At 43.7% G+C, this 288,358-nt stretch overlaps 3 protein-coding genes across 3 annotated transcripts; 2 read left to right on the top strand and 1 right to left on the bottom strand.

Annotated features, from left to right (window-relative positions):
- Positions 1-42,680: 42,680 nt before the first annotated feature.
- Positions 42,681-77,020, top strand: IP6K3 (inositol hexakisphosphate kinase 3). Its single transcript, XM_044004607.1, has 6 exons — positions 42,681-42,815; positions 55,140-55,508; positions 65,420-65,612; positions 69,621-69,784; positions 71,628-71,803; positions 75,123-77,020. Exons 2-6 carry the CDS (start codon positions 55,310-55,312, stop codon positions 75,585-75,587), a joined length of 1,197 nt encoding a protein of 398 aa, XP_043860542.1. The 5' UTR covers positions 42,681-42,815; positions 55,140-55,309; the 3' UTR covers positions 75,588-77,020.
- A 13,080-nt stretch (positions 77,021-90,100) lies between these two features.
- On the top strand, positions 90,101-121,081 carry LOC122755768 (ubiquinol-cytochrome-c reductase complex assembly factor 2). Its single transcript, XM_044004595.1, has 4 exons — positions 90,101-90,277; positions 118,173-118,247; positions 118,956-119,025; positions 120,901-121,081. The coding sequence occupies exons 1-4, from the start codon at positions 90,140-90,142 to the stop codon at positions 120,996-120,998; spliced, it is 381 nt and encodes a 126-aa protein (XP_043860530.1). The 5' UTR covers positions 90,101-90,139; the 3' UTR covers positions 120,999-121,081.
- Positions 121,082-122,109: 1,028 nt separating this feature from the next.
- On the bottom strand, positions 122,110-255,451 carry ITPR3 (inositol 1,4,5-trisphosphate receptor type 3). Its single transcript, XM_043963070.1, has 58 exons — positions 255,081-255,451; positions 227,966-228,036; positions 215,573-215,694; positions 206,373-206,459; positions 204,283-204,441; positions 203,862-203,960; positions 203,355-203,438; positions 195,155-195,301; positions 194,482-194,577; positions 193,528-193,578; positions 193,099-193,241; positions 192,112-192,211; positions 191,791-191,951; positions 190,355-190,496; positions 188,345-188,506; positions 187,088-187,260; positions 184,672-184,791; positions 183,197-183,379; positions 180,466-180,717; positions 180,103-180,247; positions 175,355-175,499; positions 172,571-172,767; positions 171,181-171,310; positions 168,990-169,047; positions 168,023-168,188; positions 166,334-166,495; positions 166,114-166,188; positions 164,926-165,051; positions 162,952-163,074; positions 161,472-161,672; positions 159,673-159,924; positions 158,499-158,624; positions 157,767-157,892; positions 156,229-156,349; positions 155,729-155,913; positions 153,755-153,903; positions 153,084-153,192; positions 149,692-149,782; positions 148,643-148,812; positions 146,505-146,679; positions 146,161-146,345; positions 144,384-144,584; positions 144,134-144,244; positions 141,216-141,311; positions 140,709-140,810; positions 140,477-140,563; positions 139,747-139,857; positions 138,960-139,152; positions 137,569-137,694; positions 136,595-136,767; positions 133,878-134,042; positions 133,019-133,211; positions 131,723-131,827; positions 130,922-131,049; positions 126,955-127,120; positions 126,002-126,162; positions 124,508-124,669; positions 122,110-123,421 (listed from the first exon to the last, which is right to left on the bottom strand). The coding sequence occupies exons 1-58, from the start codon at positions 255,167-255,169 to the stop codon at positions 123,353-123,355; spliced, it is 8,007 nt and encodes a 2,668-aa protein (XP_043819005.1). The 5' UTR covers positions 255,170-255,451; the 3' UTR covers positions 122,110-123,352.
- Positions 255,452-288,358: the final 32,907 nt, after the last annotated feature.

Below are 288,358 nucleotides of genomic sequence, written 5' to 3'. Positions count from 1 at the left end.
GTGGAACACAAGTGCTTCTCTAGGTGTATAGCACCAAAGGCCTGGCACAATTAGATGGCAGCTATGTCTGAAAATTTCTAAGCCATATTTGATTATAGGATCAGAGATTCCTTACATTTCCAGATCACCACTACCACCACCCCATTTTATAGATGAGGAAACAGGCCCAGAGAGTAACTTGCCCAAAGTCACAGTAAGTAGCAGGGCTAGGGGGCAGCTAGGTGGCGCAGTGGATAAAGCACCAGCCCTGGATTCAGGACCTGAGTTCAAATCCAGCTTCAGACATTTGACATTAGCTGTGTGACCCTGGGCAAGTCACTTAACCCTCATTGCCCTGGCAAAAAAAAAAGAATCAGGGCTAGGATGCTAACCCAGATCTTCAGATTTCCAAATCTAATGCCCATGCTCCCAAACCACAATGTTCATCCTCACCAAGTGCTACTTATTCTGTCATCATTAAGGAGGGACACTGATACCATCAGGCTTTTGTGTAGATTATATGTATTTCCTGGAACACAGTGGCTTACCCCTAGTACTCCCTGAATGTTTATGGAATGAATGAAGGAGTGAAATAGGCCAACAATGTCGTAAAACAATCCTCTACCCAGAAGTTGTTTCTCTGCTTCAGAACATGCCCCAATTATAGAATATGAGAATTAGAAGGGACTCCAGGGGCCAGGCTGCACACTAAAGCCATCACAATATCCTAAGGATAAGTGGTGGCTCAGTCTCTGCATGAAGACGGAGGAGGAGCAGCCGCCACCTCTTGAGGAAGCCCATTCTGCTGCCGAACAATTCATCATGAGCAAATGTTATTTTCCAACTCCTGGTTCTGCCTGCTGGGGCCAAAAAAGTCTACTCCCTCCACATGATAGCCTTTCAAATATTTAAAGACAGCTGTCGTGTCTCCCTTGAGTCTTCTCCAGACCAAATATCCTTACGTCCTTCAACTGTTGTTCACATGACATGGACTGGAGGTCTTTATGCTGGCTGCCCTCTTCCAGCTTATTAATGTCTTTTTTTTTTTTTTTTTAGTGAGGCAATTGGGGTTAAGTGACTTGCCCAGGGTCACACAGCTAGTAAGTGTGTGTTAAGTGTCTGAGGCCGGATTTGAACTCAGGTCCTCCCGACTCCAGGGCCGGTGCTCTATCCACTGTGCCACCTAGCTGCCCCATGAATGTCCTTTTAAACCATGGTGCTTAGGACTGAGCACAGTGCTTCAGAGAAGGCCTGGCAGCTACACCTCTCTTAATGATGCCCAATATGGATCTGGCTTTTTCAGATGCCATATCACATTCCTGACTTACATTGAGCTTGCAACCCACTGAAACTCAGGCCTTTTTCACAACAATTTCTGTTTAAACATGTATCCCCCGTGTACTTGTGAAGTTGATTGTTTTGTATTCAAGTGTCTGTCAGTCCTGACATCTATACCTATTGAAATTAAGCTAGCCTGTCAACTTCCTGTATCCTGACTGTCCATCCAAACTGTCCTTCCCAGTTTCATGTCATCTGCAGATTTGATGAACCTTTATCCAAGTCACTGATAATTGATATTGTTAAACCACTCATGATTAAGTATGGATCCATGGGGCACTCCACTGGACACCTCCAACCAGCATCCAGCATCCAGCATCCACTCAGTTCTGAATCCATCTGCTCAGCTGAATGCCCTTTCTAGAATTTGATGTCCAGAATTGAACACAGTACTCCACATATGGTCTGACTAGAGACCACAGTGGGACTGTCACCTCTCTAGTTTTAAACACAGCCAAAATCACATTGGACTGGGGGCAGCTAGGTGGCGCAGTGGATAAAGCACCGGCCCTGGATTCAGGAGGACCTGAGTTCAAATCCTGGCTCAGACACTTGACACTTACAAGCTGTGTGACCCTGGGCAAGTCACTTAACCCTCATTGCCCTGCCAAAAAAATTGGGCTTTATGGCTGCTGTACCACACTGTCAACGCATACTGAGCTTGCAGTCCACTAAACCCTCAGATCTTTTCCAATTTAAATTCTATTTAGCTATGCTTCCTCCACATTTTGTGAGGTTGATTTTTTGAACTAGGTAACATTTTACATTTATTTATCCCCATTAAGCTTCATTTTAAATAAAGATCTTTTTGCATCCTTGTTCTGTCAACCAACATGTGGCTAGTTTTCCCTCCTAGCCTGTAATAGCCCTCTGTAATAAGGTCCTTGTTGCCTTCAAGAACTGCCTATACCATCTAAATCATCTTCCTAATTCCTATGTGGTTCCGGTTAAAGCCTGTATCCTTATCTGTATTTCCCCTTCGGTGCTTTTAGATCACATTGATCAGTTCATGAAGACTTTGCTTCTCCCTGTGAGATAGATGTAAAGACTGAGAGTCAAAGGAAGAATGGATACTGAAGAAGGCAGAGGGAAGGAGCAAGTCAAGTAAAAGGAGAGAGGAAGAGAGAGAAGGAAAGAAGGAAAAGCCTAGTCCCTTTTCTCTTATCAAAGATTGTCCCACTTTAATTCTCCATCTTCCATGGGCAGGGGACATAATGTCCAGCTCTTTTCCTGAGAATCCATTTTAGAGAGCAGGGAAGAGATCAAATAAATTAAGTCATAAAGACTCACATTCCTCCTTTCCTGACACACAAAGGCCCTAGCCTCCCTCAGGAGCCATAAATATCTCCTAAATTTTCCTTTTCTCCCTTTCTCTGTTGAAGAATCAGCTCTTGCTTTTAAAATCTTCTTATTCATATGGGACCAGTCTCTCTCATAAGGCAGCTAGGTGGCGCAATGGATAAAGCGCTCAACCCTGGAGTCAGGAAGACCTGAGTTCAAATACGACCTCAGACACTGCTTGTGATATCCTGGGCAAGTCACTTCACCCTGTTTGCCTCAGTTTCTTCATCTGTAAAATGAGCAGGAGAAGGAAATGGCAAACCACTGTGGTATCTTTGCCAAGAAAACCCCAACTGGGGAGGGGAGGGAAGGGGGGCAGCTAGGTGACACAGTGAATAAAAGCACCAGAGCCATCTGATCAAGTCGGTAGGTATGGTATCTTTGAAATGCCTGCTATGCACCCAGATGACTGTGTGTATCCTGTGTGTACCAATCGTGTCCATGTTGTCTCCTCATTAGAAGGTAGGCTTCTTGAGGGGAAGGCCTAGTTTTACATTTTGTGTGTGTTTAATGAGTATTTAGCACCATGCTTGGCACATAGTAAGTGCTTACTAAGTATCTCCAAATCCAGCGATTGATTGATGGTGTCACAGATAAAAAAAACCATGCCCTTAAGTCAGGAAGCCAGGTCTTATTACTAGTCATGAAAACAAACTGTTGGGTGACCTGGGGCAGGTCACTTGCCCTCCCTAGGCCTCCGAACACTGTAAGATTTAGTGCTGGAAGGGACCTTAGAGAGAATTTCATTTAACTGTTCTCAAACTCTGGAACTAGAGCATGAATACAAATCCATATTCGCATCCTTAAATATAAGCAAGCATACCTTCTGGAAAGTAAAGACAGACTACTGGACACATATATAAATGACTGTATTTCAAATGCATGTAGCCACTGTTGTGATGAATAAAATACAAATTCCTTCAAAAGTGCCAACTGAATTAATAGTAGCTTTTTGTCATTGTGTATTTTCTTTTTTTCTTTTTTTTTTTTTAGTAGGCAATTGGGGTTAAGGGACTTGCCCAGGGTCACATAGCTAGTAAGTGTTAAGTGTCTGAGGCCTGATTTGAACCCAGGTACTCCTGACTCCAGGGCTGGTACTCTATCCACTGCACCACCTAGCTGCCCCCTTTTGTGTATTTTCTTAATCAAGAATATTAATAGTATAACTACTCCCACCTGAGGAACTGAGAGATTTTTTGACATTAAAATGAATTCCTCAGAAGTTGTGTAGCGCCAGTGCCCTGCCTTCACAAAGTTTTGGAGATGAGCACCCACAGGGAGATCCGGTTTTGAAATTTTTATTAATATATTTTTTTATATCCCCTTACATTCCCCAAATGTTTCCTTGGCCCTCCTGGAGAACCATCCCTTATAATGAAGAATTAAAAAAAGAGGAACAAAATATTCAACAAAACAAGCACATCAACCAAGTCTAACATCATATGCTGTATTCCACACCCACAGACCCCCATCTTTGAAAGAAGGAAGTTGCATTTCTTCTTTTGACCAAGCTTAGTCACTAGAATTATACAGCATTCGGTTTCAATCTTTTTGTTGTCTTTCTATTTACATTGTTAGAGTCACTGTGTATATTGCAGTGACAGAGAGATTTTTTACAGGACTTGAATTTGAACATTAAGAGAAAGACTGGGGAAGTTTCCAACTGTCTTGGCAGGACTGTTCAGTACAATGCACACTATAGGAGCTTTAATAAGCATCTGTTGGATTTCCAGAGACACACAATGGCCAAGGGCTAACTTAAAATCACAAGAAGAGAGAGAACAGATGGATCCAATCCATGGCCACCACATAAAGGACCTTCCCATGCCTTGAGGCAAGAGGATGGACCAGATGGACTCTGGAGGCCCTTTCCAAGCCATGGATTTCTGACGACCATGAGCACTGGCCAGTCAGAGGACAACAGGTTCAAGAACGAGCATTCTTGGTAACAAAAAACAGCAGCATATTCTCACTGAACTAGTCGGCCCTTACTAGGCAATTATCACAAAGACAAGGCATGGCTGCTCTCTAAAGAGAAGGATCAAAGAAGGGTTGCCCAGCAGGTGTTAGGGCAAGAAAAGAGTTCTCAACCCATAAAGATGAGAAAGTGCTGCTTAAAAACAGCAACAGCAGCAGCAGCAAAAACCCAGGGGAAGCCAGGCATGGTCATTGGTGGGGAGAGAGGGGGAGCAGCAGCTGCTGTAACAAGCTAGTTATGACACATAAGCTGATCCCTCAGGAGGGCAAGAGTGGTGTCAGAGTGGTCAGCACAGCAATGTATCTCATCAGAGCTTGGTCAGGGGCCGCACGGATAAGGGGATGCTGTCAGTCTATGAAAATTCGGGTTTGCCCTGGGGAGTTCTACCCACCACACTCACACCTTACACATAGATACACATACACCCTAGAACATACTTGGAGCCTGAAAGCCCAATGACCTGTCTATGGAAAAGCCAGTCCTTACTCTCTTGGCTAGCACAGGGTCACATCTGCCCTCCAACATGGTCTTCCTGCTCTAATCCTGCTGGCCTGGACAGTGGAGTGTGAAGGAGGGCTCTTGGCCCAGCTCTTTGGGGAAGCAGGGATACCCCAAACCTATGAGCTAACTAGAGCCCAAAAGAAAGGATTTCTTCTCTTCTGAGAATGCTGGGTGAGTCAGTGCCTGGGGTTAGGTTCCATGAGGTCAGATACAGGAATGTAGGCCCCTTCCAGTGAGAAAGCAGAGAAAAGGTAAAGACATGTGAGTCTAGAATTAGAAGGAAATAAGAAGTTTGTCGGTAGATATGGTCATGACCCAGGCTGGTTTCAGATCTTCCTAAGAAAGACTCTGCCTCATTCAGCTACAACCCCCCATCTAAGCCAAAACTCTTCATCCTAGCACCTCATTAATGCTCCCCTTACTCAGGTATCACATTCTCTATTTTGAAATCTTTTTTTTTTTTTTGTGAGGCAATTGGGCTTAAGTGACTTGCCTAGGGTCACACAGCTAGTAAGTGTTAAGTGTCTGAGGCTGGATTTGAACTCAGGTCCTCCTGAATCCAGGGCCAGTGCTTTATCCTCTGTACCACCTAGCTGCCCCCTCACATTCTCTATTTTATCACAGTCATTGGAGCCTGTGTGTGTCTTGGCCACCCAACCAGACTAGGAGCTCCTAGCAGTGGGCAAAGAGTTTTTCTCATTCACCTCTGAATCTGTCTCAGTGCTTAGCACAGTGCCCTGAGCATGGCACTCTTCCTCATGTGCGGCCTCCTGCAGGATGCCCTTCCTCATCTACCCAGTGTTTAGTGCGTCCCCACTAAAATTACTCTGTCCTCATTCTGTATGTATTTTTATATAATTTATCTGTGTGAGTGTTGTTCCCTCTACCGAGAGCACAACATAAACTGCTTGAGGAGCTTGTGTCCTCCCACTGCCTCACACGGTACTTGGCAGAGTGTCTGGCCAATAATTGGGGGTTCAAGAAAGTTCTGCCATAGGATCTTTAGACTTGGAGCTGGGAAAGACCTCAGAGATCACTTTACAGATAACGAAACTGAGGTCCAGAGAATTTAAATGACTTATCCAACACCCCACTGGATTTGTACCATGGTTCTCTGGCTCCAAAGCCAGTGCTCTTTTTGCTAATGAATGAACTATGGAAGGATAAGTTAGGTTCACATAGGACCCACTCCTCTTGTGTCCTTTGAAAGGGAAAGAAAAAAAATCTCCCCCATTTCCCTTTTAGAGACTATTGAATAGAAAAATTCACACAAATCAGATTCCTTCCACAGTGATGGAGTAACCAAAGATATAAAATTCAACAGGGGCCCATTGTCACAGCAGAGTAGAGTAAGGCACACATAAGGTATCAGAATTCTGTTCACAGTCATACTGTGAAAGGTAATGGTTTGTTACTGTCCATCTCCCCAGGCGTCCAGCAGTTTCACACCCAGAAGGAATTTAGGTATTTGAAGGATGCAGAATTGAGAGCACAGAGTAGCAGACTAGCTTGAGGAGTTGCTGCAGACAAAAGAATTCGCCACCTGGTGGCCAACACTCTGATGACTGGAGTCTCCAAATTGAGCCAGACCGTGGTTCTTGGACACCCAGTCTTCTGCGTAGGTCCTAGACCCTTCCAATGTCACTACACAGACCTCCAGAACCAGTCTTCTCCATGCTGTGATGAGGTGTTGGAGAAGAACTTTAGTTCAGGTTGCACACAATAGTTCGACAATTAATATATTCTTGTTACATTAAATCAAACCCTACCACTCAGTTACAAGGGTCAGTATATGGAAGATGGGAACTGAGCCTTCCAAAATGCAGTCGTCTATACTTTTCCTTAAGGCTTGGGGTACTCATGACTGCAACAAAAGCAAAAGTGCTTGATTCAAGCAAACAAGTGACTGGAAACTGGACCCTGATGAAATAAGGATTCAATTCTTCCAGGTCATGGGCATTACTCTATCTTTAAGCAGCAGAGATACCCCAGGAGCCCATTCCTCACTCTGTCACTGTGCTCTTTTTCTAAGAGCCACCCTGATTGGTCAGTGCATTCCATGGCCCTCCATAGGTAACTGGCCCCAACCAAACTCCCCATTCCACCCCAGTCCACTCTCACCATCTCTTTGCCATTTGCCCTGGTTGCTCCTGTAATCTCCAGACCAGAGACAATGCTCTGGGGGAATTCACCCTTTCAGCCCTGGAACTAATGCCCTGGGACCCATGATGCCCTGACTGGTGAATGTGTTACATCTAGCTAGCTAGTCCCAACACTGGGTCACATTCCACCTAGATATCTTTTTGCCATTCACCCTATGCAGGTATCCTCTCCCTCTCCCCCTCCCTAAGCCCTTTCCAGCTCTGGAAATGCAATCAAATCAATACTTCTATTGCTACTGGAAAGTCGAAAGGGCGCGTCAATCAACTCTCTTATGGTTCCACTCACCATCCCTGTGACTTCTCAAGCCAAAACACCCCTTCTTATCCACCATGTGTTGCCTCTCTTTGTGAAAATGTAAGTTCCTTAAGAACAGAAACAATCTCCACTTTGAGTTTTATCCCTGGCACTTTGCACAGTTTGGGACATAAAAAATAAAAGCTTTTTCATTCATTCACTTTGTTGTTGTTGTTGTTGTTGTTTTTCAGGGCAATGAGGGTTAAGTGACTTGCCTGGGGTCACACAGCTAGTAAGTGTCAAGCGTCTGAGGCTTGATTTGAACTCAGGTCCTCCTGAATCCAGGGCTGGTGCTTTATCCACTGCACCACCTAGCTGCCCGCCATTCATTCACTCTTCCACATACCATTTGTATGATCTTTCTGGGCTCCAACCACCTTATCTGTAAAATGATGGAACTGACCTGGGTGAGTGCTATGATTCTGTCCAGATTTGATATTCTATGATTCCCATCATCCTAACTCTGGTTTATACTTGGATTGGTGTTTTTTTTTTTCTTAAAATGGAGTAGACATTTTTTTTTTTAAAGGCACATGCCAGAAGGTCTGTGGAATAGGGGACAGTACTCATGTCTAGTCCTGGGCTGACCTGGGATGTGCTGTCTTAAAAGAAAGGGCACTAGAATAGATGGACAGACTTGCTCAAGGAGGGAATGAAGTGACTGGCTTGCTTTGTAAACTTCACAGTCTCCAGGGTCAACTATCATAAGTATTCCTGCCCCACCAAAGGCCAGAATTGTCCTGTTTGTGCAACTGGAGCAGAAAGCCAGGCTTGGGGCAGCTTCTGGGGCTAGCCAGTAGGGGTCAGCAGCACAGCAGGATTATAATAGGAAAAGACCTCTGGGCCAAACCTCACAGAACTTGTTGGACAGCAGTGAGTATAAGGTTGGAAGGCTTCCCGGTGTACAGTTATCACCAAACTCCATAGGGATCTTCAGTCAGTCTCATCACAGTACTATAGATATAGATGGGACCTAAAGGGACAGAAAGTCCAATACTCTCATTTTACAGATGAGGAAACTGAGGCCCAGAAAGATGAAGTAATTTTCCCAAGGTCACACAAAGGGTTAGTGGAAGAGCTGAAATCAGAAAGAGTAGTGAAAGGCAGGAGTACAAAAATGAAAGAGAAAAAAAAATTGGCACTTAATGAAAAAAAAAGCACCCTATTACTTTTTGTTGGGCTTTTTTTGGGGGGGAGTGAGGCAATTGGGGTTAAGTGACTTGCCCAAGGTCACACAGCTAGTAAGTATCAAGTGTCTGAGGTCAGGTTTGAACTCAGGTCCTCCTGAATCCAGGGTCGGTGCTTTATCCACTGCGCCACCTAGCTGCCCCACCCTACTACTTTTAAGAAAAATGAGCCTTATTTAGGAATTTTTTTTTTTAAGGGTTGTCAGATCTCCTGACTCCTAAGCTAAGGCTCTTGATTCAACTGAGGCCTGCCTCCCATGGGAATCCATCTTCCCCACACATTTTACATTCCAGCCACGTTGGCCTCCTTGGACTTCCCTCTCCAGGTCTTTGCTTGGGTTATCCACAACTCCTAGAATGCTCTAGCACCTCTGTCTCCTATTATTTCCCTGACTTCCTTCAAGACTCAGCACATGCCCTAGCTCTTCCAGGAGACCTTTGCAGTCCTTCCAGTTACCAATGCCCTCCTCTCTAAGAGTACCCTCCATCTACTCTGTCTATATCTTGTATCTCCCCAGCTCTTTGAACGTTGTCTCCACTATTGGAATGTTAAGATCCTTGAGGTCAGGGACTATGCTTATGCCTTTCTTTGTATCCCCTGCACTTAGCATGTGCCTAGAACATAGGAAGAGGCTTAAAAAAAACACTAGCTGACTTTACTTGACTTTGGAAATTGGGTCAAATGGAGGAGTGAAATTTAATCAGCTCAGGGGCAGCTAGGTGGCCCAGTGGATAAAGCACCAGCCCTGGATTCAGGAGGACCTGAGTTCAAATCCAGCCTCAGACACTTGATACTTACTAGCTGTGTGACCCTGGGCAAGTCACTTAACCCTCACTGCCCTGCAGAAAGAAAGAAAGAAAGATAGATAGATGGATAGATAGATAGATAGATAGATAGATAGATAGATAGATAGATAGATAGATAGATAGATAGATAGAAAGAAAGAAAGAAAAAAAGAAAGAAAAAGAAATTTAATCAGCTCATTCCTCTATGGACAATGTGCATCACATCCCTGCTTATTCCCTTGTGGGGCAGCACAGCCCATAGGAAGAGGTCCTGTACTGGTGGAAGGTGGGAGCCAAGAATGAATACATCTATCCACATCTATTCAATTCTCCTAGGGTACAGCTAATCTCCCTGCATGAGGGGAAAGAGTACTGATGGTCAGACGTCCTTCACTTCAGTATATCATGAGTCTATTTGAAGGACAGAATTCATAGTCTTGTCTCATTTGTCCTCAGTGTCTTCCTGAATAGAAAGCAAGGATTAAAACAGTAGAATCTTCTTGTCATCCACCCTATGCAGGTAGCCTCCCCCAACCCCCAACTCCTTTCCAGCTCTGGAAATGAAATCAAATCAATACTGTTATTGCTACTGGAAAGTCAAAAGGGCACATCAATCAACTCACCACCCCTGTAACTTCCCAAGCCAAAGCACCCCTTCAACATATGCTACAGATAAATACATTTATTTATTCAACAAACTAAGGCAGTATGTTTCAGCAGAAAGAGTCAGTGGCCACGGGTTGGAATCTTGTTAGAGAGTAAAGATTTTTTGTTTATCACAAGTCATAAGTTAAACAAAAATCTAAAACCACCATTATAATCTCTTGCTTAGCTGTCCTATTCCCTACCTGTGTGAACTTAGGTCATACACCCTCCTGGGTGACCTCTGAAGCCTTTTCCAGCTTTAAATCTATGATCTTAAGTATATACTGAGCACCCATGATGTGCCAAGCACTGTGACACCATGAGGGAGACAGAGAAGTATAAGGCATGGAGCATGGTCTCTGCACATGAGAAGATCACAGTATAACTGAGGAGACAGCACACGGCGCAAGCACACACGCATGCATGCACGCGCACGCGCACACACACACACACACACACAAAGTTATATATAGTGCTTTGGCTTCCAAAACACTTTACATCCATTACCATAATGATGATAATGATAACATTTATAAAACACTTTAAGGAGGTGAATGCTATCCCCCATCCTCTATTTTTTTTTTTTGGTGAGGCAATTGGGGTTAAGTGACTTGCCCAGGGTCACACAGCTAGTAAGTGTCAAGTGTCTGAGGCTAGATTTGAACTCAGGTCCTCCTGAATCCAGGGAAGGTGTTTTATCCACTGCACCACCTAGCTGCCCATATCCTCTATTTTTTAACAAATGTTGAAATCGAGGCTCAGACAAGTTAAGTGATTTGTTCCCTAGTAAGTATCAAAGGCAGGATTTGAACTTGGGTGTCTCTTGACTCCAAGTCCCATATTCTTTCTATGACAGCAGACTGCCTCAAAAGCAAAGTCCAGGAAGAACAATGATTTTGAGCCAGCAGAGTCCCACAGAATAGTCCAGAGGAAGGGTGAGCTGCATTTGGAATCAAGGAACCTGGTTTTGAATCTTGGCTCTGCTTTTCTCCCCTGTATGACCTTGGGAAGTTCATTTAACCTCTTTGGGCCTCAGTTTCCTCTCCTGTAAATGAGGGGGTTGGACTAGATGACCTCTGAGGTCCCTTTCAGTTCTAAATTGATGCTCTCTCCTTTATAGATAAGGAACTGAAGCTCACAAAAGTTTAAATGACTTGCTAGGATTGAAGCCCAGATACTCTGAAATTCTGAAGATGGAGTGGGGGTGTCAGAAAAAATTTCACAGAGGAGAAACTGCTAGGTGGCACAACGGATTGAGCTCTGGGCCTGGAGTCAGGAGAAACTGAGTTCAAATTCAGTCTCAAGGGGTACCTAAGTGGCACAGTGAATACAGCAACAGCCCTGGAGTCAGGAGGACATGAATTCAAATCTGGCCTCACACTCGATATTTACTGGCTGTGTGACCCTGGGCAAATCACTTAACCCCAATTGCCTTAACCCCCATTCCACCGAAAAAAAGAAAAATCAATCTCAGGAACTATTTATATAACTCTGGGCAAATCACTTAACCATTGCCTCCTCAGTTTCCTCAACTGTAAAATGGGGATAATAATAATAATATTTACTTCCCAGGATTGTTATAAGGATCAGAAGTGCTTAGCCCTACACTTGGCTCATAGTAGGTACTATATAAATACTTGTTTTTATTATTATGGAGAAGAAACTTGAGATGTGCTCTGAAAGATAGATCAATGGAGAGTTAATTGGGCAATAACCATTTAAACAAACATTTCCCTGGCTTCCCTTAAGTACCAAGTAAAATCCCACATTCTTTTTTTTTTTTTAGTGAGGCAATTGGGGTCAAGTGACTTGCCCAGGGTCACACAGCTAGTAAGTGTTAAGTGTCTGAGGCCGGATTTGAACCCAGGTACTCCTGACTCCAGGGCCGGTGCTCTATCCACTGCGCCACCTAGCTGCCCCAAAATCCCACATTCTACAAAGAAGCCTTTCCCAACCCTTCTTAATTCTTTAAGTACCCTCCCTCTCTTAACTACTTCTTATTTATCCTTCATTATGACTGCTTTGTACATATTTGTTTGCTATTTCCCCCATTAGATTGTGCTCTCCTTGGGAGCAGGGGCTCTTTTTGCCTTTTCTATGTTCCCAGCCCTTGGCACAGTGCCAGGGCACATAGTAGACAGCTAATAAATGATGTTTATCAACTGACTGACCCTAGATCCCCTAACTCCAAATCTAGGGCTTTTCCCTATAAAACCCACAATGCTTCTGGAAGTGAGAATGTGCATCATGTGTGTGAGGTATATACCAGTCTATCTGAAACAGAGGGTTCCCATAAGACCTATGGAAGAGAAGGAAGGCATCGTCTGACCCCCGTCCTCTAAAAGGAGAAGCTCAGTGCTTCTTGCCATTCACCAAAGGCTCAGTGGCAGAGGGGCCAGGCTGGGCACCGAGTCCTAAGTGATGATTATGCCATCAACACAAATAAAGGAGATTGATGGAATAGGAGCCAAGGCAGAAATGCCAAGGTCAGAGCAATTGTGGTCCAAGGCAGTGCGCAAGACCACGGCTCTAGGGGCCTAAAGCTCCAGAAGCAATTATTCAGGCGATCGGAAGGAGGAAAGCGCTCTCCCAGAGGCACAGGTCTGTCTCATATTAAAACTCTGCTAACAGGAGCTAATTACGGGCCCAGGGATGTGGGTTTAGCTGTGTGCCAGGGCCAGGAAAGCAAAGGCTGATGGCACATGGCAGGACCTTGGCTTCCTGGCAGAACCCTTCCTGGGGCTCAGTTGTGTCTGGGGAAGCAGCACTGTTTATTGGCATTAACTCTAGCCTAGGAGTCTAGAAGTCAAGAGACCTGGGTTCAAGCCTTAGCTTCGGCAGAATCAGAATCCATAAAGACTCCAGCAATCTAGAACAATGGGTCAGATCTAAGAAGATTTGATTTAACAGGAATAACTCTGAGATCCTAGGTTGAAGTTCATAAGGGCAGTATCCTACAGTTCAGTTGTTGTTGTTGTTGTTAAATCAGCAACATGTGTACCAGATCGGGGAGGCCTGATTAGGCAGCAGTGCTTGTGAGGGAAAACAAGATCATAGAGCAGTAGACATAGAGTCATGAGACCTGGGATTCAATCTTGGTGCTGCCTGTCACCAGCTGTATAACTGTGGCCAAAATGAGGGGGAGGGGGGGCAGTGGATGGCCTCTAAGGGCGGTTCCCCTCCAACTTTAACAATTATGATTCTATCGTGACTTGGTAGTTTTAGTGGACAACAAGTCCCATAAGCTTGACTGATCACTTGTGAATCAACATCATGACACAGCGACCAAGAAAGTTAATGCGAGGGGGGCAGCTAGGTAGCACAGTAGATAAAGCACCAGCCCTGTATTCAGGAGTACTTGAGTTCAAATCTGGCCTCAGACACTTGACACTTACTAGCTATGTGACCCTGGGCAAGTCACTTAACTCCCATTGCCCTGCAAAAAAAAAAAAAGAAAGAAAGAAAGTTAATGCAATCTAAAGCTGTCTTGAGAGGCAAAGGGTCAAAACTCCATCTGAAGCACTGTGTTCCAGTCGGGGGTCTACACTGGAACACAACTAGGATTCATGAAGAGGCTGAAGCCCACATGGTGACTGGCTAAGGGAAGTGGGTGTGCTCAGCTTGGAAAACAGAAGAAACATGATCACTGTCTTCAAGTATTTGAAAGGTTGTAAAACAAATGAGTTATTAGACTTGTTCTTCTGGGCTCTGATGCCATGAAGGGGGTGGCAATTGCTGAGATGCCAATTTCAGCTTGAAATAAGGACAAATCTCCTTAAAATCAGCCATCCAAAATATAGCAAAAAGCTCTCCATCACTAAATGAGTTCACACAAAGATTGGAAGTCACTTGTCAGGGTTCTTGTAGAAGGGATTCCTCTTCAGAAACCACAGTCAATTAAATTCCATACAAAATAATTATTAAGTACGTGTAAGGCCCAGTGCTAGGTTCTGGAAGGAGAGGACAGAACCAAATTGGCAGCTGTCAATGAGGAGATCTGAGATCTCTTTCAGTTCTTATGGACTGTGTGACATCAGATGAATCCAGAGCTAAGGGATCAACAGGGCTTTGTCTCAAGATATTGAGATTTAAGGGAAATTGACAGTATTTATATTCCATTGACAGGTAGAAACAACTGAGTGACTCGTTAGCAAGAATGCTTAGGCCCTATGTCTACACTCCAAGTGAGTGCAGCCTAGCCCCGTCTGACCCTTTGCCCTTCCTCACCACCCTACCTGCCCAGTAGAGGCCTTACGGTATCCCAAGATTTCTGCCCCTTCCCCCCAACCCCCTCCCTAGCTCCCATATGGTCAAGTCAAGGGTCTCTTCCTCATCAGATTTCCTGTCTCAAGAAGCTGGAGGCTTAGAAGATAAATCACTTCTTTCACAATTTTGCTATGAGCTACTGAGGGGATGAGGTGTCTGTTATTCATTTTCCATTCATTCAACAAATATGTGGGAACCACTGTCGAAGGGTCACAAGCCCCAGACCTGGAAAACCCCTCAGAAGTTACCTAATCCAACTACTCGTTTTACAGAGGAGAAAAGTGGGGGTGCAGGGAGGGGAAGGTATTTGACCAAGGAAGGTCACAGAGCTGATTGGTTTCAGAGCCAAGAAGTCCTTCGGGACTAGAACCCACATCCTTGACTAGTCTGCTTTCCATTCTACGAGGTTGGAGCTTTGGGGTCCAGCGTGGGAGATGGCAGGTACACAGGACTCTGCTGCAAACTGGATAATCATAAGTATCCTAGTGAAGTACAGAGGCCTTGCTGGGAAGCAGCACTCTTATTAGCCTAGGCCCAGGAAAGGCACTTTTGGCATGGGCCCTCTGCTTTCTGCAATCATCCTGAGATGTCCGGGCCTAACCATCTAAGCCAGCAGGCAGCAGCTCCCAAGAGACAAGGGCTGGGATATATGAGAAGGGGCAGTTCTGTGGCAAAGCTCCCTGCACAGACTGGAACATGGAGAGACACAAGGTCTCTGGTATGGACCAAGAGCCTACCACGAGCCCAGAAGCTGAACAGCCAAAAATATCTTGGGCTAGATTTTAGAGAAGTCTGCACCCTAGCATTGCTATTTAAACCTCTAGGATGGTCATATGGAAGAGTGCAATGAAGGAGCCCTCTCCTCACCACTGGAGAAGGAAATGGCAAACCACTCCAGTATCTTTGCCAAGAAAACCCCATGGACAACATGGTGGGCCTTGAGGTCACAAATAGTCAGACACAACTAAACCACTCAGGACACTAAAATGAAAGAATAAATTAATTGGAGAATAGGAGGAAGAACTGGAAAGGACTACCTCCTTCCCTGCTCAGGGGTTCCTCTACACAGCTCTGCAGGCAGGCTGTCCCAGGAGGCAAAAATGAAGGGAATATAGCCAATTAGTTGCTGTTCCTGTCCTTTCTTCCCTTCAAAGTATTTTTCGTTTTTGTTTTTGTTTTCTTTTTGAGGGGCAATGGGGGTTAAATGACTTGCCCAGGGTCACACAGCTAGTAAGTGCCAAGTGTCTGAGGCTGGATTTGAACTCAGGTACTCCTGAATCCAGGGCTGGTGCTTTATCCACTGCACCACCTAGCTGCCCCCCAAAGTATTTTTCAAGTTTTTCCTCTGTATCCCACTGTCATCCCCCTAATTCAGACCCTTATCACTTCTCTCTTGGACTATTAAATAATTTGTTCATTGGTCTCTATGTCTCTAATCTCCCATTCTCCAATCCATTCTTCACAAGGTTACCAAAATAATCTTCATAATATACAAGTCTGATTATGTCACTCTCCTGCTCAACAGCCTTTAATGGCTCCCCACTGCCTATGGACAAAGACCTAATTCCTTGTTGTTCATTCTTCATTCTCAAAGAAGACCAATGACCCCATGAGGTTTATGTCTTGACTTGTTCATGAATTGGACTTAAGTGAGGCAGAACTGCATGAAGTCATTAACCTCACTCTCTCTCTTCCAGTCATTAAGGTCCAGTAGCAAGACAAAAGTCAATGAATGATGGCTGGGACAACCAAGGGTGACCTTAGCTTTTCTAAATTAAGGTCTTTCCCAGGTGTCAGTCTGTCTGAGGCAACACCCATTCAATGAGTAAGGGCTAATTCCTTAGCCTAGGATTCAAGGTTTTTCTACCACCTGCCCCAGGCTACCTTTCCAACCTTTTCCCACTATACCTTTTCACATACCTTATATTCCATCCAGACAGATCAAGATCCTCACTGTTCCTAACTTCTGCCATACTCATTCTTATTTCCCAAATTTGGGTCCTGCAATTCTTTCTTCCCAGAAAATCCTTTTTTCTACCCTCCCCTTATCTAAATACTTCAGGGCCCATTCTGATGGCTTCATTTGGTCTCTCTATCCTCCATGAGGGCTTATCTGCTACAAGATTCAGTTCTTCATCATACTTATAGTGTTTTCAACTTCTGTGTATGTATAAATGAGAGGAAAGGACCCTGGTTATGTAGCTTTGTACCTTTCCCAGTACCTAGCATAGAACAGTTCACAACGCAAGATGCTAGTTAACAAAACCTGTTGGGGCACTGCAGTGGGGGGCCCTGGAAACCATGAAGGCACTGGCTGCTAAAGTTAAAGGTGAGTAGGGAAGCAGCTTCCTCTTCCAGTGAAATGTTTAGACTACAGTGTATCTAAGGCCAGCTCCATATTCTATGACACTGAGGAAGGCACTTTAGGATAATGAAAAGAACACTGGAGTGGAATTATACAACCCAGATTCAAGACCTCGCTTTGCAACTTACTAGCTGTATGACCTTGGACAAAGCACATCCCCTCTCTGGGCCTCAACTTCTTCATCTATGTGAGAAATGGGTAGTTGTCTCCTCTCAATGTGGATATAACAGTCAGTCATACTTCCCTGACCTGTTTGTAGGACAAACGTCTCAGATCCCCTCCTCCCCCTCAGGTTAGCAAGGTCACATGGTTCAAGGAGCCCTGGTCTCAATTAGGTCCTCTCCAGAGTTCTGTCCATATAAGGAAGTATAAGGTCCACTCCCGAGTTATGCCCATACAAGGAAGAGGGGTGGGAATACTGCGTTCCGATTAGCTAGTTTTTGCGTGTAGATTGTAACCCCTACCAGTGATGAAAAAGGGGAAGGTCCATTCGTGTTAGGGACTAGGGTATAAAACAGGGCCTGTGAGCCCCCTTTCTGGGTACCCACTAGCTGCACACTAGGGTGCCTCCTTCTCATGAGAAGAAAATAAAGCCTTTGTCACCTCGCTGCTGAGTTTCTGAGAATTATTGAGAAGAGGATGGATTTTTCCCTCACAATCTACAAAATAGGGAAAATAATACTAGCACTACCACCCTCATGGGAATGTTGTGAGGATCAAATCATATAAATTGTAGGTTTGTAAAGCACTAAATAAGCTGTTAGAAATCATTTAGTTTAACCACTACAATTTACAGTTGGGGAAGAATAAAGTAGGAAAGTCAAAATTTGAACTCAGATCTCCTGACTCAGGATCAGGGATTTAAAGATGGAAGGTACAACACAGATCATCAAGACTAGTCCCTTCGTTTTACAAAGGAGGAAACAGAGGCCCTGGGAGATTTAACGAGTTGCCCAAAGCTCCACAGGGACACAGGAAGCAGAGCCGGGATTCAAACTCAGGTCCAGGGCTGGCTCTGCACCACCCAGATTTTCTAAGGCCACAATTTCACCAAGGGCTAGCCCCTGCTGAAGGCCACCACTGACTGACACAACAGCAGTCCTGCTGAAGGCCACCACTGACTGACACAACAGCAGTTCTGTTCATGATGCCGGCTGTGGTGGCTCATGTTGTGACTTCATTCTGCTGTTTACCATTCTAAGGGTTTATAGCCTATAGCTGTTTAAAGGGAACACAGCACCAGAGGGGGATGGCCTGGTTTGTGTTAGCCTAACCCTTTCCCCACTGCTGCACCACAAGCCCACGAATGCCAACCACAGCTGCACGGCTAAAAGCTAAAAAGGGACATCAGAGGTCATCTGTTCAAACAGACATCTGACCAAGAATCTCTGCTACAACCTGCCCAATAAGGGGTCATCCTGCCTCTGCCCAAAGGTGAGGGGTAACCTACCATCTCCTGAGGCCGTCCATGCCATTCTTCCGCTGCTCTAATTGTTCGAAGGGTGTTCCTTACATGAAGCTTTAAATGTACTTCCCTGAAACTGCCACCCAGTATGACTCCTTCCCCCTGGGGCAAAGGGGAACAAGCCTAATCCCTCTTCCAGGGGAGAAACTTTAAATACCTGAAGTCAGCGGTCAGGAACCCATCTCCAACTCCTTAGACTGTCTTCTCCAGGCTGAACAGCCCTGGTTTCCTAAACAATCTTTGTGTAGCTTGGCTTCCAGTCTATTCACCATCCTGACTAACCTGCTCTGGACACGTTCATTTGTCAACATCCTTTCAAAATGCAAGGCCTAGAACTGAACCCAATACTTCAGATAGGGTGTGAATGGGGGCGGGGGGTGGGGTGGGATGGAGAAACATGTCAGTCTTATCACCTCCCTCATCCTGGACATTGTTTTCCATTAATGTACTCTTCTGTCGGAGCAGCTAGGTGGCGCAGTGGATAAAGCACTGGCCCTGGATTCAGGAGGACCTGAGTTCAAATCCAGCCTCAGATGCTTGACACTTACTAGCTGTGTGACCCTGGGCAAGACACTTAACCTTCATTGCTCCGCAAAAAAAAAAAAAAGAAAAGAATGTACTCTTCTGTGTCTTATGTGTGTAAAGAGGTCAGAGAAGGGGACCACGGTAGGACTGTTGGTGGAGGAAGTAAGAGAAAAGTCACAGTGTCTCTGGAGCCCACACAGTGCTGCTGTTTGTATAGAACAATCTTAGATTTTTCTAGCCAGCTCAGCAGTTGCTATCCTGCCCAGAAGAGAGGAGATGCTGGAGAGGAGTAAGGTTAGAGCACTTGCCTTACTACAATCTCTCAAGCCTTTTTTTTTTTTTTTTTTTTGAGGAAGCAAAGCCCTGGGGAGAGGGGCATGATAAATCCTAAAATGGGTTTCTGACAGTAAGTGAGCTGACAGCTGAGACCTAAGGGAGTACAATGCAGTGCAATCGTAGTTCAGGGTAAATAAGCAACAAGCATTAAGAGGCACAGTTAACAAAACCATTCTAAAAAGGATCAAAAGGCAAACCTAATCATAGTCTCGGTTTCTGTACTTTCTGGTACAAAACGAATGAGAAGGGGAAAGTTTTATGGTCATTGGCTGAAAGAAGGCTAAACTGAGAAGACTGAAGAAAGCTCAACAGATGTTTGATGCGGATGCTGATTCAAGTAGTGTGGTCTGTCTTTTCCAGAGCCATTAGCTGAACATTCCAGTTGAAGAGTGCTATAATCTTCCCTGAAAGGGAAATCATAGTTCCTCCAGTATAGATAGAAGAAAGAGCTGGAGATGACTCTGGAGAAAGCACTTTATTTTAGAACGCTAACTGAGGCACAGAAGGAAGCTGAAATAGCTACAGTCTATCACCTTTGTTGCTATTTACTCATTTCGATCGGGTCTGAGTCTTTGTGACCCCATTTGGGGTTTTCTTGGCAAAGACACTGGAGTGGTTTGTCATTTCCTTCTCCAGATCATTTTATAGATTGAGGAAACAGGATGAGGTGACTTGCCCAGGGTCACACAGCTGGGAAGTGTCTGATGCCAGATTTGAACTCCTGTCTTCCTGACTCCTGGTCCAGTCCTCTATCCACTGTCCCACTGAACTTCTATATTAAACCACAGCATTTCCCAACTCCAGTGGATGGGAGAGATGGATAAAAGAATTGATTAAAGAACTCATAGATGAAAGCTGCTAGTTGATGCAGTGAATAGAGCACCAGCTATGGAGTCAGGAGGATCTGAGTTCAAATTCAAATTCTAGCTGTGTGACCTTGGGCAAGTCACTTCACCCTGATTGCCTCCCCGTCCCCCCCAAAAAAGAACTTATAGATGCTGTATCACATGGTAACCACACTATTTCAGGGACTCATTACCTCTTGACTAAACTACTACATTAGCCTGCTAATTGGCCTTTCTGTCTCCCTCCTGATTCAGCCTCCACACAACTACCAAAATAACCTTCCCTAAAACAGAGGTAGGCCATGCAACTACCTTCCTTAAAAAGTTTCCATGGCTCCCTTTTTATTGCCTCTAGGATAAAATACAAACTCTGCTGTTTGAAACCCATCACAACCTGACTCCAATCGATCTTCCCAGGCTAATTGTTTTCACACAGCCAATTATATTGAAATATAGTTAAAAAAAATTTTTTTTTAAAACAAGTTCACACACCTCCCTCCCTCCAATTAAGATCCCTGCTCTAGGGGAGCCCAAGGTGGTGGCAGCCAAAGAGGTGACGGAAGAGTGGGTGGACAAGAGAGAAGGTTTGGGTTGAGCAGAAGCTCCCTGGGGCCGGAGGCCAGCACTAAAGAGAGGAAGTAGTTACCCCTTCCCCATGGCAACCTTTCCCATCACAATTTCAATATATCACAGGTCAGCATAAGAAATGAAATGGGAATTTGGGGAGAGTTTTGCAGAAGCCGTAGACAACATGTGAAGGTCAGTGGATGACACAGAAAAAGTTTAGAAACTCAGAAACGCATAAAATATATGTATAGCACTGTATAATATCAACCCAAATTTTACGATAAGGTACAGTAAACACCCACAAAAGAAAAAGATTCAGACTTCTCTGGTATGAAGGGGAGGGTTAAAGTATTTTACGTGGCTTTTGCAGATCATGGGGATGCTGCACCCCTGACCCCTGCGATGTGGAAGGGATAACTGTATTTTTTTTTACCTTTATTTATTTATTGGGGCAGGGGGAGTTGAGGCAATTGGGGTTAAGTGACTTGCCCAGGGTCACACAACTAGTAAGTGTTAAGTGTCTGAGGCCGGATTTGAACTCGGGTCCTCCTGAATCCAGGGCCGGTGCTTTATCCACTGCTCCATCTAGTTGCCCCGGGATAACTGTATTCTAAGCTCTGGTTCCATGCTGCTATATTGCCTTCAAGGCCCTCTCTAAATGTGGCACCTTGGACCAAAGCCCCGACTGCTCTGCCCTGGTTACTAGTTCACTGCTCTAAAGAAGTGACTTTTCCGTGGTCGTACAACTAGGAATCTGGAAGGTAGGATTTGAACCAAGTGGGCCTGGTTCTAAGTTGACTGCCATATAGATCTACTACAGGGGGACTCTGCACCCTTTTTTGTGTCATGAGCCCTTTGGCAGCCTCGTGAAGGTGTGAGGCGACCACCTATCCAAGTTCTTTCTCTCCCCAGATGGTCAGGGTTAGCGGAGGGCAGGGGGCATTCACGGGGCTCCATCCTGGCTCTGCTCCCCACCGCTCTTTTAGTTTTTATCTAGGCCTACGGAATCAGAATAGCAGTCCTTCCCAGGAAGGTGGAGAGTGTGGGATGCCTGAAAAAAGATTTCTCAAGCCCCGGGTTTATGGAGATTTTGTTAATACTGTTCTTATAATGCCATCTTATAATGGCTTTTGTCTTTGCTACTGATCAGACTGAGAATAGAGTTTTTAAAATGCATAAAATAGAGCAGGTAGGATTGCCTAGGAAACCGATTATGTTGAAATAAGGATATGATTTTCCACATCCAAGTTCACAGACACCCCCCCCCCAAGGTCTACCCATGGAGATAGATCCCAGGTTATGACCTCCCCACACACGGTAGCGTGCATCTCCCTCATGAGGGACAAGGAGATAGGACCTTCCTTCCTGACTTATTCTCTCTCAGAGTTGTTCAGCTCCTAAGTCCTGGGTTCTAGGAGGGTCTGTGTGTCCCCTCCTTCCCATGCCGCTCAGCTCTCATTACTCAGTCATATGTTTCCTGGTGTCCTGATGTGAATCAGCCTGGACTCCTGAGCAAAGAGCAGAAGAGGGAGCTATCTCTGGTTCCTGCATGTCCCCTTGTGGGCCCCAGGGTCACAAAAGGGAGAATTCTCTGTCAGGGAAGGGGGGCAGACAGGCTTCATTTCCCAGTACCCTTCAGGGTTCAGCATAGAACCATGCTTTTGATGTCCACAGAATAATATGACTCTGTCTCCCAGACCAAGGGTTTTACACAGCCTGGCATCAGCCCCAGTTCCTTGATTAGTTCTAGGAAGAATCAAAGTCTCTGGGATTAGAATAGCCACCCTTTCCAAGAGGGTGGAGAGTGGGACTTCTGAGAAAAGCAAACTTTAGATACTTCTCAACCTTGCTTAGGGTCAGCCCTGCCTGGAGTGTTCATCTCCAAACCACCACAGAGTAAAGGCAGACAACCCCATGGTCCACAGGAGACTGGTCCAGGGGATGGATGAGACCGCAGCCACACACACCCCACTCAGCAGAAAACGAGTGAGGATAATGGGCCTGCAGCCTCCAGCAGAAACCAACTTCATTTCCCACCACAATTAAATTATTGGCCGGCTGTGCTCCCGCTCAGTTATTCAATTAGATCGGCCAGCTCCTTGAGGATTCCCAGGAAAATAACCATAAATAAGCACAGCAGTGTTGGCAGCAACTGGGGCAGGGGCGGCAAGTTCTTATGGGCACAAGCAGCCCTCTGCACCCTATGATGCCTTCCTCACCCCAACCAAGGCTTGACACTTGGACAAAGCACTGGCAGGGTATCATCCAAGGAGTCCTAGGAAGGTTCTCCTGTCCCTCATGTGTCCCTCATGTGCCGAAATCCCACCAATAGAGACTTGCCTTTCTAGGCAAACCCTTTCCAAATGCCAAATACCCCTGAGAAGGGAAAATTCCATAGTGTGGTAGAAAGATCACTGGCCTGGGAACCAGGAGTCCTAGGTTCTCCCCTGGTCTCCACCACTGAGTGGCTGTGCAACCTCAGGCATTTTACTTCCTTTCTCTTAGCCTCAGTTTTTCCAGTGGAGGTGGGGGTGAAGTATTGGCTTAGAGAGTCTCTCAGGTCCCTGCCAGCTCTGACATTCTAGGTATCTGTGAATTCCCTTTTCCTTCCAACTATACTTCTATCCAGGGTACAAAGGGTCTGCCACTTTCCCTGTTGGAAGACATCTGACTCATTAATTCCTAAAAGGTGATAATGACCAATGACAGCTTGAGATGTTTGTTCCCCATCCCCATGAGTACTTGCACAGGGGCTGCTAGGAGATTGAAGCATCTTTAAGACACAAAGCAATGAGTCGAGAGGAGGATGGGATTTGGGGCCATCACTGGGGGAGATATTGCAAGGTAAGAGCAACTTACCAGAAACCCCTTAATATCTCACCGGGTACAACCAATGTAAATGTAGCCCATTCCAGAAAGAGGGAGAAAGGAAAATTTTTAAGCCAAATAGAAGTCAAGGAGAGTCTTGGGTAAGGAGAGGGTGACAGGCTGGACCTAGGCAAGGCGGTTTTCTTTGACAGCATCTTATGCCAAGCTTCTATAGAGACCTCATAAATGTTACACGTAGATTTGCTTAAGAGATGAAGAATCCGATCATGAAAAGACAGGGAGCTGCAATATTTATGGGGTATAATTGGGTTTTACACACCACATATTCGATATTATACGGATTAAAAATTCACAAGGAATCTGCCTCCCTTCATCTCTTTTCAGGGAAGAGCTTTTGTGAACCTGGTGCAATTGTGAAACCAACAGGCTGGAGAGCTGGGGTCTAGCCCTTGTGCTATCCCTAGCTACCTCTGTGGCCCTGGATAAGTCACTTCTGCTCACTGACCTCAGCCTCCTCACTTGTAAAAGGATTGGATTAAGACTAGACAACCTCTAAATTCCTTTTTCCAACTCCAATGTGCTGTGACTTCTAATATGTTAATAGGTGCTAATGTGGTATGCCTTCCAGATAAGAAGACAGGAAAATGCAGCCAGGGAAAGAAACAGAACCAGACACAATGGGAAAGGTTGGTGAGGGAGAGAAAAAGACACAGCTCAACAATTCATTAAACATTTATAAAGCACCTTATATTCCCAAGGCACTCACTATTCTAGACAGTGGAGGAGATGCAAAAACAATCCAGATCTGGTCTCTGACCTCAAGAAGCATAGAGTCTAGTAGGGATGACAGAGTAGAATCACAAATAGAAGGAAGGAAGGAAGAGGTGCATGCAGTGATGGGGAGTGAGGAAAAAAAGAGATTTGTCATGTGGAAAATGGGGTAGGGGGTTTGCAAAGGGGACAGGAGTCTGGGAAAGGGGTTAGGGGTTTGGGACAGGGGTAGGGGTTTGGGGTCCTTAGGAATTCCTCTTTAAAGAATTATACCCTCTTGCACACAAAAGCAGTTAGAATAAGATAGTAGTTTATTTAGAAGAAGGGGAAAGGAAGGGAAACCATGAAAGAAATCCTTGGACTTCTCATGGGGAGAAAGGCATGGCAGAGTGTAGCTCTGAGATACCAATCTCCTTGAGCAGGAGACTGGCAGGTACTTTTATAGAGGACCGATGGGGGTGACCATTTGACTGTGGAAAGTCCCTTTAGTGAGGGAGGACCATCCCCCCACTGGTGGTGGGGCAATTGGGTGAGGGGTGGCTGCAGATCTCTCAAGTCATCTCCTCGGGACACAAAGGCAGCAGCTGCACCTAATTTTATTGCCCCAGGGTTGGGAGAGACTAGAATGAAGGGTGGAGGTCCCGAAGCTAGCTCAATCCGATCTGGTTCCACTTATCTCTTTAGGTGTGTCTGTCCTTTGGATTAGCTTCTCAAGGAGAAGGTTCCTTGATGTACCCCAGAGAATTTCTGGGGTGCTCTGGGCCCATAACAGATTAAATAGGAGGGGCAGGAAGAAAAAGAAGGGCCTTGGCAAGAGCGCAAAAGAAACAGAAAAAAGAAGGAAGAGAGGAAGAGGGGCTCATATAGAGTGAGAGCACTAAAGAGGGAGAGTGAAAGGAAAGGATGAGGGAGAGGCAGACAATTGATGGAGAGAGACAATGAAAAGAGACATAAAATAAAAGGAGAGGAAGAAGAGGGAAGAGGGGGGAAGTCAGGGAGGGAGTAAGAGGATGGAGAGGGGAGAAGAAGACAGAGTAAGGAAAAGGACTTGTCGGGGCTGAAGAACAAAAGCTATGAGAGGACAAACATTCACTTTTCTATCAAGCCCCTTTCATTTTTTTTTACCCTTTTTTTTGGGCGGGGGGCAATTGGGGTTAAGTGACTTGCCCAGGGTCACACAGCTAGTAAGTGTCAAGTGTCTGAGACCGGATTTGAACTCAGGTCCTCCTGAATCCAAGGCCAGTGCTTTATCCACTGTGCCACCTAGCTGCCCCCCAAGCTCCTTTCAGATGGGGCAGCGCCGAGGCACTGCAGAATAGGGCAAGGCTGGCTGCGGGGGAGTAGGAGCGGAGCCAAGTGGCCAGCTTTCAGAATCTGCTGATCTCTGCAGGGACTGTCTGGGAGGCGTGGGACCTTGGGGGGAGGACTAGACCGAAATGTCAGGCAGCAGAAATGTGATTCAAACAGTTGTGCTCCAAACACTGCATGTGTGCCATAATCCATATGGGGGGAAAGGGTGGGACAGGGTTGGGACAGAAGGGTGGTGCTGATTGCGGGAAGACGATCTTGGTGTGAAGGCTGAGCGGGAGGGGCCATGGAAAGGGACCAGGACTGGACAGGGAAGTGCAGGGAAGAGGAAAATCCTAGGACACAGGAGAGTCTGGGTTGCTCTCCTCTCTTCAGAGGATCGCAGCTTTAGGGTTGGAAGGGGCCTTGGAGGTGATCTAGTCCACCCCCCTTGTTTTGTCAATTAGGAAACACATAAAGGTTAAATAACTCGTCCAATATCCCACAGCCAAGCAGCAAGCGACAAAGCCCTCACTAGAAGGTGCCCGGACTTATTCCTCTTCACCATTCCCAATGGCCTACACTGAGTTCTCAGCCTTCTATTAACCCTTCTATCAACTAAGGTAGCTCAAGAACATCAGGAAACCAGGAATGTTCTCCAACTATCCCAGAGCAAGTGGGCAAGCCTGTGTGGAGGCAGCCCCTGAAGTGAGGGTTCATCTGCTGGAGCTTCTGGGCAAGCTTGGGGACTCCTGGCCCACCTTGCTCCATTTCACCTAAGAGAGGCAGGAACTCTCACCTCTCAGCCCCTAATCCCCAAATATGCTCAAATCCAGAGACCTTGGAGAGGCAGAAATTCTTTCTCATTTTAGAAATCAAGAAACTTTGGACCAGAGAAGGGGAGTGACACATAGCTAGTAACACCCAGATTCTCTAAGCATTGTACAGTGGAGGGGCCTTGCTACCTTTGTGACCTCAAATAACTTCTTTGGCTTCAGTTTTCTCATTTGTAAAAGAAGGGGCTTCATGACCACCAAACAGCTAGGTGGCACAGTGGATAGAGAAGCTGCCCCCAGAGTCAGGGGGATTGGAATTCAAATCCTTTCTTAAACTTTTACTAGTTACGTGATCCTGGGTAAGTCACTTAACCGCTGCCTAAGTCAGTTTCCTCACCTATAAAATGGGGATAATAGTGGCCCCTAACTCCCAGAGATGTTGTAAGGATCAAATGAGGTCATTTTTGCAAACCTTAAAGCACCCTATAGATGCTGGCTATCATTAGCTAGTATTCCAATGAGTATTCAAGCTCCAAGTTCATCAAACTATAAAATCATAAGACCCCAAGCCTAGGGCTCTTTCCACCACACCAGGCCTCTCTCTTCTGATCTGATCCACCAGTCACTGATGGGGGAATTTCAGGGTGAGATGGAGGCGGGTGGGATGGGGGGAGGACAGATAAGAGGAAAAATTTGGAGACCACAGGGACTTTTCAGCACCCCTCAAATCAGGCTGAAGAAGCAACAGACCCTTTGCTGCGGAGCTAAGTCTGACAAGTCAGATGGATGGAGCTCTGAGCTCCAGGAGAACAAGGACTTTCCTTCCATAACTATCAGGGTCTGTCACCCAAATACAACATGAAAAGCATAGCCCCTTCTCCTGGAAAAGAAATGACTTATCCATGGGCTACAGTGGGAACCTAGGGGCCAAGAGTGCTGGAGGAATATTTCCAGGCAGGGTTTTTTCAGTCAAGGAGAAGACCAGAAATGACACAGAGGCCAGAGGCCATCCCCAGGCCATAAGTTATAAAAGAAGAGAACATATTTTGTCATATTGTCCCCCACATTAGGGGCACAGTCAGGAAGTATGATGACAAAGCTGAGTCCTCTTGGCCTGCTGGCTCAAACAAAGCTGAGTCCTTTATCTCCTTCAAAACCCCATTGCTCCCAGGAAGCCTTCCTTGATGAATTCCACAGAGTTTAGGTTTCTCTTTTATTCTGGTCCAACAGACAGTTTTGAATTTGTCTTTGTTTTCAATACTTTGAGGCTCTCCTTAGGTCTGAGACCTGTCATTCCCATCAGACTGGTAACTCCTTGAGGGCAGGGACTCTTTGCCCCTACAAGAGCTGCTACTTCCAGATTGAAGCCTCATCCCCTTCCGACTCTAGTCCCTAAGCAAGCACCAGGGCCTAGCCAGGTGGGGATTTTGCCGTCTGCCCTGCTGCTTCCTCTCTTTCCACCTCCTGTTGAGGGAATAATCATTAACTCATCACTGCCATAGCCATATGGCTCCTCTCAGAATCCTTGAGACTCAGAGGCTCCCTAGACAGAGGCTCCTTCCCCTTGGCTACCACTCCCTGGAGTCTGTGAATTTATCTGTAAAAAAAAAAAAATCTGATAACTGCATTTCAGCATAATTGGTTTCCTTTGCAATCCTGTGTATTTTATTTTGTGCATTTAAATAGATCATTCTGAGAAAAGGGCCCATGGATGTCACCAGACGGCCAGAGGAGCCCATAATACAAAAAGAGGGTAAGAACCTCTGCCTCATACCTTTCCACGTGTCATTCTTCTTCCACTCACATCCCTTCCCTCGTGCCCTTTGGAACCTTGGTAAAAAGCTGTCTTTAGCATTATATTTTTTCCTTTCATGCTTCCTGCAATCACGGAATCTCACGCTCTCCAGATGATGGTGACTGCACCTCTGGCCATCCTCTCCAATACTGGGAGTACTTTCTCTCATTGCTGCTGTCCCTGCTCCAAACACTGGCCTGGGAAGAGGAGCAAGCACGCTTCTTGCTTCTCACCACCACTTCCAGGCGGTCTTCCTACCATCTTCACACTTAGCAACCTCTTCCCCTTGAGGTTTGTGCTATCCAGGGATGTGCACACACATACATATGTATGTGCATATACATATATGCATGTATATGTACACACATATTTGTATCCATCCATGCATGTATGCACATATATATGTGTGTGTGTATATATACACATACATGCATATACATACGTGTGTGTGTGTGTGTGTGTATCTCACACAGGTAGAACACCTTACCTAGATCTGAGTGGCTGTTATCCACCATGCCCAAGTTGTTCACCCTCCTTTCTCAGGAGGTTCCATTACCTGATGGCTCACAGTCCTCTCCACTCTAAACCCTGCCCTTACATTTGTAGAATTCAACTTACATATTAATGTCCCCCAAAACACCACTGCTTCTCAATTCATCAACTTCTTGCCTCCTATCATCTTTACCATCACTCCACCTTACCCATGGTGTCTACGATCTGAAATTCCTCTAATGATAACATCCTGTTCTTCTATTTCTCCTTGTGCCTCACCTTACTAAACCTTTTCTCCAGCTTTACAGAAACCTCCAGTCCCCCTGCCCTCCCAACTGTCCCAGGCCATCACCCCATCTCTGGTCTCATCGTCCTCCCTCCAAAATCTTGACCCTTTAGTTACTCAGTTAAACCTTAAATTGTTTTCTACCTGAGTCCCTTTCCCCACTCTCCTATTGCAGTCTATACCTTTCCAACCCCAAGCCTCCCACCATCTTGCCTTTTCTGCTCCTGATCACCCCTGCAGAACGTCACCAGAGAAAGTCATACAATTATGGTGCCTGCGGATTTATAACAATCCTTCTATTTTTCCCTAATTGACTCTATCATTCTCCTCAAACCTCTTCTCTTCCCAAAGGCACCTATACCATTCTTCTTGCTAAACAAAAGAGCTCATTTCAAATTTCTCTGAGAAGACCAATATCATCCTTCTGGAGTTCCCACGCCTCCCCAATTCCATGCTTTGGTTTGGGTTTTTTTTTTTCTTTCTTATGTTTAAAATTTTTAATCTTTATTTTTATTTTAAAGTTATCAAACACCAAATAAAATGGGCATTTCCATATACACAAAAGGTGATTGGACACGAAACGGTAGATCTCTATTATATACAGTTTACTTTTCTTTTAAAATATATAAGAAACTCAATGCGTAACTTTTAAAGCTATCCTATTTGTCTGTAGAGGCTTTCTTGCCTTCTTTTAGTTATCTGTTATCTGTTACATGTTAAAAAATACTTCGATAACTTATTTTCTTTCTTTGCTTTCTTTTCCTTTTCTTCCTTTCTTTTCTTCCTTCCTTCCTTCATTTTTTTCTTTCTTCTCTGTCCTTATGCCCCCTCTTCTTCCCAGTCCTGCCTCCAATTGGAAAAGAAAAAAGAAAAACAAAGACCTTGTAACACATATGCATAGTCAGGCAAAATGAATTCCTACTCTGGTCATGCTTGTAAACAAAAGTCTTATTTAGGAACTTTCATCAACAAAATGACCAACCGCAATTCCAGAAGACTCAGAATGAAACACGTTATTCACCTCCAGACACAGAAGTGATAGACTCAGTGTAGACTGAGGCACATTTTTCTGGATTCAGCCAATACAAGAATATGTTTGATTTTTTACTATACATGTTTCTAATGGGTTTTGTTTTCTTTGCTTTCTCAGTGGTTGTATTGGGGCGGGGATCGGGTGGGGGAGGGGGGAGGCAGGGAAGAGGAGGTAGGAAGGAGAAAATGTAGACCTGAAAAGAAATGAACCAAAGGGGCAGCTAGGTGGCACAGTGGCTAGAATACCAGCCCTGGAGTCAGGAGGACCTGAGTTCAAATCTGGTTAAAGTGACTTGTCCAGAGCGACACAGCCAGGAAGTGTTATGGGCAGCACTTGAACCTGGGACTTCCCGATTCAGAAGGCCAGTTCTGTTTCTGCTGCAATACCTTGCTTCTGTGGCAGGAGAGGTCCTTCTACAACCTAAGCTGGGTGTCTGGCCCCTACCCCTAACAGAGTTCCTTTTTATGAAAATTAGGGTCACCAGACACTATGATAGGCAAAGAAGACAGAAAAAGGTAAATCTGGTCCCTGGAAAAACTGTATGGAATAAAGCTCCTTCCACTTCCATGTCAGAAAATTTAAAAACTAATTCTACAGAATGCAAAGTAGAATATCTGATGGGAAAAGTAAGGCAGAGTGCCATCTAGAAAGAAATTAATATTTCATTTAAAAATTACTAAAAATAATTTTTTAAGCCTCAGCCTAAGCATCAAGAGAACCTCGCCTTGTTTGTGGACCCAGTCCTCCTGCTGGCTGACTGTGACCTCAGATAGGTCAATTCCTCCATCTGGGTCTCAGTTTCCCCATCTATAAAACGAGGGTGTTAGACTAGATGGTCTTGGTCTCTATGGAACTTATGACATTTAAGTGTCTTCTGGTTCTAAGATGCCAGCTGCTGGGGATTTAGATTCAAGGAGGTCAGAAAAGGGGAAAGGAGGCCATGGCCTCCTTTTCCTAGGCCTTGAGTAATCTGAGTCCACCCCAATGGAGCACCAGTCGTTGTGCACAGTGTGGCTGAGGGCAAGCCGGACCCTACTATCAATTTACTCTGTGCATGGTGAAACATGAGTCTCAGTGCCCCAAGGAACGAGGTGAGGGGTAAGAGGAGTTAGAGAAGGGGTTCTACATAGGCTCCTCACATCTCCTTTTAAATAAAGCTTCAAGGTGACCCAAGGATGGATCATTCTGCTTGGGGTTGCCCAGAAGGCTCCTGGCAGGGTGCCCACACACAGAGAGGTCCACATGCCTACAGGAAAAGCACTTCAGTAAACCCCTTGTGCCAATGTGGAGGGAGTAAAAAGGGAAAGCAGCTAGCAGAGTTTGAGGTAGGAAGAGACCCACACTAGGCAAAATGCCTCTTGTGGGTACACCCTCACCCAAGTGCCAGGTCCCCCCACCCCCGCTGGGAGCTTTTCTCTCCCTGGCTACTGATGAAGATTAGCGGTTATATAGTACTTTAAGACTTGCAAAGTGATCTACATGTGTTACCTGATGTGACCCTCACAACAACCCTGATAGGTGCTATTGTTATCCCCATTCTACAAAAGAATAAACTGAGGCTGAAAGAGGTTAAATGACTTGCCCAGGGTCACATAGCTAGGAAATATTCAAAGCTAGATTTGAACACAGGTCTTCCTGACTCTAATTCAAGAATTCTACACACTGTGATACCAATACTAACGTACATTACCTGTAGATGTGGCTTTATATCTATAAAGCATCTTCTCACAACTCTGGCAAGAGCATCTTGAGCCATCAAGGCCCCTAGTGATCACGTGGTCCCAGCTGGGACAGTGACTTGCCTGAAGTCGCACATACCACAAGCTGGAAAAGTCAGAATTCCAGCACAGGTCTTCCCCATTCCATGCCATTACACCATATCACATCTCTTATTATATCTCTTTTCCATGGAAGAAACTGAGGATCAGAAAGATAGCACGCACAAAGGCAAGCTGAACCACTGCCACTACCTTTACCGTCACCTCCCCTCAGGCTCTGATACAGTCCAAGATTCTGAACCCCACCATGTTGGGCATATCAGACCCCCCCCAAACCACCAGACATGCTTCCAGCCCAGATCCCACCATCCTTGCCATCTCCAGCAACAATTGTTGATCAATTGCTGCTCAACAAGATGAGCATGAGAACCAACACCCTGCTGGTCTTACTTCCTGTCCAACGCTCACAGACATCATTTGTGGAGGCAACTCCTGTGGAAAGGAGGTCAGCCCTCCCCACCGACTGCCAGCCAACTGGAGGCTTATGCCAGAAAAGTCAAGCCACTACCACCCCCTGGACCACCACCTCTCCTCAGATGCAGATGAGGACAGCTCAAGAGCTGTGGGAACAGCAAGGCTTCCATTCCAGAGCCCTCAGCCATGTCCCTGGGAAGCAGTCCCTATGGAGATGCAGCCTGGCCACTGCTCCTGCAGGGGCTGCAGACACAGCTACTGAAGACCCAGAAAGGAAAGTTCTTGTCACCAAAGTCCTTGGCACTGTCAAATGGTTCAACATCAAAAACTGTTATGATTTTATCAGTGAAAATGACATTAAAGGCTTTGGTTTGGCCCTCTAAGACCACAGAACCTTTCCAGACCTTCAATATATGTTGTCTCCACCAATAGGATGTGAGCTCCTTGGGCGTAGGTACTGTCTTTACTATTCAGTTTGTGTCCCTGGAACTTAGCACAGTGCCTATACACGTAAGTGCTTCAGAAATGTTTTTCATTCATTCACTCCTGAAGGGACTTGCTCAGGATCGAACAGCTAGTAAGCAGTGTAAAGAATTAATTGTTACTCGAGGTTTTTATGACTTCATCTTTTGGCTAGAATTTTAACCCCCCCCTCCCGCACTGGCCTGGGGGTCAGGTGCATGGCCTCCCCAAACAGCACAGTGCTCCACCCACTGGTTGTAGCCATGGCCGTGGCACTGGCACCTCACATCATTACCACTTACCGACGCCTACATGGGCCTAGCAAAATTATAATGACTGGAAGTCCAGTGAGGGCAGTCATGTGACTGTCAGTCAGGGCTGCTAACCAATTGGCTTGGGGCTGTGTGTGGTCAGCCTGGGGTCTGCTAGAAAGAAGAATGGAGGAGGTTCGCCATTCTATCTTGAAGCTGGAAGGTGACAGGATGCAGCCATGATTCCTGGGCAGTAGTGTTATTCAGGCTGTATCATTTTCCCTTCCCCCATTTTATTTCCTTTCCCTTAATTCCACTGATCTTGCTTGTGTTTTTAAGTTCATTCTTGGTTTTTTTTTTTTTAGTGAGGCAATTGGGGTTAAGTGACTTGCCCAGGGTCACACAGCTAGTAAGTGTTAAGTGTCCGAGGCCGGATTTGAACTCAGGCACTCCTGACTCCAGGGCCGGTGCTCTATCCACTGTGCCACCCAGCTGCCCCAAGTTCGTTCTTGTTAATAAATCCTGTTCTGTTTTTGAGGGAGGCTGTCGGTCTCCTTCCTTGCCCCAGTATTGTGGGGAGCTGCATAACTAATACTCCCCAATTAAAAACTGGTCCCTACAGCAGTAAGGCAAAAATGAGCATACAAACCCATCTTCCTACTCCTAACCCAGTGATCCGTCCATTCCACTATACTGCCTCCGATCAAAAATTCTGTGTCTCATTCCCTCAGGTTCCTATTCTGCTCTCTGTTAAACTGATAACCTAATCTGTGCTAATGGCTTGGTATGTTACCTCCTCCCTACACACACACACACACACACACACACACACACACACAGTAACACTTGCATTTCAATAGAGATCTCGCTTTAATCTAAAAGAATAACTCTGCTGGCGGCAACCTCAAGCCCCAAGAAATGTGGTGAGAGGGAGATTTGGGCGTATGTGGTATGAGAGAGCCTTATTAGAGGTTTATTGTTCACATCATGTAGGTATCCATCTACTCTGCCTGTGTAACAGGCCATCCTGACTCAAATATCAGCAACCCAAGAACCTCCTTTTTTATGGAGCTTGGAAGATGGAAGGAAAGGAAATAATTCAAAGAAGATCCATGGAATTTTACTTACTTATTTTGTGATGAGGGGAAAAAATAGCTGTCCCTATAACTGATGGATACTTTGCATAATGAGCGTCTTTCCTAGAAGAAATCCTGTTAATCCATTTTGAGGAGACCCTGGGTATAAGCCATATCTAAGCTTTGTTTTAAAGATTTTCCCCAGAGTGTGAGTTGGAGATTGGGGAATAATGAGCCAGAGATATGGGAAAAGCCTGATCCCCCTCTGTTAGAAAGTCAGGCTCCCCAAGGGCTAAATTCAAACTCTAGGAGTCCTGCTCACACAGGAGACCCTTGAGGTAAGGGGAACCCCCTAGGCAGTAGGTAGCAGTTAAAATTAAGTATAATCATTTATGAATATAACAGCACAATATTTTGTTTTCATGTCACATGACACAAGGAATGTGAAACAAGTTAGTCAAAAGCATCCTGCTAACAAGCTATCAAAGAACCTGGAAGCAAGAAGGACGTCATATATGGGAAGGTTGATAGTAGGGATAAGGGTTTGTGAACAGAAAGGCTTTCATTGCTTAGAAACCCCCAGGAACTGGCTGTCACAAGTGACCAGCCCTTGAAGGATGTATATGGAACCGGAAGAAAGAAAGCAGGGTGGCTCTGATATCCCAAGGCCACTAACTATAGGGTTATGGACTTACTGTAAAACCTCAGTTAGAAAAGTCATCCTCCCAAGCTTCCTTCTGTCAGAACTGAAATGTTCTGGGAGAGATGAGATGTCACTAATAATGTTCTGCTCTGCAGTACGTGGAACAAGAGCCTTTAAACAACAAGTCAAATAGATAATAATCCATGTGGGCTGGATCCTCATCAGATAAACAATTTGGTGGGCACTAAAATGAGTGGCACCAATGCCAGGATGAATCCAACTAGAACTAGACAGACATCATTGACAAATGGAAAATTTGAGGGGAAATGGTCATTGGGCCAATTTACTAATAAGAAGAACCACGAAGCACGATCATCTGAGGGGCAATGAAATGTCCCCAAACATCCCTTTCATCAAGTAATACCCCTGCTCAAAAACCATCAATGACCCTCCCTTCTCTATAGAATAAAGTAGAAATTTCTCAGCCCAGCATTCAAGGCCTTCCACAATCTTCCTTCAATTTTCCTTTTCTGTCTTATCTCCCACTACACTATGTATATCTTCCACTTTGATTAATCTAGTCTCCTCCTTGTTTCTTGCAAACACCATAATTATATTTTCCCAAACCACTCCAGTTCTTGTTATTCCCCTGAGCTCCCACAGCATAGTTACAATATCAGCCCTATCCACTTAAAACAATGATATTCTATCTGGCCTTGTTCTAAAATTGTTTCATGAGTAGCCCCAGCCAAATGGTTAGCTCTAGCTTCTCAGGGTCAAAAATTGTCCCTATTCCTCTGTATTCTCCACCACATCTAGCACAGAACTGGATCCATAATAAATATTTGTTGATTGATAGATTAACTAGCTAGAGTGAAGGGGGAATGAGGAGCTTCTAAGAGGCAAAGCTCTCGTGGCAGGCAGGGGATATTACTATGTGTTTTAGTAGAAAAGTAACTGAACTTTGAGCTAGGAGATACGGGTTAGAGTCTCAACTCTGATGTTTAGCACTTGTGTTGCAATGGCCTCCTTAACTATAAAATGGGAATAACAATAACACTACCTCCTGCACATAGTAAGTTGTCAGGAATTTTTTAAAATTTAAATTTATACATTTCTACCTTACAGTCATTTCTGTAGATATCATGAATCTTCCCCTCTTCCCCCTGCAATTTTGTGTGTGCATGTGTGCATGTGTGCGTGTGTGTGTGTGTGTGTGTGTGTGTGCATAGCTTTTTGTTGTTCAGTCATATCCTACTCTTCTTCATACCATTTGGGGTTTTCTTGACAAAGATAGTGGAGTGGTTTGCCATTTCCTTCTCCAGTTTATTTTACAGATGAAGAAACTGAGGCAAACAGGGCTTAAAACCTAGTGTCACATAGCTATTAAGTGTCTGGGGCTGGATTTGAACTCCCAAAAATAAGGCTGCCTCCAGGCCTGGCATTTTATACACTGTACCACCTAGCTGCTCCCCCTTTTCCCCCATATTTCTAATATGACCTTTATTGAGCAAGAACTGGTAGAACATTTGACATCGATCCATAAAAGGTTGCAAATTGTGCATATCAGAGGTTCTCCCATGAATGAAAGCCCATCTTTATTGCACCAGTAAGGTAGTTTTCTTAAAGCTAAAAGTTCTGTTTCATTATCATTATCATTATTAGTAATATTAATATTATTTTTGGCTCAGTTGAATCTTTGCAGAATACATCTTAAGACACTTCTCCAGCATGTCCCTCTCTTCCCACTCACCCACCCCCTCCTCCCACGACCACTCCCACCTCCAACAGCTTAGGAAATGGGAAAAAGAAAAACTTCCTGGGTACATAACAGATCATGCGTTGTTAATCCTCCAAAGACCCAGAAGGGAGCACTCCCTGAGCTTGCGTGAAGATCCCTTATGTTGCACAAAGTAAAATACAGTGTCTGGATCTCTCATGGGAGAACCAGTTCTGCTTTGAAGCCGTCAATCTGATGTATTTTGAAGTTTAGTTTAACCTTTTGCATCTGACTCGATTATTTGAATCACTCTTCTTTGACTACAGTGTGTGAGTGGACACTATCTTCTCCCTGAAGGTTTCTTCATGCTCCTCCACCTTTTGGGTGAAGGTAACAGATCTGGTGATGTATTTGGTAGCCCCGTCCCCACCCTCACTGGTGGTTTTCTCTTTGTGGTCACCACAACTTTCTCTTCCCTCTTGTCTCCCTCTTCCTTTTCCTCTATTTTGCTCAGGGAATCATGTCAGGGATTATAAAAGTACCTCTCGTCTTACGTGAGCTGATGATGAGTGAGATGAGCAGAACCAGGAGAACATTGTATACACAGTATCATCAACATTGGGTGTTGACCTACTGTGATGGACTATATTCTTCTCACCAATGCAATGGTACAGAAGAGTTCCAGGGAACTCATGATAGAAGAGGATCTCCAAATCCAGGAAAAAAAAAAAGAAAGAAAGAACTGTGGAGTATAGATGCTGATTGAACCATATTATTTCTTTTGTTTTGGGTGCTGTTGTTGTTTTTTCTATTTTGAGGTTTTGCATCACTGCTCGGATTCTTTCTCTTGTAACAGGATTAATGCAGAAAGAGGATTAATGTTATTATGTGTATATATATGTGTGTGTGTATATATATATCTATATGTATATGTATGGAGATATATAGATATAACCTATATCAGATTACCTGCTGTCTAGGGGAGGGGGGAGGGAGGGGAGGGAGGGAGAAAAATCTGAAATTGTAAAGCATGTATAAACAAAAGTTGAGAACTATCTTTACATGTAACGGAAAAAATAAAATATCTCATAAAAAAAAAAAAAGTACCTCTCACACAGGGTAAGGATGGACCTTAAACACCAGCCATACCCAAGCTTAGGGCCTCATGAGCCACAGAGATCATAAGAAATATGACTCCCCTTTTGGGGGTTAGCCCACCTCTAGGATAAATCCAGGGTTCCTTAAGACAAGAGCAAAAGTCCCTTTTCTTGGAGGGGGACCCTGTCACCTGGGTTACAGGTGACCAACAGAAAGCAAAACTTCCTGAAGTCAGTTCCCAAGGGGAGGTAGTGGGCTCTAGACAGCCTTCAAATTGAATCTAACCAGAAAAGATGCAACACTACCTGAGGCAGGTTACAGAATGCCCATCCAACCAACTTAAAGAGATTCTGTTTAATGATTATTCATATACAGTATAGTCGAAGTAGATTTCTGACTTCCTTTGTGACTTTGCAAAATCCAGTCTGAAGAATAAAAAGGAGAACAATTTCATCATACCAATAACAAAAACAACAAAAGTCATATGGTTATATCAATAGATGCAGAAAAGGCCTTTGACAAAATGCAAAACCCAATATATTTTTTGCCAAGCACTGTCTTTAAGTTTTATTTATTTTTTAATAATAAACATTTTTATTTAAAGTTTTGAATTCCAAATTTTATCCCTCCTTCCCCCTTCTCTGAGGTGATAAACAACCAGATGTAGTTACACATGTGCAATTATGTAAAAGATGACCATATTAGTCACTTTGTTCAAGAAAACTTGAATAAAGGAAAAAATGAAAGAGAAAAATAGCATGCTTCAGTCTGTGTTCCATCAATATCAGTTCTTTCTTTGGAGGTGGATAACATACTTCATCATTAATCCTTTGGGATTGCCTTGGATCATTGCATTGCTGAGAATAGTTAAGTAATTCACAATTCTTCATCAAACAATATTGCTGTCACTGTGCACAACATTCTCCTGGTTCTGCTCACTTAACTATACATCAGTTCATACAAGTCTTTCCAGGCCTTTCTGAAATCATCCTGCTTTGTCATTTCTTATAGCACAATAATATTCCATCACCATCATATAACACAGCTTGTTTAGTCATTCCCCAAATGATGGGCATCCCTTTGCTTTCCAATTCTTAACCACCACATAAAGAGCTGCTATAAATATTTTTGTACAAATAAATTTTTTTCTCTTTTTGGGATGTCTTCTGGATATAAACCTAGCAGTGGTATTGCTGGATCTGAGGGTATGCACGGTTCTATAGCCCTTTGGTCATAGTTCCAAATTGCTCTCCAGAATGGTTAGATCTTTTCACAACTCCACCAACAGTGGGTCAGTGTCCCAGTTTTCCCACATCCCTTCCAACATCCAATATTGTCCTTTTTTGCCACTCTCATGGGTGTGAGGTGATACCTCAGAGTTGTTTAAATTTGTATTCTCTGATCAATAGTGATCTAGAGCATGTTTTCATATGATTACAGATAGCTTTGATTTCTTTGTCTGAAATTTGCCTGTTCATATCCTTTGATTTATTCATTGAAAACCCATTAATATTAAAAATGCTAGAAAACATACGAATACATGGAACCTTTTTAAAAATAATAAGTAATATCTATCTAAAACCAAGAGCAAGCATTGTCTGTAATAGGGATAAACTTGAAGCCTTTCCAATAAGACCAGGGGTGAAGTGAGGATGTCCATTATCACCACTATTATCCAATATTGTACTAGAAATGCTAGCTACAGCAACAAGACAAGAAAAAGAAAACTGAGTAATAAAAATAGGCAATGAGGAAATAAAACTATCACTCTTTGCAGATGATATGATGGCCTACTTAGAGAACCTTGGAGAATCAACTAAAAACCTAACTGAAACAACTAAAAACTTCAGCAAAGTTGCAGGATATAAAAAACCCACATAAATCTTCAGCATTTTATATACTACTAACAAAACATAGCAGCAAGAGATAGAGAAATTTCATTTAAAATAACTGCACACAATATAAACTACTTGGGAGTCTGTCAAGACAAAGCCAAAGATTATATAAATACAATTACAAAACACTTTTCACACAAAAAAAGATAGGTCTAAACAATTGGAGAAATATTAATTGTTTGTGGGTAGGTCAAGCCCATATAATAAAATGACAATTCTTCCTAAGTTATTTTACTTATTCAGTGCCATACCAATCAAACAAGCAGAGAATTATTTTATAGAACTAGAAAAATAACAACAAAATTCATCTGGGAGAAAAAAATGCAAGAATATCAAGGGAACCGATGGAAAAAAATGTTAAGGAAGGCAGCATAGCGTACCAGATCTCAAACTATATTACAAAATGCTAATCATCAAAACTATCTGGCACTAAGTAAGAAATAGAGTGATAAATCAGTAGAATAGATTAGGTATACAATACACAGTAGTAAATGATCATAGTAAACCCCAAAGATCGGATCTTTAGGGGGAAATAACTTAACAGTTGATAAAAATCTCTGGGAAAACTGGAAAGCAGTTTGACAGAAATGAGACATAGACCAACATCTCACACCATATTCCAAGATAAGGTCAAAATAGATAAATGATTTAGACATAAAGGGTGATATCATAAGTAAATTCATGAAGCATGGGAAAATGTACCTGTAAGATCTATGGATAAGGAAAGAGTTTATGACCAAACCAGAGAACCAGAGGATCACAGGAAGTAAAATGTATAATTTTGATTACATGAAATTAAAAAGCTTTTGCATAAACAAAACGAATGCAACCAAAATTAGAAGGAAAACAAAAAACTGGGGGGAAAACATAAATAGCAAGTTTCTCTGATAAAGGCCTCATTTCTCAAATAAACAGGGAACTGAGCCAAATTTACAAAAATAAGAGCCATTCCCCAGTTGATAAATGATCAAAGGATATGAACAGGCAATTTTCATAAGAAATCAAAGCTATTAGTAGTCACATAGTAAAAAAAAAGGCTCTTAATCACCACCGATAAGAGAAACACAAATAAAACAACTCAGATACCACCTCATGCCTATCAGATTGACTGACACGACGGAAAAGGACAATGACAAATGCTGGAGATGATGTGGAAAAAGTGAGACACTAATCCACTGTTAGTAGAATGGTACACTGGTCCAACCATTCTGAAGAACAATTTAGAACGATGCCCCATTTGATACCACTACTAGGTCTGTATCTCAAAGAGATAAAAGAAAAAGGAAAAGAAAAAGAATCTATTTGTACAAAGATATTTATAGCAGCTCTTTTTGTGGTGGCAAAGAATTGGAAATTGAGGGGATAACCATCAATTGGGAAAATGGTTGAACAAGCTGTAGTATACAATTGTGATGGAATACTATTATGCTTTAAGAAATGACAAGCAGCATTCCCCAATTGATAAATGGTCAAAGGATATGAAAATGTTGTTTTCAGATAAAGAAATCAAAGCTATCTGTAATTATATGAAAAAATGCTCTAGATTATTATTGACCAGAGAAATGCAAATCAAAGCTATCTGTAATCATAAGAAAAAATGCTCTTGATCACTATGGATCAGAGAAATGCAAATTAAAACAACTCTGAGGTTGTTTTAATTAAATTAACTAAACTGTGCATGCCCTTTGATCCAGCAATACCACTGCTAGGTTTATATCCCAAAGACATCCCAAGAAAAGAAAAAGACCTATTTGTACAAAAATATTTATAGCAGTTCTTTTTGTGGTGGCTAAGAATTGGAAAGCAAAGGGATGCCCATCAATTGGTGAATGGCTAAACAAGCTGTGGTATATGGTGGTGATGGTGCTATAAGAAATGACAAGCAGGATGATTTCAGAAAGGCCTGGAAAGACTTATATAAACTGATGTATAGTTAAGTGAGCAGAACCAGAAGAATGTTGTGTGCAATGACGGCAATATTGTTTGATGAAGAATTGTGAATGACAACTATTCTCAACAATACAATGATCCAAGACAATCCCAAAGGACTATTGATGAAACATACTATCCACCTCCAAAGAAAGAAATGAAATTGACTGAACACAGACATGTTCAAAAACAGCATGCTATTTTTTCTCTTTCTTTCAATTTTTCCTTTATTCAAGTTTTCTTGTACAAAATGACTAATATGGTAAAGTTTTACATAGTTGCACATGTATAACCTATATCTGATTGCTTACTGCCTCAGGGAGGGGGGAGGGAAGGGAGGGAAAGAGGGACATAATTTGGGGCTCAAAACTATAATTAAAAATGTTTATTAGTTTTTAAAAACTGACAAGCAGGATGGTTTCAGAAAAAAATGAAAGACTTATATGAACTCATGTAAAGTGAAGTGAGCAGAACCAGAAAGACATTATACATGGTAATAGCAATATTGTAAGGATGATCAACTGAAAGACTTAGCTACTCTGATCAAGACAATTCCAAAGGAGTCATGAAAAATTAACTCAATGCGGATTGAAGTATACTTTTTAAAAAACTTTCTTTCTTTTTCTTTTTTGTTTTGTCTTTTGCCACATGGCTAATATAGAAATATGTTTTACATGACTTTGCATGAATAATTGATATCAAATTGCTTGCCTTCTTGAGAAGGGGTGAAGGGCAAAAGAGAGAGAGAGAATTTGGAACTCGAAATTTTTAAAAATTCTTTTAAAAATTTTACACGTGATTGGGAAAATATGATGCAATACAAGTATATTTTAAATTTTTAAGAAGGAAGACAATAAAAGGGGGGCAGCTAGGTGGCACAGGGGATAATGTACCCACGCTGGATTCAGGAGGACTCGAGTTCAAATTTGGCCTCAGACACTCGACACTTACTAGCTGTGTGACCCTGAGCAAGTCACTTAACCCTCACTGCCCCGCCTCCCCCCAAAGGAAGACAATTCCCATCCTTGTTTCTAAGAGTAGGGAATTGTCAAGCTCTCCCAGGGAAACATGCTAGATCCCCAAGGAAAGGGAGGCCAAGAAACCCCAAGCTTTCTGCTGCTATAGCTAGGCTTGTCCCATGTTCTCTCCATAGCAAAAGGACAATGCTGAACCTCTTCCAATTAGTCACATGTCTCTTTTCTTCTTTGACCTCTATCTACTACTTCCCTTCATCCTCACATCTCTTCTTCTTCCCCCTTCTCATCTTCATCCTCATCTTTCTTCTTGCTTTTTCTCACTCTTCCTCTCAGCTTCTTTTTCCTCATTTTTTTCCCTTTTAATCTTCTTCCTTTACCTTAACCTATTCTTTCTTTCCCCTCTTACTCCTTTCCCTTCCCCCTCTTCTATCCTTCACCCTTGCCCAATCTCCTCCACCCATCCACCCCCGCCCTGTAGTAGCCCAACAGCTGACAACTGAGCATACCCCAGTCCTGCCAACTATTCTGATGAAGGTCAGGTGACCCTCCCTTCCCCCAACCCTACTAGCTGCCTGACCCACCAGGATTTTCCACTGCAGCAACACAGCAGAGTAGAAGCCAGGCTGTGCAGAGCACAAAATCCAGCTAAAGCAGAACACCAAAAAGAAGAGCTTCCTCAAGGGATCCAAAGACTTCTCTTCCCATTCTCAGATCTGCACCTGGTAAGTGTTACCCAGGAAACTGGGTATCTTTGGCAGGTACACAGGGTGGGAGACAGTACAGGAGCCACTAAGTTGGTTGGGGTTACCCAAGACAATAGGGAGGAGATGCTCTACTCCTAGGAGCTGGGCCCATCATACCCCATATCCACTGCTATCATTTGCAAGAGGAGAGGCCTATGTCATTCTCAGCCACTGGTAATTCAGCACTGAGTGGCAGGGAGTATGGCATTTGTGAGATGTGCAGGAAGGTCAATCAAAGAAAAAGAAATATGTGTGTGAAGTCTCTCTACATCCTTCAACTAATACCCCAACCCATTATCATAGCCAGGATATTATAGCCCTGATGGGTAGGGTGACGTGAGTAAGGGTAAGAGAGGTGGACAGAGGGGATACAATAGATGAGGGGAGAAGAGTAAAGAGAATTGGAGGGTGGTGAAGTGAAGAATCCTTTCCCAGTCATCTACTACAGAAGTATTTGGGATAGGAGAAAAGGAAGACAGAGGGGAAAACCCTTAGACTAAGGCTAACTCCAAATGATTCACTGTGGGTCTGTATTTAGTGCTTAATAAAGAGTAGCCACTAACAGCCCAGGCTCAGCCAGGAAAGACAGTAGTGCTGCCCAAAACAGCATGTTCAACATAGCTGCCCTGTGGACCAGCTCCACGCCAGGGTAAGCAGGAGATATCCCAGGGAGTCTGTCCAGAGAAGAGAGGCTAAAGGAACAGCATGTCCTGTACCTCATGGCCCTCCTACTGTGTGGAGCAGTCCAGATGACATCAATGGCTGAGCCTGGGTTAAGGCCTTGGGTCCCATACCTGGGAATGAGAGAGACTCTGAGGATTGGTTCCCCCTCCATTCCCCATAAAAGCAGGCTTCCACAAATGGTTGATTTTGCTCTGTCTTGAAGTCTTACATGGTCTGCAGGTGGCCACAAGCACCTGAACCCTCTCTCCTCAACTTTATGGAATTCCCAAGTCAATATGTAACAAATAGGCAGCCTCCCCACTCTGCTCAGAGATGTTTGTTTCCTATAGAGCTTTAAAGACCCACCACTCTCATTTTACCGATGAGAAAACTGAGGCCCAGAGAAGGGAAGTGATTTCTCTAGACAGCTAGGAGGCAGCAGAACAAAGTCAGGGCCCTGACTCTAGAATGTCAACACCTCCCACTTCAAAAGTAACTCCCTGGGGAAAGCCTAGTATCCTCAGCGATGATGGATGATGACGGTCAATCCCTTTGTTGAATGGCATCTGTAAGCCTCGGTGGAAGTGCAGGTCCTGCCTGCTCAATCCATCAGTTAATGGAATCCCTATTTTCTTTATATATACTTTTGGTCCTCCTATGGAGCAGGGGAGTGGAATAAATCCTTCACATGCAGAAATCTGTATCGCTGGCATCTTGTTCACTGGGGGCTGCAAGGGAACAACAATAAGCTTTATGATCATATTCTTTCAGGGTAGAGGCCAAGAGAGGTTTGAAGGAGGGGGAGGTGTGGGGGAAGGATCGCAGCTCCCAGGATTGATGGGAGGCTGCGTGGAGTACACAGAGTGTTTCATTTTGCGGTGCTTTGCCACGCGGCACAATTATTCTTTCCCCATCAAGCCAAGAGCTGGGGGAGACACAGAAAAGGCACACTTTAAAATTCATGGAGAAGTAATGCAGCAACAGCTGACAGAGCAGGAAGGAGAAGGAAGTGAAAAATTAGGGGAAAGGCAATGGCGAGCTCCCTGTATTGAGCCAGCCTCAGAAGACCAGGACTGGCTTGCCCCTGCCAGTCGGGCTGAGAAACCTGAGAATGGTCAAGGAGCATCGTCCCAGTAAAAACAAACTGCCACTGTCCTGTTGTGTGACCTTGCACAAGTCACTTTCCTTCTCCAGACCTCAGTTTCTCCATCTGTATAATTGAGAGGGTTGAGCCAATGATCTAAGAAGTGCCATGGGCTGTCTCCAGAAGTAACAGGTTTCCCTTGACTGGAGATTTTCCAGTGGTGGCTAAACAACCACTAATAAAATGCTTTGAAAACTTTAAAGTGATATGAAAATGCCAGTGCTGCTGCTGCTGGGGGCGCCTACAAGGCCTCTGAATTCTGGGTCTACCTTTCCAGAGCCCTTGAAGGTGTTATCAGTCTCCTGTATGAATCTGATTTTTTTCAGGTTGGAACCCATGCTGCTCCCAGATAAGTTTGATTTTATCCTAGGCATATGCAGTCTGGGAATGGGGATGGGTAAAGAGGAAATACTTTTTCTTCTGAAAGATTTCCATGAGATTTAAAGAGGGGCACTGCATAGCTCAGCTTAAAAACTGTCTTTTGTTTGTTTGGGATGGGCTTTCTTTCAGATACTCTGACTCAGTTGCCTTATCGCCTTATAGCTAGGCTATCTCCCTGTCCTTTCTGGATCGACTAAGATGGGTTACTCCAAAGCAGGCAGCCTACCTGCCTTCATTACCTGGGGTATTGAGCTAAGAGGCCACTAAATAAATTCTTCTAAGAGGCTTCCTTTTTTTTTTTTTAATCTATTTATTTAGAATTCCCCCCCCTCCCAAGTTACATGTAAAAACAAATTTTAACATCGATTTTTAAAACTTTGTGTTCCAAATTCTCTTCCTCCCTCCCTCCTCACCCCCCCCCCCTTAAGAACTCAAGAAATTCAATATAAGTTGTAATTCTAAGAGGCTTCTGCAGAGGACCGTGTCTGTGCTGCCCTCTGCCGAGCATAATCTTTCCCTCTGGCCTCCCCAGGGATACTGAACTCAGTGGCTGGTGCCTGAGCACACAGACACACCTACCAACCAACAGACAAACAGACAACAGACACATGTACACACGAACACACGTACACACGCACACACCTACATTTACCACCTCACTGATGCTTTTGTTCCAACATTAAAGTCATTTCCCCTGCAGCTGGCACTTTCATGGAAAAATTACCATCCTAACTACCAGCAAAACTCAAATGTCAACTCTCTTAATAGGCCCCTTGTGCAAAACAGGTTGTAGATCACATTACTTGGAGGAAGACAAGGGGAAAGTGGAGGCTAGAACTCATGCCCTAGCATTTTGCAATATAAGAAACCAGAAGAAATTTCTCAAGGGCTGAAAGGCTATATGGTGTGGTGTGGTATGGTATTAAGGGTTTGGAGTTACACAAGACCTTGTTCCAAATTAGGAACAAATTTGCTATTTACTGGATAAATGTATGATTCCCTCTCTGGACTTCAGTTTCCTCATCTATGAAATAATAAGGCAGGGTTCCATAACCTGTAAGGTTCTGTCCAGCTCTAAGTCCTGTGAGAGAGGTCCAAACCAGGAAGTCTACGAAAGCCCCACACTTGTTTATGAGGAGGAGGAGGAAGAGAGAAAGAATAATAGAATCTCCCTCCTCTCCCCGGAACAGCTATTGTTCAAGTGGTGTTCAGACTGCAGTCATCTTTTCCCCATGTCTCTTCCCTCCCTGACAGCCCGATCAGAACACCACTAGAGTCGTTAAGTATATTTGTCAGTGGCTGAAGGGCCCCTGAACTAATAACGGCTGTATTAAAATCGCATTTGGTCCTTGAGCCTAGGAAATGTTTGGAGACTTTAAACGTTAAGAGAAAGGGGAGTAAAGGAAAAAGAAAATTCTCCCTTTCAAAGGATAAAAAAAAAACCCCGGAATAAGTTTCTGACACTGGGAGATATTAAGCACCACTTTGTGGAGACCAGACCTTCCCAGGGAAATGAATGCATTCAAAAGGTATATATTTCAGAGCATGGCTGGAGGCCATGTGTCACAGCTACTGGAAAGTACACTGGACTTGTATTACAGCTATTTGTGTAAATGTCTCAATCCCCACTCAATTGTAAGCTCCCTGAGGACAGAGATTATATTGTTTTTCATCTTGGAAATTCTGTATTTTTTCCTCTTTCTATCTTTGGTGCCCAGCATAATACCTTGCACAAAGGAAGCTCTTAGGAATGTTTGTTCAAAATAATCAAACTGACTTGGCAGGAAACCTGGGTTTGAGTGCTTCTCCTGCCTTTGTGTGACTTTTGGCAGGTCGGTTCTTGTCTCTGTACCCCCATTTCCCTAATACTAGAAAATGAAAGATGGTTTCTGAGGCCCCTTTCAGCTTTTTCATTCATTCAGTAGAGATCTCAGGATTTCATCCACTCCTGTGAAATGAAAGGGTGCCTGTGCCTTTGGACTCTTGAAGAATCTTTAGAGCATTTTTTAAAAATTCCTTTCTTAAAAAAATTCTTTTTCCTGGAAAATTGTCTTGTCTTCTCAGTCTGGATGACCCTGCATGATACATGACCCTCTGCCTCGTAAGACACTCCTAAACTCTCCTGCCCATTACAACCTAAGCGACTTTAAATGGTTTTCAGGTTCTCTCATCTCTAATAGATTAAAAAATGCTCCCTTGGGCATCACAAAGACATTGAATGGTATTTGTACAAAACCTCTCAACCCAGAGAAGCCTGTGAAATGTACATTAGAGGCTCCGTGGTGAGAGGGCAGGCCATAAAGCATCCAGCTTTTGAATTTTGCAGCTTGACACATTTTTATATTACACTCCTCTTTCTGCTACAAGCTGTTTCTTAATAATTTTCCTTCTTTACCCTTTTCCTTCCCCCCACACATACATTCACACACTGCTTAAGATTTTTCAGAACATAGTCAAAGAGGGTTTAGAGCTTCACTACACTTAGGAACCTCCATTCCACAACTGTGTTGGTAATCCTGCCCTGAATTCAATGACCTTAGCTTCCATTTTCTTCCCAGCCTCAATTGCCTGTTCCTTTGCAGGTTATTCTCGCAGGCAACCAATATTTGGGAAAGGGCCCCTATAACAGGGTCCAACCATTCATAGCCAATCTGCTTTTCCTCTACTTCTCAATGAGAACCAACTTCTCAAGGCAAACCCGTATTTTCACTGGGCCTTCCATGTGCTAATTCTTACCTCAGCTCCTTTTTTCACACTATTCATTTTCATCTGAGAAGCCCTTACCTGTCTTCTGCATCTAGACACATTAAGGGTTGGACTTAATAACCCGAGGTCTCTTGCAAATTGTAGTGTTCTGTTTCTAGAATCAACTCAAGTGTCACCTTCTTCATAAATTTTGCCAAGCCATCGCACATTGACCTCTCCCTTCCTGACCACCCAGAGGACTTGTCACCTACTTTGGCACTTGATTATATTCAGTTTCATTCCTCACAGATAATGTCTTATTTGCTTCTCTAAATGTTCTTTGTGTGTAGACAATATCAAAAGATCACAAAATTGGAAGGGGTCTTAGAGGTCATCTAGTCCAACTTATTCATTTTATAAAGAACTTAACTTCTCCCAATAGAGGTTGTAACTTGACTAAGGCCACACAGGAAGGAAGCTGAAAAATTAGAATTTAAATGCATTTTCTTTGTCTCCAAATCCTATGTCTAATTCCCTATACCTCATTGTAGTCCCCTTCCTACCTAGACTTTGTATTCCTCAGCAGTGTCTCAATGACACTAGTCACATATCATAAGTCCTATTTTATACAATTACTGTTTGGAGCTCTCAGTTTAGACAGGACCTGTGAATGGAATTCAGTTTATAGACTGGACTGATGAATGAAATCTTATTGCAACTTGAGGGCTCAGCGTTCCACCAATCTGTTGGTTAGATTCGGGGAAGTAACAAATTTTGATAAAATTTAGTATACTGCTTAAACATACAAATGGAAGACAGAATGAGGTTTGGGCTGCCATTTTGAAAATAAAAGTTTTCAAATAGGTACACCTTTTGTGATTTTTAATGAATTTGGATAAAATTTGATGAGTGGATAGAGGTTATAGTCTTAAATACAAACAGATGGCTCAGTTTGCCACTTTTAAAAATGGTTATATTCTTCATATTAATTTTTAAATATTTATTTTGTTAAAGCTTTTCAAATCCTGCCTCTGACACTTAATAGATTTGACTTTGAACCAGTCACTGAACTGCCCTGTGACTCAGTTTCCTCATCTATAAAATGTCAGGATTTGTCTAGTTGGTCTCTATATTCCCTTCTAGTTCTATCTCTACATTTCATTATCACCATCAAATAAGATTGTTATCATTTCCCAATGATTCTTCTCCTCATTCACCCACCCAAGAAGACCTTCCTTTGTAACAAGGACATAATGCTGAACCATCCTCTTACCTAGTTTGATTTGTGCAGAGGATGTGTGTGGGGCCATTTTTCCTGAGTGAGGTCTATATCCAGGAGGGTCATTGGCAGGGGTTGTCTCTAAATTTGATTTGCTATGTCTATGGGAGGGAGAATAGGAAAAAGGAAAAGAGATAGGGTCAAACAATCACAGATTTAGAGCTTGAATGGATGGATAGATGGATGGATGGATGAAATAAAAAGCATTTATTAAGTTCATACTATGTTCTAGGTACTGGGATATAAATACAGAAATGAGACATTTCCTGCCCTCAGGAGCCTAAATTCCAATGTGATAAAATAACACAGAATGGTGGCCAAGGAAGGGAATTTTGGTCTGGGGTGTTATAGACACTACTTTCCAGAAGAAATGGTAGTAATCATTTGATTTCTATTTCCAGAATAAGAAGTAGAAAGTTGGAATGTGGGAGAGGTTGTTGGAATGTGGGAGAGGAGGCACCCAGGAGATGGTAGAGCAAATAGTCACAGAAGGATATCCAGAGTCAATATTAGATGAATCTGTACCACTCACCAATCAGGATGTGTCAGTCCCAGGATGAATTGCAAAAATGAGTGCATTAACTCCACTAAGCACTGAAGGGACTTTAGAGACCATCTCATTTTCAACCCCCTAATCTTGTAGACGATGAATTGAGGCTCAGAGTTTCAATGGCTTGCCCAAGGTCATACAGGTAATAAACAGGATTAGAAGCCAGGTCCTCTGAATCCAAACCCTGCGGTCTTTCCACAAGGCTGCTACAGCTCCTTCTGAGAAGTTAGATTTCTGTCTTGCTCAGAAACATGGAGCAGAGCCCAGGAATTAGTCAAGTGTGTCAGAATGGAGAAATGAGGAACAATTCTCAGTCAGTGTCACTGGAATTAAACATAACAGATTAATGTTTGGATTTATTCGTTTTAAAAATAACAATGAATACCTCACTTTGGCATTATTTTTTCATACTTTACAAAACACTTGACACATATGATCTCATTTTGATCATCATAAAAGTCCTGTGGATAGGGAATGGAGTGATATTTTCCTTTTAAAGATGAAAAAACCCGAACCCAAGAGAAAGGAGGTGCTGTAGAAGGATAAGATGCAGGAAATATTCCCATCCCCTTCAATCCTCCCACCTCAAAGTCTTCCCCTAACTCCACCCGGCCTTTCTACTGCACCCTCTAGAATGCCTGTCCCATAGGCAACAAACTTGCCTCTAATTTAAATGTATTCCTTTCCCACTCGTTCCATTTACTAGCTATTATTGAAGCCTGGCTTTCCCCTGATAACACAAGCACCCTGGACACCCTCTGCAATACTGACTGAACCTTTACTCATTCTCTTTGGCTTACTGGTTGAGGCAGGGTAGATGAACTACTCCTTGCTCTCCAGTGCTACTTCTAGGTTCTCCTTTTACAACTACCCTTAATGCTATTCATATCCACCACCCAATCAAACTCCTGATAGCTGTTTTCTATAGAATCCCCAGGTCTCTCCCTTTCTTTCCTCAATGAATTCTGGCTTACAATTTTTCTCTCCTCCCCAAATCTTGTGCTCATATACATACTGATTCTTCTTCAAATACCCTAACCACTAATTTCCTCAACCTACTCACCTCCACCCCAACTCAGCCACCCACAAAGATGGCGGTACCCTTGATCTTGCCACCACCCATAAATGCTCCACTTCCGTGTTTGAGAATTCTGAAATCCACATTGCCTCCAAGAGCAAATAAAAAAGGTTCTGTTTGGCATTCAAAGCCTTCATAACTTTCCCCGCTCTTACCTCTCCAGTCTCCTCATACCTTACTCCCTGACACATACTCATCAATACAGTACCAATGGCTTCCTGACTGTTCCACAAACAAGACACTTCATCTCTCAGCTCCAGGCATTTTCTCTGGCTGTTGCCCATGTCTGGAATGCTCTCCCTCCACTCTAACTACTGACCTCTCTGGCTTCTTTTAAGTCCCAATTCAGAGGGTAGACTGGTGGTCTCAAATCACTTGAGCCCATGGCAATGGGCACAAAAATTTATTCGCATATGACAAGAAGGTCTGAACTGAGAAAGGACCCATCAACTTGTGTTAACCCTAGTGATTACCACAGTGCCTGGCACATGTTGTTGTTGAGACATTTTTCAGTAACTTCCAACTCTCTACGATCCCATTTGGGTATTCTTGGCAAAGATGGGAGTGGTTTGCCACTTCCTTCTCTAGCTCATTTTATAGATGAAGAAACAGAGTTTAAACAGGGTTAAGTGACTTGTGCTGAGTCACACAGTCAATAAATATCAGAGGCCAGATTTGAAATCAGGAACATGAGCCTTCCTGATTCCTGGGCTAGCACTCTATCCACTATGCCACATATCTGTCTCTATGTTCCTGGCACATAGTAGGCACTTAATAAATGTTTACTAATTATTATCTCTTTGGAATCTTCTGAGGAAAAGCTTTTTTCCTATTAAAACCAAACCACTCATCCCGTGAAAGTAAGAAATAATGTTAATACTACAGATTGAAAATTTCTGGGATAACCTTCAGACCCTGAGTGAGAAGCTACTTACTAAGGTAAACTCACAGGGCTTAACTTGGCCAAACTCAGCTCACAGATAGAGGTCATGAAAATAAGATGGCCAAAGTAGAACTTAGATGAATGATAAGACCTGCAAAACAGATGATGAAACCTATTTTCCTCCTTCAAATAGAGAGGTAAGGTGCATAACATTTCTTATGTTATCAGTCAGTCATTTTGTTAGCTGTTTACATACAATTTTTTCCTGTTACAAGGGAGAACTTAATGGAGAGAGAAGGGATTTCAGGATACGACAAAAAGAATATATAAAACTTTGGGGAAGGAAAAAAAAAGTTAAACTAGCAATAAAAGTCCCTATTTCCATAGCTATAAGACAGAAGTTTGAGAGTTCCAGGTAGGTTACCAAGCAGATGACCAACAGCCTTCTGAGTTATTTCCACTCTATAGCTTCCCTAAACCTAGAAAACAATATACACTAAAATCTCTGAGAAGTAAAACAGGGAACAAAGATCTAGATTCAAGATAAATAAATAAATATTATCTTTATTTTATTTATCCTGCATTTGTTATTTATTCTGTATATACTTATATATGTCCTTCTTGTCTCTCCTCTTAAAAAGTAAGCTCCTTGTGAGTATGGATTATTTCGTTTCTTTGCATCTGTGTTCCCAGAGCTCTGCATAGTGCCTGGCACATAGCAGGGGCCTAGTAAGTGCTTGTTGATGGATTCCTTGCTTATTTCTGATCTTTCTTTTGAGCAACATTTGACTTCTGGGGTGGCTGTCAGGATCCTTATTTCTGTGTGTAAACTGAATCTCTAGGTCTTATGAGGTCTTCCTGCCTTCCTCTCCCTCTGAGAGCACTTGCCAGTATGCTACTGGATATGCTGCAACTGGATGCTGCCTCAGTGATTACGACATTGGGTAGAGGACACTGGGGATGTGGCTTACAAATGAGCCACAGAAGCAGTTTAGGTTCTTGGAACAATTCCTCTGTCAGGTTAATATCATCAACCATAGAACAAAATGAAGGAAGGTTAATGCCACCACTCCCACCCCCAAAAAAAGCTCTAAGCAAAACTATCTCCCTCAAATGTTTCTGACCATTTTACCTATAGAGTTAGTGTAATTAGTAGAAAGACACTGCACTATTCTCCAGCTTGGCTTGCCTCCGGAAAAGCAGATAGACTGGGAAAAGGCCAGGAGTCATAAAACACACAGATCCTCTCTGCCTGTGGGGTTACTTAATGGTAATAATCACATGTGGAGTTAGCATGATGAGCAGTAGGGAGGAAGGAGGAAAGGAGACCTGGTCAGGGACTGAAAACACAGGTCCTTGTGTCAATTTTGCCAATGACATATGACTTTAGGCAACTCTCTTCACATACACAGCCTTCATTTTCTCTACCTGTAGGATGATTTTTTTAAAAATTTAAAAACAAAAAATCAAAAACCTGACCATTCCTACCTCAGAGGGATGCAGTAGCATGTGTGTTAAGTTCTTCAGAAGAAAAGAAGGAAAAAAGTGCTCTGAACCCTACAGAGTTACAACATTTTATTTGCTGTTCCATATATTTACAGCAATAAGTTACACTCTGTACATGTTGTGCTAGAAACACAGATGTTAACAGCACCCAGCTGTGCCTTACATTAGGACAGCACCTGAAACACATCTGTCAGATTCAAACTTGCATCATGCGTGTGTCCTGGATCTACTCTGCATTCAGAAGCTGGTCTCTTGTGAAACAGATAGCTGTTTTAGCCATAGCAAGGCCTGTGTTTCATCCAGGAGTGTCTAAAAAAGGAGTTTAATTACTGGGCTTACCCTTCAGTTTCTGAAACACCATTGGATTGTCTGTCTTCCAGCCCTTTTCCAAGAGAAGGTCAACTGGTGAAAGCTAGGAACTTTAAGCAGAATTGTGTTAGAAAAGGAGATTTTAAGCCATCCTGCTAGAAACACAAAAATTGGTGTAGTTTTGTGTGCTTTCTCTAACACATAATAGGTACTTAATAAATGCTTTTAGATTGATTATGTTTGGGTTTGAGTTTTTCAGATAAATTGGAATGTATCTGATACATAAAGCTTTGAGACTTCGACTTAGTTACAGACATATTTATCTTTAAGTCACTGCCCTTTGCATCTTTGAAACTGCCCACAAACTTTACTATCTCTTTGAATGGACCCTAATGGTATATGTTTAACCACCAGTTTTTTACATGCCCCCAGATTACTTTCTGCAGCACAACTACACTAGGCCAATTAAGCCTGTGACTTTTCCCCTTCCCTCTCTCCCAATATATGGCACCCAGACACTATTGGCATTTCCATTGTGAAACTCTAGGTGAATTTTAGAAATAGTCATTCTAAACACTTTGCAAACGACATTGTATAAAATGTCTTTTCTTCCTCTTCTGGTCCCCCTATACAAAGCACAGTTGGAGCCTTCAGGGGAAGCAGGTCTAAGGAGGGTCCCAAAGGTCCAGGAAAGTGAGTATTTGGAGTTGTTTACAAGCTTAGGGTATGAGACTGATGATTGAAGACCACAAATGTTCTGTGAGAGCCAACAACTTTCAATCCAACTAATGATGGTAGGGGCCCTGGGCTAAGCTGGAAGCCATAGCCTAGTTAAGGTGTTACCTATATGGAAGACAAAACAGATTAATTATGCACAGCCTTCTTCCCCAGGTTGGGCATATCCTTAGCTAAGATTACTCTAAAAGGAAGACTATATTAATAAGTTGGTTTTGTTGGGTAGCTCTGATGTCATCATATAAAGGAAATGCGGTATAGTAGAAAGAACACTGGACCTAGAGTCAGGAGACCTGGGTTCATGCTCCACTTATGATACTTTCTAGCTATTTGACCTTGGACAGCTTCCCTGGGCTTCAAACTCCTTATCAGGAAAATGAGGATAACACAATTCCAACCTGTCTCACAATGCTGGGGGTTTTTTTGGGTTTGGTTTTTTTTTTTTTGGTTTGGGGCGGGGGGTTTATGTTTGTTTTTGCGGGGCAGTGAGGGTTAAATGACTTGCCCTGGGTCACACAGCTAGTAAGTGTCAAGTGGCTGAGGTCGTATTTGAACTCAGGTCCTCCTGAATCCAGAGCCAGTGCTTTATCCACTGCGCCACCTAGCCGCCCCCCACAATGCTGTTTTGAGGAGAGTTCTTTCTAAACCTTAAGATACTGTAGAAATTTAAGTTATTAAAAACCATCAATAACTGTTTCGATAAGCAAAAAATTTTCTCTGCTGCTCCCAATGAACCAACATCAGCCCTTCTTTGGCCCTGGGTTCTAGTGTTTGCCTGAAAAGTTGACAATGTCTTATCTTGTTTAGGAGGAGGATGGTAATTCAGGGTGGCAGGCAGCAGGGGCTGAGGGCCTGCTATGTGCCCAACACTACGGTGGGCCCAAAGGCAGCTAAGGGACAAGTATGGGAAGCAGCCTTTATTCTCAAAGAGATCACAATCTAACATAGCTCTCCTTCCTCTTCCCCTACCTTTACCTCCTCTCTCGTCATAAATCACTACCACCTCTGAGTTCCACTAAGCGCCCTCTATGTCCCTCAAAATGCTCTCTCCCTTTAACCTTTTCTATGTTTCTTCTTTGCTTCTCAAAAGCCACTGGTGAGAATCTCAATTCCTGAAGAAGCCCCTGCTGTCACGGTGACTAAGGATTAATAAGAAGAACAACCACACAACCTCTGCTGGTAATCTGCTACCTCGACTCCTCTATCACAGCTTCCAAGGGAATTTAATTTCCACTTAAGAAAAAATTGGACCCCCACACCATGGTCATTAAAGACAGCAGGGATACTGGGGACACTCAGGTTGGGGTGCTCCTGGAGCCTTTTGTCCACCAAGTTGGGGGGCATGTAAGCATGATGAAATATGATGAACATACCATCTGCAAGCCCCTCATCTCTCAGGAACAGAGATTCTACGAGTCCTTACCCTTGGCCATGAAGCAGTTCACACCTCAGTACAAAGGTAAGATGGGGGAATAGTTCAGCACTGTGGACAGAGGTACCCACCAAGTATTCCTGGACCATTGCTCCCATTGCTCTGAGATACTTCTCTTAGATGAAGGGGAAGTCAGAGTGACTTCCACTGTCCTTGATTTTTCAAACTATCTGGCCTCCCTTGAACTCCCAGCCCAAAGTCTGGAAGAATTGATACAGTGGAATGAGTGCTGGACTTGGCATCAGAAGGCCTGGATTTGAATCCTGGCTCTACTATTTATTAAATCTGTAACCTTATGTCACTTAAACTCTCTGAGCCAGTTTCCTCACCTATAAAATGAGCTAGTTGGAATAGGTGATCACTTGGGTTCCTTCTAGTTGGTCCCAAATCTTATGATCCTATGTATCAGACTAAGGAGAGTGAAAATCAAATTATAATGGAAAATCTACCCTATAACACCAGCTCTGAATATCTTAGACCGTGATTGCTGGTTCATCCATGACTGTGGTCTGCTAAACTTCTTGGCAGACTTCTTGATTGCTTTAACATCACTTTAATAAGCCTAATCTGTAGGCTGCAACTCCTTGTAGTTTCAAGACAGGAGCTCAAGCCCTAAAGAGAGCTGTAAAGAAGCTGAGAAACAGACTGTTGAGGAAAAGAGCACATGAGAGAGTACGCAGCCTCCTGCCCTCCTTAGAGAACCCAGAAAAGTGAGAGAAATGCAATGCAGCCAAGGCCTGGAAGGTACAACCTGGAAATCTAAGCTAGAAGTAAAATATGTTAAGAATCTGAGTATGATACAGAATTCTCAATTTTGAGGAGACCTAGTTGAAAACAACTGTTGTCAGCTCCTCTCCAGGTTGGGTTCAGTGTCCTTACGATTAACTGTGGGCAATGTGTCAGGATCCCTCTTCATGGGCATGACTGAGGCTCAGCCGGGAATTCATCTGGCCTGTGTCCGTTCTTGACCTTTGCTTAATTAAGCTCAAAGGGTTTCAGTGCATACCTCTGCAAATATTCTCAGAGTTGAGATGAAGTGACAGGTGTAGTAAAACCCAACCAGGTTTGTACAAAGAAGTGATTGGCGGGGGGAGGTATGAGGAAGTAGGGGTAGGAAGTGTGCATGTGTGTGCGTGTGCACGTGTTAAAGAATTTAAGGAAAACTAGTGGGTTTCATTCCACGCCAAATGACAAAGCAAAGGAGTCAATGAAGACAATTATGATAATCTGAATAATTTAGACTAAAACCTACCCTGGCTTCAATTATTCGGGTTAATTGGGAAAACAGCAGGTTTAGATCTGAATCGATGACATAATTTAGCCTAGATATTTACCTAGTCACACAACCATTGAATGTTAAGCACTGTATAAAACATATATAATGCTCAGGGATGGAAGAGGGGAGACACATCTGGGCTGGGAGGCATTTCTCATATGGGAAAGTATCACCGAAGGTATAATTTTTCTCTGTGCTGTTAGACCCTGCAGGCTATTTGTCTCATTCGCTCAGCCCACCTCTAAAAAGCAACTAAAATGATGAAAAAAAACAAAAAAAACCCCCAAAAAATGGAGTAACAAATCTGCCCTTTAAGCCCAGGTATTCTCGCTTCAAATCCAAAGCTCTCTCCACTGAACCACTACAGCATGTTAGACACAGCACCTGTACTAGAACCCAAGGCTCCCAACTCCCAGTCGGGGCCACTCCCTCCACACTATAAAGCTCAGTGCACATTTTCCCTACAGTGGGAAGAAGACTTTGGAAGAAAGCTTCCTGAGTTGACCAGTCACAATGCCAGAGAGTACATTACCTCTATTTTCATTGCCCTGAAAGCTGAATAAGTACAGAAAGAATTTTAGGCAGGGAAGAGATTCCATTGGGCAGTCTTAACATGTTAGGGCTTGTCAGTGAAGAGGATGTTACAAAAATATCCCCAAAGATATGTAGTGAAGAGGAATGGAATGTGGGGGTGGAGTGGGGAGGAAAGAAGAGGGAGAAGTGAAGAGAGAAGAGACTGAGGCTCTCTTATTTGACTTAGCTGTATCCTGTCAGGCTGGTACAATGTCACTGAGGCACCAGCATTCTCCATACATTGTCTGATTCTGAATTGACCAGGATATTAAGGACATACTCCTAGTCCCAATTGGTTAACAGCTTAACTGGACTCATATTGCAGAAGGCAGAAAGCAAATGCACTCATAAATTTAAAAATAAATACATGACAGAATACTCAGTGAGACTCAGCCTGCTATGCAGCCAAACGAAAATTGCTAGGATGCTTTGAGAATGTCGGCCGTCTCTCTGGATGTTCACCGTCTGTCCAGCTGGCATTGTCTATAGGGTCAATATGTTTTCAGAAGACTGATGTTGAAAAGCACTTTACTTTCCATTGGAGTCTATTCTTCCCAGGGCAGGTAAACTCTACTGCCCCTAGGCTCATTAAGACCCAGTTTGCATGGGCCAACAGGACAGATGTTGGCAGTCCCATGTGCTAGTTCACAGAGATGGGCAAAGGGGTGTCAATAGCAGTGTTCTGGGGCTGAATGAATCAAATTCAGTGAAGCAGTCTGAATCCAGTTGACATGTTGCTTTATAATACAGCAGACACTAAATTAGCTACAAGTGGCTTATGTTTCGGGACCTAGCCTCCCTTCCACCACCCAGCTAGGTCTTTGACTAAGGCCAGTAAGGTTGAGCTTGATAGCTCAATTCAGATCTATTCAATTTAATTAACATTTATTAAATACCTATTGTGTACAGAGCACAGTGCAAGAAAGTGCAGGAGATACAAAGTTTAGATAAAGCACATTCCTTTCCCTCATGAAACTCAGTCTAATAGACATAAAGTGATACAAATATATATACATATAATAATTCATGATGGTGCTTTAAAGCAAAGCTTCTTACACTGTGGGTTGCAACCCCACTTGGGGTCATGTAACTAAATGTGGGAGTCACAAAAATTTGGCAACAGTAAAAGGTTATGTATACATATTTTATATATATATAAACCCAGGGTCACATAAAAATTTCTCAGGCAAAAAGGTGTTGCGTGTGATAAAAGTTTAAGAAACCCTGCTTTAGAGGACCGCAAAACAAAAATGCTGTGTGAGGCTAAAGTGGAAGGCCAACAAAAGGAGGAATCAGGAAAGACTTAAAAGATGGTAGATTTAGAGTTGGGAGGGATCTTAGGACATTTTATTTTTAAAATAAAGGAACTGAGGCCCAAGGAAGTAAAGAGAGCTGAACAAATTGCCACAGCCAAGTCCCCTAACTCCAGAGGCAGCACTCTTTCCATTAGACCCTACTACCCCATGAAAGAAGCAGTTTTTGAGGAGGACAAAAGGAGTTTAGAGGGAGGTGCAGGCATAAGGAACAGCATGAACAAGGTAGGAAAGTCCAGGGTGTCAATAAGCTCAATTTGGCCAGAGGCAAGGGAAATAACATCAGATAAGGCTTGGATAGGTAGGAGTTGGGAGTGAGTACAGAGGGAGGGGTTGTATGAGACAGAGACAGAGACAGAGAGAAAACCTGAATGTGTGAAAAATAGCTTTGACCGCATCCCAACAGAAATGTGATTGTTTTGATAATCCATTGTTTGGGATTTTCTGTATTTCTGATCCCCTGCATAGTGCTAAAAACCAAGAGTTGACTGTTAGGCAATAAATGAGACTTGGAGAAGTCCAAGGTAGCATTTGAGTCTTTCTTTGGGACCTTCTCATTACACATCTCCCTCAGAATATGGATCTTCCTAGGTCTGTATGCTTTTAACAATCATTGCTATGGTGAAACTGATAGGGACTACTGTAATGTGGCTTGGCCAGATCTGAACTGGCCCTGCCAAGTGTTTCATTTACTTCCAAGGCTCCTCTTGGTCCTAGCTGACCTGGGGAGCAACCTTGCTACCCTCAACCAACCACCAGAATCACAAGAACTTTTTTGCTGACAAAAGAATAGCCACAATCGCCACTGCGAGCTTCCCTTTTCTTTCAGCAAGGAAGACTATTCCAAGGAATGTTTTGGTTTCAAAGGTTTAGACAATGTCCCTTGGGACGACAGCCAAGCCTGGGGCAAACATTTAGACATTCGCTTCCCCAAAGTCCCTCCAACAGTTGACATCCTTGTCCTCATGTCATGCTAGAACTCCCTGGAGCTATCCCCTCCTTGCTTCCCCTTCACTGATCTCCAGGATTCTTTCCTGTGGGATGAATAAGCCCAGAACAAATGTGACTGTGTACACAGTGGGAGGGTTCCTCCAAGCACTCACAGTATCTGGCTCAATTTAGGCCTTAGCAGCAGAACATGTGACTAAAAGTAACCTTCAAGTTCTCCAAGTAGTAAACTCAAGGTAGATGTTAGACATCCACTGACCAGAAGAATCAGGGGGACCTCAAGCCAGTTTCCTAGTTTAAACAAACTTTCCCCCCTTGTCCGGTTTCACCTATTACTAAAGGTCAGGTTAGATCCTTGCTCACCCATGATAACCAGTTGGCACCTTAAACTAGCTATACTTGAGAGGCCATATGAATAATGGAAAAATCATGGGAACTAAAAGACATGGAGTTTAGCTTGCTTACTAGCTATGTGACCTAGGGCAAATTACTTCTGTCTGAGCCTCAGTTTCCTCATCTGTAAAACAGGAAAAGCAAAATTCGCACAACATCCCTTTAGGGTTTTTGTGAGAACCAACTGAGAATGACATATAAAAGAATTCCAAAGTACTATATACATGTCAGCTCTTACAAACATTAGCAATGCCATGACTTCAGTGGGAACACAGTGGGGCTGCTGAATTTCTAGTGCCAAACTTTTAGGACATTTCTCAAGGCTCAAAAAATTAGATTAAGGGGGAAAAAAGAGGTTCTTTTTGGGAGAGAGAGGTCACCCAGTGCTATCCTGGTGCTACTTAATTAGGATCTAGGGACTCTTAGATGAGAGGAATGAGCTAAGCCAGGAATTCTGGAGAGGTGCCTACTGCATTACGGAACAGCCTTGAAAATTAGCATCCACAAATTGACCAGCTCAAAGCCACTTTTCCCCTTAAGCCAGGGGGGCCACAGGGAGTAAAGAAATTGATATCAGCCCCTTTCATTACTTATTTGGAAAAAATTGCAACTTGTCTTGAGCAGAGTGGCTGTTTTTTGAAGTTTCATTTTAAAGCGTGGCAGTAGGTACACTCCAGGCTCCAGCTCTTCGGGGAGGACAGCAAGACACCATAATGACAACGTGATAAAGCCAGCTACACCAAGAAAGGATAGCAATGCTGTCCTAAAGCATGACAACATTTGCAAAAAAAGAAAAAGTCAGAGGAAAGCACTGCTTAGTTCACTGCATTCTCATGTCCTCAGTTTGGCCATCTTTGTATACCCACTGCTTTCACTTAAACAGAAAGGCATCCAGGTATAGTGAAAAGAGCACTGAACGAGGTGACCCGGGTTTGAATTCAGTATGATAGTTATTAGCTATGAGACCATGGAAAAGTCACTTTATCTGAGCTTTAATTTCTGTGTCTTTAAAATGGGGTAATATACTTTTTTTTTCTTTCTTTCTTTCTTTCTTTTTTTTTTTTTGCAGGGCAATGGGGGTTAAGTGACTTGCCCAAGGTCACACAGCTAGTAAGTGTCAAGTGTCTGAGGCCAGATTTAAACTCAGGTACTCCTGAATCCAGGACCAGTGCTTTATCCACTGCGCCACCTAGCTGCCCTGTAATATACTTATGTATATACATGTATATAGTATGAGAAGAAGAGTGACCTACTGAATGTCATGGTACTCAAAGCTCACTTCTATCACTTGCTAGCTGAGGCAACTTTCCAAGGCTCATCTATAAAATTATAGATTGTATAGGGAGGGGACATCCCCAAATAAAGGAAATCGCACAGCTCTGATATGTTTGAGCTATTATGTGGTTAATGCATTATAAAACTGAAAGGGTTTTAGAAAAGCAAGTTGTTATTAGTATTACTATTGTTAAAGGGAGAATACAGTGGCACACTGGATAGAGAGCTGAACCTGGAATCAGGCAGACCTGAGTTCAAATCCAGCCTCAGACAATTACTAGCTGTGTGATCCTGAGCATGTGACTTAACTTTGCCTGCCTCAATTTCCTCATCTGTAAAATGTGGATACTATTAGCACCTACCTCCCAGGGTGGTTGTGAGGATCCAACACAATGATAATTTTAAAGCACTTAGCACAGTGCCTGGCAGCACACAGTAAAAGGGCTATATTAGTATTAGCTAATATTATTATTAAAAGTTTTTCTTCTTTATTAGTGATTTAGGAACACCAAGCATGCATTCCCTGCAGAGTCCTATGCTATTAGTAAAGAGTAACAAAGTACCTTGCCCAAGAGGAACTTGTTCCTTAATAGGAAGCACAAAACAGTTAGAGGGTAGGCATCATTGTAAGTGTTAATGCTTCATGTACCCAGAATGATTTCACTATCTAAAACTGAACTCATTATCTTTCCCCAAAACAATGGAACAATTATGACACCATTAATTCAACGAAGAATCTGTAATTTCATTTTCCAGTAATACAGATCAAAACCATTCTACAACTAGCTACATGCTATTTGAAAGTTGCTATGGCAGAAAAATTCATCACCCTCCCCTAATCTGATCATGAATCTCTCTAAACCTAACTAAGCTGGTTCTCAGAAAATAGATATATAGTCCACCTGGACCCATAATTTAAAGCCTTTCCATCTTGGTGAGGGCTGCCAGAACCTGTGTGGGCCGGGAGAGCCTTCAACAACTCAGGGTCACCTCAGGACACTGGAAGATCATGGAATCACATATTTAGAGCTGGAAGAAGACCTTCGTGAAAGATCCTCTTCATGACTCTCCTGCATCGCTCTCATTTCTTTCATCCACCTCTCTAAATTTTCTTTCTATCTCTCCTACTTTCTCTTCAAAGTCCCTTTTGAGCACTTCCATGGCCTGAGACCAATTAATATTTTTCTTGGAAGCTTTGGATGTAGGGGCCCTGAGGTTGTTATTCTCTTCTGAGGGTACACCTCAATCTTCCTTGTCACTAAAGAAATTTTCAATAGTTCTCAACTTTCTTTGCTTGCTCATCTTGCCATCTTTTACTTGATTTTTAACTCCCTCTTACAGTGGGGCCCTACTTCCAAGCTACACTGTCCCAAGCTTCAGAGGGTCCCAGGTGTTTTGGTTTGAGGGAGGGCACATTTTTTCTCACCTGGCCTGTTCTCTGGTCCAAAAATAACCTCAAGCCAACTTCCTAATTAACCAGCCAGCAAAACTTTGTGTGCTGTGGTTCTTAGCTCTGATGAGCCTGCGCCCCTCCCCTACCTGGGCCTCCCACCACACAAGATTTCTTCCTGGTTCCCAGCTGGGGTGGGATAGCTGAATTCCTCCTTAGGTACTGCAGACACCCCTGTATTCCCCCCGACCCTGGCCAGCCATTCAGCCCTCTGACCCGGCTGTAAGCTTAGTTCCAGAAGACTCTGCTGCTGCAGCTGATTCAGAGGCCTGGGGGTAAGTTCTTCTGGCGCAGCATGCCTGAGGTCTGTGTCAGTGTGATCACAGGGTTGGACTCTTCTTACAGCCCAGAACGGCCCCCTTTAATCTGTCTTTGGCTGAAAAATAATCTCAGCCCGTATTTTGTGGGTTTTGCTGCTCCAGGGGTTGTTTGATTGCTGTTTTGGGGGTAATTGTGTCGAGAGCTCTCAAAAGATCCTCCTAGTCATTTGTTATCAAAATCTCTGTGTTTCTCTTTCCATTACCCCCACATTCAAAATAACCAAGTTTGTTTTTTTTTTCAATTCTTTTCTGTATGATATAGAGAAGCTGCAGCTTCAAATCAAGCATGGAACACTCTTAACAATCTCCTAACTGGTCTCTCTATATCCAACTCCCTCATATGCTAGCCATCCTCTTTTCTTCCAAAGTCATCTTGCTAAGGATGAGGTCTCATTACAGTATTCCCCTTTTCAAAAACCTTCAGAGACTGCATGCCTGCACACCCACCCAATCCCAATTACCTACTGAAAAAAATTCAGTTGGGAGGAAAAAGGAGAAAGAGAAGTACAAGAGATACAAAAAACAAAATAGGTCAATAAAATATTTTAAGGAAATGGTATAAATTCCTTAGTCCAGTATTTACAGCCCTCTACAACCAGGCCTACCTTTCAAGATTATCAAGACTGATTCCTATTACTCTCCCTTAGGAATTCCAATCAAAGTGGAATTTTCAAAGCCCCATGCTCCCACCCTTCCCTATCCTCACCTCTAGAATGGATTTTTCTGGCCATCCCATCTCACTCTCCTTCCATTCTTTCAAGGGGCTGCTCTGATGTCAACTTCTCCTCAAAGCCTTCTCTGATTCTCTCCTTCCCTTCCCACTCTCTATCCCCTCCCCCCCCCAAGATGAAAGTGATATCTCAGTCCTTGAGTCTTTCATGGCATTATAGGCCTCTTCTTTGCACCTATATTCTAACCCATATTATAGTTACCGGAGTATATGTCTTACTTCCCTTACTAGACTGTAAAGCTTTGTATCCCCTGGCACTTTATGAATGTACCCTTTTCTTCTATTAAAATCTATAGTCTGGGGGCAGCTAGGTGGCACAGTGGATAAAACACTGGCCTTGGATTCAGGAGTACCCGAGTTCAAATCCAGCCTCAGACACTTGACACTTAACTAGCTGCGTGACCCTGGGCAAGTCACTTAACCCTCACTGCCCTGCAAAAATTAAAAAACAAAAAACCAAAAAACCAAAAAAAATCTATAGTCTGTTTTTGTTTTTGTTTTTTTGGGTTTTTTTGCAGAACAGTGAGGGTTAATTGACTTGCCCAGAGACACACAGGTCCTCCTAAATCCAGGGCTGGTGCTTTATCCACTGTGCCACCTAGCTGCCCTTCTCCTATTAAAATCTAACGCAAATTTCCCTTATCTCCCCTGGTCAGTAGACGCTTAATAAATGTTCTTAAATTTGCTGAACCTAGCTAATATATGAAGATCATTTAGCAAATTAATTAATTGGGTTTCTGTATAGTCTCCTATTCCTAAAGCAAATTACCAAGTAAGCCATTCTGCTTTGATTACGGCCAGCAGTGGGCATTAGGAAATTTTATGAAGAATAACCAGGTTCATATTTTCATATCTACCTCTAATCAAAACACAAGGCCATATATAAATGCTAAATAGTTTTGGGGGGAAAGGATGAATGATGGGTTGAACACAGGGTAATTCTGGCGCTTCCTCCCCCAAAAAGTGAATCAAAAGGAGTTTTGAAGGAAGGAGGGAACTTTGTTTAGCTAAGAAAACCAGGTAGAAGGATTAGCATGTGCCCCAATCTCCTTTATTCCTCCACAGCAGAAACATATTGGCCTTTCTTCTCCCTGAAACTGAAACCATGCAGTGATGTGAAACCCTCTTCTCACAGAGTCTGTTGCCCTGACATTCTGAAGTGTGGCCTTGTTGGTTTAACAGTTGTATGACTAGGAAAATACAACTATGCAAAGAAGTCTGGGAATGCAAGAACATCATGTACAGAGCAGGCTTCATTTAAATCATGAAGGGGCAGGCAAAGAAGGGAGATCAGGAAAACAGGGAAAGGGCAAACCACAGGGGGCTATTTTTTGTGGACTCATTCTGGGATAGGATCTATTTCCAATTAAATTAGGCCAGTCTTCCAAGCTCCTCCTTAAGCTAACAACTGTTTATGGGGCAAGTAGCTCCTGCCATTGACACTGCTGTCATCTAGTCTAAAATCATCTACTCCTTCCTCTCACACCAAGTATAGAGGTCATAGGGTACAACTTAACTTCCTGTCTGACTTTGGGTAAGCCATTTCACTTCTCTGGCCATCAGTATCTTCTTCTGTAAAATGAAGAGGTTGAACTAGATAACCTTTAAGATCACCTCCAATTCTAAACCTCCATCATCTTTTCTTTTTCTGTATTTTCAGGCACCGTCACTGTGCATTTCCTCAAAGACAGCCGGGGCCATCTCAGTCTAGTTGCCAGTCCACTGACAGACAACCGTGAGCCCTATGATGTATCACCCGAGTCATCGGTGATGCTGTGGCAGAAGCTGCAGAAAAGCAATGGCCACAGCAATGACCACCATCTTGTTCAGCTGACGCAGTCTCTTAAGGAGAGGTGAGCGGCCCCTATGAGCCAAAATGCGAGTAACAGGACACTTCAAAACAGCTGCCAACTGCCCTTGTGCTTGACCAGACTGTGCATTATCCCCCAGAGGGCGCAGGGATGATGAAGTCCAGGCTAAAGCTGAGAGACAAAGATAGAGTGTGGTGCCAATGGAAGGGCTCCGATACTTACTGGCTATATTACAATAGGAAGTCACTTAACTTAAGTCTCAATTTCCTGACCTATAAAACAAGGATAAAAACATTTGCCCTATTTACTTTCCAGGGTCATTGTGAGGAAAGCACTCTGCACACCATAAAATATTATATAAATGGACTTATATCTAGAATAACCAATGTGGCAACCAACAGAAGAAATAATACTCTCCGATTTCCCAAAATCCAATAGAAAATGAAGGTATTTTACATGACATTTCTAGAGAAGAAGAAAAAAATTAATTTCTACTGGCACTTAATAAATATTGCAAAATGGGGTTTGATATCTCTGCCCCCAAAAGAGCCTACAACAGCAATAATAACAATAACAATAACTGCAGGAATGCTTCTAAAAGCGCTTTCCTCATCCATCCCTGTGAGGTGGTAAAAACAAGTATGATTTTTTTTTCATTTATTGAATTGAAAGGGAAAAGTTGGGGCAGTTAGGTGGTGCAGTGGATAAAGCACTGGATTCAGGAGGACCTAAGTTCAAATCCAGCCTCAGACACTTGACGCTTAACTAGCTGTGTGACCCTGGGCAAGTCACTTAACCCTCACTGCCCTGAGAAAAAAAGAAAGAAAGAAAGAGAAAAGAAAGGGAATAGTGAAGTCAAATTAAACCTGTAATGTTTGATCTTCTGATACGGTTGTGGTGGGAAAAGGAAAGAGGTGAATGTGGTGTTCACTGGGTTAGCTTGCTGTTTTCATGCAAGAATATGAGAAGTTTCAAGGGTCTGATGTCCTTAGAGAAATTGTTGGACACTTGGAAAATGTCAACTGACCTTTCTCAGATGAAGAGGATCCCTGGAGTTTTTTAAAACTTATTTGGAACGAAACTGACCTAATTTAATGTAAATACTACCCTTCCTGAAGTAGTCCCAGTATCTAATTAAATAAGCCTGTTCACTATATGAGCCAAGAACAATCTCCATTTGACAGACAGGGTAACTAAAACAAAGGGGAATAGGCAAAAGTCACAGAAGGTCCCTTTGTTCCAAGTTTATACTTGGAAAATTATACTAATATTACTCGGAAATGAATTTAAATAATTCCAAATTTTGCATTAGGTTAAGTTTCTTTTGAATTATTCTCATACTTACAAATAACTCCATTCCATGGATTGCCATGGCCAAAGAATTCATTATCTAATGACCAGCATATTGGTCCCTGGAAAAAAAAAATGTCTGTGGGTCAGCCTATGGGCACCATTGGTCCCCTCATGCTGTCCAGAGAAATCAAGGAAAATCCCTAGCACAAGGAGTAAGGCCACTGTGGCAAACATATGAAAGGACATAAATAAGAATAGCATAGGATGGGCAGGTATGCATGGGTTATAACCTATATCACACAGTGAGGAGATGACTGGTTTATTTGAGTATATGGGTAACAAGTAAATGTGCTTTAGACAAATATAATAAGGCAATGTTTAGTTATTAATTTTGTTTAAATGTAAGGATTTTATGAAATTGATTTTAGTCAACAAAACCAATTAAACTTAGATTTACAACTGTACTTGAAAGAAAGAAAGAGAGAGAGAGAGAAAGAGAGAGGGAAAGAAAGAAAGAAAGAAAAGACCTCTATCATACAGATATCCATAATAAAAGGCAGGTAGGTGGCACAATGGAGAGAGTGGTGGGCCTGGAGTCAGGGAGACCTGAGTTCAAATCTAGATTCAGACACTCACTAGCTGTGTGACCCTGAAGAAGTCACTTAACCTCTTTCTGCCCCAGTTACCTCATCTGTAAAATGGGGGTAATAAGAGGACCTACCTCCCAACGTTGTTGTAAGAACCAAATTAGAAATATTGATTCATAAAGTACTTAACGTAGTGCCTGGCATATAGTAAATGCTCAATAATGCAATTATATATATATGTATATGTATATGTGTGTGTGTGTGTGTGTATATATATATATATATATATATAAAGAGAGAGAGAGAGAGAGAGAGAGAATGAGAGGGCAGGGCAATTGGGGTTAAGTGACTTGCCCAGGGCCATACAGCTAGTAAGTGTTAAGTGTCTGGGGTCAGATTTGAACTCAGGTCCTCCTAACTCCAGGGCCAGTGCTCTATCCACTGTGCCACCTAGCTGCCCCTAATGCAATTATATTTAATTAGCTAATTAATGAATTCAATAAACATTTATTAAGTGTCTACTATGGATTTCAAAGCCTTCCACTGAAGTCTTACTAGAACTAATTCTTCACTGAGGTCTGAAGGTAGCCATAGGTTCTCAAAGTTTATGCCAAGAGAGCCCAAACTCTGCCAGATTTTACCAGGCTAACAAGTCTGGAAGACCCCAAGTTTTCCATTCAGAGACCAGATCTGATAAGTTCAGAGAGGCACATCACCATAGTGTTGGCTATCACCAGGTGATAAATTTTTTCAGCCACCATAGCTCATGAAACCAACTACTGAGATGTGGATAGACTTCAATCTTCATAAATCTTTTAAGTACTGAAGCAACAAGACATTGTTCAGCACTAGGAGAAACACAAATATTAAGACATAGTCTCTATACTCAAGCAGCTTATAGCCTAGGAGGGAATATAAGCTACATATACTGAATATAAATGAGAATATAATACATGCACAAGACTAGTACAAATAGGAAAAGGAAAAATTTCAGCAATAGAGAAGCCATTCTAGACCTAGAGGAGGGTGTGACAAAAAGCTTTTGGAATGCCATTGTCTTCCTTCTCACCACCCAGCTCCTTTCAGTTTCCCACTTCCATACTTTTCCTTAAACTGTTCTCTATGCCTTAGAAAGCCCCCTCTCCCCCTCTCCCCCTCTTCAACTAGTGGATTCCTAATCATCTTTTAAAATCCAACTCACACTTCCCTGATATCCTCTGGCCTGCAATAGTCTTTTCTCTTGGGCCTCACATAGCACTTTGTTTTGAAATTTACTCATCATGTAATAATATATTATAAAATTAAGGAGCTGGGCTAAGAATACTTCCATCTCCAACAATGTATATATGTCTTATCAAATTTTCCCTTCTTCCTCTAATGATGCACGATGATATAAACACAAAGGGCCTTTAATAAATGTTTGCAGAGTCTATGTTGCACACTTAGTGCTTGAAGGCTAGAGATAATAAGATCAAAGATTAAGAGCTGCACCCAGGAACCTCAGAAATCATCTAGTTTAACTCCTTGTTATAGGTGACCTTCCAGACCTTTAACACCTTTAACTCCTTGTTATAGGTGAGGAAACTAAGGTCCAGAAAGGTGAATTTCTTGTCTAAGGTACTAGAGGTAGCAAGTGGGCAGCTAGGAAGCACAGTGGATAGAGTGCTGGCCCCGGAGTCACGAGGACCTGAGTTCAAATCTAACCTCAGATACTTACTACCTGTGTGACCCTGGGCAAGTCACTTAACCCCAATTGACTTAAACATCCAGGGTCATCTTCAGTCATTCTAATGTATATCTTGCCACTGGACCCAGATAGCTCTGGAGGAGAGAATGAGGTTGGTGACCTTGCACAGCCCTCCCTCATTTAAATCCATGTCATGGTCTTCTGATAATGAAGAACAAACAACAACAACAAGAGGTAGTAAGCATCAGAAGTAGAATTTGAACCCAAGTCCTCTGACTACAGAACCAGTGCCTGTTTCACTGTACTATGAGGCCTTGGAGGCTTTGTTTTGGACAATGCAGTGATTATGGAACTGAAAAAGGGCCAGGAAAAAAAATCTATCAAACTTTGTCCGGGTGCTTAGCAAATAAACATAAGTAATTTGTCTTTTTCTGAAGCCAGCAGCCCCATCACATTCCTTTCCATGTGCTTAATTCACCCAAGCTGTCCAGGTAAAACACTCCTGAGGACCGAACTCCACATCTCCTTTATGGAAGATGCAAATGGCAACCAGGCAGAGAAGAAGAGCTGCAACCCTTGGAGACTGCACTGCCATAAAGAACACCTGACCAGGATGTACTCAGAGTACCAAGAAAACAAAATGCATCGTATCCTTGCTTGGCTTTCCTCAAAAGATACCCAAAGTCAATGGGGAAAAGCTAGTGTAGAACAAAACTATCCGGGAACCACTGACTTGAAGCAGGGACAAAGTCCAGAGGACACTACAGTGAGACAGACATATCCAGAGGCGTGATGGACAATGAATGCCTTTGCATTCATTTTTTTTCCTAATTGGGTTTCTCTAGGCAAGGGTAAATAGTAGACTGACTGCTGTAGAGATTAAACTTCTCTGGCTGCCAGAGAAAACCAGCAGTGTGGCATTGTGGGTAGAGTACTTACTAGCCCTGGAGTTAGAAAACCCTTGGCTTGAATAGAGCCCCCCACACTCCCTAGCTGTGGAATTATTGACAAAGTCACCTCGGTTTCCTGATTTAAAGGTAGATATAATAGTTCTTGTAATATCTACTTCACAGGGCTGTTGTAAGGCTCAAATGTATAATGGAGATAAAGTAGTTTGTGAAACTTAAAGCACTATGGAAATGTCAGCTATTATTATGAGGCAGATTACAAATAGCAGTAGCAACAGACTTCTACCCAAACACGGACAGCTTCTATTCTTCACTGCAGGATTCCCTTGCAAAGAGAATTACCACTCCACACCCAATAGGGACATTATAGACAATGGTGGCCAAGAGTGAAAGGGAAGAGGAGAGTTCTGGGACCTCCAAGCTCCAGTCATTCAGTGACTTATGTTTACAGAACTTCTGATATACCCAGAGTCCTCCAGCTGGGGCCTACATGTACATTATCTCACAGAAGTATAGCCATACACATTAACAGAAATTCATGAGGTTCAGGGACCCTAAAAGAAATTAGGCCAAACAAAAGAGAAATTAGGGTGTGTGAAGGTAAGAATTTGAACTAAAACTAAAATCATCACCCCCAGAAGGACCAATATCTCTGCATTCCTGCTGTAACATTTACAAGGACGGATTGGGCTGGTGGAAATTTTTGCTGACTGGTATTTGCCAAAACTGCATAAATACAGTCAGTATTCTCAGAGATGATCATTTTTCATGTTGGGAATGCTTTGCCTCCCTCTCTGGTTGCTGATGTCACCAGGGATCACGTCAGTATGAGTCATGCTGTATGGGGCAGGGCTTGGGGGACCAGCAAATTCTCACCACAATTCCCCTTCCATCCCTCCACGTTCTGTTGTGAATGTGAGACTGAGCTAGTATATTTCTCAGGAACTGCAGTGGGGAAGAAAGGCTGGATTCATGCAATGAGACAGTAAGTAACACATAAGGCTATGAAGTCCAGGATCCCCTAGTAGGGGAATTTGGGTTTTAAAAGCCCCCTTAGTCACTGCTGCATTCTTGCACATTGGTGGTTTATTACATAGTATTTACTCAGTCATATTTGTACCTCTACTCCCTAAAAAACTTTTTCAGGAAAATGACTCAAGTGAAATTAATATTCCTTCAACCTATCAAAGTTTATATCAACCGACCTCCCAAAAAGATATTGGTCTATTCACTCACTTGTAATTTTATCCCTAGAATTTTAGGCTATAAAGTGTAACTGCCAGAGATCTCATGCCTGCATCTAAATTTAAATCTGAGAGAAAGAACTACCCTTAAAATTCCCCCTAAATAAATGGGCTTGTTAAGAAGTCACTGTCTTGAATTGTTAATAACACTGGTATGTTAATAACATTGCTAATGTCTTGAATTGTTAATAACACTAGTATGCATGTCAGTAATGAAAAACTGGAGTAAAAGAAATATAACCAAAGCATGAAATTTAATTCCTAGAATTGTCCTACCTATCTCCTATGGGGGCAATATCTCTTCAGTCCATGGTGTTTCCTTAACTTAGCATGACTAGGGTTTTTGCTGCTTGAAAACGTGGTGTCAAAGTACAAGTATCCTTGCATTCTGGACCTGAAGATGGGCACCAGGCAGCACGGAGATGATGCATCCGAGGAGAAGAAAGCCCGCCACATAAAGAAGTGTGAACAAAGCACCTCCTCTTCCCTCGGGGTTCGCATCTGTGGTATGCAGGTAGGATGAGTAAACTGGCTAACATAACAGTCCACGTGTACCCTCCTTGTCCTTCACATGCAACAATACTGAGTTACCCACCTAGAAACTTCTCCAGATACCTGCCTAGTCTGCCATTTAAAAGGGGGGGGGGCACTAAGTAGCACTGACAAGGAACAATGAAATGTAAACCTTATTAGAATCTGGGGGTGTGCTTCCTCAGCTACCCTGTCACTATCGTAGTATGCAAAAAGTAGCATTTGGGAACTTGATCTTACAGTCTTGGGGCAGCTAAAACTTCCAGCAATGTCTATATGACTATTGCCTGTAGAATGACCAGACCTTTAACACTAACTAGCAGGTGCCTAGATTTGGGGGAAGGGCTGAAAGCTAACAATTCCTCTGTGAGACTGTGACTTCCTAATTACCAATCCTTTGCATCCTTCAGTTCTCTGATGTTGAAAGCGGAGTGTGATGTCTGTGTTCGCATTAGTAATTTACCCTTCTTAATCTAACATTTTTTCTCACTGATGCCATTGGTTTTGATTAAGAATGTGTAAAGACTAAGTTAAGGCAAAAGGATGTTTAATTTCATTTTCCTGATACAACAGTTCATTTTTATTGCTCAGCTATGGCTTACACAAGAAGCTGGAGAAAAATAGGAGGAAATTAAGCTTCTCCTGCTCATTCATTCTTATGGTCTGTCTAGTCAGAGCAAAAGTAGACGATTTGGTGGTAAACATTATAGCTTTCCTTAATTGAAACTGCCACCCTGTAAAGCGAGGCATTAAATCTATAAATTTGTCTCCCATGCATCCCTTAGAAAATGTGGAATACCACCCTCACATGAGTGAAGCATGATGATTTGTAGCATCAACTGTATCTTTCTCCAGACCCCAACTTTTTAAAACTGATCTGATTAATTTTGTAAGCACCACCAGCTATGTACAATACACAAGCTAATTTGGCACATGGACCACTGGAAAGAAGGTAGGGAGCCTATAGCTTTTTCGTGGAGGTTTCTTTGTCAATGGAATCAGACTTTTAGATCTCCCCTTGTTCACCCAGATGATGGCAGAACTGGAGTTGTAACTCAGGGTCTCTGAACCTCAGACCAGAACTCCTTCAGTTGTGTCCAACTCTTTGTGGCCCCATTTCAGGTTTTCTTGACAAAGATTGTGGGAGTTGTTTGCCATTTCTTTCTCCAGCTCATTTTACAAGGAGGAAACTGAGGTAAACAGGGTTGAGTGATTTGCCCAGGATCATAAGCCAAATTTGAAGTGAGAAAGATGAGTCTTCTTGGCTCTAGGTCCAGCACTCTATCCACTATGCCACCTAGCTGTCCCCATTGATTAACAAAATATTAAGAGTACTACAAGTTTGGGGGGCAGCTAGGTGGCGCAGTGGATAAGGCACCAGCCTTGGATTCAGGAGGACCTGAGTTCAATCCCAGCCTCAGACACTTACTAGCTGTGTGACCCTGGGCAAGTCACTTAACCCCCAATGCCCTGAAAAAAAGGAAGAAAAAGGAGTACTATCAGTTTGGAACCCAGATTTACTCCTGTAGAGTGAGAACTTTACTCCAAGATATCACAAGGATGGGGTAGGTGTCAACAACTCTTCACATCATTACTAGACTAGACAGCAGTATACCAAACCTGCCTGTCTGCTACACTAACCTCTAGGCATGGCTTAGCAGCCACTACCCACAACTACAAGTGTGGGAAGAAGGGGGGAACCTTCCCAGCTTTATCTGACACTATGCCCCTTCACACACACCATGTTCAGACCAAAGTAGACTCTTGGTCACCCAAGGTTCTTCTTCTGCCCTTGACTGTCCCCAAGACCTCACTCACCAAAAGAGGCAACAGGGCACAGTGGAAAGGATGCTAATTATTTGTGTGACAACAGGTCAGTCAGCCTACTTCTATAAAGGGGAATAGTGATGTTCATACTACTTTACATGGATGTGAGGAAAGAACTTTGTAAGCTTTAAAGCACTGTAGAAATGTGAATTATTATTATTACTATTATTAGGAGTCGGTAGGATAGACTCATTCCATAGAATCAGAATTCTAGCTTTGCTACTAATTCACTCCCTGGATGAACCTGGGTATACCACTTCACTCTAAGGGCCTCCATTTCCTTACCTGTAAAATCTCCATAAAAGGGGAGGAGGTGATCTCTAAGGTCCCCTTCTGGGACTTAGTCCTATGATATTAGGAATGAATTGCTTCCCACAGACATGCAATTCAAAGGTGTAAGGCTCTGGGGATACAAAGACCAAAACAAAACCATTCCGGCCCTGGGAGGGAAGGTGGCAGTGAGTAGAACACACAGGTCAGCAGAATACAAGATATGAAAGGATGGGGCCAAAGGAGAGATCCAAAGTACTCCATACAAACGTGAGGAAGGTAGAGAATATTCCAAAGCTGGAGCAATCAGGTAAAGCTTGACAGAGAAGCTGGCAACTAAGCTGAGACTCAGGAGGAAAGGAATTCTGAAACAGTGGTGAGGAGGAATTACGTTCTACAGCAAAGTGGGAAGGGCAAGTAGAAAGAAAGAAGAGGAAGAGGAGGGGAAAAGATGGAAGAAGGTATAGAACAGGGAGGGATGTTCTTGGTCTCTGGGACCTTCCCAAGAGCTCTTGTCACCCGTCTCCAACTTAAAGGCCCTTCTCCTGAGGGCTCCTCTGCCCACTAAGCCAGGGAAGACCACTGTCTTCATATCTCCATTGACTGGAGTTCATTCCTTCCTTCCTTCCTTCCTTCTTTCCCTTATTCCTTCCTTTTTTTCCTTCTTCCTCCTTTCCTTTCTTCCTTTAAATCAAATGCATCTTTCACTATGAAGTTTTTCCTGACTCTCCAGCTGGAAATGATCTCTTCCTTCTCAAATCTCTCCTTGCATTTTGTCCAAACCTTTCCTTTGCACTTAATGCATTCTCCTTTGCAACCCAGTAATGTGAGCAGGCCTTTCTTCCCCTATTGTAATGTAAGCTGCTCAAGAGCAGTGTCTGTGTTGCATTTCTCTTTGTATCCCCCGTGACTAGCACACAGTAGACACTTCATAGATTTGCTTCTAATGATATGAAATTAAAGTCCCAAACAGAAAGTATTTTCAAACCTAGAAGCCACATTTGCACTTAATGGTGGTTATTAGAAATGTCAACCATTTCTTTTCTTTTCTTTTCTTTTTTTAATGTCAACCATTTCTAAGTTGTGTTTCCTGGAAACTTGACTATGCTTTATACAAGTTCATCATGCTGCAACATAATAAGAAACAATTTTTAGGAAAGTTTTCGCTCACTTTTTATTCTTGTTCTCCTTTTTTTAACCCCAAGGTTTATCAAGCTGATTCAAACTGCTTTCTCTGCAAAGATAAATATTATGGAAGGAAACTTTCAAATGACGGGTTCAAGAAAGCTATCTATCAGTTCCTGCACAATGGCTCACACCTTCGAACAGACCTCCTGGAACCCATTCTCTTCCAACTCAAGGCTCTCCTCTCTGTCATTAAGAACCAGAGTTCCTATCGCTTCTACTCCAGTTCTCTCCTTATCATCTATGATGGACAAATGCCCCCTGAAAGAATCCCAGGCAGTCATCCTCAAGGATGCTTCCAGAAGACAAGCTGCTCCTCCCCAGAGGGGCTCTCCAAAGTTGATGTCCGTATGATAGACTTTGCACATACCACTTACAAGGGATCCCGGTACAACCACCCCATCTATGATGGACCAGATCATGGCTATATTTTTGGCCTAGAAAATCTCATCCAGATCCTTCAGGATATCTCAGAGGTTGAATGACACTTGATGAGACAACAAGGATTTTGCTGGGGTACAGTTCTCACAAGGGACCTACTGTTAGCAAGGGTAGACTATGCACCCCCACAGCTTTTTAGCTATCATTTCTGCTTATAAGAGCTGTTTGGAAGAAGAGCCCAAGAAGCTTCCTATATAAGGCAGGAGACTTTTATGGGAGATACTGCTAAAGAAGCCAGCTGCATGGAAAACCCATGTTTAATTAATTCCACATACTCTTGAATCACAACATAAGGCTATTAGCACCAAAGTAGAATTCAATTGAGCAGCTAGGTGGTGCAGTGGATAGAGTGCCAGGCCTGGAGTCAGGAAGACTCCTTACTGAGTTCAAATTTGGCCTCAGACACATACTGGCTCTGTGACCCTAGGCAAGTCACTTAACCCCGTTTGCCTCAGTTTTCTCATCTGTAAAATGAGCTGGAGAAGAAAATGGTAAACCATACCATTATCTTTACCAAGAAAACCCCAAATGGGCTCACAAAGAGTTGGACACGACTAAAAACTACTAAACAAAAAGAATTCAGTTTGATGGCTTCATTTTGGATGCCATTCAAAAATATTTAGTTATTGAAGTAACAAAATAACCACATTCATGGGTAATTTTACCTATCAATTGGTCCCACAGCATGGGCCTCAAAGACAATGTTATATAAAGTACTGGTATATTTGCATCTAAGAATCTCTTCCATTTGTCTTACTATAAATCTTACAGAAACTGTGAGGCAACTAAAAACACTACTTGAAAAAGTCTTAAAGACATAATATGGATAACTTCAATGTCTTTCTGCTTACATGGGCTACTCACTCTGCAAAATGCATGAAGTTCATTAAGGGGTTTTATCCTTTTCAAAAGACATTTTTTGAAGGGACAGAATCCAATAGGATGAATTTACAGGTCTTAGCTTTTTTTTTCTTTTTCACTCAGGCTCAAAATGGTGGGCCAACAATAAGACTATCAAGAGTAATGGCAAAACCAACGGACTAAGTTCTCCATTTCCATGAATCAACAGCTATGTGCCTCACTGGGGCTAACTGTATAGAATCATGAATAATCATTAGAATGATTCTGTTACGCATTGACCATGTTGAGACTCATACTATGACATGGAGTTTCAGACACAGTAAGAATTAGTCCAGGATGAGCCACTTATGTTCAACTATAATTTATATATATATAAAGTTTTTATTTATTTTGGGAGGGAGTCTGGGAATAAGGGGCAAGGAGGAACAGGAGACCTAAAGGGGCACTAGGAAGCAATGTAAAATGTTTACAAGATGAGTGGATAAATGTAAATACGGAGCAACCTGCAAAAAATTCTAATTAATTCCTTTCTGTGCAGGGTGAAAACCTATTACAACACCCTATTACAGAGATATATAGAACTCAATTAAGAAAATAAATTTGTTAATAAAATTGTTGGGTCACTAGTGCTTATTTGGTGTATCTGATTAGCCTTTCTGTTTATTTATTCTAAGCATCATGCAATAGAGCGATTCCATTTCATAAATGACTTAAGAGTTAGTGGAAAGCAGGAGTACTAGGCTTAGGCTTTAGAAGACCAAGACTCAAGTCCCAGTTCTTCCAGTTATTAGCTGTGTGACACCTGCAGAATGTGAGACTCAGATTCCTCATCTGTACAATAGAGTAGCTAACTTGTACTAACCATCACAGGTTGTTGGGGGGAAAGTTCTTTATTTAAACTGGAAAACATTATTACAAGCCAGAAAGTGATAATTCATCAATTTTCCATATTTCCTTACTTACTTCTTTACTTACTTCTAGAGGAAGCTAGGTTAGTTAAAAGTTTTTGTCCACTATAAAATGCTTGTGCTGGCTACCAGACCTGACAAGTAGGTGTTTCACTTGAACCCTATTCAAGAAAAATTAAATAAAAACCTCTAACCTGTCAGCAGTAACTAACTACAATGAACTTTCAGTTACCCAGTCTGTGCCTCAGCAGAAGAAACACTGGAGAGGTGTTTAAGTCCTGGTTCTGGCACTTTGAATAAGTCATTCTCCCTCCTCTGAGTCTCCCTAAAAGGGTTAGACTAGATACTGCTAGTCTTCCTTTAAGCTCCACATCTCCAAGATCTCTTTCAGATCTCAAATTCCATCATCCTACAGAATTAGGATGAGGTTGGTCAGCCAAAAAAAAATTGATTTTGTAGTCAAATGTATTGCTTTTTTCCTCACAGGCAAATCAAATTTGCCTCCCTAATTATAGGTTCATGGGGTTTGTAGCTGAAAAGGGGATTAGCTATCATTTATTCCAATACCCTTATTTTATAGAGGAAGAAACTGTGGCCCAAAGAGATCACCTGAGCAGTAAGCAGCAGGCTGAGGATTGGAAACCAGGCCTCTTGACTCCATATCCATTGCTCTTTTCTAGTATACCATGCAAATATTAATATTACAATTAGTCTGCATTCCCTGAGAGCATGGCTCACATTGAAAGCCAGCCTATAATTAAAATTTCAATGAAGCGGGGCGGCTAGATGGCGCAGTGGATAAAGCACCGGCCCTGGATTCAGGAGTACCTGAGTTCAAATCCGGCCTCAGACACTTGACACTTACTAGCTGTGTGACCCTGGGCAAGTCACTTAACCCCCATTGCCTAAAAAACAAAACAAACAAAAAAAAAAAAAAGGAAAAAAATTTCAATGAAGAAGTTGTATCACAGAGGAATGTCTGGTAACAGACTTGGAGTCAGGAGAAACCTGGGTTCTAATTCTACCTTAGACTTTTACTACCTGCAGCCAAAGGCAAGTTACCTAACATCTCTGTGCCTCTACTCCTTTATCTAAAAAATGATAATATTATCTGTCATAGTTTTCTCATAGAGTTGTTGTAAGAATCAAATGAGATAATGTGGCTTAAAAGCAGGATGTAAACCTTAAAGTACTATCTATGCTTGTCAGCTATAATTAGTAGGGATCATCTACTAAGCAAATCACTAAAACACAATTTTCATAATGCAAACCTCACCTACCATATTAAATACAGATTCCTCCAACTAGCTTTCAATCTCCTCTACAACTTGGCTCCAAACTCCATATTCAACTGATTTCCTTCTACTACCCACATTATAAACAGTCCATTCTGGTGAGGCTGGTCTCACTATCCTTCTAACACATGATGTACATTCCTGCCTCCATTCCCTTGTCTCCTCCATCCTCCACCTACCTGTTGAAATGCTATTTATTCTTTAGAGTCTATAATCCAGTCTCTTCCATGAAATATACCTCAATTCCAAGTCAAGCCTATATTAAAGAACAGGATGAGGTTCTTACCCTGGGCTGAGCTGGGCCTCGTGGAACCACTATAGTCCCAGGGCATGGTCCTTGGCTTTCTGGTTCAGAAATTCAATGTTATCACTTCACCCAGGATGAACAAGCTACCAGGAGCAAATTAATGCTAACCAAACTTTAAAAAAAACAGCTGCTTTGTAAAACATCAAACCAATTTGTTAATTTACATTTGGGGGAATATATCTTTCTACTGACCATTATACTTGTGTTTAATATCTTGGAAACTCCACAAGTATCATATGCTTTTAGAGTTGGGAGAAACCTTAGACACTCTTTAATCCAACTCCCTTGTTTCACAAGAGAAGAAACTTAAGAGCCAGAGAAGTTATATGACTTGCCTAAGGTCACATAAGGAAAGTGTTTTGAATCCAGATCTCCGAATTATAAACCCAGTGTCTGTTCTACTACATCATGCTGTCTCTGTGGTACCTCAGAGAAACAAACTAGTTAGGTTTGTGTTGTATGTCAAGCCCAGAGCCAGAGCAAAGGGAGTTGAGTCATCTTGGGGATAGTTCATATTTCATTTAGGACTTCGAAGGAGTGCATGAAACTGTTGACTCTGCAAAGCTCTGCCTCACTTAAATTCAATTCACAAACAAGTCAAGACATCACCCTTGTGATGCGATCCCTGTGGAGAATGAAGGACAAACAACAACAACAATTTCATTTAGGCCAGAGATTCCCCAACCTTTCTAAGAACAGGAATTATTTTTCATGTGCCCTCTTCATAAGGGGATGCTACTCATCATTTAAGTTTTGAAATCACCAGAGGTTGAGAGTGTGGTGGTACTGACAATGAATTCCCTGGGGAAAGCACCAGAGGGATGAGTACCACAGTGAGCCAAACTTCCTTCCTACTGGGAATCATAGCAAACTGTAGAGCAGGGCATGGCAGAAAGAAAAGTGTGCTGGCTGCAACTGTCTGAAAATCTCCTGAGAGATTCTGATCCATAGATTTGAGATCCCAGATCCAGAATGACAGGACAGAAGCACCATTCCACAGCATACTTTTCTACACACTGGAATACTGTCTGCTCCTTGGTAAGTGCTGAATAAATAAGGACAAAATGTTATTCTCCAGCTTCTATTGTTATATATACCAGGAGAACCACTATTCAGTTATTTTCATTGGTCAATAAGCCATCATCCTGCATTTCAATGTTCTTTAATCATCATAAGCAGCCATCATCCCTGAAATCCCCCAAACTACAGTTTATTTTTTGCTGATGACATTTTAGGTTGCTTCCACAGTGGTGGATCAGTGGAATAGGACAGACAATACATAGTAGCAAATGACTGTTTGATAAATGCAAAGATTCAAGCTTTTGGGACAAGAACTCACTGTTTGACAAGAACTTCTGGGAAAACTGAAAGCAGTTTGGCAAGGACTAGGTACAGACAAACAGCTCACACCATATACCAAGATAAGGTCAAAATGGGGACATGATTTAGATATAAAGGGTGATACCATAAGCAAATTAGGGGAGCATGGAATAGTTTACTTATCAGGTATATGAAGAAGGGAGGAATTTATTACCAAACAAGAGACAGAGAGCATTACCAGATTAAAATGGATAATTTTGATTAAAATTAAATTTTAAGAAATTAAATTAAGGGGGTAGCTACATGGCACAGCAGATAAAGCACCGGCCCTGAATTCAGGAGGATCTGAGTTCAAATCCAGCCTCAGACACTTGACACTTACTAGCTGTGTGACCCTGGGCAAGTCACTTAACCCTCATTGCCTTGCTAAAATAAAATAAAATTTTAAAAAAGAAATTAAATTAAGATTAAATTAAAAATAGCTTGTACAGGGGCAGCTAGGTGGCGCAGTGGATAGAGCACCAGCCCTGGAGTCAGGAGTACCTGAGTTCAAATCCGGCCTTAGACACTTAACACTTACTAGCTGTGTGACCCTAGGCAAGTCACTTAACCCCAATTGCCTCACTAAAAAAAAAAAAAAAAGTTTGTACAAACAAAACCAATGCAGCCAAGATTAGAAGGAAAGCAGAAAACTTGGGGAAATTTTTTATAGCAAATTTCTCTGAAAAAGGCCTCATTTCTCAAATATATAGAGAACAGGGTCAAATTTATAAGAATACAAGTCATTCCCCAATTGACAAATGGCCAAAAAATATGGACAATTTTCTGATGAAGAAATCAAAGCTACTTATATGAAAAAATGCTCTATATCATGATTACATAAATGCAAATTAAAACAAACCTGAGGTAGCACACCTATTAGATAGGCTAATATGACAGAAAAGGAAAATGACAAATGTTGGAGGGGATGTAGGAAATTGAGACACCAATGAACTGTTATTGGAGTTGTGAACTGATCCAATCATTCTGGAGAGCAATTTAGAACCATGCTCAAAAGGATATGAAATTGTGCATACCCTGTGATCCAGCAATACTACTACTACTGAGATTCATATCCCAAAGAGATCATAAAAAAGGGAAAAGGACCCACATGTACAAAAATATTTATAATAGCTCTTTTTGTGATGTCAAAGAATTGGAAACCAAGGGGATACCCATCGATTGGGGAATGGCTGAACAAGTTGTGGTGAATGATTGATGGAATATTGTGCTATAAGAAATGACAAGCAGGATACTTTCAGAAAAACCTGGAAAAACTTGCATGGTTTGATACAAAGTGAAGTGAGCATAACCAGAACACTCTATCTACATAGTAACAGCCATATTGTATGATGATCAACTGTGAATGGCTTGACTATTCTCAGCAATACAACAATCGAAGACAATCCCAAAGGACTTATGATGAAAAAATGCTATCTACCCCCAGAGAAAGAACTGATGGAGTCTGAATGCAAATCAAAACATGCTTTTTTTTTTTTACTTTTTTTTTCATGTTGTTGGTTTTTTTGTCCTGTGTTTTCTTTCACAACATGACTAGTATGGAAATATGTTTATTACGATTGGGAAGGAGAGAATTTTAACTCAAATTTTTTGTTTTGTTTTGGGTTTTTTTGTTTTTTGTTTTTTGGTTTTTGCAGGGCAATGAGGGTTAAGTGACTTGCCCAGGGTCACACGGCTAGTTAAGTGTCAAGTGTTTGAGGCTGGATTTGAACTCAGGTCCTCCTGAATCCAAGGCCAGTGCTTTATCCACGGCGCCACCTAGCTGCCCCCTCAAATTTTTTAAAAAATGAATGTTAAAAATTGTTTTTACACATAATTGGAAACATTGAATGAGCAGCAAAATCGCTTCTATTTAGGCTTAACTAATGTGTTATTATCATAGCAATCGCATGCTGCCTTATCTTTTATCCTGCTTCTATGAATGAATGAATGAATGAAGTTCACAGATCCCAGGTTAAGAACTCCTGCTCTATGTATTGACTACACAGTCCATACTAACATTTCCCTTCTCTGAAGTTCTGGTACATGTGTGGTCAATTTCACATTGTCTAACTGTTTTCGAACTGAATCTAATTAAGTCTAGTTCTTCCAGTTTCTTAGGACAAGGGAAACAGCTTACCATTGTTTTTGTACATTAAAAAGATGGCTGGCCACTTCAGGCTAAGTCTCATGGGATTTGTTTATTCTTCATGGAATCATCATAGTTTCAGGTTCAGTTCTCAGCTTTGCAGGTTTAGAAATTTAAATAATCAAGCTCAGGAGAATTGTCTCATGCTAACCAAACACACACACACACACACACACACACACACACACGGATAAACCATAATGCCTAGTATAAAGGAGGGCATTTGATACTTATTGACTGATGTTTGAATAATCCACATATGTCCTATACTGAGAATTCTGACTTATCCAGTCACCTTATATTTTATGCCTGGTGAGTATAACACAACTGGGCATGAGGACAGTCCTTTGCCAGAAGTCATTCACAGTCCTACATATTTTCTGTGGCCCTAGGAATGTCAAGATGCCATCTACCATCTGCTCAAATGTTTGCCTTTTCTGAATGAATGCATTCTTCCTCCTAAGCACTGTTGACTGGATGCAGATCCAATAAAACATTTCCTGACTTTATTCAAACACAGCACTTCCCTACCATGAAATCACATCTTTCAGTCCATGAGCTTCCAATGGTGTATGTGGTTTTCACGACGGGAAGAAGACATGCAGAAAGAATAATGATTTTTGGAACAATGAGACAAAGGTAACAACTGATAAAATACAATCAAGGGAGAAAATCACCAGTGAGCTTGAAAGTCAAACAACCAACTTGTGCTCTCATCCATACCTTGCCTCCCAAAATGTCTGCTGGAAGGTATGAAGAGCAGTTTGCTGTTTATAAGAGAACTAGATTGGGAGTCACGAGATTTTGCTACACAGTCTCTCAATTTGGCTCCACCACAAACTATCCATGTGAATTTGGCAGTCACTTAACCCCTCAGATTTTCCAGATTTAGGATCCCAGAAGAGCAATACTTCCCCCATGTCCTCATCTTCTCTCCACGTTCTGCCTCAAAAAATATTCAAGGAACAACATTTAAAAAGCAAGGAAATCTTTTATAAGGTAAGTTGTTCCTACTGGTTTCAATGGGAGTGACTGTAGAAGGGAAACAGCAGAGTGTTATTGATATCAGCAAGCCAATCTCCCCCTTCTAAGTCTTGTGTATCTCCCATCTCCACTGTATTTTGTTAGCATACAGGCCCATAAAGACGTATACCAGGGACCAATATGGCAATTAGAAGGCATTAGCTGCCTTCTAAATATTTAACCCAAAGTTGGCCTGGACAACACAGGCAGTTGTGATAATTAGCAGAGAGCAAGAGGGAGAGTTGGGCAGCTAGGTGGGGCAGTGAATAGAATGCCGGGACTGGAGTCAGGAAGACTCATCCTTCTGAGTTCAAATTTAGTCTGATGCTTACTAGTTGTGTATTCCTGGGCAAGTCACTTACCTCTATTTGCCGTAGTTCCTCATCTGAAAAATGAGCTGGAGAAGGAAATGGCAAACCACTCCAATATCTCTATCAAGAAAACCCCAAATGGGATGACAAAGAATTGGACACTACTGAAACAACTCAACAACAACATATTAATCTGTTAAAATGTGGTAGAAAATGGGGAATCATTGAAAGTTTTTGAGCAAAGAAGAGTCAAGATGAAAGTAACAGTTTAAGGGAAATTAGGCTGACTGTGGCATGAAGGACACATTCACTAAAATGTCTGGATGTACCAGTGGTTAAAAAGTGATATATAACCTATAAGTAGCTACTACCAGTTAGTCTCATGGTTAAGGAAGATGGAAGAAAGATCAGAATTTACTGAATCAGAATACTTTAAAACTGGAAAGTCTTAAAGATCATCTGGTTCATGCCCTCATTTAGTTTAAGAGAAGTGAAGTGACTACTAAGGTCACAGGAAATGAGCAGTGGAATGAGGGCTTGGACCCAGGCCTTTGTGACTCCCAAGATATTTTCTGCACTACACCACACCTTCATATCTATTTATAAGGAACTACCTAAATCATCAGCATTTCTTCAGTATTATTTTTATATAGATTTGAAAGATCATTGTTATATACATACCGTCAGGTAGAGTGTAAGAATTTTTTTTAATTTTCTTTTTTATTGCGAACAATCATCAAACACAAACATTTCAAGATACAAAGAACAGGGTAGAGGCTTACATAAGAAACTATTAACTTCTGTTATGTGTAGTTTCTTAATATGTATTTTTAATGAAATAATAACAAAATTGCTCTATTTGTGGCTGCTTTGACACTTCTTTTCTTCCATATATTTAAGTATTCCATGCTTTTCTAATACCTACTACTATATACTACCCCACCCCACTCCTCATTGTAGAAGCTTCCCCTTATAACAAGGATGTATTATAATCAAGCAAAAACCAAACAAACAAACAAAAAGATTGGACTAATTCTAGTCCATTATCTCTCTGCTAAGGGGTGGTAAGGAGTCTTTGGAATTCTGATTGGTCATTGCTTTAGTCAAAGTTTTGAGGTTTTTAAAAATTGTTACCACTTGCATTATTATTGTGATCCTCATGCAAATTGTTCTCTTGGTTCTGCTCATTTCACCTAGGATCATATCATACAAGTCTTTCCAAATTTCTCTGACTCCAACATATTTGAGAAGGATGTTATTAATAAATCATAAACCCCAAGTAATTTCATGGTCCACAAAGATACAGCAAATTGCATCTTACCACATATATCAAGACTGAATATTCTCCCCTCTCAAAACTGAACCTAGAGAATGAACAGCAGTGAAGTGTTCTACACCCAAACCATCATGGAGCCTGACTTTATTAGCACCAAATGATACCATGATGGTCTTTTCTTAACTACCCAAATTCACTCCCAAATCAGAATCAGATCTCTGCTACCTGGAGTCAGGGTACTATTACTAATTCAATTGGGATGGAAGGAAGGGAAAGAAAGAATGGAAAGCCACACAGGATTAGGGAAGCAAGACACACTTAAACTCACTTAGTCCCTCTCTTACTCTTAGGCAGAAATTCATATAAAATATTCTAATCCAATTAAGTTATAATGTGTTCCTAAATACTTCAAAAAAATACTTCCAAAAGAAAAAAATTCTGCTTTGGTAGTCCTTTTCAAAACCTTACAATTAACTGTGAATTAATAAATACTAATTTTCACAGTGGAAAGTTATCATGCTCTCTCTTTTAAAGGTGGAAGAAATTGAAACAATCAAGAAAACACTTAATTTTGTGTAGGTTAAGGAGGAGAATGGCAACGAAGGGTCAGTCAACTCAGACACTGCCTTTAAATTCATCGTCAGATATTACAATAGGTTGTTGTGTTTGCAAACCTTAGAGTTCCATATGAATGTGAATTATTCTGTTTTTATGGTTTTCACGGTCTGTTTCTTTATCTTTAAAAAGGCAGAGATGGCATAGATGATGGTGCTGTTAGTATATGTAAGAAATAATATGAATAATTCCAAAACAGATTCTCCAGATAAGAAGTGATTTGCCCCACGATTACCAAAGCAAGGAGGAAGACCTATGCAACCAGTCTTCCACACTGTCCCTGGGTGATTAAAGAGAAGGCTAAACACTAGCATGTTGTTACAGCTCTTCCATAATGCCGCATCATGAGGAAGCTTGGGGCCTTTGGGCAGCATCATTGGCAGCTCCATCACTCTTAGCAGCTGCAAGAACCTTTTCAGACTGTGCTGGAAAGGGCAGGAAGCCGACTAATAAAACAAATGGCAAAGCAAGACCACTCATCAGCAGCTCTTCAAAATGATCTAAACTTCTGACTTTTGATTTAAATCAGCATCTTCTATGGCCAAAACATAAAATAGAAGATGAGGCAGGGAACTAAATGAAAGCGTGGGTGCTAAGAACTAAGGAGGAGGGAGAGAAGAAAAAAAGAGCCACTGGGACAAATTCTGAGCTGAACAAGAGCCAAGGACACTGACTTACAGCCAGATTTTGGCCCCATTTTATTAGAAATTTCTTAAAACTTCTCCGTGCTGTCACTGAGGTGCCCTGAAATGAGACTAAAAGTATGAGAGCTAGTCCAAGAACAGAACAGCCTATCTTTAAATCTCTGACTGCCACAGATCTGTTCTCGACCTCTCTTTTTTCAGACCTTTAAAGACTATTCTCTGGAATATGTGCGTGTTTATACTACTGTACCTGTTCCCTTCAAATACCTGAGACATATCAATAGTACAACAGGAGATTGTTTGTTAGGTTATATTTTATTATATTACTTCAACCTATCTCAGAACATCCCAAACACGAAAGAGTTCAAAACAATCAAAGAGCAGTTACCTATACAAGGCAGTATCCACATGTCTCTGGAGGGAAAGATTCAAGCATCAAGCTACTATCAACAAATGTAAAAGAAGTGGGGATATTTATTTAGGAAGAAGAAGGAAGAGGAGGAGGAGGAGGAGAAGGAGGAGGAGGAGAAGAAGAAGAGTGATGCAAGGGAGGCACCCAGGTCAAAAGAAAAAGACTGGAACTCAGAGGATCTGGGTTCAAATCCTGACTCTGTCACTTATTACCTGTATAGCTTGGGGCAAGTCACTAAAGCTCCGGTGTAAAATGAGGGAGACTGAACTTGATGACCTCTCTGATCCCTTCTATCTAAATCTATGACCCTAGGACTTGGATTATTATTCAGACTCATCAACCCACTACTTTAAATATGATAGAACAGGGTATACCACAACCAATCTTTTCTGCCAGTGAGCAGGCTGAAGGAAGAAAAAGCGGGCAATTTTACATCACAATTTGGCTAAGTATCTAATTCCTTTCTAATGTTTACATTATTAACATCAAAGTATTACAAAACCTCTGTCTTTACTTTCAAGCATTTTAAATGTGCAATTCTGGGTCTCAATTACTGTGATCATTATAACATGAAAAACGGATGCAGTGTCCCCTCCCTCCCCTTCCCTCCTCCTTATGGTGCCTCTTTTCTATAAAGAGAGCCAGGGGCTCTAGAAAGCCCAAATACAGATTCTAAATTGCTCAGGAGGTGTTGCCATAGTGGGATTTTTTTTCCCAATAAGAAGAGCACATTCAATGAGGGCTGAGTGACTGTCAGCAGGTGGGTGTTAAAATGGTCATGAACTCCTCTCGGGGCTGGCACCAAGAAGTCACATTCCAGGGAGGGCTTTTTAATGTGTCTCCAAGGGGGCCGAGTAATTGACAAGCTGAGAGAGCCCTGACTATTGACAGTCAGGAACAAGTCGTGAGCAGGCATCGACTGACAAAAAAAGAGAGCCAGCTAAAACATAGCAAGAGAGTTCTCCCCACCCCACTGTCCCCTGGCAACTGCACGAGGCCCCTTTGTTCCCACGGAAAAACCCCTTAGACGGCAAAAGAAGCCAATCTGAATCTGGCCTAGGAAACAAAAACCTAACTAGAAGGAAAGGGGGGAAAGGAAGGGAGGAGAGGTCAGTAGTCAGGGCTCCGTTCAGGGCCCACCCATATACTCCTGTCCTGGTAGCCAAAACCATTTACTGACTCAACAGACCATACTTCCTGGCTGCTTGTGGTGCTGAGTAAGGGAATACCAATGGATACCAAGGTCAGTGCACAGAGACTGCGGGAACATCTTTCCACCACCCTGGAGCAGTTGTCAAGCCCAGCCAAGTACTTTCCACAATAGCAGCTGTTGTCAGTCAACAAGTAGCTCACAGAGCCCACAGGATAAACAGCACTCTACACTCTGAGCTAGACATGAAGCATGTTATCCTTGACCTCAAGAGAAATAAACATGTAATTATCAGGAATGTGTAGCTATAAATACAATAATCAGGCAGAATAGGCCAGGTAGTGTTGGTCTGGAAAACAGGTGGGGTTAGGTGGTGCAATGGATAGAGTGCCAGGCCTAGAGTCGGGAAGACTCATCTTCCTGAGTATAAATCCAGCTTCAGACACTTACTAGCTGTGTGACCCAGGGCAAGTCACTTCACCCTGTTTGCCTCAGTTTCCTCATCTGTACAATGAGCTGGAGGAAATGCCAAACCACTCCAGTATCTCTGTCAAGAAAACCCCAAATGGGATCACGAAGAGCCAGACACAACTGAAATGACTGAACAACAACAACAAAGTGCTTTATAATGGCGAGTGCTAGACTTTGAGACAGGGAGACCTACATTTGAATGATTCCTCAGACATTTACTAGCTGTGTGACCCTGGGCAAGTCCAGTAACTTCTCTCAGACTCAGTTTCCTCACCAGTAATGTAAGGGGGTTGGACCGGATGACTTTCATGTCCCTTCTGGTTCTCAATCAATGATCCTGTGATCTTAAGTGACTGAGCAGGGTCTCAAAAGTAGTAAATGTCAGAGCTAGGACTCAACCCCAGGACTTTACCTTCCAAGTTCAGTGCTTTTCCTACCACACCATGAGGATGTACAATGGCTCCAGAGAACAAGGAGCCCTGAACGGGGCTAAACAGGAGGTCCTTATTTGAACTAGTAAGAAAAAAAAATTTCCACAGTCCAATTGGAAACTATAGGACCTAGTAATCACAGGAAGATGTTGAGTCGAGAGGAGAGAAGGGGAGAGATAGCATTTGTAAGTAAGAAAGTGTCCTTCTGGGAGGGCAAGACCTGGGAAAAACACTTGGGGGAGGTGGAGGGTTGGAAAGAGGCCTATGTACTCCAAAGGACAGAAATAGAAATTGAAAAACAAACATCTGAGAAGCCAGGCTGAGAATACAGAGTGGATAAGAAGGAAGAACTTTCTGCTGTCTTGTCATTAAGATGAAACATGTTAATTATAACAACCCATTCTATAGAATTTTGAGGTCTGCAAAGGCCTTTTCTCACACCCCTGTGAGATAGATAATACATACATTATATCATCACTACTTTGATTGTAATGGCAATGGAGGCTGATAGGGAAGGACAAATCATACAGAGAAGGAAAACAAGGCCTTACAAGGTTAAATTACTTGTCTTAGGTCACATAGCTAGTAAACACCCTGAGCTGGAATTCAGACTCAGGTCTTTTGTTTCAGATGTCCACCACTTTTGCAACTATTCAAAGTGACGAATATCAAAGCTTTTAGAGATCAGTTTCTGCAAATAGGGAAAGAGGGAGGTTTTTTTTTTTTAATTACACTTTAAAGATTGGAACTGACATCCAGAAAAGCAGAAATAGCAAGAGATGGAGGATTCGTCTGCAGGGCTGACTAGAAACCTGATTCTCTTTCCACAAAAGAGTGCACTATTTTTGACATGCCCTTAAGGAATTAAAAGGTTACCAGAAAAGCAAAAAACAACAGCTATCTAGCAGAGTGGATAGAGTGCAAGGCCTCGAGTCTGGAGTTCAAATCTAGCCTCAGACACTTACTAGCTGTGTGCCCATGGGCAAGTCACTTAACCTTGTTTGCCTCAGTTTCCTCATCTGTAAAATGAGCTAGACAAGGAAATGGCAAACCACTCCGGGATCTTTTCCAAGAAAACCCCAAAAGGAATCATGAAGAGTCGGACACGTCTGAAACGACTGAACAACAATAACAACATGGAAGGAAAAACATGAATTAGACTGGAATGGTCTCGATTTAACACTTTTTTATTGAATATAATGTGGACAAGGAAGAGAGTTAAGAAATACGGGTGAGTAGCGCCCCTTATTGGGGTAGCAACATGAATGGTGGCAACTGCGCATGAACGCTCGTCTACACTTGGCTCGGATGCCTTAACGCGCATGCGCCACCTTGCCTCTACCCGGCTCCTCCCTCGGAGGGGCGGCGAGCACAGGGGCCCAAGATGGCGGCCAGCCGTTACCGGCGTTTCCTCAAGCTCTGTGAGGAATGGCCTTTGGATGAGACCAAACGGGGCCGAGACTTGGGCGCTTACCTGCGGCAGCGGGTGGCGCAGGCCTTTCGGGAGGGAGAGAACACCCAGGTGACCGGACTGTGGGGTCCCGCCTAAAGCGGAAAAGCGGTTGGGGGGACGAAGGGACAAACGGGAGAGGACAGAATGGGAGGGGGCGGGGCGATGCAGGTTGCGAGTCGGGCGCGTGCGCACGCCTTTCCCTCACCGGTGGGGGGCGGGGCGAAGGGCTGGTTATAACACGTGGGTATTGGTCTGGACCCGCCACGTGTGTGGAGCTGACCTTCTGCCGAACCCTTTTTCCCTCTGGACTTGTTCTGCCGCCAGGCCCCATTTCCTGCCTGTGGCAACCAGAGCCGGAGACTTGTGTTTTAGAGGTCGTGTAGCCGAGATGCCCAATACACCCGAGAGAAAATCTCGAATATAACCTTCCTGACAAGTGGCCATCCAGCCTGCCCCTTAAAGACTTCTGGTGGTGGGGAATGTCCTAGCTACCAAAGCAGCCCGTTACATTTTGTCTTTTGCATTGTTGAGCCCAAATAACCCCTGCAATTTTCACCTGGTGGACCCAAAACAAATGATAAGAGCCCCACAACTAGTTACCATTACCTTCTTATTATGTACAGGGTACTGGGAAGACTGGAAAGCGCCGTAACCACCCTCCACCCGTGAGGGACTGTGGTAGAGTGGCAAGCACTGGACACAGTGCTGGGTACTGGTCTGACTCACCATACTAATTTGTGTGATTTGGGGCAAGTCACTTCATCTTTGGTTGCAAAAGGAATTGAGAGCATAATCTCTCTTGATGCTTCCAACTCAGATCCTCCCGATATCTTGCTTTTTGGGGGGCAGTTTCTGTGTCTGAATCTGTGGTAATATCCATCATAAATTCCATTGTTCTATTACCTCAGCTCTTTATGAACCGTGAAGCACAGTCAGCTCTTGAAGGTGTGGAAGAAATGATGAGAGATAATGTATAGAAAGCATTTTGTGAACCTTAAAGCACAGGAACACACACACACACACACACACACACACAATCAGGTGTTGGGGTAGTGGTTAAGAACATCCAGCTACAGACACTTAATATTTAACTATCTCTGCCTCGGTTTCCTTATCTGTAAAATGAGGATAATAAGAACATCTAACCCATAGGATTATAATTTTTTTTTTTTGGTGAGGCAGTTGGGGTTAAGTGACTTGCCCAGGGTCACACAGCTAGTAAGTGTCAAGTGTTTGAGGCTGGATTTTAACTCAGGTCCTCCTGAATCCAAGTGCAGGTGCTTTATCCACTGCGCCACCTAGCTGCCCCTAACCCATAGGATTATTGTGGGGATCAGATGAGATAACATGTACAGTGCTTTGTAAACCTTAAATAAGTATGTAAGTGCTAACTAATATTATTGTATTATTAATTTTTACTTCTCCCTGCTTGAGTTGACCTGTAATTTCTCTTCTAACTAAACTGATGAAACTGCACCCAGTTGTTAGTGCCTGTCCCCTCTCTTGTCATTTTGTATATATTTTTTATTTGTTTCTCTGCTTACCTGTTTTCCTCCAGATAGAATGTAACTTGCTTAAGAGGAAGGATCATTTTATTTTTGTATTTGTATGTCCAACCTCGAGTACAGTATCAGCATATAGTAGATGTTTAATAAATACTTGTTGAATGAATGATAAATAAGAGACTGTGTTTGCCTTCTGTAGCCATATGACCTGGTGAAGAAATATCAAGGGTGGAAAATGTGTCAGTGCTGCTTTATAATGCAATACAAACCCCAGAGTGGCTCATACTGGGTGACAGCTACAGCCCTTCTGCTTTGAAATTGTTAATCCTGATTGCTAACCCTAGACCACTTTATCATCATATTTCTATCATAGCTCTTTTGTGCATTGTGCTGTGTTGTTGTAGTTGTTTCCCTTTTAAGTTAGTCTCTGCACATGTTTGGTATTAGTAGTTATATTAACCAGTTTAACTTAATAGAGGCATTGTGGTTTAGTAGATAAAAAATTGGACTTGGAATTAGGAAGGTTCAGATTCCAAAACTGATACTTACTGACTGTGTGAACATGGGCAAGTTATTTGTGTATCTGAGACTCAAAGGCAACTCAAAGATTTATCTATTCAATATCAAAGACTTATCTCTGAAATTAGGATAGGTTGGGGTAGTTCCCACACTGAAGGGGCAGCCAGGTAGCTCAGTAGAGTCTGGAGTCAAGAAGACCTGACTTCAGCTCTGGCCTCAGATACTTCCTAACTATGTGACCCCGAGCATCTCTCTTATTTTTTGTTTGTTTTGTTTTAATTTTATTATTTTTAAAATTTTTTCTCAATTACATATAAAGATTTTTTTGAGTTCCAAATTTCCCTCCCTGGTCCCGAGGCCAGCAAGGAATTTTTTTTTTTTTTTTTGGTGAAGCAAGCAATTTGAAAGAGGTTATACATTACAATCATGTTAAACATATTTCTACATTAATCAGAACAAAAGAGGAAAAAACACAAGAAAGAATAAACAAGAACAAGAACAAAAAAAGCAACAACAAAAGTGAAAATAGTATGCTTCAGTCTGCATTTAGACTCCATAGTTCTTTTTCTGAATGTGGAGAGCATTTTCCACCCTAAGTCTTTTGGCATTGTCTTGAGTCATTGTATTGCTGAGAAGAGTTAAGTCTCTCACAGTTGATCATCACAAAATATTGTTGATTGTGTACAATGTTCTCTTGGTTCTGCTCATTTCATTCAGTATATTCATGTAAATCTTTCCAGGTTTTTCTGAAATCCATCTGCTTATTTCTTACAGCACAATAGTATTCCATTACATTCATATACCACTTGTATAGTTGTGGGCATCCCCTCAATTTCTAATTCTTTGCCACCACAAAAAGAGCACTGAGCATATCTCTTAACATCTGTTTGCTTCAGTCTCTTTATAAAATGAGGATAATAACACCTACCTCCCAGGGTTGTGAGGATCAAATGAGATAATATTTATAAAGCACTTAGCACAGTGCCAAGCTCATAGTAAGCATTATATAAATCTTAGATGTTATTATTATGAACTTTCAGAATTTCAGTCAGAAAGCATCTCAGCAGCCATCTAGTACAATCTATATTCAAAAAAGGCTTTCTAGTCCTACATGCCCAGCAAGCATCTACTTAAAAACCTCCAGTAATGGGAACAGGATGAGCAGAGGTAGGATAGCCACTTGTCTGGTAGGTTGTAGTGCTGATTCCTTTTGGATATGTGTTGTACTAGATGGCTAATTGACATCCTTTACAACTCTAAAACTATGTAATTCTGGGAATACATAACAGTTCTCTTATACTTATATAACAACTCTCAAATACTTAAAGATAATTATGGTTGCTCCTTTCCTCCCCACTCTCCTTTTCAGGATGACGATCAGTGTCTTCATTTGTTCAGCTTATTCAAATTATCATGTGTACTCAGGGCCCCTCATCATTTTGTTTGCCCTCATCTGGATGTTCTCCAGTTTAATAATGTCCTTCATAAACTATGGTGACCAGAATGAAACATAGTCTTCCTCATATAGGATAATACTTCATTTCTTGATATATTAGTAGGTAGTTAATAAATGCTTGTTGATTGACTGACTGACTGATTGAATAGTCCTTTTTGCAGACCTGAGAACAACCATAGACTCTGCCAGATTTTAAACTTCAACTTCAGTTTTGCAATGAAAGATACGTAATTAAAAATAATACTACAAATATGTAGCATTAAATTCAGTTCTGACTACATCAGAGAACGGAGAGACTATCCCTTGCTTATTCTTGGAAGTTTTGCCTCCTTTAATGCAACCCAAGCTAGATCACATTTTTTTTGTTCTGTCTACTATACCACAGTGCACTAAGATCCCCAGATCTTTCTCAGACCAACTGCTAGCCCTGCCTTTCCATCTGTTATTTGGCAAGTCAAGTTTTTGGATCCAAACTTGAGACTTCACACTATCCTTATTCAGTTTCCTCATGGTAGACATTTAGCCCAGTGCTCTGGCCTATGTCAAGATTCATTTAGATCCTGGCTCTTGTCATCCAGGGTGGTGCTTATCCTTCCCAACTTTGTGCCATCTACAATTGGATAAAGATGCTTTCTATTCATTTTTCCAAGTCACCAATAAAAATGTTAAGTAGCACAGAATCAAGCCCAGATTCCTGTGGTATGCCACTAGTGACATTTCCCATTTGACATCAGACCACACCATAACTATCCTTTGGGTGCAGCTATTCAGCCAGTTGAGTGCAGCTCTAAAAGTCTCAGGCAGGATTTGAACTCAGGTCTTCCTGACTCCAAGCCTGGCATTCTGTTTGCTATTTATTGACGACCAGGAGAGGTCATCTCTAGGAGGTAGCATGTGAGCTGAGCTTTGAATAAAGCTAGCAATTCTACGAGGCAGAGGTGAAAGGAGTCTATGCCAGGCGTGGGAGACAGCCTGTGCAGACAGTCAGGAGATAAGATGCTGAATTCTGGCACCAGCAAATAGACCTATTTAGCTAATGTGTAGAGTGTGTGAAGGAGAGAAATTGTGCAGTAGTCCCAAAAAGGAAGGGTGGGAACAGATTATGAAGGGCTTTAAAATCAAATGGAGGGGGGCGGCTAGGTGGCGCAGTGGATAGAGCACCGGCCCTGGAGTCAGGAGTACCTGAGTTCAAATTTGGCCTCAGACACTTAACACTTACTAGCTTTGTGACCTTGGGCAAGTCACTTAACCCCCATTGCCCCGCAAAAAAAAAAAAATCAAATGGAGGAATTTGTACTTTATCTTCGAATCAGAAGGAATCCCCTGAAGCTTTTTGAGCAGGAGAATGACATGGGCAGATAGATACCTGTGCTTTGGTGGAGAGTCTGGAGACTGGGGCACCAACAGGAAGCAATTGTAGTCTAGGTCAGAGGTGATAAGGACCATGTGAGTGGAGAGAAATGAATTGATGTAAGGTTTGTAAATATAGAATTGACAAGACTTACCATGTGCCTGTATGAGGTAGTATAGGGAAGGGTCAAAGGGAGCTCTTGAGATTGTGAATCCAGGTGACAGGAAGGACGATGATGCCCTCAACAGAAATAATAAGGAAAAAGGGAGAATTTGGAGGGAATAATGAGTTTTCTTTTGGACATATTGAATCTGAGGTGCCTCCAGGACATTTAGCTAGAGGTGTCCAATGGGAAATAAGTGTTTAGACACAATAAGTGCCTAATTATTATTTTTTATAGTTGCTATCAGACATCAGGATACCTAAAATAGCTGATGTGGCAAACAGAATTAAGAGAAGAAGCAGCAAAGTGAATCATTCAAATATTTTAGTGCCTTCTATGTGCAGAGCAATGTGCTAAGCACTGTGGGAAATGCAAAAGAAGGTAATATATAGTCCTGCCTTCATAGAACTTTCAGTTTAGTTGGGGGGACTTGAAATGTTGTGAAAACTGGTGGCAGCATAAGTTGATGGTGGGTAGTCTTCTTGAAATGTTAAGATGAAGGGACAGCTAGGTGGTGCAGTGGATAAATCTCCTGCCCTGGATTCGGGAGGACCTGAGTTCAAATCTGGTCTCAGACACTTAACCCTCATTGTCTGAAAAAAAAAAGAAAATTAGAACAAAAGTAATCAAATCCTTGTCCTAAAAAACATGTTATCTGATAGAATTAAGAGACTGTCGTTCACTGATGACCACTTTGCATGCTGGTGAAAGGGTAGAAATAGAGAGAGCTTTTAGTCTTCTTACTTGGAAATATTAGTTCAATTCAGACTTCAGCAATAGTTATTAAATGCTTGTTAAGAACAAAAGCGGGGGGGGGGGTGGTGGAGAGGAACAGCTTGGTGGTGCAGTGGTTAGAGCACTGACCCTGGATTCAGGAGGATCTGAGTTCAGATCTGGCCTCAGACACTTGACACTGTGACCCTGGGCAAGTCACTTAACCCCAATTGCCTCACCAAAAGAAGAAGAAGAAGAAAAGCCTAGTAGTGCCTTGGCATGCACAGTACCAGTGTAATGGGGTGTTCAGATGGACAGAGTCAAGTTCAAGCTTAGTGTCAGAGATGCCTTGAAAACTTAAAAAACTTCAGATGGATACTGGCAACTCTAAACAGGTATATTAAAACAGTAAGAATCAAGTGACTGGGATTTTTTTATATGAGGGTAGTGGATGTCTGCAATGCCCATCTCCTGGCTTCACCAGTTACTAAGAAAGAAAATGGTATGAGAAAATTAGGGGGGTTTTGTACTGTTATATTTATTGCTAGTTAAACTTGAACAATTAGGCAACTCCTCCTGTTACATGACCTTTCTAAGGCATCCCTCTTTTCCACATAATCTAAGCCACCTTCTTTAACACTGAAGAAATTTGGGATCCACAGTCATTTTGACGGGTTTGTGGTTTGTTTTTTAAAAGCTATGCCACTTTTTTTAAAGCCTTACCAAAATTAATGGGAAGAATGTTGCACACTTTGCATTCATCAGCATAGTCATGCCTCATTTTTATTAAATGGCCTCAATAAGTTGTTATTCTTATCAGAAACCACACTTTGAGATTCATTGTCCCAATATATATCCCATTTCAAGATGCACTTCTGGACAGCCTATGTGCCCCCTTAAATCAGCCAATAAGGAACCAGGTGGTGGGAAGCTGGAGACCTCCTGTTGCATTCCAAACATTCTCTCCACAGGCTTTAAAAAAAGAAAAGAAAAGAAAATGAGTATGTCACATAATTTTAGAGCTGGAAGGAACCTTTAACATCTTTGTCTTTAACATGCAAGCTCTTCAAGAGTACCTGTTCCTTGCCATGCTGAGAGCTTAATAAGTGTGAATAACAATGTGGAGGGTGGTAGCAGAACTACTGTAATTGTTGACTTAACTACTAGAAAATGAGCAAGTTCTTTTAATGAGTTTATTTGGTACTGAAACTGATTTCCAAGAGATCTGTAACTACAAACCAATGTCCATTTATGTAAACCTCAGTAGAAGAATCATAAAGTCTGTTACTTGCTAAGAAGTCTCTCAAGAGAACTATAAATGATATTGAATAAGCCTTTAAAATAAATACAAATGACTCAGTACAGAAGTAGTTAAACTGCCCCAGATTTAAAATGATTGTAATAATTTTCTGGATTTCTCTGTTGAGAGTCAAAGACTTTTTATATATAGTTATCTTAACTGTCTTTAAATTCATGTTACATATACATGCAGTCTTGACAGGGATATCAATAACTGGCATGTATACACATACCAAATTCATTTATTCAGCACCTACTACATGCTAGGCACCAGTACCCTCAAGGAACTGATATTCTTAGGTGGGTAGATGTCTAGGGGAAGAAAACATGATCATCGATAAGCAAATATAAAATACAGCTATTTTAGAATGGTGCAAGGTAGGACCTAGGGGATCAGTATGATCCTCTGTAGGAGGGGGCACTTCTTGTGAATTTTGAAGGAATGGAGGGATTCTGTTATTCAAGGCATAGAATAAGCCTGTGCAAAGGAGCATAGATGGGATATGGAATGCCCCACACAGGGAATATAGCAGGTAGGTCATTTTGGCTAGAATATTGGATGTGTAATTGAAAGTAATCTACAGTAGTCATGGAAAGGAAGGCTAGAGTCCAATTGTGAAGGGCTTTAAATGTCAAACAGAAGAGTTTGTGTTTTATCCTAGAGGCAAGAGAGGAGTCCCTGGAGCTTCATGAGCAGTGGGGTAGCATGATCAGCTCTGTGTGAAGGACAGATTAAAGAAGGGGAAAGAAACACTGGAGGCTGAGGGAAGGAGGAAAGAACTGTCCAGGCCATTTCTGAGCTGAAGCAACAATAAAGCACTCTATATATTCTTGTTCCCCTCCTCCCTCTTCCCCTTCCTGGCAAAATCTGATTTATGAAAGAAATCTGCCTAGCAACAGATTGTCCTTTTTTTCAGTTATAGTATTTTTGTCAGCTATAATAACCGCTGCTCACATATATGTGTAATACTATGCCATTGGGGCAGCTAGGTGGCGCAGTGGATAGAGTACCAGCCCTGGATTCAGGAGGACGTGAGTTCAAATCTGGTCTCAGACACTTGATACTTACTAGCTGTGTGACTCTGAGCAAGTCACTTATCCCCAATTGCCTCACACACACTATATATATATATATATATATATATATATATATATATATATATATATATATATATATATATAGCCATCACAGAACACTTTCCCATAAATTATGGAATTTAATCACCATGATCCTTTGAAGTAAGCAGTGCAAATATCATTGTACCCTTTTTAGAGATGAAGAAAGTAAGATGCAAAGAAGTTATGTAACTTGCTCACAAAGCTGTTGAGTGGTAGAGCCTGGGCCAAAAGTCACATTTCCTCCCTCCGAACTTGATTTATCTCTGGGCTCCAGCATGCTGCCCTCTATTATTAGAAATGAGGATGACAGTCACAGGAAGTAAGCTTCCTTTGGACAAAGGGGATTCAAACATTGCCCTCTATAGTCTAGAGGTAGCTAGAACTGTTTCTGAATGTGGCTAGAGTGAAGCAGGAGAATCATGGAGTGAGCCACATTGTATGTATGAAGATGGAAAGCCTTTTTCTAGGAGAATGATTGGAACAATTTTTATCATATCTTTTTTCTGTTCAAAACCTACAGTTCAGTTCATTTCTAGATGCTAGGAACTAGGGATACAAGGATGAAAAAAGCCCAAGGCCTATCCTCAAGGGGCTTACTAAGGCAAATACAATATGTACACATGTAATGTAAGAAAGAGCGTGATGAGGCAAAGGAAAGATCCAGACAAAGTTGTCTAGGAAAATTTAAGAAGGGAAGAGAATACTTTTAGCTGAATAATCAGAGAGGACTTCATGGTGAAGATGAGCTGAGCCTTGAGGAAAAGGAAAAGTTTTAACAGGAATTGATAGAGAGAGAGCATTGCAAGCACAGCAGATAGCTTTCATAAGTGAATGGAGGCAGGAAACAGCAGGATGATGTAAAAACCCAAACTGGTAGTCTGATTTGTAGTTTGTCTAGAATACATGTATGTGTTTATTTTACTGAGAGAGGGGGAGAGAGAGAGAGAGAATGAGAATGTTCATGGAGAATAACATAAAATAAAGCTAGAAAGGACGGTTGGGGCCAAATTGTAAAAGGCCTGAATGCCAGGTACAGTATTTATGTTCCATCCTATAATCAGCAGGGGACTATTAAAGGTTTTTGAGCGAGAGTGACAAACCAGATTTGTGCACTAGGAAGGTTATTTTGACAACTGTGAAGGATGAAGGAAGAGATTGGGGGTTGAGTAATCAGTATAGAAGGTTATTACAATAATCTTGGACAGTGATGGAGGACCTGAACTAGGATAGTAGCAGTGTGGCATCAGCATCTGCTATTTGGTAAAATCTTCAGGCTGTCAATTGATTGACTATGCAGGATATGGGAGAAGGAAGAGTCATCTTTCAATGACTCAGATTTCTACCCTAGATGACTAGAAATATTCAAATAACAGCAATGTTGGGAAGAGAGACAGATTTAGAGAAGTGATGAGTTCTGTTTTGGACTGTATTAAGTTTGAGGGTCCAATGGGAAATGAAGGTGGAAATATCTAACCAGTAACTTGTGTCTCTGGAGCCCAAGAGTAATACTGGGGCAGGATACACAATCCTGGAAGTCATTTAAACTTATGGAGCAATTGTAATCATCAAAGGAATCATTAGAGAGAAAAAAGAGGGCAGAGGCCAGAATTAAGATCAGGAAAACAATAAACCAACAAAAGAGGCCAAAAAGGAGGAGATAGATAGGAGGCAGAATGAGAAGGCCATGTCAGAAGCCAAGAAAGTTCAAGAAGAATGAAGACTGAGAAAAGGTGATTCAATCACAAGGTTGTTGGTGTCCTTGGATACAGTAGTTTTGGTAAAGTGGTGGAGGGTCAGAAGCCATATTACAAAGGGGTTGAAGAATGAATGTGTTTTCTGGAAGTGGGGTCTAGAAAGGATTAAAGGTCATCTCCAACCCCTTCATTTTACAGATGAGGAAACTGAAATTCAGAGAAGTGACTTTATGCCAGTCTCACAGGTAGTAAGTGGCAGAAATGAGATTCGAAGTTAGGTCTCCTGCAGGACTCCCTTACTCTTTCCACTGTACAGATTTAGAAGGCAACTTCTAGAAATTTTGCTGTGAATGAGGAGAAGAGAGAAAAGACAGTTTGGGGGTAAAACTAGTTTCAAGGCTTTTTGTTTGTTTTTTTAAAGAATAGAGAGCAGAGCATATTTTTAGGGAGAGGGAAAGAATCTAGAAGAGTAAGGGAAAAAATGAAGATAAAAGACTGAGGATGATTGAAGGAGCAAGATCTCAGAAAAGACGGGCCCAAGGATTAACCTTGGCAAGAAGGGCTTTGTTTTCTAAGACTAGAACAAAGGAAAAAGAATTCATGAAGAAGATAGAGAGGTTTTGAAATGTGAATGATGGGAGACAGGGGAGTTCACAGTGGATGACATCAATCTTCTCAGTAAAGTTGGAGACAGTCTCATCTAAATGTGGAGTTATGGGCTTCAGAGGAGTTTGAAACATCCCCTTAACTCATCGACAGGTTTGAGGCCTTTTAGTTACCCTCCACTTGATTTAGGCCATTTGCCCAGAAGATTTTACAAAGCGTGGCTGCTGTGCATGCCCCAGCTTCTTGGAGTCACAGGTGAGAGAGTTGGGAGAAGGTGGACACCAAAGGTGGATGAGCAGCCCCGAAAGGAGCTCAGCAAGCCCTCATACCAGAGGTACTAGTCTTCCCTGAACATCTCATATGCCCCTTATTAACATTATAAGTGATGGGGAGGAGACTTCCAAGGGATGTAGTAGAATTGGTGGACAGAAGAGGTTAGGGACTGGGGAGAGGAATGTTTGAGGTAGATAGGGATGAGAGTTTGCTAAGAAGTAATAATTAGGGGCAGCTAGGTGGCACAGTGGATAGAGCACTGGCCCTGGAGTCAGGAGGACCTGAGTTCAAATCCAACCTCAGACACTTAACACTTACTAGCTGTGTGACCCTGGGCAAATCACTTAACCCCAATTGCCTAAAAAAAGAAGAAGAAGTAATAATTATAAATGACATAATTTAATGGTTTTAAAAATGTTTGACAAAATTATCTATTCTGATCTTTGTGATAATACCATGAGATATTCTTAGCTCCATGTGCAGGTTAGGAAACTGAGGTCAAATGACTTACCCAAGGTCACATCACTAGCAGTCTGGATTCAAACCCAGATCTTTTGACTCTAAGTCCATTGTTCTTTTCATTGCACCAGAGCTGCCATCAGTGGTACAAACTCAGGTCTCAGTTGCTTGCTTAAAGCCCATCCACCATCCGGCCCCAGTTTACCTCTCCAGCCCTCTTTGTCCTACATAGTGAATACAGCCAGTATAATTAGGGTTACACTAGATAATCTCAAAGAGCGCTCCATTTGTAAATCCTATATCATCCAGGCTGCTCAACTCTTGTAGCTCCCCACCCTCCCGACACACACTGTACTTATTTAATAGCAGCATCTTTTCCTATATTGTAACCTTCCTTTCCCTGACCTAACTCTACCTATCCAAATCCCTGTCTATCCTTCAAGACCCTCCACACATTCCTGTTTCTTTGGAGGGCTCCATTAATTGTAATTTCAATGAACACAACCTTGGAGTCATTCTGGACTCTTCCTTTCATAGTCAGTCATTTGCTAAGTCTTGTGGATCTTATCTCTAAACATCTCTCACACTTTCCCCCTCCTCTGCATCCAGACAACCTAATCCAGGCTCTCCTCACCCCTTTCCCGAACATACTCTATGGTCTCCTTGTCTCTAGTCTCTCTCCTCCCCTAAATGGATGTTCCTAAAGCCTGGGTCTGACCTTGTCAGGGCCTCCCCTCACTTAGAAATCATCTGTACTCGCCTGACTTTAGGTTAAAATGCAAAGTCTTCATTCAGCCTGGAGTTTTAAGCCTTCTGCAAGCTGGCTCCCCCTTATCTTTTCAGATCAATTTTATGTTACTTCCCTTCATACACTTGGTGCTCCAGTCAAGTTCTAGCTGAACTTGACATGCCACATCCCACCTCCTTGCTTCCCTGTACATCTCACCTCCCCATAGTCCCTGGATATCCCCTTGGCTTTTTAAAATTCTGAGCTTCCTTCAAGCCACTTTCTACCAAACCTTTGTTGATCTCCCCCAATTGCTCTTGCTTCCTCCTGAAATTAACCTGTATTTATTTACCTATGAACACACGGAATGCAAGAACTGTTTGTTTTTGTCTGTATGTCCTCAACACCTAGCATTTTTTTCTATATCATTTTCAATACCTAGTGTACTGTCTTTTACATTTAATATCTGTTGAATTGTATTGAAGGCCAAACTCAAATCCCACCTCATCAATGAAATCTTTTCTTCCTACTCTAGCCTTATATTATTTAATTGTTTAAATGTGGGTCTTGTCTTCTCCACTAGATCATAAGTTTCAAGGAAGGTGCTTTGTTTTATACTTTATATCATTCTCAGTGCCTAGCATGGTGCTGTGCACATAAGAGGTGCTCAATATTTTAATAAAAAGGAATAAAGATCTTATAAAAGAATGAAGTAATTCCAGGAACTCATTACCAAGTAATAAAAGCTTTTCCTTCCTAGATTTCTCCTAGACTGAAGCCTGATCCACCTTAATTAGTGAAACAATTTGCTATACCCTTTTCCAAAAGTACTTCTCTCTTTTGTATGTCTAGAATGGGTTCTCTGCTTTACCAGTTGCTATCACTATCCAGAATTCAATTTTAAAAATTGAAATCAGTGCCTGGGGCACTGGTGTAGATTTGTATGTATAAAAGTTTAATATGGTAAAGAGAAATTTACTGACGGCTGAGCAGGGGAAATGCAAAAGGAGCAAAAATAGAGCTATAAAGGACATTTTGTCACTTGAACATCTATTTTATTCACATTTAGTGAACATTGCTGAATTTTTCATAATGCTACTATTGCTGCCTTTTTTCAGGTCTAGTACATCTATTAGTCCTAAAATTTCAGTACTCATTAGGTCTGAATACAAAATCAGATAATCTAAAGCTTACAAGTGATATTTATAAATGTTAACAATATATATCATCAGAAAAACCCAGAAATGTTTATGCTGGATCCATGAGCAAAGTACAGGCCATCAGTAAATGAAAAAAACTATTGGAATTAGCTTGCTGCCTGTAGTAGAGTTCTCTCAAAGTAAACAAGATAATTTTTGATGTTTGCTGAGTTTGACTTCGAAAGGAAACATAGATTTGGCCATTGCTCCATTTCTTTTTGAGCAGTTGGAAGTACTTGTAATTCTTTTTTTCTTTTCTTTTTTTTTGTGGGGCAATGAGGGTTAAGTGACTTGCCCAGGGTCACACAGCTAGTAAGTATCAAATATCTGAGGCCAGACCTGAACCCAGGTCCTCCTGAATCCAAGGCTGGTGCTCCATCCACTGAGCCATCTAGCTACCCCAGTACTTGTAATTCTTTAAGAAACAAATTCCTTCTTCCCTTACCTCTATTACTGTTGATAATGCCACCTAGCTAGTTGTGCACCCTTCTGGCCTGTCATTGGTAACCTGAAATATATAGCTAGGTAACTAATTTTTTCTAAATATTTTCATTGAGTATTAGGTACCATACAAGTTGTTGGAGTCTATCTCATTGCCTCACTAAATTCTGCTGATTTTAGCAACTTGCCCATATAACTAAGAAAATCTCAGGAGGCTTAAGTTAGTCACAAAATCACAGTATTTTAGAGTTGGAAGGCACCTTAGCAACCATTAGTTCAACCCATACCCCCAACTGAATTCTCACTATAGCACATTTGAAGACCTTCAATGAGGGGAACCTACCACCTCCCAAGGTAGCTATTTCTAGATAGCTCAAATTATTAGGAAGTTTTTTTTCCTAACATAAATCTTTAATTGGCTTTTTTTGTAATGTCTCTCCATTGTTCCTAGTTCTTTCCACTGGACCCACACAAGATCAAATTTGATTCCTCTTCAGCCCAACCATTTTTCAGGTACTTCAAGACCTTAGCTCTTGACCTTCAAGTATTTCAAGACCCCTTAATATCCCCAACCTTTCCCCCCTAGCTTCTCTTTTCTTGGCTAAATATGCCTAGTTTATTTAACTGGTGTTCATGGACTAGAAGGTCTTCACTATTCTAATTTACCATTAAAAACATCTAGATGGTGTAGTAGATAGAGCGTTGGACATGGAGTCAGGAATACTTCAGGTGCAAATCCATTTCAGACACAGGACATATTGGTGATAAAGAGATGTGACCCTGGACAAGTCATTTAACTTCTATCTGCCTTACCTTTCTCATCTCTACTATAATAGCACCTACTATTTGTAAAGCACTTTGCAAACCTTAAAGCAATATGTAAATGCTAGCTGTTATTGTTATTATTCTGATTGTCCTCCTCTGGACACTCTCTAGATTATCAATATCCTTTCTAGAATGCAGTACCCATAACTGAACACAATACACTGTGCCCTGGTCAGACCTACATTTGGACTTATCACCTCCTTATTCAGTTTAGGGTTATAACAAGGGATAGCTAACAAGAGAGTTCATCCCAAATCTCTTACATAAAATCTGAACAGCTGTAGAAATTGAAGCAGAAACAAAAGAGGCATCTAGATTAGAAAGAGTTTAAAGGAAGAGGGTATAGCTAATAATTGTGGTGATGGCAGAATGCCCAACAGGATGTGGATGAAGAAATAGAAAACCTAGAAGAGCTCTTTAAAGACTTGGTGGAAGCTGAAATTGGGTGATTCAAGGAGAAACTTAATTGGGAGGAAGCAGAGTCAGTGGATGTGAATTGTATGCCCCAAAGCTTGAAAATACAGTGGAAAAGATGGCAAGAATGTTAGGTTGAGAGGAAGGTTGAGGCCATTGACCTTAGTTCTTATAAGTACTTTCTCCAACAGGATGCTCAGAGTTCTCCATGCCATCTCATCCTGTACAATTTAAGACTGTGCCATAAATAATAATAATAGAAGGCCCTGAAAGTGTTCCTCTAGTTCTTTTAATATATTGAAGCTACTAGTAAAATACTTAAGCTGTTTGTTGCTTCTCATTCTTCAATATTTTTTGTTTTGGGGTTTTTTTGTGAGGCAATTGGGGTTAAGTGACTTGCCCAGGGTCACACAGCTAGTAAGTGTCAATGATCTGAGGCCGGATTTGAACTCAGGTCCTCCTGAATCTAGGGCCAGTGCGCCATCTTCTGCGCCACCTAGCTGCCCCTCATTCTTCTATATTATTAATCCACCTCCTTTTTTCAGTCATATACCTCCTTGATGTCATCTCTTAGGCTAGTTTGTGGATAACAAAGCATCACTGGTGATATGCTGGAACCTATCATGAATTATTTCGTTATCCTTTGAGGTACCTGCAATTTTCATTCTTTTGAGTTTGTGTTTAGTTTATATCATTCATAGCCAGGATAGATCATCTGGAAAACTGGTTGATTGGTTGGTTGTTTTCCTTTATCCTCAGAGAGGACCAAAATGACATCACTATGTTGGAGTCAAGGTAGAGTGTGTATGACTATGGCCAATTAGACCAATAATGATTTCAGAATTCTCTCCCACAGGTTGGGTACAAATGGTCCATATGAACATTTGGGGTGGAAGTGTCTCTAAATTTGTACATCTCAAGTTTCTTTTGAGCTGATGCAGTTCTGCTTTGTTCATAGAGCAGAGCGCCTTTGAAACAGGCACACCATACTGAGTGGTCCTTTGCCAGTATCTCCCATATCATGCAATCAATTCAAAGTTCTTCAGAGAGACCTTGAGTGGATCCTTGTATTGCTTCTTCTGACCTCCATGTGAGCACCTGTGTTGTGTGAGTTCTCTGTGAAATAGTCTTTTAGGCACACATACATTTGGCATTCAAACAACACGGTCAGCCCGTAAGAGTTTCACTCCGCAGTAGACTTGGAATGTTTGGCACTTCAGCTTGAGAGAGGACCTCATATTCATGATAAAGAGATGGAATTCTCTCCAACCCAGTCTTCTCGACTATGGGTCTTGGTCATTGTCCATCTAGGGTGCCTATTCAAGATATATATTTGGCGTGCTAATTCAGTGGGCTGTTCCTCCAACTGTATGTCATTAGTAAATATCAACAAGCATTTACTAAGTGCCCGTTATAGATCAGCATGGTGCCAGGGAGACAAAAACAAAAGTGAAGCAGTCCCTGCTCCCAGGGAACGTCAGATCTAGTGCTGCTCGTGGTCCTGACATGGCAGTAGTTTCCATTAAACCAGGGTCAACAACATGTACACATAGAGGACATACAAAGTATGTAGAGATGATTTATGAGGAGAGACATGAGCAACTGGGGAGATCAGGAAAGGCTTCATGGGGAATACAGTGCTGTAGGTGAGCCTTGAGGAGAGAGTACCTCATGGGCATGGGAGACAGCCGGTGCAAAACATGGACTAGGAGAGGGACAGCTGCACCTGAGGGACGTAAGGATGCCAGGTTGGCTAGACAGAAGGGAAGTCATGTGTAATACTCCATACCAAAAAGGTGTAAACTAACTAATATGTACTTTTCTACTAGTGTGCTTTTCTAATATATATAATAAAACAATAATCTTATGTGAATAATCAGTTACATACTTCCTTGAGATTCTATACTGGTCTAGGGCTTGCTGGAATGAATACTATGCCATAAGCAGGTTGCAGATAGGAGCCTTTAGAAAATTTTACCTTCAGTAGGGAAGCCTTCAGGTTAGGATCAATCAGTGATAAAGTATTTATTAACAGTTTGATGTGAGATAGTCAATGAGGACACAAAGGTAAAAGTAAAATAGTCTTTACCCTCAAGAAGCTGCCATTCTAGAGGCAGCAGCGATATGTACATATATAGTAGATAGAACATCTATATAAAACAAGTACAGTATAAGTAAAGGGGCCAGCAGCCAGCAGAATCTGGAAAGGGCCCATGTAGAAGCTGATGTTTGAGATGAGTTTTGAAGAAAACACAACTCAAAGGCAGAAACGAGGAGAAAGTCATAAGGGATAACCACTGCAAAACAACAAAATGGGAAATGAAGTGAGGCACAGCAAGGTCAGTTTGGCTGCTTTGTAGAGTGCAGGAGGAAGGGGAGTGATACGGTTGGAAAGAAAGGACTATAAAAGCTTATATTAGATCCTAAAAGCAATAGGAAGCTCTTAGAAGTTTATTGATTTAGGAAATGACATGGTCAGCCCTATGCCGTAGGAAACTCACTTTATCAGGTGTGTGGAAGATGAGTTGAGGTAGAGAGACTTGAGGCAAGGAAACCAATTAGGCTATTACAGTAGTTCAGGTGAGAGGTGATAAGGACCTGAACTAGGTTGGTAGTGGTGTGAGTAGAGAGGAGAAGATGAATGCAAGAGATGTTGAAGAATAGAAATGACAAATTTTGTCAGTTGATTGGGGATATAGGTTGAGGGAAAGTGAGGAGAGGATAATGCCAAGATTTAGAATTTGGATGACTAGAAGGAAGGTGGTACCTTCTACAGAAATAGAGATCAAAAGAGAGAGGTTAATTTGAGGGAAAAGATAATGAGTTCTGTTTTGAACATGCTGAGTTTGACATGCCTAGCTCTTTCAGTTTGAAATGCCCAATGGACAGCTGGAGATAAGCAACAGGAGCTCAGGAGAGAAAGTAGGACTGGATAGATAGATTTGGCAGTTATCTGCACAGATGTGATAATTAAACCCATGGGAACTGATAAGGTCACCAAATGAGAGAGAGAGAGAGAGAAAAGAAAGAGATATCCTCCATGACACCAGTGAACACCTTAGATGAGCACATTTTCTGAGTTAATGCCTTTTTAGTGTATATTCATACTCAGTAGGTTGTAGAACAAATTCATCACAGTTATAGCGATAATGAAATTATGTATTATTTGAAAATGCATGGGAGATAACTTATTTGAGGACAGTTAGGTAGCACTTTGTTCTACCAAGTGAATTTTGTTTTTTGTAAAGCAACAAACAAGTGACTGAGTAACTAGAGTAGTCCTAGGTCCTCTCAGTTAATTCTCTGTTATTGCAAGTATGTTGTTTTCTTTGAAGGCCTACCTGCTTTGCTTCTCTTCACAAATACAGTCTTTGCGTGCATAAGCCATCCTTTAAATATTTTAGGGGAAAATATTTTAAAATAAAAAGTACTTGGTAGGAAGATATTTCCTAAAGATGAGAAAACATATGGGTTGGTAGTTAATGAGGTCTTCGTGGTTGCCATTTAGGGGATGGGGCACAGGTAAGCTACCAGCTATAATTATTTTCATTCTTTTGGCATCTCTCTCTCTCCTCACATACACTACTTGGAGATCGCTTGAAAATTGATCCCTGAGTGTTTTTAACGTTGTGTCTCACTGCTCTAAGCAACTTTTTAAGGCTATAAGTTAGAGGAAGTTTCCTTACTTAGAATCTCCTAGGTCAGTGAAATAACAGTTCTGGTCCAGTTTTTAAAATGTATTTGACAGGTGCAAATATTCTTCCTAATTTCATCTTCTAAATGCCATAAACACTTTCTCACTTGGTACTTCAGGTTACAGTCATAGGAATTGGAGATAGAAAATCTTTCAGAAATAGCTATTTCAGTATAATTAGTTTCCTTTGTCATTTTTGTATCTTATTTTATGCATTTAAAAGCATTCTTATGAAAGGGGGGCCATAGACTTCACTAGACTGCCAAAGGCCCCCCAAAAAGATTAAGAACACTTGGGCTAGTCTAACCATTTCAGTTTTCAAAATAAGAGACTGTGGCCCAAAAAGTTAGTGATTTGCCCAAGGTCACCCAAGAAATAACTGGGACTAGGGCTCTCAAATCAAATTGATAACCAGGGCTTCTCCAAACAAATGTCTTAATCTTAGAAGGGAGGCGAAGGGAACAGATTCGATGAAAAGAATTCGAATCTAAAGGGTGCCTATTGGAATTGGCTGAACAAATTGTGCTATATGAATGTAATAGAATATTATTGCACTGTAAGAATTGACAAAAGAGATCAGAGAATCTCAGAGAGAATGAACTGATACAGGATAAAGTGAGCAGAACTGGAATACTTGGTACAAGGACAACAACACTATAAAGAAAAACAACTGTGAAAGACTTAAAAATTCCAGCCAGTGCAATAATCAGCCATGTCTCTTTTATGATGAAACATGTTATCTACCTGCTGATAGTATGAGTGAGGTTAGAGCCATCGAGAGAGAGATGTATTGAATTTTTTATATAATGTTTTAAATGGTGATTTGTGGTTTCCTATACAATCCTCTTTTTGTGTTCTGTTGTGAGTGTAAATGGAAATGCTTTGGTGGGCACAGGGGTGCTGTTTAAGTTCAGAATTAAAATTTAGCTTAAAATAGCATCTGACACCAAATCCATTCTAATGCATCATTAGTTGTTAGGGTCCAAATGTGGTGATTCCATTACTGTCACTGATGAGACTAGGTCACTATAGTTTTTGTTCCCGCAGTTTCATTTACAAATGCTACCTGCGTGACCTGGTCTAGTAGGCTCTCATGCAAAATTATCTGTATGTTTTCTGCTCAGTGGTTTCTGTGATTGTGAAGCAACACTATTCATCATTTTCTGTCATCTTCTTCAATGTTTTCCAAATGAGCTTGTACTCTAAGCTAGTGTTGCCCTTGGCTAACATGTCTTTCCACTTAACAAGGAGAGCAAATGTTTGATGGCTAAGGCATTTTCTGGGCTCTTTGCGTCTCTTTGTAGCAGCTGTTTTGTATTGCTTAAACTTTTCTAAGAAATGATAATAGCATATAAAGCAAAAGTCTTTATTTTTGTCCATTTCTCATTTTTCATATTTGACAGCTTGTTTAAACTTATTCAGGGTAAAGCCATAATCATATACACTGTCTCCTCACCTCTTTACTTTGTTCTTATTTGGTATTTACTTTGTCCTTTGTTTGAAATACTCAATCATTTATAAATAACAGATCTAGAGATGAAAGGGACCTCAGGCCAAATATTCCAGTTCCCTTACTTTACAGATAAGGCTGTCAAATTCCAGAGAGGTTCAGTGACTTGCCCAAGGTCACACAGGTAGTGTGAATTTTGAACTAAAGTCCTCTGACTCCAAAACCAGTTCTTCCTCTTTCTTCTTTCTCTCCCCCTTTCCCTTCTTCCCTCCCTCTCAGAATGGCTTCATCATATCTGCAGATGACACAAAGATGGGTCAGATATCTAACACACTGGATGGAAAGAATCAGAATCCAAAAGGATCTTGACAGACTAGAGCTTTGGACAGGATCTAATATGACGAAATAAGTCTTGCACTTGGGTACAAAAAAAAATCAACCTCAGAAATGCAAAACAGGGAGGCATTGTCAACATATGTTCTGAAAAAGATCTGGGAGTTTTAGTGGACGAGTCATCAGTATAATTTGACAGTCAGAAATGCTAATGTGATACTGAGCAGCAATGAGAAAGGAAGGAAGAAAAGGAACAAGCATTTATTAAATGCCTACCTTGTGCCAAGCATTGCACTGATGGTCTAAGTGCTTTACAAACATCTCATTTGAACTTCATAACACCCCTGGGAAGTGGGTGCTATTCTTATTCCCACTTTACAATTTAAGGAAACTCATCCAAACAGAGATTAAGTGATTTGCCCAAAGTCATATGCCTAATAAGTGTCTGAAACCAGATTTGAATTCAATTCTTCCTGGTTCCAAGCTCAGCAGTTTCATCCACTGCACCACCTAGCTGCCTCTGATACATAGAGAATAAGGACTGTCCGCTCCCCTCATCGGACCTCAGCTAAGATAGTTGATTCAGTTCTGGGCAATACAGGTTAAGAAGGACATCACTAACCTGGAGAGTTTTTAGAAGAAAGCCTTCAGTCGGTGTCATCAGTTGAAGAAACCAGGCATGTTTGGCTTGCAGAAGGGCAGACTTAAGGGTGAACCTTCAGAAATTTAAAGAGCCATCATACAGAGAAAGGATTAGGCTCGTTCTTTTTTGGGCCCTGGGTGCAGAACCAAGAGCTTTGCATGGAAATTGCAATAAAGCCAATTTGGGCTTTGATGCCAGTAAAAACTTTGTGACAGTTTAGAGCTGTCCAGCAGCAGATTAATTTTCCTTGAAAGGTGGTGGGTTCTCCCACCTTGGAAGTCTTCAAACAGAGACTGAACAAGCACCTCTCTGCTGTTTATAGTCGGGATTCCTTTCAGACAGACAAGATGGTCTCCTGGGTCCTTTCCAGTTCTCGAATTCTGTGATTCTGCGATTTGTTACCAGTCCTTCCCTGTTCATGAAGACACAGGCAGTTCCATTGTCTATGATGTTGAACACTTTCCAAATTAAGTGTCTTCTCATTTTGTCTTTAACAAAGTTTTCGTTATGTACAAGCATGAGGCATCTGAGCAGCCTACACAGAAACATACATGAAACCTGTGGCTGCCAATTCCTCCAAATGGGGGAACCAGATTAAAATAAAACTTGGAAATAGTTAACGATAAATAGAAATACAGTGGAACATAGTGTTAATATATGGTTTTCTATGTTAATATGTAGCCTGCAGGGGGCAGCTAGGTGGTGCAGTGGATAAAGCACTGGCCCTGGATTCAGGACTCCCTGAGTTCAAATCTGGCCTCAGACACTTGACACTTAACTAGCTGTGTGACCCTGGGCAAGTCACTTAACCCTCATTGTCCTGCACAAAAAAAAAAAAAAATGTAGCCTGCAGGGATCTGTATATATAGATTGGTGGCTCTGTTTCTATTTAAGTTTGATACCACTTGTCTACAGGCATTTGTCTCTTTCATTCTTGATACCAAGCTATATTTTCCAACAGAATTTTTGTTGTCCTCTTCTGTACCTGCCTTCACAGATATCAAGAGAGAGAGAGAGAGAGAGAGAGAGAGAGAGAGAGAGAGAGAGAACATGCTTAGTTTGGAGAATCTTGTCAAGTTCTTTATAAAATTTCTCTACTTCCTCATCCTCTACAATAGATGTTATGTAACAAGTGATGTGTTTTTTGTTTTTGTTTTTTTTAGTGAGGCAATTGGGGTTAAGTGACTTGCCCAGGGTCACACAGCTAGTAAGTGTCAAGTGTGTGAGGCCGGATTTGAACTCAGGTCCTCCTGAATCCAGGGCTGGTGCTTTATCCACTGCACCACCTAGCTTCCCCTTGATTGATATATTTTTTAAAAAACCACATCACTTGTGGGGACAGCTAGGTGGCGCAGTGGATAGAGCACCGTTCCTGGATTCAGGAGGACCTGAGTTCAAATCCAGCCTCACACACTTGACACTTACTAGCTGTTTGACCCTGGGCAAGTCACTTAACCTTCATTGCCCCCCCCCCCAATCAATCAAAATGTATTTTACAGTAAATAAAAAATGATGTGCTTATTTTATTTATTTTAGCTCATCTTGAAACACTGTGGGACAAAATGACCTTGTGGAAATCTGCCTCTTTATATATCACTGCATTCCCTGTCCAGTGTTGGTCACTCCTTCTTTCATGCCTTCTGACACACTGAGCCAGTAGGAGGAACTCAACTGCAATATCAAGGCCCTCTTTCTGACCCCTATTACCCAACAGCCTCTCCTCTTTTGAGATTCACTCTATCCATCTATATAACCCTGTCTAAATCTTTATTGAAATCATATACCAAACTCAAAGGGATTCTCCTTCCTCTCTCAAGGCATTCACTACATTGCTTCGTCTATACCCTACCCCTGTTCTCATACCCGAGACCTTCAGAATCTATATCCCTAGGTCCTGGAGAAGTTAATCCACTTGTCTTTGGAGCTCCCACCGAGAAGTCCAACCCAATTGTTTGGTGACTTAGAGTGTGCATCGTCTTAACCCACCATATCTGTTCACTGGTCCTAGGTACCAGACCATGCATGACTTTCACATTCTAACAAGTTGTCCACCCAAGCTGTCTCACCATTTGCCACTGCACATGTACCCTCTCATGCCCCATTCCTCCCACTTTCCCCTTCTCTTTTCCTGGCTACCACTCCCCCATGTGTATTAAAATTTTTTATTAGAATCTAAGCTTCTGATGGCAGGCATTATCTCTATATTTATGTCTTTAGTACTTAGCACAGTGTCTGGCACAGAGTAAGCATTAATGCTTATTCACTCATTCACCACCACTCTTGAACTCTGAAATTCTTTATTTCTAGTCCTAATTTCTGTCTTTCCTTCATGACTTCCATCTCTCCTAGTTCTTCTTCTTCTTCTTCTTTTTTTTTTTTTTAGTGAGGCAATTGGGGTTAAGTGACTTGCCCAAGGTCACACAGTTAGTAAGTGTTAAGTGTCTGAGGCCTGATTTGAACTCAGGTACTCCTGACTCCAGGGCCGGTGCTCTATCCACTTCGCCACCTAGCTGCCCCCCCTCCTAGTTCTTCTAATCCATCATTGCTACCCTGGCCTTATTTCCCCCTCCTTACAATATTAACTATTTCCTGAAGCAATGTGTGTGTGTGTGTGTGTGTGTGTGTGTGTGTGTGTGTGTGTGTGTGTGTGTAAAATACACACATAAACATTAAATACATACATGTATATAATTTATATGTGTGTGTGTATATATATATATATATATATATATATATTTCCCTCTACCAACAAATCCCTTTCCCCTTGTCCATTTAGCTGGCTCATGCCCAGCTAAGCTTCAACCACGGGTCATATCCTCCATTTAGTTTCTGTTTAATAGCTACTAAATCATGCTGAGGAAGTCAGCAGTACTGATGAGGTCTACTACAAATTCATGTTATATAATTTCAATTAGGTCATCCCAACTGCATGGCAGTCTTTATTCTTTCTTTATTAACCTTTCAATAGCTGTTCCAGACCTTCTTTCTCAGTGTCATTTCCTCTTTCCTCTTTTTTATTTGTTTTTTGTTTTTATTTTTGCAGGGCTATGGGGGTTAAGTGACTTGCCCAGGATCACACAGCTAGCAAGTGTCAAGTGTCTGAGGCCAGATTAGAACTCAGGTCCTCCTGAATCCAGGGCCGGTGCTTTATCCACTGCGTCACCTAGCTGCCCCTTCCTCTTCCCTCTTGACTCTAAAAGTGAAGCCATCTGTTGTGAATTCCCTCATTTCCCTCAGTATGCTCCTACTCCTCAGATTCCCCTTGCATCTTCACTCTTCCTTTCCTCCATTCCTTTAGTCTTTAATGAAGCGGTACTCCTTGTCAAGTTCATCCCCTCTACTTGAGTCCTTGATCCTATCTCTTGTATCACCACTGAGAGCTTTCCATCATTTTCTCTGATCACATCATCACTCTCTACCTTTCTGCTGATTTATTCCCTACTACCAACAGTTACACCCGGGTCTCCCATATCCTTAAAGAATCTTCATTTAACCCTGCCAAATCAAGCTATCATTCCATGTTTCTCCTCCTTTTACTTAAAAATTTGTAGGAAAAAACTTCTCACAACATGACTAATGTGGAAATATGTTTAACATGGTTGTAATGTATAACCTCTATCAGATTGCTTGCTGGCTTTGAGGTGGGGGAGGGAAGGGAGGGAGGGAGAAAAATTTGGAATTCAAAATCTTACAAAAATAAATGTTGATAACTATCTTTACATGTAATTGGAAAAAAAAATAAAACAAAATGCTATTTAAAAAAAGAAAAAAAACCTCATCAACTTTTGCTGCCTCTACTTTCTTACCACCAACACTCCTCCATCCCTTATGGAGTGGCTTCAAGGCACTCCACTAAAACTGTTCTCAACAAGACCATTGTGACCTCTTACCTTTTAATCCAGGTGTCTAAGCCCTCATCATCCTTGATTTCTCTGCAGCCATTGACACTGTTGGCCATGCCCTTTATCTAGATACTTGGCTCCTTTGCTTTGACAAATATCGTACATTAAATGGACCAGTAGTTGAATTCATTTTTGTATATTATCTAAGAATTGTGATTCATGGGGGGCAGCTAGGTGGCACAGTGGATAAAGCACCAGCCCTGGATTCAGGAGGACCTGAGTTCAAATCCAGCCTCAGACACTTGACACTTACTAGCTGTGTGACCCTGGGCAAGTCACTTAACCCCCATTGCCCCACCAAAAATAAATAAATAAATAAATAAGAATTGTGCTTCATAGCATCTACAAATTCTATACTATTCCTGTCCCTGGCTTCTTTACAGGTTGTCCAGCATATCACTTGTTAGGGTACCAGTGTAGCACTCAGACTTACTCATCTGTTGTTATCCCTCTTCCACCCTGCATGTCTCATCTACCTCCTTGTCCAGTCATATATTTCACAAATGACAGGGGTTTGGGGGGAGTTTTTTGTTTTTGTTTTTGTTTTTTGGGTGAGCAATTGGGGTTAAGTGACTTGCCCAGGGTCACACAGCTAGTAAGTGTCAAGTGTCTGAGGCCAAATTTGAACTCAGATCCTCTTGAATGCAGGGCCGGTGCTCTATCCACTGCACCATCTAGCTGCCCCTACAAATGACAGTTTAATGCCACTTCTGTACAAATAATCATTGATGATATACTGCTTGCCTATACTTGTTATGTTTTTCCCTTTTACCTTAAATCCCCTTCATTTTTTTTATTCTTAGACATTGTGGTATTCCATAATTTACTACTCTATAGCATCACCAAGAGAATATAGTATTACAAATAAAGAGTTTTTATGTGAAGGAGCAGCTTGGTTTAATGTAAAGAGTGCTGTACTTGGAATCAGGAAAACTTGTATTCAAATCCTGGTTCTGATACTTACCAGCTCTGTCATCTTAAGCAAGTAATTTGACTTCCCAGAGCTTTAGTTTTCTCATGTATAGAATGAAGATGATAATATTTGCATTACCTACTTCATAGAATTATGGAAAATGCTTTGTAAACCTTCAAGTTCTATATAAATGAGTTGTTGTTATTATTATTATTATTGTTGTTGTTGTTGTAACAGTTGAAACAATACAGTTTCCCAAATTCAGTACAGCCCATTGTCTTCCTTGTTCATTTCTGGGCCTAACTGCAGTGCCTGTTCAAGATAGTATGTGTACTGAGTAACTAAGTCAATGGGCTGCCTCTTCAGCTGGATGTCATGGTTTTAGCAGTGGGCATCCTTCAGCTATTTACTTTTTTCCTTGTAGATTGTTAGGTTAGTCTGTTTTAAAGGGTCATGGATTTCATTAAGGAGACCCAGTAGTATTCTGGAATTGGATGCAGTCAGCATAACGTCATCTATAAATAGAAGCAACTGTATGTAAAAGGAATCCCTCTTCCATTTGAACTGTGTTTAGGACATACTCAAAAGTAGTGGCAGATACTTTGGGTGAGCATACGTACATACACCTCCTTGTTTTTTAACTTACCTGCTATTTTTAATCAAATAAATGCTCTGTGGTAGTCTCTTTCATTTTTGTATCATTTTAACATGTATATGGATGAAATCTTGTTAGAGGATAATTTTCAAGTCAGTTTTGCTTTATCAAATCAATTTTTTGTAGTTAAGAAACAATAAATATAGAGGGATTCATATAATAACTTTCCATCAGTTGTATGACTTTGAAGATGTTGTCTATGAAAACCTGCATGTTCCCTTCTCATAATTTCATCAGAGATATTTCCATATTTGTGTATGTGATTCTCATAAGTATTTTATAGAGATGAAAGTAGGAATATGAAACAGTAGTTTGATCTCGGGTTGCCTTTTTGAGGAATAATGCTTTCCATTACTTTTCCCCCCAATGATTTGGCATCTTTCCTTCTTTGAGATATCTTGAAAATCACTCCGTTTTCAAAATTACATTGCCTTCAGCATGGACTTCTTTTGAATGCTTCCTGACTTCATTTTCTTGAGCGTCGTTTCAACTTCTTCACGTGGTCTATTAGGTATTGAGGTGTGGAGTGCAAATAAGGTGATGTTCCTGTCATTGTTCATATGAACGGAGAATCTTGGATTGCTTTGACCAGAAAAAAATCATTATGTGGTGGTAAATCCTCTAATGGTGAGTGTCTTGAAGCCTTTCTAGCTTAGGTAGAACTTCCCAGAACTTGTGTCCAGCTGGCATAGGCTTCAAAAACCCAAAGTGACTTCCATGCCATGATGAGGCATTGAAGTAGAATTTTTTTATTGTTTCATTGTTGGTTCTAAACAGTGCTGTTCCCAATACAGCATTTTCCCTTCCCCCTTCTCTTGCCAGATACATTGATCACCTCTAGAGAACATGCCTTATTCTGTACCTTGTATTCCACTAGCTCTCTACCAACAGGAGGGAAGTATGCCCCATTATCAGTCCTCAGGCGTCTAGATTGCTCACTGCATTGATCTGAATTCTAGTGTCTTTTATTCTTGTTTTCCTTTGTATTATTATGGTATTTTTATATAATTATGTATATTGTTTTGGTTTTTCTTACTTTGTGCTATGCTAGTTAATAGAATCCCACACCATGGAAAGAAGGCTAGGTTTGGAATCCGAAGGCCTAGATAGTAAGGTATTAGGGGGCAGGGATCATGATATCTTATATTTATTTAAATTAACCGATAGCGTCTAGATTTTTTGGGGGGGTGAGGCAATTGGGGTTAAGTGACTTGCCCAGGGTCACACAGCTATTAAGTGTTAAGTGTCTGAGGCCGGAATTGAACTCAGGTCCTCCTGAATCCAGGGTCAGTGCTCTATCCACTGTGCCACCTAGCTGCCCCAGCATCTAGATTTTTAAATAAATATTTGTTACTTCAGCACTTGATCAAATTTTGAAATAAGATGTGGGGGTGGGGGTGAAGAGGTGGAAACATCCCTGAAAAGATTATCCCTGACAAGGAACTACAGGCCAAACTATGTGCTCTTCCCATTTGTACTCTGGCAATGAACGCATCTATTGATAAACACTCTCTTCACTCTGTACAGGTTGTTCTCCTGCTTCATGTCATGAAATCCAGGATAGCACATGGAGCTCATGCACTCATCCCCTTGGCTATTTTCTTTTTCAGATTGCTGAGCCTGAGACCTGTGACCAGATGTATGAGAGCTTAGCACGACTTCATTCAAACTATTACAAACACAAGGTAAGTAATCCATGGGTTAGCATAGTCAAAGTTCTTTGTGTGGTGGGGGAAATGGGAGGGGGCAGTGTATGAAGTGGAAACTAGTATTAATTATGGAAGATTTTTAGAGATAGATCACTTGCTAAAACTAAATAAATGCATTAAATCAAATGAAGCTAACAAAGTATTATCTGATACATAACATTACACCTTTGAAATAAGTGATTTGTATTTATTTCTAAAAATCAGTTATTTGTATGCTAATGTATTTCTAAAGCTTGAGGGTGCTTGAAAAAGGTACTTAACTCTTTTAATTATTTGCTCTTTAATATTATGGGAACTGTTTTTTTACTATGTAGGGAAAAAGTTTGCTAAGCTTGAATCTCCCCATCCAAGATTACTGACAATTTCCCAAATAGTAAGAGAACTGTGGAATCTAATTCCCCATTGATAACTTGTATCATTTACTTATTTTACTCCACAAAGATGTGAATCAAAATTCCAGTGGTGTGAAAAAAGGTTTCCCTTTCTAAATCAAACTGGGCCAATCAATGTGGGCATTCAGTTGGAGAGCCTTTGACCTTAAGGTGGCGCTGTTCTTCCAGGAGTGAAAATTACCTGAGTCTCAGAAGGTGTAGTAGATATAGTTAAAAGGGCAAGACCTCCCAGGGGGTTGATAAAGTGCAGTAGTATTGGTTAACTTACTCTTCTTTCCATTTTGGGGGGAAGTATCCACGCCCAAGAGACACCAGCTTCAGTGGACTGACAGTGGAAGAATGCAGGATCGTACTAGCTACAGGTATGCCCTTTTTGGTCAGTTTGGAAATGACTCTTTTGGGGTTGGTGGGGAGGGGTTGGCAAGGGGGTGTCAACTAATGAGACAGCTTCACTTTGATGTACAGTCCTGTGGCATAGCCCAAAGGAAATTTCTGATGCTTAGAAGTTCCCTGGCTAACACTCGTTGGCTCTAAAATATGGATAAGGTCGAAGATTTTTTTTTTTTTTTGGTGAGGCAGTTGGGGTTAAGTGACTTGCCTAGGGTCACACAGCTAGTAAGTGTTAAGTGTCTGAGGCCAGATCCGAACTCAGGTCCTCCTGACTCCAGGGCTGGTGCTCTATCCACTGCGCTATCTAGCTGCCCGCCGAAGATATTATTTTTAAAAAGAAAATTCATAAAGCACCAGCCCTGGATTCAGGAGAACCTGAGTTCAAATCTGGCCTCAGACACTTGACACTTACTAGCTGTGTGACCCTGGGCAAGTCATTTAACCCTCATTGCCCCGCACACAAAAAAAAAAAAGAAAGAAAGAAAGAAAAAAAAAATTTATCTCTAGTCCCATTAAATTAGAAGTCTGGCTACAAGAAACAGGAGAATATATGTTTGCCACATGGAAGTGGTTGAAATTGGGGAGAAGGAAAATAATTTTATTTTTGTGATCCTAAGAGGGTTTTATAAATGGTGAGGGTTAAGGGGGGGGAGGAACCTAAAGCCATTAAAGGAAGGTAGTTGTGGATATCCTCCTAAAGTTATCTGACCCTGGGATACATATACTATGTGATAGAAATGTTTGACAAGGTGTTTTTTAGAGGTATTTAGAAGATTTTCCCCATGAACAAACCCCTTACTCTACTTCCTTCTTTCTTTTGTCACTATAGGCCCTAAGGGATGAGATAAAGAGATTCTGGAAAATTACTGTTTTTATCGCTAGGGACATTGTATACAAAAATCAGCTAATCTTTTCTGGAAATCAGGGCCTTGAAGTTGCCTTGATTTGCTCACAGGTACCAGATAGTGCATTGGAGACAATCTTTCTTACACACTCTCAGCCTCTGAGCTCTGGAGTTATGAGGAATTGGGGTTCCAGAAGCATTTTACCTCCACCAAGTGAATGATAACTTAGTTGGTGGATCTGCCCTGACCTAGAAGCACATAGTGCCAAAGTTTGTTGGTTGTTATGTTCCCTGTTTTTCCCCACACCTACTCTCTTGATAACAATGCTGTAGATCCTGCGTATTGGGATCTTTTAGCCAGCTGGTACTGCTTTATTGGAAATATCTTTTTTTAGAATGTGTAAATTTATCCAAATACCACTGGGTACATGTGGTTATCAACATTATTACATAGATGTCATTGTGCAGATCCTGGAGAGTTTGAGCCAAGTTTGAACTTAAAATTAGAAAGGAAATGAACTCTAAAGGCTCACCCTTGCTGCCCACTCTTTGTTAACATCCTTGGCAGTTTTTGCAAGTGATGGGAAAGTCGGACAAGAATGAAGGATAAGACCATGTGGGAGAAGATGACCCACCAGGAAATTTTCTGAAAATTTATGGTCACCCCAAGCTTCACATTGTTGCCTCCCCCCCCACCAACACACACACACACACACACACACACACACACACAGAAAGTCTATTCAGAATGAAGAGAATTCTTACAGTCCATCTAGTGGACAGATAAGACACATTTCTTAAGTGTAGCATGGCTTGGTAGTAGGCCTTTTTTTGAACAATCCTAAGAGATGAAAATCTGAATGTACACTTTTCAGGAACACATTTCTGGGATAAATAGAGGCTTACCCTGCAAAGGCCTACAAGTAAATTCATATTGATAGCTTATTGAATGAAATGTCTCCTTTTAGAATCTTTTCTACCTTTCTTTCTTCCCCTTTTGCAGATACCTTGGAAGAATTTAAGGAAATGAATAAAGGCTTATGGAAAAAACTTCAGGACAAGTTCGTCACCAAGAGTCCGGATGAGAAGACTAAGAAGTAGCCTGTGTCTTTGTCCTCCCCGTGTACATAAGTGTGAAGCCTTGTATATTGCCAAGAATAAAACTGTCCTTCCTTCCAGCTAAATGTGGGTTTGTGTCCTCTTTGTGGGCTGGCACCCCTAAAGAGAGCCTAGTGCTCCTGGCTGAAACAAAGTCTTAATCTGAAAGGGGCAGGGAGGGGAATGGAGAGGCCATGTTGAAATATTATCAGGTTCTCCTCTCTATCAGAGAAACATCTCAGGAGGAAACCCTGATCTCCAGTAAGCTGATCTTTTTCCGGGTATGTTGGTGAGGATAAGGGAGACTTGGAAAAGTGTGCTTCCTGTACTGCCCTGGGAGGCCCCACCTCATCGATGTTTGGTTTTCTGTCCCCTGGCAAGATTTCCACATTTTGTTCTGCTGTGGCTGCTAAAGTGAGGAAGCTGAGAATGGAAGAGGCAACAACAAGCCATCCAGGGGGTGGTAACATGATATAAAGATGGGCAGGCCCCAGCAGAATTTAGGCCAAATTCTCAATGACTTTGGGAATGATTAGCCCAAGTAAAAACCAAAGGGTCATTCCTCAGCAAGATCAACTTGATAGAGCTGGAAAAGTAAAACTTTACTGTAGCTTCAGTCAGAATAGTGGTTCCAGGGGGCAGTTAGGTGATGCAGTGGATAGAGCACCAGTCCTGAATTCAGGAGGACCTGAGTTCAAATCTGGCCTCAGACACTTGACACTTACTAGCTGTGTGACCCTAGGCAAGTCACTTAACCCTCATAGCCCCCGCAAAAAAAAAAAAAAAAAAGAACAGAATAGTGGCTCCAATTGCTGCATGTTTCTTAATTGTGTGTGGACGGCTCAGAAAGCCAAATAGACCAGTAAGAGGTAGAACATGTGAAGATCCCTTCTTGTCCTGTGCAGCTTAGCCATTGTTAATAAACAGCATTTACTAATATTGTTTTTATATAGTTTACATATACTTATATATATATATATAATGGTGTGTGTATGTGTTTTCCCAAAGTACTGTTGCCTACTGTCAAGAACAAAGTGAGGTCAGGAAGCATAGCATCACTTTATATAGGCAGGAATGTGGACCGTGGAAAGAAGAATCAACTTAGAAGTCAGGATCTGGGTATCAGCTTTGCTTTTTATTACTTGTGTTACTTAGGGAAGTAACAACGTCTCTGGGCTTTAATTTCTTCTCTATAAAAATTAGTTGTCTAAGTGAGATGATCTATCTCTAAAGCCCCTTCCCATGCTAAATCCTCATAGGAACTGGAAAGGACCAAGGGGTCTTTGGCAAAGCAGCTGCATTGGTTTTAAGTGGATCTCTTTAGTAGTCCCTGGAGCAAGTATTGGACCAGTTAGAAAAATGTCTGAACTTGCCTTTCCCCCTAAGTACCCATTTTAACTGTACCCATTTATACTTTGACAAGTATAAGAATCCTAATGTTTAAAATCAAGATTTGATATCTGTTAATTTATTTAAGGCAATTAACAAATTAGTTTTCAAGAATTCTGTCAAACATCACACCAAGGGAGTAGGGGGGTGGGGGGAGGGGGAAGCCACTCAGTACAAACCAGCCTTTCCTTCTCTGAAAACCTCAGAAATCTGTCATTTCTACTGTAGACCAGGAGAAAATCTCTTCCAAAGGAGTCAAGGAGGACTTGATAGTAAGGCAAATAATTCGTCATCCACCCACATTGTGAATATTTGGTGGGGTGGGGCCCCCAGGGGTGACTACCCCAGGATTCAAAGGCAGCATCCCGGAGAAAAATGATGAAGTCTACAGTAGATTCGAGGCCCGGTGGGTGAGACAACTGAGTGGGCGGGGCTGAGTCAGAATGGCATGCTTGGAATAAGTTAAATAATGAAGCCCTAAAATTACTAGTCAACTGTATTCATACTACCTCCCCCTGAGGCATGTAGCTACCAAAATGTAGTGCCTGGAGATAAAAGAGAATGACCCACTCCTAATCACCCACGTTGAATAAAAATGAATTTTTAAAAGTTATTGTATTAAGGGATAAAGCTCCCAAGTGCTTTATCTTCCTCTAAGGCAGTAAGGTAAACTGACTCTAGGTGGACTTCCACAGCTTCACTTCCAGAACTGTCCACTGGACTCTCAGCTAGAAGTCTCCCTCCCCCTGTTGCTGGTCAAAGCGTCTGCCATCTGGGATCCCGGACATTGAGGGAGCCAATGCTGAGTTGAAGTCCTGGGCTAAGTGGTTGACTCAGCCGGGGCCATCCCACCAGTAGGAAGCAGAGAGAGAGAGAGAGAGAGAGAGAGGGCGTACGCGCCAGGGCGTTTCTTTGCAATAATGATCGTCTCATAACAAACACTCCCCCTCTTCTGGAGGAGGGCAATCTCAGCGACTCATGCAGTTCTGGACGTCCACAAAGCCCATCCGCTGTCTGCGTTTCCTTTGCTCTGTCATCTGGAATTAGATAAGACAGTTCCCAACAGGATGCTCCCCTGTGCCCTCAGTGCTCTGTGAGCCTCCGCTAAAAGAACTAGCGCTTTGATGTCTGTCTCTTTGTGACTTGCCCCTCCCCCTTGGACCTTCAGAAAGGTCCCGAGGTTACTAAACAAACCGCCACCTCGCTCCGGAGAGGGTTGTTCAACTCTTCATTGATCTATTGGTCACAAACCACAACTTTTATGCGGCTAGTTACATCAGCTTGTGCCCAGTACCTAAAGGCACTCAGGCATATGAAAAGACGCCATCAGCTAAGTCCCCCTGCTCTATCTAGATAAGGCAGCCTTTGAGGTCTTTGATTTATATCCTCCCAGAGGGAGGGACAGAGTGGCCTTGCTTTGGAGAGAGCTACTCTCTATTATTAGAGTCCTCTTTTAAAATGCAAATAACCCTTACCAGGTTAACCCTACCTGCCAAACCAACCCTACACCCCTACACCCACCCACTCCCCCACACACACAGTATCACATGGATAAGCCATTAACAGGAAGAAGGCTTAGATCACAATATTGTCCCCACCTGACTTACAGTTTCACCAAGTTTCACCAATCTGGCCTAATAGAGATTATGAATGAACTTTTGGAGTAAGGTTCCGTGGCAGAGGAAAGTCTATGTTTACCATTCAGTCAGACAATAAACATTAGCAATAAATATAAATGCCTGTTAAATGTTAGGGGCTAGAAATACAGAGAAAGGCAGAAGATGACAATCCCTACTCTCAAGGAATTCAGTGTAATGGGGGAGACAGCACGTAAACTATTTACAAACAAGCTCTCTACAGAAAAATTTAGAAATAATCAATAGGGAAGGCTCTAGAATTAAGGGGGGGGGGTCAAAGTTCAGTGAATAGGAAGCTGGACAAGGAGGGTTAAGTCATATACATGGATTAGGGCTGAGGTGGCATAGAATTGAGCACTGATAAAATCACCTAGGACCTAGAGACAACTCTGTGAGCATGACTGAGACTTCAGAGCTGTGGCCTGAGGCTTCCCAAGGTCGGGAGATGGTGAAAAGGGGCAACTGAGGACAAGGGAAATGTTTTACCTGCTCCTTGAGCTCATTGAGCTGTGAGGTGAGATGAGACACCAGTTTCATGGTGGAGTTGAGTTTGTCCTGAAGGCTCCGTATCTCGTTCTGTTCTCCTTCACCTTCATTGCTGACCAGTGACATAGCTCGCATTCGAGGGAACCAGTCCAGATTCTTGTTCTGAAATAGAGGGTCAATAAGACTGGAGGCAGGAACTAGGCTGGAAGAGATCCTAAAAAATGAAACTTTCTACAATAGCCCTGCAAAGTCACTGGCCAGGGGGAATAGGCCAAGTAACTGTTGCTATCGCCCCAGGGCCTTCCTGGTGGGGCTGTTTTTGTCATTAAGTGCCAAAGCACTGAGGCTGTGGCAAAGCTGACTTTTAAACTGACTTCTGAAGACCTCTGTCGACAGTACCACCTCTTCCCTCACATTCTGCAGCTTGAAAGCCCAGCAAAAGCTGGAAGGAAAGGTTCCTTCAACCAAAACATTGGACGTTCTTTCCCCCAGAGAAATCACGAATCAGAAAATTGCCATCCTTAGAGAAGTAGAGAGTAGGTAGGAGTGACATCACCTTTCAGGCAAGTGTAAAATTTCAGCCTGTGCAGAACCACTCTTTCTCTAACTTTGCCAACTGTCTGTGTAACACCTCCCCTGAGGATTAAAATGTTAACATTCTGGTTGTCCTGTCCATTTATAGGCTATGGGGCACTTGGGCTATCAGAGGAAACTGAGGAAAGTGTCCTCCCCCCAAGTCTGTCCTCTCTCAGGCTAAAAAATCTCTTTTGGGAGACACACACACACACACACACACACACACACACACACACACACACACACACACACACACACCCTCTGTTGGTACTATCCACACAAGCCTTGCCCTTTCCAAAATAGTTTTAGGGAAAGAAGCCAATCAGACTTATGGGATCTAAAATCCACCAGGCCAGCACAGTCCCAGGGCCTTGTGTGTTCTCTCACCAGCTGGGGAGTTTAACTTGGGATAACTTTTGAAATGTGATTCCAGAATCAGCCTAGCTCCAGCAGCAGGAGCTGGGAGTCAACAGTTGGTAGCATTTTCATCCCTGAGAAGGATTTCTCTAGATGCTGCTCCAGCTCCCCTGCTAGCCCTTTATATAGTATCTGCAGATGTCAGAACCCATAGCCCCTCTCTCATCCCCCTTCATTAACAATCCACAAGGGGTTGGGGGGCGGGGAGTGTTGACTTCCTTTCTAACCCCCAGTTCAGACAGATGTGAAATTTCCCTCCATTGAATAAATAAAGCGAGACCTCCAAGGCTAACCAGGGACCCTGTGGCAAAACCACCTGGGATTCCAAAGATATCTGACTAGGCTGGGGCCCTCCTTGTCTGGGCCTAGACATAGACAAGTATCAGAAACAGAAAGGACTAGGCAGATGGGGCGTACCAGCCACTGCTTTCCAAGGCCCCCAGTCCCTTCACTTTAAGCCAATTCTTCACCTGCCCATCCCACCCATGCCCTCCTCCACACCTTAATCATCTGAGCTACATAGCTCTCCGGGCCAGTATAGTCTGTTTTGTTCTTCACTCGCACCAGCACGATGAAATATAAGTAGTTCCACATGTTGTGTTCATACTTGATATGTTCTTCAAAGGACACGGTCTTGTTGTCAAACTTGTCCCTCTCCAGACCTGAGATTGGAAAGGGGTGAGAGAAGGGAGGGAGGAAGGAGAAAGGACATCATCTTCCCCTTCACTCCGCCGCCCCCCCCCCCCCCCCCGGCTGTTATGGGGAAAAGTACAGAAAAGAAGAAGTTGCTGGTAACCATTCAACAACCATCTAAATGGTCAAAGGGCAGTAAAACATCTCACAGGCCTCCATGAGATATTTGAGTCAGGTCGACTAAAAGTCTGAATCACTTTGCTCTAAACTAAAGCAACCTAGCCCTGCCATAGGGTGCAGTCCCCTCTCCTGAAATAGAGGCCTAAGAACCTGGATAACTAAACCCCATGAGTAGAATCTAAACGTTGCACAAAGCAGGAGTGAGGCTAGTCTCAGCAGTCAGAAGAATGGGGTTATAAAGGAAAGAACAATGACTTTGGAATGAGAGGACCCTGAGTTCAAATCCTGAATTGCCTGTGTGATCTTGGGCAAGTCACTTGACCCTTCTAGTCCTTAGTTTTTTCATGTGTAAAATGAGAGGGTCAGGCTAGATGGTCTCTCTTTTCCAGCTGGAAATCTCTGGTTCTGAGATACTTAAGTTTTTGCATGTTCACACTGCCCCACCCCACCCCATACCTCAGAGCAACTGACAAGTGTATTCCCTTAATTCCCAGATGGCCAAGCCAAAGCACCAAGACTTGGACAGGATCCCTTCCCCAAGAACTAGGAAAAGACTCAGTCAATATTCTAAGCCAGCATGATATAGCTCCCTCTCTTCCAGCTGGCCTGAAGGCACTCCAGAAAAGAAAACACCTTCTCACCACAGATGAAGCATGTGGTCTTAAGGATTTCCTCCTTCTTCTGCTTCTCACTCCTCAGGTCAGCAAAGGTATCGATGATCACCCCAAAGATGAGGTTCAGCACAATGATGATGACGATGAAAAAGAACAAGAGGTCATAGACCACTCGTGCGGGAAATAGGGACTCCTGTTGGCAGGGAAATGATGGTGGGCTGGGAGAAGAGAGACAAAGGCCAGAAGCCCCCACCACCAGGATCCCCGGACACCAGAAGCTAAAACTTACTGGGTTCCAAACTGATACAGTGGGACAAGGTGTCAAAGACTGGAGATCTAGAGATCTCTGAAGTCAAAATGGCGAAAAAAAGAAAAAGAAAAGGAAAGGAAAAGGGCAGCTAGGTGCCACAGTGGATAGAGCACCGGCCCCAGATTCAGGAGGACCTGAGTTCAAATCCGGCTTCAGACACTTAACACTTACTAGCTGTGTGACCCTGGGCAAGTCACTTAACCCCTCATTGTCTTTCAAAAAAAAAAATGGCAGCAAATGTCCATGGGGCATAAGATCTGGAGGATTTGGAGAATGGGGTAGGGAGGGGTCCACAGGATAAATTTCTGAGCAGAAACAGAATGTAGAAAACAGTTCAGGACAAGGAGCTGGGACTTGTTCTAGTCCTGGCTACACCTCTTAACTTTCACTGCCACCGTGAGTAGGTCACTGCCTCACAAACAGTTTGTCAGGGAGTGGATGAGCCATTTATTAAGTTCTTACTATGTGCTAGGCATTGTACTAAAGGCTGGGGCTACACAGAATGACAAAAACACTCCCTGCCCTCATAGAGCTCACAATCAGGTAGGGAAAACAACATATAGACAGCCACATGCATACTGGATATAGGTACTGTAAAGGGGAGTCATCTCACGGAAGGTACTACCAGCAAAGGACTCCTGTGAGAGGGAAGATTCGAGCTACATCTTGAAGGGAAGACAGGAAGTAAAGGTGAGGAGAGAGAGTGTTCCAAGCATGAAACAAGGGGAACAGAGGGATGGTGGGGCGGGGGGGGGGGGAGGTGCTGCTAACAGCTCACATGTATATAGCACTTATAGTTTACAAAGTGCTCCATAGATATCCTTTCTGGATAGTCACTCCCCCCAAAAGCCAAAAAAACCCTATGAATTATGATTATGGATTATATATGATTTTACAAGTGAAAAAACTGGGGCCCAGAGAGGTTAAGTGATTTGCCCAGAGTCATACAGCTAGCGGTTATTCAAGGCTTAATTCAAACTAAGTTTTGCTCTACAGAGTGCTGGGCCTAGAATCAGGAGATGGGAGTGCCTAGTGTAAGGAAGAATATGGACAATGTTGATGCAACATGTGTGGAAGGAAGTAAAGATTAAGAAGTCTGGGAAGGTAAAAAGGAATCAGGCTGTACAGGGTTTTAAAAACCAAACGGAGGGGCAGCTAGGTGGCGCAGTGGATAGAGCACCGGCCCTGGAGTCGGGAGTACCTGAGTTCAAATCCAGCCTCAGACACTTAACACTTACTAGCTGTGTGACCCTGGGCAAGTCACTTAACCCCAATTGCCTCACTAAAAAAAATTTTAAAAAAAACCAAACCAAACAGGATTTTATATTTGATCTAAGAAGTAACAGGAAGCCACTGGAATAGATTTTGGATAATTTAAAACAGCAGGTTATCCAGAAATCATTCCCATTTTGGTTTGAGGTGGTTTTTCCACTTATACAGAAAGTTGGTTACTTGGAATATCCTTGGAATTCACGATACGTCAGACTACAAAATGAAGATCTGACTCAACTTCCCCATTCCATCCTGCCTGTTCCAATGTTCCATGTCTGATAAGGACAGTTTTACCTCTCAGCCAAATCTGCCTACGCAAAGTTAACTGTCCTTCTGGAGAAAGATTCCTATTTCATACACTCCCCAAGTATTATTAAGTTCAGCTTATTAAAAGCCTTCCTTTTTTCTTTTCCTTTCTCTTTTTTTTTTTTTGGGGGGGGGAGTGCAATAAGGGTTAAGTGACTTGCCCAGGGTCACACAGCTAGTAAGTGTCAAATGTCAGATTTGAATTCAGGTCCTCCTGAATCCAGGGCTGGTACTTTATCCACTGCGCCACCTAGCTGCCCCCTAAAAGCCTTCCTTTGCCCATTAACTGGGGAATGGCTGAACAGATTGTGGTATGTGATTATGATACTATTGTACTATAAGAAATGATGAGCAGGATGGTCTCAGAAAAGCCTGAAAGACTTATGTGAGCTGATGCAAAGTGAAATGTACTGTGTACAAAGTAACAACAATATTGTATGGTGATGAGCTGTGAATGGCTTAGCTATTCTCAGCAATACAATGATACAAGACAACTCTGCAGGACTTAGGATAAAGAATTGCTGTCCATCCCCAGAGAAAGAACTGATGGAGTCTGAATACAGATTGAAGCATACTTTTTAAACTTTTTTTTCTTGAGGTTTTGATTTTTTTTTCTGTTTTCTTTCACAACATGACTAATATGGAAATGTTTTGCATGACTACACACATATAACCTGTATCAAATTGCTTGCCTTCTCAATTGGGGAGGGGGAGGGACAGGGAAGAAGGAAGGGAAACAATTTGGAACTCAAAGTTTAAAAAATGAATGTTAAGGGGGCAGCTAGGTGGCACAGTGGATAAAGCATTGGCCCTGGATTCAGGAGTTCCTGAGTTCAAATCCAGCTTCAGACACTTGACACTTAATAGCTGTGTGACCCTGGGCAAGTCACTTAACCCCCATTGCCCCGCAAAAAACAAAACAAAACAAAACAAAAAAAATGAATGTTAACAATTATTTTTACATGTGACTGGGGAAAAATAAAATACTAAATAAATAAATAAAAGCCTGTTCTTCCAGCCCTTGCGGGACAAAGGTAGCTTTTTTTGTGCCATGGATCCCCTTTGGCAGTCCAGCGTAACCTATGGACCCCTTCTCAGAATAACACTCACAAAATGATGCCTATGGGACCTTCCCTGGGGAATTAGATGAATCCAACAGGGAAGTCAATGACAGAAAAGAAAAAAGGCCCCATAAACACCAAAATATTCATTGCAACACTCTCTGTGGTAGCAAAGAACTGGAAACAAAGTGGATGCTGAGAATCTGAGGAATGGCTAAACAAATTGTGGTCCATGAATGGAATGGGGTTATTTACAGGGCTGGAAATAGGATGAATATGATGAATACAGAGGGTCGAGGAAAGGCTTGTACAAACTGATGTAAAGTGGAGTAAACAGAGGCAGGAAAACATACACACAAGGACTAGACCAATGTAAATGGAAAGAACAGCAACAAAACAAACGAAACTGAATGCTATGAGATTATAATGACCAAACTTGGCCCCAAAGAAGAGACAGGAGAAAGAACCTCCCCTGGGTTCTATGCAGAAATGGGTGTGGAATAATTTTTTTTGATGTCAATTTTATGGAAATGTTTTTTTCTCTTTCCTTCATTCTGTTTCTTTTTATGTTCAATCCTTCCTTCTTTTCTTTCTTCCTTTTCTTTCTAAAAATTCTTTATTATAAAAGATGACTCTCTGGAAGGGGTGAGAAGGATACAGTGGGAAACATAAGGTGATATAACAACAAAAAGTATCAATAAAAATAATTTTTTAAAAGAATCAGGGGCAGCTAGGTGGCACAGTGGATAGAGAACTGGCCTTGGAGTTAGAAGGACCTGAGTTCAAATCTGGCCTCAGACATTTGACAACTTACTAGCTGTGTGATCCTGGGCAAGTCACTTAACCCCAATTGCCTCACAAAAAAAAAAAAAAAAAGAATCAGAAAGTAAGACTGATCCCACTGGAAGTAAGGTTGGGGGGTGGGAACCTAATGGGAAACCCACAGGTACAGCATTCTCTTTTTACTGGAGAGGGATTGGTCCAGGAGACAGTGGGAATGCCCTAGTGGAGGCTGGAAAGGAGGGGAGGAAGGAAAATGGCTCACATCTTTGGAAGGCTTTCGCAGAATATCACCCACGCCCCCGCCATTTCGAAGTCCATGGTTCATGACAGTAACTATGCACATCAGCAATGTGTCACAGGCTCGCTCTGTGCTGTCTTCATCATCGTCCTCTGTAATCACAGTTGAACTGTATGATGCCCGGGAGCCCATCAGCCCATAAAAGAAGATGGGGGACTGGATCTCTCAGGTGTGGATTCCTATATTCTACGGTTCTGAGTCTTTTGAGGGATGGAGATAGAAGCTGGCAATAGCTCACATGTATATAAGGTTTACAAAGTACTTTATATACATTCTCTCTTTGGAGCCTCACAAAAACCCTATGAATTATGATTATCCTCATTTTACAGATGAGAAAACTAGGGCTCAGAGAGGTTAAGTGATTTGCCCAGGGTCACACAGCTAGTAGGTACCTAAAGCCAAATTCTAACTCAGTTTAGCTGGGCCTGGAGTCAGGAAGACTTGAGTTCAAATCCGGATTCAGGCACTTGCTAGTTATGCGACCTTGGGCTTAACTTAATGTATGCCTTATTTTCTTCATCTATAAAATGAGAATAATACAGCACCTATTTCTAAGGGTGGTTGTGAGGATCAAATGAGATAATATTCGTAAAGCACTTTTAGCACACAGTGCCTGACACTACAGGTGATTATTAAATGCTTATTCCCTTCCCTTCCCCGCACCTACTCCCCCAAGCACCAACCCCTAACCCCAACCCATCCCCAAACTCCATCCTATCCTGTCCCAATTACATCTGGTCTCCATTACAGTTGCATTATCTTTACCTTCCTGTGTGGCAGGCACTGTGATGCCAGAGGAACAGCCAATCTTATCTCCATTGCATGTGTCCATGAATGCTGCAGCGCTGTGGTGCATTCCCAGAGAGCTGGCTGGAGAAGAGAGAAACAATGGTGGCCCATGTATGCATGTGGCATCCCCTGTGAATACTGATCCTGGGGACATCTGGAAATGGCCCTGTTCCTATCAGGGACTCGCTGCTGTGACAGGGACTGCTGAGAAGTAGTTTTTCCTTGGTGGTAGGTGGGGGCTGGGAGGGGGGTAGGAAAAGCTTCAAAATGACAGAATATGAAGACTCTATCTGCTGGTGCACAATTGGTATTAATCAGCAGGGATGGGTATGTCTGACCTCCTCCTATCCTTTCCCAAACTGAAGGGGGATTGGGGAGTGGATTGGAGACCTCAGATAGCCTTTCAGATGTCAGAGAACCAAGTACCACAAGCAAGTGAGCTCTATTTAAGGAACATGGAGACCTGAGAACTCCCACCCCATTCCAATCTTCAAGGGCTACCTGGCGGTGGGACAAGGCTATCATTTTTCCCATGGGGCCAGCAGGTGGAGGAATAGACTCAGAGAGCTTTGGTGTATTCAACAGTGAGTAGAGGGAAGACACAGGAGCATTGGTCTCTAGAGCAGGGGCTCTTAGCTTTTTTTGTGTCATGGACCCCCTTTGGCAGTCCAGCGTGACTTATGGACCCCTTCTCAGAATAACACTCACAAAATAAAAACATAGGATTATAAAAGATACCAATTATACTGAAATATGGTTTTGTAAATATTCTTTGAAAAAAGTTCATGGACCCTAGGTTAATAACCCTCACTCTAGTCCTATACTCTTTCTTACACTTGGATTTGTAATCATGAGTGCTATACCTCAGGTGGAATGACTGGGGCTTTGCCCCAAAACAAGGAATTTAGAGAGTACTGACAACACAATCCCAAAGGGGCTTTTCCCCCTACTTTCCCTTCTTCTGTGGTAGCAAAGGCATGACTTCATCACACCGGGAGAATTTCCTCCTCTTCCAGCAACACCAAAGGTGAGCTTATACCACCCACCCCACCCACTGGGGGAGAAATTGTCTGTCACATCTCTGGCTGACACTGAATACTATGCTCCACAGCCATACTTTGCAAATGTTAAAGTATTATACAAATGTCAGCTCTCAGCAGTCATTCCTCTGCTAAGGATGGAGAGGTCTATGAGGAAGAGAGGGGACAACTGGGGATAGTACAAGGGGGCAAGTACTGGAGACAGGGCAAGGGAATGGGAAGAGAAAAAGACCTTTGGACTTGTTATCGGGCAGCCGGTCCACCTCAAGAATGAAGTCATCCTTGAGGAAGAGGAAGCCAACGATGGAGAAGAGGTAGACAAGGATGAGGGCAAGCAGGGCAGTGAGCAAGATGGAGCGCCCATTTCGGGTCACACTCTTGATCACGTTGAACAAGGTCTCCTCACGATAGATCAGGTCAAAGAGCTAGAAGAAGCGGAAGAGGCAAACTGAGACAGCTGTTTCAACTTAGCAAAACACACTCTCCCCACCTCAGACTAACCCTCTGCAATAGGTCTAGAGTTGCTTCCATAAGACATTCCATTTGATTAAAGCAGGGCCCACCTGACCTAATGGGCAGCAAAGCCTGGACTAGAACCAGCTTCCTGAGCCTAGTCCACGAGCTCTTTTTTCTATGTTGACCCATATCCCTGTCCTTTGGTGGGGGGGGGGTGAGGGGAGAACACTGGAACAGTAGAAATAGGCAGTCGGATATGCTACACCTTGCCAGTTGTGACCTTGAGAAACTCAGTCCTGAATCCTGAGGGCCCCCAGCATAGGAAAGTGGTGACCGGGGCAGCTATGTGGCACAGTGGATAGAGCACTGGCCCTGGAGTCAGGAGTACCTGAGTTCAAATCCGGCTTCAGACACTTAACACTTACTAGCTGTGTGACCCTGGGCAAGTCACTTAACCCCAATTGCCTCACTTAAAAAAAAAAAAAAAGAAAGAAAAGTGGTGACCATATAATGGGACCCCAACAACCTTCTGATTCACACTCTACCCTTTCTCAAAACTCCCTCCCCAGAACCCATCTTTGCATTGTCCCCTTCTCCCCCCATTGGCCCATCCACCATCACTCCAGAAGTCATACTAGGATGCTGTAGAAGAGCTCATGGGCAAAGATGCCTAGAACGCTGGTGAGGATGTAGCCGACGTGGTAAAGGAACTCCATGTCCATCACCATGGCTTTGTAGCCCCTGATGAAGGTGCCTCGGTTGCCCACAAAGCTCACTACAAAGACGATCTTGTTGGTTAGCTGAGAAAAAAGCAAAAGATGGGCAAAAGAAAGATGAGAGTGATGGACAAGTCAAGAGAAGCAGCATAGCAAGACAGAAGGGATAAAAGAGGACAGTGGGTGTTGGCAATTTAATCCCAAAGAAGTCAAAGATAAAGACTCCACATGCACCAAAATATTTACAGCAGCGCTTTTTGTGGTAGGAAAAAAAAAAGGAAAACAAAGTAGATACCCAACGACCAAGGAAAGCCTCAACAAATTTTGGTTCAAGAATATAATGGAATATTCCTGTGCCATAAGAAATGATAGACAGGAGGACTACAGAGAAACATGGGAGAAACATTGGAAGATTTGCATGAACTGATGCAAAGTTGAAGTAAGCACAACCAGGAAAACAACACATACAATGACTACAATAATGTAAACAGAAAGAACAACAATTTAAAAAACCCAAACATTGTAATTATAATGGCCAAGCTTGGCCCCAAATAAGAGATGAGAAAATATACCTCTTGGTCCCTTCTTTGCAGACTAGTGGAACAGAACATTACATACACTGTCAGATTTTGTTGCTATGTTGGCTAATGAACTGCTTTCTCTCTCTTTTATCATTTTATACAAAGGGATTGATCTTTGGGTAGATGAGGGATATATTTGGAAATAAAGGTAACAAAGTAAAAGTTATCTTAAAAAAAAAGAGGGCAGTGGGATGAGTAAGAGAACTACTTTTTTTTTTAAAGTGAGGCAATTGGGGGTTCAGTGACTTGCCCAGGGTCACATAGCTAGTAAGTGTTAAGTGTTTGAGGCCGGATTTGAACTCAGGTACTCCTGACTCCAGGGCCAGTGCTCTATCCACTGCGCCATCTAGCTGCCCCGAGAGAACTACTTTCTATGTGATGCATTCCTGGGATGTTATTTTCCATAAAAGTAGGGTTTGCTCTCCCTCCATAACCCATTTCCCTGTCTGGGTTAGAGGGCTAGGCCCAAATGACTTAGTACTGGCACAGTCACAACTCAGCACCGTGTTCAGGTTTGAAGGGACCAGGTGGGGATTTCTCTCACGAACATCCTCCAAAAGGGTTTCAGCCTTGGGCTCCTGAGCAGTGAGGATGGGTTAGTCAGGACAAGGAGTCATTGGCTATAGCCACAAGTTACTGTAGGGTATATCTATGCCCCCTCATGAGTTTCAAGCCTAAAAAAATCCCTAGTCAAGGGGCAGCTAGGTGGTGAAGTAGATAGAGCAACCGCCCTTGAGTCAAGAGGATCTGAGTTCAAATCTGGCCTCATACACTTGACACTAACTAGCTGTGTGACCCTGGGCAAGTCACTTAACCCCAATTGCCTCACTAAAAAAAAAAAATTTTTAATTTTTTTAAAAACACATCAATAAAAATCTTCAAAGAATAAGGGAGTAAGCTGGCTGTAGGCCAGATGGCTTATAAAGCAAGAAGAATAATATGATCAGAGAGAATATGATCCCTCACCCCAACCCACCTGCTTTCCTTCAGAGTTATGATCTGGGAGGTAGTTAGGTGGCTTAGTGGATTGAGAGCTAGACTCAGAGTCAGGAAAACTACTGGCTGTGTGGTCCTAGGCAAGTCACCTGTTATTCAGCCTATAAACTTTTTTTGTGCTCCTACTATGTGCCAAACACTGTACTGGAGAGAAAAAAGAAAGGCAAAAGATGGCCCCTGCTCTCAAGGAGCTCATAAACTAATGGCAGAGAAAACATGCCAATGACCATGTATAAACAATACAGATACAGGATCAATTGGAGAAAATCAGCAAGGAGAAGGCACTGGAATTAAGGGAAAAGGCTTCCTGTAGAAGGTGGAATTGTAGTTGGGATTTATTTGAAGGAAGCACAACTATGCTTTCCTTCAGTTTCCCTATCAGCAAAATAGGATAATAATAGCACCTACCTCACAGGGTTACTGTGAGGATCCGATTAAATTGTCATTCAGATAGAAAGAGAGAGAGAGAGAGAGAGAGAGAGAGAGAGAGAGAGATGAGAGATAAGAGATGATAGACGGACATATAGATATATACATATATATAAATATATACATACATACACTCATATATATACTTTCATATATATATACATGAACACATAGGTATATATACACACAAACATAAACGTGTGTTGCCTGTGTTCATAGATGTGCCCGTACATGTATGTTTATGTACATGCACATATCTGTGATTAGACATGTGTAATTATATGTAATATATCACATATAAAATAAGTATATAAAGATGTATCATAAATATATTGCATAAATATTACAAATATATTGTATATGTATACATATGATATATGTTATCTGTATATATAGGGACTGGCAAACCTTAAAAAGACTTTACAGGATGTCCTTTTACAGAGTGTCTTGGTGCATTTTGAAGCTTTAATAGTTTACAACTGCACTGACTTTGGGGACACCTGATATAAATGCTAGCATCAGTAGCAGTAGTGGTATTGCTAGCATTCTGGCACTACACTCCCTCTCTCCTGCACCCACCCTGCTCCCCATTGTCCCTGAGGTGACCGTGGGACTTCATCTGGCACTCACATTGAGGGCCCCCAAGATGTTGAGGGTAGGCCCGATGCCCAGGTAATAGATGGAGCGCAAGATGAGAGCCACGATGAGGGGCCGGATGCTGTAGCGCCTGGTGAACAGAGCCACAATGGAGAAGCAGACCAGAAGCCAGAAGAGCAAGGAGATAAGTGGAGAGCCCAGAACACCTATGGGGAGGGAAATGAGAAAAGGTGAGAGGAACCCTCCCAAAGCTCTGGTGCCCAACTCGGGACCTTCGAGCTCATCTCCTAGGGGATCCTGAACTGGACTGGGAGTCACAGAATCACTAGCCTGACCTGTAGCTGTACACAAATCCCTTTGACAACATCCCTGACAAGGGGGCCTCTGGCCTCCAATGGAGCCCTCCCAGGACCCCCCCGGGAACAGACCTACGTTCTTCCATATCTGCTCTGACTTTGAGCAAGTCAAGTACATTCTCTGAGCCCCAATTTCTCCACTTGTAAAATAAAACAATCCCCATGTCTCCCCTGCTCCCAGTCTGTCCTGCTGCCTCCCATTTCTCTACTGTACACATGCTACTATCAAGTCTCTGAGATTAATGGCCCCAATCAGAGTGAAAGCTTCCTGAGAACAAGAGCCTACATCTCCTACTCCCTCTGTTTTAATTGTGACTTGGCTCCAAATCTACCTCAGATACTTACAGTGAGACCCTAGACAAGTCATTTCATCTTTCCATGCCTCAGTTTCCTCAACTGTAAAATGAGAGAGCTGGATGCCATGGGCCTCTCAGCTGTCTTCCTGCTCTAAATCTATGCTCCTATGGCTACTACCCACCCCCGCAGTGCCCAGCAGAAGTCTGCTCAGAGGGTCTGCTTAGTACCAGAGGTGACTGGCTCCAGAAGGTCCAACAAGTGGTGCTGGCCCCTATCACCCCTGACCCTGTTTAGTTCCCCTTTGGAGGCCCAGGAAGCCCCAGGCCTCAGCCTGCCTCCTCGTGCTATCCTTACCTGTGGAGGCACCCTCCACATATGGGTAGAAGAAGGCAATAATGATGTTGATGAAGACAGCGAGGTTGAAGGATATGGTGCCCCACAGCGTCATCCGGCGAGAAAACCAGTAGATCAGAGGCATGCCTGGCAAGGAGACACGAGCAGAAGAAAGGCCAGCCTTGAGTATGGGGACCAGGGTAGAGAAGGGAAAGCCCGCCCTAGACCTGTCTTGTCGTGGCATAGGGGCTTGCTTAGCTCAATGAAACTATAAGCTATGCCGTGCAGGGTCATGGACGGGGCAGAGTAGAGAGTTCTGACAAGAGGTGATCCACCCAAGAAGGAAAAGGCAAACCACCCTAGTATCTTTGCCAACAACCCCATAGAGAAGGGCCTGGCGTGCTATGGTCCACAGGGTCAGGAAGAATCAAACGCAACTGAACGACAGAGAAGCGTAGTAGGGGAGCCAGCTGGGGCAAGTCAGCACCTGCTTTGCTTTGCCCTGACCTCTTAAGGGAATTACAGCTTATGCCCCATTCATGGTTGAAAAGACATTGGTTTTATTTTAACCCATTTGGGGGAAGCCACCTTGTGGCTCAAGTCACCCTTGGCTCAAGATTTTTGCACAAATTGTATGGGTTTATGCTGGAGTGACTATACGTGGTCAACAAAGCATAAAAATGTTGTTTTCTTTTTTAAAAAATGGGGGCAGGGGCAGCTAGGTGGCACAGTGGATAAAGCACCGGCCCTGGATTCAGGAGGACCTGAGTTCAAATCCAGCCTCACATGCTTGACACTTACTAGCTGTGTGACCCTGGGCAAGTCACTTAACCCTCATTGCCCCATAAAATAGAAAAAATAAAATAAAACAAAACAAAAATCAAAAATGGGGGCAACTAGGTGGTGCAGTGGATAGAGCACTGGTCCTGGAGTCAGGAGGACCTGAATTCAAATCCAGCCTCAGACACATACTAGGTGTATGACCCTGGCCAAGTCACTTAACCCTGATTGCCTAAAAAAAAAAAAAGAGAGAGAGGCCAGCCACTACATTGTCAGCCTCAGACTGTGAAGGTGATGTGCCTGATCTCCCATTTGAGATTCTCCTTCCACCCACTGCCAGCCTCAGTGTCCCCATAATTTTCTCCTCTCCCTCCCTTTCCAAGCCTTCACTGACACTGTGGTATAAATGGCTGATAATGGCTTGAGAGGCCTCCTATATCAGGTTTACCCTTTCATGGGGTTCCAAAGGAGGAAGATAATTCTAAAGGAAAACTTTCCAGCCATGGCCAACAGGGAGTGGAGGATTTATTTTTTTTTTAGACATCAGACACACAATTTGGGCCCTCAGCTACTCTACCTCTCTCTAAGGCAAGCCCTAACTCCCTCACACCCATCTGCTCCCCAGCCCTCACTTCGAAGCTTCCTCTGCCACTCCATCTCATTGTGCAAGAAGGATGATTGGTCAAAGAAGTCGCTGACTTTGCTGCCCTGCTCGTCCTGCTCCGTGGTGGTGAAGAGGCGGTGCTTGGTCTCCTCCGTCAGAAATTCGCAGATGCTGGGCACCGGAAACACGATCTGCTCCATGCTCCTGTCCTGCCGAACGATCTGGGCAGGAACACGGGACCATGTTGGAGGAGATGGGGAGAGGGGAGAGGGAAGCAGAGGCCGCACCCCAGGGACACACACACACACGGACACACACACTGAGTCACACACCTGCAGAATCACACACTGACTCAGAGAGGCATGCTCGTCGGATGCTGAATCACACACTGGTGCTCATATACACATGCTGAATCAGAGTGACACACGTGTGTGCAGGCATGATGAGTCACACAATCACACATGCACATGCAGTTTCCCTCACACGTGTTCACTTCCACACGACTGCCAAGAAGCCAGGTCTGATGGCTCTGCTGCCTCGGACCGATGCCACTGACCAGAGGGTGACCACCATTGGGGAGGGAGTAAGGTCCAGTGGAAAAAGCCCTGGCTCTGGAGTCAGGGAACCTGGGTTCAGATCCCACCTCTGATGCTTATTACCTGCGTGACCTTGAGCAAGTCACTGAACTTCCCTGGGACCTCAGTTTCCTCATCTGTAAAATGAGGTGGTTGGGCTAGAGGTCCCTTCCAGCTCTAGATCTTGGGGATCCCCCCCCCACTCTGGGCCCTTCTCCTCTCCCAAGGAAGGGCTCCCACCTCAATCTGGGATGTGTGGTTCTCGTAGTAGGCCAAAGGGTCCTCTTCCTCGGCCTGCACGGGCACTGACGACTTCAGCATCTGGGACAACTGTTTATTGTTGAGGCTGAGCTGTGGAGTGATTGCCAGGGGTCAGGCTTAGAGGAAAGGCCCCTGACTTATCTGGACTACAACCCTGCCTCGGACCCTAAGCCAAGCTTGGCTGGTCCACCGTCCTAATCCTAAGGCCTAGAGCCTGGCCCAGATCCTAACCCAGGCTCCAGCCCTTAGGGTTTACAGTATAAAGAGTCTCTTGGAGGGGGAAAGAGAGAAAAGAGAAGGAATGGTAGAGAAAAAGAGACAGAAAGGAGAGGGAGATAAGGGAAATGAGAAACAGAAGAAGAGAAAAGAAGAGGAGGAGAGGGAGGGAGGGAGGAGAAAGAGAGGGGAAAGGAAAAGAGGAGAAAGAGGCAGAAGAAGAAGAAAGTAGAAGAGGGAAAAGGAGAGGAAGGGAAAAGATAAGGAGAAGAAGGAAAGAGAAAGGAAAGGAAGGATGGGAAAGGAGATGAAGAAATGGGACAAATGCAAAAGGAAAAAACAGGAGACAGAGACAGAGACAGAGGAAGTTAAAGTGAGTCGTGGGAGAGGAGTACTGGGTGAATCCCAGGGTAGGCCCATGAGGACAGGGCTGAGGGAAGGGCAAAGTTGATTCTTCTTCCCTCTGGTGGGGAGTGGGATTGGGGGGTCCTACCATGGAAGAGATGCCTTCCTCTTCCTCCTCTTGGATGCGTTTCACTGGCTTCAGCAGGTGCTGTAGTTGCTTGTTGTGCCTAGAGAGCTAAGAGCAGAGAGAGTCTGAGGTCACAGGGGTCTTAGGGTCACAACCAGAGTCCGAATCACCCAACATCGTGCTCTCCAGCCTTTCTCTTTCCCCTGGGTCCATGGTCCACCGGAGAGAGAAAAGGGACAGCTGGGGACAGTACCTGCAAAGCCAGGATATAGATGTTGTGGCCAACCTCCCGCGGAGAGACCTCGGAGTTCTCACGTTCCTCCTCCTGCAGGTAGGCCTTCTTGATAACATCGACCTGGGAAGCCAGCACCAGCTCTTAGCCTCCTCCCAACCCCCATCTGTTCCCCACATTCTCTCTTTTTTTTTTTTGAGGCAATTGGGGTTAAGTGACTTGCCCAGGGTCACACAGCTAGTAAGTGTCAAGTATCTGAGGCCGGATTTGAACTCAGGTCCTCCTGAATCCAGGGCCGGTGCTCTATCCACTGTGCCACCTAGCTGCCCACTGTTCCCCACATTCTCCAAACCCTTACACCCCATGTCCCCCACCTCCTCAGTCTTTAGCCCATGCCATGTGGATTGGTAGAAAGGAAAGGAGGGCTCCACTCCCACCGGGGCAGGGCAGCTCTACTAGTCCCTGGCCACAGGGGCCTCCACCCCCCCACCCCCCTGCCTAGTCCCATCACCTGGCTGGCTGCCTCACCAGTTCCTGGGGCCTCAGGCTGATGAGAATCCTCTCTGCATTCTCGCTGTCATGCCGGCTCTCCATCAGGGCCAGAAGGAGCTTGGAGGCATTGTCCTGTGGGGCAGATGGGAGACTGAAGAAACTGCTGGGCACGGTTTCCCAGGACCCAATCCTGCCTACTTCCCTCTGCCTCGGGAAGAAATCACCCCATACTCACACAGGCCCAGGGGCTAGGTAAATGGGTTACAGCTGAAGAAATACTGACATCTTAGACTATATGTGGAAGATCTAGCGGGGGGGGATTCCTGAACTCCTTAACTCCCCAATTCAGTGCCCTGACATTCTTGTGGTATGATATGCTAAACTTGAAGATGGGAAAACCTGTGTTCAAATCCTAGTTCTGCCACAGATTTTTGGGCATGGCCAATGTGGGAGTTTTGCTTGACTATGCATGTTTATAACAAAGGTTTTCTTTTTCTTTTTTTGAGTGGTGACAGGAGAAGGAAGAAAAGAAACTGTTAATTTTTAAAAAATTTTAATTAAAAAAAATCCCAACTCTGACACTTCACTAGGTATGTGACCCAGCAATAAAGCTGTGCATACCTTTTGACCCAACAATACCACTTTTGGGTCTCTTGCCCAAAGAAATCATGGAAAGGGGAAAGGGACCCACATGTACAAAAATATTTACAGCTGCTCTTTCCATGGTGGCAAGGAATTGGAAGTTGAGGGGATGCCCATCAATTGGGGAATGGCTGGACAAGTTGTGGTATATGAGTACAATGGAATACTATTGTGCTGTAAGAAATGATGAGCAGGAAGAGTTCAGAGAAACCTGGAGGGTCTTGCATGGGCTGATGATGAGTGAGATGAGCAGAACCAGAAGAACATTGTACACAGTATCATCAACATTGGGTGTTGATCTACTGTGATGGACTATATTCTTCTCACCAATGCAATGGTACAGAAGAGTTCCAGGGAACTCATGATAGAAGAGGATCTCCAAATCCAAGAAAAAAAAACAAAAAGAACTGTGGAGTATAGATGCTGAATGAACCATACTATTTCTTTTGTTTTTAGTACTGTTGTTTTTTTCTATTTTGAGGTTTTTCATCATTGCTCTGATTTCTTCTCTTATAACATGAATAATGCAGAAACAGGATTAATGTTATTATGTGTGTGTGTATATGTATATGTATATGTTATATATATATGTATGTATATATATATATATAAAACACCTATATCAGATTACCTGCTGTCTAGGGGAGGGGGGAAGGAGGGGAGGGAGGGAGAAAAATCTGAAATTGTAAAGCTTGTATAAACAAAAGTTGAGAACTATCTTTACATGTAATGGAAAAAAATAAAATACTTTATTAATTTGAAAAAAAAAAAGAGAGAGCTGTCCCCCTCATTCAGGGTCTTAGCGTAGCTGGTGAAGCCAAGATCTTATTTATTGGTAAACTTGTGCTTTACTGATAAATTGACCATGCACAGCACTTTATGCCTCAGTTTACCTTATTTTGAATGTAACATTTCTTTCCCTAAGGTTATCTTCCATATACTTTGTATTTATCCTGTATGTACTGATTTACATATGCTGTGTCTTCCATTAGAATGGAAACTCCTGGAGGGCAGGGTCTGGTTTTTCCGTTCTTTTTATCACCAGAGCTTAGTATAGTGCCTGGTATTTAAGTAAGCTCTCAATAAAAGTTTCTTGATTCATTGCACACACACACACACACACACACACACACACACACACACACCCCAAACAGTGCTGTTGTTCAGCTGTTCTGTCTGTTCTATTTTCTTGGCAGATACTGGAGTGTATCCCTTTCGCCAGTTTGTCCCCATCTTACTGAGGCAAATAGGAGGCAAATGACTTGCCCAGGGTCACACAGCTAGTAAGTGTCCATAAGGCCAGATCTGAACTCAGATCTTCCTGATTCCAGTCTTGTTGCTCTATCTACTGCATCATCTGCCTGCCCACAATGAACATTACAACATCTATACACACTTGTGAGAATATACCACATACATACTTGTTCACATGTATAGGCACACACAATAAATGTGCAAACATATGCATGTGCACATACATTAGCACCAACTCATATCTGAATATATCCATCATATGTAGGACATATGCACATCTGCAAATGGACACACAAAATACAAGCATGTACATACACTAACAACAAACTCACACACACACATTTATTCTCACACTTACATATGTATCTATACATAAGCTCAGGCAGGCACATACTTTCTCTTACATTCAGGTACAAACACTCAGGTGCATACTGATATCCTCAAGTGAATACATGCTGGCTCTCATGCTTATGCACACACATTCAAGCATATACTCACACACACCCTGCATGTATACTTACACACATTGTCTCCCACATACACAGATACTTGGGTACTCCCATATACACAATCAGGTACACACACCTTTTATACAATCAGGTACATATATACACCCTTAGGTGCACGTGCGCGAACACACACACACACACACACACACACACAAAAAGTGCCTCTTACACTGACACATATACTCAGATACATATTCACACATACTTGGGTGCATACACACTGGCTCTTACATTCTTACAGGTACACATACACACAGCTAGGGCAGCTAGGTGACAAAGTGGGTAGAGCTCTAGGCCTGGAATCAGGAAGACCTGAGTTCAAATCCAGTCTCAGACACTTACCAACTGTGTGACCCTGAGCAAATTAACTTAACCCCGTTTGCCTCAGTTACTCTTCTGTAAAATGAGCTGGAGAAGGAAATGGCAAACCATTCTAGCATCTTTGCCAAGAAAACCCCAAGTGGGGTCAAGAAGAGTTGGACACAACTGAAATGAATCAACAACAAATACACACACACACACACACACACATGCACTCATGTCCTGTACCTTCAGTTGCAGCACCAGGTCCATTCGATACTTGCACAAGGGGCTGATGTCATTGAGGATCAAGGCAGTGATGATGTCAATGCCGTTAGATTCATGAGTCACGATGCAGGTCTGTGCATGGGCAGGGAGACAGGACACAGTGCCTCAGGATAGAGCCCCAGCCAGTTCCTCATCTTCCCCGGCTCCCAGCCCCTATCTCTCCCACACTCAGAGCCCCACAGGCTGCCCCTGGCGGGGCTGGGCCCCCCACCTGGTTCTCATGGCAGGGCCCTTGGCAGTACTCGGTGAGCGTCTCCAGGGTCTGGATGACGAGCCCCACATTGTCCTCGTTGATATAGAGGCCCAGCAGCCCCAGGCCCCCGGTGGTGCTGCCACACATGATGTCCAGGAACTGCAGCGTCTCACACACCAGGTTGTAGTTGGTCTTGTTGTTCTGACAGCGTAGGAAGTTCTGAAGGAGAAAGACATGGGATGTACAGAGGAGGAGCAGACATGCCAGTCCCCAGGGACATAAAGGTTTGCTCCAGAAGGGACCCGGATAGGGAGGAGAGAGAGGTGCCCCAGGAGACACGGACTGGGTGGTAGACATCCACGCATGGGCTGGGCAGGGCATGGACAGCAAGGAGCACAGAGTCATAGAGTGACAGAACCCTTTCAGGAACAATGTTTTGGGGGGCAGCTAGGTGGTGCAGTGGCTAAAGTACCGGCCCTGGATTCAGGGGGACCTAAGTTCATCCAGCCTCAGACATTTGACACTTACTAGTGGGTGACCCTGGGCAAGTCACTAAACCCTCACTGCCCCATCAAAAAAAAAAAAAAAGAACAATGTTTTTAAGTGCATATACACAGGATCACAAAAGATACCAATTATATTGGAATACAATTACCAAAATATTTTTGTAAAAACTCATAGACCTCAGATTAAGAAGCCCTGAACTGGACACCTTCCAGGTCATGTGATGTGAATAGCATATGCATACCCGTACCAGAAAGGACTTAGCAATGAGGATAACAACTCTGTTTTTACTTCACATGTAGTATGGGGTGGGGAGAGGGCAATGAGGGTTAAGTGACTTGCCCAAGGTGACATAGCTAGTAAGTGTCGAGTGTCTGAGGTCAGATTTGAACTCAGGTCCTCCTGAATACAGGGCCGGTTCTTTATCCACTGTGTCACCTAGCTGCCCCCAAAAACATCATTCTTAAAAAGATTCTGTAGATTTCACCAGACTGCCAGTGGGATCAATGTCACAAAACCAGTTAAGAACCCCTGGTGTCATCCAACCACCTCATTTTATAAATAAAGAAACTGAGACTGATAAAGTTAAGTGACTTGCCCAGGGTCATACAGCTAGTCAGGGTCAGGGCCAGGACTCAAATCCCCATCCTCTACTCCAAGTCCAGTAGTTTTTCCAAGATGCCACAAAATCTCTCTGCCCCCAGAGAGGGCAAGAGTACAAGGACTGAGTATGTGTGTTCCACTGACACAGAATGCTGGGCCTGGAGTGAGAAAGACCCAATTTCAAATCCAGCCTCAGACACTTACTAGCTGTGTGACCCTGGACAAGTCATTTAACATCTGTTTGCCTCAGTTTTTTCAAATGTAAAATGGAGATGGTTGGTATGGAGATTAAATGAGATAATAATTGTAATTTTTTTTTTGGTGGGGCAATGAGGGTTAAGTGACTTGCCCAGGGTCACACAGCTAGTAAATGTCAAGTGTCTGAGGCCAGATTTGAACTCAGGTCCTCCTGAATCCAGGGCCAGTGCTTTATCCACTGTGCCACCTAGCTACCCCAATAATTGTAATTTAAAAGTGCTTAGCACAGTTCCTTGCACACAGTAAGTGCTTAATAAATGCCCGTTCCCTTCCACTGTGCACCAGTAAAGCCTGTAGGTGTGCCATATGCATGTTTTCTCCAATGCCAATTCATGGGGATGGGCAGTGAAACACCCAAGGTTGAGCAGCCCCATGCTTTTGCCTCCTAACAGACCCAGAAGTCGAAGGCCAGGTCAGGGCGGGTTCTCACCTGCAGGTCCCGGTTGTGGTTCTCACACAGCAGCTGCAGGAAGCGCAGGATGGGCTGCATGATCAGCACTGAGGTTCCCATCTCATTGCTCTGCCCCCGATCACCCACCTCGTGCCCCCTGCGGAAGCTGGCACTCAGGGAGTAACGGGAAGTGGGGCTGGGAAGTGCAAAGGAAGCCATACGCCCTATGGTGAAAGGGAGGGAGGATGGTGAAGTCAGGGCAGCCCACCTGCCACGGAACCTCTCTCCTTCTACATCCTCCCTGCTTCTTCCTCTCTTCCTTGACTCTCCCCCCTCTCTAGCCCTAGCATGGTATCCCCAAGCCCTAACCTTTGCCCTCTGACCTTTGCCTCCAGTATCCCCAGCCTCCCTGTCCTCCCGGGGCTGGCTGCCCAGGTCATTCATGTTCACGGTCACTGTGGACTTGGTCTCTTGCTGGGCCCTTTTCATTCGGTCATGAAGCACCTTGAAGAATTTCTCTGACTTCTTGTCACTCATCATCAGATTGTAAAAGGATTTCTGCAGGGATGGGAAAGGAAATTGAGGAAAGGTTCAATGCTGGAGTCTCAGACATTCAGGGAGCATCACCCCCCCTGCCCTCTGCCTCCCCTCCTCCCCCGCCCTGGCCAAAGCAAGATGGTTCTATCCAGGCCAAGTACATCATGTAACTTAAATCCCTGAGTCCTGACTGTGTGCTCTGCCCTGTGCAAATGAGACAATAATTAAGTGGAGGAAGAGGAGGAGGGGAAGAGAAGATGGATGAGGGGAAGAAGGAAGAGCAGGAGGGAGAGGTGAAGGAGGAGGAGGAAGAAGAGGAGTAAGAGAAAAAGAAGAAAAGCAGGCATTTTATAGTGCCTACAATGTGCCAGGAACTTTAATAATAATAATAGGTAACATTTATATAACACTTACTATATACTAGCCACTGTATAAATATCATCACCTTTTTTTTTGGGGGGGGGGCAGGGCAATGAGGGTGAAGTGACTTGCCCAGGGTCACACAGCTAGTATGTGTCTTAGGCTGGATTTGAACTCAGGTCCTCCTGAATCCAGCGCTGGTCCTTTCTCCACTGTGCCACCTAGCTGCCCCTATCATCACATTTGATTGTCACAACAACCCTGAGAGGTAGGAGCTATTGTTATCTCCATTTTACAGTCGAGGAAACTGAGGCAGGCAGAGATTAAGTGACTTGCCCAGGGTCACACAGCTAGTAAGTGTCTGAGTCCAGGTTTTAACTTGGGGCTTTTTGACTTCAGGCCCACCTATCTACTGAATCACCTAGTTGCCTTAAATGCTAGTTACATGATGTGCTTGGCTTGGGTAGAACCATCTCACCTTGGCCAGGGCAGGGGAGCAGAGGAGCCTGGACTTGATGAAGTAGGAAAAGGGAGCCATTGTGGATTCTTGAGTAACCAGGCTGGTGCAGTGAATGTCACTGAGTCTGAAATGAATTCATGTTCTGTTCTCAGCTCAGGCCCCCCTGTGTCGTCACTCTGGTCTTTAGGATTGTGGCTCTGCACCTAACTCCACGCCTCAGTTCTGATTTATAAACTGGGGTAGAAGAGCATGGGTTCTCGGGTCCAGCTAATTGTAATATTCAATGAACTTGAATCTACTGTGGCACCTCTAACCTTACCCTAGCGACTATCCAAATTTCTCAATCCAGTCTTCAAGGCCCTTCCAAAGTGACCCTTCCCACCAGACTGCACTGCTTTGCCTCAGTTTCATCAGAGGGGCAGTGTCATATAGCAGAAAAAACAGTGGTCTCAGAATCAGAAGCCCTGGGTTCAAATTCCTGCACAGGCACTTACAAGCTATGTGACCCTGGGCAAGTTGCTTTACTTCTCTGTAAGATGGGTGTACTAACACCTGCCGAGCCCCCATCATGAGCTTCAAATGGTGTCAGGTACTTGTGAAAAGCAAACATCCCACAAATCTAAATACGAGGAGAACACCTAGGTCTTCTGACACCAGGACCAGCCCACTTTCCTCTATGCCATATGAGAATGAGAAAGATAAAAGAGAGAGAGAAGTGATGATGATGAGTTTAAACTAGAGTGAGTAAGAGAAGCCCAGCTTAGTTCCCTTTACAATCAAGTGATCAATCAGTGGATCAACAAAGACAAAAATGAGACAGACAGGAACTGAAGGAGCTTATACTCTATCTGTGCTGACCAGGTACTATGAGACCCTTTCTAGGAGCAACTTAAACTATTGATACTCAAGAAGAGTATCAATAGTTTAAGTATTTGCTACTTTTTTGCTTACTGCAGGGACAGGAGGATAGAGAAACTGTTCTACAACGAGGCAGAGAGGATATAAGAAAAATACAGTAGGGGTGGTGGAAAGGGAAACAGATGGGTCATTTCCAGGACGCATCCAAAAAAAGACAGGAAGTGACCAGAAAGTCAGCCAGGCCCAAAAAGCATCTCCAGAGTCTCATGCGAATGGAGGCCCCCGGCCCCCACTGCAGCAACCGACCTGTATCTCAGTGTTGCCCCCATCCAGCAGGCGGATGGCCAGGCCAATGCTCTCCTGGAAGATCTTTTCATTCTTTGTACTCATGATCAGATCAGATACCAGCTTCGTGGCTCCTTCTTTGTCCAGCCGGCACTGGATTGCCGCGATGTGTGACCAGTCCTGGTCCTGGCCTGGGGGAGAGGCAGACCAGGGACAGAGCACAAGGCACTCTTAGGGAACTCAGCAAGTTGGAGAAAGTAGGGAATAAAAAGAGGAGTCTGGGGGAATCCAGTACTCCTCAAACTGGGAGAACAGAGGGTAAAAGGGGCCTTGGGTCTGGAGAACAAGGAAGGTTGGGGAAGGGATGGAGCCTGGGGGAGTTGGGGATTTGGAGGGTGATCTCCAGGGCTAGGGGTGGGAGGAGCACCCGAGGTTGGAAAAGATTTCCAGGCTGGAAAGGGATTTTATAGGGAGAGTCTTCAGGCCCCTCAAGGCAGATGAGGATGGGGGTAGCGTCAAGGTGGGAAAAGTGGGACAAGCCACCCTGGGGATGAGACCATCTGAGTCTCAGAGTGTGAGGATCTGGGTCTGCGAAAGCCCAGTCCTCTCCCCAAACTGAGCCCAAGGCTGGTAAGGAGAATTCTGAAAGGGGGGCAGAGAAATTCAAGGTGAAGATCATAGGACCCTAGATTTAGAGCAAGAAGGGATGCCAAAGCGGGCAACTAGGTGGACCAGTGAATAAAGCACCAACCCTGGATTCAGGAGGATCTGAGTTCAAATCTGGCCTCAGACACTTGACACTTAACTGGCTGTGTGACCCTGGGCAAGTCACTTAACCCTCATTGCCCCACCAAAAAAAAAAAAAAAGGGACACCAAAGAACATCTAGTCTAGCTCCCTATACTCCCCATTTGAAAGTTGAGGGTACTGAAGCCCAAGGAGGTTAAGAGATTCAACCCCAGACCCTGTAACAACCCATCCAACTCTCTCTACTACACCACACTACCTCTGAACTGTGTGGTACTGAGGCCCCACAGGGAAAAGAGGGGAAGGCAGGACCCCAAGCTTTACCTGCGCCCATGGAATCCGGGATGTCCCCCTTGGAGTTCAATTTTCGATTCTGCAGATAATTGTGAAGCAACATCTTCCGCAGGTTGTTGCCCTGAAAGGTAGTCCATGAGCCTCAACCCATACCCCTGCAGCAGTCCCCACAGACCACAGGAAGCCCACATGCTCTCTGCCAATCTCCATAGCCCATACCACCCCCCCTCCAGGGCCAATCCCCCCCCCCAGCTGCCACTGAAAAGCTGTGAGCAAGACCCCTTTTATCTCTCAGAGAGAGCAGAGCCTCAGTTTCCTCACATTTTTATTCCCTGTCTCAAGGGCTAATGTAAAGAAAGCATTTTGTAAATCTCAGAGCCCTGGTGAACTTTTGGTTTCTCTGAGACTCACCCTGTGCGCCCTTACCTTCCCTTACCCCCGCTAAGAATCACTGTATATAATAACAGAAATTTATATTACTGTAAGGCTCCAAGTTTTACAAATCTTTCCTCAAAACAGCCCTATGAAAGAATTATTATATCCAATGTCTGGGTGAGAAAACTGAGCCTTGGGGGCAGCTGTGGTGCAATGGATAGAGTACTGGCCCTGGAGTCAGGAGTACCTAAGTTCAAATCCGGCCTCAGACACTTAACACACACTTACTAGCTGTGTGACCCTGGGCAAGTCACTTAACCCCAATTGCCTCACAAAAAAAGAAAGAAAGAAAGAAAGAAAGAAAGAAAGAAAGAAAGAAAGAAAGAAAGAAAGAAAGAAAGAAAGAAAGAAAGAAAGAAAGAAAGAAAGAAAGAAAACAGCCTCAGAAACATGGGTGTGTGTGTGTGTGTGTGTGTGTGTGTGTGTGTGTGTGTGTGTAGGGGAGGAGGGGGAAAGTGGACTTGTGAGTTCCCTTTAGCTCCAATGTGAAAATGCCCTCCACTAATACAAATAGGCAACTTTTCTGTAAGTTCTTATCTTAGGAAATTGCTTAGGACACTAAAAAGTTCAATGCCTGCCCCAGGGTCACACAACATATATGGTGGTATAGTGGCATACACACTATATGAGACCATCTCCCTATGTGTACATTATACACTAGGGAAGATTTCGTAGTTGGGAGGATGGGAGGCACATGCTGTGTGGAGGAAGCCAGAAAGTTGGAGGGAGGTGAGGAGGAGGGACCAGAGGTGTAAGGACCTCTGGGTAAATGCTTTGGACAGGAAGAACAGGAAGTAGCATTGCTAGCACTTTTAGGGAAAATCAGGTCCCCCCTATTCCCCACGGGGTGATAGCAGGGCCTGCTATTTAAAATGGCAGCCAAGCCTCCCACTATTTAAAATGAAAGAGGAAGCTATTGGCTCAGAAATTTGTGTCAGCATTGACAACTAGATTTGAAACATCTTTAAGATGAGTCCCAGCAGGAAGACTGAACAATCCTATACTCTATAAGCATGTTCTAGTTGCCTTGGCAGCGCAGTTGACAGAGTATCCAACCTCAATCTTCCTGAGTTCCAATATGGCCTCAGACACTTCCCAGCTGTGTGACCCAGGGCAAGTCACTTAACCCTGTTTGCCTTCATTTCCTCATCTGTAAGATGAGCCGGACAAGGAAATGGCCAACAAACCACTCCAGTCTCTTTGCCAAGAAAACTCCAAATGGGGTCACAAAAAGTCAGACACGGCTGAAAAATGACTAAACTCTGTCTAGTCACATATCAAAGGAAAAGAAAGGGGGTGCCTAAGCTACACATGGGCAAGTGGCCTGAGAGATACAGAAGGAAGTAAATCCTAGCAGCTTGGGGGTACGGCTGAATATAGGGGAAAGAGGACAGAGCTGGGGAGCCACGAGACCTGGTATCAGCCCAGTCTGGTGAGCTTGGCAAAGTTACTTCTCTACTCAGTTTCCCCATCTATAAAAAGGGGTGGGGGGGAGAAGGCTAGATCAGAGATTTTTAACCTGGCGATTGTGAATTTCATGTTTTAATGTTTCAATAACTGCATGTCAGTAGAAGCAGGTTCCTTTATGATTCTATATATTTTGTGCACTTAAAAATAAAATTTTAAAATCTTATGCATTCTGTGTGGAAATATGTTGAACATGATTGCTCATGTAGAACCTGTGTCAAATTGCTTGTCATCTTGGGGAGGGAGAAAAATCTGAAACTCAAAATCTTTCAAAAATAAATGTTGATGAGTGTTGATCTACTGTGATGGACTATATTTGTCTCACCAATGCAATGGCACAGAAGAGTTCCAGGGAACTCATGATGGAAGAGGATCTCCAAATCCAGGAAAAAAAAAAAAAGAACTGCGGAGTATAGATACTAAATGAACCATACTATTTCTTTTGGTTTTGATGCTGTTGTTTTTTTTCTATTTTGAGGTTTTCCATCATTGCTCTGATTTTTTTCTCTTATAATATGACTAATGCAGAAATAGGATTAATGTTATTATGTATGTGTATATATATATATACACATATATATACATATATATACATATATACACATATATATACATATACATATATATATATACACATATATATATATATCAGATTACCTGCTGTCTAGGGGAGGGGGGAGGGAGGGGAGGGAGAAAAATCTGAAATTGTAAAGCTTGTATAAACAAAGGTTGAGAACTATCTTTACATGTAATGGAAAAAAAATAAAATACTTTATTAATTAAAAAAATAAATGTTGAAAACTATCGTTATATGAGTTGGAAAAAATAAAATACCATTTACGTTTTTGGTTTTTTGTTTGTTTTTTGTTTTTTTTAATGAGGCAATTGGGGTTAAGTGACTTGCCCAGGGTCACACAGCTAGTAAGTGTTAAGTGTCTGAGGCCAGATTTGAACTCAGGTACTCCTGACTCCAGGGCTGATGCTCTATCCACTGCGCCACCTAGCTGCCCCCCATTTACGTTTTTAAAAAGTAAATGCTTATCTAAGAAAAAAAATAGTATTCTGAAAATAGGCCCATAGGCTTCCCCAGATTGCCAAAGGGGTCCATGATGGGGAAAAAAAAAATTAAGATGCTTAGGGTTAGGGGCAGCTAGGTAGTGCAGTGGATAAAGCACCAGCCCTGGATTCAGGAGTTCCTGAGCTCAAATCCAGCCTCAGACACTTGACACTTACTAGCTGTGTGACTCTGGGCAAGTCACTTAACCCCCATTGCCCCACCAAAAAAAAAAAAAAAAGATGCTTAGGGTTAGACTGAAATACCTTCCAGCTCAGATAGCCTATGCTCTGTGAATATGTTAACAGAGTAAAAATGGTAGAAAATGGTAGAAACAGCAGGAGGGGAGGGGAGGGGAAGGGAGGAGAAGAATGGGGAAGGGAGGGGAAGAGAAGGGAAGGGAGGCAGGGGAGGGATGGGGAGAAGGGGGAAGGGAGAGTCTTCATTTATCAGCTCCCGTACTCACCCGATCTCCATATTTCCTCTTCTTGAGCAGCATCTGTTGTAGGGTCCTCAGCACCTTAATACATAACTTTTCCTCTGACTCCATCAGGTCTTTTGTGTGCTGGATCAGCCTGGATGCCAGGCCAGGGATAGGGGGCTCAGACCCACTCCATCCCCAGAGCCTCCGCACCCCTCCCAGTCATTGTCTGTCCTGGGTCCCTCAAAGTCCTCTCCCCATCCCTGGTAATCCAATCCCACCTGGATAGGAAGACCATAGAGCTCCCCTAACACCCTTAACCCTCTTCCTCACTCTCCAGGGGTATTGACCATATGCTGTGAACACTAGGCCAAGATGCCCAGGCCCTTCCCCTACCCCACATAGTTCAGGTACCTGGGAGAAGACACAGTCTCCTCTGGGTTCCCCACCCCCAGGCAGGAATGCCCAGTGTCTTCTGACATCTGCCCCTGACATTCTCCTGAGCTAGAATACCTGGTTATTCTTCCCAGGTATCTCCCCAGTTTTCCTCTACTCTACCCACCCCTAACTGAGCCAACACAGCTAATTCCTAGCTCCCAAACAGCCCCCAATTGGATCTCTCTTCCCACATCTCTTCCTTCCTAGGGTTTCCCCATTGCCACAATGGTCCAGGTTGTTCCACACCCCTTCCCCTGAAGTGTTGGGTATCCTCTCACTTGGACAGGAAGCCTCCACTCTCACAGCGCTGGTAGGCATCACTCCCCTCCAGAAACAGTAACTCAGGCCAGTGCAGGACATCCACCAACACCGACAACTCGGCCTCCACCAGCGGCTTCAGCCTCTCCTCAAGCGTGGTGATGATGTCCTGGAGAGCCCCAGGTCAAGCCAATCAATGAAGAGAAGGAGACTGGGACCAGAGCCTGAGTCAGGACTAAGGATAGGCAAGGGAGGCATCTCCACAGGGCACAGCACCCAGGAAGGGGCACAACAAGGAATACCTTTTCCTATGAATTTCTTATAAAAGCCCCAAGTGTTTAAGACCACAAAATTCTGCTCCCGGTGACCTGGAGGCATTCCTCTGCTGTAATATTACATGCATTATAGCAAAGGTGGCAAACTCATAGACCACGGGCTATATGTGATCTGCAAAACTCCCAAAAGTGTGCGCAGATCCAGATGAAAATGTAATTGGGAATTGTCTAACAAACTAAATACAATACAAAACAATATAGATAATGTTAATTTGTGGTCTTTTAAGTGGATCACAGGTATCAATCTCTATTTGAGTTGGACACCACCACATTATAGTGAAGGCTCAAAGCCTCTCATGGACAGAAAGAAAGATGGAGGGAGGGCAGCTGGGTGGCACAATGGATAGAGCACTGGCCCTGGATTCAGGAGGACCTGAGTTCAAATCCGGCCTCAGACACTTGACACTTACTAGCTGTGTGACCTTAGGCAAGTCACTTAACCTCAATTGCTCACTTAAAAAAGAAAAAAAAAAAGAAAAAAGAAAGATGGAGGGGGCACCAGTTTCAAACTTTTGAATTTTCAGGGTGTACAAACACCCTTGTCCCAACTCTGGCCAGAAATGACTTCAAGGCTTGGGGAGGATAGACTGAAAACTCTTTGAGGGAAGGGGCTTAGACTTTTATCTTTGTATTCCCAGCCCCTAGCACCGCAGTGGGTGGTATATAAGAGGAGCTTAATAAAAGTGCTTAATAAAAGTTTGTTGATTAGTTGATTGATTTAGGAAGAGAAGAGGACCCCAAAATGCCCCACCCCCATCAAAATCTCCATTCCCTCAATGCCCCATTCTCTGCTACCAGCAGAGTAAGGGAAAATGAATTTTTCCACAATGTGCCAAGTAATCAGAAATCCCTGTGTGTGCTCAGGACATATGAATCTGGTTTACAATTGTAATCACTGATATCCCCAAGCCTGTCAGCATCAGAATTCTAGTGCCGGGGTGGTGAGGCCTACAAGTCTGCTCACTCATGGGTAATGGCCAATGGTTAAAAGCATTTATGCTAAAAACTAAACAAAACAAAACAAAAAACCCTTAGGCAGATCATAATTTGACCAACAGATTATACATGTTGGGAGTCCAAGCTACAGAAGGAAGCAAACTATGGGCAGGAAAATATTAATGGCTTAATATATGTTAACCCTCCCAGATCTATCTACATTTAAAAAAGAAGATGCTTGTTATTAGAGATAGCTACATGGTTCAGTGGACAGAGTGCTGGGCCTGGAATCAGGAGGACCCAAGTTCAAATCTGGCCTCAGATACTAGCCATATGACCCTGGGCAAGTCACTTCACCCTGTTTGCCTCAGTTTCCTCATCTGTAAGAGGATCTGGAGAAGGAGCAAAGCGCTCCAGTATCTCAGCCAAGGAAACCCCAAATGGGGTCAGGAAGAATTGGACATGACTGAACAACAATCAATGCTTATTGTACAAAAGAAGGCATTGCTAATGGTGGAATTTGGGGCATCCAATGGGGTCCTAGATTGAGAACAGGAAAGAGCACTGGCTTTGGAGAGAGGATTGCCTAGCTCTGCCCCTTATTGCCAAGAGGGTTGAACCAAAGGATCACTAAGGTCACCCCGGCTCTAAATGCTTCAGAATCCTGTCATGCAGGCAGCCACCTATGCAGCCTATGAGTAAGGCTACCCTTTGCCTGCCCACCTGCAGCTTCTCAATGATGTTCTTGTAGTCCCACTGGTTGGCGGTGGTGGTGACCCGAGGGAAGGCCCGAGTGGCCGACTTGTAGCTAGAAGCGTTGCGCTGCACAGCACAACTCGCACTGCTGTTGAGGAGGGAGCTGATGTGGGAGTCCAGGTCCATGGGCAGGGAGATGGCTCTGCTTTTTGCTGGAAGAGGGTAGAAGGCGGAAAGACCCGACTGGTTGAAGAACAGATATGGCTGGTTAGACTTCCCTGAGCCCTCGCCTTATCACCTGGGCTGGACTCTGAGCAGACTGCCTAGACATGGTGTGGCAAAGCGGGGCTGGGGTGAACAAGGAGAATCCAAACAAGGAAAACTCCTCTCATCTAGAGCCAAGTTTACTTGGATCTAAGGAGGACCAAAGGAGGCATCTCCCCCTCTCCTCTGGACTACAGAGATTTCCCTTCCTCCTCTCTTTTTCTTATCTGACCACCACAGGGGATTGGTTGAGATGACCTTACCAACCATGGCCAGGGTCCGGATGCAGGCCTCCACTGAGCCCTTATGCTGCTGCTGCAGCCAGGGACACTCCAGCAGCCGCATGCAGGACTGAAGTAGCTGTACCACAATCGTCTGGTGCGTCTAGAAAGGGGGAGGAACCAGTGGAGGAGGGGCCTCTGGCCACTCCCCCTCCCTGGTGCCCTTTCGGCTCCCAGCTTCCGGAAGCACCGCACCCCTTCAGGGATACCACTGTCTCCCAACCCCAGCCCCAGCCCCAACTTCTTCCAAGCTAAAATTTCCTCCTAAATCCTCTAAAAGGACCACAAAGTTAAAATGAGAAGGGACAATAAAGGCGACCCCCTCGTTTATTTGTTTGTTTGTTTGTTTTTGGCAGAAGAGGAATGAAGAGCCTAGAGATGTCAAGTGATTTGCTCAGGGTCACCCAGCTTGTAAGTGTCTGAGTCGACATTCAAACACAGGTCTTTGATTCTAGTGCTCTTTCTGCCAAGTTATTTTTCCTCTCGACAAATCTATGTCCCTCTCATTCTTCAAATTCATTCTCAAAACTAAGTTCCTCCAGGAAGTCTTCCCTGATTGACCTCACTCACCCTGGATCACCTCCATTCAACCCCTAGCATTCAGCCTGTATTTGTTTGTATTGTATGTGGGAGTGTGTCCTATCTCCCCATCAGACTGGGAGCTTCCTGAGGGCAGGGACCATATCTTGTCCTTGAGAGTTCTTTCCATCAGACCAAAGGCTCCTAATGGGAAAGGGGTTTGTCTCCTCCTCTCTGAGTACTTCCTCTAACTCTGTTCCAGGGTCCAGTTCAAAGCAAATTAGAATAATAAGAGCAGAAACTGACTAACTTCACAAAGCAATACTGTTGCTAAGGTCAGCTAGGTAGTACAGTGAACAGAGTGCTGAACAAGGAGCCAGGAAGACTCCTCTTTCCTGAGTTCAAATCTGGCCTCAGACACTTACTAGTTGTGTGACCCTGAGCAAGTCACTTCACCCTGTTTGCCTCAGTTTCTTCATCTGTAAAATGAGCTACAAACCATAATTTTGCCAAGAAAATGCCAAATGAGATCACAAAGCGTCAGATATGAGTGAAATAACTGAATAACAAACAACAAATACTGTTGCTATTCCTAATCTTTAGATTCACTTATCACTCTTCCCAACCTTCTTCTACCCTCCCCCTTCACCACCACCTCCAAGCTATGGAGAAGAAAACTAAAGCCCAGAGAAGGATAGCAATGTCCTCAAGGTAACACAGCATCTCAAATCCAGTATTTAGCTTCCAGCTGTCTCTCACTTAAGCTTTTGGAAAGATGGAAGGGAAAGAAAGATGGAAAGAGGGGAATAAGAGAGAGAAGATGGAGATGAGGGATAGGGAGAAACATGGGCATATCACAGACTGCTAGAGCAGTGAGGGCATCCTGTCTAAACTCTTTACTTTACAGATGAAGAATCTGAGACTTCAAGAGAGAAAATGACTTGCAAGGTCAGAGTAGACCAAAGAAAGGCCAGATGTTGCTTTTTAGGAGTGACACTCACCTGTAGGGAGGTGCTGTTCTCAGAGAAGGGGGAGCTAAAGAAGGCATTGATGGTGTCTAGGACCACTGTCAGAACGTACTTCTCCAGGGTTGGGTCAGACATGCGCTTCTCTCGCTTCTTACAGACCTGGGGGTTGGAAGGGAAGGTGAGAATGAATGTAAGAGGGTGTCTCTGAGCTGCAGGGACACCAGATGCAGGGAGATTATCAGAACCCATGCTGCCCTGGGCTCAGCCCTCCCCATTTCCCAGTGCTGCGCCCCATTCCTTCTTGTTCCCCAAATCAAAGTGCTCAGAGATTACCATGCCAACCCCCTTCCTCAGAGCCAGCCTCTCACAACTCAGCCCAGACACACCATCCTACTACAGAGGGAATAGAGAGGGAAGAGGGAATCTCTCTGAAGCCCACTCTCCTTGAGGCCTGATTTCCCTGGTGAAATCTACATTCATCACAAGCAAGTACAAGGGTGGGCCCTCTTGAGAAATGAAGCAAGGTAGTGTGCCTAGCTGAAGAATCTCCACAGGGTCCCAGAAACAGCTGGGGAGAGGCAGAAGCCTGGGGGAGTGGGTATGTGTGTGGGGGGTGTATGTGGGGTGTGGAGGTATGAGTATGTGTGTGGAGGGGGTGTATGTGTGGGGGTATTTGTGTGTGTGTGTTGGGGTTGGGGTGTTTATTTGGGGAGAGGGAGGGCTTCCCTCTCTACGCTCTGTTTTCTGCTTCCATAATACACTGACCCGAGCCATGTCCAGGGTGAAATTCTCAAAGAGAGTCCAAATATGATTGCTGGTGTAAATCTCTTTCATCTCCACCTCAGTGTCAACGTAGCAGTGGTTGACAAAGTTCACATAGGCCATTTTCACCTGGGTAATAGCAGGGAGGGGGAAAGGGAAGGGGAGGTTAGAAGATAGGGAAGGTGTGGCCAACAATTTCCTTTTTCCACTCAGTGTCTCCTCCTCTTTCTTCTCCCTTCTCCCCTTCCCTCCCTTTAAATGTCAACCTTCCTCTCCCTCTCCCTCGTGTCCCTCTTTCTCTCTTCCTCGCTTGTCTCCTTCTCCTTCCAGACTGTTTCCCTTTTCTTCTGACTCATTCTCTTCCTCTCCCTGCCTCTCTCTTCCTTTGACTCTCTTTTCTTCTATCTCATCTCTCTCATCCTTTCCCTCTCTCTTTCCCTCTCTTTGTTCCCATCCCTCTTTCCCCTATCCTCTCCTCAGTCTTTCCCCCTTCTTTCTCCTTCTTCTGTCCCTCCTCTCTGCCTTTCATCCCATCTTCAATTCTCTCCATCTCCAATGTTTCTATTCTTCTGACTTCCCACCCCTCTCTCTCTCCTCCACTCTCTCCCTCTCGTCTCTCCCCAACTAGACTCCTCTATCCCCCCTTGTCTCCACCTCTCTGCCCTATTTTTATCTCTTTCCCCTCTTCCATCTATTTCTCTCGTTTTCTCTCATTTTTCCTCTTTTCCTGCTTCCCTTCTTTCTTTCTTTTCCTCCCATTTCTTTCTCCCTTCCTCCTTGTCTACTTTTCTTCCTTTCCTGTACCTCCTTCTCTTCATCTTCCTCTCTTCCTGATCTCTCTCTCCTGCTTTCCCTCTCTCCATCTTTCTCTCCTTTTCTCCTCACTTCTTTCCAGTTCTTTTCTCTTCTCCCTCATCTCCATCCTTCTCCCTCCCTCCCTCTCTCCTCTCTCTCTCCTCTCCCTCCCTCCCTCCACACCTCTCTCTGTCTCTCTCTCTTTCTCTCTCTGTCTCTCTCTCTCCCCTCTTTCCCCTTTATCTCCCCTATCTCCTCTCCTCTCTCTCCCTCCCTCCCCCGCCTTCTCACTCTCTGTCTCTTTCTCTCTTGCTGTCTCTCTCCCCCCCACCCCCCACTCCCTCCCTCTCTTTAGCCTCCCTCAGGCAGACAGATGGGGTACCTCAGTGATACAGTCCTCATGAGTAACCACAGAGACCACATCCTCCAGGGGCAGCAGGGAGGTACACTTGATCTCAGTGTAGACATTCTTGCCCTCAGCACAGGCAGCCAGGAGATCCACCAGGGATATGTGGTACATGAGGGGGCTATTGTCCTCCACGCCATCCCTCGCCGCCTTCATCATGTCCAACATGTGGGCCATAGAGGCCTTGTCATTATAAAACACCACCACATCATCTCCTGCGTTGGTCAGCTGAGGGATAGAGGGAAAAATGGAGGACTTGTCACCAGAGGCCTGAGACTGGTGTCCTCTGCAAAAAGAGGGCCACAGGCTCACAGGATTTCAGGGCTTGATCTGGAAGGGACCTTCAGAGACCATTGGGTCCAAACTCTCATTCCATAGATGAGAAAACTGAGGCCCCACAGAGGTTGACTTACCTAAGATCACATAGGCAAGTAAGGAGAAAAACTAGGATTTGAATCCAGATTCTCTGATTCCAAATCCAGTATGAGTGGGGCGAAGGGAGTGCAGGTCCTTGACTTTCCTCACCCACAACAGTCCTGCTTCCAAAACGAACCTAGCTGGGCATCAATCTTAGCCACATTCCTCCACCTCTGTACCTGCCTGCTCTGGACCCTGAACTTTTCTCAAACGAAGAAACCCCACGCAACCCACTCCAGCTCACTTCAAAGGAAAAAGAACAAGGACTGGTACCATGTCTAAGGAAGTCTCTTGGGGCAGCTAGGTGGTGCAATGGATAGAGCACCGGCCCTGGATTCAGGAGGACCTGAGTTCAAATCCGGCCTCAGACACTTGACACTTATTAGCTGTGCAACCCTGGGCAAGTCACTTAACCCCAACTGCCTCACCAAAAAAAAAAAAGAAAAAGAAATAAAGGAAGTCCCTCCCCTGCCTGAGTTTTGAGATCTACTCCCCTCTCTGGGCTTTCCAACTGAGTTCTATTAGGCCTGTCTTGAGCTATTTCAGGTCCCCAGGCAGGCTCACTGCCCACATTTTCGTCAGCTCACAAGCTGAGTTCCTTCAGACTCTCCCTCTGAATTATAGCAATCTTTCTGTCTGAATTCTCCTAGTCCCACTGCATTTTAGAGCCTTGTTGCCCGAGTCTGGTTAGGCCTGTTGCCAGCATTCTCCCACCCCCGCCAGTCATTACTTTTATTTATTGTTTATTTTTTACTTTGACATGGTCTAGGCTTTATCAGAGGCTTGGCCTTTTGACTTGGCTTGAAACCCAAAGCCAAAACACAATGTGAGGGGACCGATGATGAAGCATGCTGCCCACCCCATGACAGTGAGGGGAAAGAACTCAAAATGCAGAAGGAGACATTTTCAGAGCAGCCAAAGAAGGGAATTTGTTTTGCCTGACTATGCAGATTTGTTACAAGGAATTTTTTTGCCTTTTTTCCACCAATGGTGGGGAGAGAGGTGGGAGGGAGAGAAAACAAATGCTTGTTAAGTGAAAAATGAAAAATAAAATCCAGGTCTGTGAGTCAGTTTCTTTATCCCACAAACACATTCCTTGGCTTTGCACAGAGAAGTCTCCATGCCTGAGGTCTTTCAGCTGCCTGAGTTCTATAAGTCTCACTGCCCAGGTTCTTTTCTGAATCTTTTTGGGTTCCTGGCCTTCCACCTGAGCTCACCTAGGCTTCCTGCCTGGGTTCCCCAAGACTGTGAGGGAGCCATTGCCTGTCCCTTGAGCTGTTGGCTCCAGTCCAGGCTTGAGCCCCACTTTCTTCCCTTCTCTCCATGCCCCCCTTCCCCACCCCACCATTCTCACTCACCTCGGTCATGATCATGTCCTGGCACTTCTTGACGTACTTGCCCTCAGCCTTGATGACAGTGTGCAGGAAGTCCAGGTATTGTACATGCCGCCCATGGGTGGCCAGCAGGTGCACAAAGTGTTGCAAGACAGGCTCGCTGATCTCCGAGCAGAGCTGATGGTTGTTCAGGAAGATGTGCTGCATAGTCTCAGCCTCAAGGAGCTGCCAAGATCCAGCAGAGGAGAGGCAGCCTCAGGTATGAGGAAGCCCACCTCCTCCTGAATCTCAGAGTCCCCTTCAATTTGGAGACCTAGACTTATGATGTCAGAGCCATGGGGGGACCTACAGGACTATCTGGCTCAACTGACCCTCATTCTGAATTGGGAGAAACTGAGGCCAAAGAGACAAGATAGAGTGGAGAGAGGGTTGAATTTGGAGTCACAGAAGACCCGGGTTTGAATCCTGACTGCCATTTATTGATCTTGGGCAAGTCATATAAGCACTTTCATCAATACAAAATGAAAGGGTTGGAGCAGGTAATATCTATGGCCCTTTCCAATTTTATATCTATGGTTTTATGAAGTGATTTGCCCAAGTCACAATGGCCAAGACAAGACAAGAACCCCAGTTACCTTCCCCTTCCCTCATAAATCTCTGTCCCAATACTGTCCCCCACCCCAAAGCCCAAGGATCAAAGATCAGGAAATGCGCAGGGTCTTAGAGTTATCTAGTGTCTAACAGAAAATGAGACATGCATTTTTAGATTTGGGCAATGTGGGAATTGGTTTTGTTTGAATGTGCTTATTTATTTCAAGGGTTTCATACTTCCTTTTGCAGGGAGAGAGAAGGTGGGAGGGAGGAAAAAATATAGGCTTGAAATTAAATATATATATGTATATGTATATATATACACACACACACACACACACACACACACACACACACACTATTTAATTTTAAAAGTTGCCTATTCCAACTTCTTCACTTTAAAGATAAAACAGGGGGCAGCTAGGTGGCGCAGTGGATAAAGCACCGGCCCTGGATTCAGGAGTACCTGAGTTCAAATCTGGCCTCAGACACTTGACACTTACTAGCTGTGTGACCCTGGGCAAGTCACTTAACCCCCATTGCCCCTCGCAAAAAAAAAAAAAAAAAGATGAAACAAATTAGACCAGAGAAATTAAGTGATTTGTCTGAGGTCACACAGGTAAGGCAAGGGCAGGCGGGATTTGAATTCTGGTCTTCTTTTCCCTTTCTTTGTATCTGCAGAGCTTAGCACAGTGCCTGGCACATAGTGGTCCCTGCCTCTGGAGGTCCCCATTCTCTGCTGTGCCCTATTGCCTCTCCTGCTCATGCTCCCCTCTTTCCTCTTTCCTTCCCCTTGAGTCCTTAGGATCCCTCTTCCCTAATAGTTTCAGGGTCCCCTCTCCCCACCAGGACCCTCTACTCCCTAACTGAAGGAACTGCTTTCCCTCTGTAGGACCCTTTGTCCATCTCTTACCCCAGGGGTGAGGAAGAGATTGAGGTGCTTGTGGAGCAGGGCCTGGTTTCCAGGGTTTCCAGCACAGAACTTCTGCAGGAACTGGTGAGTATAGCGGAGGATTTCCATCATCTTCGCGTCACCCTGCAGGAGGGGGAAGAAGGGAGGGATGCTGAGTCCCAGGGAAGGATCCCCACTGATGGACAAGGGTAAAGACTGCAGCTGGGATCTGGATCAGGAAAAGGGGCAAGAATGGGATTCAGGTCAGGGTCGGAGTTAAGGTAAAAGACCGGGATTTGGGATAAAGGTCAGGAGTCAAAGTGAGGAGTCAAATCGAGTGGTGAGGGTTGGGGTTAGACTAAAATCTAAGGAGTCAGGTGTGGAGATAGTCAGAATTCAGTTAAAGGGTTGGGAGTGAGATCCAAGAGAAGAGATGCTTTTTCTTGGGGGAGATCATTCTGGTACAATAGAAAAAAACACACGATTTGGCATCAAGAGACCTGGGTTTGGGTGACCTTGGGAAAGGCATTTGATTTCTCTGAGCCTCAGTTTTCTTATCTGTAAAATTGGAATAATAATATCTGAACTAACTACCTCAGAGAGCTATTCTGAAGACCAACCAAAATCACATCCTTTGTAAATGAAAAAGCTTTAGATTGTTGTTCAGTCATTTTTCGGAAGTGTCTGACTCTTCATGATCCCATTTGGGTTTTTCCTGGAAGAGAGATACTGAAGTGGTTTGTTATTTCCTTCTCCAGTTTATTTTACATATGAGGAAACTGAGGTACACAGGATGGAGTGACTTGCCCAGGGTCACACAGCTAGTAAGTATCTGAGGCTGGATTTGAACTCAGAGAGATGAGTCTTCCTGACTCCAGGCCTACTACTCTAATCATTGTAGCACCTCACTGCCTATAAATATGAGCAATTATTATTATTATTAGGAGGAGGTATGAAGGTAAGAAGTCAGGGATCAGAGTCAAGGTCAAACCTCAGAGTTGTGGTGAGGAATAGGGTAGAAAGTCAAGGAGAATTCCTAGGGTCATTGTTATGGTAATGAGTGAGGGACTCAAGGTAAGGGTTTAGGGTCAGGGTGATGATTGGGGGAGAATAAGGGTACAGGGGCAGAGTCAGAGGAAGAAGTGAGGGTTGACACTTTTGGGTCTTTTTCCCAAAGAGATCATGGAAGGGGGAAAGGGACCCACATGTACAAAAATATTTACAGCTGCTCTTTACGTGGTGGCAAAGAATTGGAAGTTGAGGGGGTGCCCATCAATTGGGGAATGGCTGGATAAGTTGTGGTATATGAATACAATGGAATACTATTGTGCTATAAGAAACGATGAGCAGGAACAATTCAGAGAAACCTGGAGGGTCTTGCATGGGCTGATGATGAGTGAGATGAGCAGAACTAGAAGAACATTGTACACAGTAACATCAACATTGAGTGTTGATCTACTGTGATGGACTATATTCTTCTCACCAATGCAGTGGCACAGAAGAGTTCCAGGGAACTCGTGATGGAAGAGGATCTCCAAATCCAGGAAAAAAAAAAAAAAAGAACTGCGGAGTATAGATGCTAAATGAACCATACTATTTCTTTTGTTTTGGGTGCTGTTGGTTTTTTTTCTATTTTGAGGTTTTCCATCATTGCTCTGATTTTTTTTCTCTTATAACATGACTAATGCAGAAATAGGATTAATGTTATTATGTGTGTATATATATATATATGTGTATATGTATATATATATATATATATATATATATAAATAAAACCTATATCAGATTACCTGCTGTCTAGGGGAGGGGGGAGGGAGGGGAGGGGAGGGAGAAAAATCTGAAATTGTAAAGCTTGTATAAACAAAAGTTGAGAACTATCTTTACATGTAACGGAAAAAAAATAAAATACTTTATTAATTAAAAAAAAAAAGAAGTGAAGGTTGAAGGTTGGGTCAGAAGCAGGGTGAGGAATTGGCTCTAGGGGTCAGTTCCCACCTTTTCATATGGGATCTGTAGCAGGTCCAGCATGACTTTATGGGCATCCATGTTCTTGAGCAACCTCTGTTGCTTCTTCCGCATCTGCTCCCCGACACCGCACATCTTGTTCAGCCGTTCGAGGATCTGGGGGGAAGATGGTGGAGAAATGGGGTGAGGGAAAGAATAAGAGGAAAAAGGAACTCTGGAAACACCTAACTATTTTGTGTGCCTCACCCTTGCCCCTAAGCAAGCCTCTGGTCATGAGGTAGGGGCAGGAAAACCCTAGGAGAGGATCAAACTGTGCTCCCTGGATATGAATGCTAGGCTCCAAAATATTTTTTTTAAAAAAAGGGAATCTGAGAAAGAAAAAAGCATTTACAGGCAGACCAAATGAATTATCGAGAAAAACTAGGAACTATCAAAATGGTTTGATTCTGCACATCAAATAAATTAATAGAGAAATGGATAGATAAAAAGATAAATTAATAAATAAGTGGGTGGCTGGTGGAAGGAAGGAAGGGAGGGAGGGAGGGAGGGAAGGAGGGAGGGAGGAATTATCCAACTGTGAAACTGAGTTCCACTAAATTTAAGAGAATTCAATTTGAAGCTTCAATGTAAAAAAAAAAAAAACCTAATAAAAATCTAGATAATATCACCTATTATATTTTATTCCATTTTCTCCCAGGTCCACTGCCAAGACCACCATATTTCAGATGGAGCTCAGGGTAACCCATGCTCACTTCTCTCCCAGTTCTACTCATGATTCTCTGGTCTTTTCCTTCTCTTCACCGGCAGCTCTGCCCTTGTACAGAGATGTCTTCCCCCACTCCTCTTCCAGCTACTTTTTATATGTTATCTTTTCCCACTAGAATGTAAGCTTTTTGAGGGTAGGAACTGTCTTTTTTCTTCCACGTGAAATCCCAGGACTTAGCACAGTGTCTGACATGGTAAACATTTAAGAAATGCTTTATCTAGCTAACTAACTAATCTGTCTGTTTATTAACAAGTTGGTTGCCTAGAAGGCAGAAGGAGTGAGAGTCACACCATATTGTGCCCACTGGTAACCAAAGCTCACAGCTAGTTCAGATGACCCTTGGAGGAGGAATGTGATTCTGAAGTGTGGCTCCCCTTTCTGGAATCCCTCCCTACTCCCCAGATGCCAGTCTTTCTACCTCTACCTGACCCTCTCCAGTCCCAACCACTCACCCCCTTGACGATCTGGTAGTTTTCACTGCTCTTCTCCCCAGGTGGATGAGCGAAGCCCTCCTCATCTGTGGGGTGCTGAGAGCATGGAAAGGAAGGGCCAACGTTAAGGAACAGGGTCAGGTCCAGATTCAAGCCCACACCTTTCTCCACCAAGGCCCTCTTTGGTCGCTGCCCCTGCTCTTGACTCTTGACCCTTGACCCTCCTTTCCAACCTCCTCACCTCCTTCTTCTCCTTCTTCTCATCCACTACCTCCTCTCCTTTGTTGCTACCCTTCTTATCCACCCACAGTTCTGACTTCTCCACCATGGTCCGAAGTCGGTCCAGCTCAGACTTGATCACTTTGTAGTTTTCCACATCCTGAGCCGAGATCAGTAACTGCACCTAAAGGAGAGGATGAGCAAGGACAGAGGTAGAGGAAATGCCTCAAATTTCCCACAATATGGCCCTACGATTTCCCACTTCAACCTTGTCTTCCATGAGCTCTCTGATATAGACAGTGTATTGTAATAGAAAAAGCAGTGAATTTGGAGAGCTAAGCTTAAAGTAATGGGACCAGAGTTCAAATCCCCACTCAGTCACTTTCTGGAAGAAGCTCAGAGGTATGGTGGATGGAGCACTGGACTAGGAATCAAGAAGACCTGAGTTCAAATCTTGTCTCAGACATATGTACTAGCTGTATGACCCTGAGCAAATAAATCACTTAAATTCATTCAGCCTTTTTGTCCTTATCTGTGAAATGGGGAATAGCACCTACCTCAAAAGGTTGTTATGAGAATTAAATTAGAATATATACATATATGTGTGTATGTGTATATATATAATATATATATACACACATTTGTGTGTTTCTGTGTCTACATGTATATATGTGTATCTATATATAACTATCTATCCATATCTTTCATATATACATGTATAGAGATATATGTACACACACACACACACACACACAAAGTCCTTTACAAACCTTAAAAGCCTGATATAAATTTCTGCTGTTATCATTATTACTACCTGTATGATGACACAAGTTACTGAAACTCTCTACGCCTTCCCTCCTCACTTCCCAGGCTGCTGAAAAACCCACCACTACAGAGGGCTCCTTCCTCCATTTGCCTTTCCCCTTTTTCTCTTCCCTCAGTCCAGCCATGGGAAGACTCCTTGCCACCACTAGGATCACCCTCCATCTCTGCCTTCTTTCTCTCTTCACCCAAGTTGCCTAAATGATCACAGAGCTCAGATGAGATGGGAATCAACAACTCCAACTTCTACTCAGATAGCGAACCACAGGATCTTACCATTTGCTCTACCTCTATGCCCTGGGAGACCCTCTGTGCCTACCAGGAGGGTCATCAGACCTCACATGGCTGGGTCTTTCCACCTGACTCACTGCTAAACCCATAAGACTTCTAGACCTTCCCATCTGCCCTGCAGCTAAGCTTTCTTTTACATGTTATATCTTCCAATTAGAATATGAACTCTTTGAGAACATAAACTATCTTAATTTTTTTTTGGGGGGGGGGATGGCAATGAGGGTTAAGTGACTTGCCCAGGGTCACACAGCTAGTAAGTGTCAAGTGTCTGAGGCCGGATTTGAACTCAGGTCCTCCTGAATCCAGGGCTGGTGCTTTATCCACTGCGCCACCTAGCTGCCCCCAACTATCTCAATTTTTCTAGTTACATACCCCTGGCTTAGCACAAAGGAAGCTCTCAAACCCTGACCTCCCCACCCCCACAAGACTGTTAGGAAAAACCAGTGGGAAGAAATGTGAAAGGCACCCCCACCCTTGGTAGATATTATTTTCATTCTGGTGGAACTGGCCCTGATGGGGTTGATCCTCTTCCAGGAGGACTCATAGGAATCTGGGGTGGGGACAGAGGGAAAGGAGGCAGGGCACAGAAGGGCCTCACCTGTTTGAAGGTATGTATGACCTCCTGGCGCTGGCTGAAGTGCTTAAAAAGCAGCTGCAGGGAGCCTGAGACCAGAGGGGCATAGTCGTTCATGGTGAGATGGATCAGTACTCGTAGGAACATGCGCCCACCTTCATCATCCACTTCCAGCATGCTGCTGGTCTTCCTGCTCAGTCAGGGAAAAGGAGGGAGGGAGTAAGAGAGAAGGGAGAGAGGAAGGAAGGAAAGGAGGGAGGGGAGAGAAAGAGAGGGGGAGAAAAGGTAAGAAGGAAAGAAGGAAATGAGGGAGGGAGGGAGGGAGGGAGGGAGGGAGGGAGGGAGGGAGGGAGGGAGGGAGGGAGGGAGAGAGGAAGGAAGGAAGGAAGGAAGGAAGGAAGGAAGGAAGGAAGGAAGGAAGGAAGGAAGGAAGGAAGGAAGGAAGGAAGGAAGGAAGGAAGGAAGAGAGGGGAAGAGAGGGGAAGAAAAAAGAAGGGAGAATGACTATATAAAGAAAAGAGATGTCCTTGCTGCTTTCTAAGAAGTTGCGGTTCACGAAGGAGAGTGAGCGGCAAAATGCCCAGACAAGGGTAAACATGCTTCAAGGAAACCTTAAAAGAGGAACTTCCCCTCATCTCACTCCAACTTGTGTCTGATGGGAAGTTAGTTCTGCCTGTTTAGCCAAAGGCCCTCCTGCCTGGGATGAATTGGGAATGGATCCACATGGAAACTGGAACAAGCAAGCTACCCCCTGAGCACAGGTGCACCCAACTAGCTCTTGCTGAGCTTGGCAGGGGAGAGGGAGCATCAACTGGTGAGGACATGGGGTGTCTCAGGGATCTGGAGCAGGAAAGGGGGGAAGCAATAGGAATATGGATTTTAAACCCCTGAAAAACCTTCCGGCCATGGGATTCTGGTCTGCCACCTGCCAGGAGGGTGAATCCCTCTTCCCCCACTATACAGGGACTCTAGTGCAGAGACCTGGGCTTACCCCATTCCAAACATAGCCTCTGCTTGCTCCCCAATCCGATCCAGGTTCATATTAGCAGCTGTAAGGGACAAAACACAGAGGGGAGGGGTAGGGGATATTTTTCAGACAGAGATTGAGGGATCAAGCTAGCTGATCTCCTTGTCCATCTGCAGACCTCTATCCCCTATCTTTCTCTGCCCGCACCATGACCCACGACCCATCAGGGGTGTTCAGGCTCAATCAATGCATCAATGAACATTTGGTAAGAGCCTACTATGTGTCAGGCACTGTGCTAATTGCCAGGGATACAAAAAGAGGCAAAAGATAGTCCTGCCAGGGGCAGCTAGGTGGCACAGTGGATAAAGCACCGGCCCTGGATTCAGGAGGACCTGAGTTAAAATCTGGCCTCGGACACTTGACACTTACTAGCTGTGTGACCCTGGGCAAGTCACTTAACCGTCATTGCCCCACCAAGAAAAGAAAAAAAGATAGTCCTATATACAGGATGAAAAGGAGTTAATTAACAGAGAGAAAAGGCAATAGAATTAAGAGGGTCTGAAAAAAGGCTTCTGATAAAAGATAGGATTTTAGTTGGGACTTAAAGGAAGCCTAGAAAGTCAGTAGGTGGAGATGAAGAAGGAGAGTTTTCTAGGCATAGGGGACAGCCAGAGAAAATGCCCAAAGCTTAGTGATGGAGTCCCTTGTTCGTGAACAGCCTAGAGGCCTGCATCACTGGATCCAATAATACATGTTGGGAAATAAGATGTAAGACTGGAAAGGTAGGAGGCTAGGTTATGAAGGGCTTTGAATGCTGGAGAACTTTGTATTTGATCCTCGGAGGTGATGGGGAGCCACTGGAGTTTACTGGGAAGGGGAAGTGACATGGTTAGACCTGCAGTTTAGGAAAATCATTTTGATGACTGAATGGAGAATGCATTAGAGAAGGGAGAAACTTGGGGCAAGGAGACCCACCAGCAGGCTCCCAATCTCCTTTGGGAACCTCCAAATGCGGCAGCCAAAATGAACCCACTTTACATCATGGTAATGTGGTGCTGTGTAAAGAATGCTGGGAGGTGCAGCTAGGTGGCGCAGTGGATAGAGCACTGGCCCTGAATTCAAATCCAGCCTCAGACACTTGACACGTACTAGCTGTGTGACCCTGGGCAAGTCACTTAACCCCAATTGCCTCACCAAAAAAAAAAAAATGCTGGGAAGGGAGCCAAGAGACCAGGGACCTAATTCCTGCTTTGCCAATGACTTCAGCCTAGTCATTTCCCTTCTGTGTGCCTCTCTTTCCTTCTCTGTAAAGTGGAAGAGAAGTGGATAGTCCTGCTAAGGATTTCCTGTCTGTCAACGCTTTTTTTGGGTCCTGTGACTTAATTAAGCAAGTTACTTCATGTCTGTGAGACTGTTTTTTCCCCTGTTAAATAGAGTTATTAATAATATCTGACCTGCTCATCTCACAAGGCTACCGGAAAGAGCATAGTAGATAATGGAAATGGGAGTAGTCACTTCCTTAAAAAAAAGATGATGGGCCAAATATGTAGAATAAGACACATTTTTTAGACATGTCCAGTGTGGGAATTTATCTTGCTTAATTAACTATGTGTATCCAATACAAGGGTTTTGTTTTCCTTCTCCCCCCACCCCACCCCTCGGTGGAGAAAGAGAAAATAAATCCTTGTTAAGTGAGAAAAATAAAATTTGAAAAAATAAAAAGATATCGGGGCAGCTAGGTGGCGAAGAGGATAAAGCGCCGGCCCTGGATTCAGGAGGACCTGAGTTCAAATCCAGCCTCAGACACTTGACACTTACTAGCTGTGAGACCCTGATCAAGTCACTTAACTCCCATTGCCCCGCAAAAAAATAAAATTTAAAAAATAATAATAAAATAATAAAAATAATAAAAGGCTAGTAAAGAAAAGCTTATCAGAGCAGAGGGCAAGCCCTTTGGGGGAAGCAGGAATTGGCTGCCTCAAGACAGGAGAGTGAGAGTGCAGAGAGGCAGAGAAAAGACAAGGTGGGGATATGGATCACTGGGAGCTTATCCTGGGTCTACCATGATCTCACCATGTAACCTTGCACTAGCCACTCAACATCAATAAGCCCATCTCCCATTCTAGACAAGGCGAGAAGATAGCTTTCCCCAGCCCGCCCTCCCCAGGAGAAAGGTAGGAAGACCCTGGGGACAGAAGAGCCCAGGGACCCTTACTTGTGGAGTCAAAAGCTGGAGCTGTGCCATCTGCCCCACTGTCTTGCATGGGGAAAACTTCTACAAACTCTTTCTTGAAGACCGAGAGCAGGTAGGAGATGCGATAATCCAGTCGCACGTTGAGAATAAACTATCAGGAAAAGAAAAAAAGTGAGGACTCCTATCTGACCCCCACCTCCCCATCATGGAAGGGCAAATTCTTTTTAGTAACTGAAAGTAGCAAAGAAGTGTGGATAGTCCCAAAATGATTTTTTTAAAACCAGCTTCTAGGGGCAGCTAGATGGCGCAGTAGATAGAGCACCAGCCCTGGAGTCAGGAGTACCTGAGTTCAAATCCAGCCTCAGACATTTGACACTTAATAGCTGTGTGACCCTGGGCAAGTCACTTAACCCCAATTGCCTCACAAAAACAACAACAACAAAAAAAACAAAAACAAAAACAAAACAGCTTCTATTTGTATTTTATATGAATTTTTACACTTAACTAGGACTGTCAATGTGCCTGATATCCCAGAAATTCGCAACATAACAAATGAAAAGGAACCTTGCTCACTGGCTTCTGCTTAATTTCTTTCTGCGCCCCCTCCCCACATGCTGGGGACTACATGAGTACTACATTGCCACTCAGACGGATGCAAAGCACCTCAAGCCTGTCTCACTCTAACTTTCAGTCTCACCTTTGCTTCCATCAGGAGTCTGTCCACCCAATACCCATCTAAAGGCAGCGAGATGTGGTAGAAAGAGGAAAGAACTGGCATTCAGAAGACAGATTCAAGCCTCAACTCTGCTGGGTGACCGACCCCACCCCCCACCCCGGACAAGCCATTTACCAATTTCTCTGAATTTTAGTTCCTTCAAGTGTAGAAAGGAGATCCTTACATCTCATAGAATTGTTGGGAGGGAAGTATTTTGAAAACTCTGAAATACAGGGCTATTACTATTACTTCCTACCCCAGTATTGTACCTGCCCACTATCGAAACCACAGGGGGTAGTTATTAAGCAAACACCAACCTAGCAGTGATGCTAGAAACTCTGAAGCAAAGAGACCGGTAGCTACACGGCCCAATGGATGGAGCACTGGTCCTGGAGTCAGGAAGAACTCAGTTCAAATACATCCTTACTAGCCGGGTGACCCCACATAAGTCATTTAACCTGTTTCCTCAGTTTCCTCAATTGTAAAATGGAGATAATAATAGCACCTACCTCACAAGGTGGGTGTGAGGATGAAATATTTATTTAGAAATTGCTTAGTATGGTGTCTGGCATAGTAGGTGAAATATGTGTGTATATGCATAAATATATCATATATATAAAACCATGTATATAAAATACACACACACACACACAGAGCTTATTCCCTTTCTCTCCTCCTCCTGTCAGTGCAAACTACCTGCAGGATTTCCAGGATTTTGAGTTTGGTCTCCATCACCACAATATCTTCATTCTCCACGAACTTCCCCCGATCCATTGACTCCTGGGTCCCGGCTGTGGGGAGGCTGGGAGCATTGAAGATGGACTGCTTACGGCTTAGCACCATGGTGGACATCATCTGACCCACCCCTTGGATGGACCGACGAACATTTTTCCCTGGAGAAGATTGGAGTAAATGCCAGCTATGTGTTCAGTGACATTGGAACTGGAGTGATAAGGTAAGACAAGGACAGGACCCTCTGTCGCCACCCATGAACATCTGTCACCTCTTCCACATTTCACAAGGATAGAAAAGCCTGAGCCCCACCCCGCCTCATACCCGAGTCCCATCCTGTCCTGAGGGTCCTCTCTGTGTTGGACCCTGCACTAGGATCTGGGAGGGAATATAAAGGAGTAAAGAGACATAATCCATGCCCTCAAAGAGCTCTCAATCTGATAAGGTCCTATCCTCAGGAACTGCAGGTGTAAGTAAGCAAAGGGACATGCATAGATACTCTCTGATATAGGAATCAGACACAATTCAGCAGATACATGATGGTACCAACTGATTCCCCCAATTGCTAGTGCCCTCCCTCTAAACTAGCTTATATTTAGTAACTTTGTATGTATTTCTATCTATTCATTTTACAATTATGCTACATATATATATATATATATATATATATATATATATATATATATATATATATATGTACCTGTCTCCCCAACTAGAATATAAGCCCTTGAAAGTAGATACTGTTAGGCGGCAGCTAGGTGGCGCAGTGGATAAAGCACTGGCCCTGGATTCAGGAGGACCTGAGTTCAAATCTGTTCTCAGACACTTGACACTTAGTAGCTGTGTGACCCTGGGCAAGTCAATTAACCCTCATTGCCCCGCAAAGAAAAGAAAAGAAAAGAAAAGAAAAGAAAAGAAAAGAAAAGAAAAGAAAAGAAAAGAAAAGAAAAGAAAAGAAAAGAAAAGAAAAGAAAAGAAAAGAAAAGAAAAGAAAAGAAAAGAAAAGAAAAGAAAAGAAAAGAAAGTAGATATTGTTTCATTCTTTATACCTTGTTATCTACTGGCAAATAGTAGGCACTTAATAAATGACTGAGTAAATGAACTGAGTGCATAATCTGGGTATACACATGAAGAAAGAAAGTAGAGCATTAAGGAACAGTAAGAAAGGGGCAGGGTTAAACAGGGAAGGCTACCTACCCATTAATGAGGTCTATTCTAGGTTTGGGAGAGGAAATATATGGATAAATGACAAGATGAGTCAGGTGAGGGAGGAAAAAGATCTGTAAGGGAGTTATATGGAGAGAGCTAGTAGACTTAGCCCTGGGTCTGAAGTCAGGAAGACCTGAATTCAAATCTAATAGCAATATAATGATCCAAGGGGGCAGCTAGGTGGCGTAGTGGATAGAACACCGGCCCTGGATTCAGGAGGACCTGAGTTCAAATCCGGCCTCAGACACTTAACACTTACTGGCTGTGTGACCTTGGGCAAGTCACTTAACCCCAATTACCTCACCAAAAAAAAAATATAATGATCCAAGATAATAACTAGGACTCATGATGAAAAATGTTATCTGCTTCCAGAAAAAGAATTGATGGAGTCTGAATACCGACATAAGTATACCATTTTTTACTTCTTTCTTTCTTTCTTTTCTGGTTCAAGCTTTCTTCCACAAAATAACTAATATGGAAATATGTTTTTCATGATTGCACATGTATAACCTGTCAAATTGCTTACCATCTGAGGAAGGGGGGAGGGAATGGAGGGAGTGATAGAATTTAGAACTCAAAATTTTTTTAAAAAAAGAATGTTAAGGGGCAGCTAGATGGCGCAGTAGATAAAGCATGGGTCCTGAATTCAGGAGAACCTGAGTTCAAATCCAGCCTCAGACACTTGACACTTACTAGCTCTGTGACCCTGGGCAAGTCACTTAACCCTCATTGCCCCACCAAAAAAAAAAAAAGAATGTTAAAATTCTTTTTACATGTAATTGGGGAAAATAAAAATATATAATGCATACATACATACATATATATTATACACACACACAAACAGAGCTGGCTAAGCTCTGGGATTGTGACTCTTCCATTGGACTGGAAGATCTCTGAGGGCAGACTTGTGTCCCTCATACCAGACTGGGAGCTCCCTAAGAGTAAGAATTGTTTCCCTGGTCAGACTGGGAACTTCCTAAGGGCAGGAACTTTGTCTCCCTCCTGAGATTGGAAGCTCACCTCTGTGGGACTGAGTCAGTCAATCAGTTAACTAGCATTTATTAAGTGCCTACTCTGGGTAGCTAACAATCAGTCAATAAACATTTATTAAGTGCCTACTATGTACCAGGCCCTGTGCCAAGTACCAATACAGACTCCTTGGGCCTGCTGAGCCAAGAGGCCTGCAGAGGGTACCCAGCCTCACCCAGTCAGGTGAAAGGAAAGGGGGAGAAGTAAGCAAGGGTCAGAATGAGGGGAAATGGATTTATCTAGTGGCAGAGTAGATTCAGTTTGGCACAGTATGAGTATGTTTGAACCTAGATCCTGGAATACAGACACCAGGGAGAATCTGAGAACCTTTCAGCCCCAAGTCTAAGACATGGCCCCCTAGCCTCCACCCTCCAGTCTTCTCTTAATTAGGCTAAACAAGCCAAGTTCCTTTACCTGAGTTTTACCTGACAAGGTTTTGAGACACCCCCACCATGCTAATGGCCTCTGCTTGTGTGACCAGGAGTGTCCCACCCAGGGCCCCAGCCTCACCCCCTGGATCTTCATTGTAGGCCTGCAGTAAGACTGGGGGACCCTGCACGCAGTCGATGATGCCCAGCAGCGTCCGGGTAAGCCTCAGCAACTCACTGAAGCTGTAGAAGCCAAAGTAGATGAGGTTGTGGGCCAAGCTGACAACCTGCAGTGAGTTTTGGGGGTGAAAGAAAAAAGGTCAGGGTAAAAAGAAGGCTCTAGGTTGGTGATGCACAGGTTGAGAGGGTTTGGGATTGGAGACCATTATGGGAATAGAAAGAAGTCCACAGTTTCTTGGTACCTTAAGGTTTTAAAAAAATTTTTTTTAAATAATATAAACCTGGGGGGCAGCTAGGTGGCGCAGTGGATGGAGCACTGGCCCTGGATTCAGGAGTACCTGAGTTCAAATCCAGCCTCAGACACTTGACACTTACTAGCTGTGTGACCCTGGGCAAGTCACTTAACCCCCATTGCCCCACAAAAACAAAACAAAACAAAACAAAAATAATATAAACCTATGAGGTAGGTAGTATAAGTATTGTCAACCTCTTTTTTAGAGAAGGAAATTAACATTCAGAAAAGTTAAGTAACTTACCCAAGGTCACACAGCAAGCTAGAAGCCTAGCTAGGATCAGAAGCAGGGGTTTTGTTGATGTTATTGTTGTTTGAAGTATTCCTCCCTCCCATTGCACCCACTCATTACCCCAAGAAATATGAAAGGCCACTAGCTTCAAGAAACAGCTAGGAGGGGGCAGCTAGGTGGTACAGTAGATAAAGCACCAGCACTGGATTCAGGAAGACCTGAGATCAAATCCAACCAAGGACACTTGATACTAGCTGTGTGACCATGGGCAAGTCACTTAACCCTCATTGCCCCACCAAAAAAAAAAAAAAAAAACCCCAACAACAACAAACCACAACAACAAGAAGAAACAGCTAGGAGGCATATGGACTTGGAGTCAGGAAGATCTGAGTTTGAAACCATTCTCAGATGCAAACTTCCTGTGTGACCCAACCCAAGTCATTTAACCTCTCAGCCTCAGTTTCCTCATTTGTAAAATAATAATAGTACTGATCTCACAGGATTCTTGTGAGGTTCAAATGTCTGAAGTAGCTTGTACATCTGAGACTCTTATAAAAATATTGGCTGGGGCAGCTAGGTGGTGCAGTGGATAGAGCACTGGCCCTGGAGTCCACAGTACCTGAGTTCAAATCCGACCTCAGACACTTAACACTTACTAGCTGTGTGACCCTAGGCAAGTCACTTAACCCCAATTGCCTCACCAAAAAAATATATATATGTATATATATATGTATATATATATATAAGCTGCTATTAATATTATTTATTATTATAAAAGGTTAGATAAATTCCTCCGTGTGATTCATGCTGGTTATTAGGAGAAACTCAGTCTTTGAGGTGGCTCAATGGATAGAGTGCCGGACCTGGAGTCAGGAAGACCCAAGTTCAAATCCAGTCTCAGACACTTACTAGCTGTGTGACCCTGGGCAAGTCACTTAACCCTATTGGCCTCAGTTTCCTCATCTGTAAAATATGCTGGAGAAGGAATGTCAAATCACTGCAGCATCTTGCCAAGAAAACCTCAAATGGGATCAGGAAGACATGACTGACACTAAACAACAAGGTCTTTGAGGATAGCTGACTTCAGAGAGTACATCTCTGCCCTTCCATACCCACTTCTAAGGGACCCTAGGCGGGGGGACACTATGGAGTTATGCCAGGGTAGAAACTACCATGGACTTAAGACCCTAGGAAACCAAACTTCTAGTGGACAGTGGACAGAGCAACAAACTTGGAGTCAAGAAGACCTGAGTTCAAATCCAGCCCTGGGCACTTAGGACCTGTGACCCGGGAGAAGTCAATTAACCTCCCTCAACCTCAAGTTTCCTCATCTGTAAAACAGAGATAATAATTGTACATACCTCCCAGGGTAGTTGTGAAGATAAAATGAAATAATATTGGTAAATAGCTTTGTAAACTTTGAAGTACTATATAAATGCACTATATAGATGCTAGTCATTATTATTATTAATAATTATTTGTTATTTTTTTAATTATTATTATTATTTTAAAAGGGACAGTTTGAAGGTAGGCTGGAAAGAAATCAAACAGCAGTCATCCAAAACACTGACTGGATTATGTCTCTCATATCTTTTTTTTTTTTTTTTTAGTGAGGCAATTGGGGTCAAGTGACTTGCCCAGGAGGCAATAGGTACGTACAAGAATATACTAAGTAAACACAAGGTAATTTAGGGGAGAGAGCATTAGCCATTAAGGGGACCAGGAAAGGCTTCATGTGGAAGCTGATGCTGGAAACAAGGGATTCTACAAGAGTACATCCCAGGCATGGGAGACCCAGTACAAAGGCAGCTAGTAAGTGTCAAGTGTCCGAGGCCGGATTTGAACTCAGGTACTCCTGACTCCAGGGCCGGTGCTCTATCCACTGCACCATCTAGCTGCCCCCTCTCATATCTTTTTGTCTGGAAAATGAGGCTGACATAAGTTTAGGACAAGGGCAGATGCTAAGGGGAGTTTCTTAGCCTGGGAACCGGGGCAGCAAGGGAAGAGGATAAGGAGGGTGCTGGGGAAGGGGAACCGAGGCTGAATGTTTGAGAGGCCATGGGGGAGAAGGAGGCTGAGAGAATCCCTGCAAACCAGGAGAAGGCTCTTTCCCTGCCCCCAGCAGGTAATAGAGAGAAGCCCACCTCCAGGCAATACCCTCCAGATTGTCAGTTTCCCCCACACATCAGGCCTCCCCTTTGCTACCCAGGAAGCCACTTGGACAAGGGGTGTTCACAGAGAATCACAGAAGAATCACAGGATCTCAGCTGGAAGGGACCTTAGAGATCACAGTCCAACCCCCTTATTTTGCTGATAAGGAAGCTGGTGCTCAAGGGGGAAATGACTCACATGTTGAGTTATTTCCAGAAAAGCCAGAACTAACAACTCACATTTCCATAACACTTTCGGATTTGCAAAGAGCTTTTCTCACACTGGCCCCTTTAGCTAAGTACAGTTACCTTTGGGGGGGGGGGTGTCATCTTAAGCTGGTTTTTTCTTTGTTTTTTTCTATACAGCCTTGAGATTTAATTGGCATTCCTAAATTAAGCTACCCCCTCTCCCAAGGCAGGTCAGCAACCATTCTGCAACTCAGGGATTTAAAAAGCTGCCTGGAGCACTGAGAGGTGACCATCACACAGTGAGTATGTCAGGGGTGGGACTGGAACCCAGGTCTCCCAGACTCCTCTACGCTCCATCTTCCATCTCCATATCTTTGTCTATCCCCTGTGCCTAGAATGCTCTGCCTCCTAAAAGTGCTGGCTTCCTTCAAGATTTAGCTAACATGCCACTTTCTGTGGGAGGCCTTTCCTGGTTTTCCCAAACACCTGTATTTTCCCTTCTCAAATTATCTTACATCAACTCTGTGTGTACCTGGTGTGTGTCTATTTATTTACATGTTATCTTCCATTAGAATGTAAGCTCCTTGGGGCAGCTAAGTGGCACAGTAGATAGAGCACCGGCCCTGGAGTCAGGAGGACCTGAGTTCAAATTTGGCCTCAGACACTTAACACTTACTAGCTGTGTGACCCTGGGCAAGTCACTTAACCCCAATTGCCTCACTAAAAAACAAACAAACAAAAAAAAACAGAATGTAAGCTCCTTGAGGACAGGGACTATTTTGTATTTCTTTGTATCTCTGGAACTTATCAAGGTGCCTGGAACATTGCAAGGGATGAATAAATGTCTGCTGATTGATTTTGCCAAATTGTTTTTATCATCTCCATTTGACAAATGAGAACATTAGGCACAAAGAGAGGGAATGACTTGTCCAAGGTCACACAGTAAGTAGCAAGGCCAGGATTCAAATCCAGGTCTCCTTACTCTTAAGGTACAGCATTCTCTCCCTCAATGCCATGAAAGCATCATGGGGCTTTGCTTGACCTACCTTTGGGGCTGAATCTAGAACCTGAGAATCTCAGCATGTGCAAGTTCCTTTTGAGAAGGGACCTCACTGGTCATCTAATCCAAAGCTTCTGAAACTGTGGGTCATGACCCTAAATGGAGTCACTAAACTGAATGTGGGGAGGGGGCCATGAAAAATTTGGCAACAGTAAAACGTTATGCATACTTATTTTATATATCTATATACCCAGGGTCACATAAAAATTTCTTGAGCAGAAAGGGGTCACAAGTGGAAAAAGTTTAAGAAGCCCTAATCTAATCTACTCCATCCCTAAAAGGAATTCCCTGCCTTAACATTCCTGCTAAGTGGTCATCCAGCCTCTCTATTTCTGTTCTAGAAACCAGCACTCCACGCTACCCAGCATTTAACAAGAGTTTCAGAAATGTCTGTTGACTGATTTGTCATCCCATTCCTTCATGTGGCTCTCTGCCCCCATTTTCCTTTAATAATGATAATGATAATAACAATAATGAATAATAATAATAACAACAAAAACAACTAGCATTTATATAGTGCCTATTATGTGCCAGGCATTGTGCTAAGCACTTTTACCATTATTAACTCATTTGATCCTCACAACACCCCCAGGAGGTAGGTATTATTATTATTATTATTATTCCCATTTTATAGATGAGGAAACTGAGGCAGTTAGAATGAAGTAACTTGCCCAGGGTCAAACAGCTAGTAAGTATGTGAGGCAAGATTTGAACTTGGGTCTTCCTGACTCCAGGCCAGGCACTCTATCCACAATGACACCTAGCTGCCTGGCCACAAAGGTCCTACCTCAAAGGTGAGCTTGTTCTTCTCTTCATTGGCAAAGGGCACGGCCTCACTGACTACATTGTTGAGATAGTCTTCTACAAACTCCATGGTGTTGGCAAATTTATTCTTCTTATCATCACGAGAATCATTGAGGTTGGAGTCATAACTAGAAGAAGAGGGTAAGGAGATGGGGTGGGGTTGGGAAGAATAGAGAGAAAGGAAGGAAGGAAGGTGGGAGAATCAAGCCCCTTCCTACTCCCTCAGTTTTTCCCCTCCTTGATTTAGATGGGCACTCATTGTTCAACCACCAGCCCCGGTTTCTTATTCCCTCCCCCCTCCCCCTTTCCCTATGGCCTCTTTGGCTCCCATGGGCCCAGGACTCACTCCTTGATGGTGATGGCTGTGGGGATTTCTGTCCAGAGGCGGGCAAACTTGACTGGGGTGACGAGTTCCTGGGGGTCTCGGTCCACATGCACATGCAGCATGAGATGACAAAAGGAGGCACGTAGATCAAAGGGCAGCATCTCATCAGCCATACACAGGAAGATCAGATCCACACCCAGCTGTTGGGAGATCTCATGGATGGCCAGATACTGGCGGTCCAGACACATACGGGCAAACAGCTTCAGCTGGTATCTGTGGCAGGGAAGGGAGGGAGGCGGGGATTGTAGGGGCATGAGGGTAGGAAGAAGATGAAAGGGGAGTGAAGAATCATAAAACCTCAGAGCTGTAAGGGACCTCAGAGGTTTTCTGGTCTGTACTTGAGCAGAGAACTTCTCTGTCTATCAGTAACTAACATTTCTGTTTTGTTTTTTGTTTTTTTGCGGGGCAATGAAGGTTAAGTGACTTGCCCAGGGTCACACAGCTAGTAAGTATCAAATGTCTGAGGTCAGATTTGAACTCAGGTCCTCCTGACTCCAGGACTGGTGCTTTATCCCACTATAGAACCAACTAGCTGCCCCCCCCACCCACCGCCTGTAACAAACATTTCTTAAGAACTTCCTATGTGCCAAGCACTGTGCTAGGGGCTGGTTGGTGATACGAGACAAAATGAAACAGTTCCTCAAAGAGCTTACATTCCACCCAAGGAGGCAATAGGTACGTACAAGAATATACTAAGTAAACACAAGGTAATTTAGGGGAGAGAGCATTAGCCATTAAGGGGACCAGGAAAGGCTTCATGTGGAAGCTGATGCTGGAAACAAGGGATTCTACAAGAGTACATCCCAGGCATGGGAGACCCAGTACAAAGGCAGAGCTGGAAGATGGCATGTCTTGGGCATAAGGAACAGTAAGAAGACCAGTTCACGGGGCAGCTAGGCCCTGGATTCAGGAGGACTTGAGCTCAAATCCAGCCTCAGATACTTGAAACTTACTAGCTCTGTGACCCTGGGCAAGTCACTTAACCCTCATTGCCCTGCAAAAAAAAAAAGAAAAAGAAAGAAAGAAAAAGAAAAAGAAAAAAAAGAAAAAAAAGAAGAAGAAGAAGACCAGTTCACTTAGACAGTAAGGTATGGAAAAGAGCGTATTGTAAAAATAAGGCCAGAAAAGTGGATTGGGGCTAGGATGTGGGGGGCTTTAAATGCCAAACACAGCAGCCTATATCTGATCCTAAAGGTGATAGGGAGCCACTAGAGTTGATTGAGCAGGTGAGTGACATCTGTGCTTTTTTTTCTTTTAAAGGAAGGTTATCATTGGCAGCAGGACAGATGATGGCTTGGAATAACAAGAGACTTGAGGCTTTACAATATCTCTGGCAAGTGGTCATCCAGCCTCTGTTCAAAAACTTCCAGGTAAAGGGAACTCACTGACTGCCAAGGAAAATACATCCTACCTTTGGATAGCTCTAATTGTTGTTGGTTTTATTTTCGCTTTTCAGGCCCAAACCTGCCTCTCTGAAGCTTCTCCCCATTGCTCCTATTTCATGGGATTAAGCAGAATGAGCCCTACCCCTCCTTCTCATGGAAGCCTTTCAGATACTCGAGTACAGCTTCAGAAGGGGCAACAAGTGGGCTGTGGCAGGGCAAAGTTAGGAGGGGGAGGAAGAAGGAAACCAGGGCTGCATCTGCCCGGGATGAGACAAAGCAAGCTGTTTAAACTGCAGTGGGAGGGATCTAGATTAGACCAGGAATCAGTAGCTTACAAGGCTTGTGTGCCAAGTCTTCTCCCAACTGAGGGAAGGTGAGCCAGGATGGGGGAAGGGGAAGCAGCTCACCCAAGAGGCAGTTACACTTCAAGGCCAGATCAGCTAACACTTCAGCAGGGATTCACCGGCTACTGCCCAGTGAAAGGACAGGGCGAAGAGCAGCGGCAACGGGGAGAGGGAAGGAAGGAGCAAAAAGGCAGAGATAAGAAGAGACAGCATCTAAACTTCACCATCTCCACAATTCTACTGGGGACTGGCCCACCCCAAACTTGCAGGCCACCTTTGGAAGGAAGTTCTGGGAGTTGCCAAGCCCTGGTCTAGACAGCCAGGTGGTGGCACGGGTAGGGTACTAAAGTCAGGAAGACCTGAATTAGAATCTTGCCTCAGACCCTTACTAACTGTGATCTTGGGCAAGTCACTTAACCTCTATCAGCCTCAGTTTCTTTGTCTATACAATGGGATAGCAATTAAAATAGTAGCACTTCCCTCCCATGGTTCTTTGAGAATCAAATAAGAAATATATGTAAAGTACTTTGCAAACCTTAAAGCAGTTATGGGACTTCCACCTATAAGGGTGAGAGATCCATTCTGAGGATCTTCTACTATAGAGTTGTTTAAAAGGGAAGTGGCTTGCCCTGCCTGTCCTCCCATAGGAGATAGAACATGAGCTGAGATGTGAAGAGAGCTACAGATTTGAAGAGGCAGAAATGAGGAGGCAGGGCATTCCTGCTGGTGGAGGAGAGCTAATAGAAAGGCACAGAGAGGGGCAGCTAGGTGGCGCAGTGGATGAAGCACCAGCCTTGGATTCAGGAGAACCTGAGTTCAAATCCGGCCCAGACACTTGACACTTACTAGATGTGTGACCCTGGGCAAGTCACTTAACCCTCATTGCCCTGCAAACAAAAAAAGAAAGAAAGAAAGAAAGGCACAGAGAACGTCAGGCTGGACTGGATCCACAAAGCTACCCACCTGTAGTAGCTGAGCACATTCTCATCATGGGCGTTGCCTGCCCGGGCCTCCTGGGCCAGCTGCCGGATGCTCTTCTCATGGTGTTCATTGTTCTTGTCGGTCCATGTGAGCCAGACTTCCTCCTCTGAGTATTCAATGCTCAAGTACTCATGGGACTGAGACATTTCCTTCACTGGTCGCAGTCTGTGAGGACAACCCCCAGTTGGGTTAAGCCCCAGCTTGAGAACCCCTTTCCTCTTGAACCCTAACCCAGCTTACTCCATCCTAAGGATATCAGAGAATATAAGAACTCCATGGAAGGACCCCTGGAGTTCTCATAGTCTGCCCAGGGGTAAGCTGGGGCCAGCTCAGATGGGTTTGAGAGAACCCATTGTTTTAATTTTCAGAGTGAACATATACACCTCAGAAACCAAACATTACAAATTAGGTTACTGTTCTGTTCATTTTCTATAAATAACAGTGATAGAAAAAAATTTGTTAATAATGTAGAATTCAATTTAAAAGTGTATCCGAGGGGGCAGCTAGGTGGCGCAGTGGTTAAAGCACCGGCCCTGGATTCAGGAGTACCTGAGTTCAAATCCGGCCTCAGACACTTTACACTTACTAGCTGTGTGACCCTGGGCAAGTCACTTAACCCCTATTGCCTTTAAAAAAAAAAAGTGTATCCGAGCATTCCCTTTGCAGAGGGGGTGGGGAGGTTTGTTGTTAAACTTTTACCAGCGCAACCCTGAAGTCAGAAGGCTCCCTAGAAGACATTCTGTCTAGCCTCATTTTTGTATATCATCAGAAGCATAGCACTAGAGCTAAAAAAGACCTCAGAAGCCATTGAATTCAACTCCAGTATTTTATAGATGAGGAAACTGAGGCCCACAGAGGTTTGAGTGACTTGCTAGGGTCACTCAGTTATTGAGTATCCAAAGCAGGAATTGAACACAGGTCCTTTAACTCTAAAGCCAGTGTTCTTTCTACTGTACCATGGGTAATAGACCTTCTGGCAAAGATTATACAGGTTGCAAAAAATTAATTAATTAATTAATTTAAAAAGATTAGACAGGTTACCTTGCGAAGGGATCTGAGTCAATAAAGACCCTAGGAGTTATAAGTCTTTATCAATGTAGGTCCTCACAAGGCAGCCCATCTATGTCTTGCCAGAAAGATTGCTACACATCTTATTTTTCCTTTATAGTCCCCACAGTACCTCACCCTCTGCTCATTACATGCTATCGATGTTCAATAAATATGTTAAAACTGGGAGTGGGGAGTAGATGGGGAAGGAGACAGACAATAGCTTCAACATGAACTCCTAGACTTAGTTCTCTGGTTGGGAGAGCGAGGGATGATTGGGATCAATATTCTAGGAGAAGGAAGATTCTAGTTTAGACCCAAGGAGTGGGAGAGGACCAGGCAAGGCCCTGATCATCAGGGAAAGGGAAAGGAGCAGAGAGAAGTAAGTGGGGAGAAGACCCAGCTCTCACTCTGTCTTGATGAGAATGTCGCTGTTCTTAGGGTCCAGGACACATTTACAGATGAGCTCCTGAGTGACAGGGATGGCAATGTGGTTGGACACACACAGGTCAGAGAGATAGTCCAGGAACCTGAAGAGAGAACAAAGAAGTAGTCAGCTCGTGGTGATTGCCTGGGCTGGTTGGGATGCCCCATCAGGTGGGGAGTGGCTCTACAAATCATGGTACATGAATGTAAAGCAATATTTTTGTTTTGTAAGAACTGATGAAATGAGCAGTTTCAGAGAAACTTGGGAAAATGTGTATGAACTGATGCAGAGAAAAGTGAGAAGAACCAACAGTATGTAACATTATAAAAACAATTTTTGAAAGACTTAACTCCGATCAATGCAGTGATTGACTATAATTCCAAAGGATTAATGATGAAGCATGCTATTTACCTCCTGCCAGAAAGGTTGTGGACTCAAGGTGCAAAATAAGATATGTAATTTTGGACATGGGCCAATGCAGGAATTTCTTTTGCTTAACTATACATATTTATTCTGGAGCAGCTAGGTGGCACAATGGATAACTAGGAAGCCTGGAGTCAGGAAGACCCAAGTTCATACCCAACCTCAGACACTTACTAGCTGTGTGACCTTGGGCAAGTCATTTAATCTCTAATTGCATCAGTTTCCTCCTCTGGGCTAATAAAATCAGGCTAATAAAATCGGGCTAATAATTGTACCTTCCTCCTTGGGTTGTTGTGAAGATGAAATGAGAAAACCTTTTTAATGGGAGGTGGATTGTGGGATGGAGGGAAAATAACATGCTATTAATTGAAAAAATTAAATTTAAAACCACTAGGTTGTCCTTTCTCAACAGCTGTATCTCTTCTTTCCCAAAGGATCTCCTACATTAACCCACCACCACCACCACCACCATCACTTTGAGGCCTTTCCTAATTACCTTAACTAATAGTCTCATCTCCATTCTTTTACTTTGTATATTAAATATATATACATATATGTAGAGTGTAAGCCCCTTGAGGGCAGGAACTATTTCGTTCTCATCTAAATACCTAGCATATTATCTGGCCCATAATGATGATAATGATAGCTAGCATTTATTTAAAACTTTAAAATTTACCAGGCACTTTACAAATATTTTGTACTCACAACAACGCTGGAAAGTAGGTGTATTTCATTATCCCCTTTTGACAGATAAGGAAACTGAGGAAGTGACTTGCCCAGGGTCACACAACTAAGTGTCTAAGGCAGAATGTGAGCCCAAGTCTTCCAAGTCTTGTGTGCTATCTACTGTGCCACCTAGCTACCTAATAGGCACCTAATAAATGCTTCACTGATTGATTGACTCTGGAGAATGGCCAGGGTTGATAGATTCTGAATTGGAAGAGGCCTCAGAAGTAATGCAGTCTGGCTGCTACCCAAATTACAATACTCCCAACAAGTAGCCATCTGTTCTATTGTCAAAGACCTCCAGCTACAACCAAATTATTCTCACTCACAGAAGCCTATTCCATACTTTGATCTTGCTAATCAGGGGTCAGAGGTAGGACTCTTGGGTTGTTATATAACCTTCCCCCAGAACTTGCCACCCAACTGATCCACTGGGTTTGACTCAAGAGTCACCTTAGCAATGACCTCCCCCATTCCTCAAGTAATTTTAGTGACAAGAAAGAAGTGGTAAATGAGGCAAATGAGTGTGGAAGAGATGGACTGAGAATGAGGGGAGGGTCACGTGATCAAAGTCATAGCTTAATGGGATGACAGAAGTAGGATGGGAGGAGTAGAGAAATAGAGTAAAAAGATGTAGGGAGAGGGGAGGTATATGAGTAGAAGGACTGTGATGATGAATGGAGGTTATGTTGAAGGTGAATGGTGGTGAGTGGGGTAGAAAGTGAGTGATGAATTAGAAGTAAGATGGTATGATAAAGAGGTGACTTAAGAGGGAAAGTGAATGGGAAGTAAAGAGATGAGTTAGGAGCAAGTAGAGGAGCAGACAGTTGAGATGAAGTAGAGTATGTAGTGAGGGTGAACGGAGAATGGAAATGGGAGGAGTGGAAAGGGGAGTTAGAGATAGGAGGAAGGGATAGATATTAAGTGCAGGGTAAGCAGATAAATTGGGAATTAACAAAAGGTAGAGCAATAAGGAAAGAATGAGTAGAGAGTGACTGAGGAGTAAGTAGGAAATGGAGAATGAATAAGGAGTGAATTAACTTAGCTGTGAGTGGAGAATAGATGATGAAAAAGGAGTGAGTAGGGGAAGGAGGGGGTGACAGAAGGTAAGAGGATAAATTAATAATGAATGAAGAAATAGGTGGACAAAGTGGGAGTAAATGGAAAAGGAGAGGCATGACTGCAGTGTGTTAGGGGTATGTTGGATGTACAAGCAAGGGACATATCAGGAAAAGGACCCATCCCCTGACCTAGGCTCCCGATTCTTGCGCACAAGGCTAACAAAGGTCTCCACTTCTGTCTTAGTAATGTGCTTCTCCAAGAGTTTCCGGTTGTTGTGCAACAGGGCAGTGATAGTGTCCTCAGCAAGGATGTCGTAGCCAATCTGAGACTGCATCATCCCAAACTGCTTAGCAATGTGCTCCTAGAAAGGATGGGATTGGGGACAGATCAAAAAGAGCTCAACACCAGGTTCCCTAATTCTGCCCCACAATTCTCCTTTCTCCCCAAACCCTCAAATGGCTGGAAGGGCAGATGGATGGGAAGGGAACAGAAGAGAGACCAAAGACTACACAGGGCTTAATCTATAGGAAAGAGATAGTTGTCCCAGATCCTGGCCTTGAAGGCCAGACAGAAGAGTTTGAACTTTACCAAGGAGGCAACAGGAAGCTATTGAAGATCTAGAGTGATGGTGGAAAGAACATTGACTCCTGAATCAGAGAGAGCCAGAGTTCAAATCCCACTTCTGACAATTACTACCAGTGTGACCTTCAGAAAATCACAACTTCAATGAGTCTCAGTTTCCTTATCTGTGAAATGAGGGGGTTGGACCAGATGGTCTACAAGGTCCCTTCCAACTCTTCTAGATCTACAATCCCATGAGATTTTTGAGCAGAGGGATGACATGACCAGAAGTACACAGGAAGATTACCCCAGCAGTTCATGAAACTGGATACAAGAGAGAAGGTAGAAGACCTGAAAGAAGCAACAGTGTAGACAGGCGGCAACAAGGGCCTGACCTAAAGTGAGGCCAGTGGTGATGGAGGGGACAGGACAGATGAAGGCGGGACCACAGAGCTGTAACTGATTATACTTAGGATATAAGAGGTGAGGGCAGAGGGAAGGATTGAAAATAAATATGGGAGGGGGCAGCAAGGTGTCGCAATGGATAAAGCACTAGCCTTGGATTCAGGAGGACCTGAGTTCAAATCTGGCCTCAGACGCTTGACACTTACTAGCTGTGTGACCCTGGGAAAGTCACTTAACGCTCATTGCCCTGCCCCCCCCAAGGAAAAAAAGAAAAAGAAAAGAAATATGGGATATCTGGTGAATTATATAGTCCCAGTGAGAGAATCTATTTAGCAAGAAACATTATAAGCTTAGCCAAGGAGGCAGCAAGCTTTACTTCGAGCCCAAAGTGTCCCAGTCCCTCATGGCCATTCCCAGGGAGCACTAGATCCAGAGAAGGGACAGGTGAAACAGGGTCAAATCGAGAAGAACAAGCTCACCTGGTTCTTGCGGTAGTCCTCCTGGGAATGCCTCAGGACACGGTAGCAGAGGCGGAACATGTGTTGGTAGGGGGCATTCTTCTGGTCAGATAACTCCTCCAGCCTCACCAGTGGGCCTTCACCACCCTTGTCCCGGAACGGGGCCTTCAGGATTCCAAAGATCTAGGAGCCCAGATGACAGGAGGAGAAGAAAGTGAAGCCCCAAATCCTAATCTTAACCCTTAACCAACCCAAGGTCCCACCCACATCCCATTCTTCAGCCTACTCTGAACTTTAAATCTAATCTTAAAATTCTTGTTTTCCATTTTTTTTTATCTGAACTTAATAAGCACCAAATTAGACAGGCATTTCCATCTACATAGCAGAAATGAAAAAGAGGATTGTAAATGAAACAGCACTTCTCTATTATGTGCAGCTCAATTTTCTTTTTTACAAATTTAATAAGCTTAAATCATAGTTTTCAAAGCTGTCCTATCTGCGCTTCTTTCTGGGCTTGTCTACTCTACATTTTTAAAAATGCTTTAATGATCCTTTTTCTTCCTTTTTTTATTCTTATTACCCAAATCCTATTCCCCCTCAGATTTTCACCAACCACCAAGAAGGAAGGAAGGATAGTTCAGACAAACAGATGGATAGCTGGAAAATAGATGGGTGGAGATAGATAGATAGATAGATAGATAGATAGATAGATAGATAGATAGATAGATAGATAGATAGATAGATGATGGATGGATGGATAGATGGACGGACGGACGGATGGGAGGGAGGAAGGGAGGAAGGAAAAATAGGCAGATGGATAGATGGAAGGATAGATAGATAGGTGGAGATAGAGAGATAGATAGATATACAAATGGATGGATGGAAGGAAGGAAAAAGAGTAACCCTTATAACAAATCTACACAGTCAACAAAGCAAACTCCTACTTGGCCATGTCTGAAAAATCTCTCTCTTATTCTGCATCCTGAATCTATCACCTCTCTCTTAAGAGGTAGGTGACATGAATTATATAGTTGGTCTTTGCACTGATCAGAGTTCTCAACTGATCCAAGGTTTTTCTGGTTGGTTTTTTTGGGGGGGAGGCAATTGGGGTTAAGTGACTTGCCCAGGGTCACACAGCTAGTAAGTGTTAAGTGTCTGAGGCTGGATTTGAACTCAGGTACTCCTGACTCCAGGGCCCGTGCTCTATCCACTGCGCCACCTAGCTGCTCCTGATCCAAGGTTTTAACACAAACTCTTTCCCCTGTCCCAAAGCCTGATACAACAAAAAGAGCATGGACTATGGAATCAGAAAACCTGGATTTAAACTTTCCCCTGATTTTTATTACCTCTGTGACTTTGAACAATGAACTTAACCTCCTAGAGCCTCAATTTTCTCATCTGTAAATTGAAGCAATCAGACTAGATGCCCTTGGAGGTTCCATTTAGTTACATCCCTGGTCCTAACCCTAACATCACCCAATTTTACTTCTAACTCTAAACTGGCTTAACCCTGTTTATTCCTAACCTTAATCCTAATTCTAACCCTTCAACACAGTACTTACCTTAACATGGATCTTAAATTGAACCCTCTCCTTAAACTGTAACTCTCACAATGGAAAACCAATTGCTTTTGGACTCAGAGACTTTGGTTTCAAATTCCGTTCCTGACGCTAAAGTCACATAATATCCCTGGCCTCAGTTTCCTCATCTGTAAAATGAAAGGACTAGACTAGATGCTTTCTGAGGTCCTTTCCAGCCTTAGATCGATGATCCCATGATCCGTCTAACACTGCTCCATACCCATCCCTAGGTCTTGCTCACTCTCTCAGGAAGAAAGAAACATTTGGAGAAGGAGAAATAGCTCATCCTGGGCACCAGAGGGAGGCTGGTCTACAACTAAAATGTGACATTCTATTTTAGTTCTGGCTTCCAGGTTGAGGATTACCTGCTGTAGGAAGGTCCGGGATCAAGGAGGGGAAGACTGACAAGGAGGCTAAGTGCAAGCACATCCCCACACGCACACATACACACCTGTTTGAGTATATTCTGCTCCCGCATCAGTTTCTGCCGCTCTCGGTTGGGCTTGGTCACCATGATGTCCAGAACACTCTGCCCATTGTTGGGGACATCACTGACAAAGAACACTAGATCCTCCAGTAACTGGATGACAAACCTGGGAGCAGGTTAAAGAACAGTGCTTAAAAAAACACTAGGGTCTTTCTCCCCCCTCAGAATCAATCTATTGGAGGGTAGCTCATGATCTGTACACAACAGTGAAATAAATCTCAATGGGGTCAATCCCTGCTAAGTATATATGTGTGTGTATGTGTGTATGTATATCAATTATTAAATACTTTCTATGTTCATATTGGGAAGCAGGTGGTGCAGTAGATAGACTGCTGGGCCTGGAATCAGGAAGACTCATCTTCCTGAGTTCAAATCCAGCCTCAGACACTTCCTGGCTGTATGACCCTGGGCAAATCACTTAACCCTGTTTGCCTCAGTTTCCTCATCTATAAAATGAGTTGGAGAAGGAAATGGCAAACCACTCCAGTATCTTTGCCAAGAAACCCCCAAATGGGGTTACAAAGAGTTGGACACGACTAAAACAACTAAACAATGATACCACTTAAATCATACTAATAACTCATAAATCTGTAATTCTCACAACTGGGGCAGGTGATTAGATATTTATTTTCCTTTTTTCTTTTGGGGCAATTGGGGTTAAGTGACTTGCCCAGGGTCACACAGCTAGTAAGTGTCAAGTGTTAGAGCCCAGATTTGAACTCAGGTCCTCCTGAATCCAGGGCCGGTGCTTTATCCACTGTGCCACCTAGCTGCCCCCAGGTGATTAGATATGAGAGGTAAGGGACAAGTTAGAATCAAAGATGATTCTAGAAGAGAGGTGTTCTGGTAAATATTTAACAAGTGGCTTTCAAAAACAACCACCACACACTTTTAAATTTAATCTTCATTAATAAAATTTTCTCTATCACTTTCTTCAATCTAGAAATTTAATAAAACAATAAATCAAGCCCTGACTTGCAGCATTTGCTGATTTCTAAGGTGTGAATACTCAGGCTGAATCCCTTGAGCTAGTAAGAGCTGGCTCCAGCATGCTCCCACTCATGGGGATTCCTTGATCACGCCTGCTACACTTATATCCAGCCTAAATGTACCTCTCTGTCACTGCCTGGTTCTCCCCATTAGAGCCAAGCAGAACAAATCTAATTGTTATCTTCCCTAGGGCTGGCCTTGAAATACTTGAAGACGGTTGTCACGTCCCTCTGAAGAGTCTCCTCTTCCCCAGACTAAACATTCCTGTCTCTTCAATGGATCAATGGCTCCTCAACTTCGTAATCTCCATTAATCCATGAAGGATGATTTTAGGATTGAGGACATTCATCTTATTGACTAAATAAGCAAGAAAGAAATGAACCCATAACCCCCGTGCCCAAGGGGGCTACCTGCGGTCATTCTGGCTGATGAAACCTTCATTGAGCTTCTCCACAGCACTGGCCAACATAGAGCTGGCATCATTGGCAAAGTCAAGGTCTCGGATCTCAGACACGGGCACAGAGACGATAGCAAAGGCTTCTTTGTCTTCTTTGGTGGGGCAGGTGCCCAGCTGTGAGGACCTTGAGTGAGCCTCATTCTTCCACCACGGACTGACCCCTTCTCATCACCCTCCTCTACAACCTCCCCTCAGGAGTCATTCTTACTTTCTTTTCCTCCTTCTCTCCCTCCCCCCCTCCCTTTCCCTCCTATCCTAAGAGGCTGGGAGGTACCATGAGTCGGATGGGCCGCTCCTCCTCGATGTCAATGGGAACGTTTGTGCTTTGGATCCAGGTGTTGGTGCAGAGATGGCGAAGCCGGACATAGGAATTTCTGGCAAAGAGAAGTCAGGGGTCATACAAAGGTCAAGAATCAGAGAGAGGGGGGCAGCTAGGTGGTGCAGTGGATAAAGCACCAGCCCTGGATTCAGGAGTACCTGAGTTCAAATCCAGCCTCAGACACTTGACACTTACTAGCTGTGTGATCCTGGGCAAGTCACTTAACCCCCATTGCCCCGCAAAAAAACAAACAAACAAAAAGAACCACAGAGAGGTCAGTGGTCACCTAAAGGTCAGAGGACACCTGGGAAATAGGCAGAAGCTCATGGGGTAAGGGGGGGGGGGATGCAGAGTGACATAGGAATGGTAGGCCGTGGTATAACCACACTCGTGTCTAGCAATTTTTAATTTTCCAGAAAACCCTGTAAACTATGAGGTAGAGAGGACCCATGTCACAACGCCTGTTTCATAGATAAGGAAACAAGTTTAAAAAATGGAAATGACCCCTCCAAGGTTACACAACTACTTGGTGGCAGAGATAACACCAGAACCCAACTTAAGTCCTTAACAACCACCACATACTATGGACAGAGCAGAGAATGATACAGGGTAAGGGATGTCCCAGTACCCATGGAGCCCCATGGAAAAGCTAGGTCCCACCACCATTATTCATATATACCTCCCCTGCCCCGAATCTCTAGCACAGGGTACTGGACTTGGAAGTCAAGAAGTTTTCAGTATAAACTGCCTCAGATACAAGATATCTGGAATATACTAGCTGTGTGGCCTTGGGCAAGTCATTTTGCCCCCTGTGTCTCAGTTTTCCTCATCAGTCTTGACTCTAAGGTCCTTTCCAGCTCTAAATCTCCAATCTTATGATGATCCTATGATCCCCTTCTCAGGGTCAGGACTGAGAGGGTCAGAGTGAGGAAGAATGCAAACCTAGGCACAAAAGAGTCAGTCTTCTGCAGCGTGGTAGGATCAAGCTCAAAGAGAGAAGCGATATCATTCCCATGAGGTACAGCCACGAGTCGGTATTTGATTTTCTCACCAGCATTTCTTCGGCCAGTTCTTCCCTGGGATGCCTAAGGGAAATATGACCTTCTAAGACCTCAACCCTTCCTGGTCCCAGCAGCAGCATTAGAACCATTCAGAACCTTCTAGTCTCCCTTGGGTACCCCACCACTTCAGGGGGGTCTACAGCTCCCTTCCAACTCCCCAGCTGCTTGGCCCAAACCCCTGTCTATGGAAGCCCTCTCTACTCTAATCACTGAACAACCATTTATTAAGCACCTACTATATGCCAGGGACTGTCTTGAGCCAACCACAAAATAATAATGAGACAATCTCTGCCCTCACATAGCCACTTACGGTTCCTGTAGCTTTTGGTTCTCCAGAATCACCCTTGTAGCTGGGGTTTTCCTAGAAAAGGAACAAAGGATATTAACTGGCCTGCTCCATCAACCTCAGGAAAATAACAGCATTTCCAGGTTTGCAAAGCACTTTAAATCGGTTATTCACTTGATCATCATAACAACCCTAGGAGGTTGAAGCTTTTTACAGAGCAAGAAACTAAGGCTGAGAGGAATTAAGTGACTCATAGAGCTGATAAATGTCTAAGGCAGAATTGGAACTCAGGTCTCTCTTCTGACTCTAAGTCTAACACTCTATGTTATGTACCATCCCCCAGCTAGGCTCTAAAGTGGTATTTTTTTTAAAGCACCAAACCATACCCATACTACCCTGGAATGGAAGATGAGAAAACATCTATTGGCCCCCAGGAGATAAGGTAGGTACTTCCTTAGCCTCCCTTATTCTAAACCAGAGCTGTCAGCATGGGCACTGGCTGTGGGTGCTTCCAGCTTCCAAAAGGAATCAGAGATTTAGAAGGGACCTTAAGGATCATCTAGTCTAAGCCCCCATTTTGCAGATGACGAAACTGTTAGTAATAAGATTAGATTGTTCCCCCAACTTCCTCCCAACCCACGCCCACCCCCATCCCCTAACAAGGCAGAGCAATGAGAGAAAACCAGAGAAATACAGAGGTATCCTTCCAGGTCCTATCTCCCAGACTCCTTCACAACATGTATACATGTGCACACATACAGCTACATCTACATATATACACAACTCTACACTGCTACATATACATTTAGATGTGTGCACTTGCACACACATGCCAGAATGCTTGGATGTACATATAAATGCATGCATGCATTCATATACCACCTATCCAACCTATGTGCTCATAAATGAATCCACATGTTAACACACACACACACACACACACACACACATCAATTCACCCCTCTCTCCTGTTCTCACCTCTGCTGCCAGGTAGTTGCCCGTGGCCAGGTGTTTGAAGCGGTACAAGCCATTCCAGTGGCCAGCCCCTCCACGGCAGGGGTCATGGTGGACAACCTAAGAGAGAATGGGAGAGCCCACGTGAACCAAAAGGTGTCAGGGCGTGCTCAAATCCAAGAGGTATGGGAAAAGATGAAGCTAAGCCCAAGAGGGCCAAGGGCCAAGTGAAGACTGGCATAGGTAGGGGAGGGGGACGTCGAATTGCTTAGACACTCCACCTCTCATCCCCGGGGATCCTGGAAGGGCATCTAGTAATTTGAGAGATACTAGCTTTTCTCCCATCAGATTATAGAAGAGATAGGGGCATTAGGGGTCAGGAACCTGGGGCTTGATGAAGGAGAGGGGTTGCAGACTAGAGTGGGAGATGGGAAAGGGGGTAAGGGCTGGAGAGGGCATTTTGGAGAGGAAGTAATGATTCAAGGGCTGGAGGTAGAAAATAAAAATTCAGAGTTGGGTTTGGCCCCAGGAGTTAGGGGCTCAAGGTAGATCTGGAGCCCTGAGGTTATTGCTGGTATTGATGTGATGCTTTACATTAAAGGAAGTTTATACAAATGCCATGGGGGTCAGATTAGTGGGAATGGATGTCAGGGACTGGGCTCTGGAACTCTAGGGAATTCCACTGTCAGGGTCTCACCTCCACCTCCCAGAGTGCATTGGAGCTGGTGGCTGATGTGGCAGACTGGCGCAGGGTGGTACGAAGGAACACCTGTAGCTTGCCCTTGTATTCATCACAAGTCAGAAACTTCTCCTGCTCAGCATGGAACAATCGTACCACATCTCCCTGCAGAGAGAAAGGGGAAATATGGGATAGGTCCAACATAACCCCCAACTGTAAAGGCTTCTTGCTACAAGCAGCTCCCCAAGAAAGAGGCAGTGCCTTCTATACATCTATAATCTGTGTGGTCTAGGAATCTTTCTCCCTATACTTCATGGAATCACAGAATTTTAGAATCGGAAACCAGCTCAGGGACCATCTTGTTGGAAAAAGAATCCCAACTGTGACCGATTAAGCAAGTGGTCAGCAAGCCTCTGCTTGAAGACTTCCAAGGAGGGGGACCCACCACCTCTTCTGGAAGCCCCCTTGGGGCAGCTCTATTTATTTGGAGGCTTTTCCCACTAAACCCAACATGGCCCCTTCACAATTTTCATCCATTGCTCCTGGTTCTGGCCTCCAGGACCAAATAGAATCAGTCTACTTCCTCTTTCACACATCAGCCCTGCAGAATCTTGAAAGCAGCTATTATGTCCCCTGAGTCTTTTCTTCTGGATAAATACAACCCCAGTTCCTTCCATTCATCTTCATAAGTCAAAGGCTCAGGGCCCTAAAACATCCTTACTGCCCTCCTCTGGAAATTCTCCAGTTTATTAATGTTCTTAAACAATGGGGACCAGAAATGAACACAGGGAGCCTCTTTGAAACAACACCCACTCAACCAGGCATTTACAAGAAAAACTACACTAGCACACCATGAGAAAATCTTGGGGGCACAGACTTCTGAGCCCAGTATTTGAGGCCTTCCATTCTTTGATTCTTCCTATATTTACTGTCTCCCATGTTTGTGATTTTAGGTATTATCTTTGGCCAACTGATTGATCTTATCCCCTCATTCCTCACATCCAATCAGTTATCAATCCTATTGAATTCACCCTGGCAAAATTATTCACATCTGTTCCCTCTTCTCTATTCCAGCTGCTACCACAATGACCCTGGCCCTCATTGCTATCCCCTTGAACCAGAGGATGACAAGAGTTTTCTTGAAGTCTTCCTATTTCTTTTCTCTCTCAATTCCAATAAACTGTGACAGACAGAGACAGTATAGATAGATAAAACATAGCTATTATTTAATAAAGTAGTGATAAAATTGTTCTGTGACCCTGTCTGTATTTTTTGGCTTTCTTCTATGCATTTTTAAATTCAATATGTCTTTCATGCTAATGCCAGACTAATCTTCCTAAGAAACAGATCTGATTAAGTCACTCCTCTGCTAGGAAGAAATCAAAGCTATCTAAGTCAAATGAAAAATGATCTAAGTAAATAATAATTAGAGAAATGTGAGTTAAAACAACTCTGAGGTACTGCCTCACACCTATCAAATTGCCTAAGATGATAGAAAAGGAAAATGACAAACACTGAAGCAGATGTTGGAAAAGAGGTACCCTTATACACTGTTGGTAGAGTTGTGAGTGGGTCCAAATGTTTTGGGGAGCCATTTGGAACTATGCCCCCAAAACTATAAAACCATGCATACCTTTTGACTTAGCAATACCACTACTATGTACCACAAGAAGATAAAAGAAAAAGGAAACTGACTCATATATACAAAAGCATTTGTAGCAGCTCTTTTTATGGTAGCAAAGAAATGGAAACTGAAGAGATGCCCATCAATTGGGGAATGGCAGAATAAGTTATGGTATATGAATGTGATAGAATACTATTGCACTATAAGAAAGGATGAAGAGGATGGTTTCAAAAATAACCTTGGGGGGGTGCAGCTAGGTGGCACAGTGGATAAAGCACCAGCCCTGGATTCAGGAGGACCTGAGTTCAAATCCGACCTCAGACATTTGACACTTACTAGCTGTGTGACCCTGGGCAAATCACTTAACCCTCATTGACCCCCAAACACATACATAAAAATAATAACCTAGGAAGACTTATACAGACTGATGGAAAGTGAGGTGAGCAGAACTAGAACAATTTATACAGTAACGGTAATACTATAAACATAATCAACTAGGAAAGACTTAATAATAACTCTGAAGAATAAAATTATATAACAGAGTTCCAAAGGATTCATAATGAAAAATCTATTCACCTCCAGATAGAGAACTGATGCGCTCTGAGTGCTGATTGAAGCATATTTTTTTCTCATTCTTTTTTCTTGTTTTTTTTTTTCCCTCAGAACATAGCTAATGGATAAATACGTTCTACATGACTCCACATATATAAAGGGTATTGTATTTCTTGCCTTCTTGATGTATAGGATAAGGGTAGGGAGGGAGAAAGAATTTGGTACTGAAAATAAAAATCAAATTAATTTTTTCAAAAAGTCAGTCCTCTGTTTAATAAAATTCAGTGGATCACTAACAAGTAAAGTGTGGCTCCAGGTTCTCCACAACCAAGCACCACCATATCTTCCAGCCAAACTGAAAGGACTTTCTGGACTCCAAACAGGCCCTGTGCTCTCCAGCCTAAGCATTTTTGTTCACATTTTTACCTATGGCTGGAATGCCCTTCCTTCCTTCCTATCTCTGCCTGGCAAAGGCCAGCCTCAACCCACTCCTCCAAGAAACCTTTCCTGATATCCAATCCAGTAAACATTTATTAAGCACCTACTATGTGCCAGGCATGGTGCTACGCACGTGGGATACAATTAATAAAAAAAAGAAAGAGAAGGGGAGGGAAGGGGAGGGAAGGGGAGGGAAGGAGAGAGGAGAGAGGAGAAATGAGAAATGAGAAAAGACAGGACAAGAAAGGACAAGAAAAGACAGGATGGGGGCAGCTAGATTGTACAGTGGATGAAGCACTGGCCTTGGATTCAGGAGAGCCTGAGTTCAAATCCAGCCTCAGACACCTGACACTAGCTGTGTGACCCTGGGCAAGTCACTTAACCCTCATTGGCCTGTCCAAAAAAAAAAAAAAAAAACCTGACCTGAGGGGGCAACTAGGTGGCACAGTGGATAAAGCACCTGCCGTGGAATCAGGAGAACCTGAGTTCAAATCCGCCCTCAGACACTTGACACTTACTAGCTGTGTGACCCTGGGCAAGTCACTTAACCCTCATTGCCCTGCAAAAACAAAACCAAAAAAAAAAAAAAACCTGGCCTGAGGCACTTGACACTTACTAGCTGTGTGACTCTGGGCAAGTCACTTAACCCTCATTACCCTGCCCAGAAAAAAAAGAAAGAAAAGAAAAGACAGGACAGGACAGGATAAGACAAGACAAGACAAGAAAAAAAAGAAAAGACAGGGCAAGACAAGACAAGACAAACAGTCCCTGCCCACCAGAAGGAGCTTTAAAATCTAATGGGGGGGGGCAGCTAGGTGGCGCAGTGGATAGAGCACTGGCCCTGGAGTCAGGATTACCTGAGTTCAAATCTGGCCTCAGACACTTAACACTTACTAGCTGTGTGACCCTGGGCAAGTCACTTAACCCAATTGCCTCACTAAAAAAAAAAAAAATTAAAAAAAAAAAAAAGAAAAATCTAATGGGGGGGCAGCTAGGTGGCGCAGTGGATAGAGCACAGGCCCTGGAGTCAGGAGTACCTGAGTTCAAATTCGGCCTCAGACACTTGACACTTACTAGCTGTGTGACCCTGGGCAAGTCACTTAACCCCAATTGCCTCACTAAAATAAATATTTTCTAAAAATCTAATGGGGTTGGGAAAAGAATATACAAAAGAAGGCAGGAAAAGGGTCAGGGGAGGAGGTGAGAGACCAGGCAGATATCTCTGTCCAATCACTCATATCACTAAGCATTCATTTAGCTCCTATTATGCACTAGGCACTCTGAATACAAAGGTAAAAAAATAAGGATCCCTACATTCAGGAAGCTTATATTTGACCAGGTAAGACAACATAGATGCTAATTCCCTTTATGCACCTTAGAATCTAGTCAAGCTGGACTAGTCACCATTTCCCAAATATGTTGAACATTTTACAATCTCTTCAATGTTGCCCCTATTATTTCCTCCATGGGAAGCACCCACCCCACATCTGTCTGCAGAAACCCTAACCAGCTCAGCTCAAATGGCACATTTCTTGCCAGAAGTGACCTTGCTGTTGTCAGAGTTCACACGGTATTGTGTTTGTGTTTCTCTTATGACACTAATCACTTTCTGCCCAATGTACTGTGGATGTTTGTGAGAGCGCTTTATTCCCAACGGTGGATTGTCAGTTTCTGAAGAATAAAGACCATTTATTAGTCACTTGTATGTCTCTCACAGGCCTGTGTTTTTCTAGGCCTCTGTCCAACAGGCTGCTGGCTAGCTAACCACGTCCCTGCCTACTGCTTGGGACCCCCTTCATTCTACCCAGCCCCTTTCCTGGCACCTCCCATTTCTGGGAATCTTCTAGTCCAGGGTAGAAGCTTCCAATTTCCTAGGTGATTGGTGCTTCTCTGCCTATGACCTTGTAGGAAACAAACCAGACTGGCCTGAGTAAAGGAGCCCTTTCCTCCCTATAGAACACCCGAGCTGCACTGACCCCCAAGCTGTCACGACCCATGAGTTGAGTAAGCCATCCTATGACAGCTCTCCTTTTCCCTTCTATTGTCCAGAGCACACTCTACTCGAGGCTCCCTTCCCAATCCTGCTCTGAAGTTCATGTTCCATCATTTCAGTTATGTCCAGCTCTTCAAGAACCCAGTTGGGGTTTTCTTGGCAGAGATATTGGAGTGGTTTGCCATTTCCTTCTCCAGCCCATTTTACAGATAAGGAAAGTGGGGGCAAACAGTATTAAGTGACTCACCCAGGAGTCACACAACTAGGAAGTGTCTGAGGCCAAATTTGAACTCAGGAAGAGAAGTCTTCCTGACTCCGGGCCCAACACTCTATTCACTGTACCACCTAGCTGTACCACTTAATAAGTTGAGATTAAAAAAAAGAAAGAAAAAAAATTTTAAATAAGTATAGAAATTATGAATTTAGAAATGAATGAGACCTTGGACGTTGTTATCACATCCAACCCTCTCATTTTACAGATGAGGAAACAAACCTGGGGGGTTTAGATGATTTTCCCAGGGTCAGTAACATGGCTAGTAAGTGTGTAGGGCAGGATTTGAACCTAGGACTTTAAGACTCCAGAAATCCAGCACGTGATTATACCATACACTCTCTAGGAACAAAAGGAGAAAGGTCTGTTTTTCACACTCCTGAGGTCACAGAATATACTCAAAATAGAGTGAGAGACAGGTACATAGATTTAGTACTGGCCCTGGATTCAGAAGGACCTGAATTCAAATCCAGCCTCAGACACTTGATACTTACTAGCTTTGTGACCTTGGGCAAGTCACTTAACCCTCACTGCACTGCCAAAAAAAACCCAGCATGTAACAGCACTAATTTGCTTGGTAGGATCCCATGTATGCTCTGAAAAAATTAAGTGAGTGGTCAGAAAAGTCTTCATGGAAGAGATGGAGTTTGAGCTGAAAGCTCGGAGTAATTTAAGTAGCTGGAGATTCCAAGAACTGGGGGGTTAGAAGCTAAAGGGTGGGGCAGCTAGGTGGCACAGTGGATAGAGCACTGGCCCTGGAGTCAGGAGGACCTGAGTTCAAATCCGGCCTCAGACACTTAACACTTACTAGCTGTATGACCCTGGGCATGTCACTTAACCCCAATTGCCTCACTAAAAGAAAAAAATTAAAAAAAAAAAAGAAGCTAAAGGGTGCAGTGGATAGAGGGCTGGGTCTGGAGTCAGTTCAAATCTGAACTCACTAGTTCGATGTGACCCAGGGTGAGTCACTTAACCTCTGTCTGCCTCAGATCACTCATCTGTAAAATGAGGCTAATGATAGCCACTTTCTCCCAGGGTTGTTGTGAGGATCAAATGAGATAATCATTACTGTAAAGCATTTTGCAAATTTTACAATGCAAAACAAATGCCAGGCATTTCATTATAGCCATCAGTGTCACCATCATCATCATCACTGAAGGTGTGTGAAGACAAAGAGGCATCTGGGACCTCTCAGTGTTGGGGAATACAGCAGGATAAGGCCTGATGGGGAAGAACTCTGCAAAGCAGAGGGATCAAGAAAAGAGGTTATAAGCAACAGGTACCTATGAGGGGTGGGAGAAGTGATGAAAGTGTGACTGTGCTAGAGTGTGTTAATTATTTACACTGACTTGTTGAAATTTAGCTCATCAATCAGCCTCCCTTTCCAGACTGTTAAGTAGGTTTCACAGATGCTGGTTTACTCCTTTAGCCTGGATTCTTGGGTTACTTGGGTCTAGTCTTCAGTTCCACTTTAAATCAGCTCCCCTTACAAGTCACCCTGAATCCCGACATAGTGGTGCCACCCTCCCAAGAAACTTCACAGAACGCACCTCCCCCACCCCCCACCCCCAGCCAGGCTCTCTCTTTTCTTCCTGTTCTTTGAAACTTTCTAATGGCCACTCCCATAAGCCTCTATCAGTCCATTCCATTATTTAAGCATTTTGTTGACTTTTACATCACAGTCATTTATGGATTATGCCACCACTCCCAACAGAGCCTTCTCCGGGAGCAAAGGAAAACAATTAAGGAAAACCAGCAGACTCAATGACCTTGCCTGGCAGTGTATACACCATTACGTAGCCATGGTCCCCTACCTCTCCACCAAAAGGGGGAAGGTGGTTCCTCATCTCTTTTCAGCGGCTAAGATAGGGCATTCCCATTACTAAGCATCTGGCTTCCTTTTTTAATTTTTTTATTTACATTTCAATCAGCTCATTTGGCAGTATGATATCATTTCTTTAAAAAGTTTCTATTTTTTTCTTTATTCATGACCACTCCCCTTCCTGAAGAGTTTATGCTTCTGGGACTCTTCTGGAAGGATTGTCACCTCACCCACTTGTCAAATAAAACTCTCTTAGTTCAAATATAAGCATATCTGAAGCCCAGTTTCCATTATGATTCTTCCTTCCCCAAGTTGGGCAGGGTTGCTACCAAATCCATGTGGGAAAGGGTGCTTTCTGCCACAGAAGACACAGGGCAAAAGGCACAAGATGTGATATAAGGTCATTGGTGGGGGTAGGGGAAGAAGGAAAGTGATATTAGTCAACTGCAGTGAGAAGACCAAAGTAAAAAGGAGGGGAACCCCAAAGTGCAAAAAACTTGCATAGAAAGAAGACTAAGGAAAAGAAAGGCATCTAGGTGGCTCAGTGGATAAAGCACTGGGTCTGGAACCAGGAAAACCCGAGTTCAAATCCAGCCTCAGACACTTATCAGTTATAATATCCTGGGCAAATCGCTTAAATTCTGTTTGCCTTCATCCACTGAAGAAGGAATTGGAAAACCACTCCGGTATCTTTGCCAAGAAAATCTCATGGACAGTATGGTCCACAGGGTCACAAAGAGTCAGACAGAACTAAACTGACTGAACAAGGAAAAGAAAGGGGACAAAACTGGGGAGGGAACGTAAGGGGGCCTAGGAGAGTCACAGAATTATTACAGAATATAAAGATACAGAAATGGAAGACAAAAATGGGATAGGGGAATGAGTTTCAGGGAGGGCTTCAAGACTAAATGGAAATGTTTGGGAAGGGCAAGTGAGGTTCAGGCACCAAGAAGTGGACTGGGAGGCAGAACTGTGAGTGGGAGAAGAGTAAAGGCTAAAAGGTGCAAAGGAGAGTCAGAATGAGGTGGGGAAGGCAGAGCTGGGGTGATGGGAAAGGGAGGGCTGCCCCAGAGAGCTGGAGGGATCGGACAGGGAAACAGGGCTAGGGGGACTGAAGGGGAGAGAGGTGGGCCAAGCATGGGAAGGCTGTGACGATGAGGATGGGAGAGGATGCAAAGAGTAAAGAAAGCATGCCTGGGTCTCCCTACCTCCCCCAGGCTGGAGTGCAAGGGATGCTCACAAGCTGAAACTATTACTGATTAGCTCAAGAGCTTTGACCTGTTCCATTTCCAATCTATGTTGATTTGTCCCTACTTAGGCAACCTGGTGGTTCCCTGATCCTGGATACTCATCATTTTGATGCTGACCTTAGTAGGGACACCTGATTGGCTTAGCCAACTGAAGCTCAGAACTCCTGTTCTACAGAGAGCCACCAGCCTCAGACTCTGAAATAGCAGGGATTCTAAGCTTATACCAAAGTATATTATCCTGAAGACTCTGTCTAGGGCTTTTTCTTACCCCTTTCAAAACCTCCTCCAGGTGGTCCCGGAACTTCATGAACAAGTTGATTTTCCAGCTGGTGTTGCAGTTGACAGAGTTGACCTAGGTGAAAGGAAATGAATCCTGTGAGGTCCCATAGGTCCCAAGGGACTAAGGAGGTAGGGGCTGAGAGAGCCTTGAGGAGTCATATGCCAAGGAGCTGGAAGAGGGACAGCTGCAGGGTCCTCCCCTTGCTCCCACTCAGAGAACAGTGGAAAAGACACTCAATTTTATGGAAATATTCACCCTCCATATCCAACAGTTAGGTCCTGGACTGGGACCCAGAAACCCTATAACCAGGGCACCCACTTCACTGCTCCCTTTCCTCTCCACCAAGAGTGGCCCACATAAGCAACATCCTGAGATATGGGAAAAACCGTGCAGGCATCCTTCACCAGCCCAGGTAACATGGCTGTGTCCCCAAAGAGCCAAGAAAAGGACAAAACCAAGGTGACAGACAGCCCTCCCAGACTCTCTGGGTCTCACCTCTTTGCAGCCGGCATTGTCACTGAGCTCATAGTTGCTGGCATGCAGGGGCTGTCCAGCATTGACAGGGTTCAGGATCACTTTGTCCCCCACAACCACCTGGGTAGGGGAGAACAGGGGAGAATATGAGGAGCAGGGAGAGAAGGCTGAACTCTCTTCCTTTAGTCACCTGGCTTTCCTTAGGACCAGAAATCGAGCCTTTTCCTTCCAGACTTTCCAGCCTTCTCTCTAATCCTTGGTCTCTTCCTCTGTGAAGCTGGAGGGGAGATGTTCACCCCAGCCCATGCCCCAAAAGGACCAGAAGTAAAAATGTGGGAGAAATAGTGCCACTGCTTTAGCCTCTAGTAAGACCCTTTGACCTTTGGTGTTTGAGGAAGTCCCATCCTTCCCAACCCTCCTCAGTTCCCAGCCTGGGACTCACGTTGTCCCCATTGCTCCGAAGCTTCCAGAAAGGCTGAATAAAGAGCCAAGATCCCTCATTGCCAGTAGCATCCAGAGTCACCCTCATAGCATTTTTCTCCAAAAGAGCTGGAAGCCTCTTGTTCACTGTCAAGTACTTGTTGCTCTTCATGTGAAGGAGCTAGAAAGAAAGAAATGGAAGCAGGGACAGGAGGTTGTCATGGGCAACCCCAAGGGGTGAGACCCTGGGCCAGGTACCAGCAAAAGGAGATGAGCCGGGGCAGCTAGGTAGCACGGTGGATAGAGCACCGGCCCTGGATTCAGGAGGACCTGAGTTCAAATCCAGCCTCAGACACTTAATATGTACTAGCTGTGTGACCCTGAGCAAGTCACTTAACCCCAATTGCCCAGCCCCCCCAAAAAATTAAAATTAAAAGGAGATGAGCCAGCAGCAAATTCGGGACACACACATATACATTGTGTCACAAACATGCACAGAGACTCTCACAAATCCTTCTCATTCACCTAGTTACATACAGTTACTCAGATACGTTCATGTACAATCTCACAGTCACAAACACACATATTTATATCATACCTGTCAGTCACACAGAGAATCAGTTAGAAATGCAGTGACATTTACAAAAAATGGGAGTTCATTTTTCAGTCACATCTGACTCTTTGTGACCCCACTGGAAGTTTTCTTGCCAAAGATACTGGAGTGGTGGTTTGTCACTTTCTTCTGCAACTCATTTTACAGATGAGGAAACTGAGACAAATAGGGTTGAGTGTCTTGCCCAAGGTCACACAGCAAGAAAGTATCTGAGACCAGATTTGAACTCACAAAGATGAGTCTTCCTGAGACTAGGCCTGGCACTCTATCCATTGTGCCACCTAACTGCCCTCCCCCACCAAAATACATTCATAATCACAGCCATCAGTCACACACAGAATCACAGCCACCAAAAAATACACATTTCTAATCTATCACCTATCAATCACACACATTCACAATCACATACAAAATCAGGGCTCACAAGGTATCCTCTGAAAGCTCCTGTCTTTTCAGCCAGTCTCTCATGCTATTATTATACTAATTTGGGGGAAAGGATCTTAGTTTGCTGCCCCAAATGGGGAAAACCAATTAATGCTTAATCTTATAACATAATTAACTTGTTGGGGAAATGTTCAGTTCCCTCAGTCCTCTGTTGAAGCCTTCAAGCCTAAGTTTCAAGATGCCTTTCTGTTTGTTCACTACATCCTGTGAGAACCGCTAAGTCGTAGATGAAGTACATGGAGTGAAAAAAAAAAGTCTCCATCAAAGCTGACAAGCAAGCCTCAGTCAGTATGCAATGACTTTGTGACTTTGTCACAAAACCACACAAATACAATTGTACCCATAGCCACACAAATTCACACCTTAGCCTCATAAAGTCACAGATACATACTTAAAAAATAACACCCAAGGGGGTAGCTAGGTGGTACAGCAGATAAAGCACTGGTCTTGAATTCAGGAGGACCTGAGTTCAAATCTGGCCTCAGACACGTATTAGCTGTGTGACCCTGAGCAAGTCACTTAACCCTCATTGCACCGCCAATAAAAAACAAAAAGAAAACCTAAAAAAACAAAACACCAAGTCTTACAGTCCTACCAATGTCATTGTCCTACCCAAAGAGTTAGAAATTCACACATTCAAAACCATACCCAGGTCTCACAGTCACATTCTTATACCAACACACACATGCACACAAATCACAACACAAAGAGACAAATCAACCTAGCCCCACACCCACACATAGCCTTATGTTCCAGGAGTCAGTTTACCATCCAGAAGATGGTAGCCCAAGGTCATCTTCCCCAGACCATTTCCTTGTGGCTCAAGTTCCCTCCTGATATCATCCTTCCTTCCAATTTCCTCCAGATGAAAGAGGGGAGGAAGAGAAGGAAAGGAGGGATAATAAGTTCATGCCTTCTTCATAGGGCACCCATTTCCAAGTAGGTGTGTATGAGGGGAGACATGAAGGACAGAAGGCCGAGGTTGGGGATAGAGGAAGAAATGAATGCAATGGGGGGGGGGGGGCAGGTGGAATATCTAGGAGGTGAGTCTCTACCTGTATGACACTGCCATACTTCACCACATCCCCGTGAACTTTCTTGTTTTCTGTCTCATTCTGCTTCTGTTCCATTTGGGCTGCATGCTACAAAGATACAAATTGGGGAGAAAAGTGAGGGGTGAGGTAAGGATTAGAAATGTCTCCCTCCCTGGACCTTGGTCCCTATGACAAAACACACTTCCTAAATAAGCTATCATGGGAACATCACAGACTTTTTAGGTCAGAAACTCATCTTTCCCTATCCCAGAACCAAAGGCAGCCTCTTCTAGCCAGACAGTAGAGTGGAGAGAAAGGGGAAACTGAGGAATCTATCTGGTTCATGAACTTTTGGGAGTGACGCATGTGTCAGGTTGGGCACTAATTCGTTTAAGATTATGGAAATTGCTTTATATTGCCTTGTTTTTCCTTTGGGGGTCAGTGAAGGTGGGGGGGGTAATTGGTTCAATAAATCACTTGTGTGTTTTTGCCAGACACATGATTTCATTATTATAGGGAACTCCCAGTGAGAGAGTTCCCTCCACTAGAACAGATCACACTACTCTGCAATTGATAGTTCTCTTCAGCACTGAGAGGTTAAGCAGCTTGCTCAAGGTCACACAATCAACATGAATTAAAGGTGGGACTCAAACACAGATCTTCCTGACCTCAGTAGGCTCCCTATCTATTAAGCCAAGCTACCTTTCAGGGTAGATTAGTGCAAGATAAGGTTAGAGAGGAAGGTTGAGCAACAGATTGTGAAGGACTCAAAGTAATATGGGTGAAGCACTCCAGGCTCACCACCCCACCTGGAGGCTTTCTGATTAGCTGAGGATGAGCTTTGGATTGGAAGATTGGACCAATGGTAGCATTCCACAAAGTCCGGGTGAATAAATTACAAAACTAGCCAGGGCCTACTCTAAACAGACAATGCTATTTTCTTCTAGGGCCATGATGAGAGCAGAGGATACAACAGCATCTCTCTCCCAGGCAAAGAAGACTCCTAGACCAGGTTTGGCCTGGGGAACTATAGTTATCAATTATCTGGAAGCAAGTAGACTTCTCTTCTAAGCATTTTTCTGTACTGGACCTGTGATTTCATTAGACTAAGGAACTCAAAGTGAGGAAATTCCCTCTACTGATACACCTGCTTTGTAACTTACAATCTTAGAAAGTAGCTCTGAGAAAGTAAGTGATTGGAAAAAAAAGAAAGAAAGTGACTGGCCCAGGGTCTCACAGAAAATATGTGTTAGAAATAGGATTTGAATTCAGGTCTTACCAGCTCTGAAGCCAGCCCTCTCTCTAACCACTGTACCATGCTGCCTCTCTAGTTACCTAAGTCTGGGATATTATTTCTTAACCTACATACTCTCTTTTCCCTTATGAATAAACTCCTAAAAACAGTAATCTTGTGGTCTTCAGTGTGGGTAAACAGTGGGTAGAAGGGAAAGAGGAAAGTGGGTGCTTAACCCAAGCCACCAGGGATGAAGACAGCAGTGGAGAAAGGGGGATATAGGAAGGGGATATATTTGATATATACCTATATCAAATGCAGCAGATTTCTGACCTCAGGAGCTGGAAAGGGACATGATCCCCCAACCTCAGGCTGAAGATTCAAGAATTGGGGATGTTTAGTTAGAGGCAAAAGAGGAAAGCCCTTACCCTGAAGAAGGTGAATTACCCTGAGCCAGCTCCAAGAGGAGACCTGAGGTTCTGAACAGAATCCAACATTTTATTACAGGCTACCCATTCTTAAAATCCTCCAAGGGAAGGAGATTTCCCGGCTGGATTGAGTGTCTCTCACACCCCCTTGTTAGAGCACAGGACCTTCTGCCAACATAAGCTTTGTAGGTACACTCCTCCATCCTGGGCCAGGTTATACCTCATGCCTTTCTTTACTCCCACATCCCCTAGCATGTCCCTTCCAATGCTACCTCTTGTTGCCTCTGACTGTGGGCCACTGAGTACCCAGTGGACTCAGGAAAGGGCAATGGATTTGGATCCCAGCTCTGCTCCCAACGTCTCAGTTTTGATATTTACTCTCTGTGTGACCTTGGGCAATTTACTCTATTTTTCTCGACCCTAGATTCCTCACCAACTCCTATGACCCCACCTCTGACACCAACTCCTGAGCCACAGTCTCCTTTACCTAGATCCCTTTATCTGCACAATGAAGATAAAAACACTTGTACCACCCATCCATGGGGCTATTTCAAGAAAGGCACTTTGTACGCCACAAGGCAAGGCTATATAAATATGAGCTGTGATTATTTATACCACAAAGGAAAGTTCAAACTTAGTGGTAGTTCTACAGTTTTCCTTTTTCAAGAAGAAAGTCTCCCCTAGGCGTTCCCTCACACCTTAGTCAGGAATTCCTTTCTACTAATTTCAGTCCTTCCTGCCCCCACCCCCTCCTCCCACTGGCCCTCTAAAACCCAGCAGACTTACTATCTCAGACTGAGTCAAGAGGAGAGAGAAGAGAGAAGAGAGGGGGAGGGCAGGAAGGCAGGGAGGGGCCAGAGATGTCCCAGCTCCCTAATGTCTGGGGGTGGGAGTGGTGCCACCCTTGAGGGGATTCCCGGATGCCCTTATCCCTGAGAGTATCTAAAATGAGTCAGTGACTCCCAAGCTCCAAACCAGCCCAGCTGGGGCAGGCACTGGGTAGGTGGCCAAGTCCAGATCAGGAATGCAGAGCTGAGACCTATGATGTTGTAGAAAGAACATGATTTGGAGTCAGGTGGCCTAGATGTTAGGCCCAGTTCTGCTACTTAGTATCAAGTATGACAATGGGTAAATTACTTGCCTAATCTGGGTCTCACTTTACTCATCTATAAAATGGGGAGGGGAGGTACACAAGTCAATCAATTAACATTTATTAAGCTCCTACTATGCGCCAGGCGCTGTATTAAACATTAAGACTAGATCATAGAATCAATCAAAGATCTAGAGCCAGAAAGGTCCTTAGAAGTCATCAGATCATGATGGTGATAGACTTGGCTCTTCTCAGCAGCGCAATGATCCAAAATGATTTGAAAGAACTCATGATAGTAAATGTTTTCAACATCTAGAAAAAAGAACTGTGGATTATGAATGTAGATTGAACCATACTGCTTCTACTTTGGGGCTGCTTTTTTTCCCCTTCTTTTTTAAGGATTTTCCCATGTGCTCTTTCACAATATGACTAATGCAGAAATATGTTTAATGTGATTGTACATATATAACCTATATCAGATTGCTTTCTGTCTTGGGGAGGAGGGAGGGAAGAGAGGGTGGGAGAAAATTTTGGAACTCAAAATCCTATGAAAACAAATGTTGAAAACTATCCTTACATGTAACTGGAAAATAATAAAATACTGAAGAAGAAGAAGAAGAAGAAGAAGAAGAAGAAGAAGAAGAAGAAGAAGAAGAAGAAGAAGAAGAAGAAGAAGAAGAAGAAGAAGAAGAAGAAGTCAGGGCAGCTAGTCGGCTCAGTGGATAGAGCACCGCCCCTGGATTCAGGAGGACCTAATTTCAAATCCAGCCTCAGACACTTAACACTTACTAGCTGTGTGACCCTGGGCAAGTCACTTAACCCTAATTGCCTCACTAAAAAAAAAAAAGAAGAAGTCATCAGATCCAACCCACTTATTTTGCAGATGAGGAAGCTGAGGTCTAGAGTTATAAGTGGCAGAACCAAGATACAAGCCCAAGTGTTCTGACTCCAAACCCAGCAAGCCCTCCTGGCCAACATTGCTGCTCTCCTAAAGACCCTTCCAGATATAAATCTATGATCCTCTGATGACCACTGAGATCTAAAATTTCTTTTTTTTTTTTCTTAGTGAGGCAATTGGGGTTAAGTGACTTGCCCAGGGTCACACAGCTAGTAAGCGTTAAGTGTCTGAGGCCGGACCTGAACTCAGGTACTCCTGACTCCAGGGCCGGTTCTCTATCCTCTGCGCCACCTAGCTGCCCTGAGATCTAAAATTTCTTGATACTGTTACCCCATGTCTAGAGAGAGGTTTCCTACTTCCTAACCACAGAACATGTACCCACAGACTACCAAAGCTGGAAGAGACCATAAGCTTCCAAGTGCTTCAAACCCTTTATTTTACAGAAATATAAACTGAGACCCAGAGAGGAGAAGTAATTTACCCAAAGTCACACAGTGAGTCAGTGGCAGAGTCGGGACTAGAAGATAAGTTTTCCATTTGCTCGGCCAGTTCTCCTTTTGCTCATTAGACAAGTCTCTGGGTCTTTGAGTCTAAGTCTCTGAAAGGGGAATGGTGGTGATGAGTTTAGTCTCTGAGCTCACCAAGGACAAAACAGTCTGAAAGCATATATGACAAGATCTGATAATTGAGGCCTGGACTTCACCCTACATTGGGTAGCATGGGCCCCACCCAAACCTCATTCCAAGGGTGAAAAGAAACTGCTCCATTTTCCTGTTCCAAATAATCATGTTCCATGGGAGAGGGAGCTGGGAGATGAGACCAAAGAGGAATCACCAAAGGTTGGGGACATTGAGATCAAAGCCAGCTTCATTTCACCCTTCCCTGTCTTCATTCTCACTGTTCTCACTCTCTGTCTTAACTCTTATTTTCCCTCATTGTCACTGTCGACATCACAGTCCCCCTCCTCCATCTCTTTAATGCCATATCTACTTCTATAAGAATATCCAAGGCCAGCTAGGTGGCGCAGTGGATAGAGCACTGGCCCTGGATTCAGGAGGTCCTGAGTTCACTGAGCAAGTCCCTTAACCCTCATTGCCCTGCAAAAAAGAAAAAAAAAAAAGAATATCCAGGACTATAATGTTAAAGTCCATTCTATAATAATATTCTAGAGGAAGATCAAGAACAAATAGTGTTAGAGTAGGCAGTTCTACTTTCTTCAGTGGAGAAAAGGGTTTGTTATTTAAAACAACAACACTTTGCTGATCTTTTCCCTCTTTCTTCTGCTTGTTATCCTCCTTCCAGTTTAATCCTTAAATATCCTCAGTATGACTCTGCCTAGTAAGGCGCCTTGCCAGGCTTTCTTTAAACCGGTTACCCTCCACAGCTCTTTATTTTATGAGGTGATATTGCTCATTGTCTTCCACCATCCTTCTCTGTGAGATTTTACAAATGAGTCGACATGTTAAACTAGTGTTGCCTTTGGCTGCCATCAGTCTCGGCTTGGCATGTAAGTCAAATAGATATCTGCTGACTAAAGTGCTTCTTGAATTATTTTGGTCTCTTCACTGATGTCAATTAAACCTCTGAATAAATTGCTGTCATCAGTGCCAGTCCTTTTTTCTGTCCATTTTTTAAAAGATCGGTACATTGTTTAGATAAGTCAGGTTGCAGTCATTTTAATTACATTTTGTGGGGTTTTTTCCTCATTTTTATTATTTCTTCTAACTTTATATTCACTAAAAAGTCAATGGTCTCACTAAACACAATGAGCTGATTCAGGAATAGATCCCACATCATTTAATGAGGAATTTCTTCTCTGTTAATAGATAATCAAGGGGCAGCTAGGTGGTACAGTGGATAAAGCACTAGCCCTGGATTCAGGAGGACCTGAGTTCAAATCCAGCCTCAGGCACTTGACACTTGCTAGCTGTGTGACCTTGGGCAAGTCACTTAACCCTCATTGCCACGAAAAAAAAATAGATAATCAATTTGACTTTGGGGTGTGATGTTATTCAGCATTTGTCCAGTTCCAAACCTACCTTATTCTTTTCTCAAAGAAAAAAAATCCATGATATATAGTTGTGAGGCTTCTGTGTAAGCTACAAGTCTCTGTCCTCTCTCATTCCCTATTCCTGAACGTATCTCCCAACTTTATTTTCACCCTCTTCACCTACCTCACCTTTTCCACCTTCAGATTAAAGTCACTGAGTATCCAAGTATATGTTGGTTTAATTTGGAAGGTCTGATTGAGTTCCCCATCTTCTATAACAATTGGCTGTTTAGGCAGCCAATTATTTCCAGAGTAATGTTTTTACAAGTACATATGGCAGCACACATGAGCACTGAAGAACAAGACGACCAAATGGCCCGTGAAATGGTGCATTTAGTTGCCTCTGGGTGCATGATAAAGCCATTTCTGTACATTCCCTTATTGGCCTCTCCAAGGAGAATCTGAGACCATTTTGGTTTTTGTTTTGGTTTTTGTGGTTTTTGTTTGTTTGTTTGTTTGTTTTTTGCAGGGCAATGGGGGTTAAGTGACTTGCCCAGGGTTACACAGCTATTAAGTGTCAAGTGTCTGAGGCCGGATTTGAACTCAGGGAGTCCTGAATCCAGGGCCGGTGCTTTATCCACTGAGCCACCTAGCTGCCCCCAAGACCATTTTACCAGCAACTTTCTCCTGGTTTGGTTTATGGCTGGAACACCGAGATCAATCTGCTTTGATTCCTGGCGTCCAGATCACTATGGGGGTCACTGGACCTTACGTTTAGAGTAATAACAGCTAGGCTGATTACTCTAAATATAAAAGCTGTGATTCTTAGCACTCTCTGACCCTTTTCTGACACTCTGCCCTTGTCATTGCAGAAGTAGAAATAGGCCCACATAGGACTGAAAGGGCCATTTTGGTTTTTGGTTTCATAGGTTACCATGGCCAAAAATCAGCATGTGTTTAGCCACTTGGTCATGAGAATCTCCATACTTAGCTGAGAGCAGACTTGGTTTGTTGCCAGGACCCTATTCAGAGCCTTTCCCACGTGGTAGAACCTACCAGAGCTTGAACTCAGCTTGTAAAGCCCTCAAGAACCCAGAGTCGCCAAAAGAAAAAAACAACAAAAACCAAACAAAAAAACCCTAAGGGCAGCTAGGTGGTACAGTGGATAAAGCACTGGCCCTGGATTCAGGAAGACCTGAGTTCAAATCCTGCCTCAGACACTTGACACTTACTAGCTGTGTGACCCTGGGCAAGTCACTTAACCTTCCTTGCCCCACCAAAAAAAACAAAAACAAAAAACAAACAAGAACCCAGAGTCACCTCCACTGCCATGATGAAGCAGCAGAATAAGAGAGTTTGTGAGTAGATGGATATGAACATATAGGCCACAGATCATGGACTGCCAGAGGTAGAAGGCACACCAGAAACCACAAAGTCCAACACTCATTTTATATATGAGGAAACTAAAGCCCAGAGGGGTGAGGCAACTCACCCAAGATTACACAGCTAGTAAGATGAAAGCAAGAATTCAAACTCAGGTCCTCCAACTTCGTGTCCAATGCTTTTTGCAGCATGCTATCCTGCTTCCTACATCTGTGACTACGTTTATGCAAAAGAACACACCAGGGATGTGAATTTGTGTAACTATATGTTAAGCAGTGAGTCTAAGTTAAGGGTTCTTAACTTTTGGGGGATTATGGACTCCTTTGACAATCTGGTGAAACCTATGGATCCATATTCAATCTTTTTTTTGTTTGGTTTGGTTTGGTTTTGGTTTTTTTGTCTTTTTCGGGGCAATGGAGGTTAAGTGACTTGCCCAGGGTCACACAGCTAGTAAGTGTCAAGTGACTGAGGCCAAATTTGAACTCAGGTCCTCCTGAATCCAGGGCCGGCGCTTTATCCACTGCGCCACCAAGCTGCCCCCCATATTCAATCTTAAATGCATAAGACAAGGGGTAGCTTGGTGGCGCAGTGGATAAAGCGCCGGCCCTGGATTCAGGAGGACCTGAGTTCAAATTTGGCCTCAGTCACTTGACACTTACTAGCTGTGTGACCCTGGGCAAGTCACTTAACCCTCATTGCCCCGCCCCCCCCAATGTAAATGCATAAGACAGAATCAACAGAATGACCAAAGAAATCAATTATATTGAAATAGTTATCCAAAAAGATTTTTTAAAAAAATAAACACATTCAGGAGGCAGCTAGGTGGCCCAGTAGATAAAGCACTGGCCCTGGATTCAGGAGGACCTGAGTTCAAATCCAGCCTCAGACACCTGACACTAGCTGTGTGACCATGGGCAAGTCACTTAACCCCCATTGCCCTGCCCAATAAATAAATAAATAAACAAACACATTCATAGACCACCACCCCCCAGGTCTGTTAATGTGTTTGAATCCCTGGTTATGAACCCCTGCTTTAAGTGTGCAAAGTATCAACAAGCATTTATGATGTGCCTGCCGTGTGTCAGGCACCATACTAACTCCTAAATGTCTGTGAATGAGCAAATGCTCATCTGAGTGTGTGCATGCATATGTGACAGTGTATCCTTACACACCTGGGTTTGAGTCAGCATGGAACAGCTTCTGCCTGTCACAGAGTAGGAAAGAACCTTGTGACAGACAGGCCACCCTGCTCCCCCCTCCTGGCCAGGAAGAGACACACTTGAAGTTATTTATAACACTGCGACAGGCAATTAGTCCACCACCCGCCCCCACTTCCTGTGCAGCTCACATCTGCCAGGCAGCTGCAGGGGGTGGGGGGTGATCCTCCCTGCCCCTTGGCCCCCATAAGCCCATCCTTTTAGCTCAGGCTATATAGCAACCAGGCAAGGGAGGGGATTAAGTGGGTTTAAGAGAGCCTTGGGAAATGAGGTTGGGGACAGCCTCAAGGCCAGAGCATCATTCCAAGGTCAAGTCCAACCACTCATTTGTCCAGACAGAACAATGAGCAATAAGAGCGGGGGTAGGGCCAAGTGTCAGCTGGGCGCAGGGTTGGAGAAGTAGAGAATGATCTATGTGGGCCAAGGAAGACAGGGAGCAGGGAATTTCTGCACACTGAAGACAAAATGAATAGTTGACAATGAAGATTAACAGCATCCACTCTTTTTTGTTGTTTGTTTGTTGTTGGGTTTTGTGGGGCAATAAGGGTTAAGTGACTTGCTCAGAGTCACACAGCTAGTAAGTGTCAAGTGTCTGTGGCTGGATTTGAACTCAGGTCCTCCTGAATTCAAGGCCAGTGCTTTATCCACTGAACCACCTAGCTGCTCCCTGCAGCATTCACTTTTAGTCAAAGGTAAAAATCAGAGGCAACATCTAGACTAGGAGCCAACACCTCTGGGCTCCAGCACTGGTTCACCATGTGACCTTGGACAAGTCACTTCTCATCAGGCCCAAGTGGCTCTCTAAGAAACAAGAAGCTGGTACTGTCTTGTCTCCAAGTTTCCTTCCAGCACTGAATTTTTACATTCTAACATTCTATATGCTAGCATAGCTTCTAGTTCTGACATTCTGTGCTCTGAGCTGTAACATTCTATGTCCTGAGATCCCTCCCAGCCCCTCCCCGGGGTCCTACGCCCCCTCACCTGGAGCTTCTGTAGTAGGACAACATCAGAGATCTTCTCTTTGTCCTGCTTGGTCTGCTTCGCTTTCCAGTACTGCTTCTGAGCTGAATATCGGTTCATGGGACATACCTTGAAGAGGCAGTCTGGGAGGGAGGACAAAGGGAAATGGTGCTTTAAATTGGGAAACATTTCTGGTAGGGAGAGAGAAGAGGCTACTAGGAGGAATACTTCACACTTTTAGGGCAACAGGTGTTATCTTAGAAAGCCATGGTTAGTGAAAAGAGCCCTTGTCTTGGAGTCTGAAGGGCTGAGTTCGAGTCCAGACTCTGCTGCATGATCTTTGAGTAAGTCATTTTCCCCTCTCTGAGCCTGTTTCCTTCTTCATAAAAGGTGACTGACCTGTGGTCCCTTCCAGTTCTGACACTGGGTGACTCTAAATTACAATGGGACTGGGAAAGCACATAGAATGAGATATTGTGCCTCAGGGTGATGAATTACCTAGGGAAGGATATTGTCTGGTCCTAATAACATTCATTTCAATTCAGTAAATCTATGGTGCTACGATCTCATTAATTCATTAATGCTTTTGTGCTCAACCTGAGAGGGAAAGTGAAATGAATTAACATTAACCCCTGCCTTCAAGAAGACTGCACATGGGGGCAGCTAGGGGGTGCAGTGGATAGAGCACTGGCCCTGGAGTCAGGAGGACCTGAGTTCAAATCCGGCCTCAAACACTTAACACTTACTAGCTGTGTGGACCTGGGCAAGTCACTTAGCCCCAATTGCCTCACTAAAAAAAAAAAAGAAAAGAAAAGAAAAAGAAGACTGCACATGAGTAGGAAGAATCAGACATTTATACAGATAATTATCACATGGAATAGAATCTGGCCAATGAAAGTGTTCTAGGGAAGTGGGGTAGTTCAAAGAAAGGGGAGAGCTCACTGAGGGAGTCAAGGAAGGCTTCCTGGAGGAGGGGGGCATCTAATCTATGTAGGAAGTAGATGAAGAGGGAGAGCTGGACAGGCAGGACATTCCAGGTAAACAAAATTTCAGAAGCAAAAGCACAAGATTTAGAGTTAGAAGGGACCTCGGAGATCAGATAGTCTAACCCTCTCATTCTGCAGATGAGGAAACTGAGACAGGCTGGAAAGGGAGGAGGCAGGCCCAAAAAGAGCATGGGTGGGGTTCATAAGGATATTGGGAGCCTCCTCTCCTTAATCCCCTTTCCCTTTTGGGGGGTAGGGGAGGGTGGGGTGGGAGCTGCCTTTACCCTCTGATTCTAGACTGCTAGGCCGGGTGTGTGACTCAGGTCTGGACAACAGCTCATGAGTTACTGGCACTTTGCCCGTGAGGCAGGCAGATCCCAGCAGGATCAGAGGAAACTGGGCCTTCAGGAGGCTTCTTGCTAGGGTCTTACCCCTCTATTCTTCCTCCTTTCTTCCTCTGCTTCTCTATCCTCTTCAAGTATTATGTGCCTGATCTGCCTCTAATGGATTGCTCATTTCACTCTACTGATAAGACACTAACTGGCTTTGGGAACAGCCCTCTCAAGCATACAAGGATGTGTCAGACCCATTCCCTCCCTCTGGGAAGCTCACAGTCCAGTTGAGAAAACAAGATTAGCAACCATGAAAAGGTGTTAAACAAAAGAGTATTTTCTCAAGAGAAGAAATTCAAAAATATCAATTAATTGCCCTATGAAAAATGATCTAAATCACTAATAATTAAAGAAATGCAAAGTAAAGCAACTCTGAGCTTCCCACCTCCCCACCCCCCCATGGATTGGCAAAGCTGACAGAAAAAGCAAATGACAAATTTTGGAGGACAAAATATGCACATTCATGCATGCTGGTGGAGCTGTGGATTGGGCTAGCCTTTCTGGAAAGCAGTTTGGAGCTATATCCCCAAAGTCAACAAACTGTGCATACCCTTTGACCCAGCACTGACACTACTAGGTTTTATACCCCCAAAAGGATCCAAAAAAGAGGAAAATGACTCATAGGTACAAAAATATTTTAGCAGTTCCTTTTGTGGTAGAAAAAGACTGGAAACTAAGGGGGTGTCCATCAATGGAAAAGAGCTGAATAAATTATGATATAAAAATATAACAATACTATGGTGCTGTGGGGGCAGCTAGGTGGCACAGTGGATAGAGTATAGGGCCTGGAGTTAGGAAAACTCATCTTCCTGATATTGAATCTTGCCTCAGACACTAGCTACGTGACTCTGGGAAAGTCACTTAACCCTGTTTGCCTCAGTTCCTCATTTGTAAAATGAGCTGGAGAAGGAAATGGTAAACCACTCCAGTATCTTTGCCAAGAAAACCTCAAAGGGTGTAACGATTGGAATAACGCCACCTGCTGGATACTTACTGTAGAAGAGTTCTGCCCATGAAGCGAAGGTCTTTGAGGGCAAGACCAGGAGTCAGGAAGTGACGCGGGCTAGTGGGAGGAGGAAGGAAGAGACTGGCGCTCAGTCTCGCTCTCTTTCCTGGGGACGCTGGCGGAGAAGGGAGCTAAAAATGTGCTCTCCCTTTAATAGATAGAAATCTAGGCCTTTCTCTCTCTCTTTACCAAATTCTTGTTTTCCTTAATAAATGCTTAAAAGTCTAACTCTTGCTAAAGCTTATAATTTATTGGCGACCACTCATTAGATATTTTAGACAGACTAGCTAGAATTTTAGCCCTTAACAGGGGTCACGAAGAGTCAGACATGACTGAAATAACTGAGTGACAAAGTGTGCTGTAAGAAATGATGAAGGTGGGGACAGCTAGGTGGTACAGTGGATAGAGCACTGGCCTTGGAGTCAGGAGTACCTGAGTTCAAATCCGACCTCAGACACTTAACACTTACTAGCTGTGTGACCCTGGGCAAGTCACTTAACCCCAATTGCCTCACTAAAAAAAGAAAAGAAAAGAAAAGAAATGATGAAGGCGATGGTTTCAGAGAAACCCAGAAAGACTTGTATGAACTGATACCGAGTGAAAAGAGCAGAACTGGGAGGACCATTTATACCAAAACAACAACATTGTAAAGACAAAAAACTTTGAAAGACTTAAGAACTCTGTTCAGCTTATTCCAACAGAGCACAACTAAATACAGGAGTGATGGGGAGAAGTTTCAGAAAAAACAAATTTTGGCTTGATGCCAAGGGGAGAAAAGCTGACCATTTAATGGAAAAGTAGTGGAGATTCTTGGTCAGGTAAAATTTGGATACAATGGTGTCTGAGGTACCAGGAGCTCAGAGCAAGGAGAGAACCCTGGGGTGGTTTGGGAAGGGTCCACTGAGGAGGCATGACTACAGCTGGGCCTGGGTTCATGAGCGGTATTTTCACAGCCACTGAGGAAGAAAGGCTGTCCAATAAAGTCACAGCATGGGCAAAAAGGGTCATGACTTGTGAGGAGAAGGGGTGGTAGCTAGGAGACCAGCCCAGCTGGAGGAGAAGAATACTACTGTTTCAGGTGGAATGAGACCAAAAGGTCTTAAGACAAATCAAGGACATTGGCCTACAGGAGATCATGGCATCCTAGATTTAGAGCTAAAGGAGAATTTAGTGTCCAACTCCTTCATTTTACAGATAAGGAAACTGAGTCATTGGTTATGTGACTTATCCAGGGTCATATAGCAAGGAAGTATGTGGAGTGAGGTTTGAACAGGTCTTCCTGATTCCAGGTCCAGTACTCTCCCTGCTACACCATGCTGCCTTTCAACAATGTTCCAAAATGTTCTTGGAGAGGCAAAACCCAAGCAAAGGTAGGCCCAAGCATACCTGGAGGGAAAGGAGGTTCCAAGGAGCCTCAGTTGTCTTCAGGATTACCTAAACCCTCGTCTTCCCAGAGCTTCCTTTCCCAAGGTTTATGCAATCCTGAAGACAACTGATAGGTACCACTGATGTGGGACACAGTCCTTGAAGTGAGAACACTTCAGTATCTGGGGGAAGACAGAGCCTCTGCCCTCAGGGTACTTCCAATATAAATGTGGTGGGAGATTAGCCCCTGCCTTTCAGAAACCTAATAGAGGCCCACAATCAATCAATCAATCAATCAATCTCTGTCTTTATCTCTCTCTCTCTTCTCTTCCCCCCCTCCTCTCTCTCTCTTTATTTCTTTCCTGTACCATAGTCTATCACTCCATCTACAGCCTTATTTATCTTCCTTCACAGTCTTGACCCTTTGGTTGACCAGTTCAATCCTATACTATCATCTACCCTTTAATTCCTTGTCTCCTTGTCCTATCACTAGACAAATCCCAATCTCTCACCACCTACCTTCTATTCTCCTACTCCCAATTCTGCTGAATGCTCCCAGAGACCAAATAGCAACTGTATTTACCAGGAATTTATGTCATTTAATCTTAATTGGGCCCTCACTATCATACAGTTATCCATTTATTCTTCTCTATCATGTTCTTAGCAGTGGCTTTTCTGAACCCTCTCCCCACTCCTCAGATCCCCTCTACCACCTCTTCTACCTTTCCTCTCAGAATACTCTCTCTCTCTCCTCCTTTGCTATCTGTCATAAGCTCTCTAGTCTTCCTGACTTCACACCTGAAAACCTTGCTCATCATCCCCCATTCTCTCTGCTTTTGCTCTACCCTCTGATGAAGATGTAAGCCTTCTCTTTACCAAGGCTAACCCCATCTCTTATGTTCTTATTCCCATCCATTCTGTTTGCCTCCAGAGACTTGGCCCCTTGATCAATCCCTCTCTCTCTCATCTTCTCTCCTATACATTGGCTCCTCTCCCAAGGCCTACACACATGCCCAGGTCTCCCCGATCTTGGAAAAAAACCAAACCCTTCACTTGGCTTTGTCATTCCCTCAAGCTATAACACTGTATTGCTTCTTCCTTGCACAGACAAACTTCTAGAAAGGATCATCAATTTCCCATGTATTTCCATTCCTTTCACTCATCAATTCCTTGTAGTTTGGCTCCTGACCATGTCACTCAATTGAAACAGCTGCTCCAAGGTAGCCAAGGATCTCCTAAATCTTAAATATAATGGCCTTTCTCAGTCCTCAGCATGAGCCTCCGTAGTTTTTGACATTGTAAATCACCCCCTACTCCCAGACAATCACTCCTCCCTTAATTTCTGTGGCAATGCTACCTTTAATTCTGTTTTTACCTTTCTGTCCCTTCATTTTTCACTCTCCTTTTTTTTTCCATCTTCCTTCAACCCATTAAATGCAGACACCCCCTAAGGCCCTGTCCTAGGTCCCATTCTCTACTGTTCCTACATACACACTCTCCCTTGGGGTCCTAATTGTTCTAATTAGTTCAATTATCATCTCGATGCAGTTGACAACCAAATCTATACAATCAGCCCAAATCACTCCAATGACTTTTAGTCTCATATTACCAATCACATGCTGGATAGCTTCATCTGGAAAGCCTGCAGACGTCTCAAACTCAACACATCCACAAGGGAGCTCGCTATATTTCTCTAAAAAAACAAACAAACCCAATCCCTCTTCCAAACTTCCCTCTTTCTATAAAAATCCCCACCATTCTTGAAGTGACTCAAGTTTACAAACACAGTCATTCTTGACTCTTCTCTGTCACTCCCTATATCCAATCACCTACCATGTTCTGTTGACCTACATATTTCTTGCATCTGACTCCTTCTCTATACACATAGAGCCACCACCTAGTTCATTCAGGCCTTCATTTCTCCTTGTTTAGACCATTGTAATAGCCTCCTAATTGGTCTCCATGCCTCCAATCCTTCCCATCCATCCTATATTCCTAAAAAACACTTATGACCATATCATGCTGCACCTCCTTGAACAATCTTCAATAGCTCCCTGCTGCTTCTAGGTTAACACACCTCAACCTGGTATTTATAGCCATCTACCATATGGCTACCCTTCAAGACTCATTTCATGGCATTCTCCTTGTAGTCTCCTTAAGAGTGACCTGCCGTTGGGGCAGCTAGGTGACACAGTGGATAAAGCACTGGCCCTGGATTCAGGAGGACCTGAGCTCAAATCCGGCCTCAGACACTTGACACTTACTAGCTGTGTGACCCTGGACAAGTCACTTAACCCTCATTGTCCCACTCAAAAAAAAAAAAAGAGTGACCTGCCAGCTGTAATGCACCATCCCCTGCCTCTGTGTCTTTGGCCAGGCTGCTCACCATTTTTGGAATGCATTCCTCCTTCATCTCTTCCTCACATAACCCCTAACTTCCTTTAAAGCACAGCCCAGATGCCACCTTATCTAAATCCTTTCCTGATCCCACTATTATTAGCACTCCCTCCATCTCGGAAATTACTTTGTATGACTTGGTCTATACTTTCCTCCTTGCCTATTGTAATTCCTTCAATTCCTTTTTCTTCTCTTATTGCTAACGCTAACATTTCTAGTACAATATTGAATAACAGAAGTGATAATGGACATCCCTGTTTCACTCCTGATCTTTTTGGAAATGCCTCTAACATCCCCATTACATATAATGTTTGCTGATGGTAGATACTGCTTACCATTTTAAGGAAAGCTCCATTTATTCCTGTGCTCTCTAGTGGTTTTAATAGGAATGAGTGCTGTATCTCATCAAAAGCTGCATCTATTGAGATAACCATATGCTTTTGGTTACTTTTGTGACTGATGTGGTTGATGATGTTGATACTCTTCCTAAAGTTGAACCAGTATACTTTCTACTTACTTTCTTGTGCAGGGGTTGTAGCCCCCCCTTCATGGCAGACTGATTCTTGTCTATCTTTACGTCCCTAGCTTTTTGCTCACAGTAAGTGCTTAGTGAACATTTGCTGAATTGTTGAATAAAGGGAAAGGGTTATGTTTGGGTGCCAATTGCTGTAGTCACGTCTTAAGTAGGGCTCCAGAAGGGGACCCCTTTGGGAGGGCTACACAGCACTGAGGCAGCTCAGGGCAGCAATACACGAAGATTCAAGAATCAAGAAACCCTAAAACAAGGAGGGAGAGAAGGCTGTTAAGATGGGGGGGAAAGGGGAGAGAGAGTGCAAATAATGGAGCGATGCAGCCAGTCAGGGCACATCTCACTGCCCGCTCAAACACGCACATACATATGTTTGCACATACATACCACCCATGTGTAACCAAGGGAAGCAAGCCAGAACCTCAGACTGCCCCAATTCCAGACGTGCTGAGCTCCAGCATCTCAGCTCCACTCTGAGCATGTCAGGACTTGGGGCTGGGTCTTGGAGGAGAGGCTGTAATGGAAAGAGAGCCAAGCAGGAGCTAACAACCCCTGAGGCCTGGAGATCGAACATGGGACTTATTACAGCTCCTGACAAACCCAGAGGGTGTGTGTGTGTGTGTGTGTGTGTGTGTGTGTGTGTGTGTGTGTGTTGGGCCCGGATGAGGGGGAGGGATTTAAGGGAGAAAGAAGAGAACATCTGAGGAAGAGTCAGGAAATGGAACTGGGCAAAAGAGAAAGCCTAGAAAACACCTCCTTCTTCTCTGCCCCTCACCCCAATTGTCCACACACACCTTCCCCCAAGCACATCCCCTTGATACCTATGTGATGTAGTGGGAAGAGTCAGGAGACCTAGATTTGAATCCCAACCCTGACACTGACTAGCTGAGTAACCTTGGCCATGCATCTCTTCTGTAGTCCTCAGCTTCTTCCTATGTAAAGGTTCGATAAATAATCCCTTCCACCACCTATTTGCCAGGTGAACATTTTGTAAACGTCTTAAAATACTATCAAAAGGTGAGTTGTACTGACAGCCTTGTGGGCCCTTTCCCTGGAGCTTGAGTCATCCAGCTACAGTACATCAAGGTCATGGCCCAAATCCCCACACCCTCTAATGCTCGTAGTCGGTAGAACATGCTCTCTAAGAGTTCTGGAACACCATCCTGGCTCTACCACCAATTCACTTAACAAGCATTGATTAAGGTCCTACTGTGTGCTAAGCACAGGGACACAGACAGAAGTAAAATACTCCCTGTCCTCAAGGAGCAGGGGGGATGGCAAGTAAGCAGGTACAAAAATACAAAGGAAATATAAACTAATTTGGGGGAGGGGAGCAGGACTCATGATTGAGAGAATCCGGAAAGGTCTCATTTACAAGGTGGATCTTGCTCTGGGTCTCAATTTCATATAAAACTATATAATGATGGGCTTATCATATGGTCTCCTCCCAACTTCAACAGCCTGTGCTCTATGACTTCACCACTGGCCACAGGGATAGTCAGACACCAATGGCCGATGGCCAGGGGATGGCAAGGCAGAGCCAGCTTCTGTGAGTTGGCCCTGGGGGAGGGAAGGAGGAGTAAAACTCCAGAGGAGCTAAATGGGCATGTGAATAACAGTATTTAGCCATTATTCATTTATTGTCCATCTGTCTGATTGTCCAACCATGCCCTTTTGTAGGCCTCAGGGTTCTGGGAAGGCCCTTGTGGTAAGGGTAAATATTCCTGGGAATAGATGGGATGCCCCTAAACTAGTACCAGCCAATAAATACAGTGACTTCTCCTGGTATTTATCACCCCTTTCTCTATCCCACTTCTAAATTAGAGTGGAGCTCTGCTGAGCAGTCAGAATAGGAGATAGGTGGGCACAGGCTGGCAAGGGTGCCAGGTAGCCAGCTTTCCCCCCACCCAGGGAACAATGGTTCCTCTTTGTGCCAGGCAGACAATTCCCCTGGCTCCAAATAAGGGTTGAAGAGGAGTCCAGAGACGCTTCTGCCCGCCCTACCACGCCACCTCTATTTGGCACTGCCTCTAGCCTTGGCAGCCCCACCCCAGGCAGGACCAGAAGCTGTAGAGACCAGACTAAGGGGGAGGGAAGAGGGCACTTTCTCCCAAGGGCTAGATAGGCCCTGGGTTGGAGGCCAGCTCCCTCCCCTCCACCACCATCTCAAAGCACAGTAGAGAGAACTAATGCCAAGGTGATGGCAGAATCTGGCACTGTTCAGAGTTGGAAGGGGGGCATACAGGCCCCTGGTATGGACATATTGGAAGGAGGGAGGGGGGAGAGCCCTTAGTCTGGCCTCAGATCTGGATGGTGCCACTCCCTAGCTTTGGGGAAATGGGGAGGAGGGGGGGAGGGTAGAGAGGGGGAGTCAATGCAGTATTTGTTCAGCAAAGTAGTTTTTTTGTTTTTGAAAATTGGCCTCAAACTCTCAACTCCAACCCCCAGGCAAATCTTCTGCCACACCCACCTTCCTGACATAACCCCAGCACACACACACACACACACATACACACACACACACATCCCCTTGCTGAAGCAAACATATCCAAGTTGGACATTTAGGTGCATAAGCACACATAACCTAGCCTCACACACAGACCCTTCCTTCAACATAGTCCTCCTCCTTCTTTCTCTTTCTTTCTTTCTTTCTTTCTCTTTCTTTCTTTCTTTCTTTCTTTCTTTCTTTCTTTCTTTCTTTCTTTCTTTCTTTCTTTCTTTCTTTCTTTCTTTCCTCCTCCTCTCTGTGTTCTCCTATGCCCTTTCTCTCTTTTAGTCTCTGTCCCTGACTTACCCATCTCTTTCTCTCTCTCTCTCTCTCTCTCTCTCTCTCTCTCTCTCTCTCTCTCTCTCCCCCCCCCACTCTTACTCATTCTCTTTTTCTTTCTCTTGGTCATTTTGTATCTTTCTTTACTCCCCACCTCACCAATCTCCTCTTACCCCACTTCCTTCTCTTTCTCCTGTGTCTGTTTCTCTCTCTCTCTCTCTCTCTCTCTCACACACACACACACACACACACACACACACACACACACACACACACACACACACACACACGCAGGCCGCGCGCACGCCTCCACATATTCCACCCTCTCAGCAGGGACCAGAGAAGAAAACCCTAGAAGGAATCCCAAATTCCCAAGGGGACCCCTCCCTATAGGGAGGAAGGGCCATCTCATGATCCTGCCAGAACTCTAGGGAAGGAAATCCCAAAGTGTTCTGCTGGAATTCTGTTTGCAAGTCCTTACTAGCACTGTCTAACCTAAATCTTCATAGCTTTGGATCTGCCAACTATGTAGGGGTCCAGGCTGTGACAGGAATAGGTCCTGGAAAGGCATCCTTACGTCTCTGTTCTTGTACCTGACAGTTCTAACCTTTGGGGTCCATTACAGGAGAAAGGTCAATTGGATTTGCAAACACAATAAAGCCCAAACAAATTTCCTCGAATTCTGGGCCTAATAGGGAGTTTTTCTAGGTTAAGTCATTTAGACCTGCCAGCCCTGGTAAGGACATGAGAGGACTTAGGCCTCTCACCTCTCTGGGTCCTTCTCAACAAAGCCTCTATCTAGACAATAATTCTTTTCTTTCTTTTTTTTTTTTTTTGGTGAGGCAATTCCCCAATTAAGTGACTTGCCCAGGGTCACACAGCTAGTAAGTGTTAAGTGTCTGAGGCCAGATTTGAACTCAGGTCCTCCTGACTCCAGGGCCGGTGCTCTATCCACTGTGCCACCTAGCTGCCCCTAGACAATAATTCTTAACAGAATAAGGTCCCCAGGGGAGATGCCCAGGTAGTCAGGCCTCTATATCTAAGTATTTCTCCCCACCCCTCAACTCTATGGCAGTGGGCAGAAGGTCTGGGAGAATAGTTGGGTCTTTTTAGAAAAACCTGGGCCCCAGGGACCAAAGAATCAGGTGTGGGGTAGGGAAAGGAATGACCTCCATCTTTCTTTCCCTGCTGACCTTTTGGGTCCTAGGTCATTTGGCAGCAAAATCCAGAAGGCACCGTCCCTACCAACACTGCATCCCACCTTCCAACTTGGCTGGTGGGGAGGGGGGAAATGCCTGGCAATGACATCAGGATTTCCTTAAAATCTGCAAATCTCCCAAAATCCCTTGGGAGAGCAATTCTAGGCTAATCTCTCCCCAAGCAGCCAGTGTGGGCAGGAATAGCACTGTGGCAAGCAAGATTGGCGTGTTCCTGCCTGCACCCTTACTCCACCCCACATGGCCTCACCCATCACGCCAGGAATCTGTCTGTCTGGCTCTCCCTTCCATCCCCAGTCACAAAAAATAATAATGAGGATGACACCTTCAATGTGTAAAGCATTTTCAGGCACATGATCTCCTCTGAATGTCACAACATCCAGGTGAGGTAAGCAGGGCAGGGCTTCACCAAGTGAAGAACTGAGGCCCATGGAGGAGAAATGACTTGCCTGAGGTCATATTCTAAATCAGAAATTCCCAAACCGTGGATTCAGATCCCTGCAGTGGAGGGGGGGTCGTCGGCTGGAATGGCTATAGAATTGTTTTGAAGGATCAAATGAGATATCATATAAAAATGCTTTGAAAATCTTTAAGCCTCTGTAACTGTTAGAAAGCTATTAGAGAGATAGTGAGACAAAGATAGAAATAGAAATAGATAGAGAGACAGTGGGACAGAGACAGAGAAAGCTATTAGAGAGATAGTGAGACAAAGAAATAGAAATAGAGAGATAGAGAGACAGTGGGACAGAGACAGAGAAAGCTATTAGAGAGATAGTGAGACAAAGATAGAAATAGAAATAGAGAGATAGAGAGACAGTGGGACAGAGACAGAGAAAACAAACTGCGTAAATTCTTATGTCCCCTCACAGAAACTTTGGAGGGAGCGGTGGGGTGAGGCCCAGAAGAGTAAGGTTCCACCTCAAGGGAAAAGGCCACAGGTAAGGAAGTGGAAGGAAAGCTGTTCAGGAATGAAGTAAGCATAGCTTGGCCCTACAAGAAAGACTCTGGTCCAGGGCCTCCCCAATCAGGAGAGCAGACCTTATGATTCTTAGTATTAAGGGATTCATGTGCAGTCACATATTTTCTCAATCAAAGAATATCTATAGTGCAACCACAATCCTGGGTATATTGAGGGAGGGGAGTGGTTTGGGATATTAAAAGAGATCTTTGTACCAGAAAAGTTGGAGAGACACTCACTAGTCCATAAAATGGCAGGGCCATGATACAAACCCAGGGTTCCTGATTTCCAAGGCTGGATGATTTGCTACACTCTCCATCACCTGCACTGTCTTCTCTTCATGATATGGAGAGCCCCTCCCTTCCTACCTTCTTGTTCAGTTTTCTGTCACATCCTACTCTTCATGATCCCACTTGGGGTTTTCTAGGTGTGGTTTGCCATTTCCTTCTCCAGCTCATTTCACAGATGAGGAAACTGAGGCAAAGAGGGTTAAGTGACTTCCCCAGGGTCAAATAGCTAGTGTCTAAGGCCAGATTTGAACTCATAAAGATAAGACTTCCTGATTCGGAATAAAGAAAGACTCATGAAGAGTCCTAACCAGGAACCCATTCTGGGCCAATGGAGGAATGTGACCTCCAGGAGGTGGGAAGGAGGGTTCTAGTGACAAGCCTCTTTGATTTTATGAAGGCAAGCTAGAAGCAGAAACCAAGAGACAGATGCCCTACATGGCCTCCCCCTTCCCCCTACTGCTCATTCTATTTGCTTGCAATTCAGGGCAGACTGCTTGAAACACTTACCTCGGAACTTCTTTGGTGGGTTTTCCAAATCACCAGCGGCGGGCTCCACCACGCAGCGGTCATCCACCAGCCTGTGAAACAGAGCAGCCCCATCAACAACAAATTCAACCCAAAAAACACTTTACTGAGTGCCTCTAGCTGTATGTGCATGGCATTGTAGAAGACTCAACTTTGAGTAAGATCATAGCATCTGGGGCAGCTAGATGGCGCAATGGATAGAGCACTGGCCCTGGAGTCAGGAGTACCTGAGTTCAAATCCGGCCTCAGACACTTAACATTTACTAGCTGTGTGACCCTGGGCAAGTCACTTAACCCCAATTGCCTCACAAAAAAAAAAAAAAAGATCATAGCATCGTAGGTTGAGAGCTGGAAGGAGCCTTAGAGGCCACGGGATCGAACCCGTTCATTTTACAGATAAGGAAACTGAGGCCCAGAAGTTGTGACTTGCCCAAGGTCACACAGTTAGTGACAGAGGCAGGCTGTCAGAGACAGAGCTCTCTGACTCCAAAACCAACAGTTTCTACTATACTATGCAACTTCTTTTTTTAAAAAAAATATTTTGTTACATTTTGAGTTCTACAGGTCTCCCTCCCTCCCCTCTACCCAACCCCCCATTAGAGAAGGTCAGTGTGTGTGTTTGTGTGTGTGTGTGTGTAACCATACAATATATACTTCCATATACCAGTTCTTTCTCTGGAGGAGGATAGAATTTTCCTTCCTAAAATCCTTTGCAGTTGATTTGAATATTCATATTCCTCAGAATAGCTTAGTCATTCACAGTCACTCTTTGAACAACACTGCTGTTACCGGCTACAACATTCTCCTGTTTCTGCTCATTTCACTCTGTATTATTTCACACAAGTGTTTCCATGTTTTTTTCTAAATTCAACCTGCTTGTCACTTCTTACAGCACAGTCACATACCACATCTTATTCAGCCATACCCCAGTTGATGGGCATCCCCTCAATTTCCAACTCCACTACTTTTTTTTTTTTTTTGAGGCAGTCCAGGTTCACACAGCTAGTATCTATCTGAAGCTGGATTTGACCTCAGGTCCTCCTGACTCCAGGGCTGGTGCTCTAACTACTTTGCCACCTAGCTGCCCCCTCCATTACTTCTTAAAACCTCCTCAAATTCCTTCAGGATTGGAGTTAAGGTAGGAAGATCAGGAAAGGTTTCATGAAGAAGGAAGAAAGGAAGCAAGATTGTTACAGATTGCTTTAGACCAAGGACATATGTCTGAATCCTGGCTATGCTGCTGAGTGGGTAACCTTGGGCAATTAATTTACTCTCTGTAAACTTCAGTTTCTTCATCTGTAAAATGAAGGTGTTCAACTTAAATGGCCTTGCAGGCCCCTTAAATCTATGGTCCTATATCAGCAAAGAGAAAGCCCCACCCTCCATCTCTTGTCCCACCAGAGACTCCCTCCCCTCTAACCCCTCATGTAGCTGTAGTATGATATGGGGGGAAGAGCAGAAAATTCCCCCCAGCATACTCGGCTACAAACACAGGAACTCCCTCAGGATCCCTTAAGTATTTCCATTAGGGTTTCATCAATTCCTGTTAAGCACCTCTTTTTTCCAGATTCTTCTTTTAAAATGTAAATATCCCAGGGAAAGAGTCATTCCTTAGGTCCCTAATACCTTAAAGTGAGTTTACCAGATCATTTTCCCCTCAGAGAGAAGGAGCTAGCATAGCATGAGACAATTAAAACTCAGGATTAGGGTTCATGATGGGGGGGGGGAGTGTTCAGTGAAAACAAAATGCAGGAAATCCAGTTTTCATTGGAGACTTCACCACTGTGAATTACTACCTCTAACACCACAGGTTGGCATTCATGCCCTGAACCCTGTGCCTGTGTAGGCCTCCTGAATAGCTCCCAACACCATGATTGGTGACTCCCCCCATCCATGAGGACAGAAAGACACTCTCAGAATGAAAGATTCCCAGCACATACTGGACCTACGCATGACGGATTATACATAAATAACATATACATGATAAGTGTGTTTTTGTCCCCAGGTTGGGCACAGACAGAGGAAGACCTCAGGATGACGGACTGTTATTGTTTACCGGCTGGGGTGAGAGCTAACCTACTGATGTTTTACAGAGCTACTGTTTTGCTCTGTGGATATACCTATTCTAGGGACAGAATGAGGAGGGCCCCAGGACCAAGATCTGTCTGAGTGGCTCCCTATCCTTCTGCCCATCCAGCTGGCTGGCTGGCTGGTTGTCTCACAGCCCCCAAGAGACAAACAAGATCTTCCTCTTTGGACCTCACTGTAGAATAAAGAGATTGGACTGAATGATTCCTAAAGTCCCTTCCAGCTCTGACATTCTATGTTTTTATCAGTGTAACTATGAAAACTTACTAAAAACACTGTGAGACACCGGAAAAGGCATTGTCTTCTGGGCCAAGAGGATCAGAGTTCAAATCCTACCTCTCTCACTACCTGTCTGATATTGGGTGAGTCACTTAAACTCTCTGGGCCTCAGTTTCTTTGTCTTTAAAATGGACTAGATGACCTCTAAGGCTCCTTCCAGCTTCTAAATCCAGATGTATCCCTAAGTGCTTAGCACAATGCCTTGAAAACAATAAGCACTTCATCAATTTTTTCATTCATTCATTGAACAATATCCCCCTCCTCAGGTGACTACCCTGGTGCCCCTTAGACCTGCCTCCTCTCCTTTTTTGCTTCTTCCATCCTCTCCTCTCCCCCATAATAGAAACATACACATCTTCAGTTTCAGGGGGATAGAGTTGTCAACAGAAGGCATCCTGCAGGGGTTGGGGTCTAATCTTAGAGGGGTGGAAGCAGGGTGGAGAAGTCTATGAATCCAGTCATCCACTATCCAGGTCACACTGACACTGTTCACTGAATTGGCAGAAAAGGAGTGGGACTGAGACTGTCCTCTCTTCATATCTCCTACTTACTTTGAACCTTAGAAGAGCAACCCTAAAGTTAACCCTCAGGATTTCATCAGTTCAGAAACCCTAGAATCAGTTGGTTCTCCTAAGCTTCCCCACAACACTACTACTGTCCAAGGAAAATTTAGATGGCCCAGAGCCCCTCAGTTAGATAGAATTCCAGCATCAGATTTAGAGCTGAAAAGTGTTTAGAAGTCATCTGGTCCTCATTTTACTGAGGGGGAAACTGAAGCAACCCAAAGAGGTAATTTGTCATTTGTCCAGTGACAGCATCAGTGTTAGGGATAAATAAAAAGGTAGAAGAAATGATAGACAATGATGTAAAGTTGTCATCTCTTTGTCTTGAATACACCTAGTGTGCTAGGATATTTAAAGGATTTCAAATTCAAGGCTGCTCCTCTCTCAGAGATCCCTCCATAATCCTTGCTCTTGGGGAGTTGCTGGTCTAATCCAAGAGACAAGGGAACCTACCTGGTCCCCTCAAATCCCAATTCTGAGACACACAGATGTGAAAAGGGGATGCTTAAGAAGTAACACGCAAAAGAGAGGAAATGAATCTCTGGAAGACCTCGGTTTTGAGTAGGGTTTAGAAGGAGAATGATACAGATTAGCCAAGAAGGGAGAGATCATTGGAGCTAGAGTTGGAAGGGGCTTTTTGAAGACTATTAATCCAGGAGTTTTTAACCTAGGGTTCATGAACTGTACACACACACACACACACACACACACACACACACACACACATATACACGCACTACATTTCAATATAATTAGATTCCTTTGTAATCCTATTGTATTTTATTTTATGCCTTTAAAAATGTTATTCTAAAAAGGGATCCATAGGCTTCAGAGGGCAGCTAGGTGAAGCCATAGATAGAGCATGAGACCTGGAGTCAAGAAGACTCACCTTCCTGAGTTCAAATCTGTCCTCTGATCCTAACTAGCTGTGTGAACCTTGTCCAGTCACTTAACCTTGTTTGCCTCAGTTTCTTCATCTACAAAATGAGCTGGAGAAGAAAATGGCAAACCACTCCAGTATCTTTCCCAAGAAAACCCCAAATCAGGTCATGAAGAATCAGACACAACTGAAAATAACTGAACAACCACCACCACAGGCTTCACTAGACTGCCTGAGGGGTCCATGACACACACACAAAATTAAGAACTCCTGATGTAATCCAATCTTTTTAATTTTTTTTATAAGTTGATATTTATTTAGTACTTTAGGATTCACAAATGACTTGACATATTATTTGATCCAACAATCCTATTTGATAACTGCTGTAAGCGTTATTCTTTTTTTTTTTGTGAGGCAATTGGGGTTAAGTGACTTGCCCAGGGTCACACAGCTAGTAAGTGTTAAGTATCTGAGGCCGGATTTGAACTCAGGTCCTCTTGACTCCAGGGCCGGTGCTCTATCCACTTTGCCACCTAGCCACCCCCAAATCTTTTTAATTTACAAATGAGGAAACTGAGATGCAGCCCATGACTTGCCCAAGGTCACAGAGTTGGTAACTAAGAGAACCAGGATTCAAAACTACATCCTCTGGGTTCAAATCCAACATTCTTCCCACTGTGAGCAATGGATGAGAGAGAAAAACTAGACACCTGCAGGTAAGGGGCAAGGGATCAGAGTTTGCTATTTACGCAGGAATGAAGAATAAAGAAAGGAACTGATGAGGGAGAGGGGGAGGAGAGGAGGGCAGTAGGTCCAACAGATGACTAAAGACCAAACTGTATATATCTGAATTTGAAAACAACCTATAGTAGCTGTAGGCAAGGTCAGCAGAATCTAACAGCCATCTTCATGGTATGAGTGAAGAGACCTCCCTGAAGATGCCCCTTTCCTAAAAATATCCTCACACCCAGTCAGCCATAGCACCTGGAATTTCTACATATTGGCTCCTTCCTCTGGGCCAGGGACCTACATTTACCATCAGGGAGGAGTAACCCATTAAGCCATTATCAGTCACTAAGAGATTAGCAGGAATTACTTTATCAGAAATCACTTTATCAGATCAGTCTGTAACCTAGCACAGAGTAAGGCCCAGAGGGGATGGGACACAAGACAGGTAAATCTAGAAGAGGGAGTCGAGATCAGATCCTAAAGAGAGGAGGAACCGAATGTCTTAGAATTCCAGAATGCCCAAGGGGTGAGAGGTCAGCATAGAAATTGCCCCCCCTCCCCCTCCCCCAACAGAGGTCTGGACTGCAGTGGTCATGAAATCCTCCCAAGAAATTCTCCCAACTTCCCTCTACCACCAGCACCACAATCACACAGCCATGAGCCCCTTATCGTCTTCTGTGCCAGCATGCAAGTAATGAGAAACATCACACTTTTCAAAGGGAGTGGGGAGTGGTACAAGGAGGAAGCTCCTGCCACTTCACCAGGGCTCTCCCATACAAGTGAAATTCAGGTCAGCAGCCTCAGGGCCCCTGCTGCTGCTGCTCCTGTTACTGTTGCTACTGCTGCTACTATTACTATTATTGTCGCTGCTACTGTCACTGTTGCTGCTGCTACTGTTACTGTTGTTGCTACTACTGTTACTGTTGCTGCTGCTGCTGCTACTACTACTACTACTACTACTACTACTACTACTACTACTACTACTACTACTACTACTACTGCTGCTGCTGCTGCTGCTGCTGCTACTGCTACTGCTGCTGCTCCTGCTGCTACTACTACTGTTACTGTTACTGCTATTGCTGTTACTGTTGCTACTGCTGCTGCTACTGTTACTATTGCTGCTGCTTCTACTGTTATTGTTGCTGCTGTTATTGTTACTGTTGTTGCTACTGCTACTATTACCATTTCTGCTGCTGCTACTGTTACTGTTGTTGCTGTTGCTGCTGCTTCTGCTATGGCAAAAACAGCCTTGGCCTGCCCAGCTGCCAACCTTGGAGTCCCTCCTACTTCCAGGACAGATGCAGGGTTCCCAAGAGACCCTGGAGGCAGGTGACAAGTGAAGAAGACAGAGTAAGTTGTTTCTCAAGCCCCTTTTCTTGTGAATGCCACCATGATATACCCCCTCTCCTTTCCCATGGGGAGGTTTATAAGACTCCTATCAAAGCCCTCATGGCCTAAAGGCTACCCAAGATAAAGAAGTCATTCCTAATACAAGTCTCCTCCTTGGGAGAAAGATGGTATGGTTAAAAAAAAAAACAAAACACCTGCCTCTGGATTCAGAGAACCTATACTCAAACCCCTCCTTTATCACTTACTATCTGTGTTACTTTTGAGCAAATGACTGCATTGCTCTGGGCCTCAATTTCCCCAATTGTAAAATGAGACAGTTGGATACGACAACTGAGGTCTCTTCTGGTTCTGACTCTACAATCCTTTAATGCCTCAAGTCTCTCGTTGATTAATTAACTAATTAAACAAACATTTGTTTAATGTCTACTATGTACTAAGTACTATGCCAGGCACTAGAGAAAGCACAAACTCCCCACTGTCATCATGGTGTACATAGTAGTACAGTGGAAAGTAGACTGGCTCTGGAGTCAGTCTTTATTTTAAAGTCTTGTCTGACTCTTGGTAACTCCATTTGGGATTTTCTTGGCAGAGATACCGGAGTGGTTTGCCATTTCTTTCTCCAGTGTGGCTCCATTTTACAAATGAGTAAACTGAGGCAAACCGGGTCAAGTGACTTGCCCAGGGTCACATACCTAATAAGTGTCTGAGGCCAGAAATGAGCTCAGAAAGACAAGTCTTCCTGACTCTGGGGCACCTAGCTGTCCCCTGAAGCCCATGGACCCCTTCTCAGAATAATGTTTTAAAGGCATAAAATAAACTACATAAGATTAAAATTATACCTGGAGTCAGAGGACCTGGGTTCAAATACAACCTCTGACAGGTTAGCCTCCCTGGGTCTCAATTTCCTCTACTATAAAATGGGGGAAGGTGGGGAGTTTGAACCATATGACCTTTAAGGATTCTTCCAATATGGGCATTATACATTTCAAAACACACCCACAATTAATTAGAATACACAATTATATGTAACAATTACCTCAGAAAGGCCAAAACAAAGTGCTATGCAATTTTCAAGGGGAGAGGTCTTTATTAATGCAAGGAACTAGGGAAGGCTTCTTGGCAAAGGTGGCATCTGGGTTGGTTTTAAAAGGTAGGTAAGTATTGGACAAGTGAAGAGGGCTAGCAATCACAGTTCCATCTAAAGTCACAGTAGGACTTAGGGGAACTGCCAGGAATTGTTTCTACTCCCTTCCTCCTGAGCAATCATCACCCCCTCTATGTGGGTTTATTTTTATCCTGCAACTTTGCTAAAGTTGTTAATAATTTCAAGTAGTTTTTTAGTTGATTCTCTAGGATTCTCTAGCTATACCTAATATATCTGCAAAGAGTGATAGTTTTGTTTCCTCATTACCTATTCTAATTCCTTTAATTTCTTTTTTCTTCTCTTATTGCTATAGCTAACACTTCTAGTACAATATTAAATAATAGCGGTTATAATGGGCATCTTTAAAAAAAATAATGGGCATCTTTGCTTCACCCCTTCATGTATTAAGAAGGCTTCTAGTTTATTCCCATTACAGATAATGCTCACTGATGGGTTTTGGATAAATATTATTTATCATTTTAAAGTAAGCTCCATTTATTCCTGTGTTCTTTCATGTTTTTAATAAGAATGGGTGCTGTATTTTGTCAAAGGCTTTTTCTGCATCTATTAAGATAATCATATGATTTCTGTTGGTTTTGTTATTGATATAGGCAATTGTGGTGATAGTTTTTCTAATATTGAACTAACCCTGCATTCCTGAAATAAATCACACCTGGTCATAGTGTATGATCCTTGTGATATATTGCTGTAATCTCTTTGCAAGTATTTTATTTAAATTTTTCATCAATATTCATTAGGGAAATTGATTTATAATTTTCTTTCTCTGTTTTGGCTCTTCCTGGTTTGGGTATCAGCACCATGTTTGTCTCCTAAAAGGAATTTGCTAGGACTCTTTCTTCACTTATTTTCTCAAATAGTTTATATAATATTGGGATTAATTGTTATCTAAATGTTTGGTAGAATTCACTTATATCACCCCCTCTAAAGACTGAGTTTAAGTCTTTGGTAGGAATTCACTCTAGCCTCACCCTTGGGAGAGAGAGGAAAAGCATCTGTATTTATTAAACTAACATAGCCCACAGGTGTCCATAAGTACCCACACACCTGGCCCTGTGACCTATATTCTCTATTCATACAGGCCATTCCCTAAAAAAAAAAAAAAAATTCAGCATCAGCTCATGTTACCTCATAAGAATTTAGGACAACACCATGGCCACTTGCCCTTCAAATAGGCTCTAGCTAAACTCAGGGGAAGGGACAGATACATCACCAAGCTAGAAGGGACCAGAGTAGAGTCAACATTTGAACCCAGGTCCTCTGATTCCAAATCCAGGGCTTTCCCCACAATACTACCCATAGCTCTCTCTTTTCCTCCTATTTCTTGAACAAGGGGCCCCAACGCACCTCTCCATCTCCCATGACCCTCCTGTACAAATCCTCTGCTCCAGTCAGCCTGGTCTCTTTTTCTATCCAGTCCATACACAAGGTTCATTTCCACTTCTGGTTCTGCTCTTCTCCCTGGAATGCTCTTCCCTCTTCTCTAAATTTGATCCATCCCCCCCTCTCAAATCCAGCTTATGCCCTTTCTCCTCTGAGACTGTCTCCTTCTTGATTTACTACTTTAACCCACAGTCGTCTTTCGCTTCTCTGATCTCCCATGGTATTGAACCAAAACATCAGAGGACTTGAAGCCAGACAACATGGAAATTGACTAATTCAACTCACCTATTCTACAGAGAAAGAAACTAAGATCCAGAGAGGTTAATTTTGCCCAATGTGATTCAAGTAACAGCAGACCTATTTTGAAAACATGTCTTCTGCCTCCAAACCCACTGTTGTTTCACTTATATTAGCTTCAGGGATTCTTTATCACTTCCCAAACCTTCAGTCTGACATTCAAGACCCAAAAATCACCCTCCCAGTCCAACCTTATCTCCCACTGCAGCCCCTGCAAAATCTATGTTCCACTAAGCTGGACTACTTATTATCTCCTATCTCCAACAGCCTCACTACACACTGAATGTTCTGCCTTTATCATGGGCTACTGAAATCAAAACCCAGTTCAAATGCCACCTCTTCCAAGAAGCCTTCTCTGATCCTCTTCTACAATGGAAAATGGTCTTTTGGTCCTCAGACCTTAGAAAGCATGTGACTTGCATGTGCCTTACACACTTGTATTCCATGTTATAGCTACTTGTGTCCTATTAGGATATAAGCTCTCACAGAGCAACATCTGGTTCTCAGCTGATCTTTTTTTTTAATCTCCCTGTATGCCTATCAGGGCATTCTGAACAAAGTAGACCTTTAATAAATTTGTGATAAACTGGCAGACAGGCAGACAAAGGGGAAAGAGAGAAGAGAACAAGCATTTATTATGTTCCAGGCACTGTACTAAGCCCTTTACAAATAGTATCTCATTTGGTCCTTACAACAACTCTGAGAGGTAGGTGCTATTATTAACCCCATTTACAGTTGAGGAAACTAAGGCAGATAGACATTAAGTGACTTGCCCACGTTCACATAGCTAGTAAATGTTTGTGGCTGGATTTGAACTTGGGTCTTCCTGACTCCAGGCCCAGGCATCTAATTCACTGCACTACCTAGCTGCCACTAGACAAATGTTGAAGATGCTGACAGTGATAGGATATGGTGGGGCTGAGCAGTGAAAGTTACTGCTGCCTTATTCTGTCCTATGGAAAGGTCCTATACCAGTACCCCCAAGACCTTAACCAGAAGCATTTATACCCCCAAGTCCTTGAGCATTTCAGAGTAATCACCACCTCAAGGAAGTTAGACCTGCTCTGCCCAGTGTGGACTTTGAGATTTAGCTTAAGAAAGGCATGACGGAAGGGGCAGGGGCAGGGGCAGGGTAGGGCAGTAGGGAGATTAGATAAGGGAGAAAGACTCCCAAGAGAGGAAGTACTCTGGGGTCTAAATATTGGAGATGATCATGGGAATTCTCATAAGGGGTGGGATTGAGGACTTCATTGTTACCTTCCTCATCTCTGACAGAAACAGAACTATAGAGTAGGAAGGATTGATTTATGCTAGTCAAAAATGAAGAGCACTCTTGGTTGGGGGAGATGTCAGGACTGTATAAAAGGGAATGGAGCACCAAAGAAAAAAGAAAAGGACCCATATGTAATAACACCTTTATTAATGGTGGCAAAATAATTGGAAACTAAGGGAGTTCCCATCATTGGGAAAATGGTTGAACAAAATATGGTGTATGAATGCAACAGAATATTGTTTTGTTGTAAAATAAAAGACAAAAACAAAAAGTTTCTCTATTTCAGTGAAACCTACAAAGACTTGAATGAATGAATGCAGAGTGAAGTAAACAGAACTAAAAGAACAATTTATATAATAATAACATTATAGAGAAAAGCAACTTTGAAAGACTTAAGAACTCTGTTCAACATAATGATCAACCACAATTCCACATGATTGATGATGAAACAAACTACCCACTTCCTGACAGTGAGGTGATGGACTCAGGGGTACAGAATGAGTTGGGGGTGGGTTTTTTGCATAGTCAATGAGGGAATTTATTTTTCTTAGCTAAGCATATTTGTTACAAGAGTCATCTTTTTCTTTTTTCTTTTTCAATAGAAAGGACATGGGAAGGGGAGAAAATTGATTTTTGTTAATTGAAAATAAATAAAGCTAAATTTTAAAAAATATAGATGGAGGCTGTGGGATTCCTGTCTTTGGAACTCTCATGCTAAGGACCCCCTGATCACTCACTGTGGAATCTAGTGACAGAGGTAGAAAATATGAGTAGGCAGTAAGAAAGAAAAGCCCCATATAACAAAAAACTCATACCTCCACTTTTTATGGTAGCAAAGAACTGGAAACTTAAGTGGGTGAATGGCTAAACAAATTTTGGTACCTTGATGTAATGGAACATTATTGTGCCATGAAAAACAATGAAGATGAAGAATTCAGAGAAACACAGGAAGACTTGTGTGAGCTGATTAATATGGATTGAAGAACATGGAAAGCAGGCAGCTATGTAAGGTAGGTAGACCAGTGGATGGTGTATTGGACTTGGACTCGGAAAGCCCTGAAAATGAATGCTGCCTCCCACAATCCCTAAATCTATGACCCTGGACTAATTACTTCTGTCCTCTGGACTTCAGTTTTCCCATCTGTAAAATGAGAGGGAAAAAGGAAGATTTGATAACCTCTAAAGTCCCTTCTAGCTCTAAACCACAGATTTACAATCAGAAATAGATATTCAATCTATGATCCTATAATATGCAAAAGGACTACAATAATCTAAACCAAAAGAACACAGAAAGGTAAGCCAAGTATTGCATAACTGTAATAAGCAATCTTGGTCTAAGAGAACAGATTAGAAAATGAACCTCCTTCCTTTCCACAGCGATGTGAGGGACTATGGATTTAGAATGTTGTATACATTTTTAGATGTGATGGCTATGTCAATATAAACAAAAGTCATTAATAAAATTTCAATTTAAAGAAAGAAAGAAAATTGGGGGAGGTGATAAAAAATAGCAAGAACTATACAATCAACAGCTAGGTGGAGCAGGAGATAAAGCACCGGCCCTGGATTCGGGAGGACCTGAGTTCAAGTTTGGCCTTGGACACTTGACACTTACTAGCTGTGTGACCCTGAGCAAGTCACTTAACCCTCATTGCCCTGCCCCCCAAAAAAAAGAAAAGAAAAAGAACCATACAATCAAATTGAAAACACTGGATGGGAGGGAGGTGGGGGGGGCACTAAGTTTCCTTTGTCATGTGTTAAGGTGAGGGTTCGGGTCTTCTTATCATGTGGTCGCCATACAGGTACACTTTCTCTGTTTTTCTGTGTCAGGCTTTCGAATATTTTCCTCTGGCTGTGTGATGTGACCTTTGATCCCAAACCCCTATTTTTCCCCGCAGAAGCTGCATGTTGGTAGGGCAGAGCCCCCAGGTCTGGCTTGGCGGAGTGGCTACTTTGTTCCTGGCCTTCCTGTGAATACACTCTCTGCTCTCCACCTACTCCTACCTGTGGCTGTTCCCCAGAGCCTTCTCCATGGCCACACTGTGGCCCCCACTGGCTCGGATTATATCACTGGCTTCGTCTCAGTCATCTTCGTCCCCTGCCCCAATGACAAGATCACCAAGAATATTGCCAGGTCTATGGTGGAGAAGTGATTGGCTGCCTGTGTCAATTTGGTACCTCATATTACATCTGTCTATGAATGGAAAGGAAAGATTGAGGAAGACAATGAGGTGATGATGTTCTGTTCATCCATATGAAGTGGTTGAAGTGATTGCATTGCCCATGCAACAAGGGAACCCCCCATACCTTCACTGGGTAAAAGATAGCACCACTCCTCAATGATGATCCTATTTTGATGACTTTTGATCCTACTCTGATACCTTCTACATTCTCTCGTGTTCTTTAATAAACCCTATCCCCAGGGAGGAAAAAAAAGAACTAGACAATTCCCCCAGTCTTGAAACCAGAACTTAGTAGAACTCCTCAAAAGGAGCTTAGGTCTGAGTAGAGGAAGGGAAAAAAGTCAGCCTGTGGTGGGGGTGGGGGGATGTGAGGAAATAATGGTTAAAGCCAATCACAGTTATTCCTGAGATCTTCTCAGGGATACTAGAGGTGGCTGAAATCAAACACTTGGCTTAGCAAAGATCAGACTTAGATTGGTTAAAAAAAAAAAAATCAAGGGGCAGCTAGGTGGCGCAGTGGATAGAGCACAGGCCCTGGAGTCAGGAGTACCTGAGTTCAAATCTGACCTCAGACACTTAACACTTACTAACTGTGTGACCCTGGGCAAGTTACTTAACCCCAGTTGCCTCACTAAAAAAAAAAAAAATCAAAGGAAGCAAATCTAGAAACCATTCACTCAAACTTACTCCTTTCACAGATGAAGAAACTGAGGCACAAAGAGAGAAAATTACTTTCCCCAAGGGCAAAAATCAAATAAATAGCAGAGTTGATACTGGAACAGCCTAGTTTCAAATAAAGGCAAAATTACCTTTCACAACAGGCAAGGGAGAAGGGCTGAGGGAACTGTCTTGGACACAGAAATGGACTGTAAATAAGGGTAGGGCTTTCTGGGTGCAACAGCCTTGGAACTGTCAGCAGGGCAGAGGAGGGTATTAGTAAAATCAAGGTGTGAAGGGGTGGGGGGGGGGCCAGGAGGAGAGGAAGGGGAGGAATCTTTAAGGAGGCCAAGATTTTATAAACATTAAGACTCTGTATAAAGGACAGCTAAATGGTGCAATGGATAGAGCACCAGCCCTGGAATCAGGAGGACTTAAGTTCAAATCTGGTCTCAGACTCTTACTAGCTATGTGAACCTGGGCAAGTCACTTAACCTCAATTGCCTCAAAAAAAAAAAAAAGACTGCATAAATGAATGTCATTATTATCACATTAAGTATTAGTACTAATATGATCCTCAAACAGGGTTGAGAGGAACAAGAGGAAGAGGGGCAGGTACCCTTTCAAAGCAGTGCCAGCCCAGATGATCTGTGACTAGACTGCTCATACTGTGAGCTCCAGATAAGATTTTCATGCTCTTCAGAAATCCCTCTTTTCCTTCAAGGCCTCAGCTCCATTCCTATATCCTCTATGAAACTTTTCCTGACACAAATGATCTCTTTCAGGCCTTTCTATGGACTTCTCCTTTGTACTTAACATATACTGCCTTGTATCAGTTACCTGTGTAAATATGGCTCCCCCTATTAGGAGCCTTCTGAGGTGGCTAGGTGGCCCTGGACTGAGAAAGACCCTAGTTCAAATTCAGCCTCAGATACTTGCTAACTGTATGACCCTGGGCAAGTCACTTAACCCCTGATTGCTTCAGTTTCCTCTATTGTAAAATGAGGATAATAGCACCTACCTCCCAGGGTTGTTGTGAAGCTCAAATGAGAAAACAGCTCCTTGCACTCAGTAGGGGCTTAATAAATACTTATTCCCTTCCTTATTTATAAGCAGGATCATTACTTTTTTAAAGAAACCCCTAAACCTAACCTCATGCCAAACTGCAACCTCAAAACCCCCTACAATACAAATCACAAACCTAACAAAAATTCTCACCTTGACCCTAACTTTAACCTTAACAACAACTCTGACCCTGACTTTACCCATACGCCTCTTGCTCTTTCTAGTTCCTCCATGACCTTAGAATGGGGACCTACCTGCTGCTCCCATTTTATAGATATGAAACCCAAAGCCCAAAAAGGTAGGCAAAACAGCCGGAGGCTGATATCAGTGCAGCTATGACCAGTCCCCTCAGGCCAGGGCTTGGACGCCTCCTGTAAGATTCCATTTGCCCATCTTAGATGTGAACACAGGGTCCTGAGCCCGTATTCTCCCTCTCCCTAGTACTATGAACTTTCTCTCATCTGTGACCCTTTCTCCTTACTCAGTGTAGGCTCTGATTTGCCAGAGGAGAGAGGGATGGATGGGGGAAAGATGGAGAGTGAAAGAACAGATGGAGAAAAGAATTTGCTAACCAAATAAGCAGGTGCTGGAGTCGGGGGCAGACCCACTATGTCGACACAGCTCTGGCTTTGTATTTGTTTGCCCCAGGTGACTGCCTCCTATACACCACCTTCACATTAATCTTCCTAAAACACTGCTTCCATCACAGCACACCCTAACACAAAGATCCTCTGCTGCACAATTTGGCAAGACTACATGCTGGCTTTCAAGGCCTGTCCACCATCTGACACGACCCTACTGAGACAACCACTACTCCCCAACACCCACTCCATAAAAGTTTGGAATCAGAGGACCTTGGCTCCAGAGCTCTGCCGCTGGCTATGTGGGTGACCTTGTTCTTGCCACTTGTTCTTGGATCCACTCAGGTCCTGCTCTGCCTTATGAATGGGATATGCTCACCCCCACCTCAAAAAAAAAAAATCCTGCCTGGGAAGCCTTTCCCTTATTTCTGTCCTTCCAAATCCTATGACTCCATGGTCCACCTAGAGCCCCATCTTCTCCACGATGCCAGCTCTTAACTGATCTCCCTTCTTTGAACCCTAAAGTCTTAACCTCTAGTCTGAACTACAGAACACAGGCAGGCCTAAGAGCACCAGTCCTTGCAGTAATAAATCCTATATGTAATTACTTGTGTGACCACAGACTCATCTCTCTGAACATCATCTGCAAAATGGGGATAAGAAGACTTACAACCTGCCCTTGGGGATACTCTACCCCCAAATGAAACGGGAAATGAAGTCTACCGAGAATTGTTGAGGCTGTGGGATGGAGCCCTGCATCCCTCCTTCTGGTTCTTTAAAGGGTCATAGACCGAAAGCTGAAAGGAGCCTTAGAGGTAATTTAGACCACTACTACCCCTTGCTTGTTTTACTGCTGAGGGAACCAAGGTTTTGATGGGTTAAATAGTTTACCCAAGATCACTTGGACAGAAAGCAGCAGAAGCAGGATTTGAACCCAGGTCCTCTGACTGTTCTTTCTGCTGTATTAATCCTGCCTCTTGGCTGTGGTAAGGTGTCAGACCATAAATATGTTAGAAAGAAAGCCTAGGGACTTATTTGGGAAAACAAAAACAATAACAACAGCAACGATAATAATAATGAGTTGATATTTCTATGCAGCAGTTTGAGGAGATTTCCCCCGAAACCCTGAGCTAAGCTAACCCAGCCCCACACTCACTCCTAGAGAAATCAGGATAGGAACGGAGAGGAGGGGAGGTGTGGAGAAAGAGGAAGAAGAACAGGAGATGAGACAGACACAGCCAAGGCTGCCTCACCTCCAAGATCACTGCCTACCCTAGAGGCTTCCATACAGAAAGTTGTCCCAGGCTGCCCCAGCCCTACAGTGTTCCCAGCATCTGAAGGGGGGGTCACAAGAAACCTGTGAACTGACTGAACTCACTCAGGTCCAGGGACCACAAACAGCTACCATTAACATATGGGTCCCACATTTGTAAACATTCATTTCCATACTAGCAGTGAGACATAGAATATAACTGTCTCTAAAGAATTAAAAAGTAGTCTCGCAGTAAAAGTGACAAGGTGCCAAGGGGACAGCTAGGTGGCACAGTGGATAGAGCACTGGCCCTGGAGTCAGGGAGTACCTGAGTTCAAATCTGACCTCAGACACTTAACACTTACTAGCTGTGTGACCCTGGGCAAGTCACTTAACCCCAATTGCCTCACTAAAAAAAAAAAAAATTAAAAAAAAAAGTGATGAGGTACCTGCTAGGTGTGTAGACATATTGTCAACAAGGAACTCCAGGGAAGAACAGGAATAATAAACCTCATCAAACCTGGGAGGTAGATTTTATTCTACTCCCCATTCTGAGGAAGACAGAGGTTAAGTGACTTGCCCAGGGTTACACAGCTAGAGTCCACATTTGAACTCAGGTCTTTGACTCCAGGGCCAGAGGTCTGTACACTGTACCACCTCTAGTACTTTGAAAGTCCTTTCCTATACATACAGGTCCTCTCATTTGCAGAACCATATCAGTATTTGGGGGAAATCAGTGAATTTGAAGTCAGAACACCAGATTTTGCCTCTGCCACTTCCACTAATTAGATGTTAGTCCTTGGACAAGTCGTTTCCTTTTTTGAGCCTCAGTTTCTCTCATCCACAAATTGGATATGATAAATAATAACAAGAGAGTAGGGGGGAAATAATATTTATACCACACACTGTAAAACCCCAAATGTTATATAAATGTGAGATATTTAGTTGTCCCAGTAACCTAGTAAAAATATGATCATTCCTATTTCCAGAGGAGGACACTAAGAAAGGGGTGTGACTTGTCCAAGGTCACACATCACTTGAACACAGGGGAAGGAGGGGGAAACAGGAGATCCAAATTAAAATGAACATCAAGAACAAGTCATTCCCCAATTGAGAAATGGTCAAAGGATATGAACAGGCAGTTTTCAGATGAAGAATTAAAGCTATATACAGCCATATGAAAAAATGTTTTTACTGTGTTCTAAGAAATGAGCAGGCAGATTTTAGAAAAACCTGGAAAGACTTCCATGAAGAGATGCTGAGTGAAATGAGCAGAACCAAGAGAACATTGTACACAGTATCAACAACATTGTGGATGCTCAATTGTGATAGACTTAGTTCTCAGCAACAGGATGATCAAAGACAACACCAAAAGATTCATGATGGAAAATGCTTTCCACATCCAGAGAAAGAACTGATGGAGTCTGAATGTAGATTGAAGCATACTATTTTCACTTAGGGTGTTATTTTTTTTTTGGTTGTTGTTTCTTCTTTCTTGTGTTTTTTTTTCCTTTTGTTCTGATTCTTCTCTCACAATATGACTAATATGGAAATATGTTTAACATGAATGTAATATATAACCTATATCAGATTGTTTGCTGGCTTCGGGAAGGGGAAGAGAAAGGAGGATGGGAGAAAAATTTGGAACTCAAAATCTTACAAAATGTTGGGGGCAGTTGGGTGGTGCAGTGGATAGAGCACCAGCCCTGGATTCAGGAGGACCTGAGTTCAAATCCAACCTCAGACACTTAACACTTACTAGCTGTGTGACCCTGGGCAAGCCACTTAACCCCAATTGCCTCACAAAAACAAACATATAATTGGAAAATAAAATAAAATTCTAAGAAAAAAATAAAACAACAACAACAAAAAAGAACGAGTGATAAGCTCAAACTATATTAAATAACTTTGAAATATCCTTTGTTTAAGGAACTGATGAAAATAAAGTTCTAGCATTTTTTCCCCTAAAAAGAAAAAATAAACATCAAGGATAGCCACAAAGGGAAAGAAAAAGTCACAAAAGGGAAGGATGAGGAGAAGGGCAGCCTACTACCTCTTTCCCTTCCAAACGCTTCAAATGGAGCAGATATTCATCCCAATGGTATCACAAGTCTGTTTTTCCTACATGGGCTCAGACTGGGGCAGTGGTTAGAAGAACCAGCCACAATATCTCAACCACAGTTAATTATCTTTTCCCCTCAACCTGATCTTCCTCCCAATTTCATTATTTCTGTCTGTGGCACTACTATATATCTTACTTTCAAAACTTAGGTGTTATCTCACCCAATCAATCAACAAATATTTATTAAGCACTTACCATGTGCCAGATACTGGATTAAATACTAGCAATATGAAGGGGAAAATTGGAATGCCCTTGCATTCGAATGGGGGATAGATCATGCAAATGAAATATAAATGTGTGTATACATATATATACACACTCGTATATACATATACACACATATACACCTATATACATACTCATATGAGAAGATTATTATTAATAATGGACTTTTTGGGGACACAGGAACCCTCTTTGCCTCAAGGGCTTACCTGGGGAGCCTTGTCTGATCTCTTTCAAGGCCATCCCAGAGTCAATAAAGTTGGAAGCCAGACTTTGAATAGAGTCTGACCTAAAAGCTTTGCCCTCAGAGGGTCTGTTTTTCATAGACCCAGAGCTGCAGGGCACTGTTCATTCTGATATGGACCACCCTCAGGTCCTGTCAACAAATGGATTTGAATAATGCCAGCCAATTAGCTTGGAACAGTGACCTGTGGGATGCTTCCCCGTCACTCTTAGCCTGAGATACTGGAGGAGGCAACCTTGAGTTCCCCCTTGCTCTCCTCCCTATCTAGATAATGTAGGGCCTCTGAACTCTACTTGGAACCATGTGCTCTCTCTACCAACATTTAATATGATTAATAAATGCCAATAATAATGCCAAAAACCGGTGCACTAGCCTCTAATTTAAAAGTGGTAATACATTAGAAACCCCAGCTAAGTTCCCCAATAACTTAGAACAGGGAGGGCAGCTAGGTAGCGCAGTGGATAAAGCACCTGCCCTGGATTCAGGAGGACCTGAGTTCAAATCCGGACTCAGACACTTGACACTTATTAGCTGTGTGACCCTGGGCAAGTCACTTAACCCTCATTGCCCCACAAAAACAAAACAAAAACAAACAAACAAAAACCTTAGAACAGGGACAGGCTTCCCCCAAATATTTCAAACGACACACTCAAGATATAGAGTATTTGAGAGGAAGGTACTCCCAAATAGTGGAAGGCATTATGGCTGGCTGGACCTGGAAAGACATCCCTTGACCCTCATACCTAATCAATTACCCAGTCATGCTGATCTTCCTTCCTCTCTGTTCCCACTCCTACCAGCCCAGTAGAGGCTCTCTTGGCCACCAACAGCCTCCTCCAGGACCTTCCCATCTCCACTCTCTCCCCTTTCCAACCCATCTTTCATACTACTGCCAAGCTCATCCTCCTGATTCACAGTTCTTCATAGACCATCAGAGCTAGAAGGGATCTGAGACCCAAGGAGATGAAAGGATCTGCCCACAGTCGCAAAGTCCATTAAGGGGCAGCCGCAAATTAAGGAGATGAAATATCATTGGAACAAAGAGGGGATTCCATCTGGGGATCCCTAGGAGAAAAGGAAGAGAGTCAGAATCCTATAGATCCTTCAAGGTCTGCCCCCTCCAGGAAGCCTTCCTTGACCACTGCCACCACCCCATGATCTCACCCTCATTGAGCTCCTGGACCACACTGAGCACTTAATGGGTATCTACCACCTGGCAGCATCACCCAGCTTTCCATATGTGTGGGTATCCATTCCTGGAGGGCAAGGACATTTTAGCTTTTGTTTTTCGATATAGCAAGCACTTTAACATCATGCCGCCCACAACGTTTGCTGATTCAAGGGTCTCTCCAATTATGGGATTGGCTTTCCTTTATTGACCATACCTCAATAACAACACATGCGTCTGTCTCCCACAGCCTCCACCACAGTTCAAGCCTTCAGAACATCTCACTTGAACTCTCAATTCCTAAGGTCATAGAGTCGGAGCTGAAAGGGACCTTAGAAGCCATGGAATCCAACCCCTTCCTTTTACAGAGGCGGAGACTGAGGCTAGAGAGGTTACAATGACCTACCAAAGGGCGAGCAGCTACCATGCTAAGTGTCTGAGTCAGAATCTGAACTAGCATCTTCCTGATTCTAGATCCACTGCTGTATCTTTCTTTCTTTCTTTCTTTTTTTTTTTTTTAGTGAGGCAATTGGGGTTAAGTGACTTGTCCAGGGTCACACAGCTAGTACATGTTAAGTGTCTGAGGCCAGATTTGAACTCAGGTACTCCTGACTCCAGGGCCGGTGCTCTATCCACTGTGCCACCTAGGTGCCCCTCCATTGCTGTATCAACCATAACCACCTACCTGTCTCTTAAATGGCCTCTGGTTCCCACCTTTGCCCCTCCAGTCCTTTCTCCATACACCTACCAAAACAATTGTCCTAAGGCACAAGCTTGCCTGTGTCTTCCCCTGCTGAAAAACCTTTTGCTTCCCATAAAATAAAAACATGTTAGCCTGCCATGTAGAGTCCTCTACAGCGAGACCCAACCTTCCTGTCCAGATTTACTTCCCATGATTTCCTTTCCTATCTTAGAATCCTTATTTTCTGTTGAGACTCAGCTCAGTTGCCACCACATGTGAGAAATCTCTTGTGATCCTCCTAATTGTTAAGTGTTCTCACCTCCTCAAATTCTCTTGCATTCACCTCTCAATCTATATGTCATATCCCCAATAGAATATAAGCACCCTGAGGGCAGGAACATTTTTGTTGTTCGATCCCTAGCTTGTATCATAGTGATTCACACATAGCAAGCATTTAATAAATGTGGAGCTCCCTAACACATCTTTGCATTCCCTATGGTGAACTTATCTAGGTTGTCCCTTGGAAGTAAGACTGACATATACTATCTGTCTCTGAATTCCTCCTTAAAGACTTTTGCGGCCTGGTAAAAAACAATTAGAACTTGCCCGCCTAAGTATTTGAGAAACTAGGTTCTGTACCACACCACTAGGAGGTATTATTGTAGGCCTTTAACATATATTAGGTACTCAGTAAATAGTTAAATTAGGCATGGCCCGTGAGGATGGGCCAAGGTTGTTATGGCAGACAAACAATCCTACTATGTGCCAGGCACCACATTAAGCACTGGGAATACAAAAAGAGGCAAAAGACAGTCCCTGCTTACAATCTCATGGAGACATATATAGTCATCAGAATGAGGCTACTGGGGCAATAGGTATGATAGGCAAGAACCGTCCTCCCACATACATTCTCTGCAGAAAGGAAAGAAAGAGTCTTTCCTTGGGCCCTGTCTACCTAAAGTCAAACTATCAACCCTCCCCCATGCATTCAAGTCCAGTGGCAGAATTCAGCTTGTTTGCCTATTGTCCAGCCACTGGATGGGTCCAACCCCCTTCTAGAGGCTCCTTCATTACCACAGTGATCTCAGCCCCACCTCCCCCTTCCCTTGCCCAGTTCTATGTATGTAGTTCAATAGCTGCAGGACCAGCCTAGGCCAGACTGGGGAAATCTGAGCCCCTGAGTCAAGAGCCAAAAGGAAGAGACTTCTGGCTCTCCTCTCTTTCTCCACAGTCTGGCTGGGACAGGCATGGGCTGACTTTCTGGATGGGCAGGGGCCTTCTGCCCCTTCTACCTCTGTTCCCTAAGAATGTCAAACAGAGGAGACAGCTAGGTGGCGCAGTGGATAGAGCACCGACCCTGGAGTCAGGAGTATCTGAGTTCAAATCCGACCTCAGACACTTAACACTTAAATAGCTGTGTGACCCTGAGCAAGTCACTTAACCCCAATTGCCTCACAAAAAAAAAAGAATGTCAAACAGAATGACTTCCCCTCAGCATAAGGGGGCACTGGAATTGGCCAATGTCATGCCCAAATGGTCAAAAGACCCCAGGGGATGAGGAGGAAGGGGTGATAGGAAGCTTGGGAAACAGCAGAAGGGAGCTGAAGCCCAACTTACACAGGAAGCCTATTTCTTTTTTTTTCTTTTTTTTCTTTTTTTCTTTTTTTTTTTTTGAGGGACAATGAGGGTTAAGTGACTTGCCCAGGGTCACACAGTTAGTAAGTGTCAAGTGTCTGAAACCGGATTTAAACTCAGGTCCTCCTGAATCCAGGGCCGGTGCTTTATCCGCTGCACCACCTAGCTGCCCCCAGGAAACCCATTTCTAGGACCCAGAAATAATAATTCATAGATTTAGAATTGGAAGGGACTACAGAGAGATGGTCACCTATTCCAAACCCCTTCATTTTACAGGTGAGTCATCTAGTTCAATTCCCTCACATTTTACAGGTAAGGTAAGTGAAGCCCAGAGAGGTTAAGTGATTGCCTTTGGTCACACAATGAGTGACAGAGCCAGAATTTGAACCCAAGTCCTCTGACTCCAAATCTTACTGTTCTGTCCATCAGACCAAGATACCTCCCTCCAAAGATAGCCAGGTAGTTCACCCATGCAGGCTCCCTCTGGCTTTCCTCCATGGAGTCAGGGACAGGGCACAACTCCTGTGGGCTCTCTCCAGAGGGTAGAATGAGGACCTCTCCCCCCACTCCCAGGGGTCAGAATTCCTTCTCACACTTAGCCACCACTGAGAGATGCCTTCTCTAATCAGCCCTCTCTGATCTCTCTGACTGCTTTCAACCTCTGGAGCTGCTTTTGTCTGGTGTTGTTGCTACCAAGATCAGGATTGTACTCTCTGGCCTCCCAAGGGAAAAGGGGAGGGGGGGGCAGGTGCTTTGGCCCCACCCAGCTTCTAACCTCTCCCTCTTCAGTAGCAGGCAGGCTTGCCTCCCCTGAAGCAGGATCCTGTTCCTCCTGGTCCACCCCCTCCCACGACTCCCCCATTCTCCGCACTCCTCCCCTCCCTGCCTGTCACTGAGTTAATGTACAATCTTTGACAGGTACTCGAATTAACCAGAGAAATCTAATTGACCCCTTGGGTTTAGGGTAAGGAAGTGGGAGGAAAACAAGGCCTGGCTGAGAAGAAAGAGCACTAGAGGTTTCCAGGGTCTATTAAGAGACTTCTGACCAATCCACTGCACCTATCCCTGACCTCAAGTACAATGAAGAAAGGCACCTTGCAGGCAGGCTGCAGTAGGGTCCAAATTCTGTCCTTACAGCTTACTCCCTTGGGCGGTCTCATCTGCAAAATGAGGAGTTCTAAGGTATCTTCCAGTTCCCAATAGGTGAGACTTCTCAGCTGAAGGCTCAATTACTGGGTGCCTCAGCACAATGCTAGGCACAGAGTTATAAAGGATAGATAACAGGTCCTACCTCTACCCAGATGGACAAGATACTTATAGATTCTCTCTCTCTCTCTCTCCCTCTCTCTCTCTCTCTCTCTCTCTCCCCCCCACCCCCCCACCCCCCCACCCCCGTCTTTCTGTCACTGTGTCTCTCTTCTCTCCTTGTCTGTCTCTGTTTCATCTTGCCTTGTACAGTATACATGATTTCCAATCTTCTTCCTCATGAGGCTAAATGGCCTAGGGCAGAGGTTCCTAACCTGGGGTCTACAGACAGGTTTCAAGGGGCCTGTGACCTTGGATGGGAAAAAAAGTTTCATCTATTTCAATATAAATGGTTTCCTTTGTAATCCTAATACTTTTTTTTTTAAGGCAATCAGGGTTAAGTGACTTGCCCAGGGTCCTACACTTAGTATCTAAGGTAGGATTTGAACTCAGGTTCTCCTGACTCCAAACCAGTGTTCTATCCAATGTGCCACCTAGCCCCTGATCCTAATACATTTAAAAGCAATATTCTGAGGTTTCACCAGGCTGTCAAAGGGGTCCATGGCACAGAGAATGTTAAGAACCCTCGGCTTAGTACAAAAAACATTGGTCTTAGAGTCAAAAGCCTTGTCCTGGAGTCTGGTCTGACACTACATGACCTTGGGCAAATCAATTTTCTGGAACTCAGTTTCCTCATCTATAAAAGGGGAATAAAAATACTTTTACTATTTACTTCATAGAGCTGTCGGGGGAAAAAAACTCTTGTAAACTGCTATTACAACATTGTAAAGACAAACGACTTTGAAAGGCAAGAACTTTGATCAATGTAAATAACCAACCACAATTCAGAGGACCAACAATGAAGCATGCTGCCCACCTCCTGGCAGACAGGTGATGGACTCATGACACAGAATAAGATGTATAGTTTTGGACAAGCTGATGAGGAGAATTTTTTTTTTGCTTTATTATCCATATTCATTATATGATTTTGTTTTTTTCTTTTCTTTTTCCCAATCAAGGGAAGTGAGAAAACATAAGGCCTAGTACTTGAAAAAAAATTAAGTAAACTTTTATTACTGTGAGCTCTTATCATTAATAAACACTTAATGAGCATCTAATAGGAATACTGTTATAGAATTGGCCCGGGGTCCAGCCACCACATGAGATATGACTGTGAAGCCAGAGAAAACTCTCTCTCCCAAGGATCCTAGCATCCTGGGGATTTTGAGTTGGAAAAAGCCTTGGAGGTCATCTGGTTCAATGGTGTCAAACTCAAATAGAAACAGGGGCCATTAAGTCATACATAAGGATCCTTTTGGACTCCATATTGACTGAGAAAACCACATATTAACATTATCGATGTTTTATTATACTTTATTAATGTTGTTAAATAATTCCCAATTGGCAGCTAGGTGGCACAGTGAAAAGAGCACCAGCCCTGGATTCAGGAGTACCTGAGTTCAAATCCGGCCTCAGACATTTGACACTTACTAGCTCTGTGACCCTGGGCAAGTCACTTAACCCCCATTACCCTGCAAAAAAAAAATATATATATATATATATATTTTTTTTTCCCAATTACATTTTAATCTGGTTTCAGGGATTACTTGGGAGTATTGTGGGCTGCAGGACCACATGTTTGAAACATCCAATCTAGTCCAATCCCCTCATTTTACAAATGTAGAAACTAGGAATTTATGAGATTTAGTGACCTGTCCAAGATCACACAAATGGTAGAGTTGGGATTTGAACCCATGCTCTCGGATTCCAAATCTAGCATTTTGTTTCCACTACCCCCAGCAATTGGTATTAGATATGACCTGAGCCATGAATACATCCTCTTTTGCCCGTTTTCAGACTAAGGTCCAGGTGCTATGTTGGATGGTCACCAGCTCACTCTAGATCAACATTTGCCCTGGAGGGGGGGGCCTCCTCTCAGGTTAAACTCACTGGGTTTAAAAGATTCCTCGGAAAGAAACTCTCCAAAGGGGAGGAATGGGGGAAGAAAGCAGGGAGGAGGCCACTATCTCACAGGGCCTGCATATAACTTTTGCTTGATAAATGTTTGTTGATTGATTGAATAATCCCCACCATTCCCCCTTTTCAATCTACAATAGGTACAAGTGGAACTACAAAGGGAGAGGGTAGGGTAGGAAGTGTCTTTGCCTAACAAATAAGACAACAGGAGAGATTCCAATACCATTAATCCTGGTCTTTGAGGGGGGGAGGCAGGTGTTTATAAGAAGGGATGGGTTTCTGAATGGAAAGTGCTTCTCTCTGCAGAAAGGATTGAAAATGGAGTTTGGATAAGGGAAATGGACACTGCCAGACAGGTGGAGTAGGTGTAATGTCTGCTCACAGCATCACAGGCTTGATGCTGCAAAGGACCTTGGAGGTCATCTAGTCCAACCACCTCATTTGACAGATGAGATAAGATAGGATTGCACAGAGATTCTGGGCAAGTATGAATTTGCGGGTCATGCTCCTAGGGAAGGACGGGGGGAGGACGGGGGCACGAAGGGGTAATAAGATTTAGAATTAGAAGAGATGTAGAGGGGCAGCTAGGTGGAGCAGTGGATAAAGCACCGGCCCTGGATTTCAGGAGGACCTGAGTTCCATTCCGGCCTCAGACACTTGACACTAGCTGTGTGACCCTGGGCAAGTTACTTAACCCTCATTGCCCCATGCCAAAAAAAAAAAGAAGAAGAAGAAGAAGAGATGTAGAGACCATTTAGTCCAAATTCCTTATCTTATAGAAGAAAAGAAGTTAAGTGACTTACCCACATTTACAGGGGGAAGAAAATTTCAGAGTCAGGATTCAAAGCTAGTTCAGAGGATGGCAAACCCAGTGTTTTTTGTCACTATTCCAAGGAGTTTTGCTCCATCAAAAGGCTCCCAGTTCCAAAGATTAATGAATTAGGGTTTAAGGTTGGGGACGGGGGGCACAGAAGAGCTGTGAAGCCACTTGATGCCCAGTCTGCAATGCCCCTGCAAATAAAGCAAGGTCTTGCATCCGCTCTCCTTAATTCTGAGTTCTGGGTTCCAGTCCTCTCCCTCCTCTTCCCCCCTCCGCCTAGCTTCCCAGACAATAAGTAGATACGGCTGTTTATCAACCTCTATACCTAGGGGATTGCAGTGGAGAATTAATTAATGTTTGCAAAATGCTCAGGGAGACCTAGGGGGTGGTGACCCTGAGGCGCCAGGTGGATGCCAGATTTGTTGACAGACTCTGCCCGAGTGAGAGGAGGGGCTTGGGGAAGAAGGGAGATAATAGGATCGGCTAGCTCTTAATAATGGAAGGGGGGGGTACCATAGCCTCGATGTAAAAAGTGGAAGGGAAAGGTTAAAACTTTGTATCCATTTGGATGCTCCGGTATCGAGCATAGAATAACAGAATTTCACAGCTGGGAAGTACCTTAGAGACCGTCTGGTCCAAAATGAAGGAATCCGAGGGAAAAGATGCTGAGCTAAGAGCCCGAGAGTGGTGGACACACTGGTGTGTGCTGCCCGCAGAAGCCCCTGGGAGAGCCCTTACTCACATCCTTACTCCAATCTAGCACCCATTATACTCTCTTCCCGGGGACCCCCGACCCATCCTCCCTTCACCCAGCTGCAGCTCAAGCCTTCCGTTTCTTTCACACCTGGGAAGGGAGTGGGGGTGGGGCTTAGGGAGAAGGGCTCAGTCTCTTCCCTTTACCCCCTACAGTAGGAGAAAGGGGAGTCAGAAGAGTTGAAACTCTGCAGGGGAGCAAAAAGAGGGGAGTGGTAACAGGGGCGGGGGACAACCAGCCAGCCTCATTGGGGCCCCCGCCTCCTACCTGAGCAAACACTCACTTCCTTTCTCAAAGAAAAATATGCAAGCATTTCCACCTCCCCCCACCCCTTCCTAACTAACCCGGGGCAGCAGTCTCCGAGTTTGGAGCAGCCTCGGACTCTCCGTCTGTGGGCGTGGGGAAGAAGGCGCACTGCCCACAACGAGGGCAAGGGGGACCCGCTAGCCCTCACCCCCTCCCGGACCCCCCCCCTTTCTCACTCACCCCAGGGTACTGATGAAGCCATTGACCGAGCCCTCGGCGTACAGGGAGACGATGTCCCCGATGTGGAGGAAGCTGGACATTTCGTTCATGGCTGCAGGCGGGCGTGCAGCCTGGGCACCCGAGGGGGCGCACTTAGAGAGGGTGAGGAGTAAAAGAGCTTTTCAGGGGGGCGGGGAAGAGCGCCCCCCCAAACCTCGGAGCAGCGCGGTCAGCTTTGGCCAGGGTGGGCTCCGCCTGAGAGTAGCGCGGGCCGAGGGGAGGGACGCGTTTGTTCCTGGAAGGCTGCCCCGAGGTCTCCGCGCGCCCTCCCACTCGCCAGCCGAGCCCGGCTACTGCCCGCCCGGCTAGCTACCTGCAATGGAGGGAGAGCAGGAAGTCTGGGGCCGCCACACACATGCAAATCCAGCCCCGGGAGGCGGGGAGGCCACACCCCGGCTCACCCCACACCCCCCTCGCCCGGGCTGGGGCCAGTCGGGCTGCGCCCATGTCAAAGCTAAGGAAGGTGGAGGGATAGGAGACCCTGCTCCCCAATCACCCGAGCGGGGAAGGGATCGAGACGTGGCACGTTCCCGCTTCCAAATACTCCGGGGCCCTACCCTTCCAGCCCAGATCCGAGACCACAGCCCGGGGGCTGTAGACAAGGTGCTGGGGGGGGGGGGCAGGAAGAGAAAGGGGTTGAAGGGAGCTGAGAAGTCTGAGCGAAGTAATCCCGTAGCCACACGAAGACCCCTTTCCAGGGCGCACCCACCCGATTACGCAGCAGGGTTAGTGTGAACCTTCCCCCAACCCCTAGTGCTGGTTTGGATTTCCAGCTGTGGAGGCGAGCTCCACTCCCAAGGGCTACAATCTCTGGGCAGGAATGGGAGGTTGTGAGAATTGTGCCGGACTGAGTAACAGGGGTGGGGGCAGAAGGCACTTTCTCCTGCCTTGAGTATCGGTCTTGGGGAGCCACCGGACTCCAGAAGCGGAAAGAAGTCAGCACAGCCTCCTCCCAGTCTCTACTCTTGCCCTCTCATTTTGTGTCTCGCGCCCAAGAGAACGCAGGATCCTTCTATTTCAGGCAGCCCCGGGACTGCTTCGAACGCACTCCCTTCTCCCGCTCCCAGCCCAGCACTGTCCCGCACCGCCCCACTGGGCAGGGCGCGCTAGCCGGGTCCCTGGAAATCGCTTCATTCGGTAAAAACCTGAAAAGGCCTTTCATTGCAAAAGAGAAAGTCCCCGTCTTAGGGTCTGGAGGGGAAATAAAACAACAGGATGGGTTTTGTTCTCTGCATTTTTTTTTCCGCTCCAGATTCCTCTACACAAAGCAAAGGGATCCAACTTTCGAATCTGTTCAGCTTCTCCCTCTCCTTGCAGCCGGGTGAAAACTCTCCCTCGCTCTTAATTCCCCAGCTCCTCCCCCCGCCCCCGCTCCCCGCCCCCACCCCGCTCTTGAGCACTCTCTCTCTTTTTTTAAATGAAAAAGAAAACTACTTTTTTGTTTAGTATTAATGTGCTACAAACTAAGCCCATGCACTGCAGGGTTCCTGCCCTCCGGGATAGAAGGCAGAACTTGCTGTGCGAGAGAGCACACACATACAAATATACACACACATTCTCGAACACACACACACACACACACACTCACAAGTTTGTGCACCACGCACGCGTACCCATCGCTCTGTAGGGGGAGCTTAGAATCACTTAGCTTTGTTTTCTGTACTTTGGTGTTTATTTTCCTCTTATTTGACCTCCTGAGGCGGGATAACTACTAGATGGGCGACTTGCCCCGAATTCACCTCTTTCTGCCCCCGGGGAAGCTCACCTACTAAGAAAGAGGGAGCACTGTGGAGGAGGATTCTGAATGAGGAAGAGGATAGGTGGATGGGGCTCCCCCAGAATTACGGGACAGTTTGGAAGGAAGCTCCCTTCCAAAAGAGAAAAGATGAAGGCAAGGTGGTGAACTTGAGAGAGGCCTTTAGAGGAGTCCTCTGCTTGACAAAGATTGTCAATCCTGGAAGGGACTTGAGATACCATCTAGTCCCACCTCCTCATTTTACAGGTGGAGAAACTGAGGCTGAGAAGTGGGAAATGATTTTCCATTGCCTGTAGTCCCAGATATAGTCAGTGGAAATCTGGGACTGGAGCCTAGATTCCAGTTCAATGTCTTTCCACTCACCCAGGTTATTCTCAGGCTCTTCCTGTTTTAGATTTGAGATTGGGATACTTGGCAGTTTGGATACCCACAGGTTCAGCTTTACTAAAGCTGACAGAAGGGGCAGGTAGGTGGCACAGTGGATAAAGCACTGGCCCCGGATTCAGGAGGACCTGAATTCAAATACGCCTCAGACACTTGACACTTACTAGCTGTGTGACCGTGGGCAAGTCACTTAACCCTCGTTGCCCCACCAAAAAAAAATATCATTAAAAAAAAGGATATATACTAAAGCTGATAGGAATAGGGTTATTTGGCCTTCACTGATGCTATATTAGAGTCTGGGAAGCCTCTCCAAAAATATCTCCCTCACTGATTCTCATTGTATCTGAATCCTCTTTCCAAATGTCAGCTTTAAAGAGCACAACTGCAAGTAACTTAAGCAACCTCTGAGCAAGACCCTGTGGAAATGGCACAGTAGGTGACTTCTCAGATTGGGTAGGGCCTAAAAGGGAGGCAATAGGTAGGACTGACTTCTTGGTTCTGAGTACCACTAGAGGTAGTTGGGAAGGGAGGGAAAGGGGGAGAAAGGAGAGCTTTGTGGGAGAAATATAAAATTAGGCTTTAAAAAAGACTGGAAAGAATGTCCATATTAGAGTACAGAAAAATAAGAGTTTGAATCCTAGCTCTGACACTAACTGGAATCACCTTGAGAAGTCACTTCCTCCATGAAAATTTTTCTGATTCACCCCCCCCCCCATTCCAGGTAGAATTAATCCCTCTCTCCCCCAAGTCGATCATCCTTCTCCAATCAATCAACAAGTCTGTCTTTCTTTCTTTCTTTCTTTTTGGTGGGGCAATGAGAGTTAAGTGACTTTCCCAGAATCACACAGCTAGTAAGTGTCAAGTGTCTGCGGTCAGATTTGAACTCAGGTCTTCCTGAATCCAAGGCCAGTGCTTTATCCACTGCGCCACCTAGCTGTCCCCTCAACAAGTATTTCTTAAGAACCTTCTACGTGCCAAGCACTGTACTAGGTTTTGTCAATACAAAGACAAAGAATAAAGCAACCCCAACTCAAAAGAAACTTGCATTCCAATGGGATAAGCCACAAGTACATATATAACTATGCAAAATAAATACAAAGTCATTCGATACAAGGTAGTTTGGGAGGGAAAGCAATAGGTGATTAGGGAAAAAAAAGATGATGCTTAAACTACACCTTAAAGCTTTGAAGAGAGAGATTCTATGAGGCAGAGATGAAAAGGGAGGGCATTCTAGGCATGGGACACAGCTACAGCAAGACACTGCCAAAGAGAAGGCCAGTTTTTCTGGATGGCAGTATGGGAGGGACAGTAATGTACAATGATTCTGGAAAGATAGTTTGGAACTAGGTTGTAAAGAGCATTAAAAGCTAAACAGAACACATGGTTATATCTGCACTTAAAGAAAATCACTTTGGCATTCCTGCGGAGGTTAGACTAGAATGGGGGACAGATTTGAGGCATGGAGCCCAGTTAGGAAGCCATTATAATAATTTAGGTAATAAAGCGATAAGGGCCTGAACTAATGTGGTAGTTGTATGAAGAGAAAGAAGGGTTTGGATGTGAGACATATTGTAAAGATAGAAATGGCAAGATTGAGCAGCTGTGGGTTGCATATATGGGGATAGGGAACATCAGGAATCAAGGATAACACCAAGGCTGCAAATCTGGAAGACTTGCCTTTGACAGAAATAGGGAAGTTTATAAGAAGAGTAGCTCTGGGGGGAAAGACAAGTTCTCTTTTGGACATGTCAAGTTTATGTCTTCTGGACATTCAGTTTCTTTTTAAAGATATTTTAAATGTATTTTGTATTTATTTCATGAAATATGTCCCCACTATGCATAGTTTTCACCATTAATTTTTTTTTGGGGGGGGTGAGGCAATTAGGGTTAAGTGACTTGCCCAGGGTCACACAACTAGTAAGTGTTAAGTGTCTGAGGCCAGATTTGAACTCAGGTACTCCTGAATCCAGGGCCCGTGCTCTATCCACTGTGCCACCTAGCTGCCCCTCACCATTAATTTTTAAAATATTACATTCCAAACCCTCCCCCACCCATTGAGAAGGCAAGCAGTATGATAATGATTACACATAGCCATGTTGCAAAAGAAAACACACAGGGGGCAGCTAGATGGCACAGTGGATAGAGCACCGGCCCTGGAGTCAGGAGTACCTGAGTTCAAATCCAGCCTCAGACACTTAACACTTACTAGCTGTGTGACCCTGGGCAAGTCACTTAACCCCCAATTGCCTCACTAAAAAAGAAAGAAAGAAAGAAAGAAAGAAAGAAAGAAAGAAAGAAAGAAAGAAAGAAAGAAAACACACAGAAAGGAAGAAGGAAAGAGAAAGAAATTTGTAAGTATGCTTCAATCTATCCTCAGAATTCATCTGTTCTTTCTCTGGAGGTGGATAGAATTTTTCATCATGGGTCCCCTGGAGTTGTCTTGGCTCATCATCTTGATCAGAGTAGCTAAGTCTTTTACTGTTGATCACTGGACATCCAATTTCAAATAGCCAATAGGCAATTGGTGATGCCAGATTAAAATTCAGAATTGACAGAGACTAGAGATATAGATCTGTGCGTCAGCAGCATAGAGATGATAGTTACACCTAAGAGAGCAGATGAGGTTACTGAAAGATATGGAAGGAGAAGAAAAGTAGGCTTAGCTAGAGCTTTTGAAGAACACCCATAGTTGGGGGTAGGGGGTTGATATGAATCATGAACCAGCAAAAGAGACTGAGAAGGAGCAGTTTAGCCAAGTAAGGAAAATCAGGAGAGAGGAGTATCACAAAATCCAGAGAGGAGAGAGGATCCAGGAGGAAAAGGTGGTCCACAATGTCAAACACAGTAGATAGATTGGGAAAGATGAGGACTGAAGGGGGGAGAAAACACCAAACCTGATTTGACATTGAGAGACTTGGTAACTTTGGAGAGAGCAGTTTGAGTCAAGTGATGCATTCGGAAGCCAGATTTCAAAGGTTTGATAAGTGAGTGAGAGGAGAGGAAGTGGAGGCAGTGAGTAGAGACAGGCTTTTCTAGAAGTTTTGACTGTGAAAGGGACAAAAGCAGGGTCGGGTCTAGTTAAGGTTTCTTGTTGTTAGGATGAGGGAGACAGACATTTCTGAAGGCAGTAGGGAAAGAACCAATAGATGGAAAAAAGGAGGAGGATTAGAAAGGGAATAATTACAGTTGCAATCTGGAATTGAGAGATAAGGGAATTTTAGGGAGCATCAACATGAATGTTGAATTCACTTCATATAAAAGGAGGAGTTGGGGAGAAGAGGAAAATGGTGAGCTAGTAGCTGAACTCCTTGATAAAGGAGGGAAAGTGACCTGGGGGAGCTTATACATGACAGCTCTCATGATCTGAATTGAATGCAAAATGTTAGACGTTGTGAACACCAAAGAAGGACAGGTTTCTGAGTAAAAGCAGGAAGGAGGGAGTCTGAGAGGAGCTGTGGGGAGCAAAGAGTTCTCCATCTGCTCTAGCCAGGATGAGTATGTTGGGGGCTGTGATGGAGAGTTGGAGATGTAGTGTCATGAGAGGCAGGAGTCAGCCAGGTCGCAGTAAGGGCTGGTAGAGGGGAGGTTAGTAAGAGAAAGCAGACTGGAATGAAGGGAAGTTTGTTCACAGTGGAATGGAAATTCCTGCAGGCGAAGTGGAAAGGGTGAGTAGGTTAGCAGTAGGACATGAGGAAGATTGAGGAAGAAAGGGATGAGAAAACAGGAGGTGAGAAGTCAAGCTTGTTTGCTCTTCTGATATCTGCTTATCTTATTCTAACTTGCGCTTTAGCTATTCACAGACCTGTCTCATTTTCTGATTAGAGTGTAACTACTTGGAGGGCAGCCAGGTGGAGCAGTGAATAGAGCACTAGACCTGGAGTCAGGAAGACTCATCTTCCTGAGTTCAAATGTGGCCTCAGATGCTTCCTGGCTGTGTGACCCTGGGCAAGTCATTTGACCCTCCTTGCCTCAGTTTCCTCATCTGTCAAATGATCTGGAGAAGAAAATGGCAAGCCATTTTAGTATCTTTGTCAAGGAAACCCCAAATGGAGTCAGGGAGAGTCAGATACAACTGAACAATAAGAACTTGAGGGCAGAGATAATGTTTCTTTTAACTTTGTATCTCCCCCAGCAGCTTCATGGTGTAACATACATCACTGTCACTTAATAATTTCTTATTTATATAAATTATAACAAGGAGAAATAGCAGGGGTGGAGAAAAGTAGATCAAACATAAGGAAAGAAAGTAGTTATGTGTCAGGTGTCTACCACACCTTGATAGGAAGTTTGTTTCTAGGCTTCTAGGTTGGAAGGAAGGGGGAGAGGAATAGTGTCTACCTCCAGTCAGAGGCATGTCCTGGTTACAGGGGAAAATATCTTAACATTTAGAGATGCCCCAAATGAATAGGTTGCCTCATGGAAGAGTGAGTTCCCCATCACTGAAAATATCCAAACAGGTGTTTGTTAGGAATGTAGGGGGAATTTATATTGAGGTAGGGCTTGAACTAGATGGTCTCTGAGATCGATTTCAGCTCCGAAGTTCTTTGACTTCATGACTCTTTGAGCTAAAGGGCCCCCCACCCCTGCTCACCAGCCCCACCTCCCCTCTCAAGAGGAAGGCAACCACACTGGGATCCAGGGCTACCCTTGACCTGAAATAAGCCAAGGGGGCAGAGGTATGCATCCACGTTGTTATTATTGTCACTGATGTGGGGGGGTTGGAGGGGGAAGTGCATAGAGGTATCCAGAAAATCCAAATGCCTCCCCAAACCTAGGAAAGCAGCAAAGGCCCCCCAAACATTACATGTTGGAGAGGACAATGAACTCAGACTTAGGAGAGAGCTCGGTTTGAATTCCCATGACTGACACAAAAGATTGTGTGATACTGGGCAAATCACTTGGCCTCGGTGAACTTCAGGTTCCTCAAACGGAGATGATATAAATCATTCACAGGATTATTGGGAAGATTAAATGAGATGATGTACATTAAGTGCTTTTTCAGACCTTCAGTACTCATTGATGTGGGCGTTCCCTCCAACAGTGCAAATTGCAGCCCTCATATCCTCGGGTCTAGGCTCTCCCAGGAAATTCCATCCAATTAGCTGGAGGCCTTCCTTCACATCTCTTGACATTACATGGACTCCATTAGAGCACTTAGTGGGCTCAGTGTCAGCCAGATGGTGTCACAGATAGATTGCTAGACTCAGAGTTGGGAAGATCTGAGTTCAAATCTAGCCTTAGACACCCATGAGCTGTGTAACCCTGGACAAGTCATATAACTTCACTCTGCCTCAGTTTCCTCAACTGCGAAATAGAGATAATAATAGCCCCTACCTCCTAGGGTTGTTGTGAGGATCAAATGAGAGAATATTTGTGAGGAGCTTAGCACAGCACCTGGCACCTGGCTTTTCCCCTTTGCTATCCATGGGCTCTCCTTCCTTTTCAACATGTAACTTTGCCACCTTCCTTTTTCAGTCATATATATGTCAGATGTCATCTTTAAAGAGCTTATGACTAATAATGACTTTCTCCCCTCCCCCAAGACTAAAGGGTCCCACAGACAAGTAACTTATGCCTGCTCCCTAAGGGAAGCACAATACAAACACATTTCTCTAGCACCTTAAAGTTTGCAATGTCCTATGGTTATAACTGGAGAAGGAAAACAGGCAGGCTTTAGGACTGCCTTCAGGAAATTGCAGAGCCCCTTTGATGAGCCCAAACTTCACTGAAAAACTAAGGCCTCTCTCTCTCTTTTTTTTTTTTTGCAGGGTAATGAGGGTTAAGTGACTTGCCCAGGGTCACACAGCTAGAAAGTGTCAAGCATCTGAGTTCGGATTTGAACTCAGGTCCTCCTGAATCCAGGGCTGGTGCTTTATCCACGGTGCCACCTAGCTGCCCTCAGGCCCCTCTTTTTAATCCCAATTTTCTACTAATAATGTATATAGTGGTAGGTCATGGACCACAGTGATCAATTAGCCCTTATTAAGCATTTACTGTGTGCCAGGCACTATGCTGGAGATTAAAAAAAAAAAGCCCAAAGAGCCTCCACCCTCATTAAGTTAACAATCATAAACCTATTGATAAATAGGTACAGTCAAGATAGGCATATGCAGAATAGAAGCAAGATAACCTTATAGGGGAAAGTTCAAATGACCAGGAAGGAACCAGTGTCCAAAGTAGTGACAATTAATTTGGATGGTGGAGAGATGCATGGTGTGAGCAGGTTGTAGCAATAGCAAATAAGTAATTTATCAGCAAAAGTATCATAAAGAAAATGGGTGAGTGAGAAAAGAGAGGCTAAGCAGCATAGCAAGAAAGAGAGATTAGTGGCCAGCCAAAACACTCCCCCAGCATGTTCACAGTGGCCCCCAGCACCCCATCCCAGTTGGGTAAACCCCCTCCCCATGGGAAACTAATTTATAGGAGGACACGAGACAAAGCCCTACCAGATTCATCATTGGAGGAAATATCCAAACAGATGAGATTGAAGATTCATTTGCATATTCCCAAAATAATCCTTTGAGGTGGCTAGGGTGAATATTATCCCCATTTTATGGACCGGGAGAACTGAAACTCAAAGAGATAAAGTCACTTGCCCAAGGCCACCCAGCCAGCAGGTGCTAGAGACAGAATCTGACCCCAGATCTTCCGGACTTCAAGTCCATCATTCTCCTAAGCATCAAGAAAAGAGAGATTGGCTTTGAAAGCCAGCCCCTGGCCCCTTGGCTCAGGCAGAAAAGGCCAAGTTTGTCCCCAGATTCACCTTATAACATGTAAACCCCAAAAATACACCTCCATGGAAAAAGGTACCTGCCTCGGGGGTTGGCCTAGAACCCCAGGAAGTCCAAATTAGGATAGGCCCTCCCCCGTACCTCCCTAAAGTGGAGATTATTATAATGAGACTGATAATCAATTTATCCATACTATAAATATAACTATCTTTTCTTTCCCTATTCAAGAGATACCTTTCCATATTTTTTTTCCTGGTTCTCTCCCTGTGTTCGACAGTCTTTCAATAAAACTTGGGAAACTGAGTCACTGAGTCTTGTAATTCTTTTGGGACCACTCATGATCAATCTGATCAATTCATTCCATCCCACATCAGCATCACTGGTGTGGGGAGGGCTGTGAGAGAGGCTAAGTCGTGGGAAGTGTCAATTCTAAAGTGGTAGCTCTTCTTATCCCCTCCTCATATCCTGCCTGCATGTTTCCTCTACTTGCTCTGACTTCCATTTTGTTGGTCAGGCTGTCTCTGCTTCTGTCCCCATTCACCCCTTTTTTTCCCTGGTGCAGGGCTAACCTAGTACTCTGCTCTGGGGTGCTAGTGGGCTTAGATTTGTTCCTCCCTTCCCTTTATGCCCAACAGCCAGGTACTCCTGTGGCTTGGAGCAGATGTAACTTGGGGAAAGCTATAAATGTGGAACTCTTTTTCTTCCCCTTCATGAGACACAGTGGATAAGAGTACTGGGTCTTGAGTCAAAAAGATCTGGGTTCAAATTCAGTCTCAAAGACTTACTAGCTGTGTGATCCTGGGCAAGTCACTTAACCTCTGTCTCTCTCAGTTTCCTCAACTGGAGGGGTTGGGGTGGGGATAATAATAGTACCTACCTCCCAGGGTTATTGTGAGGATCGAATGAGATATTTGTAAAGCACAGTATCTGGCATATAGTAGGCACTTAATGAATGCATTCCATCCCTCTTTCCCTGGCTCAGCATTGTCCAGGCTGGAGTCACGGGAAGGCCAGAGCACCCAGTGACTCAGTGCAATAGCAGCCAGCAGCCAGCAGCCAGTCATCCCCAGCCAGCACTGGTGGGTGGGGTTCCAGCCCAGACCTCGGACTTGGGCTCCCAGAGAATTCCTTCCTTATGCCATAAGAGACCCAGAGCCGGCAGGCAGGCAGGCAAATATCCAAGCCCATAGACACCACCTCTCGGTGTGGTGCTGTGGAAAGATCCCTAGCTCTTGGGTAACACTGGGCCAGTCACTTTCTCTTGGAGCCTTAATTTCCTTATCTGTAAAATGAAGCAGTTGAACTATGTGACCTTGGAATTGGGGTCCCTTTCAACTCTAAATCCAATGAGATAGGTCTATGCTTTGATGATTGCAAAGACCAGCCTACTCCTCCAACCAGAGCTGATCAAGCCTGGGGAGCTTTTTCCCCTCCCCTTCATGAGGCACAGTAGTTAGAGCACTGGGCCTTAGAGTCAAGACGATCTGAGTGCAAATCCAGTTCTAGACTTGTACTAAATGTGTGACCCTGGGCATGTCACCTAACCTCCATTTTTTTCAACTGGAAAGGGGATAAATAAAAAATAATAGCACCAAAAAAATAATAATAATAGCACCTACCCCCCAGGGTTGGTATGAGGATCAAATGGGATATTTGTAAAGCCCTTAGCACAGTGTAGGCCCTTATTAAAGGCTTTTGCCGGGGCGGCTAGATGGCACAGTGGATAGAGCACCGGCCCTGGAGTCAGGAGTTCAGATCCGGCCTCAGAGACTTAACACTTACTAGCTGTGTGACCCTGGGCAAGTCACTTAACCCCAATTGCCTCACTAAAAAAAAAAAGGCTTTTGCCTTCCTTCCTCCACTTCAGCACCATCCGGCCTTTCCATCTGATAGCCGATTATCAGAATCTCTCCCTCCACCAGTGGTAGTTGATAACATATATTTCCCTTTTTTGGGGATACAGAAAATCTTTCTATAGTAAGAATAACATTTGACTTCTGTACCACTTTAAAGTATACTAAGTACTTTTCTCACAACAGCGTTGTAAAGTAGAAAAGGAATGAATATCTAATGGTAAAAATTCATGCACATGTGTCAGGCCATGAAGGAATCACAGTGGAAATGGGGAAAGGCAAACAGGACACGAGTTTGGTTTGACAGTAATGATGAGCCTGCTGTCATAAAACACTTTGGTTAAAAAACAAAACATTCTTTGGTGCTCAGTTTCCTAATCCATAACATAAGGGGGTTGGACGAGATGAGCTCCAAAGTCCCCAGCAACAGTAAGAAAACTTAGGAAATTTGCGAAGTTTCTCCCCTGGCCTACTCCCTAATCCTCCCTCTGTCTGTCTGTATTATCCGGAGGGGGGAAGAATATGAGATGCCACCCCAAGAGCCAGACTCGGTGTCTGTCCCTCCCCCCACCCCCAGGCTGGCCAGGGCACAGGCAATTCTGCAGGGACAGGGAGGGAGAGAAAGGACCGCTGTTCCCTTTGGATCCGAAGAGACACTGAGGCCCTTGTCCTGGGGCAGGCTAAAAGGGGGAGGCAGCAGCTCCAGATAGAGGGGGAGGAGTTCCTGAGATCTGCTTCTTCTCCCCATATACCCCTTCCCTCCTAGAAAATTCTCCACCTGTATGCCCTCGATGATTCTCTACAGAGCCTCCAAGGGCTGAGCGCACAGCTACATTTCAAAGGCTCAAACCCCTGAGTTTCGGGTCATTAAAAAGTGAGCTGGGGTTCTCTCAGCAAGGGGGAAGTTCTTCTGTGTGATAGAGAGACAGTCCTTGCCCTGGAGAACTGCCTCCCTCCCCCCCCTCCAATAAAGGAGATATAGGGCATGCCCCGGAGGAATTCCCTACCCTTCCCCTGGCAGTCAGATAGAAGGGACACAGTCCGCCCCCCACCCCCACCTCCAGAGTACTCCAGTCTGATTGAGGAGATACAGTCTCTCCCCTGGGCTGGGAGAGCTCCAAGTCTGATGGGGGAGATAAGCTGTAAGTACATGGAGGAAAAAGTGGAAGGGGGGAACATTTTCAAAGAAATAGAAAAACAAGTCCCCAAGGCCCATAATGCTAATTGAAAGCTCAGTAGAGAAATAATGGGCATGATTAAAATTGGAGTTTGGGGGGGGCAGCTAGGTGTCACAGTGGATAAAGCACCAGCCTTGGATTCAGGAGGACCTGAGTTCAAATCCGGCCTCGAACACTTGACACTAGCTGTGTGACTCTGGGCAAGTCACTTAACCCTCATTGCCCCACAAAAACAAAAAGAAAGAAAGAAAAGAAAATTGTCCCTCCCCAAAGCTGGAGCATGCACAGCAGCCACACCTGGATAAACTTTCTCAGCAGATGGGCTAAACCAGGTTGAGGATAACCAATGGATAATTTCTACCGCAAGCATGTGAAGACTTCTCTGGCAGAATGGGCAGATGAGAACAATTAGTTCCAATGGCCATGAGAGTAGCTGAAGCAGGGGCCGTGGAAGCTTAGAGCTTGTCAGACGTGGAAGATGACAAGATCATCCTCACAAGCCCCACCCCCGCATCCTGGGCCAGTTGTCCTGACTTTTGTCCTGACACTGAACTTTGATGGCTCTGGAAGAGAGAGTGAGGCTGACAACTTTGTACCACTTTGCCTCATTTAAATCCAATTCATCACCTCCTGAAGTTAATGGTTTTCTTTGAATCAAAGGACAACAGCATCGTTTCCAGTTTATCCTGTATACATCTTGTTTGAATAGATTTGGGTTTTTTTAAATAATAATAAACATTTTTATTTAAAGTTTTCAGTTCCAAATTCTATTCTTTCCTCCCTCCCCTAACCCCTCCCTGGGGCAGTAAGCAAACAGATATAGGTTATGCATGTACAATTATGTAAAGCATTATCATATTCATCATTTTGTACAAGAAAACTTGAATAAAAGAAAAAAATGAAAGTGAAAAACAGCATGCTTCAGTCCATGTTCCATCAATATCAGTTCTTTCTTTGGAGGTGGATAATATGTTTCAGCATTAGTCCTTTGGGATTGTCTTGGATCATTGTATTGTTGAGAATAGTTAAGTCATTCACAGTTCATGGAACAATATTGCTGTCACTGTGCACAACATTCTCCTGGTTCTGCTCACTTCACTATACGTCAGTTCATAAAAGTCTTTCCAGGCCTTTCTGTTTTTGTTTGTTTGTTTTATTTGCAGGGCAATGAGGCTTAAGTGACTTGCCCAGGGTCACACAGCTAGTGTCAAGTGTCTGAGGCTGAATTTGAACTCAGGTCCTCCTGAATCCAGGGCCAGTGCTTTATCCACTGCGGCACCTAACTGCCCCTTTCCAGGCCTTTCTAAAATCATCCTGCCTGTCATTTCTTATAGCACAATAATATGTTTTAACATATTTGAATTTTGTTTCCCCAGTTAGACTGTAAATTCCTTGAGGACAGGGAGTATTTTTGCCTTTTTTTTTCTTTTATTTCAGCACTTAGTAGAGTGACTAGTGCGTAGCAAACAGGTGATTAATGAATGCTTCTTTACTTACTTTCACCAGCTTTATATCAGAGAATCTTAGAGCTAGAAAAGAGGTAAGAAGTCATCTAGTCCAACCTGTACCTGAACAAGAGACCTCTACAACATTCCTAACAAGAACATCTCGTCCTTGTGTGGTTGATTTTTGGAATTCATATATAACATTTTACATTTATTTCTGTTAAATTCCTTCTTATTAGATTTGGCACATCACTCCAGGATATGGAGATACCTTTGGGCCTCGATATTTGTCATTCAGCGAATTAGCCTTCCCTCACAGTTGAGCCTTGTCTCCAAATTTGATAAGTACACCATCTTGGCTTTCATCCAAATCACTGGTAAAAAATGGTGAATGAAAAGCTAACAAGAGAGCACTGGGGGCCTCCAAAGGAGGTTTCTGTTCCTTCATTTCCCATCATTCTTTGGTTATGGTCATTCTTTTTTTTGGGGGGGGGTGAGGCAATTGGGGTTAAGTGACTTGCCCAGGGTCACACAGCTAGTAAGTGTTAAGTGTCTGAGGTCGGATTTGAACTCAGGTCCCCCTGACTCCAGGACCAGTGTTTTATCCACTGGCCACCTAGCTGCCCCCAGTTATGGTCATTCTTAATCCATTTAATTTTATCATTGTCTTAGCCATATCTCTCTGTCATTTACACCTTAGCTCCACACTCTCTCCATTGGCTACAAACCACACACCTACAGATTATGAAACACAAAATACACAGGAAAAGATAATTACCAATTGTAATGAGAGACTGGCCCATGCCAGAGAGGCAGCAGCTGTGGCAGAATGCATAAAAAGCTGGTCTTGAAGTTAGGAAGACCTGAGTTCCAATCCTCTGACAACTACTGGCCTATATGCTGGGCACAATCTCTCAGTGCCTTAAGCAACTCTCAAAAACCAGTTACAGACCAGATAATCTGCCTTGCAGAAGCCCTTCCTTATTAGCAGCTCCCTGAACTAATGAAATCATAGATGAGGTTCAAAAATAATAAGAGCTAACATTGATATAGTGTTTACTATGTGCCAGGCATTGTGCCAAGTAGTCTTTACAAATCTGATCTCATTTGATCCTCACAAAATCCCTGGGAGGTAGGACCTATTATTATCCCCATTTTGCAAATGAGGAAAGTGGGGCAGAAAAAGGTTAAGTGACTTTCCCAGGGTCTCACAGCTAGTAAGTGTCTGAGGCCAGATTTGAACTCAGAAAGATGAGCCTTCCTGACTCCAAGTCCAAAGCTCCCATTGGATAAAGTTCTTTTTTTTTGGGGGGGGGGGAGGAAGGCAAGGAGGGTTAAGTGACTTGCCCAGGGTCACACAGCTAGTAAGTGTCAAGTGTCTAAATTCAAATCTGTTTTAACTCAAGTCCTCCTGAATCCAAGGCCAGTGCACCACCTAGCTGCCTCCGGATAAAGCAATCTAACTGCCTCTTTAGAAGGATTTATTAAAGACTTATTTTAGCCCCTGTCCTCAAGGAGCTTACAGTTTAATGGGGGAAAACAACTCCCAAAGGGAAGCTAAAAAATGGGCGCAAATGGTATTGAAGTCTGGAAAGTCAGAAGCAGAGCCTAGAGCAGACTGAAGTGTGGCTAGCCTGGGGCGCTCCCCAAAATGGAGGGCCTAGAAGGGACTTGCTCATGGGAAAAGGGGGTCTAGCATGGTAGAAGAATGTTTCAAATTGAGGATACCCCAGGTACTGAGGGAGATTTCCCCGGGGTGAAACTGCAGCCGAGGCATGGTGTTACATCTGAAGAATCAGAAGCACAGCTAAGAAGAGAATGAAGAAGCACAAATATCCTGGGCTGTCCCCAAGATAGAGGGCATGGTAGGAACCCACCAATGGGAGAAGGGAACCAGCTGGTAGAGAGAGGTGCCAATGGGAGAAGGCTCCACGCACTGAGGGCAGTTTCAGGGTGAGAAAGCAGATGAATCACAGGTGATGAAGTACAGAAAATGAGAAGTAGTAAGAAGAGCTAGGATTTGAAGCCTGGTGTCTTGGATTCAAGTCCTGATGGTGCCACACTTGCATGACCTTGGGCAAGTTACTTACCTGATCCTCAGTTTCTTCATCTGTAAAGGAGTGGGGTGAGGGTGGTAGTATCAATCCCACTGGGTGGTTTCTTTTTTTTTTTCTTTTTCTTTTTTTTTTTTGCAGGGCAATGAGGGTTAGGTGACTTGGCCAGGGTCACACAGCTAGTAAGTGTCAAGTGTCTCAGGCCGATTTTGAACTCAGGTCCTCCTGAATCCAGGGCTGTTGCTTTACCCACTGTGCCATCTAGCTGCCCCCCACTGGGTGGTTTGTAAAACTTGAATCACTCTAGAAATATGAATTATTATCAAGTGTTAAAGTGGTTCAAGGGAGAGAAATGTTTGATGGGGACCAATATTATCATTATAGCCTAATAGAAGACACTCCTTATGAGCTGGCTCTGGAAAAGCAGGAATGGGAATCACTCATCCAAGTGGGAGGGGGGAGAAATAGGTTTGGAACATTGTTCAGTGGGACTGAGAGTTTCACTCAGTCATTCCCCTATTTCTTCCTCATGTCATGGGAGGGTTATGGGCCCCGGTTACCCCTCTCCCCCATATCACTCATCATTCCAAGTTCCCCTGACCCAGGACTTTCTCAATCTGACCTGAACCCTAAGAAATTGCATTAAATCATTAAATTAATTTGTTCTTCCAGGGTACTGTGGACCAGAATAAAGGTGGAGCTTTCCCAGAATTTTGAGGATTTCCCTGAAATCCAAGGGAAATCCACAATATTCTCCACTGATTTCCTGGGTAGGAGAAGAGAATAGTAGAATAGACAGATTATTCCCCCCCCCTCTCTTTTTTTTTGCAAGGCAATGGGGATTAAGTGACTTGCCCAGGGTCACACAGCTAGTAAGTGTTAAGTGTCTGAGGCTGGATTTGAACTCAGGTCCTCCTGAATCCAGGGCCGGTGCTTTATCCACTGCACCATCTAGCTGCCTCAATTATTTCATCTCTAAGAAAAACTACAGTTTATACATGGTCTAGAAGATTTCCCCACCTCATCTTTGGTTCTCTCCTGCCCTGCCCTGAGAGACCAAGACAGGGTGTAGTTAACCAAGAGGAAGAGGTGTAAATGCTACTTTTCATGTAGATGTCATAGAATCATGGGCTTATAGAAAGATGAAGGGACTTTTGAGGAGGGAAGAGGAAAAAGAATTAAAGGAAAAACTAGAGAGCCTTGGTCGGGGCTCTGTGAAGGAGCCCCTGAATGATTTGAGGGGCACTTGGGAGGGTTTCTCCCAGATGGGAGGGTTTCTCCGAGATGGGAGGGTCTCTCCCAGATGGGAGGGTCTTTCCCAGGTATCTTCCCAGATGCTGCTTGAAAGGCCACCATTAACAACTTGTTCCTTAGGTTGGACATGAGCCTCTCTGGCTGGCCCACTTGTAAATGAATAATAATAATAATGTCTCACCCATATATACCACTTTGAAATTTAAAAATACTTTTCAGACAACAATCTTATAATGGAACACAAGTCTTATTAACTCTATTTTTACAAACGAGGAAACGGAGTCTCAGAAGGTTTAAGAGATTTGCCTGGAGGCAAACTGTTAGTAGTCATGGGAACCCTCACTTTAATTCAAGTCTTTTGATATCAATACTTTTCAAGCTATGTCTGGAATACTCTAGGAAGGGGTAACTCATTAAGTCTTTAACATCCTAATGGGTTCTAACAGGATCAACAATTCCAGAATCTCAGAGCACCATCTCCCCAACAGTCAGCAAGATCTTGCTATCTTAGGCAGGGGTCCTGTATCTAGGCTAAGGGGCATCAGAGGAAAAGGCCAGGAGACTCCAGAAATAGACCTCAGGAGGTTAGCTTAGGCAGGTCTCAGCCTCTATTGGAGGCTAATGGCCATTCGAGCTCTTTTATGAAACCTCCCTGTGGTTGTTGTTATCTACTTGTTTCAGTTGTGCCTGACTCTTTATGATCCTGTTTGGGGCTTTCTTAGCAAAGATACTGAAGTGGTTTGCCATTTTCTTGTCGGTGATATGGTGGGAAATGGGGTACGGGTTGTGTTAGGGATTGGGGTTCTTAGGAATTCCTCTTTAAAGAATTACACCCTCTTGCACACAAAACGTAGTTAGAATAAGGTGATAGTTTATTTAGGAGCAAGGGAAGGGAAGGGTGGGGGGAGGGAAACCATGAAAGAAATCCTTGAAGTTTTCATGGGGAGATTTGGCATAAAGCACATGGCTCAGAGGTACCAAATCTCCTCGAACAGGAGACTGGAAGGTACTTTTGTAGAGGCCTGATGGGGGTGGACCATCTGCCCGTGAAAAGTTCCTTTAGTGAGAGAGGACCATCCCCCACTGGTGGTAGCTGGGGGAATTGGGTGAGGAGTGGAGGACCATCCCCCACTGGTAGTGACTAGAGGAATTGGGTGAGGGGTGGCTACAGATCCCTCTTCAGAACCAAAGGCCGAAGCCACACCCAAATTTATCTCCCCAGGGTAAGGGAGACCAGAATGAAGGGTAGGAATCCCAAACTAGCTCAGTCTGATTTGGTTCAGCTTATCTCTTCTAGGTGTTATCTGTCCTCTGGTTTAGTTTCTCAAGGAGAAGGTTCCTTGATGTGCCCCAGGGAATTTCTGGGGTGCTCTGCACCCCATGACATCCAGATGTTACAGATGAGGAAACTTAGGCAAACAGGGTGAAGTGACTTGTCCAGGGTCACACAGCTATTGAGTGTCAAAGGCCAAATTTAGACTCAGGAAGATGAGTCTTCCTGCCTCCAGGCCTGGCACTCTATCCACTGAGCCACCCAACAGTCACCCTAAATCCTCAGTTCCCTACACCACTCCCATCCCCAATGGGACTGTGGTCAAAGGGAATGAATGACTCAACCTGGTGTGGGTAGGTGACCTTGGGCAAATCTCTTCTGTGGGCCTCATTTCCCTTTTCTATAAAAGGAAGGGGTTGGAATAAGAGAACAAATTCAAATCTAATTACTAGTTATGAGGCATTGAACAACTCCCTTTCTTTCTCTAGGCCTCGATTTCTTTCTCCATTTCAAGGAAGGGATGTGACTAAATGATATCTAGGGACCCTTCTGGCTTGGACATTGAGTGGTTCAGAGACACTACAGAGGGCTTTCTGGGATAGAAGATGAGGGTAGAGAGTAGGGACACCTAGGGCAAAGGAAGGAAGGGAGGTGGGCTAAGAGAGAGAGAGAAGAAATGGGAAACCAGAACACCAAAGATTTTGCCTATTTCACAATCTTGCCTAAAGGAGTCAAAGGTAAATGGAGCACCATGGTACCATGGAAAGACCACTGACTGTGGAGTTAGAAGACCTGGGTTCAAATCATATTTTTGAAACTTGTTGCCTCCCAAGGGACTAATGATGAAGCATACTATCCACTCCCATAGAAAGAACTGATAAAAAGAGCACTTGTAGATTGAACATATTTAACCTATTCCAAATTGTTTGCTGTCTTGTGGAGGGGGGAGGAAAAGGAGGGAGAAAAATTTGGAACTCTAAATCTTATGAAAATGAATGTTGAAAACTACCCTTACATGTAACTGGAAAAAAATAAAATAAATATTTGTTGAAACTTATTAGCTATAAGGCCCGTCACCTCATCTCACTCAGTTTCCTCATATGTAAAACTAGAGTGTTGAATTAGATGGTCTCTGAGGCCCCTTTCAACTCTTTATCTGTGATCCCAAAAGATTTAGAAACCCCTTTTTTCCTTACCTTGAGTCTTTTTTTAATTTCATTTTTCATTTATGAAATGAAACAAGCATTTCCATAACATAATTGAAAAAAAAAAAAAGATGATTGGAGGGGCAGCTAGGTGGCACAGTGGATAGAGCACCAGCCCTGGAGTCAGGAGGACCTGAGTTCAAATACGACCTCAGACACTTAACACTTACTAGCTGTGTGACCCTGGGCAAGTCATTTAACCCCAATTGCTTCACCCCCACCAAAAAAAGGCCAAAAAAAAAAGATTGCACATGAAATTGCAAATCTATTATGTACAGCTTGCTATTCCTTTTATATATAATAAAGTTATCATGTAAATATCTTTTTTCCCTTTTCTTCTTTCCTCTTCCTTACCCTCCCTCCTTAGAGATGGCTACCATTAGACACAGATATGTAAATGTATGTAAAATCATTCTATATATAATTTTATTTATCAGTTCTTTCTTTGGATGTAGATAGTGTCTTCCTTCACGGGTCTTTTGTAGCTAATTTGGGTGTTTCCTTACCTTGAGTCTTGAAGAGTGATAGTGAATGACAGAAATCGGTGGCAGAACTCATTAGTCACTCTTTACTGAAAGTAAATTTTATTTCTATAGTATTTTAAGGGTAGAAAAGTACTTTCCTCACTAAAATCCTAGAGGAAGATAGGCAGTGCAATTTTAATTATTCCTATTTTACAGATAAGAAAAGAAATTAGGGGCAGCTAGGTGGCACAGTGGATAGAGCACCGGCCCTGGATTCAGGAGCACCTGAGTTCAAATATGACTTCAGACACTTGACACTTACTAGCTGTGTGACCCTGGGCAAGTCACTTAACCCCCATTGCCCCGCAAAAGAAAAAAAAGAAAAGAGACTAAATTAACTTACCCAGGGTCACAGAGTAATTCAGGTCTCATGACTCCAAGTCCACTTATACTGGACCACACTTCTCATCAAACACCTGCTATGTTCCTTGGCTTGTGGGCCAAGTGCTGTGGAAAGTAGCACAAGATATTTGGAGCCTGGTCCTTTTCGTCAAGGAGATAAGTTACAATCTAACTGGAGACAGGAAATACAGACACAGCTAGGTAGACCTGAGTTCAAATCTCACCTTAGACATTTACTAGCTGTGTGACTTGACACCAACTGCCTTTAAAAAGGGTGGGGGGCAGCTAGGGTGGAGCAGTGGATAAAGCACTGGCCTTGGATTCAGGAGGACCTGAGTTCAAATCAGGCATCAGACACTTGATATTTACTAGCTGTGTGACGCTGGGCAAGTCACTCAACCCTCATTGCCCCACAAAAAAACAAACAAAAAAATATCTGGGGCCATCTCCAGTCATCCTGATGTGTATCTTGCCACTGGACCCAGATGGCTCTGGAAGAATGAATAAGGTTGGTGACCTTGCACAGCCCCTCCTCACTTAAATCCAATTCATTCCAAGACATCATCTCCCATGTGTTTGATAACAAAGAACAAACAAGTGACATAAGATACTTAATGCCCTCTTGTTGAAAAAGCTAGGTGGTGTAGCGGATAGAGCACTAGCCCTGAGGACCTGAGTTCAAAACCAGTCTCAGACACCAGCTGTGTGACCTTGTGCAAGTCACTCAAAAAAATATTTAAAAAAGAAAAAGAGAGAAATCACTATGGACTGGGAGAAAAATATGACCCTGCCTGCAGTTATTTCTGATTGGTTGGAAGGTCACCATGCCTTTGAAGTCAGGGACCACAATGAATAGGAAGAGGCACTAGCCATCCCGGGGTGCTTCTCATCCCTAGCCAGAACTCTGATCTGTGTATGCCTGAATTTGATGAACAGACTATCAGAGACTAGAAGAGCTGGGTGCTCCTCCTGACAAGGGCCAGAGTCTCTTTGCAGGCTTTTGCCAGGCTCCCGCCCTCCTCTCCACCCATCCCCACAACTGCAGTGAAGATCTTTCCTCCAGTTCCTCATTCCAGCACACCCTGGCCCTCCCTTGTCTCTTTCCTTCCCCCAGCCCCACCTTTCTCTCCTCCCTTCCCATCCTCATATTCTCCCTAACTCTTCCCGGCTTTCTCTTCAACCCACACAGTCCCCTCAGCCTCTTCCCTCTCTCCCCATCAGCTAGGGCAGGGTGAGAGCAGTGGGGGTGACATCCTCTGTTTTCCTCCCACCCAAATAGGGTGGGTCTGACTGCTAAGCAGCTATTGTAGGGCCTGGTCTTGCCTCTCCTCCCCCAGGAAGGGATCTAATTGGTGGATTCAAGAATCTGCTCATGTATCTCCTGTGGGCGCTTGCCCTGAATACCAGAGTTGCCTCTAATTGCAGTAACCCTAATTCATTCATTTTTCATTATATTTCACATATGCTGAGTAAGGGCCTGCTGAACAGAATACTGGGTACAGGAGGAAGGGTGGAGGTTAGATATTAGGAAGAAAGCTCAGGTTGCCAAGGACCTGAGATACAGGGAGGGATAACATCAGAGGGTTATGGAGTTATTTTGTTTTGTTTTATTTTATTTGTGGGGCAATGAGGGTTAAGTGACTTGCCCAGGGTCACACAGTTAGTGAGTGTCAAGTGTCTGAGGTCGGATTTGAACTGAGGTCCTCCTGAATCCAGGGCTGGTGCTCTACCTATTGTGCCACCTAGCTGCCCCCATGGAGTTATTTTAAAGGAAACCTCTGAGGTATAGAGACAGCTATAATGCATCGGAAAGAATACTGATCTTGGAGTCAGGAGATCTAAGTTCTAGTTCAAGTGATGGCCATTTATTGGTTATTAATGTGACTATTGGCAGGTCACTCCACTCCTTAGCATCAGTTTACCCCCCTGTAAAGTAAGGGTATTTGCCTTCTCTATCTTACAAGATTTTTTTTGGATGACCAAATGAAACCTGGGTCGTAAAAGTGCTCTGCTAAAGCCCAGAACTTTGTAAAACTGTGAGCAATGCTATTATTATTGCTGAACACTCAACCAATTTCCCAGGAGGCCCAATTCTGACCTCATTTCTGCTACTCAGTGTCCACAGCATAAGGGCTTGGGGAAGAAAAGAAAGGGGTTATAATGATGGATTCCCAAACACTGGAAAACTCTCTCCCCTCCTAGGAGCTCATGCTCATGACCTCACTTGCTTTCACCTATTTTTCCTGCCCCATATCAGGTTCCACCTCCTCCGTGATGCCTCCCCTGACAACTCCAGAATTTATTGATTAGACATTTTAGCATTTGCTTATATGGTATTTTTTTTTGCAGGGCAATGGGGTTAAGTGACTTGCCCAGGGTCACACAGCTAGTAAGTGTCAAGTGTCTGAGGCCGGATTTGAACTCAGATACTCCAGAATCCAGGGCCATTGCTTTATCCACTGCGCTACCTAGCTGCCCACTTATATGGTATTTTAATTTATCAATTGTTATTTAATTGATTTCTCTTGTTCTTTCTTGTGTGTGTGTGTGTGTGTGTGTGTGTGTGTGTGTGTATGTGTGTAGTCTCCCTGTTTAGACTGTGAGCTGTCTCCTTAGAGATGAGGTCTTTGCATCTTTTTTTATGTATTCTGAATCTTTTTATATGCTACTTGTTTTCATACCTCCTTGAGAGCAGGGAATGTTCTATTTCTGTCTTAGTATCCTTAGCCTATAGCGCAATGGCTAGCATACAACTGGGGGTTAATAATCAATCATGTTAGGGGCAGCTAGGTGGCACAGGGGATAAAGCACCAGCCCTGGATTCAGGAGGACCTGAGTTCAAATCTGGCTTCAGACACTTGACATGTACTAGCTGTGTGACCCTGGGCAAGTCACTTAATTCTCACTGCCCCCCCCCCAATCAATTGTGCTCCTCTATTCCCTGTGATTCTCACTGGCCTTCTCACCCTGAAACTTCTCTCTACTTTCTAGCCCCTTTCCCTTATTGGTGAGTTTTTTCAGGGTGGGGGGGAGAACTCCATTTTGGGAAATGGAGCCCAGATTGGGCATGCTTCGTTCCCCTCCTGGCTGTGCTTCTGACTCTCTGTACTTCTGTTATCATACCCCTAGCTGGTACCTTCTCTCACTGCTCCTTTCCAGGTATTGTCTTCCCTCTCCCTTAGACTGTAAACTCCCTGAGGGGAGGGATTATTTATCTTTTTGCTTGTATTTCTATCCCCAGTGTAGTAGTCATTGTCCTCATTGTTGTTGTTATGTCCAACTCTTCATGACCCCATGTGGGCTTTTCTTGGGAAAGTGGTTTGCCATTTCCTTCTCCAGATCATTTAACAGATGAGGAAACCGAGGCAAACAGGATTGAGTGACTTGCCCAGAGTCACACAACTACTAAGTGTCTGAGGCCAGAGTTGAACCCAGGTCCTTCTGATTCCAGGCCCTGCACTTCATCCACTGCCCCACCTAGCTCCTCTATTAGGTAATCAATGAATACCTCTTGATTTGAATTGAATTGACTGGGCTAACTCCATGACTATGGAGAGGCCAGTGAAAGGGGAAGAAGAAGGGAAGGGAGGAGGGTCCTTCATCAGACGATAGCAGATGGAAGAAACAAGGTATCACTCGCACCTCCGAGCCTCCTCCTTTCTCCCCATCTCAAGTCCCCATTGGTCTGGTGTGCAGATGGTTTAGAGTCTGCTGGATAAGACAATTTCTGAACCTCAAAGAGGGAGGAGAAGATGATGAGTTGTTCAAGCAGATGTTGGATGATTGCTTATCAATCAGTTATTTTGTAGAAGGAATGTTTGATCGGGTACAGGTTGGATTGGATGACCTCCGAGACCCCTCTTAGTTCCAAAATTCTTCATTTCTATGGGAGGCCTCGAAGGGAGGAGAAGCTGGGGCTGGGCCTCAGCACAAGCATCTGCCCCAGAAATAGGGGAGGGAGAGAGGCCCTGAAAACAGACTAGGAGTTTCCTTCTGCCTGAAGGGCTGGCCTCTAGGGTTCACTTTAGGGCACAGGGCCCGGCCTAGCCAGCTGTCCCATTTGCAGGACTGGTGGGAAAATCTGGAGCTACAGACTGAGCTTTCAGGAGGGGTGAGAGCCAAGTGTGCAGTTCAGCTCAGTTCAGCAAACATTTATTAATTTCCTACTGTATTCAAAACACTCTGCCAGGTCTGGGAGCTGATAAAAAGTTTAAATAAATCAAGGTTCCTCCCTTCCTGGAGTTAAGGGGAGTGGGGGAGGTAGAATAAACAATATTCCATTAAAAGTAAGTTACATGGGGCAGCCAGATGGCACAGTGGTTAAAGCACCGGCCCTGGAGTCAGGAGTACCTGAGTTCAAATCCAGCCTCAGACACTTAACACTTACTAGCTGTGTGACCCTGGGCAAGTCACTTAACCCCTATTGCCCCACAAAACAAAACAAAACAAAACAAACAAACAAAAAAGTAAGTTACATGCAGAAATATGTTTAATGTGATTGTATGTGTATAACCTATATCAGATTGCTTTTTGTCTTGGGGAGGAGAGAGGAAGGGAAGGAATGGAGCAAAATTTGGAACTCAAAATGTTATAAAAAAATAAATGTTGAAAACTATCTTTACATATAACTCGAAAAGAACAAAATACTTTTATGATCAAAAATAAGTGAGTTGGGGGGCATCTAGGTGGCTCAGTGGATAAAGCACCGGCCCTGGATTCAGGAGCACCTGAGTTCAAAATCCAGCCTCAGACACTTGACACTTAACTAGCTGTGTGACCCTGGGCAAGTCACTTAACCCTCATTGGCCCCCCACCAAAAAAAATAGTAAAAAATAAGTGAGTTGCAGAAGGACAAAGCAAAATGCTGAGAGAGGTATATGGGGTGTGGGTCAGAGATAGGGAAAGCTTAATGAAGATGGTAGCAATTGAGCTGGGTTTTAAAACATTCAAAGAGGTAGGGGGGAGGGCATCTCAGGCAGAAGGAAGTTGGAAAGCACAGGGCATTTTTGAGAGACATAGAATAATTCCCACGCACATACATGCAACATACACTAAGAATCATTTCAAAACCCTTCCCACAGTACAGAAATCAGAGTATATAGCACTTTGTGTTATGTGCTTTACAATTATTATCCCATTTGATCCTCACAACAACTCTAAGAGGAAGGTGCTATTATTATCCCCTTGAGGAACTGAGGCTGACAGAGGTTAAGTAACTTTCCCAGGGTCACACAGTTATTAAGTGCCTGAATTTGAACTCAGGTCTTCCGGAAGCTAGGCCCAGGATTCAATCCAATGTACCACCTAGATACCTACTGGTTAGGTAGATAGATAGAAGGTAGAAAAAGAAAGAGAATGTTTATTAAGTGCTTATTTAATTTGTTAAGCCAAACACCATGTTAAGCTCTGGGAATACAGATACAAACAAGAAAGTCTCTCTGCTTACATTCCACAAGGTGAAGACAACATATAAAAACAGTTTGGGGAGGGGGGAAAGGGTGCCTACTGAGGGCAGGGAACACAATGGCACTACACAGTTCTTATTTTCATCCATTCCTGGTACAGAATAGGTACCTGCTAAATTCTTGCTTGCTTCATTAACTAATTAATTAGATAGCAGTGGGGCAGCAAGGTTGGTAGACTGAGGATTGTTGCTGTTGTTCAGTTGTTTCAGTTCTGTCCAACTCTTCATGACCCTTTTTGGGGTTTTCTTGGCAAGGACATTGGGGTGGTTTGCTATTTCCAGCTCTCCAGCTCATTTTACAGATGAGGAATCTGAGGTAAACAGAGTGAAGTGACTTGGCCAGGGTCACACAGCTAATAAGTGTCTGAGGTCAACTTAGAACTCAGGAAGATGAGTCTTACTGCCTCCAGACCCATCGCTCTACCCACTATGCCACCTAGCTGCTCAGACTGAGCTAAAATTGAGAACCAGTCTTGTTTCCAGAACATGAGTGGGAATTATAACTAAAGAAGCCGGGAAGCTTACCAGTGAAAGAGAAAATACTGTATGATTGGATAAGAGTATTTGCAAATATGTGCCATTAAATTTGGCTCCAACCTATTTGTCGAGATTTCTCTCCCAGGGATTAATTCCCATTTCTATAGTACTATGTAGTTTAGGGAGTGCTATCTTTACAGTAGCACCCCCCCCACACACATATACTTTGAGGGGAATAATGCAAATAAACCTCCCTATTTTATAGACTATTTCAATAGCCTTCTTTTTTTTTTTTAAGTGAGGCAATTGGGGTTAAGTGACTTGATCAGGATCACACAGCTAGTAAGTGTTAAGTGTCTGAGGTCGGATTTGAACTCAGGTCCTCCTGAATCCAGGGCTGGCGCTTTATCCACTGCGCCACCTAGCTGCCCCAGGAAGGCTTTAGTATTAAGAGAAATTGGAGGGGGCAGCTAGGTGGTGCAGTGGATAAAGCGCCAGCCCTGGATTCAGGAGGACCTGAGTTCAAATCCGGCCTCAGACACTTAACACTTACTAGCTGTGTGATCCTGATCAAGTCACTTAGACCTCATTGCCCTGCAGAGAGATAGTGAGAGAGAGAGAGAGAGAGAGAGAGAGAGAGAGAGAGAGAGAGAGAGAGAGAGAGAAATTGGGAAAGGTTTTTCCTGTAGAAGATGGGATTTTAGTTGCAACAACCACATTTTTCAGCCATGTGACCAAGGTAAATCATTTGATAGATTTTCTTAAATGAAGAAATAAGAACATTCACAAGGTTGCTGAGACCATTCTCTTCGATCCTTAATACACTAAAGAAATATGAGGAATAGGAGCATAGATTTAGAGCTAGAAAGGCTCTGAAGCAGCTACCTAGGTAGCATAGTGCTGGAGAGCTCTGGGCCAGGCGTCAGAAAGACCAGAGTTCAAATCTAGCCTCAGACACTTACTCAGACACACTTAGTTGTGTGACCCTGATCAAGTCACTTAACCACTGGTTGCCTCAGTTTCCCCAACTGTAAAATGAAGATAATGTCAGGGTTGCTGTAAGGATCAAATATCTGCAAAGCACTTAGCACAATGCCTGGCATGTAGTAAATTCTATATAAATGCTTATTCCCTCCCCTTGTCTTCTCCCATCTAGACTAACCTTCTCTATGATAGGCCCAGAAAAGTCAAGTGACTTGCCTAAGGTCCTAAAGGTAGTAAGTGGTAGAGCTGGAATTTGAACTGAGTCCTTTTGACTACCGATAGGTTCATGCCAATACACCTTGCTACCAGAAGGTCTTACCTTCAGTGATTTACACATAAGAGGTACCTACTAAATTTGTTAACAAGATTATGTGTGTGGGGGAGAACAGAGGGAGGAGGAGGAGGAGGAGGAAGAGAGAAAAGAAGAAGAAAAGAAGAAAGAAGGAAGAGAAGAAGGGGAAGATAATGAGAACTAGCATTTTGTAGACTTTAAGGTGTGTAAAGCGCTTTGCATGTCTTATCTCCCTTGAATGTGTTTGTGAGCAGGCCTGGATATCTGATTTGGAACATAAGTACACCATGCTGGCACTGAAAGGGTTATCATGGTGAATTAGAAAGAGCCTGTTCAGTTCTGGAACACTTGCCTGCCACTAGCTCCCACCCCCAGGGAAAGCCAAGCTATTGAATCAGAGAGGAAAGAATACAGGAGCAGAGAGCTGAGATCAAGTGTGTACTGAGGAAGAAAGGAACAATTGGGAGCTGTGTGGAGCAGCTGGGGTGGAGGGCTGAGGTCACAGGGTCAATACTGAAGGAAGGGGGAGGGAGTGGGGCCTGAAGGGCTTCAGAGGGAAGTTGAGCACCAGGCCTATGCCACATTCTTCAGCAGTGGAAGCCACTGCTGATGCTTTGGCATTGGTCCCTTTAACTCTTGAGGGAAGTTAAAAGCTGAAAGGAGACCCAAGCCTAGAGGACCACAATCAATCCACTAATAAGTCCCCACTGGGTGCCAGGCATTGAGCTAGGCACTAGAGATATAAAGACAAAAATGAAGCAGGCGGGGGCAGCTAGGTGGTGCAGTGGATAAAGTACGGCCCTGGATTCAGGAGGACCTGAGTTCAAATCCAGCCTCAGGCACTTGACACTTATAAGTTGTGTGACCCTGGACAAGTCACTTAACCCTCACAGAAGGAGCCTAATTAGACAGATGTTCTGGAAATTGTTCTGTTAGGTCTTGACGATCTTAAAAAAAGAATGGAGGGGCAGCTAGGTGGCGCAGTGGATAGAGCACCGGCCCTGGATTCAGGAGTACCTGAGTTCAAATCCGGCCTTGGACACTTAACACTTACTAGCTGTGTGACCCTGGGCAAGTCACTTAACCCCAATTGCCTCACTAAAAAAAAAAAAAGAAAAAGAAAAAAGAAGAATGGAAATGATGGGGGTGGGGAGAGAAGAAGATTAGGGGAAATCATCTCACATAAGGTACATAAGTAGAAGTCTATATAAACAATATAAACAAGGAAGATGTAGTTTGGGGGGGACAGTCACACCTGAACCTCAGTCTCATGTGAACTGCTCAGATGACCACACACACACACACACACACACACAGAAATATATGGAAATAGGAAGGAAAAGGAAGTAGGGAAAAGAGGGGATTGGAAGGAAGGGAGATTGAGAGAAGGATTTAGTAGTAAGCAAAACCTATTGAAAGAATGTACAAAAATATTTATTACTTTTTTGTGATGGCTAAGAATTGGAAGCTAAGAGGGTACCCATCAATTGAGGGATGGCTAAACAAGTTACAATTTATAAATGTGTTGGAATACTATTGGTCTGTAAGAAATGATGGAGGAGACAGCTCCAAAAAATAATAATAATAAATTGTTTGAATGGATTCAGAGTGAAGTGAGAGAAACTAGGGGAATAATTTATACAATGACAATAATATAGTAAAGATGGGCAATGAAAGCACTGGGAACTCTGATCAGCATTGAATTCAGAGGACTAATGATGATACATGCTACCTATCTCACCAGAAGTGAGCGAATATTAAAACATATTTTTGGAGGTATGTGGCCAATGCAGAAATCCATTTTGCTTGACTGTCATTGAAGGAAATGTATAAAACCTTTGTGCTGTGAGTTGGGGGGACAACATCTTCCCAGAAAGAGGGACCTTAGAGGTCAAAGAAATGAAGCTTTCAGGGTGGTGCTGATCCTATCTCAAAAGCAGGCCTCCACTTGGGTCCCACCCAGTCATTCTGATGAAATTAAGGAGAGACTTCCAATAACACCAAGATGATCTGATGAGATTATTTAGGGGGAAACATTTCTACTGGAACAGACCTGATTTGGAAGACACCGAGGTTACTCCAAAGTTAAGACATTTTCCCTATATCCACCCCCCCCCAATCACCTGAAAGAATCCTTTCAGTGCCTACGCTAAAGCCCTCCCTCTGCTCTCTGAAGTGGCTATTGCTACCAGGCAACTGCCCATCCACTGCTACTAATTAAACTTTTAAATCTTCTAACCTTGCTTCTTGATTTATTGACCTCCGGTCTAGAGCAATGCTTCTTTCTTCTTCTTCTTCTTCTTCTTCTTCTTCTTCTTCTTCTTCTTCTTCTTCTTCTTCTTCTTCCGGGGCAATGAGGGTTAAGTGACTTGCCCAGGGTCATACAGCTAATAAGTGTCAAGTGTCTGAGGCTGGATTTGAACTCAGGTCCTCCTGAATCCAGGGCCAGTGTTTTATCCACTGTGCCACCTAGCTGCCCCTAGAGCAATCCTTCTTAAACATGGTTTGCGACTCCATACTGGGTCATGTAACTAAATGTGGGGGTTGTGAAAAATTTGGCAACAGTAAAAGGTTATGTGTACTTATTTTATATAACTTTATACTTGGGGTCACATAAAAATTTCTCAGGAGAAAAAGGGTGGTGAGTGGAAAAAGTTTTAAGAAGCCCTGGTCCTGAGGAGCTGGGTGGGAGGAATTACTCTCCAAGAGGATCTCAGGATCTCTGGGCTAAGTAATTTCCCAATATTATACATGTTTATATCAGGGGGTCTTTTTTTTTAATTGAGGGTGGGGGTGAGAAGGAAAAAAGGTGGATTTTTGCAGATTGAAAAAAATTTAATTTGAAAAAAATTTAAATACTAAAAAAAGAGGTAATTTGAGGAAGACAGTTGAGGCAATCAGTAAAGTCTTCATGAATGAGGTTATGCTTGATCAGAGGTTTAGGGAAACTGGGAATTCTAATCAATCAATAAGCATTTATTAAGTGGCTACTATGTGCTCAGTACTGTGAATACAATGTTCCTTTGCGATTCATTCTTTTTGACCCTATTTGGGGTTTTCTTGGCAAAGATACAGGAGTGGTTTACCATTTCCTTGTCCAGTTCATTTTACAGATGAGGAAACTGAGGCAAACAGGGTTAAGTGGCTTGCCCAGAATCACACAGCTAGTGTCTGAGGGCAGATTTGAACTCAGGAAGATAAGTATTCCTGACTCCAGGTCCAGGACTTAATCTATTGTGCCACCTGTTGTTTGTTGTTCTCAAAGACAACCATGAAATCAAGGAGGTAATGTCATGACTTGCAGTGAATTGGATTTAAGTGAGGGAGGGCTGTGCAAAGTCACCAGCCTCACTCTCTCCTCCAGAGCCATCTGGGGCCAGTGGCAAGATATACATCAGGACAACTGGAGGTGGCCCCGATGTTTAAGCAATTGGAGTTAAGCGATTTGCCCAAGGTCACACAGCTAGTGAGTGTCTGAGGTAAAATTTGAACTCAGGTCCTTCCAACTTCAGGGCCAGTGCTCTATCCACTGTGCCACCTAGCTGCCCAAAAGGCAATGCTTCAAAATTTGTTGTTACATATATTTTGGAAAATAAAATTCTATTCAGAAAAAAAGAAAAAAAAGAAATGACAAATTCTGCATTCCTCACCCATTAGTATTGCTTTATTAAGTACTACACGTTAACTGATTGTGCTGCTGGAGCCACTTGTCCAAGGTCACACAGATAGTGTCTGAAGCCAGACTTGAACTCAGGAAGAGAAGTCTTCCTGATTCTAGGCCTGGTGCTCCATCCATTGAGCCACCTAGCTGCCTGATATATACAATGACAAATGGGAAATAGTCTCTACCCTCAAGGAGTTTACATTTTACTGCAGGAAACAAGGTGTATCTATAGATAGGTGCCGGGGTGTGCTAGAGCCAGAAGCCATCCTTAAATTTTCAGTATAAGCATGAAATCAGAAGCTACAGAAATCAGCTCTTCTTTTGCTGATTGTCTAGATTTTGAAAAGTGTCTCCCCCTGGAGAACCATTTGTTACATTTTTGCCAGCATACCCCTCAGTAGGTATATACAGAATTGGTAAGGCATAGCTGGGCAGTTCAGGAAAGGTCTCATGTAGAAAATGGCTCTTGAGCTAAGTCTTGCAGAAGACCAACAATTCTAGATGGGGAGGTGAGGAGGGGGTTCATTCCAGACACTGGGGAGAGCTGTGCAAAGGTCTGAAAATTGGAAATGGAGTACCACGCACTGTCTGAGTCATAGCCTGCTTGACTGGACCATAGAATGCTTGAAAAGGAATAGAGTGACTAAGCGTGGAGAGTTAAGTAGGGATCAGGTTGTGAAAGGTTTAAATGCCAAAGTGAGTTTTGCATTTAACCCTAGATGTAATGAGCAGAGTAGTGACATGGTTAGACCAGAACTTTAGAAATATTACTTTGGAATCAATGTGGAAGGTAGTTTGGACAGGGGAGAGATTTGAGGCTGGAAGACCAATGAATCAATCAATAAAAATGTATTAGATGCCTACTGTATGCCAGGCACTGTGCTAAATGTTGGATAGGAGCTTGAACTAGGGTGGTGCCTGTGCAAGTGTGAACAGTAGGGGGCAGATTTTTTAAACTTAATGTAATTTTCTCAATTACATTTTTCAACATTCATTTTTTAAAATTTTGAGTTCCAAATTTTGTCATTCCCTCCCTCTCATCCTTCCCCATCCTTGGAGAGGCAAGCAATTTAGTAAAGATTATGCATGTGAAGTCATGCAAAACATATTTCCATCTTAGCCATATTACAAAAGAAAACACGGGAACCCCCCCCAAAAAAAAAAAACCAAGAAAAATAAAATTTTAAAAACATGCTTCAATCTACATTCAGACTCCATAAGTTCTTTCTCTGGAGGTAGATAGCATCCTTTGTAATTGTCTTGGATCATTGTATTTATCAGAAGAGCTAAGTCACATAATGTTATTACTATTTACAATGTTCTCCTGGTTCTGCTCACTTCACTTTGTATCAATTCCTATGTCTGCCTAATTTTTTCTAAAACCATGATGTTCATCATTTCTTATAGCACAATAGTATTCCAGCACAATCATATACCACTAGTTTAGCCATTCCCTAACTGATAGGCACCTCCTCAATTCTTTGCCACCATAAAAAGAGCCGCTATATTTTTGTACAAATAGGTTCTTTTCCTTTTTTATTTCTGTGGGATACAGAACCTAATAGTGTTATTGCTGGGCCAAAGAGGATACATAATTTTATAGTCCTTTTGGCATAGTTCCAAATTGCTCTCCAGAATTGTTAGAAAGGAGTAGATTTGAAGGATGTTGTAGAGCTATCTTCCTGTCCTCTGCAAGGTCTGGGGGCTTTACTCACAGAAACTTGCACTCTCTGCTTTCCTATTGGACCATCCCTGGAGTTAATACAAGGTTAATTTTAGTTCTAAATCTACACCTGGAAGAAGTTCTTTGTGCTTTTACCGTCTCATACTCTTTTTCCCCCCCTGTGATTTCATGGGTTTTTAGACAAAGTAAAGTCTACAATTGGAAGGGGGACTTAGAACAGTGATGTCAAACTCAAATAGGAATGGGAGTAGGTACATAAGGATTCCTGCAAACCACATGCTGACTTAGAAAAGTACATATTAACATTATCTATGTTCAATTGTATTTTTATTTCTTTTCAAAAATACTTCCCACAAGCCTCACCAAGAAGTGTTGAGTGTTTGATACCTCTGCCTTAGAGGACATCTGGTTCAAACCTATCCAACCTGATCAATAAACTAGTGTTCCACCCATCAGATCCTCTAGCATCAGGGGAGATGAAGATAGGTAGTGAACCAGAAGTCTTAGGTTAGCTTAAAGCTACCCTAAGATTTTGGGGATACTATATAGGTATAGTATATACATATACATTTATGTATATATTATATATATATTTGTTTTAAATAACTTTATTGATATTTTCTGTTTCTTATATCCTCATAGTTATCCCAAGTATCCTTTCCCCTCATCCTCCCA

The sequence above is a fragment of the Dromiciops gliroides genome, chromosome 4 (genome assembly GCF_019393635.1).
Source record: "Dromiciops gliroides isolate mDroGli1 chromosome 4, mDroGli1.pri, whole genome shotgun sequence".
In the NCBI taxonomy this organism is placed as follows: domain Eukaryota; kingdom Metazoa; phylum Chordata; class Mammalia; order Microbiotheria; family Microbiotheriidae; genus Dromiciops; species Dromiciops gliroides.
This window is presented reverse-complemented; position numbering and strand designations above follow the sequence as displayed.

Excerpts from the sequence above, each read along its gene's own strand:
- ITPR3 (XM_043963070.1), bottom strand. The coding sequence starts at position 255,169 with ATGAACGAAATGTCCAGCTTCCTCCACATCGGGGACATCGTCTCCCTG. Across the intron at positions 215,695-227,965 it reads CCCACCAAAGAAGTTCCGAG|ACTGCCTCTTCAAGGTATGT; the intron begins GTAAGTGTTTCA and ends CCTCCCTCCCAG. Across the intron at positions 195,302-203,354 it reads TGGAGGAGGTTTTGAAAGGG|GGAGATGTGGTACGATTGTT; the intron begins GTAAGAAAAAGC and ends TTCTCTCTGCAG.
- LOC122755768 (XM_044004595.1), top strand. The coding sequence starts at position 90,140 with ATGGCGGCCAGCCGTTACCGGCGTTTCCTCAAGCTCTGTGAGGAATGG. Across the intron at positions 90,278-118,172 it reads GGGAGGGAGAGAACACCCAG|ATTGCTGAGCCTGAGACCTG; the intron begins GTGACCGGACTG and ends TTTCTTTTTCAG. Across the intron at positions 119,026-120,900 it reads CAGGATCGTACTAGCTACAG|ATACCTTGGAAGAATTTAAG; the intron begins GTATGCCCTTTT and ends CCCCTTTTGCAG.
- IP6K3 (XM_044004607.1), top strand. The coding sequence starts at position 55,310 with ATGGTCATTAAAGACAGCAGGGATACTGGGGACACTCAGGTTGGGGTG. Across the intron at positions 55,509-65,419 it reads GTTCACACCTCAGTACAAAG|GCACCGTCACTGTGCATTTC; the intron begins GTAAGATGGGGG and ends CTGTATTTTCAG. Across the intron at positions 71,804-75,122 it reads TTCGCATCTGTGGTATGCAG|GTTTATCAAGCTGATTCAAA; the intron begins GTAGGATGAGTA and ends TTTAACCCCAAG.